Source organism: Camelus ferus, chromosome 2, assembly GCF_009834535.1.
Source record: "Camelus ferus isolate YT-003-E chromosome 2, BCGSAC_Cfer_1.0, whole genome shotgun sequence".
In the NCBI taxonomy this organism is placed as follows: Eukaryota; Metazoa; Chordata; class Mammalia; order Artiodactyla; family Camelidae; genus Camelus; species Camelus ferus.
Window position 1 is genome coordinate 70172992 of NC_045697.1, and position 288358 is coordinate 70461349.

General features: G+C 38.2%; 5 protein-coding genes and 2 long non-coding RNA genes across 10 annotated transcripts; 4 read left to right on the forward strand and 3 right to left on the reverse strand.

Annotated features, from left to right (window-relative positions):
• Positions 1 to 309: 309 nt before the first annotated feature.
• On the forward strand, positions 310 to 50746 carry DAPP1 (dual adaptor of phosphotyrosine and 3-phosphoinositides 1). 2 transcript variants are annotated; one of them, XM_006192971.3, is made up of 9 exons: positions 310 to 566; positions 20438 to 20560; positions 24278 to 24411; positions 35761 to 35891; positions 43488 to 43535; positions 44952 to 45014; positions 45690 to 45775; positions 47995 to 48082; positions 48922 to 50746. In XM_006192971.3, the coding sequence occupies exons 1-9, from the start codon at positions 466 to 468 to the stop codon at positions 48988 to 48990; spliced, it is 843 nt and encodes a 280-aa protein (XP_006193033.1). In that variant the 5' UTR covers positions 310 to 465; the 3' UTR covers positions 48991 to 50746. The 2 variants fall into 2 exon arrangements, with proteins under 2 accessions (XP_006193033.1, XP_032316383.1); XM_032460492.1 differs by lacking the exons at positions 43488 to 43535; positions 44952 to 45014; positions 45690 to 45775; positions 47995 to 48082; positions 48922 to 50746 and adding an exon at positions 36335 to 36975 and having other exon boundaries at positions 326 to 566.
• A 2175-nt stretch (positions 50747 to 52921) lies between these two features.
• Positions 52922 to 69452, reverse strand: LAMTOR3 (late endosomal/lysosomal adaptor, MAPK and MTOR activator 3). The gene is made up of 7 exons (XM_006192970.3): positions 69313 to 69452; positions 68943 to 68988; positions 66873 to 66907; positions 58884 to 58942; positions 57185 to 57318; positions 55994 to 56057; positions 52922 to 54302 (listed from the first exon to the last, which is right to left on the reverse strand). The coding sequence occupies exons 2-7, from the start codon at positions 68949 to 68951 to the stop codon at positions 54229 to 54231; spliced, it is 375 nt and encodes a 124-aa protein (XP_006193032.1). The 5' UTR covers positions 68952 to 68988; positions 69313 to 69452; the 3' UTR covers positions 52922 to 54228.
• Positions 69453 to 69472: 20 nt separating this feature from the next.
• LOC116657564 lies at positions 69473 to 96045 on the forward strand. Its single transcript, XR_004312707.1, has 3 exons — positions 69473 to 69670; positions 95536 to 95664; positions 95906 to 96045. It is a non-coding gene; the product is annotated as an uncharacterized LOC116657564 (long non-coding RNA).
• Positions 74312 to 116369, reverse strand: DNAJB14 (DnaJ heat shock protein family (Hsp40) member B14). 3 transcript variants are annotated; one of them, XM_032460510.1, is made up of 8 exons: positions 115769 to 116369; positions 104585 to 104756; positions 97854 to 97999; positions 86638 to 86823; positions 85111 to 85205; positions 84184 to 84293; positions 83179 to 83355; positions 74312 to 79235 (listed from the first exon to the last, which is right to left on the reverse strand). In XM_032460510.1, the coding sequence occupies exons 1-8, from the start codon at positions 115899 to 115901 to the stop codon at positions 79229 to 79231; spliced, it is 1026 nt and encodes a 341-aa protein (XP_032316401.1). In that variant the 5' UTR covers positions 115902 to 116369; the 3' UTR covers positions 74312 to 79228. The 3 variants fall into 3 exon arrangements, with proteins under 3 accessions (XP_032316401.1, XP_032316395.1, XP_032316408.1); XM_032460504.1 differs by having other exon boundaries at positions 83183 to 83355; positions 115769 to 116364; XM_032460517.1 differs by lacking the exon at positions 104585 to 104756 and having other exon boundaries at positions 83183 to 83355; positions 115769 to 115872.
• Positions 116370 to 117491: 1122 nt separating this feature from the next.
• On the reverse strand, positions 117492 to 119757 carry LOC102518240 (histone H2A.Z). Its single transcript, XM_032460539.1, has 5 exons — positions 119575 to 119757; positions 119066 to 119143; positions 118671 to 118784; positions 118192 to 118321; positions 117492 to 117935 (listed from the first exon to the last, which is right to left on the reverse strand). The coding sequence occupies exons 1-5, from the start codon at positions 119575 to 119577 to the stop codon at positions 117874 to 117876; spliced, it is 387 nt and encodes a 128-aa protein (XP_032316430.1). The 5' UTR covers positions 119578 to 119757; the 3' UTR covers positions 117492 to 117873.
• Positions 119758 to 130342: 10585 nt separating this feature from the next.
• Positions 130343 to 177557, forward strand: LOC102517997. Its single transcript, XM_032460554.1, has 6 exons — positions 130343 to 130668; positions 157969 to 158324; positions 171443 to 171584; positions 171743 to 171788; positions 175211 to 175297; positions 176539 to 177557. Exons 2-6 carry the CDS (start codon positions 158043 to 158045, stop codon positions 176669 to 176671), a joined length of 690 nt encoding a protein of 229 aa, XP_032316445.1. The 5' UTR covers positions 130343 to 130668; positions 157969 to 158042; the 3' UTR covers positions 176672 to 177557.
• A 14298-nt stretch (positions 177558 to 191855) lies between these two features.
• Positions 191856 to 194353, forward strand: LOC116667170. Its single transcript, XR_004323963.1, has 3 exons — positions 191856 to 191866; positions 194105 to 194110; positions 194282 to 194353. It is a non-coding gene; the product is annotated as an uncharacterized LOC116667170 (long non-coding RNA).
• Positions 194354 to 288358: the final 94005 nt, after the last annotated feature.

A 288358-nucleotide genomic window follows, 5' to 3' on the forward strand; every position in this document is an offset into this window, starting at 1 on the left:
GACGTTTCGGATCCATCCAGAAGCTCCCTCGGTGCTCCTTCTGCTTGCGTGTGAAGCAGGAAGTGGGAATGATGGAGATTCATAGCACCGAGGAGGACCTAGGGTTTGGCCTCATGAGAAGAGCTGGAATTAGTAGTCAGTCCCAGGTGGAGCAATTTCGTCATCTCTTTGACAGAAACTGCCTGTTGTGTGAGCCAGTGTGGGTGTCCTCAGAGGGAGAGACCTAGGTTTGCATACTTCCTGACTGAAACAACCCTCCTGCCAGGGCCTCGGGGCCAGGGTGGTGCGTGTCAGTGGGAGGAGTAACCAAGTTTCACTTCCTTGCTGGTTGGAGACCTCACAGCCCGGCTAGCCGGCTTCTCTCTCTCGCTGAGGAGGGGAGATTGTGAGGAGCTGCAGAGCCCGACTCTCGCTGCCTCTTTCCCAGAGCACCGGGCAGGGGCCGAGCGGACGTGAGGGGTGCGAATGGGCAGAGCAGAATCTCTAGAAGGGAAGATGAGCACCCAGGACCCTTCAGATCTGTGGAGCAGGTCGGATGGAGAAGCTGAGCTTCTCCAGGACTTGGGGTAAGAGGGCAGCTTCCCTTTTCAGCGTGCTGCTTGGGGAATCTTAGCTCCCCTCTCCCACCTGAAGGCTCACTCTGATGAACGAGCACCTTTTGCACCCGGTGTCTCTCTGCCTCCCCAGTCTTCCGTCCTTTACACTTGCCTCGCCTGTGTCGGTTTGCAGGTCAATTCCACTGTGAAAGCAGGTATCATCTTTCCAGGTGTGAAAACTAGTAGGTGGAGAAAATGGGACAAAAATCAAATGCTGGACATTCTTTGAGATTAGGGACAGAACTGGGCTGCAGGTGTTGAGTGCGGCTGGGTCTCCTTGTTATTGATCTGGGTTATGAATAAATGTGCTGTTGGAAAGTTCTGAGCGCTAAGCTATTGACAGAAGAGGACTGTGCTGCATTCGGGTAGATGAACAGAAGGCCGAGTCCCGACTGTAGGGGAGAGGGACTTTTTCAAAAGATAAAGAATGAGGAAGTGTCTGTGGCAACATCTCATATGTGTTTCTTTCTCCTGACACCGCATCTGTGAGCTCTTGTATGTATGTATGTCCAGAAGGGCAACCTCGAGCCTTCTAAATACTATAAGTCAGGAAGAGGGTAAACTTTCTGCCTCAAACAGTGTAAGTAGGTGGAGTCATTGTAGTCCTCTCTTTAAGAAGGGACCCGATGAGGCAATTCAGGAGATTTAATAAAAGAAGCAAGTATTACACAAGAGAGGAGCAGATTTCCTAGAGAAACTGGCTCTTTTCCCTGAAAAAATATCCTAGCGAGGCTGGTTTTGACACCTGTGATTCCAGAGAGGCGAGGCCTGCACCTGCTCTCCTACTAAACAGCTCTAATCTTCACAAGCATCCTAAGACAGAGAAACCACTGTCATCTCCGTCTTACAAGGAAGAGAACACTCACAGAGGGGACTGAATAGCTTGCCTCTGGTCACACATCCATTACACAGTCGAGTCGGGCTTCCAACCTGCCAAAGTCCACGTCCTTCGTCAGAGAAAAGCTTAAACAGGGGTGAAACCTCTCTGCATGAAGAATGTAGAGACTGTGTCAGGTTGCATTACCGCAAGAGTTTTCAGTAAGTCCTGTCTTCAGATTTTAAACTTGAGGTCTCGGAACTGAACTCTACCTTCAGAAGGTGGATCAGACCTAACAGCTAGACTTTGCAATAAAGTAAACTCCCCTTGTGAGTTCCAGGACATCCCTATCCTAGACTGAATCCCCAAGCAGCTGAGGTGAAATGGCCCGAGCATCCAAAACGGGTGTCATGAAGCCCAGGCACCGACTGCTGGACCCTGGGCTCTTGCTTGGAGCTTTATTCGGTTATTTAACTATAATTCTTTACGTGTTTGGTTATCTGTATTCTTGGCCCAAGATCATTAGGAAGCCCCAAAGTAGAAGATAGATAAAGGAAATATTCAGCTCTGGTCCTTTCATGCAACAATCTTTGAGCCCAGACCCTGTGGCACTCACTCAGACGACAAAGGTGAGCTAAATGCTGTCTCTTCTCCCACCATAAGTGCCCATAGCAGGAAGCGACTACAGGTAAAACCCACAGGAAACAGAACTGTGTCTTCTCACCCTGCGCAAAGATGGACATTCAGTACAATCTAGAAACACCACAAAAAGGTGCTTTTCTGTCCAGACTTCTCTATTTCAAAAGGCCTGGAAATGTACTGACTATTTGAGGACGGTTTCTGTAACAACAGGCAAGCTAACATTGTCTTGGGAAATTGCTCGACTGTTGCAATTCTTAACCTTGGCCGTGCACTAGAATTACCCAAGGAGTTTGAAAAAATTCCTGCCCAAGCCACACACCAGACAAATGACATCAGTACTTGGGGATGAGCGTTTTCTTTTTAAACTCTCCAAGTGATTCCAGAGGGAGACAAGGTTGAGAGTGACTGCACAGAATGTACATCCATCAGAGCACTGAGTAAATGTGCCTTTATTTTTCATTTGTTGGGTGTGTACCTGCCTCTTAGAGCCATCCACACATGTTGACACTTTGTTTGTTGGCTTGGGAGCATTTTAACAATTTTATTGAGGTGTATCTAACAGATCATAGGGCCCACTCATTTCCAGTGTGCAATTTAATAATTTTTAGTGACTTTAAAGAGTGGTACAACCATTGCCATAACTCAATTTTAGAACATTTTCATCCACTGGATAAGAACCCTCAGGAGCATGTTTTTGTTTGTTTGTTTGAATATACTCAACGGTGTGCTGATAAAACACCTGGATGAGATTTGGCCCTGATTTCGAGAGTCTGCCTATTTCCCTGGTATAAATACGCCTACTACAGGCAGTTGCAAACTGCCAAAGGTTTAACAACAAGCTTGCAAAATTCCTGAGAATTGATAATGGACTTGAGTCAGTACTTGTCGCTCCAGGATAATATCTTTTACAGGTCATAATATCTGAGAAAACTTGAAAATGACCTGTTGCTCTGGCAGAATTCTGAATAAGATGAAACTTTTTCTCTGGACCTTTAAGCTATTAGTTAGGTATAATCTACCCCACAACTTCTAATTGATTTAGTTTTTAAAATGCTCCCATAAAAACAAAATGATTTAATAAAGTTAATAGATGAAAAGCGGTAGGTTTTAATGCCTTAATTTTAAAATCTTTTTTTCTTTTTTTTTTAATTGAAGTATAGTTGACTTACAATGCTGTGTTAGTTTTAGGTGTACAGCAAAGTGATTCAGTTATATATGTATCTATATATCTATATATAGAGAGATATATAAAAATCTATTCCTTTTCAAGTTATTTCCCATTATAGATTATTATAAGATATTGAATATATTTCCCTGTGCTATACAGTAAGTCCTTGTTATTTATCTATTTTATTGAAAAATATTTTTAGTGGGAGTTAATTAGGTTTATTTATTTATTTATTTATTTATTTATTTATTTATTTTTAATGGAGGTTCTGGGGATTGAACCCAGGACCTGCTGCATGCTAAGCACACATTTTATCACTGAGCTATATCTTCCCCGCTTGTTCATCTATTTTATGTATGGTAGTGTGTATATGTTAATCCTAAACTCCTAATTTATCCCTCCTCCCTAAAGTCATTGTTAATAGGTTATCTGAGTAGTCAGGTAGATTCTTATGCTTGTATTTTTGATGGCTATAAAAAGATTAGGTGGTAGTTAGATTAAAGAGCTACTATATGCCTTTGTTCTTTTGTCCCTATTTTTCTTCGGGCTCTGGAATCTGTGAGCTCTGCAAATAAAACCCTGAACCACAGCCAGCCCAGCCCCTGCCTTTCCAGGACACACACAGCTTGCCCAGGACACAGGGTCTATTCTTCCTGAAGAACCTAAAGCAAGCAACTCAGATGCATTTCTGTGTCTCACTGATAGAGTGTCAATATAAAAACATTTCTTTCTTCCATCCTAAATATATTAAGGCATCCAGAAGCAAAAGGGGAAATAACACCATCTGCAAATGTCCCTCAGCTTCACTCAAAGTTTGGCCAAGTAGGGAGGGCGGGGCAGAGGCTGCGGAGAAGGTGGGTAAGAGGCAGGAGGCAGGCTGGGCACAGAAGTCAAGCTGTTTGTGGCTTTCGAAATGAAGCGATGGGGAAATGAAACAACTAATGATTATCTGAGATGTCACCTAAGTCACAAACTAGGATAGAATTGTTAATCAGTTAATAATTTAAAATCCCAGCAATTCTTTGATTGTAACAAAGTTTCCTGCATGACAATGGAGGAATGTAGAGTTACGTCCAAACTATGTAACCACAGACAAAAAAGGGATACTGTGAAATAAAAATATTTTAGGATACTTTTAAATTAAATATTCAAGTTATCTAGTCATAGTCCTTCAGTGAGAAATAGAATAAACATTCCCTTTTTTATATACTTTCCCAAATCTCAAATTTCATAAGAAAGTGTTGGTATTTGACTATGTCAGTCAGAGTCAAGAAGGTAGATTCTAAGCTCTGGATATTTAAATAAATTAATCAAAAAGTCTCTAATTTCTCTGCCCTTTCATATATAAGAGGTTAGGCCAGATCAAGGATCAGCAAACTCTTTATTTTTCCCCTTTAGGTCCTATTTCTTGCCTTTTAAAAAATTTTTTAATTAAAGTATAGTCAGTTTACAATGTTGTGTCAGTTTCTGGTGTACAGCACAGTGCTTCAGTCATATAGGCACATACATATATTCGTTTTTATATTCTTTTTCACCAAAAGTTGCTACAAGATATTGGCTATAGTTCCCTGTACTATACAGTATAAGCTTGTTGTTTATCTATTTTACATATAGTAGTTAGTATCTGCAAATCTGGAACTCCCAATTTACCCCTTCCCACCCCCTTTCCCCCTCTGGTAACCATAAATTTATTTTCTAAGTCTGTCTATTTCTGTTTTGTAAATAAGTTTCTTTGTCTTTTTTCTTTTTTTTTTTTTTAAGCTTACACATATAAGTGACATCATATGGTATTTTTCTTTCTCTTTCTGGCTCATTTCACTTAGAATGACATTCTCCAGGCTGATCAATGTTGCTGCAAATGGCATTAGTTTATTCTTTTTAAGGCTGAATAGTATTCCATTGTATAAATATACCACAGCTTCTTTATTCAGTCATCTGTCCATGGACATTTAGGTTGTTTCCATGTCTTGCCTATTGTAGATAGTGCTGCTATGAACATTGGGGTGCATGTATCTTTTTGAATTAAGGTTCCCTCTGGATATATGCCCAGGAGTGGGATTGCTAGACATATGGTAAGTCTATATTTAGTTTTTTAAGGAACTTCCATAGTGTTCTCCATAGTGACTGCACCAAACTACATTCCCACCAACAGTGTAGGAGAGTTCTCTTTTCTTCACACCCTCTCCATCATTCACTGTTTGTGGTCTTTTGAATTATGGCCATTCTAAATGGGTGTGAGGTGATACCTCACTGTAGTTTTGATTTGCATTTCTCGGATCAGCAAACTCTTTTTGTCAAGAGCCAGGTAATAAATATTTTAGTCTTTGCAGGCCTTAGTGATTTCTCCTTCAGCTACTCACATCTGCCATTGTCATGCAAAGCCAGCCACAGATAACACAAAAACAAATGACTGTGCCATATTTAAGGACACTGACATTTGAATTTCATTTAATTTTCATGAGTCATAAAACATTCTTCTCCTTTTTTCTCCCCACCATTCAAAAACATAAAATTATTCTTGGCTCATTTCATACAAAAACATGTACCCTGGCAGGAACTGACCCTCAAGAGGTGGTTTGCTGACCCAGGGAATAGGTAATAATAACCAAAGTGAGTTCTTATTAAGAGGCAGACATTTTGCATACACTAGCTCTGGTCTTCAAAGGGTATTGGCATTTCCGCTTTACATCTGAAGAGACTCGGCAGCAGAGAAATCAGGCTGCCTGGAGTCCCAGAGATTCCAGGTCCCAAGTTCATGCTCATTGTACCACAGTCGGCTCTCCTGCTGTGAGAGTCATTATTTACTAACCCCCTGCTCTGTGCCAGCACTAAGCCAGTCACATCCATTTGGCCTTCACGATAACATCTTCAATACAGTATGATCATACTCATTTTATAGATGCAGAAAGTGACTTCAAATAAGTTAAGTGAACAGGTCAGGTCACAGATGGCATTGGTGGTGCCACTGGGAGTGCCTGGGCGGTTACTCCAAAGCTGACCCTGACGGAAGAAGGCATACGTCCTAAGAACGGCAATAGGAAATTGTTGGATGCTTACCATGTGCCAGGTGCTATTTTAAGCCCTTTGCCTATATAACTTATTAAATCCACACATCACTGGGAGATAGTTACTACCACTAATGTCATTTGCATTTACAAATGAGAAAAATGAAAAACAGAGCTTTTATCACATGCTCACATGCCTGTAAACCTTCAAATCCAGGAGTTTTGTCCCAGAGCCCACATGCTTATCCACTAACACAACTTCCTAGTTTCTGTCAAATGTCTCTCTTCTTATTGTATCAGCACTATTTATTAGTGCTGGTGAGAACTGAAAGGGCAAAAAAGAAAGTTCTGTGATTACTACCACCAACACATTTTTTTTTAACTAAAAGACATTATTCTTTCACATTTTTCATAGGCACACAAAGCCAGATCAGCATTCTAATTAATCAGAACTTGACTGAATTTTGTGTTGATTCCGTTTTCCAGGGCTAGGCCCATTGAATAGGCTAAGAAGAGTGTAGTGAAGTCCAAGCTCTAAAGGAACCTGTTTACAGAGCTGATACCAAGTAGAGCAATAAAGCTTGTTCCTCTTCTGTGCACAGTTCTGTAACCTTGGACTCTAAAAATGGTAGGTGATTCTCTTGTGGTTGGGCAAGAGTATGGAACTGTATACAGTTCAATCTCTGCTGACGCAAGCAAATGTCCTCTTCTGTTGTTGTGTTTCTGTTCCTCTGTGGGTGACGGTGACTTCCTTCTCCTTACATATGGAAATCTGTCCACACAGGTTCTGCACATTGAGTGGGGTCACCTTGTTTCATTCATTCTTCCTTCCATTCATTCACAGAGCCATCCGTTGAAGGATGACATTATGCAAGGCAGTGTAGGAGATACTGACACTAAAAGGAAGTATCTCCCTTCGGGGAGTTTACAGTGCATGGAACAGAGAATGCACGTGTGGGGAGAGTTAGAATGCAGGGTGGTGGGGCTGGGGGTCATTGCAGTGTCTAATAAAACACAGCAGGTGGCAGGAAGGAGGAAGATTGTTGGACATGGTTGTTGGACATGGTGAAGATGGCCTTGGAACCCACAGGATTTTTGTCTGTTGAAGGTAGAGAAGAAGACATTTCCTAAAGAGAAACTAGCATGAATAAAGTAGCAAAAGTGGCAAAACATACGAGTTTTCAGAAGATAGAAAGAGCCCACATAGACTCAGACCCCCCCATTCTTGGGGCTCGGCGTTCAGTCAGCTTCGTTCTGGTCTTTACCACTCAGAGTCTCCATCTTCAGCTTCATTCTACAAGAAAACTTCCACCTGGCTTTCCTCTTCCAGTTTCTAGGATCATTACCATACCCTTTGCCTCTTTTTTTTTTTTTTTTTTTTTAACCTGGGTTAATTTCTTGCCCCTATCAACTCCCCTAGAGGATAAATTCCTAGTCTGAGCCCACACACTGGGTTCCCTCCTGATGTGGACCTGTCTGAACCCAACCATGGTCCACATAGCTGAGTCTTAACTGTCACTGTTCACCTCCAGCTTCTCTGTGGTCCTGCTTCCCTGATTCCCTGCCAATAGTGCCTACTCCCATCATCTGTTGTTAGACTTTTGCTTAAAAACATTTCAACTTTAAAAAGCATAAGGGCAATAATTTAATTTGTTTGACACAAGTATAGATATGTAAGAGGATGTTACTTTTTAGAGAAACATGCTGAATTACTTAAGATTAAAGTGCTATGATATCTCTAGTTTACATTTAAGATGTTCATCCAAAAATATATGAAGGAAATATGGCAAAAAGTTAAAAATAATTCTACCTAAAATATGGGTATTATTTAAATGTGGGTGTTATTTATACTATTTTTTCTACTTTTTTGTATATCTGAAATTATTCACAATAAGCAGTTTAAAATAATAGTAATACACATTAATTATAGAAAATTTGAGAAATAAAGAAAATCACCAAAAATGTCAGCCCTGTACCACCACCCAAAACAACATATTATTCAACTTCTCTCCAGTCCTTTAAAAATATTTTTCTGTACACACACACACACACACACACACACATGCATACACATTGAATTGCAGTCATATCATATACATAATTTTGCTCATACTTTCTGATAGCATGTTTTTTTTATCATCTGCTTCTTGTTCTGTCTCAAAGCAGATTCCAGATCTGGTCTTTCCCAGGCCAGCCCATTTCCCTTAAAGTTTGACTATTGGTCCAAATTCCAAAAGGGCTTAAGTTCCCTGAGCCACAACCACTGGGGGAGCGATGATGCTTCTTGGGTCTTGCAGCCATTTGTGCACTGTGCAGGCTGACCCAGGGACCCAAAAGGACCTCTGCTGGAAAGAGATGCAGTTTGCCACGCCACCTTCCCATAGCGGCTCTGCTCTCTGGTCTGTCATGTCTCTGACTTCCCTGGGTGTGTAGATCCACCCCTGAGTCAGGCTCTGTGGGTCTCTCTCCATGTGTCTGCAGCCTTCACTCTCTTCGGTTTCTCTGTCTACGTCTCCTGGACCCCACTGTTTGGGTCTGTATTTATGTTCCTTAGGTCCTTGTCCCTATGTGCTTCTGGCTTTCTACATGAGTCTCTGTGCCTTTCTCTGTCTCCAGGTCTTATATTTATATATATCTTTCTACAGCCCTTGACATGTGTCTCTGGCTCTTGGTGCCCCTCTGTGTCTCTGGATCTCTGAGTCTCTGTCTCTCTCTCTGTTTCTCTTTCTCAGAACTCCTTGCCTCATTCCTCAGGCTCCTCCAAGAACAGGTTTATCCTGCTTTCCAGCTTCCACAGAATTATCATATCCCTTTCAGTCCTGTTTCCCTTTAGCTGAGCCTTGACTCCTACAAATAAAAAATCTTGGGGCCCCACCTTTGGTTCACTGTTTGTCCAGATACTCACATACTCTGCCTCTGTCATCACTCAGGTATGCTTCCTAAAGCCTAGGCCAGCTGGCCTGACCATTTAGCTCTGCTGTTAGCATCTGTAAATGTGGGCATTTAGAATGGCAATGTGGAAAGTCTCAGACAAGCTGGTTCCATCACAGAAAGCTCCTTTTTGGAAAGACTGTGGTGAGTCTTCCTTCAGCCTCCCCTATGTATCGCACTATGCCTGCCTGAAGTCTCATTAGAACTTTGAAAATTCTTTGCAAAGTCTCTGCTTGATTCTCTCTACTTAGACAAGGTCCATTCACTATGACCAATGGAAAGATAAGCCTACATCTGCAAATAGGGACTTACCATGCTTATCCAGACACCATCACATTGTCACAGAAGATGCATCACAGCCTGACTGTAATACAAATTGCAGCACTGATCTTTTGAGCTAAATAAGACATTTCCTTTTCCTTAACCGATGATTTCTGATGGCTTAGAGAGCTATGCGTCTTAGTTTTCACGAAGTCAAAGTATCTAGCACCAACCCTATGAATAAATGAACACAAAGGAAATCAGCAGCCAAGCAATCCCATGGAGTGACTCAAGATTAAGCCAAGTTAAGACTGCTTAGGTTGAGATTGCCTAATAGATTCATTGTTTGTTCTATCATCATTGTGTTCAGAAGGACTCTGAGGCCAAGCATAGGTTAGCAAGCAAGAAGACAAGTCAACAAGCTATGTCATCCGTGGCCTTAAGAAAAGGGGAGTGCATCATATGTCGTGCACTTGCTATCTTTGGTCTAGGGAGTTCAGAAAGTGTGTCAGTGTCATTCAAAAGCGAGAATAATTTTGAAAATGGTAAAAAAGGGAGAAAATTCTCTAAAGAAGAGTGCTTTTGTTGGCTGTTCAACTCTAGAGCTTTTTAGCTGTTTTTACATAATCAGCAATTTCCGTTGTTTTTGGTTGAAATATACGTCCTCTTTATAAGTCTGATGAGACATATCTAGGTTCTATGTCACTTCTCTTTGCCAAGAAAGGGAAAAACATGTCATTAAACATATGAAAAATCTGTAGACATGGGTTACTAAGAAATTTTCTCCCCAAGAAGTATATAATCTAAACGGATGTATGGCTCATGTTTTAACACGCAAGTCTGATTTCTGTGCCCACTTGTTCTTCCAGTGTTATTTTGTACTACTCCTCAACATAGACTCTCTGTTCCAGCTAGGTATTCTGTTTTCGTTATACGCCATGCACATGTCGACCCCAGTGCCTTTGCTTATGCTACTGCTCCTGTTGGGATGCTCTTTTCTTTCACACCTAATGAACCCTGTACTTATTCTTCAAGTCTCAACGCATAATCTTCCTCCTCCTTGAAGATTTCCCTGATCATTTCATTCCCTCATGAGCTCCCGTTCTACACCATTTACTGTCCATATCACTAAGATGGAAGCTATCTAAGGATTTTTTGATGAAGTTAGCCTGCAAATCCTTCTCTTTCCCTCCCACTGGCCCTGTAATGCCATGTAGTGTTTTCTTGGCTCATTGTCCTCCTTTTTAGAGGCCATACACAGTCCACTCAAACTATCGAGTTTATTGAAATAAATTAAAGTTTTTAGGACCAAGAGTCCTTCACTTCTATGCTTCTCTAACCCTAAATTGCACAGTAATCATGTGGGGCTCTTGATAAAAACAGATCATAATTCAGCAGGTCCAGGAGGTCGGTGAATGTGAATTTATTACACGATCCCAGGGCACTGAGTGGCAAGGCTTCGCATTTTACACCAAGTACAACCCAAGAGTGTTCTTGAAGTCAATTTAGTATTTAGGTCACAATATTTGTTAAAAAGAAATAGAAAAGTAAATATTGAATAGAATTTAGAAGAATAGTGTTGTTTCCTAAAACACTTTGTTTCTTTGTGTATGTTTGCAATGTATGTGTATATATATATGTAGAAAGAAAGAGAGAGAAATACAAAAATGTATTTCATACTGTGGGCCAATTCAAACGTGTGAAAGCCTCTCTTTTAAAAGACAGAGGAGAATGAGATACAAGCTTAAATCCTCATATTAAGTTAAGACAATAAAACCCAATGGGATTAGAAACTATGAAGTCTCCAATATGATGCTGGGGCAATTTTCCAGGAGGCTCTAGAACAAAGGGGCACTGGGATGAGAGGAGAGGAGGTGGACTTGAGGACCATCTTGTCTGCTTTCTCTGTGGTTGAGCTTATTTCTTGTATCTTACTGAGAGGCAGCTATGAACATTCTTTAGTGGGTGGGTGTTTCCTAATTTGTTACTGTATCTTGGAATGAATAACACCATTATTTCCTTCAAGGCCAGCTGTGGGTTTTGATAATTTCATAAATTTAGTACAGATATTCTTTGGAAGCTGATGAGTCTCTCCTGGCTCTATCAGCCTTGAGACACACTTACATCAACATGTGGACCTTGGGGGAAGAGGAAAATACAACACTGCATCGAATGTGTTGCTATAAAGAGTAGTTTCCTGCTCTTTCTTACTTCTTCAGGAAAATGAGGCAAAAATAATTTTTTGTTTTTTAAGTCTCGGGAGAATGGAACTTATCCCAAACAGCAGAGAGTCGTATTCCCAGCAGGTAGCACCATATCCAGCATAGTCATGACATTTGCATAATTAGCAAAGCTTACACCTTGTTCTCTTCTGCAAAAGTTAGAGAATCATGTAAGAAGTTTATTAAAGAAGTCAGTGGTCCAATACATGAAAATAAGAGAGTTTTTCTATCAGTCACCTTGACAGATGAGAAGACGAGGTTGCTCCTTACGTGGGGTCACATCGCTAATATGTTAGAAGTCGTTGGCACAGAAGGACTCATCGCTGAGGACATGAGTGGAGACAAAGGCATGCTCTCTCGCAAAATTTTCACTAATACTGCATGGGTGTTTGTGATCCACGTTAGCTGCCTACCAGCATTCCTTTTCACTTGGCATTTCCTAGTGGCAAAAAGATTTCTTACTGCACTTAATTCTAAAAACATCACCTTTCTAATGCAGCTGGGAGAGACATGGCAGAACAGCAGGGGAAGATGATTTACTTGGAGGCTTTAATCTACAGCAGGTTCAATGTGAATCAGCAGTGTGATGCAACTGTCAAGGAAAGAATGCAATCTTGGGTTGCTTGCAGTGTAACTGTCAGCTGGAATAGGGCGATCCTATGCGGCTTTGATTTGCACGTCAGATCTTACCTTTAAGATAGATGTTGAAAATTTAGAAGGTATTCAGACGAGATAAGGTCTTTGGATGATCAAGGGACTGAAAGTCTGTTATAAAAGAAGTTGAAGATGATGGAAACAAAAGAGAGTACATTCTAAATGCTTTAACTATTTGTGTAACAATTATCTCTATAACTTCAAGAGGTAACTCTGAGACCATCTGTTGAAAGCTGTACAGCAGGAAACAGTAACTTGATGTAGACAAGAGTTTTCTAGCCATCAATCATGGAAGGATGGAATGGGCTTGCCTGTACAAGTAGTGAGTTCCCCATCATTAGCAAAATGTAAACAAAGATTAGCTAAGAGTCTTCTCAGGGTTCAGACTTTATTCACATACTGTACAAAGATTAGAAATATAAACCAAGCTGATGGTTGTGATTTTCTCTGCAATGAGGGATTATATGTGGCTTTTATTTGCTAAGTTAAATGTTTTTAATTGTTTAACTTAAAAAAAAAATAAAAAGCACATATGACTTTAATAATCACCAGAGATGAGTTTGCTGTGAAGCCAATGAAACTTCAGCTTTGGGGCCTCTGCCTTGCACAGACCCTAGTGATGTGGTTAAAATAAATGTGGTCAACTCGAAGAGCATTTAAGATTAGTCCCTGAACATGAAAATTTCAAATGCCCTGAAATCTTACAGTTCATTTATGAAAGCAGTTTGACAGAGGTTCTCAAATTTTCCAACAATCTGAAAGACTTTATTATCAGTATCACATTGTAAAATTCAAAATAATTTTTGTCTCAAAGTAATTCTAGGTGAAATACTGAATTCTTATTCTATATAGAAAATTATGTAATAAAATTGTTTTTAGATAAAGAAATAACCAAAGATAATACAGCCAAAAATGTACAGGAAAAATGATAGGGGTGTATTAAACAGTTAATTAATGAACAGAAGCTTTATTCCTTGGTTTTGTAATGTTTGTGATATTTGTCAGCTTTTTTTTTATTTTTTAAATTTGAGATATAATAGACATCTAGCATTATATTAGTTTCAGGTGTACAACATAATGATTTGATATTTGTATACATTGTGAAATGATCGCTACAATAATTCCAGTTAACGTCCATCACCATACATAGTTAACAAAACTTCTCTTTTATTATGATGAGAACTTTTGATCCACTCTCCTAGCTACTTTCAAATAAGCAATACAGTATTATTAACTGTAGTCACTGTGCTGTACATTATATCCCCAGGACTTAGTCATTTTATAGCTGGAAATCTGTACCTTTTGACACTCTTTCTCCATTTCATTCCCTGCCCCCTAACTCAGGCAACCACCAACCTGTTCTCTGTATCCATGAGCTTGGTATTTTTGGTTTTTGGGTTGTTTTATTTTTATGTATTTATTATTTTTCATAGTTAAATCTTAGTGAATTTTTATTCCTTTTTAACTGAAATAGAGTTGACATACAATATTATGTTAGTTTCAGGTGTACTACATGGTGACTTGACATTTGCATTCATTATGAAATGACCACCATGGTAAGTCTCATAACCATCTGTCCTCATACAGTCATTGCAATATTATGGACCATACTCCTTATGCTGTATATTACACCCCTGTAGCTTATTTATTTTATAACTGAAGGTTCATACCTCTTAATCTCCTTCACCTATCTCACATACAATCCCCTGCTCTCTGGCAGCCATCCATTTATTTTCTGTATCTATGAGTCTGGTTTAGTTTAGTATTTTCTGTATCTATGAGTCTGGTTTAGTTTAGTTTTGTTTATTCATTTGTTTGATTGTTTAGATTCCTCATATAAGTGAGATCATATGGTATTTATCTTTTTTATCTGACTTACTTCATTTGGCATAATGCCCTCAGGGCACAACAATGTTGTTGAAAATGGCAAGATTTCATTCTTTTTTATAGCTGTGTCATATTCCACTATATATATAGCAGAATATAATTATTCAGCCATGAAATATTTTCCTTATCCATTCATACATCAATGGACATTTAGGTTGTTTACACATCTTGGCTACTGTAAATAATGTTGCAATGAACATGGGGTGCATATATCTTTTCTAATTAGTATTTTAGTTTTACTTGGATAAGTACTCAGGAGTAGAATTGCTGGGTCATATGGTAGTTCTATTTCTAATTTTTTGAAAAACCTCCATCCTGTTTTATATAGCGATTGCACGAATTTACATTCCCACCAACATTTTTTCCGTGTCCTCACCAACATCCGTTATTTCTTGTCTGTTTGATAATAGCCATTCTCATTGTGGTTTTGATTTGCATTTCCCTGATAATTAGTGATGTTGAGCATCTTTTCCTGTATCAGTTGGCCATCTGTTTATCTTCTTTAAAAGATGTCTATTCAGATCTTATGCTCATATTTTAATTGAACTGTTTGTTTTTTTGCTATTGAGTTGTATAAGTTCTTCGTTTATTTTGAATATTAACCCCTTATCAGATACATGATTTACAAATGTTTTCTCCCATTCAGTGGGCTGCCTTTTCATTTTGTTGATGTTAGCTTTTAAAATTTATAATCTATTGTGATTTCTCACTCTAAGTAATCATTCTTTTTCTTTTTTTGGTAAGTTTATATTAATTTTCTTAAAGAGACTTCCAAATTTTACAAGCTTCAAACCCCTTAAATTTTGACTTTTCCATCTAACAAGCAGAATAACAAAATTAAAAAAAAAATTTTTAAACAGATTGCCAATCACAAGAACTTCAGGCCCAAGCAATTAAGACTCTATGTAATAAGCTGTTGTCCATGCATATTAAGCCATCAAAATCCAAGACATCAGCCAAGGAGCCGTCAGCGTCCAGTGCCAAGTATAAGCCAGTGCCAGTCTCCTCCTGGCTTCATCTCACCACGCTGACTGCTGCCCTTGGGCACTGCCCTGAGTTACTCACACCGCTGTGCCGTGCTCTGGTGCGATTTACACCCGGCACACTCTCGTTTCTTGGCCTTCGCTCCTGTTACTCCCTTTGCACAGAATAGCTCCTTGAAAAAAATGTCACTCCAAATCCCACTAGACTTCAAATAGAGAAAAAGTCTCTCTCTCTGCCCACCCAAGTGCTAGGTCACGTCCAGTGTTCAATAAACAGCAATTGAATAAGTAAATTAAATAAAATGATTTTTTATAGTGGAACACATTTTCTTAAAAAATTTTCCTTTTTAAACAATTTTAACAGCTTCCTTTGTTTGATTTTATATTTTATTTATTTTTTTTGGGGGGGGGAATTAAGTTTATTTATGTATTTTTAACAGAGGTACTGGGGCTTGAATCTAAAACCTCATGCATGCTAAGCATGTGGGCTCTACCATTGAGCTATATTCTACCCCCTAAATAAAATAATTAAATAAAGCAAATTATTAACAGGGTGCTGGAGGTTGAATTCAGGTAGAAATATTGTTTTCTTTTTTCAAATTTTAGTTACACAGTTAATATATGAATGTATTTTGTTTTATTTTTTTACACTTGAGTAAGGCAGATTAGGGAAATTTGATCACGCTAAATCCCCTTTGTCAACACCCTCAATCCTAGTTCCTTCCATTAAGGACCAGATTTATCAGTTTGGTGTGCATTTTTTTCAGACTTCTATTTCATGCTTTTATATATTTTTATATGTGTATATGTTGTATTGTTTGGGGGAATGAGATAGACTTTTTAAAGCTAAGTGGCATCATACTGTACCTGCCACCAGTTCTTCTAACTTAACAATACATTTTGGGGTCTATCAACTTTGACATGTGTGTAATGGGTGTATCTCCGTGGGGGTGCAGCTGGCATTCTGAGTGGGACAGCTGTCGGTTGTTCAGGATTGCATCAGTCTCTATGGATGTTAAGCATTCCTGGCACTCCCTCACAAAGTGCTGGTAGCATCCAACCCCTTGCCCTCAGCATTTGGCAACCAAAAATTCTCTCACCTTTTCAAATGCTTTTGGTTAACTTTTTACATAATCTCCTCATCCTAGGACGTGTTTGGTTAACTTTTTATATAATCTCATTTTAGTAGCACCTGACTTTATCATCTCACTGTTGGTGGATATTCAGGATGGCTCCAAATTTTTATTCTCACAGTTTGTAGTAAACATCTTCATTCATACTTCCTTCTGTGTATGGGTAAGTGTTTTACTAGTCAGACACCAGAAGTGGAGTCACTGGTCACGTGTGCATGTCCAGTTACATCAGATGTGTTGAAATTCCCCTCCAACTTAAACACTTGCCAACAGTTGACAATATCTATGGCCCCCAAATTTTCCAATACTTAATACTAACCCTTCAATTTTAGCCAATCTGGTGGATTAAAAATATATAATATATATATTACACTGTTGCTTTAATTTGCATTTCTCTGAATAGTAGTGAGACTGTTTATTTGAAATGCATATTTCCTCTTCTGTGAAAGATTTTCACTTTCTTTTGCATGTGTATATATTTTAATTTTTACTACATATACTTTACAATCACAAAAATTGTGCACACTTTAAAAAGTAACTTACATGTCTTTCAAGTCAAAAAAATGGTCTTGATCTTTCTTCCTGGAACCCTCACTGGATACTTTACTCTCTCTTGGATGTAGTTTGCAAAGTATTTACCTTATCCTCCTGACTAGAGTAATGGTTTCTTGAAGCCCAGCGTGGGCTTTTGTTCCATTTGACCTGCCTAATATAGTGCCTTGCTCAGATTTTAGCTTAATTGATAAAGATTTATAAAGTTGGATGGTAGAAAGTAAAGCAGGTTGATAATGGGACAATTACCAACTGAACTCTACTATATTTTCAACCTTTCTCCCCTTATGGACACAATCGGGAACCATCCTTACCAAAGGCGACAGACTCCTACAAAGGATACATAACGTTATTTGTTCTGTCGTCACTTCCCTGGAAGATGTGCTCACCTACAGTTCTTAGGAAAGGAATGCTTAATTCAATTCAAAGAAGGAAGTTTAGGCATTTGCGGAGGAGCTGTTTGGGGGGTGAGGATCCTCGTTGCCCCGCAGACATCATGGAGCGTGGCTGGCTGCCAGGCAGGCTCCGACTTAGGTTTGCCCACACCCAGATCTCCATGAAACCCAGGATGGCAATACCGACTCAACCAAACAGCCGCCCAGGAGTTAACACTCCCTGAGATGTTCCAAATTAGAGCACAGTGCAATCCTTCTTACTTTATGTTCAAAGATTTCTTATGTGTTTATGATAAATAGTCACTGTTTAAAAGATTACCATAAAAAAATTCTTAGTAAAAGTTCTTAATAAAAACTGGCATTGAACTGAGAAGGGTATAGCTTAAGTGGTAGAGTGTATGCTTAGCATGCTCAGAGTCCTGGGTTCAATCCCCAGTACCTCCTCTAAAATTAAACAAACCTAATTACCCCCGCTGCCAAAATTTAAAAAAATTAAATAGTATAACAATAAATAAACAAAAGGATGAAATATATTTTTAAAAACGCTACCATCAAGCTATGATTATTCTGTAAATGCTTTAAACAGACTTCAGATCTCATTGAAAAGCATCCCAAGGAAGGGAGGTTATAGCTCAGCGGTAGAGTGACTGCCTAGCGTGCACAAAGTCCTGGGTTCAATCCCCAGGACCTCCATTAGTAAATAAATAAATATATAAACCTAGTTACCTCCCCTCAAAAAAAGACCCCCCAAAAATTTTTAAAAAAGAATCCCAAGGAATGTCTGAAGCCTTTACATTTTCACATTTTGTCGATCGGATTTTGCCACTTCAAATAAGTACAAGTAAGTAGTCTATTGGCTCAAACTGAATCTTATGCTAAAATATTCATCCCCAAAGTAATTACAGGCAAAATGTATTTAAGAACTTGTGGCCATGTAGAGATTTCACTCATTAAAATGAATTAGAATTTTGGCTGTCACCTAACGTCAAGTTTTTGACAGCCTCACTTTCAGTTCCTCCAATTGTCCTCTTTTTTTTTTTTTTCCAGTTTGCGGTGTAATGGACATATACCATATTAGTTTTAGGTTCCAACTGTCCTCTGAAGGAATTCTGTAGTGAGAAGATTTGAACATGTTTGGGAAATTGTCCAATGAATGGGCAAATAACTCAGTGGGATTTCTTATAAAATGTTTCTCTTGGCCATCGCTTTTAGCTAGCAAATCCATTTCTGACACAGGATGGAGGCATCTCTACCTCAAAGAGGAAATATGCTAAAGAGATAGACATTAGGAAATGTAGATTTAGAAAACAGAGAGCTAAGAGACCTACATATAAATTTCCTTCTACAGATGGGCTTACGTTGACTTTTTCTTATCAGGACAAAATATCATTCCCTAGGGCCGTCACTGCAGGGCCTCTCAGCCGCAGAGCAGGGTTCTTGCTCAAAGTCCTTGTACACCTTTATTAAAGAGGTGTACTTAGTTCACTGACATTAGTGACAATATTTATGTAATCGCTGGTGTCCCCCTTCCTCTCCAACTGCCCTGGATTGTGGGCCCCTGGCAGCAGCAACGATCCCCAGGGACCTAGATTTCTGTTATCTGAAATAAATTGAAAGTAATGGAAAGTTATATTTGAGCAACAAGAAAATCACACCACAGAGGACACATCACAAGTTATGACTTTATAGATCTCAATGGCTTCATGACAACTACTCATGTGTTTTAAGCTCTGCTGTTGTCAAGCCTGTTTTGACTGTTTCTTGTGTCTAATGTGAGCAGGACTTCCAGCCGGCCCATGAGACATGACTGTTATTAATCCTACTTTAGAGGTCAGAAAACCATGGTTCAGACTGGTTATGCAACTTGCCCAAGGTTGCACAGCTAGTAAGAGGAATCACCTGGAAAGGGACTCAAGGGCCACAATCCCAATCACCACACTGGACTGTCTCTATCAAGGCACTGAAAAGAACAGGGAAGAGCTGTCATTAGGAGAAAGCGGCGAGGTGCAGAACAGAGCAGTGCGCCTGGAATGCTCTTATTTCCGTAGGACTGGAGTGGAGGATGCGCCGGCATGCCTCCAGACCCACAGGACATCTCCTAGGAGGAAGCACAGGAAAATGGTTAACATTGGTGTTCTCTGGGGAAAGGAACAGGGGGACTGAGGACTAAGGGGGGAGAAAGAAAGCTTTATTTTTGTTCTGTCTTCCTTTGGACTATGTAGGGTTTTTCCCTAACATGGATATTTGTTACCTTTTCTGATGTGTTTCTGGTGTGTGTTTTTTTTTAAACACATACATCAATTGGAATCTCCTTGGGACTTCCCCAGCTCTGCAGATATTTGTCAGTTTGAAACAATATTTGATGGGGCTTGCATCTCAGTATAAAATGTCTGAATTCCTTTTGTTCTACTTCCTTTGCCTTGTGACAGTGGGCTCTGGTATAATAACTCGGTGGTTTTCCACACTGCAAAATGTGGTACCACACTTGAGAAAGAGGATATGAGAGAGAGATCAGAAGAAAGAAAGAAAAATGGCCAAAGTCTATTCTTGCTGGTTACTTTTGACTTGGACTTTTAAAAAAAGAGTTTTCTATTTACAAAGTAACGTGTGTCTGTTTGCTAGGGCTGCCATGGCAAGGTACCACAAAATGGGTGGCTTAAACAGAGGAACCTGTCTCACAGTTCTGGAGGCTAGAAGCCCATAATGAAGGTGTCAGCAGGGCTGGTTCCTTCTGAGGACTGGGAAGGGGATCTGTTCCAGCCCGCCCTCCTTGACTTGCAGACGGCTGTCTTCATGTTCACGTGGTGTTCTCCCCATTTGCAAGTCCGTCTCCAAAGTCCTCTTTTCACCAGTCCTATTGAATTAGGCCCCACCTAATGACCTCATTCTAACTTGCTAAAGACCCTGTCTCCAAATAAGGCCACATTCTGAAGAACTGGGGATTAGGACTTCGAGGTATGAATTTGGGGGGGTACAATTCAATTCCTGACACTCTGCTATTAGGCAGCCCTCTCCTCTCCCCTTCAGCCTCACCCCGCGATTTCCTTCTCTTGATAAGGTTTGGCTGAGAGTTTGGTCTTGGGGCTAGCAGTGCGGACAGCATTGCTGAGGTAATGTCAGAGAAGAAAACCCAGTGCAGGAAGAGCCCCCTGCCGTTGGCCCTAAGTGACAGTGCCAATCTCTACTCCCAGGTGGTACCACAGCAACCTCACGCGGCACGCGGCCGAGGCCCTTCTCCTCTCCAATGGGTGTGACGGGAGCTACCTGCTGCGGGACAGCAATGAAAGGACCGGGCTGTACTCTCTCTCTGTGAGGTAGGTTGCATAAGAGCTCTTCTAGGAATTCTACAGGGTCCCCTCTCCTACTTGTACAGATGCTCACTTCATCATCACACTCAAACGGCCAGAAAACCAAATTCTCTTGATTCCTGTTAGACCAGCAGGTGCAAGGATCCCAAGCTCTGAATGGTGAGACTGTAAAAAACACTCTTGCTCCTTCCATTGGCAGGGAACAAATGCTATCGCTGAAGGAGATTCTGTGAATTGTTTAATCCCAAACTCTTGCCTGACTGATGAAGAAATTGAAACCCAAAGTGATAAAGTGTCTTCCACTCAATAAATCAGGATAGAAGCAGCACCGGAGACCACATCCCTGAAATCTGGCCCAGTGCTCTTTTCATTATGCCTTGCTTCCTCTGGAAAATCAGAGTGATGTGTGGCTGTGCAACTTTCATAATCATAAATTCAAGCAGGCAATATGCAACTTTTTTTTTCTACAAATGGACTAATCTTTCTCAAAGCTCCATTTCCTCTGACTCTTAAGAAAGTTAAGCAAGTCCCCACCAGGTACGCCCAGCTCAAAACAGTGATTGTCCAGCCCTTCCAGGGTTTCTCTCCCACCCCCTTCCTCCTGGCTGGCATACCTCTCAGAGAAGGTGATGTAGCCATGTGATAATCAGGAGGAGTCATTGGTTATCAGTCAGCATCTGTCACCTTGGCTTCCACTGACATATAGCAAGTCTTCTTGGGTTCACAGGCATTTGCTCCAGGATCAGAATGGGGATGTGATGACTCCATGAAATTACCATTAACGTCAAACCATTCTTGTTTTATGATTGTTCTTTTTTTGTTTTGTTTATTACTGTTTCCATGGTGTGTCCATACACCCTTGAAAGAAAGTCACAGGTTCCCTTCATGTGTCAGTCCATTATGATGATTGGGCACAAGAAGGTTTTCTCTTTTCGTTTCTGCTCTACATGGTTCAGGTCTCCCTGTCATAACTCAGTAGCAACAGATACATTCCCTTCTCTCTAAATCCTCTTTTCCATCCAGCTCAACAATAGTTTTTTTTTTCTTTTTTCTTATTTCCTTTCCCTTTGATGTAAGGAAAATGGGCTACAAAAATATTTCTGTAAATAATTGATGGTAGGCTTCTATGACTTCAGAAGCCAAGAATTAACATATTTAACTAACATACTGTCTTATATTCTCTTTGGGCTTGGAGCGTTCTGTATTTGTCTTCTATGATACATAACAAATTACCAAAAAATGTAGTGGCTAGGAACAACAGCAATTGATTATCTCACAGTTTCTGTACGTCAGAAGCCCAGGCATAATGTGGCGAGATTCTCTGTTTGGGGTGTGGCCAGGGTGGCAAAAAGGTATTGGCTGAGGCTGTGGCTTAACTGGGGCTCAGGGTCCTCTTCCTTCATTTCCTCCTCTCTTCTTTATTTCTTTTCATTTCTTCCCTTGCTGCTGTAGGACTGAGTGCCCCATTTTCCTGGACACTCTCAGCTCCTGGAGGTTCCTTGCCATGTGGCCCCTGTAGGGAGTTCACAACATGGATGTTTGCTTTCCTCCAGGCCAGCTCCAGTGTGTCTCTGTAATCTCTTCTCCTGCCACATGCCAGAGAAAACTCTCAGCTTTTACAAGCCTCTTGCAATTAGGTCATGCCCATCCAAATAATCTCCCTCCTTTAAGGTCAACTGACTTAAAGCCTTAATTATCTACAAAATTCTTTCACAGCAGCATCCACATTAGCATTTTAATGAATGAATGGGAGAAGATGTGTCGCTCCAGGGGCTGAGAATCATGGGGGCCATGTTAGAATTTTGTCTGACATAGCTTCCATTCCAGGGAACAGGGCAAGTCTCCAGGCAACTTTAAAGGGAGTGGCAGAAATAGGTGGGAAGGTAATGGGGTAAATAAGGGGGTAATGGATCACAGAGATAAAACACAGTTTTCCTGTTACTCTACTATATTTTGTTTATAAATTTTTTTTCTCTCTCTCTCCCCTCCTTCCTCTTCCTTTCTCTCTCTTTTTCTTTCTTTCTTTAATGGAAGTACTAAGGATTGAACCCAAGACCTTGTGCATACTAAGTGTGCACTCTACCACTGAGCTGTTTATACATTTTCTAAACAGCATTTTTGGGAAAATTATTAATCAAGAATGGAATTCTGTTTGGGTAGAAGCAGGAATTGTGATTTCTCTGATCAACAGCAAATGTTAAAATTTCATTAAGTGGTTAGATTGTTGATTCTTTATTGCATGGATCCCCTAAAATCTCAAATAAACCTGCATAATTATTGTATCAAAGAATGTTAACTTTTCACTTATGTGTGTCTCATCTGAGCAGTTAGACCATAAGCTCCTTACAAATATTTAGCATATGTATTATATCTATATAAAAAAAAATTTAATGGAGGTACAGGGGATTGAACCCAGGACCTTGTGTATGCCAAGCATGTGCTCTACCACTGAGTTATAACCACCTTCCCTATTCAAAGATTTTAAATATAAATCATTAATTTCTGTTATAAGCACTTGGAAATGCTTTAAAAGATAATAACCACCAGAAAAGGTGAGAAGAACCACAGACCAGCTCAGGAGAATGACTGTTTTTATTCATTTGTTCATTCACTTTCCTAATAATAAATATTTCAGAGCATCCTCTCTGCCAACCACTTTAGTAAGTGTTGTAGAAGATTCAAAGACCTGTCCTCAGGAAGTATAGCCTTGCAGAGGCAGTAAGACCATATGGGAATACTAAAGTAGTGTGCTGTAAATGATGTAAAGAAAGTAAGCTAAGTGCCTGGGTTGTTGAGAAGAGAAAAGGCAAGAAACTCAAGCTGGAAGTACCACGCAACCCTTGACAGAGTAAGTGGCATTTGAACTGACACCTGATAAGAAAAAACATGGCAGAAATTGCAGGTGAAGGGAACTGTACAAGCCAAGGGACAAAGGCAGAAACTCATAAAAGAATAGTAGCCCCGGTTGGACGACAGCAGTTCCCAAGACGTGGTCCCCAGACCAGTAGCATCAGCAGAGAATGTGTTAGGAATACAAATCTCAGGCCCTGCCCCAGATCTACCAAATCAGAAATTCAGGGGGTACAGCCCAGAAATTTGGGCCCTCCAGGTGATTCTGATTTCTGATGCTTGCTAAAGGTAGGGCCTGCCGTGCCAGACAGGAAGAGCGGAAGTGAGGCTAGAGAGATAGGGTGGGGTCACATCAGGTATATAGACATTTTTTTAAATTTAATATTCTGCCTTATTCCCAAAATGAGGTGGAGAATGACAATGTAGGAAATTTGATATTTTATTTGGTAGGCAGTGGCATAGGCATAGGAAGGAAAGGGCTAGGCTGACGTAACTGATTGACAGAAACTGAATTCGAACCGACTCTCAAACAAGTGAGGGAGAAGCACCAAGCACAGAGGAGAACTGGGGGAGGATGTGACCTGCCATTTCTATGGTCTTTCTTCCTGCCTTTCTTAAGCTCATGCCCCTTAGGAGATTAATGATCAAGGACTCGTTTGCTGAGTCAGGGAATACCTAGGTATTCCTGTCTTTCATTGGAGTGAAAAATTGAGAAGCGTGTGCTGTGCTTTAAATGCCAATGGTTCCAGTGATCCTGTCATAACTCTCAGTTTTTAGAAGGGTTTAATGCTGATGCTAATGCCTAGGGTTATATTTCCCTTCAAAAAAGACATTTGCTTAAATAACATTAAACATTTTTTTTGTCCCTTTCAGAGCCAAAGACTCTGTCAAACACTTTCATGTTGAATACACCGGATATTCATTTAAATTTGGCTTTAATGAATTCTCATCTTTGAAGGATTTTGTCAAGCATTTTGCAAATCAGCCTTTGATTGGAAGTGAGACAGGTAAGCTACGAACAGATACTTGACCTATGAGACATTATTTCAGGATAAAGGCGGGACAAAGCAGATTTCAATTAAATAGTGTTCACTTCTGTTGAATTCTGTGCAATACAATATGCAATTGGATATGTTCAGAAACAATTTTCTCAATTACTGCACTGCATACTATATTAATAAAATACATAAATATACATATTTCAGTATTACTTCAGGAGAAAACAATGTATTTTGTACAAAATAGATTTTTTCTTTTTACATGTTATTCAATGGATTGAGTAAAAGCACACATTTCTTTAAAATGGCCTATTTGTTTTATAGTGATATATACAATGAACAAAGAAAGAACAAAGGAAAAAACTTTTCGATTCTTCATAAGTTTAAGTGTGGGTAGTTCGCATATCGGGAAGACCTAAAAATGATCATTTTTGAGCAGTTTTTGAGCATTTTTTAAAATGAAATTTATACTTAAATTTTCACAAGGATCATTGAATATGGAAAATACTGACTAGAAATAACTCTCCTGAACAATTCTGTAATTTCATCATAAAATTCTGTTTCTCCTGTCTTGGTTTCTTATAAGTTTTTAGATGGGACTTAAGTATGGCTGAAAAGGTTTGAAATTCCCTTTTTGGGTGTTTAGAGTCAAACCAGAAAATTCAAGTTAAGAAACAAACACACTAGCTTGGGATTTGAATTAGCTAACTCATTTGCCTGTACTATTTAAATTAAGTAAGCAAATGAATTCCTCGGTATTTGTGATATAGAATCACAATTTTATATGTCTTAACTGATGATAATTCTCAGTGAATCAAAAGTTGGGCAATTCCAAGAACCAAGCTCAAGAGGAGCTGAAGCCTTAATAACCCAGCGGACTGCAGCAAATTTGTACACTCCCTTTTCATGGGAAACTTGGTCAGCGGGGGAATTTTATTAACCACACTGGGAGAGATGCCACTGTTGCCTTTCCTTTTCTGCTACTTTTGTGACCCAAATAGACCCAGATCTGAATCACACAGTGTCAAGGAGGGCCGAGAATTACAGCGGAAACCACAAAAGAGCTGCCTTACTTTCTACTGACCATACAAGGTTTTAATAGTATATTCCAAACCATAAAATTGAAATTATAATCTTTTTTTTTCTTTTGGAAATTCTCCTAATCACCCTTGAAAATTACTTTACCATTTAACCAGCAGTAGCTTTCGTAAACAAAGGGCAGGTGGGAATGAATTTATTTCCAGGGCTACGTTGGCCTCGGCAGACATTTCAGTTTCTCAAATCCCTTCCCTTTGGACTTATTTCCTGGTGGGGTCCAACCCTCACTCATTTTTGTTCAAGTTTTGGTCACTGGCAATGGAGAAGGGATGTTGAAGCCAAGGATTGTTGTCCTTCCCCATGTCTCCCTGGTCCTGGCACAGTGCATGGCGCTTTGGGTGAGTGAATGAATAAATGAAGGGATAGATGGCTGCAGGTTGCAGCTCTTTGTATCCTTCAAAGCCTTTGTAACTTTTATCTCCCAGCATCCTTGTCTTTCTCCAAGCAAAGTCAGCTCCCTTCTTTTAAACTCTCCTCTAGACTCTAGTTTCAATCCTTTTGGTCATTTTCTGTGCTCCTTCCTGGACTTTCTCCAAGTTAAGGAATGGTACATATTCTGCTCACCAGCAGGTTTCAAAACTCCCTTTTTAAAAGTTTTTTTTGTTTTATTTTTATTTTTAATTGAATTATAATTGACGTACAATATTGTACAAGTTAGGCATATAATAAAATGATTCACAATTTTTAAAGGTTTTACTCCATTTATACTTATTGTAACATATTGGCTGTATTTCCAGTGTTGGACAGTACATCCTTGTAGCTTATTTCATACCTAACAGTTTGTACCTCTTAATCCCCTGCTTCCATGTTACCCCTCCCCTCATCCCTCTCCCCATTGGTAACCACTAGTTTGTTCTCTATATCTGTGAGTCCACTTCTTTTTTGTTATTTTCACTAATTTATTGTATTTTTTAAGATTCCACATATAAGTGATATCACACAGTATTTGTCTTCCTCTGTCTGACTTGTTTCACTTTGCATAATGCCTTCCAGTTTCATCTATGTTGTGGCAAAATTTCATTTTTTGTGTGGCTGAGTGGAATTCTATTGTGTGTGTATATGTACCACATCTTCTTTGAGAGCAAAGTGAATGCAGTATTTTCTGGTTGAACTTTTCTGGCACTGATCCAATCACTAGATAAAGGCTCCACAAGACTGCTCCAAAGTAAAGGCTATTCAATGTTATATTTGGGACAAGTTAAGTTTCCCTGTAAATACACTAATCTGACTAAAGAAGTTTTGTGATTAATGCACTAGGGATTATAAGGATTTGTAATCCAGAATCCTATAGTAGTTTTCTTCAAAGCAAAACTTGCTGTATCATTATCATTACTATAATTGTTATTTTATTTATTATGATAAAACTCAGGAAACTAGTATTTTTATCCTCTCCACGGTCTCCTCTGTCCTATTCATTACACAATGGGGAATTTGCTGCTATTTAAGCTCCTGCTACAGACTCAGGGTGCTGATATATTCTTGACAAACTGGCTTTCAGCCCTTGTATTAGATTCCAGTAACCTATGAATATTTCTTTTATCTGTCCCTGCCAAATGAAGGCAAAGCCACCAAAGCTGGGAACAAGGCACAAAACTGATGACATATGAGTGTTCCAATTTTGTCCCCTGGGACAAATAGACCTTAGGAAACAAGATAACATGCTGAGGTTATGATGACTTTTAAGTCCAGAAGGTCCTTGGAAGTCACAGAGTCAGCACCGCATTGTGAACAACAAATGAAAACTGGGGTTCCACCTTCTAAAAACAGATCTCTTCTTGTTTATTCAAGACTTGGCTCCTGGTGTTGGCTGCCAGTGATCAGGAGCCCTCCAGGCTGATGTTTCCTTGTTCACCACCAGATGAAGTGCAAATTCTTATTAAAATTTTTGTTCGGTTCAAGATCACAGGGGGAAGCCTTTGCCAGCACGATGGACAAGGCCCTGCCAGGGTTCTCACCTCCAGATCCCTGGAATGGGAGGGACTAGGATTGGGTATTTCAGGCCACTCCTCTCAGTCCAGACCCCAGTCAGGCCAGCCTCGCCCTGCAGGGCCCTGGTAGTGAGTTTATTTAAGAGAGACTTTCACTCATCCGCTGTCAGGGATGGCATCCCCTCTGAGGTCCAAATAGCCAACAACCATACACTTGCACCGTACAGTTTTTTATCTGTTTAATGTCTTCAGTACAGTGAAACCAGAATGCTTGGTTCTGGGTCATAAGAAAATATTCGTACTCAGGATAGGTAAAAGCTTTAACCTAAAGGGGTGAATATTGTTTTAAGATTTTTTTTTCTTATTTTATTCCTATTCTCTATTCCTTAAACTGCAGGATTACTGTTTCCTAACCTGAAGAATGAGGATTTTGTAAACGAGATCTAACTCTCCTGACAACCTTAAGATTCTATTATTATAATTTTCCCTTTCCCTTGTTATAATCTGCATTTAATCTCTCTAATCTCCATGAAAGTTTCTGTTCACTCTAATTTCTCCTTAGTGATACCCATTAACACTGTTAAGATCTTTCTAATTCTCAAAACCCAGTCATCTCCCAAGTGTATCACAGAGATACACTATTGTACCCACTTGCTTTTTATTCTCTTCATTGGCCCTTTTACCTTCTAACGTATTTTTAATTCACTTATTAAAAAAAAAAACTTCATACTCATACGTAAACTCTATGAGAAGAGGGGTTTTTGTTAGTTTATTTTTTTCCTCTGTGTCCCGGCACCTAAAAGAATAAGTGCTAATCATTATTCACAAGGTTCCGCGGTGGGTGTCCCATTACCAATGCCCACATTGCTGCCTCTACAACACCACAACCAGCAAGCTACTGACACTTTTCACTTCCAAAGTCTATACAAAGCATCATTTGAAAATGGCCATTTGTGTTGTGCGTATGCTCAATAATGATTAAATTCAGACTCTGCCTTTCATTTGTGATAGTAAGATGTTAGGTAAAACTTCTATTCATATTTGTACATGGCTTCTAAATTCAATTCAAATGGATCTGGAAATCTGAGACTTTTTTTAGTATAGATATGTTTGGTCCATTATTGTAATTGGCTGAGTTTCTTATGTATAGTCTTGGAAAATGTAGACAGCTTTTATCTTTATGCTTAAAATGTCTGAATATAATTATTATTATTAATATTATTATTAAAACAAAATTGCCTCTCCCATTACCTTTTCTTTATATTGCAGTACTTTTGTCCATGATGGACGAGGACGATGTACAATTTATTATAGAAATTACTGTGTTGTGGCTTTAATTACCTAACTAGCATGAAAAACTATAGCATAAGTCATGTCCTTGCTTGTGCTTACCCGTTATAGCAGTTGGTTCTCTGTTTTGAAGAGCCTATCTTGTTCTTTCTCAAATGTCAAATTTCCACTTCTCTTTTTGTTTTGATGTGGGGATTCCCAACCTTTTGATAACTGCTACAGTTATTATTATTTTATTTTGTGACACCCGCCATTTTACCCAGGCGGCATTTAAAAATCTTCACATTAAAATTAATTTTAATTTGAGAATGATGTGACACTTCTGAAAATAATTGGTGACAACTTGAAATGTTGCCAAACCACAACCAGGAGTCACTTCTTTATGTTTGCCAGAAATAGAAATGTTCTTAGCTTGTAGATGAGGTGTGTTTGAAAAAGGGAAAAGCAGGCAAGGGGATGAAACCAGCCTCTGTGGAGAGTTTACTAGGTTCCAGGCATTCTATTAGATGTTTTCACGTATACCAAATTGTTTAACCTGCTGGACCACCCTCAGTAATGCATAAAGCAGTCCCATTTTCAGATGAGGAAATAAAAACTCAGATATTTTAAGTTATTTGCTCAAGGTTGCACACCCAGAAAGCATTGGCGCCGAGACCGGAATCCAAGCTAACCTGGTTCTAAACCATGTGTGCTGTCCATTCGTTTACTGTCTCGGGAAACTGGTCTCCCGTGACACTGCCGTGCACTGTTGCTCTGCACAGCATGGCCTTGAACAAATTTGGGTGGGAGGAATCCCTGCCACATGATGTAACAGAGTGTTTGTAGGATCGATGGGGCTACAATACACGTCTTAGTCCTCAGTCTTTTTAAAGTCTGTGACAGTATTTTTGGTATATGCTATAAAGCCGCTGTTCTAAAGAATGTCATTCAATTTGAACTTCTATCTTTGTGTTTATTGCCGTTCTTATTTTATTTACATGAATTGCCATTGGAGAAATTGTACCAAAGGAAATCACAGAACATGAAAAGGATGACTAGGAAGCATCCTCCCCATTTCATTCATGCTTCTCCAGTGAGGATATAAAACAGCCTAGGAAAATGTAATAATGTAAAGCAAAATTTAGAATTTGAAGAGAAGGTGGAGGAGAAGAAAAATGAGAGGCAAAAATAAAATGACATCCAGAGTGAAGTATACCAGATGAATATTGTACATTTGCAGAAACAGGATAAACATTTGGTTACTAAGCATCCTAAAATTTCTTGCCCCTCAGTTTGGGCCTGTGAGTTTAACTAGATTCACAGAATGTTGGAACTGGAAGGGGGCTCAGAGACCATTTAATTTTTCCTTTACAAACGAAGAAACTGAGGCCTGGTGAGAAATGTTGGAACAAAAACTCACATCTCCTTTTCTCATGCTTCCTCTTAAAGGATCCATTTCTTCGAATTTTGACTTATGCATGTGATCTCTTGCCCACAATAGCCAGAGTACAACATTTCACATGCCACAGAGAATTTCCAAGGTGGTGATTATCACCAAGGCTGAGAAAAATGTATGGTATAACAAGTAAACATGTGAACTCCCAGTTTTAACTCCAGCCTTTGCTATGTACAAGCTGTGTGTCCTCAGGCAAGTTATGTAACCTCTCTGAGCTTCAATGTCATCCCTTTATAAAACTGAGCTGATGGTAATTGTTGATACCATAATGACTTTCTGTGGAGATTGAATGAAATTACGCATGAAAGATTTTTAGAATGATTCTTAGCATGGCATAAATACTCAAGCATTATTACTGTTATTTAATGAAGCCTTTTTATGGTAATTCATCCCATCATATTATATGCTAGAGCTATAAATTCTTTGGAATATCATGAAGAGTTGGTTTAGGACAATTGGATTTGCGTTTATCAAATATTTGTGATGTCTTTTTCAAATTTTAAACCAGTTCCATAGTGAATTCATATGAAAGATGGAATCAAGTACTCCAGAAAACAGTGACGTGACTTGACTTGGTTGTTGTAACAACCTTCTCCTGCCCTAGCTAACTGGTCTGCTTCTCAGACCTCAGTGTAGTTCTCCCTGTGAGACTGGAAATCGAATATTAAAGCCCCTTCACATGTAAATGAATGTGGCTTTACTGGCACCATTTTATGAAGAGTTCAAGTCCATTTGTAGAGCGGATAGCAAAAAAGAAGAGAAAGATCTTCAATATTCCTATAACCCCACCCGTTTCCCCAGAAAGTCACTTCCCATTGGCAGGAGGAGACAGAGGAACCCACCATGCATATGCCAATTGGAAAGCTTGGTTTCTGAACCTGAGGGCTATAATAAAACATGGATGGGGATGATCTTATTTTAATTTAATTCATAATTAACAAATATGTCTTGAGTGTCAACTATGAGCTGCGCATTGTTGACCACTGATAATACAGTGATGAAACAGGTGTGATCCTTGCCTTCAAATATCTTACAGTCTAGCTGGGAAACCTGATGAATGAGCTCTAGCTTTCGTGCATAAAAGGAATACTCTAAACAAAAGTTTCCCTTCTACCATGTGCCCTGCACTACACCCTGTTTTAGGTATCAAACCAGCGCTTGAGGCTTGAGACTGTCCTTCCTCTTTTTCTGAATTCCTGCTGAAATACAAGACAAGGAGCCCTTCAGTGCGCTCTCATAGTATTACACACGGAGTAGGAGTCCTGTGAGTTACAGTTCAGCCAAAGCTAATGGAAATGCCTGCCTTGGTCCTGCTCTGATCACCTCAAAAATGTACCCTCCCCCCACCCCCCGCCCCCAGCATTTCTGATACCAGGTTTCAGGTCAAAGGCAGGAAACAACAGCCCCCTTCATGTAGTTCAGAAACTGAAGTGAAACTTACAGTCAGGGTTCCAAACTGTGGTTGAAGATCTTTCTCTCTTCTTCCTCTTCCAGCCCCTGCCTCCTGTTGCCTTTTATCTGAATCTTCCCACCAAATCCTGGAGTTAATTTGGTCTGAGTAGCACTAACCCAGCTTTCCTGTCTTACGGAGCCAACGCACTGTCTTGAAACTTCGGTGGAACTTACAATGAACCTGTGGTGGCTAAAGCAGATAAATTTCTTTTGATTGCAAATGATAGAAACGAATTCTGGCTAGCTGAATTAAAAAAAAAAATAGGAGTACAGGGAGAGAAGTGGGGTTTTTTGGAAGGATATTTATATTCCCGCTCAGAATTTAAGGGCAAGACAAACAAGAGACAGTAAGGAATCAGCCCAGCGTTCGTGGCAGCTCTGAAGCTCTCAGCAAATTGAAATGCCTGCTTTTGTCCTCCTCTGATCATCTCAAAAATGTACCTCCACTGAGCGTTTATGAAACCAGCTTTCATGTCAAAGGCAGGAAACAACAGTCTCCTTCATGAACTCAGACATTGAAGTTAGTGGACCTTCTCTCCAGAGAAGTAACTGAGCAGATCTCTGAATCAGCCCAGTGAGAGTGTCCAGGTTAGGCGTATGTGGGGGAGGGCCAGGGTCTGCAGGGGGTCTACCTCTGTGTGAGGGGATGGGACGGTCTCTACAAAAGGGGAGATCATTGTAAGCCTGGCAGCCATGCCCTGAAGTCCATGTACTGGCCCTTCCTTGGGCAGAATGGTGGGCTAAGGAGACCTGTCTCTCAGGAAGCCAGATTTTTATCAGCAGAAGTTATCATTTTATAAGTAGTTCATCATTTTCTCCATTCCCCCATTCAATCTAGCTTCAGTCATGGTCTTGCTAGTTAAACTCAATCTATAGTCAATTCTGCTTTCCTGGTTGACTCAGTATTATTTACCTTAGTCTATCTATTTGTTGGTTGAACTATAGAAGAGGTTTTCAAAATAGAATTAGGGCCCCCCCAGTGGAGATTGGGAGAGCCCAACTTGAAGCTTCTGTCCTATCCTGTCCTTGCCCCAGGCTGGGGTGACTGTGGACCTGGGAGGCTGGTTCATCTCAGGCTCTTAACTGCCTTAAACCTGAATTACTGTAACATTCATTCATTCATTCATCCATCAAGCCTTCACTACGTCAGAAACTCTATCAGGAGGTAAGGATACAGAGATAAATCTGGCACCAGACCCGGTCTGAAGGGACTCAGGGGGCTTGGAAATGCACGTGTTAGAAAGGTAACAGCTTTATAATATCAAGTGGTTACAGCACTGCGGGCTCAGGCAGTAGCCCTGGCCCAGAGGTCCTTACACTGCGCCACAACTGGCCCCTCTGGCTATGCTCACCTCCCAGAAACTGACACCATGGGAAGCAGGATGATGGCCTCCCCAGCCCGCAAATGGTGCTCACAGCTTTCCCCAGAAATAAGAATGTTATGTTACACGGCAAGAGGGAATTAAGTTCGCAGATAGAATTAAAACACTAATTAGCTGACTTTAAGAAGTGGAGTTTAGCCTGGCTTGTCCATGTGTACCCATTTTAATCACAAGGGAAGGATGGAGACAGAAGAGGGGGAACTGGAGAGACAGAGACATAAGAAGGACTTGACCTGCAGTTGCTAGCTCTGACCCCTGGAGCCTCCAGAAGGAACCAGCCCTGCCAACACCTTCACTTTACATTCACTTTAGATTTCAGGCTTCTGGCTGCCAGAACTGCCAGATAATAAATTGGAGTTATTTTAAGTCACTGCACTTGTGACGATTTGTCACAGCAGCAATAGGAAGCTAGTGCAGGTGGACATATACCCAGGATATGCCTGGTTCTATGCAAAGAGATAGAGGACTGACTGGGTGTATCTTTTTAGAACATCACTTGAAATAGGATGACAATTTAGCATTGACTTTGAAGATGAAGCACAAGATTTCACATTTTTTCTAATTTGTGAGCTGCTTTGAGCCATGGCTCCAGGCTCCCTCTTCTCCACTGTCAGGTGGGAGTGTTGAAGAGGCCTCAGTTTGTCCCAGCACTGTGGTCAGTGACTACTAGACTACTGCCATGTCTACCCTGAGCACAGCGTTACAAATAAGTCTTGTTTAACTTCACATTTCAAAATCCACATTCCCAAAGATGGCAATCATTGGGATTTCACTTAAGGATTTAAAAATACTCATATCAAGGCACGATAACATCTAACATTTTTATAATCCTTTCACAAACACTTTATTAGTTTTAGCACTAAACTGCTTCATGAAGAAAGAGTAATCATTCTCACTTGTCAGAGGAGGAAACAGAAGCTTAGAAGAGAATGTCCGAAGTCAGCAGGTGCTGAGTGGCCGTGATGGCTCTTTCCACGATGCCACGGTGACCGCCAGGAGGTGTTTCTCCGGGGTAGGTCACTCAGAAGCCACCCTCAAGTTCATCAAACCCCTGCCATGTCGCAGCTGTGCCCTTGCAGCCCCTGAGCCTGCACAACGGCTGCTCCTGATTTAGGTGCTGCTGCTTTTTCATTATGACTGTAAAACGGTAACCGGCCCCTTGTCCTGCTATGACTGGATCTGCTCTCGTGAAAGGATCGCATTGACAGGAGAGAGCACAGACAATGCGTGAGAGCAAGACTGGGGCTTCTGATAACTGCAAGGCCATTTTTCATTGTATCCCAAAGCTCCTGCGGTGAACTGGGTGCAGAGAAAGGAGGAGGAGGCCACTGTTTTCCGGGGGGCAGAGATCAGAGCCCCTCTTTTGGCCGTTTTCAATGCTCCTTTTCACTTTGCCGCAGGGCACTACCTGGGCCCAGGTATCAGTACGTTGTGTGTGCTCAAGCCTCATAGAAAGGTTTCGCCTTGTTCATAGGTTTCTCATTATTATTAAGGTCTTTTTTTTTTTTTTACTCAAAGGTTTCTTTTCTTTCCTCCTTGTCCCTCTCTTACTCCAGTCTAAGGTTCATACTTTCTATGATCTCTTCATCCCCTTGTCAAAGAAGCCTTCCTTGACCCTGTATAAAATACCACCCTCTCCTGACCCGACTCTTCTCACTCTCTGTTCCTTTACCTTGCTCTGTTAGGGTTTTCATGACAATTCTCTCACAATACATTTTTTTTCAAAAATTTTTCTATCTCCCCTGTCTCCTTTGTCTGCTGCTGTGTCCCCAGTGCCTAGACAAGGGCCCAGCATTTAGCGGAGCCCAGTAAATATTTGTTGAATGAATTACTGAATTCTTTACATCTCCCCTAGTGTATGGCACAATCCCCAGCCTGCCATAGAAAAGATCCTAGTGAAATAAAAATGCAAGAAGCCATAGCAAGGGGGAGATGTAACCCTTAACTCACTTTTTTGTAGCCAGTTTCTAGTTTATGACTTGGAGGAAGTGTCAGGCGAAGGGACGGATGCAGAAGGGGTAATGTCAGAGCGTTGAGTCAGAGGCACTCTCAGTCCTCCGAATGATGCACCCAAGTCCCCAGCACCTGGGCCCTGCCTGCTCCCCCCAACCTCCGGCCTCCAGCTGGAAGTGAAGGTAATGACATGGGAGCCCCAGTCTGTTCACTTCCAGAGAAAAGCAAAGGCTTCATTTCCTTCAGCTGTTAACTGGTTGGCAGGAGACAGCACAGCAAATGCTATGAGCTCCTATTTTTGAGATCCACTGATTTGTTGCAAGTTGTTCTGAAACTAGTAAGAAACGGGGCAGTGGAATGAATCCTCCTATACCCAGTGTATTTGCTTAGTTCTGTTTTCATGGCTTTTGTAAAACCTCCCTGGAAAATCTCATTATTGCTTAAGGTCCGGAATGGTGTCACCTCCCCTAGGGCAGTGTTTCTGAAACCTTCGATAGAAGGGCTCATCAGGGCCTCTGGGTGCCCAGCATGCTTGGTTCACGTGACTGTTGCTGGTCTCATCACCAGGATCCCTTAAGTGACTATTCATGGCCAGCTCTGTCTGAGCACTAGGAGGCCAGACACCATCCCATGCTTTTATCTCTAGCATCCTGCTTAAGTGCCTGGCACATAGTTTGTACTTGATAAATGTTGAGAAAATGACTAAGTAAATTCATGAAAAACAAAAGACTTCACAATCTAGCCACCGTTATCCAGTTGTTAGCATTTGGAGCTTCTTCCTGGGGCTTCTATTTGATTATGCTTTTTCATTTTCATTCAGGCACTCTGATCGTCCTGAAACATCCGTATCCAAGAAAAGTGGAAGAACCTTCCATTTATGAGTCTGTCCGGGTTCACACAGCCATGCAGACGGGAAGAACAGAAAATGACCTGGTGCCCACTGCGCCTTCGGTAAGTGGCCGTCCCTCTGCCCACAGCGCTCTCACTATCTAAAAGTGATAACGTGCAATAAGAGGGTTACACACTTTTTAAAGTGCGTTTGTTCACATAAAAATGCTAACTTGGGATATAAAACCTGGAAAGGAACACAAAGTTCAAAGGAACACAAAGTTGAGACTCAGATCACCTGGTCCAGGGTAAACTGTAAAAAGCTGCAATGCAATAAGATTTTTAAAGACTTCAAAAATGGCACTTAAATACCAACCCTTACTTAACCAAATAAGTTCATGGTAGAAGGAGCAAGAGATGTTTATGCTCACACAGTTAGCTAAACTGTTATTCTACAAGTTTCTCAAATTAAGAGAAAAAATTGTTTCTTTTACATTTCAACTTTCTATGGAAGAAAAAGATTCCCCATCTTGACTATAAACTCTCGGGATGTTATTTTTTTCCAGGGCTTTTTATTTTTCCCTTCACTGAATGAAGGGAACAGACAGAAGACACTTGCACATCTTTGCAATGTGTGCGCCACTGCTCAGTTTCAGGACGCCTGGAACTTTCCTTGTTCTCCTCAGAGTCCATTTATTTTTGTTCTGTGGGCTGCGACCCGGCAAAGTGTCCTTTCCACACTCTCTTCCCTTCATTATGCCCAGGGCTCCTCTGTTCTTTTTCTCCGCATACTCCGCTGTGAGACATCTGGAAGTGTGCAGATGATAAAGAGGGCAACGCCCAAGTGACATTTCAAGAACTAGTTCTAGATCTGCAAATTATATTAAAATACGCATGACCTTTTGTCTCTGCGGTACTTCTACCCTGCCACTAGAGACATCTCTCCTAAAAGGCAGATTTCCCACGTGACCTCGCCGCTTAACATCCTTCAGCCGCGCGGAGGGTCTTCGCCGCCGCCCTGGACCCTGCGCCTCTCCCGCCTCACCTCACGCTCCGCCCACACTCACGCTGGGGAACCGAGTCTCTCACCAGCTGTGCTCGTCCCCGCATCTGAAATGCAGCCGACATCACTACTGTGCCCTCATCCTTCCAGACTCGAGGCAGGGATCAGTATCTTCCGGGAAGCCTTCCTGGACCCCTCCAACTTCCCCTAAAATGCCCCTCCGCTGTGTTCCGAGCATCCTCTGCTCACCTGCATCCTGGAATCATCGCGCTGGAGGCTGGCTCCCCGAGCGTGTCCGCCCTCCCCCGGCGCCTGACTCTTCTCCGGACGGGAATCATAGCCACCTTCCTAGCTTAATAGTGCAGCCAGGTTCAGGGCACATATTACATTGTTACTACGCTACGTCTACTCCAAAATAAAAACCCTGGAAATTGGTTGAGAAAGATATTTTAGCTTTGTTAGAGTTAGAAGAGGAAGCATTAGATCTCAGAACTGGAGAAATTTTAGAAAGCAAGACAATAGTTCCAAGTCAGAACAGACCAAAGAACAAATCCTCTACCTTCTAAGCAATCCTTTGTTTTCCAGGAGACCATATTCTTCCTGCCTAACCTACCTCTTTACCATCCTTTCCCTGCCGCCAGTCACTCCAACATCTTTCTCATTTGTACTCTCAGTTTAAGTTTACATTCTCCTGTTACCTTCCTATAAAGATCTCCACTCAAGGTTAACTGAACTATACCCTACTATGTGTGACCTTTATCAACAGTAAAATGCAGATAAAACCTAATTTGTGGAGTTGGTGTGAGCATGACACATAGCATACTTAGGTAGAAAGAGACCTCTGGAGACCAAGTTCTGCCAGCCTTATTGCTTTCCTTCTTTGCTCACTCCAAGTATCAGATAAATTCATCCACCCAAGTATCCAAATATGACCACACACAGAAGGTTCTGTATAATGGAGTTTTTTAAACAGTGGTGAGTGAATGGTTGAAAACGTCTACATTCACACTGTCTAATGAGAGGTCCATGACATTTATTGTTCACTGACATAGACAGAAAACTAAAGGTTTCTTAGTGGATTCTCAAGGGTCTCACACTATTTCCCACTAAGGAATGACTGATAACTGGACCAGCCAGCTGGGGAAGCAGTTCTGATCCACTCAGATGCTCTTGTCCCTTACTGAGCACAAGCATTCACAGCCCTAACTGGTTACTTCCAACGCCTAGATGATACTGAGCCTCCACCGTAACCTGAGAGCTCTGGGGCTTCTAGACACCTGCTTTCTCTTTGGGGAATGCAGTTCTTGCACAAGCTCTGGCAGTAGAGGAAGAGAAGTCCTATTTACAGGAAAAAGAACTTCTTGCTTGAAGTGAAAATGAAAATCGGTGTCCTACTGCCCCAGATGTAGATGCTTCTGTAAAACTGTCTGCCATCCGTTGGCAACTGCATTTGGGGAAATTACTATTTATGTATTTTATAAACAACCTAGGATTGGGCTCCTGAGATAGGGTGAAATTTAGCTAATCCATTTATTTAACAAAAAGAATTTTTTTTTAAAGTGCCTACAATGCACCCAGGACTGTTTTAAGCACTAAGGGTTTGGGAGTAAACTAGTCAAAGGCTCCGCCCTCAATGGGCTCACGCTGTAGTCGAAGGATCACAGACAGTAATTGATGGAATCAGGTAAACACAGATAGTAATAGGTCATAAAAAGAAAAAGCTGGAGAAGGGAAGGCCTCTCTGAGGAGGTGACATTAGACCAGAGGCTTCACTGAAGGGAAGGAACGACTCATGTCAGGATGTGGAAAAGTGTTGCAGGCAGAGAGAACAGGACAAAAGCCCCAAAGTGGGAACTAAATTGAGGTGGTTTAAGGACTAGGAAGAAGATTGTCTGGCAGGGAGTGAGCAGGAAGGAACGTGGTGGGAGGTGAGAGTATTGAGGTAATGAGGGGTCAGATCCTGTAGCCAGTGGAGTTCTCAAAGGGCAGGGATGCCCAGCTGAGCGTTTGGAAGTTTCTGGGTGTCACAGTTGTCACAATGCTCTGGGGACACTGCTGGCATTGGTGGGCATCCAGGACTGTGAAGAGTCTGAGCCTTAACCCTCCTTTGCCAGCTGACCAGTCAGCCTGCCGCGCTCTCCTGGGTGCCGAGAGATGTGCGTGGCTTCTGCTTCTCTGCCTTTTTCTCTGGAGGGAGCACTATTTCTGCCTTTTAAGGCTGTTGGCTAGACAAACACACTTTGGTGTGGACCCAAGGGGTGTTGGTGCCTTGCTTATAATACGTGGAGAAACACGAGAGACCCCAACAGGCAGGGATCGTGGAGGCTCAACACAGAATGAGAGTTATCCAAATCACCAATTGTACTTTCCTTACACAACACGGAAGGTCTTGTAGGATAAGACAAAGGATCTATGTTTGTTCTCCATGTTGATAAAAAAGCATAAGAGTTTTGAGTAACATAATTTGTTTCTAAATTTTTAAAAAGACCATTTTTGCTACTCAGTTGAAAATGAAGTGGGAGCAAAATTGAAGGCAAGGAGACCAGTCAGGCAAGGAGGCTGTGCCAGCCGACCAGGTGGGAGACCGTGGTGGCTGACACTGGAGAGAGGGGATGAGAATGGGGAGTTAGAACAGGGGGAAGGCAGAACTGTTAACCTCAGGATGTGCCTGTGTGTGTTTTATTGAAGTATAGTCAATTTACAACGTTGTGTTATTTTCTGGTGTATAGAATAGTGATTCAGTTGTATGTATATATATTCCCTTTCATATTCTTTTCCATTATGGTTTATTGCAGGATGGTTTAGTGCTATACAGTAGGACCTTTTTGTTTATCTGTTTTATATAGTAGTTGGTACTTGCTAATCCCAAACTCCCAATTTATCTTTCCCTATATACATTTTGTTAATTGCACAAAATCATGGTTTGTTTTTGCCATTTAGACATTATCACACAATCCTATTCTAAAAGACAATGTTCATTAAAAACAAAAATAAAAACTCACAACCTTAATTACCCAGATTAGTTGTTTAAAGGTGGGAAAAAAGGGAAGGTGGCCAAGGAGGGGCTTTCTTATAAGCTTTTCAACAAGTGTCATATTTTCTCCTTAATGGGAAGGATTTCAAAACAAAGGTGAGACAGCTTACATAGAAAGATGCATAAAAAGGAGCTTTATAGAATTGTCATTGATACCATGACAACACTAACTAAGCAGCTTCATTATAGCGCCATCTCTCACTCTGCACTGTTAATAGAGTTATAGTACTCTTGTTTATTTAATTATGTATTGTGAGCATCGTCCACGTCATTACATAGGCTTCTAAAACATCATTAAAACAAGTTCTTTAATATTTCATTATTTGGATATATCATAATTTATGTAGTTAATTCTCCATTATGTTTTTAGGTGCTATTTTTAAAATTTTCAATAATTTCAAAAGTACAGAAAAATTGAAAGAGTAGTACAAAGAACTGTCTTTGTTCCTGAACCATTAGACATTAAACTGCCTGCATCGTGCCAACACCCCAGTGCTTCCGCCTGTGGGACCGCAGGGAGCCGTTCTAACTGGGAAATTAACATTGATACAGCGCCGCGGTCCCATCCACAGGTCTCATTTAGGCATCACCAGTTTCCCCAGTAAAGCCCTTTAGAGTGAAAGGATCCAGTCCAAAGTCACAAGTTGCATTTATTCGTCAAGCCCCTTGAGTATTCTTCACTCCGGGACACTTTCTCAGTTTTTCCTTGATGTCATGACTTTGATACTTCTGACAATTAAAGGCCAGTTATTTTGTGAACTGTTCCTTAACTGTAGTCTATCAGATGTAGCCTCGTGATTAGATTCAGGTTTTGCGTTTTTGATAGAAATATCACAAAAGTGACGCTTTGCCCGTCTCACTGCATCCTCTCGGGTGGAACACAATTTCGGTTTGTCTCATCCCTGTGTGTTTGACCACTTGATTAATCGGTGTCTGCCAGGTTTCTTCCCTCTAAAGTCACCTTACTCCCTTTGTCATTATAGATATTTGGGGGGGGGGAGATTATTAGAGGCTAACTATTCTGTTCCACATTAGCCTTTCACACACCAGTTTTATCCATTGATGTTTCTTGGCGGCTTTAATTATTTCTGTGATTGTTGCCAAGTGGTGATTCTGTGATTCTGTTACTCCTTTTACATTTATTGGTTGTCATTCTGCTGTATGGAAAAGCTTTCTGTTCTTCCAGTTTATCCAGTCGTTTGTTTTTATATCAGCGGGCTACAATCATTACCATCATTTATCTGGACTTGGGAAGTTTCCCCAGTTTCGGCCACTGAGCCCTATTTCCATGTGACCTTTGTGTCCATACAGCCTCATAAGTCGTTGAGAATGTTCTCACTTCCTGGTATAGCAGAATGGCCCAGGCTTACCTTGCACTTTTATCCAGCTCTACAATCAGTTATTTCTCGAAGACATTGATTTTTTTTTCTTGAGAGTAGTACTTTAGAAATCCAGGTTTGGGTGCTACATATGCATTGTTAGCAGGTTGTCACTCTCCCAGGCCACTCTGAGGACAGAGCTGGGAAAATGTGTATGCTTATACATATGTACACATACTTATATTGATGTCTATATTTCTTTCTATTTCTATCATCTTCTATCCATGGGTTCACACCCATACCTCCAATCCTAGTCCTGTTCCACAAGGCTCGTTTTAATTTCTTCACTTTTCATAGTTATAACTCCCTTTCCCCACAGTGAGGAATGGATCTCATTATCTTCAACACACTCGCTTATTGGTTGATCAGTCCAATGTAATTAGTCTCCGATTGACAGGGCACCACTGCCCGGCCACAGCCACTCCCTCCCCCACCGCAGATGCCCACCCAGTCCGACCCGGCTCTGAAACTGGACACCCCCCCACCTCTCTTTGAGCAGAAGCTCTCCTCACCCTGCCAGGCTTCAATGCCTCATACCAAGCTGCTGCCCCTACCGTCGTCCCCACAGATGCCCTCTGTCCCCAGCTAGGACTCCACCCTGAACTCAGGTGCACCAACGCCCTGCACACACCCACACTGATGCCTGCCCTGCTCCATCCAACCTGACAGCTTTTGACTAAATTTAAGGCCAGCAGGTAGAAAGCATGGTATTCAGGCTAATGCTTTATTTTTTAAATATTTAAGTTGTTTCCAATTTGGGACTATTATAAATGGCTTTCTTATTACAGTTCATTGATTTTTTAAAAAATAAATCTGCTACATAGTCATTTCCTTTCTTACCTCCAGAAACCATGAATAAAATACCAGTTCTCAGCTCTATCCTCTGCCACCTTCTGCCTAACTATTAAAACCTTAGAGAGATACTGGATGGAGAGTATATTGTTTAGATGGAGGTAAGATAGATTGAGTAGCATAATCCTTTAGTGCAGTTTCAGTAAACACTTGTATCAGCTCTTCTACAAAGCCATTTACCCTTCCTTATTTTGCCTCTGCAGACTCAACCATCCAAGATGTCAAGTTTTTTATGTTTCCATAATATAATACTCAAACTCAATCCAGTCAGTTCAATGTCTTTTAACGTCAAAATAAATCACACTGATTATTTGAAATCCACCAATATTATTTAACATTATTTACATGAACACCTGGGAAGTTCACCCTGACTTCAATGCTGTAAGAAGGGCGTTTTAAAGGAAGTGGTTGTATGTTGTTTCCAGTTTTATGTCTTTCTACTGTGGTGGTGGTTGTTCCTCTTTTTATTTGGTAGGGAGACTTCATCTCAGGAAAAAAATACCCTGGAAACTCCCATGAAGAGAACGTTGACATCAACTGAGTCATTTCCAAGTTTTTATTCATTTTCTCCTTATCAGTGTAAGATATACTGACATCATATTAGAACAAAATATCCTGGAAATTCAGTTTCTTCAGAAATGTACGAATTTAGAATTTTTTTTCATTTGAGGGTCCTGGTTTTATGCAGATTTCCGTTTACACAGTTTTCCACCATTCCTTACATTTCACAGGAGCCAGCTAAGTGTATAATACTGTTGTTACCCTTGAATTAATGATGAGTAAGTTAAAAGAAGTGATTCATTCTCACTTCAAATCCTTTTTGGATGAATCAATTGTAAACAAATCTGCATTCCTGGAAGTCTAAAAGTCTGTTCCATGGAATATAGGTCTCAAGAGATTGTCTGTGAAAAAATAGAGTGGTTTAAAGGAGAATTATATGATTTTGAAAATGCTATTTCTAATGTTCCTTCTTAAACATTCACAAAGCAGATTAGGCTAACACAAACTCAGGGAAGTACAGAAATCCCTCTTCTTTGCTTAAATCCAGACTTTCCCATAAACTGAGCCCACGTCAGTGTGAGTGTGTGCACGTTTATGGGCATAATACCCCGGCAACAACCTGAGCAGCTGGGATGACCTGACACACTCTGCCCAATGCCGACTTCCACGAGTGGTGTGATCTGGCTGGTTGTTGGCAAACTGCTCACTGGAGTTAGAAGAGCGTCTTTTGCCTGTTGCCTGTCGCTACAGAATTATGCTTGACAATCCAGTCTAAAAACAGTCTCTCACAGCATAGGGAGGATTTTCAAGTGCCTGGATGAAGAATGAAAGGCGATCACTTGAGATCAGAGGCAAACTTGAGTTTCACTTCAAACTAGGACAGAACTGGGAAGGCCTAAATCATGTTGCGATACGCCTGGCTTCACCTGGATGTTCCTTTCTTTTTCTAGCTGGGCACCAAAGAAGGTTACCTCACCAAACAAGGCGGCCTGGTGAAGGTAAGGGGGTGTGTTTCTGCCAACACCTGACACAAAGAGAGAGTGTCATGTAGACTCAGCCCTCATGTTTACTTTTTAAAATGCACATCTGCCTACTCATTCTGACTCAGTTATAATATTGACATGTTTCAAGAGTTCATCTTTATGGCTAATATTCGTCAAAATTCTGAAAAATCACTTGACTATTCTTTGGCAAAGCCAAATGGCTAAGAGTAGAAAGAAAACACACAACCCTTTGAATGGAATGATTGAGGGTGAAGGTAAGTTAAGTCTAGCACATTTCTTGGATGTTTAAGATTTCTCAACAAAAAAGTCAAAATTGTATGAAATGTCTACCTAAAAAAAGGCTAGAAAAACATCACAGGCAGTTATGTAACTATATGATAAAATCCCCAAGAAAACAAAACTTAGGACTCTACTAGTTGGGGGTAACCAACTGTCCTCCACTTATGTGACCATATCCTTAAAGTTACTTTGCTGTATTTTCATGTACCAAAAAGACCTTCGTGGTTTATGCCTGCTATTTTCCATTTTAAGAGTCAAGGCGCTTAACCTCTCAAGGGTACTGGCCTGCTAGAATTCAACCTAAATATTTAGTTATCTGTGTCTCCACTAAACTGGATGCTCCCTAAGGAGAAATATTCATATTCATAGCATATTTGTTTTCAAGTCCACTCTTACTTCTTTTAACTGGGAACGTTGCCTCCCAGGACAAGATTTGTGTTCTGTTGGTACATGAGAAGGAAACAGTTTTTCCACCAATGCTGTGGAATTCTTAGACAAGGTTTAGAATAGCATGTGGTTTGAGGTTCCTAAACCTCAATTTACTTATATGTAAAACAAGAATAATAATAGTTGGCATTGTATGAAGATTGGCTCTAATATACACAGACCTCCAAGAATAGTATGTAGCCTGCAGTAGGTGCTCACAAATGACATCTGTTTTTATTATAGAGTTTTTTTTTAATTGACATATAGTCAGTTTACAGTGTTGTGCTAATTTCTGGTGTGCAGCATAATAGTTCAGTCATACGTATACATATATATATTTGTTTTCATATTCTTTTTCATTTTACAAGATATTGAATATAGTTCCCTTAGAGTTTGATTTTAAGATGGAAATTTTTGTGGTTATAAATCACCTGGAATGTTTATGATTGGTTATTTCTTTTTACTTGTTTAAAAATGTTAAAGTTATCTTTGCCTTTGTTATGAGCTTAAGGCATGGAATCATTTTAATTCTTGAAATTTAAAAATTTTAAGTTTAATTTTGAAACTTTTTCTCAGAAATAACACCACAATAATATTTTATTATAGCTAATCTTTTAGATACTTTTACAACAAAAGGAAATTATATAGTTCAGATGTTGTAGTCCTGTATTCAAAACCTACATGTTTTAATTTCTTTTCTCTCAGACTTGGAAAACAAGATGGTTCACTTTGCATAGGAATGAGCTGAAATACTTCAAAGACCAAATGGTGAGAAACGTAATACGCTTTCCCTTTAAAACTCAGCTCTGTAGGTGAAAGGAATGTCTGCCTTTAAGATCCCAGAAATTTCCCTTGTGAGCACATGAAACACCCTGGAGATGTGAGTTCTTGATTCCTGATGTGAGCCTCGTTCTTTTGCAAAGACAGGATGTATATCCCAGAAACCGCTCTCTCCAGATGTTTAAGCTGTAGTTCCCCAGGGCATCTCAGCCCCTCTGTTTAGGGCAACGGAATTGTTCTCTTACCTCAGTGTATTAACTGTCTCTTCTAACCCTTTATTAAAAATACGTCCATTTCTCATGCCCATTTCATCAAGCAGATTTAAAATTATTTCATTTTCCCCCTCATTTTTCCTATACAAAATTTCTGGAAAAGTAGATGTTTAAAAACAAGGAAGAAAAGTGTGGCTTCCATCCATGTGTTAAAAATCCATCACCACCAAGTTTAAATTGACAAAGAAAGGCTCTTCCTAGGGTCCAGTTGCATGGAAAGCCAATCCCCAGACAAGTGTGTGACATCCCTTAGGAAGGTTTTCTATTTTTGGTCCCCATAGTGGAAGTTGATAGTCACTCATAGTGAAAGACTTGTTAGGAGAATGAATGATGAACAGATTTGTGTATGTGTTTCTATGATGACATAGTTTGCCTTTTTTTTTTTTTCAAGTCACCAGAACCAATTCGGATCCTAGACTTAACGGAATGTTCAGCTGTACAATTTGATTATTCACAAGAAAGGGTGAACTGTTTTTGGTAAGCTGATTTACAAAGGAAATCTTTTTGAAGTCTTCTTGCCAGACATTTATTTTAGCTGAAGAATAAAAAAAATTGTATATCTTAACATGTACAATTGTTTTGATCTAAGGTGTGTGGGTTTAACCATCACACAGAGCATGTATGTTTTGAGTTCTCTCAACAGAGACATAATACCTCATTTAAAGTGGCTTCAACAAATAGGCAGGGCTGCTGGGCACACTGCACAAGCATGACACAGGACAGTGTGCCATTCACAGCTTAGACAGCTTTTATTCCTTTGCCGTGTTTTACGCCATTTTAATTATAACTTTGTTGACTCCAACAATGGGTGATTTGTATTATGATGACAATTCTGGTAAATGGCACTAAAGTATTTTGTTCTAACACAATCAGTGTATCATCAAAATTTTCTAACTGGGAGAAATAAAGTGTCTTGAGAAGGGAGTGTCTTATTTCCCACCAACTTTTATTTTAAAGTTTTTCAAACATACAAAAATTGAAAGACTTAGATGCCCATATACCCTTCACCTAGATGCATCAGTCATTAATATTTTGCTCTGTTTGCTTTATCTCTGTCGGTTCACCTTTTTTTTCCTGAACCAATTGAAAGTAAGTTGTAGACATCATGGTGCTTTACCCTTAAGTCCTTAAATATGCAACTACTAAGAAGAAAAATATCACCTATAGAACTACAATACCATTGTCCATCTAAAAAAATTAACATTAACTATTATTAATTAATGATTGTATAGTATCAACCAATAGTGGACATCTTTTCAAAATTCACATAAAGGTACCATATGAACTAACCGGAGTTTATATTTCTTACATAACAAGCAATCAGGAGGCAGACAGCTACCTTAACAAGGTCAGGTCCAACGTCTCTACGATTCTCTTGGTCTTTTCCTCATGCGCTACTTCAGGGTCCAAGACAGCTACTCCAACTATAGGCCTCACATTTACACGTAAGCCATGAAGAAAGATGCAGGGATGGTATTAGGCATGTGTGCCCTTTTTATCAGGAAAGCAGACATTTTCCCAGAAACTCTTCTATCCAATTTCCCCTCGTATCTCATTGGCCCAGACTGGTCCCCTGCCATCACCAGCAGCAGGGTACTAGTATGATCATAATTGGCTCCAACTAATTATAACTTATCACCTGGGGTTCTGTAAGCAAGAGAAAAGGAAAAATGATTTGAATTAACAGGCAATTAATAATGTCTCTCACAGAGGATACCAGTGACAGTTCCAGCCATCAGTTTTGTACAGTGTGTGCACAGTATCACTCCCCATCCCCAACCTCAGCTCTGGCTCCTCACTGCCCAACCGACCTCACATCAAGGTTTACCTTCTGTCCACAGGGACTACCTCTTGTCTATTCGACATGAATTACTGGCATAAACCAGATATATTGCTTTGGTTTTAGGATGTAGAAACTCTTCTGATTTCAGTTCAAGGCTTTTTTTTTTTTTCATGGAAAGTACAAAAAGATTTTTAGTGTTTTGCATCTCAGCTGTGAGGACAGAAGTATGGACAAGATCTAAGTTAGGACTGACCTTATCAGTCAGGTGATTTTGACTCTAGAGCCAAAGAGACAGTTAGATGAGGAGTCAAGCATATTCCTAGAACAGGCTTCCATGCCAGTGGGCAAGTTCTTCTTCCCTCCAGCAGAGATTAACTAACTCAAGGCAAGAAGTGGGCAGAAAGAATAGTTAAAGAGTGTTATTACCTCTTTTCCCTGTCCTAAAAAGTTGAAACTGCCTTCATCCACAGAGGGCAGTGTTATCCTCCTTGAAGCCAGCTAACCCAAATGAGTTACTTCAACAAACTCACTCTTATCTGTCTTGCTTGTTCTTTGTTATCAGAGCACAAGTTCTGAGTCATATATCAGATTAGCTGAATAAACACACAAGCATATTCAATCTAAGACACGAACAACAAACGGATCTGGGGGTGCCCTCGACCTGTGTTTTTCCCTCTTTAGATTCTCATTAGAAAATAGAAATGTGGCCCGTATTAATAACATGAATCTACAACTTTGTCAACATTTCTGCAGTTTGCTGGCAGGACTAGCTCCACATGTACCAATTCCTCAAATTCTTACCCAGGTTTTCTGTCAGTTATTTTCCCCATTGGAATACTCTAATTAGTCTTCAACTAGTAGATGTTCAACCAACCATCTGGAGTCTCTTATGTTCTTCCTTTTGTCTTACCAGCTTAGTATTTCCATTCAGGACATTTTATCTCTGTGCAAAGACAGGAGTAGAGGCTGATGAGTGGATCAAGATATTACGCTGGAAGTTGGTGAGTTCTGCCCGTCTCTGGATGTCTAATGCTCAGAAATAATATGTGGATAATTTCAAACATTTTTCTATTGAAAGAATCAGATGACCCCCGAGAACCAATGGGATGTCTACTTGCAGGCTTGCAGAATAGTCTGTTCATTCTTCTGGGACAGGAAAGGGATGGAGACAGAATAAAAGAAAGAGAACAGAGCGGCACTGGGGTTGCTGCTCGAGCCTGGCCTCACGCCCTAGTGTCTATCACTCTTCCCCTAAGTGTTTGGCTGCTCCAGTTTTGCCTGGAGAGGGACATGAGGGACTAGAAGGTCCAACAGAGGGAAGCTGACATATTTCCATAGTAGAAAATCCTTTTAACTTGTCAGAGAAGGAGGCTTGCCAGAGAAACTTAGCTTAGTGTCCAGTGTACATAAAGTAAAAATATATCAAATGTACATTCTTTCAGACTTCTCCCTGTGCAGATAAACATTCAACTCAAAATTTAATCATTCTCTAGTGTTCTTTACCTGCTCACTTGACTTAATATATAATGAACATATTTCTATATCAATTAATTTAGATCTGTATCTTTATTCTGATTCACTGAATAGTATTGCACTTTATGGGTTACTAAAAGTATTAGGCCAGTTCCCAATTTGTGCAGGTTTTGGCAGCCCCTTTACAGTATTTCTCCGGAGAAAAAGAAAGAAAGTCAGGGTAGAACTTGGGGGAGGAGGAGACATGATAATTAATTTATAGGTGCATGGTTTTCTACTAATCAGCAATTCTTATGTAATATTTATAAAATGTTGGTTATCTTAAAGTTGTTCAACAATAAATCCACGTGGGTGTGCTCTCTTACAGTCTCAAATAAGAAAACAGCTCGACCAAAGGGAAGGCACAGTCCGATCTCAGTCATTCATCTTTAAATAGGCAGACCTTCCTCCGTGAGGGCTGCCCTGACCCAGGAGCAGGGTGGAATGTTCCCGAGGCTGTGAGCCACAGCAGGCTTCTTCAGCTGAAAGCTGACTAAGGATTTTTCTATAGAAACAAATCAAAAGCAGATGCAGAGTCGGACATTTCAGGACACGCCACATTTGCGGACTCACAGAAAACTGCTGCCGGTCAAGGCGCGTCTCCCTGAGGATGCGGACGCATCATGGTTCTGAGGGAGGCCGAGGCACCCGGCGCCGCGCCCGGGGGCTCACTCTCAGGACGCGCAATGGGAGATGAAGGCGTTTTGCTTTCCCTCATCATGCTCCCCGAGCTGGCCGATGTTATCTGCCCGGGGCCCCACTCGGCGCCCTGGTCAGCTCCTCTGACATCCAGGTTGTGCGGTTCCCCGGGAAGGAAACAGCCCTTTGTGTGCCCCGAGGCTGAGACCGCTTCTTCTGAAAGTGTGCTGAGAGAAACCTCCAAGACTGGGGACAGGGAGCGGTGTTGGTTTTGTTTTTATTCCCCTCTTTATATAAGAAACAAAACAATTTCTGAAACTAAAATGGAAAAGGTTTGCAGTGTTAATTTTCCCTTTGCAAAAGGCTCTACAGATATTCTTCTTCCCTTCTAATGATAAGCCTGTGAGAACTTAACGTCCTCTGGGCGACTAGGTAGCTTGACAAAGATGAAGGCACAATCTAAAAAACACCTCTTTTAGTCATTTTAGGGGAAATGTTTTAAAGAGTGAGAAACCATCAGTTGAGGAAGGGTGATAAAGTAATAGATAACTTTTAGTTTAATAATTATTGTGATCATTACTATATCATGTATTAGAATAATATGATAATAATTATTAAAACTGTAACAATAACAGAGCACGTTACTCTTAAGCACTAAGTTATCTTCATCCAGCGCTTCCCTAACAGACTGAAAGAGACTTCTCCAGGAGAGCGTGTTGTAACAATCCCTTCCTCAGAGTGAGTGCTAGGTACTGACCCAAGAGGAGTAAGACACACCCTGCTCGGCAATGATGGCCAAGTGCCCTACGCCTTATTTCAAGAGCACCTTCTGTTGCCAACTGAGGGAGCAACACTAAGTCCACACGTGAAGTATGATGCGTTTCTTACACCGTGTTTTCAAACTAGAATGAGGGGACTGAAGTAGGGGGATGAGACATCAGCATCCGGAGCTCATAAGTAGATTCTAACCCCTCCATTATCTTTATTAATAGTGGGTTTTTTTTTTTTTTTCAAGATTGACTTTTGAAGGGAGAGTAAAGTGGAGGAAGAACCCAAATAAAATGATCATGATGTAAAGCTATGACACTGCTCTAGCGGTCCTCATTGAATAAGTTCCCTCTGTTATATAAACAGCTAGGACTCAGAAATGACATTACATTTTTGGATGTTTCAACAAGGCTTTTAATGTCTTGTTGTATCACATGGAATAAACCAAATGTCAAGTTAAAATGTGTTCAGTTTGCAAAGTCAGGAGTTAGAAATCCTCACTGAAATGTACAGTTTCGTGTATTGTTTTCTTAGAACCAAGGGTGTTTGTGTAGGTAATATTGTTTTGACTTTTTGTACAATGTCATGTTTATTTATATTCTGTGGTTGTTTATTAAAAAGACATGACTTTGCTGTGCCTGTATTTTGCTATTAAATTATGTTTTTTAACATTTAAAATTTAAAAGAAATACAAGTGATTAATATCATAAATAGCAATGAAGGACCCACTTGGGTTCGACTCTGAGCTACAAAGGATGGAAGGATTGAGAGTTTAAGAAATAGTCCTCGTCCTGAGGGAGTTTCTAATTGAATATGGAAAAGATAATAAATACATACATAATCATGTATGGAAGTAAAGAAGATAAATACTGCAGGGGAAGCACACAGAGCTATATGATGGTGTGTGCTGAACGGGGATAAAGCCATATTTTGGAGGGTTTTTGACATGAAAAGGGCGATTAAACATATACTCACCATGTAATTAGTGCCACCCCAGATGCTTCACCTGCTCTCAGCAACCCGCAAGGTGGTCATGATTTCACCTCGCTAGTGAGCTCAGGGAAGGGCCCTAAGATGAGGGAGGATGTTTTAAGCCAATGGCAGATCCAGATCGGGGGGGGGGGGTCTGTTTGGGAGAATAGCTGTCTGTATTCAGCTCTGTCACTAACAGTATGTGCTTATCACCAAAGGAGTACCTCAAGACAGCCAAAGTATTAGCAGTCATGCTCAGAATCCCTCCCAGGGAAATCTTGCCCCATCGACGCACTGCTCCCTCCAGATGAGGGGTGTTCCCCCATGGTGGGGATGGCTCTTATCGCCTCTGGAGGAAACCTGCCCCCTAATCCAGAGCCATTGGTCCTAACACTTGGTAGGCCAGAGCCCTCTCTTCCCAGCCATGCGGCACTCCAGAGGGTGGGCTCTTAAAACACGCTGGGAGCGCAGGTCGGGGAGTTATGCTGAGTCCCGGTTTCAGGCAGAGAGCAAGAGAATTATCACAGAATGAGTATCAATCCTCCCTCCCTCCTCCACTACTACTTCAGGTCAGCTGCAGCAAACCTGTATTTTTGCCAAACTCTTCCTGGTCACACTGTGTTTTAAACACTAGCTTCCACCACACCCAAATTGGAGAAACAAGAACTGTGATTGCTACATTTCCTTATTTTGTTATAAATGTGTGTGTCCATACAAAAAAGCAAGTTATCTGTTTCCTGTCTTATCCCATCATCTAACATAAGGTATCTTAAAAATGGTCAACTTTCTATCACAGTATTTAAGCCACAGTGTATCAATGAGAAAAGTGAACATCACCCAAGGACTTTGCATCCTCTTCTGGGGAAAAGGTTAACATGTTCTCAGGTGTATGCGGGATAGTTTTATCATGTTAAGCAGAAGTACGACTTGGTTACAGTCTTTATTTGGAGAGTAAACATGGTTTAAGAAGATGGGTACAGGTGCCAAGCTACAAGGGTAGACTGCAAAGGTGAGATTTATGTGTTAACTTGACGAAGCACCCAGTTACTTGATCAAACATGAACCTTGATGTTGGTATGAGGGTATTTCATAGATGTGCTTAATAACATCTACAATTCCCTGAATTTAAATAAAAGAGGTTATCCTCAATGATACGGGTAAGCCTCACCCAATCAGTTGAAAGGTCTTAAGGGCAAACAGGCTTCCATGGGGAAGAAATTCTGCCTGAAGACTGCAGCTTCAGCTCCTGCCTGAGATTTTTCAGCCTCCTGGCCTGCTCTACAGATTTTGGACTTGCCAATTTCCAAAAATCACATGAACAAGTTCCTTGAAATAAATCTAATCCATATATATCCTACTGGTTGTTTCTTTAACAAACTCCAAACGATAAAACTTTCTTCCCCAAATACCTCATCACCACCTTATTATAAATTTTGCTGCTTGAAACATTTTATTTGTTTTTATTTTTAAAGTTACTTTAAATTATTTTTGAATAGTTAAAAAATTAAAAAAGTACAATGAAGTTTACAGTAAAAAGGAGCACTTTTGAGCTCTCTGTCCTCCAGGTACCTAGTTCCACTCTACAGAGGCCACCAATGTTACCAGGTTCTGTATATCTGCAGAGGTATCTATAACATACAAGCAAATATAAACATATGCATATACTGTCCCTTCCTATACACAAATTGTAGCACATCACACAGTTACACACAATGCTGTTTTCACTGGACACTGTTTTGATCTTTCCATATCAGTATCTAAAGTCTTATTCTTTTTTTCCACTAGGCAAATGTAGAAATTTCTTTATCTAATCCTCTGTGATTAGAGTGAACGTCTCATTTCTTATCTAAAGTAGGACATTTGATAGCTGAAGGGAGCACTAATAACACAGAAAGAACAGCAGGTATAAACTGGCATTGTTAAGAAAAACAGACACAAAGGTCACTTTATGATGGATACTTAGATGGTTTCCAATCCTTTAATATTACTAAAGGCTGCAAACAAGCACAGTACCTGGCCGACCACCTCACCGCACAACTCCAGAAGCTGCACTCACACACACACCATGCAAAATGCACCCTGGAGCACAGAAATATGATGTAAACTGCACTCCTCAGAATTCTGCAGTGTGGTAGCTTGGATGAATGGCACATAGTTGGTGCTCTGTGCCAGGTACCACTGGCAAACTCTGATTGTCAAAGAACCTCGAAAGAAATTAACCATGAAAGATGGACTACATTCTTGAAAATAAGCACATGCTAAACTGCAATACCAATTTCACAGAGATTAAATTAGGCTGGTGGACAAGACTTATTTTCCAACTGACAGTTTATGCTAGGTAAAACGGTCTCCAAACCAGACAAGAAACATTCACTACTTACTCATGTGGTTGAAAGAGTGAATTAAGTTAATTATAGTCTTTAAACTTTTGAAACCGGTCTGGGGGAAAAAACCTATACAGTGCTCAAACTGTACTTTTAAAAAATACTATTTTATTTATACTCATGTATGAAAAAAATGGCTATACTATCATGTTTACATACATACCAATATTGGAAACAGAATTCAATAATGAATCATATCTAAATTTTATAAAGAACACACAAACATTAAAAAAAAACTGATTGGTTATAGAAAGCGGAGTGGAAGAAAAAACCATTAGCTATCATCTTCATTTCCATTAAAGAGCAGCACCCTCTGAGAAGAATCGAATCAATCAGTACTGCTCGCCTATACTGCAAAATAATATACACAAAGGAAAGTTAGTGATTGTACTGGTTTTATTACTTTTACTAAGCCATTTTATCTTCCTCACACTCAATGCAGAGAAAACAATATGAAGAAAAATATGTACTCATTATTCACAATAAAAAGTCTGCTGCACTCTGCAGGCCTGGCGTACTGTACAACAGGGAGCACCTCACGGCTCAAGTGGATCAAAGTACCATTTTGATTCTGACCCACCGAATAGACTCTCATGCATATTTGGTGACTGGACTAACTCCATGGGAGCTGGGATAGACTGAACCGTTTCTGTGGTATCCCCCAATCTCACTAAGAAAAGACTCTACACAAGAAAAGATAACAATCAATCTGTCCATAAAGTCTATCTATAGGCTCTGTCTTCAGTGTAAGCTGGCAAAGGGGGCCCTTTCTCGAGTACATGGACGCAGGTATTGTTGTGGTGTAAAGATTGCTGGATTGATACTGTGTCTGTTGTAATGAAGATAAGATACACATTGAAACCACTGCCAGATTAAGAAACTTCCACAACTTGTCTCAATTCTTCAAATAATGGAGCGAGTTCCTTTTCTAGGCTGACAATTAGTCCTAAAACAAAGAGATAAAAAATTTTGAATATTAGAAAAATGCTTATCAAAATTAGTTACTGAAAAGTGGATGAGACATAGTTTTTTCTCCATAACTAAAAGAAAATATTGTAATTCTAAATAAAGTAACCAAAAAAATCTGTATTCATTATGAAGTTTATTTCCATCATCTATTACTAAAGTAAATAAATGAAAATATTTATATGTATTAGAAGATATAAAATGAATTATATATATGCTATAATTTTGCTAGTTTTGAAAGGAAGATGTTAATTTACACCTTATTATTTAAAATCTAATTCAGGAATAATATACACGATTTTTACTAAAAAAGGTACACTTTTTTCCTGAGCCAATTTTAAACAACTTTATCAAAAGATAGGTAGATAGTAAAGAAATAATCAGGTATTTATTATATAAATTAAATAAAGCTAAGGCATAAAGGTATTTCAAAAGAAAAAAAAATTAAAGACACTTGGTATGAGTATAAAACATACACTTCCATGTTTGAAAAGACACAAACTAGTCTGGAAATTTGCATATCTAGCTTCTCCTTAGTTTACCAGAGTAGAAGGCTAGATATCTTAAATACTGCTTGTTCTATGCTCAAAGATCTTCCACCATCTCACAGAGCATTAAAAGCAGCTGGGGTTCTCAAGGAACTGTTCTAAGTAATAGACATATAACTCTGCACATTATCATAATTTGTAACAGCTGATGATTTTATAATGTGATAGTGTTTGATCACAATTGAGGTTTAATATACTTAAAATTTTGACATCACTATCCTAAGCAATTTACAAAATGTTTTCATATATAGTATTTTACAGCTTCAAAACATTTAGAAATGGAAGAGACCTAGCAGACCATCAAATCTAAACCTCTCATTTTAAAGATGAGGATCTAAAGATAGGCTTCAGTGACACACCTAGAAATAGAACTGGCTTTGGAAATCAAAAAACAGAAGAGCAATGTACGACAGTTCTGAACAGCAGTTAAATCTGAAGGAGACAAATCTTAAAAAATTCCACTTTAACCAAAAGAGAGTTCAAAACAAAACAAACTACAATTCAATTGAATACTGTCATTATTTTACACATAAATAAGCAGTGAAGGTTACTGGGTATGGTGAGATCCTACTATCCTCCTTAGAAAGTACAGCTTCCTGGTGTCCTCAAATTCCTCAACTCTCAAAAATACAAATATGTTTATCCTACTCATCTTTAAATTCTCAATCAGATTCATCTTGCCCACTACAGTTCAAGATTTTAAAAATTCTAGTCTATACGTGATTGAACTCATCCTTGATTATTTTTATGTGTTTTGCTTGGTTATCTTTTCTATTCTCTTTTTGTTTTCTTAAACTGCTATAATGTTACAAAGATATCGCATTCAAGAAATGAAGATAATTTAATTTCCTTTCTACCTTAAACAATCACTGACCTATACACTGTCTCATTTGAACTAAAAAATAATCCCATAAGATGGAGAAAGCAGATATTAGCTCCATCACGCAGATATGGAAAACAGAATTCAGGGAAGTTACACTTCCAGAGATCAAGGAATAGATGGCAGAGCTGGGCCACAAGTTCAGGTTTTCTTACTCTAAACCTGCCATTCCTATCATATCAGACTATTCAGATGTGGCATTTTAAAGAATTAAAAATTATATTTAAGGTAATTGAAACACACCTGTATTGGCATTGCTGCTGGCAATGAAACTCACCACCAAAGGTAAACGATTGAACTGAACCACCTAAAAAGAGAATAAGATCTCTTATTATGTTATGTTACATAGGAAATAGGATAATTCAAATGAAATGTCCTGATCTTTCAAAAAACTTTAAATGGTCGATGTGTAAGATACTAGTCTCACATGGTATATTACACCATGAAACATAAAAGACCTGAAAATAAGTTTTTCCATAAAACAGACTTTTGATTATCTCTTAGAGACATTAATACACTTAGCCTGGAAAGTTTTTAAGGTAGGGCTGAGTCTTCATCTTTCTATCTTCTAAAGCCCTGCAGAGTGTCAATTACATAATAGGGGCTCAATAAATATTTGATAATTAAATAGCTAAAGGCAGTACTTCTCAGTTATTCACGGGGTTATAATGTCATGCTTTTTTGCCTCCTGTGTACCACTACAATTTAAATTAATTTAAATTTAAATTAACTTTGAATCAACCATCTTTCTAAAACTTAGCTTCAACCTAACCTTTATTGGTTAAATGAAAGGTCAGGTGGGCTGATTATCTTTTGCCTAACATGCATAAAATATATAACTTTTAAAATAAAAAATGTCCCTTATGCATCATCAGTAGTACATAACTTATACTCTGGGAAACACTGCTCTAAAGCAGAAGCTACTCATTCATTTTAAAGAAGAATATCCAGCTAGATCAAGAGATATGTAGCAACTAATTTCTTTCTCACAAATAATAACCTCACTTACTTTATATGTATATTTAAGGCCAACTGAAGGAATTAGTAGCAATAACAAAGTTGAATAACTTACCATTTGACTTTCAAGAGAAAGTCTGTATGCCACAACAACAATTAAAAACGTGTGTCAGTTAAGAAATCAGTTGTTAAGCTAAGGGCACCATCTACTGGAGGTAACAGTGACCTGACTTAACCTTTTTAGGATAACACTTTACTATTACATCTCTTTATCTAATTGTCCATATTAATTGATTCTTGATGTAAAATGTGAAAAAAAGATTACTATAGGTTAACAACCAATTTGAAGGCTAAGATTTAAAAATTCCACCACTTGGAACACTAAAATTTAGAATTACAAAATAAGCTCTTTTATACAGAAGACATAACAATGATAGCTGAAATCATCAGTGAACCACTCGGTGATTATGAACTTACCTGGTATGTGTTATAGTAACAGATGATACTTTTATTTTTTGAAAGTCCAAGTTTGCTCCCTTGGTCTGTTGCCAGGGCAAAAGTGGACAAGAAACCAGGTCTCAAAGCATGCTCTGGGGCATTATCATTGGCCACTGTAAATATAAGTGATTCAAGTAAAAATTATGCAGACTTGGTAGGGAAAATGTTTACAGCACTTAAAAAAAAACCATAAATCTGTAAAAAAAAAATCGAGCACAAGGGTTATGCTTAACAATACTGAAAATCGTATTACTAATTGGGTCTCATCAAGTTAGGTGGGAAAAACCACTCAATCAGAAATCAGGTGATCATAACTAAGGGAAGAAATGCTGATTCTCATTATTTTCTTTTTAATTTTCAAAAGAATACTAAATGTTTCTATTTTCTTAATATCTCTCTTAGAACACAGATTATGATTATCAGTACAATTAATAAACTGAATATTCTGGTTAACTGAGAGCAAAGCTAGAATAACAAAAAGAGCTTCAAAAACCTTTTTGCTCTTCTAAAATCCACAGAAATATCTGTTTTAAGTTTCTTTCACTCACTAAAAGCTCTAAGTGGAGTTAATTGTACCAATAAGTGCAGAGCTTAAGGCTTTAATACAGATCCCCAGAAAGAACATTACAGCTGGAAAATCTCGGAGATTATTTTGTTCCAAGTCCTCGTTACAGAACTGAGAAAAGGTGAGTGACCTGTCCATGGCCACCTACGTTTTATGTTGGATTAGAGAGCCCATTGGACCACACATCAGGAGATAACAGGTTCTATAATTATTTTGTCACTGACTCATATGCAACTCTGGACTGAAAATGCACTCTTTGCACTTGACCATTTTCATTTACAAAATGAAAGAACTAAATTAGGTGACTTCTAAACTTTCTTTCAATTCTGAAATCTGAAATTATCTGACATATATGGTAACCCCAGGTGGAAAATAAATTGCAAATAAAATATGCAGAACATTATATAATCTTTCTGTGACAGCATATATGCTTTAAATAAAAAGCTAAAACTCAGGTAGAAACCTTTTTTTTTTTAAAGGTTAACAAGAAATTTTTTAGGCAAAAATTCTTGTTAGATTCAGGTTAACTAAAGCATTGTGAAGTTAAAAGTTTAAAAAAAACCTTATTTCCAATAAGGAAGCAGAAAATCAGGAAAGAGCAAACAACACAATAAACTTATGTTGATTCAAATGTATGAATGCTTATCCTAAAATCCTAAAACTATTAGTAATGTTGATAATTACATATATATATATATATATATATATATTAGGCGGAGTCTGTGTGTATAATATCTAGCTGCATATATGCTCACTCTCATCACTTAGATTTACTAATAGTTTACCTTATACCATAAAATGCTTTTTGTTTTTAACATTTTTTTTATTGAGTTATAGTCATTTTACAATGTTCATAAAATGTTTTTAATGGGAAACAGGGCCTATGATAAACCCATACTTAAACTCCGGACGATATCATGATACATTTGATACATAAGTTATTTAAGATTCCAACCCAGCCTTCAACTTATAGCAAAATTTCCTCCCAAACTAAGAACATCTCCTGAATGTACTGAAATGGGTTGTCTATGGTTGCCTTCTATTCTACTCAGATATAAATACATTTTCACTCAAAAGCAAACATGACACTGGCAGGTAACTGCTCCGTTTTACCTTTAATGACAGGCACTCCATCTCTATCTGACACAACAATAGCGTGGAGCCCTTCAACACTAGAAAAAAAGGTTAAAATATTATAAAACATTTTCTCAAAACATGTACCTCAAAGTCATAATGGTAATTTTCATGTATATTTCTGAAACATCAAGAGAACTCTATTACTGATATAAGCTCCTATAATGGGTTTGCCAAAATTCTTCTACCATAACAAGCAAAAACAGACACAGCTGCTGTCTTCACAAAACTTACAATCTAAAAGGGGAGCAGTTATCAGTCAAATAACCTCACACAAACCACATCTGTGGGAAATGCCATTAAGAGCCATGAGGGGATATGAGGGCCTAATAAAAGGGGGGGCTGTTTAGACAGGGTCGGGGAAGGCTTGCCTGAGGAAGTGATTATCTCAGCTCAGATGCTATGGTGCCAAGAAGAGAGGGGCAGAAAGATGGATGCAGGCTGAGGGAACAGGGCAGAAAGAATGGAGGTCATGCAGCAATCCTTTCAGCCCTGCCTACACACGAAGTAAGCAGAACAGTCAAGACTTCAGCTCTGAAGTCAGAAAATCCTGGGTGCCAGTCCAAGCTCTGGCACGTACTATTTATGCTACCTTGTGTCAGTTACAAAGCCTCTCCAAGTCTTAGTCAACAATATGAAAATGAGGATAATTGTACTTACTTGGCTACTGTGAAATTTAATAAAATAATGCATGTAAAATAGAGGCTGGTTTTTACAGTTAACATTCAAAACTGTTAACATCAGTGTTGTCATTTGTGTACACTGATAATGACACAATTTATCACTGCAGTTTAAATACTAAATTATTAGCGAGAATCCCTAGAGTACAAAAAATGTTAAATGTTATAATGGAGAAACATTCTCAAATTTTCATAATTTACACAAAACCTATGGCTTATTAACTACAGGCATCCCTCATTTTACTGTGCTTCATTTTACTGAGCTTTTTACAACCCTGCGTGGAGCAAGTCTATGGGCACTTTTCCAACAGCATTTGCTCACTTCCTGCCTCTGTGTCACATTTTGGTAATTCTCGCCATATTTCAAACTGTTTCACTACTACCATATTTGCTATGGTGACCTGTGATACGTGGTCTCTGATGTTACTATTGTTAATTATTTCAGGGTGCCACAAACTGTGCCCACACAGGATGGTGAACTTAACTGATAAAGCTGTGTGTTCTGACGACTTCAGTGACTGGCAATTCTCTCATCTCCCTCTCCTCATGCCTTCCTATTCCCTGAGACCCAATAAGACTGAAATTAGGCCAGTTAGTAACCCCACAGTGGCCTCTAAATTTTCAAGTGAAAGAAGAGTCGCACATCTCTCATTCTAAGTCAAGAGCTAGAAATGATTAAGCTCAGTGAGGAAGCATCTTAAAAGCTGAGACAGGCCAAAAGCTAGGCCTCCTATGTCAGTCAAGCTGTGAATTTAAAGTTCTTAAAAAAAAAAACAAAAAACAAAAAACTGCTCCTCCAGTGAATACAGGAATGATCAGAAAGCAAAACAGCCTTATTGCTGCTATGCAGAAAGTTGTAGCGGTCTGGTTAGAAGATCAAGCCAGCCACAACGTTCCCTGGAGTTAAAGCCTAATCCAGAGCAAGGCCCTAACTCTGTTCAATCCTATGAAGGCTGAGAGAGGTGAGGGACCTGCAGAAGAAAAATCTGAAACCAGCAGAGGTTGACCCATGAAGTTTAAGGAAAGAAGGCATCTCCGTAATATAAAAGTACAAGAGGAAGCAGCAAGTAGATGTAGAGGCTGCAGCGGCTTATCCAAAAGATCTAATTAACATAACTAATGCAGGTGGCTGCACTAACAACAGACTTTCAATGTAGATGAAACAGCCTTTTATTGGAAGAAGATGCCTCTAGGACTTTCATAGCTAGAGAGGAGAAGTCAATGCTTGGCTTCAAAGCTTCACAAGACAGACTGACTCTCTTGTTAGGGGCTAATGCACCTGGTGACTTTAAGTTGAAGCCAATATTGATTTACCATTCTGAAAATCCTAGGGCCCTTAGGAATTAAGCTGCATCTAATCTGCTTGTGCTCTATAAATGGAACAGCAAAGCCTGGATGACAGCACATCTGTTCACAAAATGGTTTACTGAGTATGTTACCACACTGTTGAGATCTACCGCTCAGAAAAAAAGATTCCTTTCAAAATATGACTGCTCATTGACAATGCACCTGGTCACCCAAGCACTGACGGAGACGTACAATAAGTCACTTTGTTTTCATGCTAACACAATATCCATTCTGCAGCCCATGGATCATGGAGTACTTTCGACTTTTGAGTCTTACTAATTAAGAAATACAATCCATAAGGCTATATAGCTGCCATAGACAGTGATTTCTCTGATAGATTCAGGCAAAGTAAATTGAAAACCTCCTGGAAAGGATTCACCATTTTAGATGCAATTAAGAACATTCACGATTCTTGGGAAGATATCAAAATATCAACATTCACAGGAGTTTGGAAGAAGCTGATTCCAATCCTAATGGAGGACTCTGAGGGGTTGCAGACTTCAGGGGAAGAAGTTAAGTCAGACATTGTGATACAGCAAGAGAAGTGGAGCCTGAAGATGTGACTGAACTGCTGCAATCTCGTGATAAAATTTTAATGGATGAGCAGCTGCTTTTTATGGATGAGCAAAGAAAGTGGTTTCCTGAGATGGCATCTACTCCTGGTGAAGATACTGTAAAGATTGCTGAAATGACAGCAAAGAATTTGAAAAAACTTAGCTGATAAAGCAGTGGCAGGGTACGAGAAGACTGACTCCAATTTTGAAAGAAGTTCTACTGTGGGTAAAATGCTGTCAAACAGTACTGCATGCTTCAAAGAAAGTGTTTGTGAAAGAAGAGTCAATTAATGTGGTAAGCCTCATTGTTGTCTTATTTTAAGAAACTGTCACAGCCACTCAAACCTTCAGCAACTACCACCCAGATCAGTCAGTAGCCATCAATATCAAGGCAAGACCCTCCACCAGCACAAACATTATGACTTGCTGAAGGCTCAGATGATGGTTAGTGGTTTTTTAGCAACAGGGTATTTTTTATTTAAGTTATGTACACTGTTTTGTTTTGTTTTGTTTTTTAGTAAAAATACTACCACACACATAACAGACTACAGTGTAGTATAAACATAACTTCTATGTGCACTGGGACACCAGAAAAATTTGTGACTAACTTTATTACAATATTTGCTTTATTGTGGTGGTTTGGAACCAAACCCACAGTATCTCTGAGGTATGCCTGTATCTTATAATATAGGTAGACTGCAACTCAGAAATATGTTTAATGTCCTATTATATATTAGAATTATCCACTCCTTAGTGTGTTAACCTTAATTTTTCAATTTAGGAATGAGGAATTTTAATACTAATTTAATGTGCAGATACTGAAATTAAATTTTTAAAATATCCCATTGTCAAAAATTTTAAAGCCAGAGAAGCGTGCTTAAAATTCAAGTAGAAAATGTTACAAACAAAACCATTTATTTCCCTCATATTTAAAAGAAGAATGATGAAAAAATTGTGTATAAATATTTACTGGCATTATTTTCTATTATTCAATCTTGAAACTATAGATTAAAACATATACTATAAAATCAATACATAAAAACAAATATATATTTCAAAGTTAAAAACGAGGCTATATGAAAATATCCAACAGATACTTGTACATATGCAAATAACTTTGTGCAGCTATCAGTAGCAATACTGCTTGAAGTTGGAAAAAATTGGAAACCTAACTGTCTATCAATAAGGACAAAATAAATAAGTTATGACACACATATACAATGGAATATTCTGCAACCACTAAGAGCTTTTCATGTACTGAGAGGGACTGCCCTCAAAGTTACACTGTTAAGTGAAAAAATACACATTTTGAATAGTGTATGTAAGAAACAACTTACAAAATAACGTGTAGACATGTGAGTTTACATGTTGCAATGGACTGAACGTTTGCCATCACCCACAGAATTCATATGTTGAAACCCTAATCCCAGGGTGCTGTTATTTGAAGGTGGGGCCTTTGGGAGGCAACTAGGTTATCAGGGTGAAGCCCTCAAGAATGGGATTAGCAGCTTTATCAGAGGCCAGAGAGCTAGCCCTCTTTCCACTGTGTGAGGATTTGAGAGGTCAGTAATCTGCAACCTGGGAAGAGGGTCCTCACAATAACCCGACCATGCTGGCACCCTGATCTCAGACTTCTGGACTCCAGGAACTGTGAGAAATAAATTTCTGTTGTTTATAAGAAATCCAGCCTATGGTACTTTGTTATAGCAGCCTGAACTAAGATATATGCATATGTGTGCAAACATGTGTGCTAGTATACGTTTGCTTGTAGATGCATAAACCATCTCTGAAGGTAACGATGGGGTGCCTTGGAGACGGCACTGTAAGGGTGGTAGAGAAAGCTTCTCACTCTATGTCCTTCAGTTAACTTTCGAATCTTGAGCTTTATCAATATATTGCCTACTTAAAAAATAAGCCAACTGAAAAACAGGTAAAGAGTACTACAAAAATGTTTAGAAATACTTGTACCATCATTTTTTCTTATTTTCATGGTAACTAATTTAAAGGCCAATTAAAACACCAAAACAGGAAGAAATAAAAGGATTTTCTTTTTAATGGATTTCAAATTCAGAGATAAAAGTTCAACAAAGGAGAAAAATGACTCATAAAGGACCCATTTAAAGAAATCAGGTCACAAATAAAAAAGGTATTTCCAATTCTACACAGAGTGAACAAAGAAAAACATGAATACATTTTACTAATAATTGAAAAGAACTATGATGTATTAATAGGTACACTACACTTTTAGAAGGAATAAATTAAATTTTATGAAATATCCTGTAGAAATCTAAACCTTAGGCTTACCAAAACAAACATTTTTATCTCCAAAAAGCAAATGTTACATTAGTAATCAAGGACCTCATACTTAGTTTTACTCATACAATGATGAAACATTTGGTTATTTTAAAACACAAAAAATTGTGATTATTAAAGCTTGAAACTGCTTTGGGTCACAACTAGATTTTAAAATACAAATTAAAGAACTCTAACAGAGAATTAAAAAATGAACAAAAGCACATTCCATTCACATGCAGTTCTCTGACTTGGTGTTTTTCAAAGTCATGGCAGTAACAAAAGCATGGACCCACAAGATAGAGGTAGGGGATTAAGAGCTACAAACTATTATGTATAAAATAAGCTACAAAGATATATTGTAAAATGCAGGGACTATAGACTATATTTTATAATAACTATAAAAGGAGTAAAACCTTTAAAAATTGTAAGTCACTATATTGTACACCTGTAACTTACACATTGTACATCAATTATATTTCAATTTTAAAAAGTTATTCTTAAGAAAAGAAAAAGCATGGACCCACAATTCTGAAGTCAGGCTGCTTGTGTCCCAATCCCTTAACTTTATATACATCTAGCAATAAATCAAAGTGTATATTTTATGACTTTTCTTTATAAGTGTTCACAATATTATGATTTATTCATTCTTTTACCTCTTGGATGTATTAAGCCTACTTTCAAAAAATGATCATGAAAATGAATTAAACTGGCCTTAGTAATTACAGGAAAAAAAAAAGTACTAATCCCCTTCCTTCCATTATGGAAAGATTTTCATTGTTTTTACAAATACCGTTTTTACATGTATCAATTATGCTTCTGTTTCTATACTTTGTCACCAGTGCGGTATCCCTCCCCCTCCCCAGAACAATTTTACCAACGTTTCAATATGCTAAGCCTCCAATAAGGTAAATACAGATAAGCACAGAAAGCCCTTGTTTCGTATAGTTCCACTGTAGACACCATTCAGTTACCAAAGTTTAGTTAAATAATACCACCCCTCAACCCACATAGTTTGGGTCAAGTCTCAGTGTGGTGTATTAACTGAACAACTGCATAAAGTACAAGCTTAACTAACTCTTCAGTTCACCATTCAGTATGTAAATAACTTCATCAATAACAAATGCACATTGTGATCAGTAACCAGTCACATCACTTCTTTCAGAGTGACTGATAACTGAGCATCTGTTATTCAGTTTATGCAAAGATAACAAAGCATGTGGTTTTTTTTACTTTCTTTTCTTCCAGTGATAAACCATGAGACAAGGAAAAAAAGAGGGATTCTGAAATAGGGAATGGCCAATAAAGATGAAACTCAGCAAAGAAATAAAAAATGATAATGTTGGAAGTGAAATTCAAACAGAAAGTAACTGGAGTTCTAGAAGAAACCGGCAGCTGAGGAAGGCTGCCACTGGGTGCTGTGTACTGGATGTGCAGCCAGAACAACTTAATGAAGGCAAAGGTACTGACACAAATAAGAAAAGTGGTTGCGATGAAAAGGATAAAGATGTCCCACAGGAGGTGACTCTGGCAAGAAACTTCACATTCAAGGGACTCTCAGGGATATTTCCCATCACCGAAAGTATGAAAGACAAAATGCTGGAAGCTAGGCTTCCAAACCTAAAAAGCAACATGCCAATCTGCCAGGCACACCAAAAATGCCTGTTCCTTATCTTAAGGATGTACCTTTCAAATATCTGAAGGGACATGAAAAGAAGTGGACACTGTTCAAACTACTTTAATACATTTTTTACAAAGAAATAAACAGTCTAATTCTCAATGTTTCTAATGTTTTAAATGATAGTGTATTAAATAAATATTAGTTATAGCATTTGTTTCCATTCCCCTAAATATAACCAACAATAAGAGAAGTTGTAATGTGTTGGCAACATTTTTTAAAGGCACAAAACAAATACAATTTTTCCCAATGATTATTATAATTGCTTTGGACAGTTTCAGTTTGAATGATCATTTTTATGGTCTTGCACTACTGTGCAAAGCTGAGAGTGCTGCTACTGCTCACTGTTAGGATGAGAACAGAACTGGCAGCTTGCTTTACAGCTTACCACACCCAGGAGGAAGACAGTAAAAATGAATCTAAGTACTCCATTAACATAAAATCAATAGTAACAATTAACACTTCAATAGTGTTTTCTTCCTGAGTAAGAAGAAAAATACAGATTAAATCAAAACCAGAAGATAATATTAATTTTGACTGCTCTGTAATCAGAGTAAAGGCACAGCCTAAAGGCAAACCACATAAGCCAATTTAGGCAAAAATCCAAATAAGAGGTTTTTTTCCTGCCATACACAGAAACTGACATCTAAAACCTTTCTAACTTCAAATAGATTTACAGAATAAAAAATAAAAAAAGAAATAAAGAAAGGACCTCACTACATATCCTGCTATATTAATTCAAAGGTTATTCAGTTCTTATGGAATGTGAAAATGGGTGTCTCAAGTCATACTCCTCTCTTTCATGTCCTTAACTCTCAAGTATCACTTTACATTAAACTAATGTGAATTTTAATTCAGCTAAAGTGACAAAGTCCTTTGAATCAGTAAAATATTTAGAAGGAAGTCGCTGTCAACATAAGAACCTAATTTATAAAATGATGCATCTAATGGACTGTGTGCAGGTAGAAGAAAGCCTTGTGAATTTTCCAAGCATGAGCTGCTAAGTCTAGCATTTTGGGGTCATGTAGACTCAGTAAAAGGTCTTAAAAGCAGTATTAAAAATAAAGGCAAGTTCTTAGGTTATTTTCCCCTTAAAATTACTTGAACTACTTCAAAGTATAATCCAGTAAACTGCTAGGAAAGAACTCTGAAGTACTTGGCAAGAAATCTGGGTTCTAGCCCTCCGGCATTCACTAATTGTTTAACCTCAGACAAGTCATGTAACTTTTCTAGGGCTCATGTTATTCACCTGCAAACTCAAAGTACATCACTTGTGCTACCTAAGATTATGTTAGGTATCTGAAAGTGCTCAATAGTAGCATAACGTACATACATTAATCTAAGATAAACAGAAACAAAGTACAACATAAAATTAACGTGTTAAGCAGAATTTAATAACAAATTAGTGACTTTTTACCTTGGTAATTTTTTATACAGGAATCGTTTTAGGTCCTGAAAGAGAATATAAAAAATCGTATTATAATAATATGCCTTGTACTGGTTCTCTAGATACTGTCCTATCCACATTTCAGGTATATTAAGTATTCATTCATAATCATTCTTACTAGTGTTTTGTCTTTCTCTTTCTGATTTTGATGCTTTTACTAGTTGTGTGACTTGCAGCAAGTGAACTAGCCTTTTCCTCTAAGCCTCAGTTTCATTACTTGTTGACTAGGGATAATTATAGAACTTACATCATAAGACTGTCATTAAAGTTTATTAAGAAGACACATATAAAGTGATTAGCATATCCACTAGTGGAAACATAAATACATAATACATAGCATCTTTCCATGTCCACAGACTTCCTAACACCACTTTAATGATTCTGGGTAAATTGACTAACTTCTCTGAAACTCAGTTTCACAGGACTAAAGACAAATGACAATGCATGTCAAGTGTTCAGCAAGGGACACAGGACTAAAAAAACACAAGACGATTTTGTCTCATTACACTCCCTCGTCTGGGGAATTTTATTGACAATCCAGGCATCAATTATGAGCTCTACATAAGTAAATCAGGTATCTGTTGATCTGCCCCTCTAATCCCTACTATTCTCCAAACCTGAATGATCACTTTATTTCATGTTGTCACCACCAGCTTCCCTCTGCTCTCATCTCACACACACATGCCAAAAACTCATCATCTCTCATCTGAAAATCCAGATTTCCTCAATCTTGTCTTGTTTCCACTCATGGCACTACCAATCCTTCTATGTACTCAGCTTTGAAACAAAGTAATATTTAACCCTAACCTCAAATGTGTCATTTTAAAAATCACTTACGAAGTCAAATGTTTTTGAACTAATCTCCTCTACTTTTCAAATGATATTACAGTTTAGGTTCATTTTATTATTTGTGACTTGCACTAGCCTCCCAATTGGTATGATGGGCTCCCACTTCTATCTCATACATTTCTACACAATTCCAGTAATCATATTATTCTCCTTTTCTCAGTCCATAATTGCAGTGATTCTCAACCTTGGCAATGGAAAACACCTTATACCTTAGTCATCTTCATTTCTCCCACAGCCCTTATTACAGCAAACTTTTCAAGGGAGATGCTCAACAGAATTTAGTGATTTGACTATGCCTGGAAAATTAGGCCTCAAAAATACAACAGAAACGCCCCCAAAAGGAGCGATAGAGGCATAAAAAGTTGCTAAATGTTGAAACACATAATCTTGCAATCTAAAAAGAAAAATCAGATTCATATTGACATTGAATGACCATTTAGTCATTTAGTGTAGAGGGTAAGATCTGGAGTCAGTCGGCCTCGATTGGTATCTCCACAACTTACTAGCTGTGAAATATGAGGCGAGTCATTTGATCTTTTTGTGCCTTAGCATCCTCATCTATAATACAGGGATAATAATAATAGCGCCTACCTCATAAAAGTTGTTGTAAAAATGACATGAGTATATGTTCAATGTTTCAAAGCATTATCTAGCATGTATGTAAGCAAAATAACAGCATGTAAAGAATAAACAAACTTAAGCATTAGTAGTAGCATTAATTCCCTGTTTCTAGTAATTAGTCTAATTAAGTTCCCCAAATTTAGAATTTTGATTGTACTGCTGTGCCAAAGAGGCATTAGTTATAAATCATCTCAAATTGCTACTATAAATTTAGAGAGACACAATGAACACTTACTGGAAAAAGATTCAGAGAGCAAACCATCATTTAGAAATTGAAATGGTAAATAAGCAGTGCCCCTCTTACGTCTGCAGGATTGGAGAGTGGGAAAAATAAAATTTTCTCAACTTCAACCACCTTAGTGTCCTCCAAACCCATTCCAGGCAGAAACTCATGACCCCACAAATTATTCATGTTAGGTTCTCACTCCAAATCCTAAAGAAAACAATTAATTGGAGTGGAGCGCTAAAACTAAGCAAATTTCTACTTGGGAAGCGCTACCTCTCCCCGCCCAGCAGCCTCATCCACCTCCCCACCCTCTCCTTTCCTCTGGTGTGGGAGTATTAACTCACATCCGCCATGATGAACCCCTTTCTCCAGCAGGTTCAATCTCCACGCCTGGAAGAGAAACTCCTGGTGACTCTCCCTTCAAGACGTCCTCGCCCTCACCCTCCCCACCCCCAACCTAATAATCGGCGTCAGCTCTTATCAGGGTGAGGCAAGGACCCGCGGCTCTAGGGCCTGGGGCAGGGCGGCCGAAGGGAGTCAGAGTTCCTAGGTACCCAGACGGGTAACCGAGACGCCTAACCTCAGCCCACTCCACCCTCTACCCGCCAAGACCTAGGCCCGAAGTGGGGGGGGGGGGGCGTCCTCTCCTCCATCTCGCCGCGCGAGCCACCTGCGTGTCCAGGCCTCAATACCGGGCAGAGTAGCTCCAGTTACCTGGGTTTCTGGGCTGCCTGGTTCTCTGAGCTGTCACTTTAGGGACAGCTTCTGAGACAGGTTCCTCTAAAAGCTGCCGTCACATGATTTGTGACCTCCTCGGTGCTCCAGGAAGCACTTCCCACGCCCGCGATTCCCTGTGACGCAAGACTTCCGGGGAGGGGCTGCGGAAGCGGAGCGCGCAGCCCTGCGTGGCGCCCGCACGTCCCACCTGGGATGCTCCCTGCGCCTGCGTGGACACCCGGATGTTCGGGAGTCGGGACGTCAGGATACCGGCTGTTGGATCACGATTCCCAGGAGCTCGCCGAGCCCTGAAGATCCCCGGAAAACGCAAGCAAGACGTTTTTATTCGGAGAGGGTGCATACATTTTATTCGTTTTTAAGGGACCATTATCTTCTTGTAGATGAAGAAATTTGAAGGGGTGGTGTTACATGCTGAACAGCAAGCACCAGGTTGCCGGTGATTAGAAGTCCCAGGTCCATAGGTTTCTGATCCCAATTTCTTAGTCTCTTTTGGCTTTCCCATGGGTGCTGCCCCGATGCTCTGACCCAAGGCTTGGTGTAGATAGAATCCAGGAGCCATGAGCTTTCTGGTGCTCTGTTATGTGTGCACCTCGAGCCTCTACATATGCAGACATTGGACAACCTTCTTTCACTGGTTCTTGTCTTAGAAGGCTGCGCCTTTAAGGACTACCTATTATTATTTTTTGTTTGGTGCCTTGTTTGCACATTTAACGAAAACCTACAGTATGCCGCAGGAAAGTGAGGTCGACTGATCTTCAACGCCAATCCCTAAAAGTAGAACTGCACAAGGAATTAACTATAGCCCAAAACGTCGTGAAAATAGTTGGATACCCATAACTACAAAGCTCCCAGATGTTGCAGATGAACTGCTAGTCATTACAAGTGAGCCTGACAGTTCCACAGCAACTGAGGTCATTGAAGATCACTTCCTTTTCCTTCCTTTCATTTCTTAGCTTCTAGGATACTGCACTTATTTTAGCTCCTCACCCACTCTGGTCACTTAACTCTTAAGTGAAGGCATGTAAAGCCTGTCTTCGGTTTCTCTGCTGTTTTTCTCTTCTACAGTGTCCTGAGAATGTGAGTCCTAAATCCCCACCTTTCATCTGAATCCTAGGTCCACATTTTCAACTGCTTGTTGGATACTGGTTATTTTTTTTTACATACAAGTCTGTCAGTGCTAACTCAAAAGCTCCAAAACCATCAGTTAACCTGTGTCTCCTGATCTCTGTTTGTGTTAGTTCCACGATTCCATCAAGTCAGTTACCATGTTTGCTCTTTCCTTCCTTAACAATGACTTTACACTATATTTTTTCAACTCTTCATTCAAACCATTATTCTATTCAGCAAGACTATATCAATAGCCACTTAATAATGCCTAGTTAAACCTTTCTAAAAGGTACATTTTTGCTGATCAAAAATCTTCAGTGATAATACCTCTGCAGACAATAGTTGACATACTCCTCAATCTGGTACTAGTATATCATTCTAATTTACTTCTAAATGCATTCTAATGTGATTCCTATACTCCAGCCACATTGATTACTTCACCCTTACATCAAAATTACTTTTTATTTCCCCACTGGTTCTTGAGGTTCCTTTACTCTAAAATGCTTATTTCTCTTGTAGGAGAGGAAAAACTTCCGTCTACTCTCATAGATTTTGTGGCTGGGCCTAACAATGAAATTGACAGATTAACAGCAGGAAAATCATACAAATTCATTTAATTTTTTTACATGTGCATGGGAGTCTTCAGAAGGAAAATGAAGATCCAAAGAAGCCATTTGGCCCCAAAGTTTACAATTTTACACAAAGAACAAAAAATTGTGGGAATGAGACAAGGGGACTTGGGCTAGGGGCAGTAAATTGTAGGATAATGACTATTAAATATATGGCATAAACTAATGGAAAATAAGGGTTATTTTAGTAGGTTCGTTTGCACACATCCATTTTGGTGTCAGTCCCATCTGGTGATGAGAATGTTCTCTTTCTGGTAAAGGGAGGGTACCTTTCTCTTGGGAAGTTTTATGACAAGCCTTTAAGTATAAAGTGGGAGGTGAGAGAGACCTTCCTGCACCTGCTGTTTCTTAGTGCTTTCAGCTCAAAAGTAGCATATTTTAGGGTGGCATGTTCTAAACCCCTTCACTTTCTACCTTAGCTGTTTAAATCTTGTTTCCTTATAACACCTTCTCACCTACTTTCTACCTTAGCTGTTTAAATCTTGTTTCCTTATAACACCTTCTCACCTATCACATTCTTTTGAATACCACTATATACTACCAAGAATGACTGATATTTATTTGTGCATAATTATGTGCCATAGTTTTGGTTTGTTTACTCAATGAGACCATAAGGTCTAGAAGGAGGGGGTCACCGTTTAGAATTTTTCAGTTTCATACAATGCCTATGTTTCTTGCACTCTGTAGGTACTTGGTCAACATTAGTAGAATGCAAGTGATTAAAAGAAACCATTAGCCCTGGCCCTGACTAAGACTATAACTTACTTCCTCTGTACCCTCCCTCTATTTGCCCCCAAGTTTAGAGTTAAATAAAAATATGAATTCTAGCAAGAACTTCTAATTTCTGAGGCACTACTTTTCATTTTAACAAAATTATCCATCTTAATGACCTTACGAAATGGTAGTTGACCTGGAAAATATTGCTTTTTCCTTCTTTAGTGGCAAAAAGGGAGAGCACAACTTTTCAAGATCTCCAAACACAACAAGGTCTGCAAATTGAAAAATCTAGTAAGATTTTTCATTTCCAAATGTGGTTTCCAAATTATAGCATGTCAACAGAATTCCTTATGTACTCAGATTGATCTGTTTTCATTTACCCATTGATACCACTGCTGTTGGTATAGGACTAAGGGGAATATTTACTGACCTAAAAGGTTATCAGCATCATGTGCCAGTTCGCTAAAGTGGGGTCTACCAGATGATCTCTGAGGTTCAGAAAGAAACTAGGAGAAATTGTACACATTCATACACACAAAAAATTTTTATCTCATTATACAAATTTGCTACTTTGGCTATGTACACAACATGTTAGTATATTATGTAACATGTGTTATATAATTAACGTGTATATAGTTAACATACACGTTGAAGTTCTGTTATATCAGAGCCTTTGTTTCTGTTTCTCTTTAGCTTAAACTTCTCTTAGTTGTATACAGTTGAGAGCTCTCAAATTTTTTTTTTTTTGGTTTTGTTTTCCTATCAAAAATTCAACAATTATCTGGATTTATGCTGGCTTCACTGGCTGTGTGAAAATTCTAGCTGGTATTCAAACTCATGAGAGGGAGAGTCTTGCTGATTCTCCAACATACAAAAATGGAAATTTTATCAATTAGACTGGTAAAGTTGGAAAACGTCTTACAAATTTTGATTCTGGCTGTGGTTTGGGATTTAGCCCACTGAAAATACAATTATACAGTCTATAAAATAACTTTCTCTTTTATACTATCACCCATGGTCATCACAACCTGGACTTAGGCAGTCTGAAATCACTAATTCCCTCCATCTCTGGCTTACATCCAAGAGTCAAGCAGTGAAACCACTCACTTGTCAATGTCTTAAACTCCCCTACCATCTTTCCTGCCTGACAGAACCCCAAATTTGGATGAGTTAAATAAGTTGTATTCTCTAGGCCTATGCCTAGGCTGCTGGGTTAAGCTGGAGAAAATACACAAAACTAAACAGATTGTAAATTCTGTAACCAACCTGGGACCCTAGTCAGCTGACTCAGTGAAAATGATTCCTTCAAATTGTCTTCATTCTTTGTAACCCTTGCTCATCATCCTTCCCCTCCCTAACTTTACATAACCTGCCTATTTCGTTAATAAAATACAAACTATAACATCGGGCCACCAATGCTACAAGTCTGCATTTGCACCCAGCCCTTGTATATTCCATTCTGAAAGAATGTTGGTGGTGAAAGTAATTCTTCCTTCTTTGCAATGGCTCCAATATCCTCTGGAATAGCAGGTGCTTAATGCTATTATCCTTCTTTTCTCTGTCTTTATTCTTTCACTTTCTGCTTGCCTTTTTCCATCAGAATAAAAAGAATCAGTAAGGCCTCTCATGTAATAAACAATAATTGAAAAAAAAGCCTTCTGTAGAAACCACATCCTCCTCCAGCTACCATCCCTTTTCTCTACTTCTTTTCATCATCAAATTTTTGGAAAGTTTTTAATTGCTGCCTCCATTTTTATCCCAAATCTAATCAATCAGATTCTCTTGATTCTACATCCTGGACTGTATCTCAAAATCTGTCACCATCTCTATTCCTCCTCTGGTCCAATCCATGATCATCTCTCCTTTGACAATAACTCCCTGTCCTTCCTACATTCACTTTTGTCCTCTAATCTTCTTTGCACAGTAACTAAAATGTTATTTTAAAAACTCAAAACTAATCCTGTTAACTCCCTCATTAAAAATCTTCAAAAGGTTTTTTACTGTCTTAGGATAGTGTCCAATTACCATCATCATAGTTTATATGTGGTCTCATGGGATCTGGCCCTTAATCTTATTTTAATTCTCTAACTTGGCCTGGCTTCCTTATGCCATAATCATTCAAGTTTGTTTTCACTTCTGTAAAGTTTCTATGACTTTATCACTTAGCACACTCCATATGAAATACTTATCTAACATTCACCTCACTCCTACTTACCTCATCTTCTGGGTTTCAGCTTAAGCTCACTTTCTAAGAGAAACCTTCCCTGATCCTCCCAGAGTAAGTTAAGTTTTCTAGTTATATGCTTTTGTTGCACCTTGTAATTTTCTTTGTAGCATTCATCATGGTTATATTTATTTACTTGACAGTTATTTCCCTTGCTAGATGTAAATTTCATAAGGATTTTTGTCTTGTTCAATGATTAATTCCTATATCACTGCCTGGGATATTCATACATTTGTTGAATGGATGAATGAATGAAAGAAAGGACATTAAGGGTATAAAACATGATAAAAACAAATCCTTTACAGTGAGAACACACCTTCTTTTTATTCATATACTGAGATAAACTGCAAAGACTGAAAGACAAAAAATTCATCATAAATTATTCAGCAGAACATTCATTAAAAATCAAATGCATTTTCTTTAACAGTTCTCACACAGAAAATTTTATTTTATAAGTCTGATATAACATTAAATATTTTACAAATCAGACGTTTCATTTTTAAATCTAATTGTATAATCTTGACTGTCTACAAAGTAAGATCTCCTTTACCAGTTTCACTTATTTAACTTATACAAGGCTTCCATTAAAATTCGATCTCACCTTGAAAATTACTTGCAGCTTTTAAAAACACACGTTCTAAACTTTAAATGGAAAAAGTCTTATGTAGCAATCCAAAAATTGAAAAAACAAAAAAGGTAAGAAGCATTTCTTAATACAGATAAATTACAAAAGCATCATGTATGTGTGAGTTTCCTTCTCATTGATATAGTCATCCATCCATATAGAATCCAAAACAATTCTTTTTAAAATTGATGCTTAAAATACTCCAATGTCACTGAAGATTTTCTGTTATTTTAGTGGTGCTCTTAAGTGGCAAAGTAGAATATCAGATTAAAACGTCCCAACTCTTGTGAAGTGATGAGACTCACATTCAGGCCGGATTTCATCTGCTATGCAGTTACCAGATGCCTTGGCAACCAGTAATCCCAATTTTTAATAGTAACTTACTAAACTATTTCAAGAAACACTTCTTACCCCTACATATTTCCAAATTGCTATATATAGAAAGATACAATTATATTTGAAGTATGGGCCATATAATAGGAATCTCTGTTTTAAAATATGAAAAAGATCAACAGAAAGAATTCATACCAATAAAATTCTGTGGACTGGATTTCAAAGTTTGAAGTAAGAAAATCCACTGCTAATGGAAGCCCTGTTCTATGCAAACATAGTGTGGTATATATTAAACAATCACATATTTGAGGTATTAGCTGGAAAATATATATATATGTATATGTGTGTGTATGTGTGTATATATATATACATACACACACACACACATACCTATACATGGACACACCCACAGAATATTCACAAATCTATTGGCCCCAAAACCAGCAGGTAATAAAATTAAAGGAAAAGGAATCACATACTGACAGGAAAGTTACACACAAGGAATTTACAAAAAATGTGGTTACATAATCCTTAATATAAGGAATATGTTTTGAATTAACGTTTTGAGGGAAAATGTTTCCATTTATATGAAACTATTTAATAGTAATAAAATGAAAAAGGAATCCTGAATTCTAGGACTGTGTTGCCTGCCAGATTATTAAAGGAATATACAAGAATACTTGAACCTCCTCATTCTACCCACTTTTTCCTTGAACTTAAAAATTAGAATTAAACTTTGGAAGTTATTTTGAGACTACTCTCTTTTCTTTTTTACTGGTTTTAGAGAACTTTATGGATTTTTAACTAGGCAGTAGTCCAATGTGGCCAAGAGATAAGGTTTTCCAGCTATCTAGTAAAGATTAAAATTAAGATTTATTGTTCATTTTCAGAAGTTTTTCTGTTCAGTTAAGAAAAAAGATTATGAATGCCCTTTCAGTAGGTTCACTCAGTATAAAGACAGATAGTAGTATGAGTAGTATTGAATGCAAACTTCACATGGGGAAGCTAAATAAATGCACAAATTCTCCTGAACCATTTGGTCCTTTGACCTAATACTTAACTAAAAGATGGCTCATTTGGTCCTCAGGCCAACATCAAGAAATATTTCACTGCTTTAACACAGGTGGGAGATTTATTTTTTAATTAAATATGCAAAAATGCATTATTAAGTAATATTAACATGTCACATTTGTTAAATAATTATTGCATTTAAAAATATTACAGATCAACAAAGGGAAATCAAGACGTTAATCATTTATCTCAGTAACTTTTACATAGTATAACTAAAGATTTAACAAGAACACTTAAGCATAAAAGTGCAATTAAAGTAAAGAGCTGGAATTCTACCTTTCCGTTCCTGTGAACACCTGAACTGACATAAAAACAGAGTGGCTTAATAATGCACTGACATATATATATGCCTTAAGGACATATTTTTTTCTACCAAATCTTTATAAATCATAAAGAATAATGTAATGTTATGAAACAAATACTTATTTAAGCATTCAAATGCAGTCTGTTACCAAAATATATTGTCTTCACTTATTATTTCTCATTGCTGAGTATTAAATTCTCAGATTTGATCAAAATTCCAGAACTTACAAATGACTAGCACCTGTCTATTTGGGAAGTAAGGACTCAAAAGAGGAGGAGAAAAGGTACTATTTACTTTCCCCCAAATCCTCATAAGGACAAGAATGTTTCAGGGTGTGTTTAAAAAGGGATAAAAATGTAAAGCATTAATAAATATAACTGCTGCCAACCTTCTAAAATACCAGTTAGAGAAGCTAGTAGAGCAATACTCAAAAAAAGAGGGCTTTTAGGCAATGATTAAAATGAACAGTACAAATTAACAAATGAAATTGCAAAGCTCAGGTAGCTAAAAATAAGATGGAAAAATGCCGTGATTTTGGTTACAAGAGTAACAAATGTGAAAAATCTTACACCTCAAGATAGCTGAAATGAAGTCTTCCTACTTCGTAGAATTAACTCAAAATTCTAAGACACTTGGATGGGCCTTTGCACCATGATACAAGTCACATTAAGAACTTACGCTTTACTTGCATACTTCACACGTGGCTTAAATCGTCAGGCACTCGGGTCATTTCCCACAGTTGTTTGAAAATTTTACTTTATCAAACACATTTTATGACTTATGAAATGTAATGTAATGCAACTGAAATATAATACTGTCCAAAAGCCATGTATGACTTCACAATATATAACTCCACTTAACTCAATAACTTCATCTGTCCCTTTTAAAGTCAGGATTAAGGGAAAAAGAATCAGTCAACAAGAGTTCAATTCACATAAGCATCAACCACAAGAGTGTAAATTTTCCATCAAACTTGGAAAAATAAATGGTTGAAATTTCATTTAAATTTTTATCTAAGTTTTCTGATGCATATGAATTTTTAAAGTTAATTAGAATGCTATGACATTTTTTAAGAAACTCATTCTATAGGCTCAAGAAAATACTTTAAATTGTATTTTCTTTCAAGCACACTTTTTTTTAGGATGCATTTCTAAAAGAAAGTTGGTTAAGCTGTCTAGTTTTCCTAGGACAGAATGTTGTTTAGTTAAACTAATTCAATCAGGCATTTCTATTGATTTACCTGGAAAAGGCAATACAAGAGGACAGTTAAAAAAGAATGGTCATTTTAGAAGTTATATTCAACAGATCCTATAAATTAACTATATTCAGGAAAAAAAATCTTTAAATAAAAGAACACTGCCACTCTAATTAGCATTCTCTCACACACACAAAAATTACCAAAGATGTGTTCATGTTCCATTAAATGAGAAGTAAAATCATTAAAATATTAACCACTGTTAAACCTAGAAGACTAGAAATCAAACAGTTTCATACTCAATATACAGGCACCAAAAACTTCAATTTCCAGCTGATTTTTTAAATTTATATTATGGATTTAATTATAAGGAGCTTATTCCTATAGGATTAACTGAATTACTCAATGGTGAATAGATTTCAGCTCAAATTTTTGTAAGGATAACTTGCTATAAATCACTATTCTACCTGCTGCTGTATTTCTGCTCACTGTTGCATATGGCCAAACAGATCATGCTCTGATCAAGTGTGCTGTAATCTACTTATATGTTTAAGAGTTGGCAATCAAGTTAAAAGGCACAAAGCTTCATTTTAGTAGTAATTTTCCTTATTACTTAGGCAATAGTAAGAACCCATTTACTTTTGGATCCTGCTTAAATGATCACTAAGAAGAAACTGCAAATTTCCATGGGGGAAAAACAGGTAGGCCCTTTTCTTCATAAAATTTAGCAGCCTTCAAAGACATACATAGGAACATTTGGGGGCCTTTTATTGGAATTGCAAATGACATAACTGCAATTTACTGTTGAAGACCCTTTTTGGTTAGTATTTATATAGCCATTTCCTCATTTTCTTTAAAATCGATCAGTATAGCATTTCATTTCTATGCATGGCTTAGCAATTCATAAAACTAAATAAATAGCAAACTGATACTTTACACCAGTTCATTTATCTCAATATATATTTTGGAATATAATGGCAATATTAAAAATATCAATTCCCTCTAAGCTGATAATGCTACAAGATTTTACACAAAGTTAAACAGCTTTTGTTTTTTCTTTTCTTTTTGATAAAGTTTCATTGTAAACTCCACACATTTGACATCTGACAAGGTAGATGTAATTTTGTCATACAACATTTATTCCATCAATTTAAACTGAAGTGTCTCATGGAGCTAAACACCAAAAGAATTTAAATAAAAAGGCAATAATAACCTGTATATACACAAAATGATCATTCCATAAATATTTACATGACAAGGGAAAAATGGAGAATCTAAAACCAGGAACGGCTACAGGTGTGATGATCCTTTCTCAGACATTTTTAGTTAGGAATCATATAAGCTTTTAAAGTGAAAATAATTGCAGAAGCATAACTAAAATATTCATTTTAGTTTTCAGTTTCTTACTATTTAAAGGAGCCAGTAGGTCATAAACAGTCCAAGATTTCAGGGACCAACTGTTCAGTTTAGTTTTCAACATCGTATCTTTTTCTTTAGCTCTCAAGATGAAACTAAACTTACTTGCAGAAAAAATAAAGAGTACTCTAAAAGATATAAACAAATTCCAGTTCATCCTCCTTTATAAATACTGGTCAGCCGCTCCAGTTCTTTACAGTTGTCCATGCTCAAGGCGTCTGCCTTCCTGCGGAGTCGTTCATCACGGTAGACTTTTGCTGCATACTGCATATCAGTTTCTGTTGACAAAAATATTTGGCAGAGTAAGAATTTAGATCACCTAGTTGTTTAAACTCAGATGATGTTTCATATGAGCCCCTCAATATATTTCTATTAACTGACTTTTTTAAAAAAAGAAATCCGGGTACTAGAACTAAAAGCCATTTGAAAGCCTAGCATGTAAAACAAATGCAGAGCTGCTCTAGAAAACAAGGATAGTGTCCTATCAACTCTTTCTTGCCTCCACTCCTGTGCTCAGAGGTTTAAAAACTACTGCTCTAAAGCATCATCTCAACCTCTTATCCCAAAGGTATCATATGCAATTCAACACTGCCAGTAGTTGTTTTTGCTATGAGCTTTTATTAAGGTTCCCAATTAACTGCCAAGATCTGAGTAGAAAAAAATTAAATCTTGTTTTGGGTTTGCCTGATTTAAAACACATATAATAAACTTACTAAAGGAACACAAAAGAGAAAAAAGCTTGCTTTACATTCATAGTAGTGGTATTTAGCAAATAAGTATCTTTGAGGCTTCCTTCAATATGTGGTTAGCATTAATTAAGAAAGATGAACGGATTAGAAATCAAACATTCCTAAGGGAACTATTTCTATTTTCCAGTTAGTCCCAGCCATTTCACTGTTTAGTTAACACTTCTAAAGGGTGGGAGCTCTTAAATAAGATTTAAAAAACAGTGGCCAAATTAGAGGACTTCAGATAGGACCACATTAAAAATACACAGATACGAGTGTATTCTATTTGCAAGGATCATTCAGAAATGATCAGGTTAGGATTTAACAACTCAATCAGAATCACTCCACCTCTTTTACTTACAAATGAGGCACTTGTAAAATCTGTTTGCATACAATTCTTTCCTAATGAGGTAGATAAGTCAAAGTTCACAGGGCTAGGAAATGGCAGAATCTAGACTCCAATCTTAATCTCCAACTCTAGCCTAATACTCTTTCCATTACCTCAAATTACTGCTCGTATTTTATAGAACACCTATTTTACCAATGTAGACATTAGAGAATGTTAGAAGTGACTCTAAACAGAAAAATCCCGACAAGAGTATCCAAATTCCTCACCTGTAGATTTGCTAAATTTGTTGAATTTGATTTCGAAAATTTCAAATGTACACCCAAATTAAGAGTACCACAATAAACACTCCCAGACCTTTTACCTTGATCAATTCTTCTCATTTTGTCAAATTTGCTTTAGCTTTCTCTACAATAAAGGTTGTTGTTATTGTTGTGGTAGTTATTATTATTTTGTAGAACTTTTTGAGAGTAAGTTGCAGACACCATGACCTTTCATTCCTAATTACTTCAGCATGTTTCTCCCAAGAACAAGGGCATTCTCTTATATAACCACAATACAATTTTCAAATTCAGAACTTTAACAATGACATAATACCATTATCTAATGTGTAGTCCATATTCAGATTTTGCCAATTGTCTCAGTGGTGTCCTGATGTCCTTTATAACCATTGCCTCCCCATTCAGGATCCAATCTAAGATCACACACTATATTTAGTTGTCACGTCTCTCTAGTCTTTAAGAGTTTTGTCTTGTTTTAATAGTCTTGAACACAAGCAAGTTGTTTTGTAAATAATGACTTACTAAATCAGAATTAGCTAAAACTTCTGCTAATAACTTTGAAAGACACGTATAAATGTGTACAATATAGCTGTAGATAATGTGGTATAGTAGACAGAAGATCGACCGAAGCGTCCATGAAACCTATTGTGATACTTACCTTGCCAGACTGTTAAAAGGTGAAACTAAATTATGCCAAGCAAAACCACTTAGTTTGCTAGGGCTAGAGTAAAAAATAATGATAATTATAATAAATAATAATACACTTACTGGTGCAAGGCATTATGCTAAGTGTTAATATATATTATCCGGTCCATATTTAATAAGATAACTGAGCCTTAGGTTAAGTAACTTCGCCTAGGTAATGTGCTGGTGGAGCCAGGATCTTGCAAGGCAGTCCCAGAGCCTACACTTTAATCATAATGTTACATTCTCTTCCATAAATGAGTATCTTTCCCGTCCTTCTTTCTCTTTATGCAGTCAATTCCCAATTATTTAAGGTAATAGAAGGTAAGTATGCATAATCCAAAAATCACCCATTTTGGCTGGGGAGTAGAACTTGTATTTGAAAATGGTTTTATCTAACATGCTAGCCATTCTTTAACACAAAATAAGCAGGTCTTTCGTTCATTCATTCTTATGAATTCATTCATTATTCATCCAATTGCTCACATAGCCATCAAAACTTACTTTATGACTATGACGTGCCAAGGATTGTGCAAAGTACTACAGATCAAAAAATTAAGCAAAATAAAATTAAATAAATAAAATGTGGTAAATACTTCCTTAAGACCTTCGGCTAATACAAGGTTTCGCAACCTCAGCAATGCTGGCATTTGGAACCAGATAGTTCTTGTTGTGGAGGTTGTACTGCATACTGAAGAATATTTAGTAGCATCCCTGGCCTTAACCCATCAGATGCTGGTAGCAATCCCTTCCACCACCACCTCATCCCCCATCCCTGCCGTGCTGACACAGTTTCCAGACATTGTTACCAAATGTCCCCTGGGAGGCAGGGGCAAATCATTCCCAGTTGAAAACCACCAGTCTAATCTTCTCCACATTGAGAACAGACTGATTCACAGACCCAGACTTAGAAACCAAGGAGGTCATATCGCCTCTAACTAGCAGTATATAGATGAAGAAACCAAGGCTAGAGATGAGGACTCTCTTAGAAGTACACAAGGTTAGTTTCATCAAATTTTCCCTGGTGAGTAAGAGATAATGATACTGCTCCCATTCTCTGAGTATTTACTACACATGAGACACTTTAACTATTGCCTAATTTAAGTTTCACAACAAGCCCATAAAGTTAGGTACTATTGAGAAGGCTGTGGAGCACAGTGCTGGATTCTGAAACAAACTGGTTTCGAATCATAGTTTACCTTGACGACTTTGGGCAAGTTCTAATTAATCTCTCTTTGCCTCAGTTTCCTCATAAATAATGTAGGTGTAATAACCTCACAGTGTTGTGGAGTTTAAATAACTTTATATGTGTGTGTGTATGTGTATATATATATATATATAGTACTTAGGACAGTGACTGAAACAATAGGTATTTAAATTACAGTTACTTCCTCTTCCCATTCATCATCATCATTATCCATTTTATATATGAGGGAATAAATTCACAGACGTTAGACTATTTGTTCCTAATCACTCAGCTGAAATTTTTCAGAGTAGGATTCAACTTTAGTCTGTTTAATTCCAAAGTCTTCACCATATAGTCTACATTATTCATAACAGTCAGAAAGACAAAAAACTCTAACACTCAGTTCACATGCAGCATCTTGGCAGATTCTTAATGTCAACTTTTTTATAGGTATAACTGCTTAATTAAGACAGCCGAGGCTGGAAAAGGCTAAACAAATTGATTAAGAGTTCACTAGGACTTCTCTCCATACAAAATAAAGGAAAATGAAATGTCAACAAAACTCATTGTACATTAAGTGCTCCATGTTGAATTAGTGAATTCATGAAGAGCTTCAAATTTAAATCTGAAACAGGATGTATATTAGAACTGATGACATAGTTTATGCCAGGATCTTTTTCTTTCCTAGTGGTACATAAAATAGTGATGCATGCCACAATTGACAACGTCGTAAATACAATGAAATTTAGTATTATCCACTTATTCCACCAAATATTTATTATAACAACAAGCACACAACTGCCATTTATTAAGTCCTTGCTATGTCCCAAATACTATTATAAGACCACATGCACATTAAAACATATGGTCTCATTTAAGCATTGGGCTCCGAGTATGTGCCAGGCAATTCTATAACATTCTTTGAGTAGGGAAATACACAGTAATCAATTCCAAAGACCCTGAATAAATTTTTAAATGCTAAAACATTTGATAAACTTACTTTGTTGTCTTTCTTTCCAGCAATTATTTCGAATGTTAGTCACATAATCTTCTTCCACACTCTTTTCTACCTTTTGTAATAACATTCCTTTATATTCATTTTTAAAGTCCTTGTTGACATAATAAACGACACCCAAGTTTTCTGTCTGCATTTTAATCGTTTGCCCTGATCCACTGTAAAAGAAATGCTTGATCATTATTTTTTAATTAAAATTGTACATTCTGATTTGCTACTACAAACCAAACTAACAAAAACAATTGAAAATAATTAAAAGTTAATATAGGTAATCAAGTATTTACATTATCTCAAATTACCTAAAACTACCATTCATGTCATAAAAAAGCAATCATTTTAATATATTATGTTCTTATAAGTTCTCTCAATTTTTAGTTAGTACAAATTTTATTTGGAAGAAATAAATTATTTAATTTTAGACCAATCTATTTTTTAATATTACAAAAATCACTGGCAATATGATTTTGATTTTACAGTTTCCTTTATGTCCACTGTATTATACTAAAGTCTTTTAGAATGGATGCTGCATTAAATGTACTATATGTCCTGACCTTTTATATACAATGTATATTATGGAAAACTACCTCATATAACAAAAAAGTAATATTTGCTTTTATTTAATCAATATTTTACAGACAGAAGAGTGAAGTCATTTCCCCTTTAATGACACAAATCTACATAAGATCAATCACAATTCTATTTTTGTCTTCTAAAGTCTTTGATGTCAACATACTACCTGTTAACGTTAAATTGCTATCAAGTTCTAATATAGCACTTCTGTCTTTATTCACAATGGAACAGAAGTGTAAACTAACAAAATACGAATTTATTGCTTGAGTATTTTTAAAATTAGAGACTTTTAAATCAGGTACACATGTAGTAGTAAAAGATTTGGCACTTAAAAGTTTAAGAGAGCAACAGGCCCTTTAAATGAAGCTAGGCAAGAAACAATTCGTCTTTTCGTAAAACTTCACTTAGCTACTTACGATCTGGGATATAAGGAATAAGGAGGATTAGAGACCATCAACTGGCTTAATAATGACACGAGGATCAATACAATAATGGGCATCAGCTGGATAAACACAGAAAAACCTCCCTATAAAAAAATCATCAAAGAATAACAGATTGTAATATAACTGTAGTTGTCAATAATCCAACAGCTGTCATACATTTTCAGAGGCAGAAAGGACGTTTGAGATCATCTGGTTCAATGCTTATAAATCTGCCTGATCATACCAACTTCCTGGGGGTGATTCTTAAAAACACAACTTTCTAGGTTCTTCACCTAGAGATCATGATCCTGATTTGGACAACAATGATATAACCTCATCTCACTTTACAGATGTGGAAGTCCTCTGTCTCTCTCTTCTTCTCATACAGACTCTATCAATATGCAGTAGCTTGCAAAACTATTTTTACCTTGGATCTGAGCATGGATCATGGACGTTGATGAGAGTGGGAGAGCTGGGGCCCAGATCTTTTACTTTCTAGTCTACTGCCTTTTCCATTTACCTTTCTACTTCATGTAATTTAACTGCTATATGCAATTAGGTATAATTGCATTAGAACAAGGAAAGTGACTTGTAATTTAAGTTTTTGTATTAATTCTAAATTCTTTAGAACCAGCAATAAAACTTTACCTTCAAAGCATGCACACTGCAGGTTTATCTTCATTAGAATCACAGACTATCAAATGTGAAGTGTCATGCTGCCCAACCACCCTCCAACCCTGACTTCCACCCCTGCTCCCCCAACATAACTAAGGGGTTCTCTAGTCTCTACTGAACACCTCTGGTAGAAGAAAACTCGTTACTTCCTTTTAAAACAACTTGTCCTATTTTCAGACAACTCTAATTGCTTTTCCTGAGTTAAAATTTGCAATTTTAAGATTTCTAATCATATCATAAACATACATCTCCTCTTTCTTCTTCTCTTTCATGTCCACTGTGTCGATGCTGATGTTGATGGCTATAACCAGGTCGTCCATTTGAAAATGAATGTACACTACCTAGGAAATTAAAAGCAAGGTTAAATTAGGGAGGAAATCATGATCAGAAAAATTATATTTTCTATTATATTTTTATTTAATTTTTAAAATTACTAAAACAATCCATGTTTGAGGAATGAATGCCTCTTCTTGTGAGTAGAGGGTAGACAAAACCAAGAATGATTCTTCTCTTAAAGTAAAGGGGAAGTTCTTTCTTGATGAAAACTTGAATTGAGTCCCTCCCTAATACTGAGTACATAGAGGATTTTTGCTGTGGTCAGCTGTTTTCAGAAACCTTGGATCATTAATCTGAAACTCTACTTTCTGCATTTATCAATTTCTGCCACAATTTTCAAACATTTTCTTTTCGATGGACATTCAAATTGTTTTCAAAGAGGGTGACCAACCAGAGATGGCTACCACTGATTAACTATGTTAAAACAAACAAAAGGACTTCAACAATCAGAAAATTCACTATTACCTAAAAGATTTCTAGTTATTCCTAAAATATTTTCAGTCAAAATTATTAGTCTGAATAATTTTTCTGTGATAGGTAATTATGTATCTTAATGTGTCAAAATTCAGGGTATATTTTTAGTCATTAATTTGTATTTACACATCCTCTTTCAAGGATGCTTTACAAAATGCCTTATCAATGACCTCAATCTTTCTCAGTGATATTCAGCCAGGGCTAGCAGGCCAAACTGTATTGCTACATTCATAAAGACTCTCCTAATTTTGAATGGGATGTTTAACTTAGCACCTTTCATAACTGCTGTAAACAAGACTGGAGCTACAATTTTAACCACCTCAGAGTAGCTACTCTTGAAAATTAATTTCCATACAAGAAACTCACAGTAAATGTAAGTAAAATTTACTGCTTATGCTGGTACTATAAAAATCTATTCATTTAGTAGTACTTCTACAGTATTTTACTTTGATAGCCTAGTTCAGATAACTATTTTTATCTTAATATAATTTTTTAAAACCCAGTTACCTTATATATAGCCTATAACTCAGACACGAGTATTTCATCGGAAAGTACCTCTACATATATCCATATTAGCAATCTACAATGTTATTAATGAAATATTTACAAAGATCTTCAGAAAACCAATGTCAAATAGTTACCCAAAGTATAGGTTACCTCCTATAATTGTCACAGCATTTAACTATGATATTGCCACCAGATCTTCTACTTACACATCCTTTCTTCAGCTTTATATAAAATATAGAATATCTTTTTAAAATTAAAATATGTCCTAGGAAAAAAGGTGGACTTAGAGTAAAGGTAATAAGTATAATTTTTTTTTCTATCTTCATGAAGAACCATCACAGGATCATAATACTATAAGATGTCAGGGAAAAAGTAGATTTATCTCTAAATAGTCTAACTGGAAGTGAGGATCTCTAGCTTCATAAAATACAACACTTATAACTAACATTAAAATACCTGAAGGAAATCCACCGCCAAAGAATATATTAAACAAGTCTTCTGGAGTTATATCAGCTTCACAACCTCTATGGAAATTAAATCTACCATTGTTCTGGTGATTACATGCTTGTTCTTCATTGCCTGTGAGGTCATACTGTTTTCGTTTTTCTGGATTGCTTAAAACAGCATATGCGTTTCCAATCTCTAGAAAAGTAATAAGTGAAAGTTGGTAAGGTAAGCAAAGCTTTTTTTTTTTTATTAAAAGAGACTACCCCATTTAAAAGCTACTTATTGAACAACAACAATAAAAAACTACTTGAGGCTAATCAAGAAAATAAAACAGTAACAATTTCTTTTAAAGTATTACACATTGCATGTAATTACATGGATTATTATTACCTCCCAATACAGTTTTTTATACTAGTCTTCCTATTGCCTTGACCATAAAGGAATGTCCACCTGCTTTCTTACTATTGTGCTTCACCTCTAATATCCTGCTTCTTTCTTTGTTAGTACTCTAATCTAGTCATTCATTAGTGCCATTCAAACCGATAATAACTGCAGTAACTCCCGAGTGCTGGGCTCGGAACCCAGTATCTTATTGCATTATCCATTATTATCCCCACTTTAAAGATTCGCTCTCTGAGGCTCAAAAAGGTTAGGAAACTTATTCAAGGTCAAATGTATTTTAGCACAGTAAGTAAACGCTATGCAACCTATACCATAAACCTTTTTTGCACACTGCAGCCCAGCATAAGGGATTCTTCATTCTATTCCTGAGCAATTTTTCTCTTAATACTGTAAACTCCACGAGGGCAGGGGCCGTGTCTGTTTTCACTGCAATACCCCCGGGGTCTAACATAAAGTCTGAATTTGTTTTTGAACAAATCCATGTAGTCTCTAGTTTTCCTATCTCATTTTGCTAATTTTGTGTACTTGTTTATGAAGAATTCTATTTCCTATCTCATACTCTTGTGTCCAAAAGAGTACATTAATTACCAAAATGTCTTCTTGAGGTAATTCACAGAGCTGTAATGCTTTGATCTAAAAGCAGGGATTACCCTATTCTTATTCTGACACTTTCAATAATTAATCATTTCATAAATACAGCTTGCTTCTTAAACTAGATCATAAGCCTCTTGCAATATGGGATTATTTTAAAAATAGCTTTTGGATCCCACGTGGTAGCTGCCATAAGTACTGTGCAAGCAAATAAATGCTCATTAGGTAGTTGTTTTGGGTGATTATATATCACAGTGAAATTAATTATATAAAGATTCTCTGGAACCTTTCTTCTGATCCAGAGCTAGCTTTCAGGTGGTCTTTGAATCCAATGGTATGAAAAAATAAGGTGGCTTGTCCATTTATCTGAGGAGACAGTCCAAAACTTTCTTCAGACTTTAAAATAGGACTATGGCTCATAAATATAGCAGTCATTTATAATGTTGCTCCAGTGGGAAAGCATAATCAGAAATCCAAGCAATGCATATACAAACACCGCCAAGGTATTAACCCATACCTAAAAAAGAAACCGATCTAGCAGTATCTGCCAAAGGTGCACTTCCAGTAATAACAATTTTAGGATTTAACCTCTATATACTAAAAGGACTATTTCAAGTTCATAATGTTGTTACTTTTTAAACTATTAGTTATTGGCAACTCAATTCTATTTTTAAGGCTTTGCCTTAAAAAAACCACTTTCAAACATTATATTTTATAAGATATTTTTGAAATACTGTCATAATTCATAATTATATGTATAAGACTATTCTATCCACTGTGCCTAGAGTAATTTTCTATTCATTTACTTTGTGCTACACCTATAATCAAGATTTTTGGTTCCCTATTATCTAAAGAATTAAAACTAAAATTTATTTTTGTATTCCAAAGCATTACAAAATACATTTCCATCTCATTTACTTCACTAAAATATATCTTCTACTTTATTCGTTTTCCTTTAATTACACTTTTTATTTTGAAGTTAACTTTAGATTCACATGAAGTTGTAAGAAGTAATACAGAGATCCCTTCTACCTGTTACCTAATTTCCTCCAATGATCGTATCTTATACAATTATAGCACAGGATCCAGATAGGACACTGACATTGACATAATCAGTACACAGAACATTTCCATCACCATCCCCAGGTTGCCCTTTAATAACCACACCCACTTCCTTCTACTCCGTCCCCTCTTTAACTGCCCACAACCATTAACCACTTCTATAATTTTGGCATTTCAAGAATGCTATATAAATGGAACAATAAAGTATATAAATAAAATCAATCAGCATAATTCTCTGGACATCAATCCAGGTTGTTAAGTAACCCATTCATTCCTTCCTATTGCTGAGTAGTTTTCCAGAGTCTGGAAGTGCCACTGTTTGTTTCACTAATCACCCACTGAACAACATCTGAGTTGTTTCTTGTTTTTGGTTACTACAAATAAACTGTACACTCATGTCCAGGTTGATATGTAAACATAAATTTTCATTTCTGGGATAAATTCCCAGAAACACAATTTCTGGGTTGTCTGTTAGCTGAATACTTAACTTTGTGAGAACTGCCAAACTGTTTTACAGAGTGACTAGGTCATGTCATATCACATCAGCAATGTACAAGTGATCCAGTTTCTCTGCATCCATACCAGTATTTGGTGTTGTTACCATTGTTCTATTTTAACCATTCTGATAGATGTGTAGTCATATCTCATCTTGGTTTTACTTTGTATTATCTCTAATGGCTAAGGAATAATGTTGAAAATCTTTTCATACACTTATTTGCCATCTGTATATAGTCTTTAATGGGATGTCTCTTCATGTCTCTTACCCAATTTCTAATTGGATTGTCTGCTTTTTAAATTTTGGGCTTGGGGAGTTCTTTATATATTCTAGATATTAGTCCTTTGTTGTCAGATGTGTGCTTGGGAAATATTTTCTCCTATTTCATTGCTTGTCTTTTCCTCCACCTCATAGCATCTCTGCTATGAAAATTTTTTTGATGAAGTTCAACTTACCTACTTTTCTTTTTATAAGCTGTCTGGTGTTAAATCTAAGAAATCATTGCATAGCCCAAGATTGTGAAGATTTGTTCCCATGATTTTTTGCTAAAAGTTAAAAAAGTGTTGTTTTATATACATTCAAGATTCATTTTGAATTCATTCTTACATAAAGCATGAGATTTATGTAAAGGTTACTTTTTTGTTGTTGTTTTGCTTATGAATGTACAGCTACTTCAAAACCGTCTGCTGAAAAGCCTGTTTCCTCCACTGAATTGTTTCGGCACCTTCATCATATTTGCATAGGTTCCCTGTCCTGTTCCACTGATGTGTCTATCTCTCTGCCAAAATCACGCTGTTTTGATAACTGTAGCTATAAAGTAGGTCCTAAAATCAAGTACACTGATTGCTCCTACTTGATTCTCTCAATAAATCATTTTGATTTAACCAGGTTCTTCATCTTTCTATATGAATTTTAGAAAAAACTTCCTTTTATCTACAAAGTCTTGCTAGGATTTTGACAGGAATTGTATTAAATATGTGTATCAACTTGGGGAGACTTGACATCTTTACTGCTGTGTCTTCCAATCCATAAACATGATGTATCATTACATTTATCTAGATCTTCTCTGATTTCTTTTATTAGTATTGTATAGCTTTCAGCATACAAATCTTATACAAGCTCTATTAAATTTACTCCTAAGTATTTCTTGTGTGTGTGATTGTAAACAATAATGTATTTTTAAATTCAGTGTCTACATGTTCACTATTAGTACACAGAAATGCACTAAACCACTTCTAAATTGACTTTTGTGTTTATCTTACACACTAAAATCTTGCAGGATTCACTTATCAGTTCTAGGATTTGGGGGGTACATTCTTGGGGACTTTATACATAGTCATATTATTATAAATAGGGACAGTTTGATCTCTTCTTTTCCAATTTGTGTGCCATTTATTTCCTTCTTTCACTTTAATGCACTGATTAGAATTTCCAACCGTATGCTGAGTAAGAGTGGTGAAAGGGGGACATTCTTGGTTTGTTCCCAGTCTTAGGGGGAAAGTGGTCAGTCTTTCACCATTAAGTATAGTGTTAAGGTTTTCTATAGTTGCTCTTTTATCAATCTGAGGCAGTTCCTTTCTATTCCCATTTTTCCATCACTGTTTCATTTCCTGTCAGTTTTTATCACGAATGAATGGTGAAAAATTTCAAACACTTTTACTGCATTGACTGACGTGGTTAGATTTTTATTTTTTAGCCTATTAAAATAGTGTTATCACAGTGACTGATATTCAAATAGTGAGCCAGCTCTGCACCCTTGGAATACACTCTGCTTGTTCAGGATGTATAATTCTTTTTAAAGATTGCTTAATTCTGATATTTTGTTAAGGATATTTGGGTTTATTCCATGAAGGATACTAGTCTATAGTTTTTTTCTTTTCTTTTCTTTCCTTTTCTTTTCTGTGGTAGTGTCTTTGATAGCAGGGTAATAATTATTTTGTAAGATGGATTGGGAAATCTTTCCTTCTCTTTAAAAGTTTTATAGAATTCTCCAACAAAGATATCTGAGTCAGGAGATCTCTTTGGGGGAGTTTTCTTAATTACAAATTTAATTTACTTAACAGTTTTAGGGCTGTTCATATTATCTACTTCAAACTGACTAAGTTCTGATTATCTGCATTTTTTCAAAAAAACTGGTCCATCTCGTCTAAGTTGCAAACGTACGTGTAGAGCTGTTCGCAGTATTCCCTTATTATCCTGTTGATGTTTGTGGGGTTTGTATGCTTGTTTCTGATGCTATTTTTTGATAATAGCAATTTCTGTCTTCTTTTTTCCCTTTGTCAGTCTATCAATTTTATTGATCTTTTCAAAGAACTAGTTCTTCTGTTTCTCTGGTCTTCACTATTGTTTTTCTGATTTCAATTTTATTGATTTTCACTCTCAACGTTTATTTCCTTCCTTCTTGCTTTAGGTATATTCTGCTCTTCTTTCTCTAGGTTCATGAAGGCTGTTCCTCTTTTCTAATATATGCACTTAGGGTTATAAGTTTCCTCTTGGCACTGCTTTAGCTGGTTCCCTTGTGCCCTCAAACTTTGATATGTTGAATTTTTACTCAGTTTAATGTGCTTTTTAAAATAAAATTACCTTGAGACTTCTTTTACCTGTAGATTATTTCTGTGTGTTGTCCAGTTTCCAAGTGAGTGAACATTTTCCAATTATCTTTCTGTTATTGACTCTATTTTAATACCATCGTGGTCAAAACACACTTTGTATTATTTCAGTTTTTTAACTTGGTGGAAGTTTATTCTGTGACTCAGGATATGGTCTAATTTGGAGTATGTTCTGAGAACTTGAAAAGAATTTACGGTCTGCTGTTGTTGGATGGAGTGTTCTACAAATGTTGATTACGTCTTGTTGGGTAATAGTGGTGTTTAATTCTTTTCTATTCTTGCTGATTTTCTATCTAGCTGTTCTATCAAGTGTTCGGAGAAAAGTGCTTAAGTTTCCAACTATAATTGTGAAGTTGCCTATTTCCCTTTCCAGTTCTATTTTTAATTTACATATTCTGCATCTCTGGTTTTTGGTACGTACACATTTATATTGTTATGTCTTCTTGAAGGACTGCCCCTTTATCATAATATAATGCCTCTCTCTGGTAATTTTTTTAGTCTACATTCTACTTTCTCTGATATCAATATAGCCACTCCTGCTTTCTTTTGATTCATGTTTGCATGATAACATCTTTTTCCATCTCTTTACTTTCAGCCTAACTGCTACAAATGGAATGAGTCTCTTATGGATAACATATAGTTGACATGTTTTTTAAAATTCACTCTGCCTCTGCCAATGTGTCTTTTAATTCATGTATTTAAATCACTTACGCTTACATAACTACTGATAAGTTAGAGCTTACGTCTGCCATTTTGTTTTGTTTTCTGTTCTGTTTTCTTTTTCCTGACTCCTCTGAGTTACCTGAACAGTTTTTTAGAATTCCGTTTTGATTTATCTAGTGTTTTTGAGTCTATGTCTTTGTATAGTTTTTTAGTGGTTGTTCTAGATAGTATATCCTATATACATTACTTATCACAGCCTACTGGTGGCATTACTATTTCAAGTGGACTGTGAAATCCTTACTTCTCCGTACATTCCTTATGCTTCCCTTTTTGTAATATAATCAATTGCCTTATATATTTTCTCTTCATACATTTAGAACCATATCAAAGAATGTTAAAATTTTTGCTTCAAATGTCAAACATAATTTACAAAGTCAAGAGAAGCAAAGTATATTGCGTTTATCTATATTTTAGTTTACGATGTTCTCTTTTCCTTCTTGATACTTCAGATTCCTTCTTTTATTGTTTTCTTTCGTTTGGAGAATTTCCTTTAGCTATTCTTTTAGGGTAGGTCTGCTAATGACAAATTCTATTTTTTCCTTCATCTGAAGAATATCTTGATTTCTCCTTCATTCCTAAAAGATATTTTTGTTTGGTATAGAATTCTGGGTTGACAGTTTCTTTTCTTTCAGTATTGAAAAATGTACCATTTCCTCCTGGCCTGCATGATTTCTAACATGAAATTCACTGTCATTTGAACTGCTTTTCCCCTATAGGTAAGGTGTCATTTCTCTTTTGAGCTTTTAAGATTTTTTTTCTTTCTCTTCAGTTTTCAGAAGTTTGACTATTATGTGTCATGGTATGGATTTCACTGGACTTATCTCTTTGGAGTTCCTTAAACATCTCAAATTATATTAAATTTATATCTTTTGCCACATATGTAAAGTTTTCAACCTTTATTTTTTTGAGTAGTTTTCCAGCTATGCCCTCTTTCTCCTCTTTTTCTAGGACCCTTATGATAAAAATGTTGAATCTTTCATCATAGTCCTACTTATACCTGAAGTTATGTTCTTTTTTATCTTTCAGTTTACTTTCTTCATTGTTCAGATTGGATAATGTCTATTTTTCTATTCACTAATTTTTTTTTCTCCATCATTCTGCTGTTTATTCCATTCACTGCTAGTTTTATTTTTTTTTTAATTTTTTATTGATTTATAGTCATTTTACAAGGTTGTGTCATATTTTGGTTTTGTATTTTTAAGTTGTAAAATTTCCATTTGATTCTTTACACCTTTTGTTTATTTGCTCAGACTTTCTATTTCTTTGCTGAGACTCTTATTCTTCTAAATTTGTTTCAAGCATCTTTGTAATTGTTCATTGAAGCATTTTTATGATGGACACTTTAAAATATTTGTTAGACAATTTTAACTTTTCTGTCATTTTTATGTGCATATCTGTTGATTGAATTTTTAAATTCAGCTTGAAGTTTTCTTGGTTCTTAGTATGACAAGTGATTTTCAACTGAAATGTGATCATTTGAAGTTTTATGAGACTGGATCTTATCTAAAGCTTCTTTTTAAATGGTCCTACATGGTGCAGGAAGAGAGAATACCACCTTGTTATTCCCAGGTGGGAGGAGAAGTTGAGGTTTCCCCCTTGGCCTCTGATGACATCTGAAAGGAGAGGCTCCTCATTACTGATGGGCAGGGATGAGATTTCCAGTCCCCAGTCAAGCTTCCACTGGTATCTCCTTGGTTGGAAAGAGAAGGGGTGCCTCATTATGGCTCCCTAGGCTTTAATGGCAACACAAGGATATGGTACGTTTACCTCTGGATGATGGTAAAAGTCCTGACTGTCTCACCAGCCCACTTATGGCACTACCCAAAGGAGGGGAGAGAAACGGATACCTTGTTACTGCCAGGCAGAAGTGGAAGTACCAGCTCCCTACTCAATCTTCTGTGTTATTACCCCAGTGGGGAGATGAGGGCATCTCATTATAGCCTGGAGAGGGTGACAGTCTAGGTTCTCTACTTAGCCTCTGCTGGTGGGGGTGTAGGTGTGGCCCCAGTTTTTTCGTGTTATTTGGGTAGAGTAGAATGGCTACTGCTTAAAAGTTTTGCCTTGCTAGGTTGCCCTTTTCCTGGTTGTTTGGCTAGAAAGAGCAGGCTTTTCTTGGGAAGTGTTTGCGTTCATTGGTATTTCCGGGTGTTCTGCTTCTCCAGAATCCAGTCTAGGAGATAAAAGGAAAGTGAAATCCCAAACAACTGCCATGTTGTTCTTTGGATCCCACGGTCCCTAGCTGGTCTACCTTCTTCCCTTTGCCTTTCCATTTTCTTAAGTTTGCTTTATTTTATCTAATATTCAGTTATACTTGAATGTGAGGAACAGAGAAAAGTAAATCTCTTCCATCTTCCTTAAAGTGGAAGTCCTCACTGATTTTTAAATCACCTCTCTCATTCTCATACCCAAGTTTCTGCCATCTTCTGTCTTCTCTAACCATAAAAATCATACCCCTCTTGAGAAAACTCTTAATTCTTGCCTATTATATGAAGGCTTCTCCAATTAGTTTGATTAAAATTCTATTTTATCCTTCTGACTTTTCTTTGGACATCTTTGTTCTGAACTCAGCTACATTCTATCTTCTGAGATATCCCAGGTAAATCAGTTAATCTCTCTGAACATCAATTTTCTTATTTGTGAAATGATGAAATTGGTTCCTGACTATTTCACAAGATTTTTAATACACATTAAATTTAAAAAACAGGAATGAAAACATATAAAATGCTTGTCAAGTGTTAGGTTTTACTATTTTTCCAAATGTTCTATGTAAGACTTGTCCCCACTTTGTAAATTACAAATTCTTTGAGTAAGAAGTTACCTCATATTTTCTTACATATTTGTCTACAAGAACTAGCCCATAGGGTAGAACCCTCTTTGTTCTTAGAGATTCATTCTAGATGTTAAGAATACTGAACTACCAGACCTAGTGCAGACAATAGCATCCAATCCATCATTATTTATCAAGAAAACACATAAACAGTTAATTCATGGCCCTTGTTATTATATTCATATATATTTCAACAGGCATGGGTACTATTCAAATAGTCTCTGAAATACTTGAGAGTCTTTGAATACGATGTAGACTGGGTATGTTTTGAAGATATCCACATCAGAGAGAAGGAAAAGGATCCATTTCATTCAAAATTTTTTAAGGTATGTTTATATATACTATGCAAGTCACTCTCTAGATGTAAATAAAATATTCCCTTCTTTGAGAAACTCACAAACCTAACTACAGAACAAAGAGCCACATAAACTTAAGAGTTAATTTAGTCTACCCTCTCTGATAGTAAGCTGTTGCTTTTGAAGCTTTACAAAAGACACAAATGAAAATATCTCTTCTATCTAATTTAATTCCTTAAACCAATAACCTCCTCTCTTTTTGTTCTTATAGGAAATAGAAAACAAGTGGTTCCCATCTTCTGTAAGAAGTCTTTTGGCAATTACAGGGCAGTAAATCTATACTTACCTCTTATACAAACAACAACAAAAAAACTATAGTCTTTGCTTAGAATAAACAGCTTGGTATCTCAAACACAGAAGTTAAGATCAATTGGTTAAAAATAAAATAAGATGATTCAGAAGGTAATGAAAAGATCTTGCATGCTGAATGAATGGAACCTGCCATTTCCATGTGATGACACTAGCAGTAATATTTTCTAATTAACTACCTTTGCTCACCAAGCATCTGTGGCTTACAATCTGGATTTGCTGTATAGTTTCCACTCAATGAAAACTGGGTTCATCAACCACCTCCTTATTATGATCCTCTTGGGAATTAATAAACTGGTATTCTGATATAGAGGTAATCTCCTGTGTATTGAATAATGTGAGCCTTCCCTCTAGAGATGAATCACTACCCACTATGTTGATAAATATTAAGATTCTAGTTTTGCAAATTGTAATATTAGACTCTGAAATGTATCACACCAAAGTAAAATCACCTTTGTAAAACACCTCTGGGAGTGTGGGTGACATTTATGTGGCTCACCTCTTCCAAATGCAACATAAGCTGTAAAAATACCGGTAGATCCACTTACTGTTATTCCAAGACCAATAATGCTAATATGACTTCAGTACAGAAATGGAAGAAAGAGGCAGTTTATTGTTCTTAACATTGATGAACAATTAATACTGAAATCATCTAACAGATCACAAACTTGAAAATAACTCATTGCCAAATGTTTTTATAAAAACAAAAAAAATTAAATTAAATGACTTTAATTCATAATGTGAAAAAAGTTTTTTAACTTTGGGGGGAATATGTGCTAAAGTTAGTGTTTTTGAGCAAAGAAGCTTTTCCTGTACTTTCAACATGCAAAATACTTTTAATTTAAGGAAGCAAACAGAGAAGGCTCTCACCGTCACAGTTACATTTTACTTTCATCAGCATCACTTTGACAGCTGTTTTTATTGGAATATATTAATAATCCCCAAATGTATTTTGCCTGGTAACTTCCTTTAAGAAATAAAACTGTTTTGGAAACAATTTTAACAGTATATTTATGAAAGACTAATTGAGTCATCTGTCTCTTAGGAAAATTTAAAAAATGAGTATCTCTTTCCTGTTATTACAAAACCTCAGCATTTCACTGTAAATATCATACAGTGGCTCTATGAATGCCAAATTCACAAGAACAATCACAAATTTAAGCATTTTCCTATGAATCAGAAGTTAACTATTATGAATAAATTATGTGTAACATGAAATTATAAAATCAGTTCTCTGACACCTATTTAGTAAATTTTCAAAAAAGCTGAAACAATAAGAAAGAAAACAAAGAAACATGAAAAGCAGCCAAGAGGAAAGAAACATTTCTTAGGAAAAAAAATCACATTAGTTAGAACTACATTTAAAAAGTGCAAAAATTGGCTACAGTTAATAAAAATAAAAACACTGGACAGATAGTGATTCCAAGTGATTTTCCAATTCTAGACAATCTCTAATATCTTAAAAACTCACAGAAAGTATATTTTGCTTTTAGTTCTTTTAGAACCAGCTGGTAATACATTAAAAGCTCATGCATAGTCATCACACTACGTATGTATGGTAAACTAGAAAGAATGCTTGGCTGAGGTAAACTAGAAAGCATGATGCTTGGGTATCTAGACAATCTATTTAGAACTTTGCCAAAACTGACATGCTGCTTTTGTGAACCCAAACAGCATTTGTTTGGCTCTTGGTATAACAAGTTAACAGTGAAGCTTTAAAGAATTTTGAGGACCCTTGCTTATGCTGGCTTCTAAATGTACCAGTCTATAGGCAGATTTTACTATTCTTAAACATTGTAAAGTAGATTCTAAAAAGAGCTTAGAAAATTGCTTTAAAAGGTTTACTTTACTTTTAAAAGCATCTGTTGCTCCAGGTGCATGGTTTTTGTCTGGATGAAACTTCAAAGCAAGCTTTCTATAAGCTTTTTTCAAATCTTCATCACCAGCATCTTTGGTAACTCCAAGTACTTCATAGTAATTTTTACATTTGTTTATGCTGTAAACAAGAGAGTGTTACATTATAATGTACGTTTCAAGGAAGAACTTCGAGTAATATCTGCAATTTTCATTTATTAGAATAACATAAAGAACCGTCTGTGGATTGTTTTCTCAATATCAAATAATAGTTTATCTGTTAAGGGTTATTGCCTCATTCTCTTTTTCAACCACAGACCATTCTTCCACCCTCTCTCAGTCCAAGAATTAGCCATGAGAATGTCCTTGGTGCAATTTATCACAACTACAGAGAGGCAAAGCAAAGCTCATAACAATTGTGGGTAAAGGACAGAGAACACACTGTAACTAAAATGAGAGAATAACAGTAATTTTATAGGACTCTTAAGCACATTAAAAAACTCCCAAACTCCTCACAAGTATGTTGCAGCTAAGGATTAATATGCGTTGCATTCCAAGAGTTTTGTTGTTGCATAACGTAAGCCTAGCCAAATATCAAAGCAACAGGTTAGTACATGTAAAACAATTACAGTACCCTATGGCTTAAATGTCAAGGCAAGTTAATCCAGTTAGGCAATGCTAAAAAGAATTAATTTGTGTCATTCTCTGAAAGATAAAATCTCATAACAAAATACATCATGGGACTCAAAATTATTTGTTACAGATTTTCATTATGATGAACATACTCTTAAAGATTACTCATATAGTTTATAACCCTAAAGATGTAACATTTAAGCCCTGAGTCTTTGAAGTATGTAAGGAAAAGAAATACTTCGAATGGTGCAGAGAACGTTAATTCTTTTGGATACAAACATTTTCCCATGACCTAATAATTTTCCTTCACTAAAATCCAGGTGCATTTTAAATATTTTTTTTTTTGTCTAGTTCTTTATGACTTTAGATGTGTTCCATTTGAGTGGCTTGATGATAGAGGTAGTAAGAGGAAAAAGGATCTGAGGCACAATTGTTCACTGACAGTTAAAGAACTGCAAAGGCTGACTTGAAGTTTTCAAAGAAAAGAGACAAGATTCAGCTTTTTTTACTACTAAGCCTATTAGCCATCACAGTGCCTTGTACTTAATAGATTCTCAGTAAATATTTATGGAATAAATGAACCTTAGCTCTCTTTCATAATGAAAGCATTCATCATTTGTTATATGTACAGGAAAAACAAGAGAACACATTGTTAAGATTAAAGAATTTTTTTTATAGTCACATCAACAAAAATCTGTTATGCAGTCTTCTTCATAGCAATAATAATTAAAATCAGATTTTTCTACTTTAGATACTTAATAAATACTAACACAAGTCAATTTTATTTCATAAACACAACACAACGTTTAATTAGTCAATACTATTTACTGGGCACCAACTATGTCCCAAGGCACCTGAGATCTACTAGTGAATGAAAGAGGGAATGATCACTGCCTTTGTAGCCTCATTCTCCTGAAATGTTAAGAAACTATAAGACAGGAAAAAAGGGAAGAGGGACATTTACAGAACACCTACTGTGTGTCCGGCACATGTCCACAATCCTATATCCATGTTTCACTATCCATAAAGTTCTGAAAAATGAAAGTTATTCTATAACTAATTTCACTTAAAAAACCTGTTTGAAAATCTTCAGAGGCAAAATTTGACCTGAACATATGTGAAGCTGCTACAGAATCTTCATTTACCACATTCAAGTGTGAGTATGTGTACCTTCTGCTGCAGATATGTGACTACTTGTTACGGGCTGCTTACCAGACTCTGCTAAGACATTATGTCACACATAATATATGCTCCTTATTCCTCTTCTGAAATATGAAGAATTCTGAGTTCCAAACTACATCTGGGCCACAAAAATTTCATATGAAGAGTTGTAGACACTTATTATGCTGACTATTTCACACAAACTATCTCATTTACTCCTTTATGTAGATATTATCCCCATGTAACCAAAGAGGAAATCAAGGCTTCGAGTGATTATGTAAATTGCCAAAAGCCATAGGAACCAAGATTTATTTCTTCAACAAAAATTTACTGAACATCTTTTTGCCAGATGCTGTTTCTGATACTAAAGTGGTGAATAAAACGGTCAAAAAAAATCCCTGTTCACACTACATTTACAATTGGGAGAGAGACAAGCAATGAACAAATATACAAGTAAAATACAAAGCATATCATACAGTGATAAATATTTGGAGAAAAATGAAGTGGCAAAGGGAAACAGCGAATGGAAAGAGAGGCCTCCTATTTTAAATAGGGCTATTAGGAGATGCTTCACAAGTGAAGGTTCAAACCTCAGTTTGTCTGACTTGAAAATGCTGCTGTCTCCAAATCAGAATAAAGAAAAGGAACCCACCCAGATTCCAGAGCAACTGTCCGCTTCCTTCTGTTTGCTTTTCTAATCAGTATTTAAACAGACTGTTGGTTTTGGTACGCAGAACATGCTTTCTCTGACTCTCTTCTTGCTTAGTTTATACAATTTCTTCAGACCTCAGCTTAGGTCTTCCTTTCTCAAAAACTCAGATTCCTCAAGATTAAGTTCAGTGACCCTCTTATATTCTCCCAAAGCTATCTGAAAGTAGCCCTGTCCCAGAAATCACCACAATGCGCTGCAGCCGCTTACTTGTCTGACTACTCTTGCGGACTATCAGGCCACTTGAAAGCAGGCATTGAGTCCTGCTCACCGTATGTATTGAATGGATGGACGGATGAATGGATGGATGACTGGCTCAGTTTGAGGGCAAAAATGGTGAAGATTCAAGTCATTTTTGGACAAAAGGTAATAAGTGCTGTAAGAAAAATGTAACTGCCACCAAAAATCAATTTGGAATAGAGCATAAAACTGTGGGACAAGGAATAGAGCTAAGAATACTGTCTAACAGATACTACCTGAGTGCAAAAACCAAAAGTCAGTAATACACAAAATACTAAATAATCCTAAAATCATTATACTATTTGGTTTGAATGCATACAATGTTTACTTATGTACCAGATTAATCCTCTAAAATTGTTTCGTTGATATTTCCTGAGCACAAAAGCCTAGGCAACAGAAAAAGGTAGCCCAGGAGAGGGCTGCCGGATAGTGTAGGGAAATTAGGTTGGAATTCACAATCTTCTAAAGATGAATCATAAAGCTAAGAATTGTTACAAAGAGAAAAAAGGTAGGAAAAACAGTTATTTCACTAATTCTTAGCTGTATCTAGCTCTACTGTATCTTCACTGCACTGAATTTTTCATCATATATTAGAGGAGAAATCCTTTGAGAAGTCAGGAGAGAGGCAAAAAGTCGACATCACCAATGGACAAGCTGTAGACCGCATATTTCACGTAATGTTACAAATATACTCATTTACCTAATTTTTCACATCTGAATGAGAAATTACCATTCACATATTAATTTTAATCCGTATACTCATCATACTTCTCTTCATCAGCTAAATGCATTTGTCACATTTTTTTAGTTCACTCTTTACTGAAAGATTCAAACCTTCTTCTCCATCCTCACCAAAAAATTATATTAAAAAAAAAAAAGAAAAAAGGAAGGGAAAAGAAAAGAAAAGGAAAGAAAAGAAAAGAAAAAGGATAATAAATTAAAAAGAGATAACTCACTACCTGCCCTGGAAGGAAAGGTTGTACAAAAAGGCAAGAAAGATTTGCCTGGGAATTCAACAAAGGAGAAGTATGTCTAGTTCAACTTTTATGTCTTCCTTTAAGTGCGTGCATAGCGGGGGGGGGGGGGGGGGCAGGGGGGGCCCCTTTCAATTCTTTTTTTTTCATGTGTTATAGATGACTTTTAAGTTAATTCCAAATTCAATTTGGTGTTTAGGGAAATAATTATTTATTCCTGAGACAAAGGATTATTATTTCATAAGTTTAGCAAAATGATTTGCTTTCTTTTCATTTAAAGAACTATAGTTAAAATCATATCCTAATGAAATCCTCATAATTCAAATAAGTTACCAGTTATAGAGAAGTGTTCCTAACTGATAAATATAATGATGTCCCAGTTAATGATTTCACACTGATCTTACAAATTTTTAAAATGTAAGTTGGGCTTTTTTTCAGTAAGATATTAAAAACCTCTTCAAATTAGATCCATGACACCTTTTGCTCTGTATTTTTTCAATATATCTCAACTCAAAGACAACAAACAGTGCTTAGTTTCACAGAATGAGTTTTACAAACAAAGTTACACACTTTTTCTTCAGTCTTACTGTAAGCTTCAGTCTTACTTATGCAATGGATGCAGTATTATTGCATGGCTTCTCCCATTGAGCCAAACTGTCACTGAGCAACTTGTTTGCATAATAGTGCTAACCAACAAGATAACATGGCTTTCTTCAGAAAAATCCCCTGTGTACAGGTAAAACAAACAAACAAACAAAACATACAGCACGTAAGTGTCTGCTGGTGATCTGCTCCCTCACTAAAGCAACACTTATTCTGAAGGCTAATACAATGAAAAAGTGTTACATGATTCAGCTAAGCGATTCTTATATAAGGTACCAACTGAAGTCTTTTGAGTAACTTTGGGATTCTATTAAAGAATGCTCTGATCATATTAATCCCCCAAGGGAAAAAAACTGCATTTATTTAATAAAAAAGGTATGCTGAAACTATTGACCAGAGAAACAACATCTAATACAGGTAAACTACTAAGCTCATACTTGCACTCAGTAAGAATTCAGTCTCAAACCTACTTAGGTCCTCAGTGCTAACCAGCAATCCTCCCATTTCCTCTGCCTTTTCCGTCTCATACTTTCACCATTCTTCTCAAGCTTTCAATTTCATCTCATTTCTTCTGACTCTCAGAGGATAACCTCATCTGCAATTTCACAGAGAACATGGACCCAACCGACAGGAACTCCCTCAACATTGTATTTCCATCTGTCCAATTTTGGCCATATACAAAGTGGATCTGCACCCACCACGACCTTTCATTCTTCCATTCTCAAAATGTCCCCCTGCCCAAATACTAAAACAAAGAGAGGGCAAAGCAAAGCACTGCTCTTCTTCCCTTATTTCTACCATACTTTGAGTACTCCTCTTTTCCTTTCAAGCCTAGGGTAGAAGAAACGGAGAAAAAAGATTTAAAAAAAAAATAACACCAGATTTAGGAGATTCCTATTCTCCACAGTTTCAACTACTTTTTTTTGGGAGGGGGTGATATTTTCAAATATACAGGTGATTCTGTAGTGCTTATGAAAAAAATCACAAAAAGATTCTAAATAAAAATCACATATAACGCATTTAACTTTTTTAGGTCTTTTCATTGAGAACATGCTCTCCTAATAAAGAGTAATTTCCACAAGAATATACAATTTGTTTTCAGAGGGATGTAGTTTCCTGGAATACATTTCAGCACACTGTTTATTTAATTAAATCTTTTTCTTAAAGAAATTCAAAAGCCAGTCTCTCACTTATTCAGTCACCTCTGACACAATACTACAATTATAAAAGTAGTCAGCAACATTATTTATATTCTCAAAGCACTTCTCTACCATTCACGCTAACCAAATACCGTTTACCATGACTTTACAATGAAGGGGAGTCTTTGTTTCTTATTGTGGTCACACACAGACAAAATGTTACAATCAAGTTTTAGCACCTAAATATATAGGAAGAAAAGCAAAATATGAATACACTGATATTTGATTTAAAAATGACTTCAATTCTAAATTCTGGTGAGTAAAAAAGAAAGAATAAACTAAACAGTAAAAATGAAGAAAAAAGGGTGAAAAAAGAAAGATTAAAAGAGAAACAGGAAAGGGCAAAAGAAAAAAACAATCTAACTAGCTTTACCTACTCTTCATTTAAGCTAGGCCATTGTACTATAATTTACTCTCCATGTTGAATTATCTGATTACTCTCTGTTCAGAGTCCTTCATCCTTACATTTTGGTTTCCCTAAGTAATTTCAGTACAACATCAATACAGCTTCCTTAAGCAGGAAACAAAAACAGTATTTCCTCTAATGTTTCATACTCAAAGGTACATTTTCTTTCCAGAAAATCTTCTTAATTATAAAACTAATAAAGCAAAATCCAGTTCATAATTTTCCAATTCTACCTAATTCTTCTGCTTTCAGTAGAAGCGTATCATGAAGTAAAACTAAAACACTAAGACAAAATAACCAGAGTTAAGAAAAATATTAAAAGGAGAAGACATTATAGTATTTGCATATATATAAAGGTTAGTCTTAAAAAAAAGAACATAAATATGAAAAAAACCACTATCCTTCCTTAATATAAGCAGGAAATTGAAAATGCTGTTGCAACTGCCCTCAGTTCTCCTCATATGAAATTCTCCTGCCTTCATACATATATAAAACAATTCTTCATCCTCTTTTAATATTGTTATTTAATAGTACAGTGTCAAAAATTGAAATAATTTTCCTCAAAAATTTTTTTCTGTAAGTAGCTTTGTGACTCATAGTTACTTTAAAAGATGGAATCTCCCAGAGAGTTGATACTTTACAGACTGATTTTATAAAGGATATATAGCATAAGACACCTGGAGTTCAATTCCTTGATGTCTGTTCTATTGAATTATAATTCAAACACTTTTTTTAGGTGTTAGGACATTAAAATTACAGTAGTATCAACTATAATTGACACACAAGTCACGTTTATTCCTACCTGAGAACTCCTTCTACTTGGTCTTTGGTGTAGCCTTTTCCACTTTCACCACTCCCAGATGAGGGGTCCTTTGTGCAGTTAGGCTTGCTTTGATCACCACTACCTGACGATTTTCGGCAATGAGGGCTGTTCCCAGCAGTGCTTCCATTTTTCATAATTATTTCCAATAGTGCTGTAAAAAGATACAGAAAGCATACTCTGCCTGTTTACATCAAGGTACATAAACATGATCTTGAGAAGAAAGTTATAAAACTGACAAATTAAGAACTGTGTATTCCAAAAAGATGCACCATAGAGTCTATTTAAATAGTAAGCATTCCCTTATGTACTTAACTATTTACAGACCACTAATCACCACTTGCAAGTAGAATATTAAGACATTTAATGTCAATAACTCAACATTACTATCATCCAATTACTTATGACATACTTTTGTTTGTCATATTACGGTGAAATGCAGAATGCCATAGAAAAAGATAGTGGGTCAACAAATGGTGCTGGGACAACTGGATATCCATATGCAAACAATGAATTCAGACCTCTTCTTCACATCATACACAAAAATTAGCTCAAGATAGATCACATACCTAAATGTAAGAACTAACACTATAAAACTCTTAGAAGTAAATACGGGAGTAAATATTTATGACCTTAATTTAGGCAAAAATTCTTAGATATGATAAAAAAAGTGGCAAAAGAAAAAAAAAAAGAAGTTGACCTCATCAAAATTAAAAACCTTCACCCTTCAAAGAAAATCAATGCAGTAAAAAGACAATCCCCAGAATGGGAAAAAATATTTACAAAATCATGTATATATCTGAAAGAGACATATATCCATACTATATAAAGAAATCTTACAATTCAGTAATAAAAGGACCAAAAACTCAACTTTAAAAAATTGGGCAAAGGATCTAAACAGATATTCTCCAAAATAGATACACAAGTGACCAATAAGTACATGAAAAGTTGCCTAACAACAATAGCCATCAGGCAAATGAAAACCAAAACTACAATGAGATATCACTTTACACCCACTAGGATACTATAATCAGCAAGATGAACAATTACAAGTGTTGAATAGGATGTGGAAAAACTGGAACTCTCATACATTGCTGGTGGTAGTGTAAAATAGTGTGCCTACTTTGAAATATCATCTGGTAGTTCTTTAAAAGATTAAACATACAGTTACCATTTGACCCAACAATCCTATCCCTGGGTATAAACCCAAGAGAAACAAAAACATACATGTATATGAAAAATGGTTCACAAATGTTCGTAACAATATTGTTCATAATAGAACAAAAGTGGAAAAAATCGAAATGCCCATCAACTGATGAATAAATATGTCCATACAGTGGAATGTTATTTGACAATTTAAAAAAATGAAGTACTGATATACATTACAACATAGATGAACTCTGAAAACATGCTAAGTAAAAAAAGTCCGTCACAAAAAGACCACATATTATGATTCCATTTATACAAAATGTATAGAATAAGTAAATCTACAGAGACAGAATGATCAGATGTTGCCAAAGGCTAGTGGGGAGGGAAGAATGGAATTGGGGGAAAATGAGGAGTGATTCCTAGTGAGTTTCTTTCTGTAATGTTCTAAAATTAATTGTTGTAATGGTTGCACAACAATGTGAACCCACTGAATGGTACATTTTAAATGAATGAATTGTACGGTATGTGAATTTTATCTCAATAAAGCTGTCATACCTATGTATTTTAAAAGATCCAGCAGTGTCATTGGCCAACTTGCAAACATACAGATATTTATTCTTTATAACTCTCTACCATTTCCTAGTTAATGCATTCAAGAGGTCACCTAAGACATAAGAAATTTGGTTTTTATAACAATCTAGTTGTAGATAATACAGAAAGGCTCTTAATTAGACAGCAATCTATTAGTTATTAAAAAGATAAGCATAACATAAAATTTTTAACTATAGTGTAGCTCACATTGAATGCAATCACGTTAATGTTGAGAGCAGAAGCTAGCATAGTCTAGGGTGTAGTGGTTCACCACTTTTTAACATGAAAAATTGTGTGGAAATTCTAGGAAGACAGCAGCTTGAATTTTAAATCTCTTCAAATTGTCTCAGAAAATCAGAGCAATTAGATAGCAAAATAAAAACCTCATGTACAAAGTCTCCAAATACAAGAAGGTAGGGACAAACCATCAATAGTTACAAGATCTATGTAGGTATTATCATCTGTGTGGGAAGAAGCAGAGAACAGTAACAGGGCATTTTACCAGCCCACAGAACAAAAGAACTCCAAAATAGCCAGCAGGGACTCTGCGAAGCTCAGCAGGCAAAACTGAGAAAGGTGAGGGTTTTGGTCACTACAATAGCATGTGAGTGAAATGGTCCACAATAAACTATTAGGGGCATAGACTACCCTAGTCACTACAATTCTCAAAACTAATCAGTCAAAGCTCTCTTGCAGAACAAAGCCAAACCTAGGAGAAACTGCTGGGAACAGGATCCAGTCTGAAGAGGATATGGCAATAGAAAAAAAATGAAAAGAGAAACTCCAGATAAAGTAGGGAAGGAGAAAAGAGTGAGGAAATCTTATATATAGCAAGGTGACATATTTTCAAACATTACACAGAAACTGGAGAAGATCTCCATGTATTTAGAAAGGCTAACTTCACATAATAATAAGTAAAAGAAAATGATAGAAGTGATATCTGATACAAAGTTATATAAGAAAAAAGAGACTAGGAATAAACATCAGAACACAATGAAAGCACACTACAAAGACCTGTCGACAGAACAGGAAAACACTATAACCTACTATTTCAAGACAAACTGAAAAGACTTAAAAATTACACACCATACAAAAGAACAACATAAATTAGAATTAAAACAACCCCCAAAATTATCTATATAGAGCTCAGGTGATAAAACTACGGGAAAAAAATAAAAGGGAAAACCAATTCAAAAAAGAAGACTAAACTAGAAGAAACAAAGACTTAATAAACACAACAGATAACACTGTATAAATGAAAGAGAATATAAAAAGGGAAAAAATTTTAATTAAAACATGAAGAAGATAAATCAGAAAGAAAAAGGCAAATACTGAAGATAGTTAAAGAAGATCCAACATACATATGAGTCTTAAAGAAGATAAATAAGGGAAATAAAACCAATATAACAACAATTGGAGAAAACTTTTCTGATATAAAATCAGAAACTATATAATGAAAGGGCAAGTCACACACCTAAGAATACTGACCCACAAAAACCAACATTCGGCAACCATCAGAAATTTATTCTGAAAAGAATCACCAACAAATGCTAAAAGGAGTTGTTAGAAGTTTGTTGTGGAAAAGGACATTAACAGTTTCGAAGTATTTTCCCAAAAAATATTTATTAACTACAAAAGGGAAAAAAAGTAAGTTTAGAGTGGAGAAACCTGTTAATCACCAAATTCACCAACTGAACAAACTTAACCACACCAGTAAGGACCAAATCAACATAATGTGTCTCCTGATATTACACTAAGAACACAACATCACATCTACAGTATGCTTGCCAAAAATTCATATGAGGAAATGTCAGCCAAACCCAAATTAAGGGAAATTCTATAAAATAGCTGGTCTGGACTCATCAAAAGTGCCAAGATCAAGAAAGAAAAAAGATGATACCTAGAGAACAAAACATGCCAAATATAATGCCACATGCATCCTTTTTGCTATCAAAAACATAATTGGGGGAACTGGCAGAACTTGACTGAGGTACATGCATTAATTTCATAAATTTGATGCTTATGCTGTGGTTATTCAAGGGTGTTTTTGTCTTTAAAAACATACGTTGAATTATTTAGGGGTAACAGAACATGATGTCTATATCTCACTTGGTTCAGGAAAAAAACAGTTAAGAACAAATTGTGTGTGTATGTTGGGGAGAGGGGACATAGCAGGGAGAGAGAGGTAGGGCATAATAAAGCAAATGCAGTAAAATTTTATCAAATAGGAAGCCTGAATGATATGTACATGGGACATTTATACTATTTTTGTGACTTCTCTGTAAATTTGAAAGTATTTCAAAATTTTGAAAAAGCTAAAATAGGGAGGGAAATGGAGAGAGCATATGCAAAGAAAATTTAACTGTTTTCAGTAATTTTATTAGTGGGTAGTATTGGTAATATTACACTGAAACTATTATGCATAAGATGTGGCATAAAGCAAATAAATAATCAAGACATTCTATCATTTGCCATGGCCTTGAAAACCAAGATTACTATTGTGGAAGGAAAAAGAAATATAAGCTAGAAAAGTTTAAACACCCCAAAGTGCTTACCTTGAACTAGACTTCCAGTATAAGCTTGTAAGATAGTTTTTAGCTTAAAAAAAAAAAAAAATCCTGTAGTCTGTACACTGAAAAGGCCCAAAGACAATGAACAATCTTAGTCACAGAATCCCTAGTACCAGATGGTGATACTGAAACACCATTTTCCATTAAAATAAACCAGGGCTTATTGGAAACATGGCTGACTCCAGGTCTAGCACAGGGGATGTACAAGAAGAACCTGAAACTTTCTGTCATACCGAAGAGCAAGGTAACTATTAAAGACCATGGAGAATGTGCCTATAGGACTCAGGGGTGAACCTAAAGGGGGTTCCCACTGGCCAAAAATCTAAAAAATAATATTCTGTATCCCCTTTCATTCTCAGCACAATCTCTCAGTGTTTTTCTAGACATCTTCCATGCTAATAGCTAGATGCTAAAGCAAGATCATACATAGAGTTGTTTTAGATTTTCAACAATTATGATAGTGAAAATCCTTCTACAATTTCATGCATAAAGGCTCTGCTTAACAATGGCTATGTGTACACATTCACTCATACCAAACAGTCTGTGACTCCAAAGAGTGAAAATTTGGACAAGTCCCATTACCCCTGGGACTCAATATCCAGTTGTCATCTTAATAATGGAATCAGCAAGGTTTTCTGTATTAACAATCATTGGAACCAATGCCTGAGAAGGTAATGTGATTCAGTTCAAGTACTGCCAGAATTTAGAACACACTGGCTTTTTCTGATTTATTAAATGTCTTGGCTATCATATGAGATCTCATTGACAATAATGTGCAGTATTACAAACATTAGTTGGGCAGATACAGTACTTATAAACCAGATTACTTTTGGTTTTAAAACTATCAAACCTTATTTTATCCATTCATTTTCCAGACATACTGCTGTGCTTGGGGTTTTAATTTTAAGCTAATCTGGATTTACGTATACTCCATGTTAAAGACCAGTGAAGAAATATGTTAAAAATGTTTCTGTGGATAACCAAAGGTGAAGAACCAAGATCTGTTTTTATTTCATAAGTTTCTGCTGCACACCTGTTTTGTATAATGTCCATCATTTAATGAACCTAAAATAAGAACACATGATTTGAAAAACAAATGAATTTTTTTCCTTCCTCCTCACAACTGGAAATTGCTTTTATTTGTGATTATAAAAGTGATGTTGTTCAGCTCACTTAAAAAGATACAACAAAGTAAAGATAACTTATAAATCCCACACAAGAAAAAAAAAAATCACTCAACCATTTTGGTACACTTAACTCTGGTTACTCCAGTTGTCTAGCTATCTAGCTTTTTAAATATTCTGAAACAAAACTAGAATAATCTACATATGTTGGTAACCTATCTTTATAAACTGATAATTCACTGTATATATCATCTCATAGCAATAAACTAGATCCACATGATTTTTTTTTTTTTAAGAACTTATTCAGGACTATTGCAAGAGGGGAGAGAGTAGGCTCAACTGCAAATTCAGCAAAGACAGCTGAGACTTTGTAGCCAATGAGCAGGGTGAGGTCGGTCAGTGGATGGAAAATTACTGAGGCACGTCATTGTCTTTAATAAGTGCACAGTATATGAATGCAATGCAATTTATTTAATCATTTCCACTGATGGACCCTTTTTAAATTTTTGCTACAGTGACAACCCTTATATATACGTTTTTGCACACATGTCTGATTATGGAAAAGCTTCATTTGTGGATATATTACCATGAAAAGCCTTAAAGCTATAACTTTTCATTTAATTATTTAACAAATTGTCTTCATTGATAAGGGAACAAAATTATATAAACAAGCATAATTCCAGAAAATCCAGGCTTATGACACCACAAGTATATGCAAAACACTATTAGGCCCCACGGGAGTAGAAAAGATGATTAACATTAAAATGATTCCTGACAGTAGAGGAATTTTTAATCTAGGAGAGGGACAGCCATACACATAGATAATACAAGGAATGAATGCAAGGCAGAGAGAACTGCACGGTAACTAAGAATGGAATGAGTAGCTGAATCCAAATGGCGATTAATCCTAACTTAAAGCAATTATTTTATGCTCAAATAGCTAACATTAAAAAAATGACAGCAAAGAGACAAATATTACATTGTTAACTCCAAGGCACAATCCAAATACTTTTGCTGTGCTAGTAATACATGACATTCTTACAGCATGCGATAAAATATCCTTATAATAATTATGTAAACAATAGGCAAGAAGACTGAGGAAAGCGGAATGACAGGAACTGAGTCATTTTTGTGTCCAGCAGATACTTTATATTTCATTCCTCTGGAATGTAAGATCCAAGAGGACAAGAACTTTGTCTTACTGTTCATTGATTCCCTAGCTCTAAAATAGTTCCTATCACAAAGAAGTACAGATTCAGTAAATGTTTGTTGAATATCCCCATTTTATAGATGAGGAAATTGAGGCTCAGATAGACAGTTATGGATGCAGGGGCACACTTAAGGTTCAAAACCAAATTCAGTATTCTTTCTTCAATTATAACGTCTGAAATAGATTAGTTATTAGCTGAATTTTGGAAATCATTTTATAAAAATAACACTTAACTTGGTGCTATCAAAATAACTGCTTGGAATGTATAATTTGCACTCATCACTAAATTTCAATTAAGCCAGAAATAAAAAGAAAATCTTATTGTCTTAAAAGGAATAGGCTGGATAATACTCCAGAATGTGTAATAACAATTTTAAAAGCTTTATTTTACCATTTTAAGTGAGACAAAAGGGGACAGAACTTTGAATTTTTTATTAGATTTAAATTTTAAAATAATGTAGCAAGAAAAAAGGAAGCAAAATCTACACACATCTCTCTCACATGAGGGAAAAAAAATAAAAAGAGGACTATTTTAATTGCTATTGAGCAGATAGATGCTGCAAATTATACATGAGTTATCCATTAAAGGAGACACAAGATGGCCTTTTTTGAAGCTGTAGGCTGTCAATTGGTTCAAATTACTATGAAATTCTTGAAAACAAAAATGCCTTTCTCTGAAAAAAAAAAAATCTGTACTTCAAATTGCCCCAATTAGTATGAAACACTAAAGTATTAAAAAAGCAATGTAAAGCATTAAAAGTGAGACTGTATCTCTCTCTGAAAATCTAAAACATATTAATAATCCAATAAATATACAGTTTAAGACACTGAAATGTAATTTACTTTCTCCTGCTAACATATTTTTCCAAAATATTTACATTTCGTATGTATTAGTCATATGTATACCAATCCTTTCAAACGTAAATTAAACTCATAGTGTAAAATATCTACAAGCTGTAAAACTGAATTCACTTAGAAGTCCACTGCAATAAATAAACTATACAGTAATATTCTCAACTAAATACTTAGAAAGCAACAATGTCCTAGATTCATCTGAAGATACAGTTTTTCCTCAATGAAAACTCTTGCCAATTTTTTAAGTGGTCTATCAATCAGACTTCTCATCTGGCAAGAATAAAATGTAAAGAGGACAAAAATTCTGAAATTTAGCTACAATTTAGTCTCATGTTTTCCCATTCACTGTATAAGAATAAGAGAAATCAAATGCAATGTTTTATTTTGCCTACCTTAATGTGAAAACACATCCAGAGGAACATTTAGTCAAAGCTCTGAGTTACAAGGATTTGAGAGTAGTTTAGAATAGTTGAAATTCAGGGATAAAAATTTTAAATTTCATTTTAATCAATAGCTTCAATTCCCTTCTACAATAAATATTTTATCAGGAGCTTATACAAATGTTCTAGACCTTTCCCTCCCCTGAATTCTTAAATTATTTCAGTAAACATCTTCGGAGAACATTCTATGTAAGACACACTTTGCTAAGTATCTGCACAAGACTTATCTCAGCTAATGTTCACATCAACCCTACAATCAAAGCTTCATTTTACATATAACTAAAAAAGGCTTGGCAATGCTAAGTAACTCATCCTTGGTTATAAAGCTGTTGGAGGCGAAGTCTGCATCTGAATGTTTTCAGGCTACACCACAACTGTACCCAATGACTTTATTTGGTAATCACATATTGCCTTACAAACATTATACTATTAACTTTCACTATTATTTTCTTTATTTGCCCTATATTCATGTCTTTAAGGGCAACAATTGTGTTGTGCTTTGATATCTTACAGCGTCTTTAGTAGACTGAAGTTGCTTGTATGATAGAATGACAGGCTACAAGTTTAAAAATTTTCGAAGCCTCACATTTGTTAAATGGAAATAATACCAAAGTAATTGAGTGCTTGCTGTTAAATGCCTCCATGTATTAACTCATTCAATCTTTATAACAGGCCTATGAAATCAGTACATTTTTGTTCTATTTTGCAGACAAAAAAGCTAAAAGCTAGAAAGGTTATCTAACTTGCCTAAGATTAAGGTTACAAGCTAGTTTTGGCCTAGGTTTCAAAACCCAAGGTATTCTGTCTCAAGTGGTTACCTGCTTAACATTAAATCTGTCCTTCTAGTACTAGATAATGACTAAATGAAATCATGTATTCATACAGTAGGGAAATTTTTAAAGTTTTAACTCTGGGCAGTGATTTCTTGGATGTAACATGAAAAGCACAGGCAATAAACACAAAAATTCACAAGTGGGACTATATCAAACTTTAAAACTGTGCACCAAAGGAAATAATCAATAGTATGAAAGACAACCTACAAAATGGGAGAAAAGAAATCTGCAAATCATATATCTGATAAGGGGTTAATATCTAGATTATATAAAGAACAACAACTCAACAACAACCAAATAACCTAATTACAAAATAGGCAAAGACTTGAATAGACATTTCTCAAAAAATGATATAAAAATGGCCAAAAAGCAAATAAAAAGATGCTCAACATTACTAATCATTAGAGAAATGCAAATCAAAATCACAATGAGAATATCACCTCACACGTATCAGGATGGTTATCAAAAAGTAACATCCAAAAAAAAAAAAAACCAAACAGAAAATAACAAGCATTGATGAGGGATGTGGAGAAACTGAAACTCTTGCACACTGTTGGTGGGAATGTAAAATGGCATAACTACTATGAAAACAAACAGTATAGCAGTTTCTCAAAAAAAAAAAAAAGTGAAAACAGAATTACCAATATGATCCAGCAATCCCATTTCTAGGTATGTATCCAAATGAATTGAAAGCAGGATTACAAAGAGATATCTGCAAACCCATGCTCATAGCAGCATTATCACAATAGCCAAGACATAGAAACAACATAAATATATTAATAGATCATGAATGGATATTGAAAATGTGGTATAGACATGCAATAGAATATTATGCAGCCTTTAAAAAGAGGAACTCCTATCATATTTATGCTACAACATTGACAAACTTCAGGGACATTATGCCAAGTTAAAGATGCTAGACAAAAAAAAAGGTCAATACTATATGATTTCACCTATATAAGGTATCTAAAGTAGCCAAATTTTTAAAGAAAGTACAATGGTGATTGCCAGGGGCTGGGTGGGTGGGGAAAATGGGAAGTTGTTTAATTTGCATAGTTTCAGTTTTGTAAGATGAAAATTCTGGAAATCTGTTGTACCACAATGTGAAAACGGCTAACACTACTGAACTGTACACTTAAAAACGGTTAAGTTAGTAAGTTTTGTTGTGTTTTTGCCACATTTTAAAAAAATTAACTCCTTTTGTTTCATTTTCCTCTACTGTCCTCTCTGGTACAGTATTCAACAGTATTCAATGTAAAGAAAAGAATAGAGAAAAGTAAAGAATACAAGGGCTTCAACAACGTAGAAAAAAATTTAGAAAATAAGAATAAAACAGGTAGCCTGACAGTCTTATTGATTTACTGGTAATTTTCTTCTTAACCTGGAAATACCTTGAACCTCAAGTGAAACAGTATCCTAATGACCAGGCAATGGAATGTAGTGGTTAAAGGCCTTTCGGAGCTGGAAAGGTCAAGTACTATTCTGACTTTGTTATTAATTACTGTGTGACCTTGGGTAAGATAGTTTTTTTTTTCATTCATTCATTCATTCATCAAAAAGTCTGTTTCCACATGAATAAACCCTGCCAAATGAATTCTAGGACTGTTCTGAGGAGTTAACAAAATAATCCATACAAACACTAAGCACTTTGTAAGTGCTCGACAAATGTTGGCTATAATTACTTTAAAGCCTAGAGAGCAGGACATGAACTGGCCGAATTCGACTAAACGAAGCTCAGTACTCGGTTCCTAAAGATGTGCCTCATTTGCTAATTATCAAATCAGATATTATTTGGCAAATCATTAGACTCTATCATTCTTACCAAATTTGTGCTCCTCTCTTCAGAAGGAACTCTCTCTCAAGGAAAAGCAATGTCATCTCAGGTATTCGAAAATGTTTCCTTTGGGAAGTGTTTTCGACTCAAGAGGTGGTGGAACCAGAGACGTGTACATTAGCCACTAAGGTTCCCCGCTCCCCATCCTTTATTAGGGGCCTAGGCCTTATCTGGGGGTGAACATGGGGGGGGTACACAATCAAACACCCAGGTAAAAGGCCCGCTCCATTAAGACAGGACCGGACGAATCTCCTGGGAGAATGACAGCTGGACATTTACGAAAACCCATTCGGGAACCGGTAACTCTCGCCTGCCAGCTGAGAGCCGGCATTTCACAGGCCCGCTGGGGAGGAGGGAGTCTCGGGCCGCCCATGGCAGGCCGGGCCGGGATGGTCAGAGCCGGGGCGGAGGTGTGTCAGGATGCTCCCCCTGGGGCCCCGCGGCGGGGTCGAGCAGGCCCGGGGCCCCGCCGGCTCCCCAGGGGCAGGGGCGGGGGCGGGAGCGCGCTGCGCGGCGGCCTGGGGACCCGGCTGGGAGGAAAGAGACATCGAGGGCCTCACCGCGGGCAGAGGGCAGTGGGTAGAGCTTCTCGGCCTTCTGCAGGAAGCGCTGGGCCTTTTCGCGGTTGCCGGCGTTCAGGGCCTCCCGGGCGATCTCTACACATTTCTCCGCCTCATCCCGGTTCCCCTCCATGGCTTGCACCTTCTTCCGTTTCCTGCAGGAGCGCAGCTACGAGAGGCGGAACCCGCCGCGCCGCCGCCGAGGAGGCGAGGCCGGCCGGGGATGGGGGCGTGCGGAGGCGAGCGGGGAGGAGCGCAGGAGACGGCGGCGGCGGCGGCAGGCCCGGGCGCACTGGCGGGATCGCAGCTCCGCCTCCTCACGGCGGCCTCCCCACCCCCCGCGGGCAGCTACGGCGCGAGCCGCATCCCTCCCGGTCCCGGGACGGAGCTCCTAGCCTGGCCGTCCGAGCCGACTCGGCGATCCGTGCGTGGCACCGCCAGGCTCGGAGCCGACCAAGCTCGGGGAGTGGGGGGCGAGCGACACCAGACCGGCTGCCTGCAGGGGGTTCCGCCGAGGCGCGGACCCGGCCGCCCGCATGGGCTGCACGGCGGTCCCTGACCTCCCGGCTCGACGGCGCAGGCGGCAGCCCGCCTTCCTGGCGGCCGGGTGACGGATGGGGGTGGGGACGTACGTTTTCAGGAAAATTCCCAGGGATCGAAGGCCCCGCCTCTGGGCCCCCTTCGCCTTGGGAGGATTTGGTCAGGTGAGGACCGCGCTGCCGGCGCTGTCAGCCTCTACACAGCGCTTCCGGTACAGGTGTTCAGAACACGGGGCTTGTTTTATTGCCTTGTCAGTGGTACATTTTTTCTGACCCATATTCCATAAAACTGCTTCCTAGTATATTCAGGAGGTACAAAGCAAACACTTTTTAATTTGTAGTTTTCACTTGTTCTGGTGAAAAAACGTAAGCCTGATAATCCTTCATGACCAAAACAAGGAATCAGCTTTGGGAAGGCACTGCCATCACGTAAGTTAACTACTTGTTGGTTTCCTCCCTTCTTCCATTTCCACATTACCCCTGTGAAATGCTGTACCATGTCACGTTGGCCTCCTCAGTGCAGGTAAAGGGCCCACTTTTTGCTTAGTAATGTCCTTACCCAAATTTCGAAAACTAAGAACTTGACAGAAACCAAGTGTCAAAATGATCCACTCAACCTAATCACAACCATTTTCACACAATGTTCAGTAAAGATATTGCTAGCTATGCCAGCAAATATGGTAACTCGGGACTGGTGAAGAAATCCTCTTCTGTAAAACGGTAATAGTATGTCCCCCCAAAATGTTACCACGTATTGAACAACTCAAGTAGCCTTAAAAACAGTGCATTGCACACAGAAAACACTGTTAGTCTAAACTGAAAGTTCCTTCTGTGGAGGTAGCTATATACAGGACTTCCCTACCTGCCCTCTCCCTTCCTCCCACCTGCCAAGTCCACAACAGTGGTATAGCGTAGTACTGTCACAAAAAGCTAACTGCAGCTAACAAACTGAAACGCTCAAGCTTAACCTAAAAAAAAAAAAACAATCAACTTGTCCCCGATCCAGCTTCTGCTTGAGTTCTAGTTCATTTACACAGTTTTAAAAAGAAAAAAACAAAAAAACTTGGGCCTTTTGACTTAAGATCTTCAGAATGAACAGTTTAAGAAAAGTGCTTAAATTATCACTGTATACCTATTCATAACAAAGCTGTTCCTATTATAATCAAGCAGATTTAATACATAACTTGTTTGGGATATGACCTTTATTGAGCTTATCCACCGGAGTGGAAATAATGTCTGTACAAAAACCAAATGTTTGTTACTATAACTTCTGCATCACAATTAAAATCCAAACAGTTTTTAAAAAACAGTCAACTCAATCAAAACCCACTACTTCAGAATCAATAGCTTCTTTGAAGCCACAGTAACACTTAAATATGGTTAAGACTCAAATGCAGAAATTTGGTTGGTTGGAAAGCTAATTAAACTTCCAACTTGCTCAAATAGAATTACAAAAAGGCAAAATTGTGTTTTTCACAGAGATACAGTCCACTGGAATCACCAACACTGGACAGCTGTTAGAGTATTTATTTAGAGTCCTGAGATAATAAGGAATCCAGGCATCCTTTAGACAGTCTTCTGTTGTCCTTTCTTCCCAATCAGAGATTTGTGGATGTGTGGAATAACACCTAGAAGGATAAATTAACAGTAGTTTAAAATCAAGACAGCTGAATGTTCTATTTGGAATATGTCTTTAAATGGGAAGCTCACGTGTGCCAAGGAAAAATTCACTAAGTTATATACAGAAATCAAATCTTATCATACAACCATACTACAGATCAGCGAAAATATATTAAGTGTACTCTTCTAGACTAAAAATTACCAGTGGGAATTAAGGCAGCAAAGAATTCTCTAAAGAAATTAAAAATGTCAGTATTTACATACCACCACCAGCAATTGTAGCCTTGATGAGAGAGTCCAATTCTTCATCTCCACGAATAGCAAGTTGCAAGTGACGAGGGGTAATACGCTTTACCTTCAAGTCTTTTGATGCATTTCCTGCCAATTCAAGTACCTAGAAGGCAGAATCTAATCAGTCTCCCTCCAACTTTCCTTAAGATCAAGATGCAGACAATAATTTAACCTTCATGAACGTGTATCTACCAACTGTCATCTCCCCCCACTACTTGAATGGCAAGATATGCAAAAGCAATGAAAGGGGCACGCAATTTTATTTCCTAAAGCAGCAAACTCAAGCTCAATAGGGTCCCATCATGAACACCAGCCCCCTCTAGCGTTGTCAGAAGCTTCTAGCCGCGTTCAGAGCCTGGGAGTTTTCTTGCATCACTTTCCTCCTTCCCTCTCGCCGCCTCCCCCCTCCTCCCCCCCAATCTTTTCCAGATTATAGGCGTACACCCATTTACCTCTGCGGTGAGGTACTCCAGGATGGCTGCGCTGTACACAGCGGCAGTAGCGCCCACACGTCCATGGCTGGTCGTCCTAGATTTCAGATGTCGATGGATACGACCCACCGGGAACTTCATTTTAAGCATACACAAACATAAATGCACAAAGATATTAAAGGCAAAGGTGGTAAAATTACCCGCGCACCAAAGCAAGGGGCACGGACGCTGGTGCAGCAACACGCCCCAGCAAAGACACACGTGATCGCCCCCCCCGATATTTATTGTATCGGTAAACCAAGTCGCGACACCATCACCCACGCAAAGACGAAACGCTCCTCTAAAGCGATGATAAACAAGAGAGGAAAAGCAAAGAAAAACGCCACGATTCCCAGACTGCACGAGCCGCCACTGACCTGCAAACCGGCTCTCTGCGAGCGGGAAACCGCCTTTGTCTTGGCCTTTCCGGAGTCCTTCCCAGCCTTACCGCCAGCCTGCGGCGCGCACACGCCCGCGAGGGAAGGAGGAACGCAGAATATAGGATTACCAGGGTGACGCGCCCCTCCCCCACCGCGGCGCGGCCCGGGCGCGAGCGCGGCCCCGAGCCCAGCCGGGGTCTCGGGCCCGCCGCGCGGCGCAACGGCGACCCCGCCCGCCCGCCCCCCGCTGCGCGCCCGCCGCGGCCGCGCGCCTCCGTCCGCCCGCCGGCCCCCAGCGACGCTGCGCGCGCCACACAACCGTCGCCGCCCGCCGCGAGATCCGAGGCTGCTCCTCTCGCCACCAACAAAACACCTCCCCCCGCTCTTCCAAATCCTGTCTCCGCGCGTTCCCAACCGTCGCCGCTTCACCCCATCGCCGTGTGTAACGGGTTTTTCTCCCGCTGGCAAAAACCCGCGGAGTCTTCGAGCGCCTCCGCGAAGTTTACCATTTCGAATTCTGCTGAAGCTCAAACAAGCAGGGCAGAGAAAGGACTAGTCAGACACCCAGCGAGAGCCCGCCGCCTACTCCTTCGTCGCACCGCGATTCAAACTGCGCTGTCTCCCGCCTTCCCCGCTCCCTTTATACTGCAGAATGTTCCCTCATCCGGGAACTCGGATTGCTCATCCCACCAATGGCTGCCACCCGCCCTCGGGACGCGTCCTTGAAGCCTCGGCCAATGAGCAAGCGATGCAAAGGGCGGAGGGGCGGGCGCTTCGCAGCTCGAGCTGCTATTGGGGCGTGGGGAAGGAGGTGGGGGAGGGTGGAGGGATGGGAACTGGGAGAAGAAGGGCACGGCGGCGGGAGGGAAGAAACACAGCGAGCTACGCTGCGGGAGTTAGGGGACCCGCCGCCTGTGGTCACGTGTCCGAGAGGAGGAGCTGAGAGGCTCAGGGGAGGGGCACTCAGTAGCGCCCCGCCATCCCCCGGCCCCCTTCGTCTCTTAGCCTGGTTCCGTAGACCACGTGAAATCTCCGCGGGGTCTAGCCTGCCCTCGTTCTCGCCCTCCCCCCTGCCACAGGAGCATCTCACAGACGAGACCCTCTGGTCCGCAGCCTTCTTCCGGGTCCCTGGGTCCCCTCCACCCCGCCCCCTCTGCATCCCTGGCTGCTCCTCCGGTCTGACAGGTGGCGCGAACGCGCCTCGACTCCTCGAACTATAGCATTGATAGCGATTCCGCGTTTCTTCCCCCTAGGCGAGTCCCCAGCCACCAACTGATCACGACGCTGTGCTCCCATTTGCAGCTGTATCTCCCTTCTTTCCTCATCAGTTTTGAACCCCTGCCTCTCCCCCCCAAAAAATCCCGGGATCGTTTCACGGTAAAAACGGTGGAGTAAAGTCACCTCGCTGGTCACAAAAGGCACAGAGGGCTTGGAGTGAGGCAGTATTCTTTAATCAAATCATAAGCCATATTTTTCTGGAGACTCCACATCAATGGGTTGTACCTTATAGCCAGGTGTCTAAAGTTGATTTAGTGAAACCCCAAAGCTATTATGTGTCAACTTTTCTATGCTAAACGTTTTGCTACATGACAAATGTTTGGTAAATGTCAGTGGGGTAACTTCTAACATGATTCACAGGCAGTTACAGATGGTCCATGTAATCAATTACAAATGGTAGGCTTTAAAAAATAGTACTGTACACACAGTACTATAATAATGCCAGCTACTTCATCTTCCAACTAATAGATTAATAACACCTGTGTACATGTCCAGCTGCTTGGAGACACTAATCTAAATCTTTCATATTTATAGTGTTTAATAGTATATTACATTTTAAACATAATTCAGTATTTCTGATGTTAAGAAATTTTGAAATATGTACCCTTGAGTACTGTAGTTTGGGTTTCAATTTGAAAGATTTTATCAAATTGGAGGACCTCTCTATTTCTGGGAGATAAGTTCCAGAGAAGAGATTCCCAACAATTTTGAGTCAAAGCTGCCTTATTTCTTCCCCATGCAACTGAGGAATTCTTGTGTTGGAATCAATAGCAAGAGTTAATCAGTTCTCCCACTGAATTGATAAAATGACATTAAAAATCTATGAAACCTGATATAATAGTTAACCTGAGCTCCACTTTGTCTTCCTGATATATGACTCACAAACCAACAGTAATACCTTTTCCAATTTGGGGAATATGTGCTCTTTGCTGTGAGGACCACCTGAAGGAATTCATTGTTACCTCTCTGAATAGTGGTTAAGAGAATGAGCTCAGGAGCAGGTAGACAAGAATTCCTGTCTTTGCTACCTTCTCATTGTGTCATCGTAGTTACTAACTTTTTGGAGCTTCAAGTTCCTCTTCTGTGAAAAGTGTATAGTTACACCTATTTTCCCGTGGTTGTTGAAAGATTAAAGGAGAAGGTATTCAATGTACTCTCTAACGTGTTTATCACATAGTGAGCACTGAAAAACTACGGTGTCTTGTACACTGGATGCTGGGGAGGGATGAAATAAAGTACCTTTGATTTCTAAATCTTTTCCCAATACATTCAAATGTTTTCCTCATCCTTTGGAGAATAGGACAATATTAGTTTCTCTACTTTTCACAGCAGTTTTGTGAAGATTTCATATGTGTTAATATTCTTAGCTTATCTCTCCTGAACTTGTATTTATGCTATTATATGTATATAATATACATAGCCAGAGCTATGTAACTCTTTTTGTTCAATGCCACACCCAATCAGCTACTTAGTAAGTGCTCTTTTGTCATAAAAAACTAAACTAATATAAAGTAGACTGCCCCACTATTACTGCCTTTCTCCTTAATAGTCTTTTCCTAACTCAGGCAAACTTTCTATGGGTAATTTTTATCCCCTTTCTGACAGTAGTATATATATTAACTACTATTCCTGGGAGTTTATGTTGAGAATTTGAGAGATAGTCTCACAACTGAGAAAAATTTCTCAAATACATCTTGCTTTAAACACCTGTTTTTAAGCAAATACAAACAGACGTCCCAGCTATTTCAAATGATACCAGCCTACGTGATATAGATACTTAGGTTGGATACTTCTGGCTAGATAATCCCCATTGAAATCTTGGTTCTTGCTACCTAGGGCATCCTGGAGAGAATAGGCCTTCAAGGACTCAATGAGTTGTCAATAATTGAGTTCTGGTGTGGTGTAATACAAACCATTGACCTAGAGTGAAAAACTGGGAAAAATTCTGGGCAGCCACTCACTAGCTGTGTGGCCTGAAGTAAGCTGAACTCTGAGCCACAGTTTCTTCATTTATTATCTAGAGATTCACAGGACCGGATAAACCAGCCTCATAGAACTGTGAGAGGCTTTCATGAAGTGTGAGGAATGTACTCCATATATTCGATTATGATGTACTAATATTGTGGTACAAAGGCCATAATTCTCCCTGAATTCTTCACATAAATAAAAAGAAGCCTATGTGTTTAACTCAGTGTTGGTGAAACAAAGATCCTGGATTTATATTCCAAATTTCCCAGCTATACACTCCCCATGACCACAGATTTCACACATTTAGCTCACAAATATAGCGCATAGGTTACAAAGAGGATCAGCTGAATCTGCTCTACCTGATCCATCGCCATTTCAGGAAAAACAATTGAAAAATGGGGCCAAATATCTCTTTTAATGCAACACTTATTTTTTCCATATCTAACAATCCTCAGAAGTTTTTGAAATTTGCTGTTAATTTTAAAATAAAAAATTGAGGCTCTTTTCATATTATCCTTTCATTATCTATTATTGATCTTTAGGATTTGCTGGGTAAAGGAGGAAGTCTGTGTGTTGATATTGTTTTCCCAAATAATATTTCACCTGTATAACTATTTTATAACTCTTATCCCTCCAGCTAAATTGTACAGCCAGCTAAATTGCAAAATGCATTGTAATGTTCCTATGATTTTTTAAAAATTTCTATAATATGTTTTTAATGTAATTTCAAGATTGTTGTTGACATTTAACACATACTGTATTGTCTTCTTAGTCTGAATATATGCAACCAAAATGGGTTGTAATACCACATATAACACGTGATACATAATCCTTCCCTAATAAAGGAATAGATGTGATATATTCCAGGTCAGTGCTGTCAACTTGGTAAGTAAACTAGAACACAGTCATTCAGTTGTACGAGGTGCCAGGCAACAGGCCAAGCGATAGCAGCTGGGAGACAGGACATATAAGGCTTAGGTTCTTCCCTCCATCTAGCTGAGAGGATTAGACAAGAAAATTTAAACAATGCTCTAATCATTTAGACCACATTAATAAGGCTATTACAAAATAAGTACCTGATTGGCCACCAAACCAACAATTCCTCTGGTTTACAGGACAGAAAACTACCATGGACTGAAGTGTTTTGAAAAGATTATGTTTAAATGGACAAGGGGAAAGGTTGACAACAATGACAGGTTGGCATAAGGAAGTGCAGTTAGAATGTAGAGGTGTGGCAGAGATTCCTGGTTATTACCCTGTTTTTATTTCCCCATCTTCCTCACTACTAGAGCTTCCAATTTTTAGTGGGATACTCGGTCATCAGAATATAAGTACATTTGGCCATGAAAATACATTTTAACCAAAGGGTGTAAGCATCAGTGGTCAGCACAGACAAGATCCAGGAAATTTCCTTACAAGAGACAAGACTCTTCTTCTCCATTTCTTCTTCTGGTTGACTGGAATGAAGCCAAAGTTGGAAAGCCATTTTGGATAATGAAATGAACATATGAAGGAATAATCCAATAGAAGAAGCAAGAGTCTTTGATACTCGGAAATATCAAGCCTGCCCTGGGTCTCTTTTAACTTTTACATCTATTTTGAGCTACTTTTATTTTGGAGTGTTGTCACTTGCAGCTGAACTAAATCTTAACCTAAGTCAATACCCTAAATCTTGGGGAAAGGTAGTGGACTTTACCATGAGGCACTGAGAAACCAATTGATATTTCTGAGAAGGGGATAATACAATGTTCCTCAATTTTAGCATGGGGAACTAATCTAGCATGGGGTACAAGGGAAGTCACAAAAGGGAAAATTTTTGTTAGAAGGCTCGTAAAGATGATGTATGTCACCTATGTACAAAGCCTAAAACCAGTGTAATACTGAAACCAAGACAAGGATGTAAAACATCTTGAAGGGAGAATCAGATTTAGTAACTGGTTTTGACAATTAGGAAGTGGACATGGATAAATGAGAGAGGGAATAAAAGAAGATAGTCAGGTGTTTTAGATTGGTGGTCCAGTACATGAAGTAGCATCTGTCGAAGTGGGGATGCCAAGAGGGTAGACGTGGATGGGCAAAGAAAAGGAAGAGCAAAAGTCGGGAAGGTTACGAAATATTTAAATTGACATTCAGGGAATTCAAGTGGAATTTTCTATTAAGTGTGTTGGCAATAAAGACAGGAGCTTGTAAAAGAAAAACTTTCAAAAATATATGCCAAGAAGTATTCTTAACAAAAACATTAGGTGATGATGGCAGAACTGTTGAAAGATAAACTGAGACGTATTAAAAAGCTTAAGAGTTTATTTGAACAAAACTCGATTGGAATCGAGCAGTGCCAAGCTAAAAGTGATTCGGAGCGCTCCACCAGCAGGAGCTGCGGTGGGAAAGACTTCTGTAGAGAAGGTGTGGGAGCAAAGAAAGGAAAGGATTTGATTGCTGCAGCATAAAGCAGTCGGTTGCCTTTAGGTACGATTTCATAACCCTGAGGCATTTACAGGCTTAGATTCTAGACCGCCATAGCGTAAGAGCCACCTCAGTCTAATTTCCTTCTTGTTTAGTTAATTTGATGCCACAGATGACAGTACCAAGGAAAAAAAGGAAATAGAATTGAAAGCTGAAGAGCAGCCAAAGATCCAGAGAAGCAAAGTGTTGTTTCTCACTAGACATGACTCCATAGGATAACAGAAAACGCCAGTAGTTACAACGTCTAACAAGATGGTGTTCGTCACATATATACTGCCTGCTCTGGGTGATTAACAATCGGTGTTTGATCTTTATTTCTCTCTTCTGTTTACCAAAGATGATAATGTCATAAATTCGAAGACTAAATCGGGTTTTATCAAAACTCTTGGTTGTCAAGTAAATCTTTTATGCCCAATGTTATAAGGCAATGAGAAGGATCATTGGCTAAGTTCTGTAAGTTTGAAATTTCACACAGTGATCTTAGTACCAGAGAGAATCCAAATGCCACTTCATCCTGAGGAGGAAAGGGAATGCCACACACCCTCACAAAATAGACAAGGATCTAAAAACATGCAATTTATACTTTTTATAAAATTTTGAACAATGCATACTTCACACCACTCCACAGACCCAGGGTAAAACCAGTATAAAAGGTGTGGCCATCATACCTATTATTAAAACCTTGTACAGATAGAAGTGACTCCCCAGTCCTCTCAGTTGGGTGGATGTGGCTCAGAGCAGAATCTAAAGGCTTTTCCGCATCCTTAGACTTTCCCAACTTCATTTTTTGTGTGGTGTGTGTAGGAGTGTGGGTGGTTGTTTGGAATTATTTGTTAAAACAGAGCAACCTAGGGAAAGTTAAATAATAGAGCTAACAATCTTTCTGAGAGTCATCTTGTTAACTATTAAAACTGCTTTAAGGTGTTTTTTCCAGTTTGTTACAGAATTACTCTCATGGACATTTCATACTGTCTGGGTCCAGGCAGAGAATGAAAGAGCAGTGCTTTTGCTCGTAGAAGTAGATAACGTTATCAGACCATGATTAATGAGTCACTAGGTTTAGGATATTTGAGACATGGTATTAAGCAAGATCAACCGCTCAAAATACTTCCTAATGATTCTGTACATTTACAAGGAATTTTATGAGTTTTCAGTGGAATTTGACCTAGAGGCCGATTTCAACCTAAAAATGTCTGCAGTAGACATGCTTATCTTCATTTTAAAAGATGAAGAAATAGACTTAGGGGATATTCAGGGATAAAAGTACCAGATGGAAGTTCTCTGTGCTCTTTCTATAGCTTTGTACTTCTGAGTAAAAAGCTTCTGGGGAGAGGATTTAATTAGTGCCTATAACCATGCATACCTGTGATCTTCTCTGTCTTAAACGAAACTCATACACTCTCTAACTGAACAACTTTAAGACATCAGTGTTATTATTCTAGATGAATACTGTTTTCATTGTCTTCTCGTGTCCTGATGTTTCGTGAAATAGTCATTAATTTCTTCAATAAGCCTTCTCTCCTGCTCAGATTCTTAGCAGGAAACAGCCTGAGACACTCTTCCTCCATTAATAGATTAGTCCAACAACTCTAGGCAAGAGCTGGCCAGGTCATTTATCATATTTCACCACAGGATATGGAAATTTACATGCTGGCTCTTTGTTTAGATTTTTATCTCCTGTTTTAAAGTGAAAACAGTATACTCATCTTAATTGTCAAAAATGAAACAAGTCACTTTTTCTCCAAACTAAGCTGACCATTCAGGAATTTTACAAAAATCTATAAGGAAAGAGGAGTGTGTTACTGTATATTATTAAAATGTAAAACCTGTTTCACATCATCGATTTTGTAGCATAGTATAATGGCACTAATTTTACAGAGAGGACTTCTTTAATCAATATTATGAATTACAGAGCACTTGAAGATAAATACACATATGACATACATAAAAATAAACAGATAACAAATTTACAATACTTTTACACATAGATATGTATAACACTCCAAGTGACCAGTAAACAGTTTTGCCAAAAACAAAAACTAGTAGATTTGCTTTAATAAAATAATATTTAAGAGTATTAATTATTTGTAAATGTATCAAAGCTCAAGAACTTTTAAAATATATGTTTGAAAATTTCTATATTCTGTGTTCTCTATTAAGTTGGTTTACAAACATTTTTTACAGATGATTTAAACTGTAGTTCAACTTCCAATGACATATTGAAAATTCCCAAAGAAAATGATCTGAAATATTGAGGCTCTACTCTTGGTTGCCTGTGGCAATCTGATTGCCTCAAAGGCTAGGGGGCATGACTTGAAATTCCATTTACAAAGCATCACATTTTTATTCAGACTGCATATTTTGGAGGTAGCCAAAGCTCCCAAGCCACTCATAGGTGCTGAAACTTTGCCTTGAATGTTCATGTGAAAATACAAACATTTATAAGATTGTACCTGTCATAGGCTCCCTCATTCCATTTACTTCACACATGTCCAAAGGCTATTTTGCAAAAAGGACACAGTACCTTTTCACTAACATGATCTTTATATGGGTTATAGATTTATGTATAAACATTGGAGCAAATCTATTGAACAATATGAAGTAGATAACAGAGCCCTGAATGACCAAGACTCACTTATTGTTCACCAAACGCATTTTTATTTCCTGAGTGTTCCACCAGAACTCCTGATCCCTTGCAGGGAGGGGTAGCCATGTGATGGGTTCTCATCAAAGTGTGTGGAAGTGGCTTGTGTCATTTCTACACTTTTAAAAAGTGTGTCTTCTCCACCCTCTTTTTCTCTATTTGAGAGTTGTATGCAAGGGAGGAGATTCCAAAATAAGGAGGTTAGAGCTTCATGATCAGTCACACAAAAGCCACCCACCAACCAGGAACCCCAGACCAGCACTTTTATTGTATTAAGTCACCACAAATTTGTAGTTTGTTTGTTACAGCAGTTAGGCTTCCCTAACTAATACACCTGGTTTATAGAACAAAACAATCACTGTAGAGGTGTTTTGGAGAGACACATATCAGTGTAATCTGTTATTATTGGGATGCTGGTTTCATTTGTTAAAACTACACAGTAGAAGGAGAAGTTTTGGCAAACATGCCATACTGAAGAATGCTTGTTTTCATTATTTCCTACTTTGAAAAAGAATGTGCTTTGCAAAAATATAAAGTAACTCGTGCACAGGAAGAGATTGGAAATAACCCAAATGATCATTAATAGAGAACTTAGTAATAAACTATGGTGCAGCAACATAATGAAGTAAGATGGAGCTGTGAAAGTGAATGATATTTATACCTTGATATACAGTGATCTTCAGAATATATTATTAAATGAAGGAAATAAAGTACAGAATAGGGTATCTAGTACGTTATGTTTTGTATAAGTTGCATATTTGCTTATATTTGCAGAAAGAAACAATAGTGGATTGATAAACCAAAAATTAATAAAAATTATTACAGTAAGAAGGAAGGTAGAGTAGACAGAGATGGAAGCAAAACTTCTTGTTTTACAGTTTTTACTTTGGTATGTTGTAAATGCTTTTATGTAATTAAAACATTTAATGAGAAATCTGTAAATATTGAAAGCAAGCCGAACTAAAAAACCTAACTGGCTATTAAGTTGATGCCACATTCTAACAGAGAAAAGAAATTATTACAAGTAAACTCAGAAACAGTATTAGTCTCAGTCTTCAGTGGGATGAACTATAAAGACATGAAAAACTACCAAGAAGTCTTACACTTCATTTAATAGTCAATGTTGAGAATAATATCAGTATTATTATTCTTAAAATTATTATATGTGTATTATTGGATAAAGCAAATTATTAAGTATGTTAATTTCCTTAATTATCAATAATTTAGCATAAGGAAAAAGATATGAATATAAAATCAAGAAATTTAAGACCCTGTGACCTGATATTTAAGAGAAGTATCAGTGAGAACATACAAATTTCCTCCTCCTCTTAAAAAACGTGTATCTTAGCCCCCAGAGAAAAGCCTTAGAAGCAATGACAAGCCACCAGCGGTAAACAGTCCTCGTGGTGAGATCCTGGTCTCTAAATATCATTTCCTACTAAAAGGAATCTTTGAAGAAATGACTTTCTTCAGGGCTGAGGCAGAAACTATACAGTCTTTCAGAAAGGACACGTAAAAAGTTTAAAGAATCTCCCACTGGCCAAAATGGGATTATTTGAACATGGAAATGACTATAAGTTTAAGTCCAATGCATTGAACTTAGAAAAAGCAATGAGTTCAAACTGAAGAGAAAAGAAAGGAGGAAAGAGGACAGTGAGAGGAGAGAGGGAGGGCGAAAGGAAAGGGTAGGAGGAGGGAAGGAGAGAGAAATAGAGAGGAAAGAAAATCTTTTGGATGCCGTTGCAAGTGTCCGCAGCGCCAACTCGTCACTCTAAAGGTTGATAACCAAAGGGGCAGAAGTGAACATTTATTCTGTCTCTCTGCAACGAATTATATTTCAATTTATACTGAAGTAATTGATGGGGAAAAATTCTTCTAAACAAAAGGATTCTGGCTAATAAATACAGAAGAAATAATAGAATTAGGAAAAAATCCCATTTTGCAACTTTCACATGAATCACATAAAGGTCATAAATCTAGGGCAAAACCATTTTCTTTATAGTATGTTCCCTAGAAGATTGAGAATAATATTTCTAAGTTTACCTGGAATAATCTTTTTAAAAGAATATTTCATAGATGGGGCTGTGTAGTTCATTTCCTATCTATTCAACTCTTTAGAACTAACTTCTTGGCCCCTGGAAATCAAACGACACCAGACAGATAATGTAAGGGAGCATTATTAGCCACATTTAGAATGTGGGAAAATGACCTGGTTTCCCCAATAAGGAAATAGCATTGAGAAGCAAGGAAAGGGGAGAGAGAAGGAGAGAGAACACTGCTCTAGATTAAGAGATTTTAAAAAAGAATTAAGAGACAGTACAACCCGATAATGTGTGTGTACCTTGTTTGGAAGCTGCGATTTTTGTCCACAGTTTTGTTTTTTTTTTTTAATTTGGATAACTGGGGAAATTTGAATGTGAACTTAGCATTAGATAATATTGAGGAATTATTGTTAATGTTATTAGATAAAATAATGGCATTTAGTTATGCAAAGACATGTCCCTTATTTTATTATTTTTAAAGACGTACACTAAAATATTTAGAGGAAAGATGAAAGAATTTCTGGAATTTCCTTTAAAATGTTCCAGCCAAAATAAGAATTTTTTTTAAGGCAGGAGAGATAACCAGTATGGCAAAACATTGTTGAAATTGGGTATTTACATTTTGAAAATTCTGGTTAAAGTTCAATAAAAAAATTTTAATGGTGATGAAACTGCTACAGGTGGTATCTTCATGTAGGGGAGGAAAAAAATTGTAAATTTTGCTTTGTAGTCATGCAAAGTTTTAAGTCTAACACATTTGGCCTCAACATTGTTTGGGGCCAAAACTATGTTTTGCATCATGTTTTGTCCTTAAAATTTTTTTTTTAATAAAGGGCAACCCCAGTATCTGATTTGAATGCACCAGGCTGGCTTCTCAGCCACTCTCTTTTTACCACGTAAAGGATACTTTATTGTTTGACATTGTGCTCAACTGCCTTTAATAGACAAGTTTATCTATGTAAATGTTTTTGTTGTTAATTTTGTTTTGCTTTGGCTATCCTAAAATAACATGCAGGGAATTTGTACAAGCGTTCACAGCGTACCAATGTGGACCACAAAAGATAAGGAGCAATGAGGCAATAGTGGAAAGAGGAGAAAAACTGAATTCAGATACTGTGAATTTGACATCGACACATCGCAGCTAAGAGACATCGATCAAATCAGCGTCTGTGACCACTACACTTCTCTTGGGCAAAATGGGAATGGTAAGACGGTTATTGTAAAGATTGCATGCGTTCTGTGAAGTACTTTTTCAACTCTATTATTTTTAAGCATTATACCAAGAAAACATTATTAGCATGGAGAATGACTACTGGCAATATTTCATGTGACTATTTTTACTTTACAAAGGTGAAAAACTATCTAAATGAATTTTAAAAAACAAAGCAAATAAATACATCAAAATTTTCCATTAAAAGATAGAGTAAAGAAATGATAATTTCATAATGCAGAATATTACCTCAGTTTCACTGTTTTATGCCTTATCTTTAACATATCAAGTTTTGTGTTTGTGTGTTTTATTTCAGCACCTAACATAGTTCCACCTATTGAAAAACTTACAGTATTTACTATCATACTGTGGAGCAATAGGCCACATTAACTGACTTAGCTTGTTTTCAGCAATTTATCATTTCAGTTTACAGTTAATACTCAGTGTTGTTATGCCCTTGAACAGAGCTTTTCTCTAAATTGTCTAAGGCACTTAAACATCCTGCATTAATGAGAAGTTGCTTTACAATGTAATTGTGAATCATGAAAAGAGAATTGAAGAAAACTTAACCTTATCCCCTACCCTCTCTTCAGCAAAAGAAGCCACATGAAAGAACATGAATATTTCTTTAAAGTGATTAATGACTTAAGGGCTACAAAGTTCTTTGAAACAAACAATTTTTTTTTCCTAATGAACAGCAATAAGAAACATATTTCATCTGACTCTACATTTTCTATCAGTAGAAAGTTTAGATCAGCTCAGCAAACACAGGATTCCACACTGGCTTTTTACTTTGTGCCTGCTAAGCTTCATTTCACTACTATGATGTTACCACTTAAACTAGTATTCTGCCTCTCAAGATGAAATGACAGAGAAAACCTTATATTTCTGTGGATACTGTTAGCACTTTCAGTACTTTATCAACTGGCTCCTCTGTATTTCCTTACCTTCACTTTTCACTATTCTTGTCTTTCAATCCAGATTGATCTTTTCCCATTAAAAAGTTTATTTATTTATTTTTGAAAAGTTAAATTTTTACATGTTTCACCATTTAAGAGGTTGAAACAAAAGTATATGGTGAAAACTCTCTCTCCCACCCCGTCCCTCAGTTCCCCAGAAATATGTTTTCCCATATTTTCCTTGATCATCTGCTTTTGTTCATATTGCTTCCCTGAACCATCATCTCTAAAACTGATCCACTTGTGGAGAAAAGGGAACCCTCCTATGCTGTTAATGGGAATGTAAATTGGTACAGCCACTATGGAGAACAGTATGGAGGTTCCTTAAAAGACTAAAAACAGAGTTGCCGTTGATCCAGCAGTCCCACTCCTGGGCATATACCCGGAAAAGATGGAAACTCTATTTCAAAAAGATACATGCACCCTAAGGTTTATAGCATCACTATTTACAATAGCCAAGATGTGGAAGCAGCCTAAATGCCCATCAACAGATGATTGGATAAAGAAGATGTGTAGTATTCCATTTTATATATAAAAAGAATGTAATGTAAAAAAGAATGAAATAATACCATTTGCAATAATATGGAGAGACCTAGAGATTATCATAATAAGTGAAGTAAGTCAAACAAAGACAAGTATCATATGATGCATTTATATGTGTAATTTAAAAAAATGATACAAGTGAACTTATTTACAAAACAGACTCACAGACATAGAAAACAAACTTATGGTTACCAAAGGGGAAGGGGGTTGGGAGGGGAGGGATAAATAAGGAGTTTGGAATTAACAGATACATGCTACTATATATAAAATAGATAAACAACAAGGACCTACTGTATAACACAGAGAACTATATTGAATAGCTTATAATAATGTACACTGGAAAAGAATCTGAAAAAGTATATATATAAAACTGAATCACTTTGCTGTATACACCTGAAATTAACAACACCATTGTAAATCAACTGCACTTCAATTGAATAAATAAGTAAATAAGTAAGCAAGTAAATAAATAAATAAATAAAATTGATCCCTTTTCCCCTTATTCTGCATAATTGAATAGGTTTGTAACTTACTTTCTTTAATATGTTTAAAGTGGCTAATGTTCCTAAATTATTTTCATATTTCCTGAACAGATTTTAGATTTCTTACAGATTTGTAGAATCCTTGAAAGCAAGAAATGAGTCCTATTCCTTTTGTTTTCCACATAGCAGGTGGTCTGGATTTAGGCAACTAATGGATGCCTAATACCTTCTCTATCCTCAAAAATGTTACCCGGTGGTTCCCAAAATCTGCTGCTATTAGATCACCTGGGCAGATATGGTAACTCATAACACCCTGGCTTCACCCCATGCCAATTAAGTCAGAATCTCTGGGGGTTGGATCTAAGCACAAGCATGACTTAAAACTTGCCAAGTGACTCCAGTGTGCAGCTACGTTTAAGAATCAGTAACCTAACCCACCTCTGCACCCTTCATCTCAATCCACGACCTCATTTCATGAAAACCTGCTCTTCCTACTAATGCCAAAATGTGTCCCTTTCCCCCATCCGCACCCATCTGTCCTGCTTTTCTCTGGTTACAGGTAAGAAAGAGTTCCTCTTCCTCCCATAGGCCTCCCTCCAGCAGCCACATTTTCTTTGCTCCCCGCTGAAAACCTTCTTGTAAGACTTTACTATGCAGATGATTGTCTCTTGTTTTCGCCTCCAAGTCTCTCTTCAACCCGCTTATAACTGAGTTTCTTTCCCATCAGGCCCCCAAAAATGCTCTTGTCCATGTTGTCATGTTGCCCAACCCAGGGGTCAGTTCTTTGCCTCTTTCTTACCTCTCAGGGACATGACCACTCTGCTCCAAACACGGTCTTTTCCTGATTTCCAGAATCTATGGGGTTGATCTTTTTCCTCTCCATCTGTCATTTTAATAGCCTCTTCACTACCTGACTGCAGGATGGCAGTTTCCCAGGGCTTTGTCCTAAGCCCTCTACTGTCTCCACACATTTCCATGTACAACTTGTGCATAGAGATGATTTCAGATAGTAAATGATTTGGATAACATTTTATCTTAATAGATAAGTCTTTCTTTTCAGTGACATTAGAAAAGACTACAACCTACAAATTAAACTCACTTTAAGGCTGTAAATTGAAGGAGGGTGAGTTTAAATAGCAAAGTACATGGCAAACTTCATAAAACACCCTTTACACATCTCTTTTCTTTCCCTAGATTTCTCCAGATTGCAGCTACCTTTGCTCTTTCCAAAAGCCTACATCAATTACTATGTCTCCTTTTTCTTTAATCTTCCCCTCAAGCATCCTTTCCATTCTTCCGCACTCATCTCCAGTAGAAACACATCTTATTGATGCTCTTCTGTACTCTGTATTGAAACTGTCTGTATTATTGAGAAGATGGGGTTCATGTGCCCTGGAAGTCTTCAAAATATAGAATATATACATTTCCAGGAAGCCATAGGAAATTTACTTGATATAGAAGAGATACTCTGGGGAAGAAAGAGATGTGGCAATAAAACAATATAAACATATATTTCAATAATAAAGCTTGTCTCAAATATATTTTTATTATCTAAGAGTCTAGAATAATTCACATTTAAGAATGTTGGTATACTTTAGAGACAGGGAGTCTCAAAAATATCTGGGTCAAGATAAAAGCTGTCATCTTCATCACCAATTTATTTAACTATTTAATGGGACAAAACTTTGTCAATATACAACTCTAATTATTAGATTCACATCCCTAAGGTTTTAATAGAATGGTTATAATATAATAAGTCAACTATTTTCTAACAGTTCTGGGAGAATCTTTTAAATTCATAATAATGTCTGACATGATATATGCAATAATTCTATTAGTATCAATAGATTAGATTTATTAGATTATAATAAAGCACTAAGAAGTATACTGTTTATGTAGGACAGGAAATAAAACAATACAGATGTCAGTATCTTGATGAGTAACCAATTTCTATTATTATCCTATTATTGCATTTTCTTTTGCATCTTCAATGGGATTCTTTAGTATGGGGAGTCATCTCTTTTTAATATCACAAACTGTGACAGCTGATAAACTCTAAATGAGGCAGGTAAATAAGATACAAATTCTCAGTTCCTTGTGAATGAAACAATACTTACTTCATACATTTATGTAATGACTGAATAAATCAAACCCTAGCACTTTTGGGAATACATATACTATATTCCTGAACATAGATATGTTAAAAATTAAGCCAGCTTTGTTAAATAAAATATCTTTTGTCTCTCTGCATTGGAAAAATTATGATGACAAAAATTAAAAAAAATTTTGAATCGCTGTTATTTAACTCCAAGTTAGAATATGTGAAGGATGACTGATTTTAATTATGGTTGGCACGTCTGGCCTTTTGTTGATGGACCAGTGATTTTTAGTTAGTATAAATAAAGATATATGTAATTAATAAATCATTATTTATTTACTCCATAATAATTATTCCTGCTCTCATTTTAGAAATGTCACTAATTATGTTATGATCAAGATTTTCATTTGATATATGTTGACAGTATGCCAAATTAGATATTTCTTGATTCATCAAAACATTTGAATAGTTTTCAAAATGAATTTTAATTGGGCAAAATTTTGCTGAGGCAGTAACATCTGAATTTTTAATATAGTTCTTAATGTAACACTTAGATTTGGTAATGAATGATGAATTTTACTTCAAGTGTTGTCATTGGTTTGCATATGATAAATTATTGTTACCTTATAAGATTTTACAAATATTTAAAATTTCATTGGCATCATCTTTATTGCAATTTGTGCTGTCTCTTACGGCAATGTGTAAATCTGTATAGTAGTATAAAGAATTGATAGTGCACTTGACTGGTGCCATATTTAGACTTACATATTCAACTGTAATATGAATTACACAATATTGAAAATTATTCCTCAGCTACCATGTGCAATTGTGGTGATTATCATACTAGTTTATGAGCACATCTGAAGCCACAAATGGAACACACACAAGAAAGCAAAAAAGTGGACACTAAGAGTTACTGGGAAACCATATTTCATTACACAAGAAACTGTTTCATTGCCCTGGTTTCAGAATTGCCTTGTAGATATGCGATGCTGTCAACAAGCAGCCCTATTTCTAAAAAAAGATGCATATTTCCAGGACATAAGAAGTCAAATTTCTATGTGTTAGAGTTATATGATAGAGGAGAAACACAGATGTTTTTAAATGTTACCAATATTTGAGATAGTGAATTAAAAATACATATCTACATACCAGTAAGGTTTAAAGTTGCCATAAATTATTGATGCTAATTTGTAACTCTATTCAAAATCAGCTTAAATATGCATAATGGTGCTAAATTTCTAAGACTCAATATAATACTCAACAGTCATTTTCAATATAAGTGAAATTCACAAATATTAGAGAGGCAAAATTTTGACTTAATGAAAGAGTGGTCTGTGGACTATTAAGAAATAATTAATATTCAGGGAGTTGTGTATATTGACAACTGTGTGACAAAATCTGAATATAAGCAAGGTATGTATTTTTTTAAATTTTTATTTTTATTTTATTGCACTAAGAACTCTTAATAAGAAATTTACCCTTTTAACATATTTTAAGTGTGCAATACAATATTGTTAATTATAAGCATGATGTTGTACAACAGATGGCTAGAATTTATTCATCTTGCATAACTGAAACTTTATACCTGTTGATTAGCAACTCCTCATTTCCCCTGCCCCCTACCCTTGGCAATCAGTGCTCTGCATCTAGGAGTTTGCCCATTTTAGACACCTTATGTGAGTGAGATTGTGTAGTATTTGTCCTTCTGTGACTGGCTTATGTCACTCAGTGTCATGCGCTTCAGGGTCATGAATGTTGTTACAAGTGGCAGGACTTTCTTCATTTTTAAGGCTAAGTAATATTCCATTGCATGTATATACCACTTCTTTTTATTCATTCATCCATCCATGTACAAGATAAGGATGACTTTAAATAAGCCACATGTTAATATGTGAGATATATGGTGATATATTTTTTTACAAACTTGTGAGATATATTTTATTGCTTTATTGATATCTACTCATATATTTACTTCTGGGATTTTATTTTTAATTAGAAGTTGAGATGAGAGAATTAATTTGGTTCTAAGAAACCTTAATCCCCTACCTTATTTAATATACCTAGACCATTTTACTAATGGAACAAAATGCCTTCTGAATTTTTGATCAAAGAGCCACCAATTTATAGAGCAAAAATAGAGTCTGTTTCTGAACAACCAACTACATTCAGTCACAATGAATATCTCTTGAAAATTCATCATATATGAGCTACTGTTCTAGACAGTGGTTTACAACAGTGAACAAAAACAGAGTCTTGCGTTTAAGGAACTTACATTCTTGTAATGAGATGGAGTTGGGTAAGGACACAGATAGAGAACAAACAAGTAAACTATATCAAATGTCTGAGGGTAAGCACTATGAAGAAAACAGGTCTGGATGGGGGAATGTGGAGTGCTGGGCAGAGGCTGCAGTTTTAGAGGGATTGTCATGGAAGACCTCACTGAGAAGGTGACTTTTGAGCCATGAACAGATAAGTATTAAAATACACACACATTTAAAAAAATAATCTCAAACTTACAGAATAATTACAATACAATACAAAGAACTCTTTTATTCCATAAACCATCTCACAGTAAGTAGCTGACCTGATACCCATCACCCCCAAATACTTTGAGGTATATTCTTTATAAACAAGGATATTCTTCTACATAACTGCAGGATAACAATCAAAACCAGGACATTACCATTCCTACATCACTACCATCAAATCCACATTAAGTCCACAGACCCCACTCAAGTTTCTCCATTTGCCTCAAAAATGTCCTCTATTGCAAACGGATGAAGTTATAGAATCATGGATTGCATTTAGCTGCCATGTTTTGTTTTTTTCATCCTCAGACTGGAATAATCCATCAGCCTTTCTTTGAATTTCATGACTGACACTTTTTTTAAGATTATAGACCACTTATTTTGTAAAATACCTCCCAGTTTGAATTTGTCTGTTGTTCCCTCATGATTATGTTCAGATGCTGCAGCTTTAATGGGAATATCACAAGGATGATGCTCTGTTCTCAATGTGTTCTTTCCGGTGGCTCATGATTTCAGTTTGTCCCAATATTGATGCCATTTACTTGGATCAGGTGATTAAGGGATAGATGGCCAGGTTTCTCCACTGTGAAGTTATTTCTCTTCTTTTTGTAATACGTGTTTTATGGAGAGGTGCTTTGAAATTTTGCTCCTCATTCTATTTCTTATCAAACTTTTTATCTATCATCTAGCTAGCTAGCTATATTGCTGAATCCATGATTTCTTATTTTATTCAATGCATTGTAAGTTTTACTACCATTGTTTACCCTTGTGACTAATGTTCCCAGATTTGGCTGGTAGGAGCCCCTTCCAGCGGATGCAGTGTGTTTTTGACATGTTCCTATCTCTCTGGAGCATTTCTTTGGGAGGAAAAGACACCCAGGCTCATTTTGTGCTTTGCTAATCCTATTTCTGGAATCAGTTATTTTTTCAAAGAGCCCTTATCCCTTTCGTTGGAGACTGATGTATAAGCCATGATCCAGGTGCTTGGTGTGCCAATTGCTGTTGGGAGTGGGGTGGCAGTGGGAGTGATCACTGCTCCAGGGCCTTATCAGTGGTTATAGAGAGGGAATATACTATGTGGCATATACATGTGCACACACAGCTACATACACACAGATATATAAACACACATGCACATATTTACAACTGCATTAATTCCCACAGCCATCTATAAGTATCTATGAGTTTGATACCTTCAATTCCAATCAAACAACACAGAATTCATTCTAGTTTTCTTCCATGTCACGTTTCTTTGATCCATCTGCTGCAGCCCCTGCCCCATGTGAAGCACCCCCATCCCAGCCCCAGGCCTAGGCTTTGATTCCCTGCACTAGGCTACTTTCCTCCTGCTACAAATGCACATTCCTCCCTCAGGCTTATCTACACCCGGCCAGGTCACTTCCCCTGCACAGATGATCTGCTCACCTCTCCTGGGCTTCAGCACCCTGCACTGAGCCTTTCTCTGTGCTGATGGCCTCTTTATCCTGTTTGAGCTCTGACAATTCCATCTGGGTCTTCTTCCCCGATGTGGATTCCCTCCTCAACCCACTCTGGCTCTGAAACCCTATACCAAAGACCCCATGTGTGGACATCCTCTTCGGGCTCCGAATCCCTGCCTGAGCTGTCGTCCCAGGTTCATTTGAAAGCCTTCCTCACCCAGTTTCTGACTCCAACACCTGATACCAGGTTGCTTTCACTCCAGCATGGCAACCTTACTCTTTTGGGCTCCAAGGCCCCATGCCGGGACTCTGTCCTCATGTGGAGGTCTTCCTCACTCCACTTGGGAGCTGACATCTCCCTCCAGGCCCCTATCCCTGCATGGATGCCCCCCTCACCCTTCTCACGCTCCGACACCACGACCTGGACCACCACTTCCCAATGTGGATGCTCTTCTCATTCCTCGTGGGCTCTGACACCGCATGCAAATCAGTCCCTTTATGTGGATCCCTGCCTCCTCACCTAGCATCTTTAGGCCTGAGTTGTTCAGAAAGAGGAAGGGGATTGGGAGGGAAGGCACATGAAAGGGCGTGGTTGGAGAAGAGAAAGTTGAGCAATTGTTATTTTTAAATTTTGGTTTTTTATTGAAGTGTAGTTGATTTACAATGTGAGTTTCAGGTCTACAGCAAAGCAATTCAGTTATACGTATATATGCACATATATAAATACATATATTTTCAGATTCTCTTCCATGAGAAATTATTTTTTAATAAGCAAAAATAATATGTGTATGTCATGGTACCATGCTCTCTTAGTCCACCCGGTACAGACTGGGTACCTCATAAACAACAAGCATTTCGATCTCACAGTCATGGAGGCGGGAAGTCTGAGATCTAGGTGCCCGTGTGGTCAGGTGCTGGCGAAAGCCCTCTCTGGGTTGCAGAGAGCTGGCTTTTGCTCTGTCCTTCCCACATGGTGGAAGGGGAAAGGATCTGTTTGGAGTCCCTTTATAAGGGCACTAATCCCATTCCTCAGGACTCTGCCCTCATGACCTAATAATCTCCTTCCAAAGTCTCCACCTCCTAATTCCATCATCTTGAGGATTAGCATTTCAACGTCTGAATTTTGGAGGGACACAGACATCCATGCCAATCTGGAATTAGCCTTCAATTTGAATCAGACCAACTTTTGTTTTTAAGCCCCTGAAGAAAATAGTTGCCATGAATCTCAATCCCTTGTTCTGAAAAAGAGGATTTGAGTCACCCTCAGGCCACAGGAACTAACATTTTCATGCACAATCAAGTTTAGTGACTAGGAAGTCCTAGACCACACATCTGAAAAGACAGGGATGTGGGGGACAATGAGGAAAAGCTGAACCATTGAAAAGTAACGTTTACTAACATGTGATGAATATGATGGCCAAAGTACAGAACCAATCCACTAACAAACATTTACAGAGTGTTTGCTGAGACACAGAGAATTACTATCGACCAAGCTTTTCATATTTCAATAGTCTCTTAAGATTTCTGTTTATAATAACACAGCAACACTCATAAAGCTGAATGAGTCATCCATGAAAGGCAAAGTGAAGTTCCATTTACTTTGTCTATAAAAGCAGGAAGGTATAAAATACACACATTAGATGGATTTCAAAAAATGGCTGACAATTATTTAGTGCTTAAGTTTTAGTTATCTGGGAAATGTACATATGGAAAAACTCCATTTATAAGAATCATCAGAAAATAAAGTGCTATTGTTTGTATTAGAGCCAAGTCAAACTCGAGGCCCTGCACTGTCATTACCTTCAGCCAGCTGCTGGACCTTGGGGTAGTCATTGTACTTCTTAAGACTCTCTGCTTCCTTGGCTATAAAATAAAGGAGTTGGTCTGAATTAACTCAAAGATAATTGCCAACTCTAAAATTCTATATCTTAAAGCAGATTAATGTATGGGCTTTTTATCTCACAAAAAGAGCTTGAAATGTATACAAGTCATTAAATGGTAAAGTATATTGTGCAGGTAATTGCCCAATGGGGCAGAGATACTAGAAATGGAATCTTCACTCACAAGACACCTGCGCAAGTCTAAGAATAAGGTCTGGTTTTCTCTTAACTGGTACAAAATTTGAGTATTGGTATATGGAATCCGTAAATAATTTATCATTCGTGACTTACATTAGAGAGCAGGTGTTAGAATTTTCCAAAAGGTAATTTCCCGCTGCAACTTGTCTTTCCCAATGTATAAAGCATTAGAAAGCTCCCTGGACTAGGGATCAGAATAACTAATATTTGTGTCGTGCTTCCTCTATTAATACTTCTAACTCCCATTTTGTCTTCTTTCTTTGTTTCTTTTTTCCTTCTTTTTTTTAAAATGAGGTATGGTTGATTTAAAAACGTATTAGTTTCTGGTGTACAGCATAGTGATTCAGTTATACATATATATTATTTTTATATTCTTATTCATTATAGGTTATTGCAAGTTATTAAATATAGTTACTTACAAAACAGAAACAGACTCACAGGCATAGAAAACAAACTTACAGCTACCAAAGGGGAAAGGTTGAGGAAGGATAAATTGAGAGTTTGGGATTAGCAAATGCAGACTGCTATACACAGAACAGATAAACAACAAGGTCCTACTGTACAGCACAGGGAACTATATTCAGTACCTTGTAATAATCCCCTTCTTTCCTAATGTCCACTTCCCTAGTCTGGCTGCTCAAGGACATAGTTTTAGGGTCTTTATTTGAGTGTATTCTTCCCTGACTTAGGGCAACCATATTTCCTGACTTAGGATGTTGAACTAGAGAATATCAATACTGATTTAGATAAAAGGGGACCTGAAAAAGAAAGACCATACCAAGAGATCCCAAGAGGCAGAGCCAGTTAGTGACAGACCACATGTTTGCTCAAATTATGGGGAACAGATAAATTGAAAAGGTTAAGGAGAAAAGAGAGAAAAAATGAGCATGGAAGCGCAAAGAAACATTAAGTTACTTTCACAGCTACTGGGACGTAGTGTCATCGTCTTACTACCAACTGCAACTTACAAATTAAAAGACTAATACTCAGAAGGGTAAATGACTTATTTTCCAGAGGTCACATGACTAATTACTATTACAGTTATTTTGGAACCTCACTTTTTTGACCTCTGAACTAGTTCTCTTTCTACTACACTGCACCAACAGTACTGGCTCTGCCACTGGCCTGGTGAGTCAATTAATCTCTCTGAGTCTCAGTTTCCAGTTCTGCAAAATGGAGGTAAAATACAAGCATTACCCTACTTCATTGGGATTGTTTTAATGCTACATAAATATTTTATTTCTTATGTTTTATAGTTTATAAATGGACAATGATGCATGCTTTCACACAGTTTAGTTCTTATGAAAGTGCTATAAATCAAGTAAGCGTGTATGCAAAAAGAGGTGCATTGTAATTATCACATGGTTCTCCTTCCATATACTGCTTCCCATCTCTGAAGCTGTTGAAACTCTTCAGATTTAGTTATGATTTAAAGGTTGTCCAGTGAGACATTTCAAACAGGGGCTGTAATCTCTGTTAATACTTAAAATGAAATAAAGGCATAATGGGAATTTTATAACCTATGATCTCCAAATTCTTCAAACAGACTTTCAGGGCCACTAATAATCTGTCCACCATGACTTACAACATTCATGTAAACATCCTCCAACTTTATTATCCCCAAGCCTAGGTGAATTCTTTCTCCATGTAGACCTCTTTAGGGGGCTCCACTAATGGTCAGTTCTATACCTGTGTCTTACCCCACATTCAGTTTCCCCTGCCTAGAATACACTTTATCCATACCCTATCCTTTCAGGTATAGCCTCATATATGGGTTTTGTTCTTCAATTGGTAGGCAATTTTTTAAGAGAAGTTTTAGGTTCACAGCAATATTAAGAGGAAGATACAGAGATTTCCCATGTGTCCCCCACACTCCCCGATTATAACCATCCCCCACCAGAGCGGTACCTTTGTTTTGGCTAATGAATTTACGTTGACACATCATAATTACTCAAAGTCCATAATTTACGTTAGGGTTCACTCTTGATATTGTACATTTTATGGGTTTGGACAAATGTATAATGTTTTCATGAATGCAATATTGTACAGAGTAGTCTCACTGCTCTAAAACTCCTCTGTGTTCTGTCTATTCATAGCCACTCCTCTCTAATCATACAACATGCAGCCTTTTCAGGTTGGCTTCTTTCACTTACGTACATGTGTTTGAGTTTTCTCTATGTCTTTTCATGACTTGATAGCTCATCTTTTTAGGGCTGAATAATATTCCCTCTTCCAAGTGTACTACAGTTTAGTTATCCATTCACCTACTGAACGGCATTTTTAACTGCTTCTTAGTTTTGGCAAATATGAATATAGCTGCTATAAATATCTGTGTGTAGGTTTTTATATGGACAAAAGGTTTCAACTCCTTTGGGTAAATATCTACAAGTACAGTTTCTGAGTCATATAGTATATTTAGTTTTGTAATAAACTGACATGCTGTCTTCCAAAGTGGCTGTACCATTTTTTATTACCACCAGCAGGGAATGAGAGTTCTTGTTGCTCCACATCCCTGCCAGCATTTGGATTTTGGCCATTCTAATAAGTGTGTAGTGATATCTCATTATTGTTTTAATTTACATTTCTTTGATGACATGTGATGTGGAATATCTTTTCATAAGCTTATTTGCCATCTGTTTATCTTCTTTGCTGAAGTGGTTGTTAAGGTCTTTGGCCCATTTTTAATTGGTTGTTTGTTTTCTTATTGTTGAGTTTTAAGACTTCTTGGCATATTTTGGATAACAGTCCTTTTTCAGATATGTCTTTTGCAAATATTTTCTCCCAGTCTGTGGCTTGTGTCTTTATTCTTTTGACAGTGGTTTTCACAAAGCAAAACATTTTAATTTTAATGAAGTCCATCTTATCAATTCTTTCTTTCATGGATTGGGCCTTTGATTTCATGTCTAAAATGTTATCACCAAGCCCAGGGTCATCCACATTTTCTCCTACGTAATCTTCTAAGAGTTTTTAAGTCTTATTTTACATTTAGGTCTGTGTTAATTTTTGTGAAGAGTGTGAGGTCTGTGTCTAGATTCATTTTCACGTGGATGTCCAATCTTTCTAGCACCCGTCTACTGAAAAGACTATCTTTTCTCCATTCTCCAATTGCTCCTTCATCAACGATTGCTGACCATATTTATGTGAGTTTATTTCTGGGCTCTCTGTTCTGTTCCACTGATCTATTTGTTTATTCTTTCACTAATGCTACACTGTCTTCATTACTGAAGGTTTATAGTAAATCTTGAAGTTCATTAGTGTCAGTCCTCCACCTTTGTTCTTTTCCTTCAATACTGTGTTGGCTATTCTGGGTATTTTGCCTCTCAGTGCAAGCCTTAGAATTAGTTTGCCATTATTTACAAAATAGTTTCCTGGGAGTTTGATTAAAATTGCTGAATCTACAGATCAATTTGGAAATAATTGACACCCTGATGATAGTGAGTCTTTTCTATGTATGAATACGGATTATCTCTTTATTTATTTAGTTCTTGATTTCTTTCATCAGTGTTTTGTAGTTTTCTTCATATAGATCTTCTATATGTTACATTTATGCCAAGATATTTCATTTTTGGGGTGCTAACACAAATGTTGTTTTGTTTTACTTTCAAATTTCACTCGTTCCTTGCTGGTGTATAGGAAAGCAATTGACTGTTGTATGTTAATCTTGTATCCTGAGACCTTGCTATACTTTATTATTAGTTCTAATTTTGGTCAGTTATTTCAGAATTTCTACATAGATGATCATGCCATTTGCAAACAAAGACACTTTTACTTCTTCTCAATCTGTACATCTTTCATTTCCTTTGTTGGGGGGTCTTATTGAGTTAGCTCAGACTTCCAATACAAAGTCCAAAGGGAGTGGTGAGAAGGTACATCCTTGCATTTTTTCTTAATCCTAGTGAGAAAGCTTCTAGGTCCTCACCATTCAGTATGATGTTACCTGAAGGATTTCTGCAGATATTCTTTATTAAATTGAGGAAACTCCCCTCTATTCTTAATTTATTGAGAGTTTTTATCATGGGTTTTGGATTTTGTAAAATGCTTTTTCTGCGTCTATTGATATGATGTTTTCCTCTTCAGCCTGTTGATGTGATGGATTACATTGATTGATTTTTGAATGCTAAACCATCCCTGCATACCTGGGATGCATCCCACTTGGTTGGGATGTATGATTCTTTTTATACACTGTTGGATTTGTTTAGATAATATTTTGTTGAGGATATTTCCATCTATGTTCATGGGAGGTATTGATCTGTAGTTTTCTTTTCTTGTAATGTCTTCATCCAGTTTGGGGGTTGAGGCAATGCTAACCACATGGAGTTAGGAAATATTCTCTCTGCTTTTATCTTCTGAAAGACGTTATAGAGAATTGGTAAAACTTCTTTAAATGTTTGCTAGAATTCACCAGTGGAATCATTTGGGCCCAGTGCTTCTGTTTTTTGAAGATTTTTAATTTTTATTGAATTTCTTTAGTAAATACAGGCTTATTCATATTGTCTATTTCTTCTTGTGTGAGATTTGACAAATTGTGTCTTGCTCAGTGCAGGGTTGCCACAAACCTTCAACTTGTAAAACAATGCAATATTGAAATATCGTTGAAGTACAATAAAGCAAAATACAATAAAATGAGGTATGCTTGTATTAGTAATTTGTGTCTTCTTTCTCTTTTTCTTATTCTAGCTAGAGGTTTATTGATATCATGGATCTTTTCAAAGGGCCAACTTTTAGTTTCATTGATTTTTTTCCCTTTGATTCCCTGTTTTCAATTTTATGTATGTATGCTGGAATTTTTAGTATTTCTTTTCTTCTACTTACTTTGGGTTTAATTTGCTTCCTTTTTTTTTTTTCTAGTTTTCAAAGATGGAGGCTTGAATGATTGATTTTTGATCTTTCTTTTTTCTAATGTATGTATTTTAATGCTATAAATTGCCCTCTAAGCACTACTTTTGCTACCTCCCACAAGTTTTGCTAAGTCTTGTTTTTCATTTATTTCAAAACATTTTTGAATTCCTCTTGAGATTTCTTCTTTGACCTATGTGTTGTTTAGAAGTGTGTTGTTTAATCGCAACATAATTGGAGGGATTTTCCAGATACCTTTCTGTTACTGAGATCTATTTATATTCCATTGTTTGTGGGCAAACTTTTTGTGATTTCTATTCTTTTAAATTTGTTAAGGTGTGTTTTATGGCTCATAATGTGATCTGCCTTGGTGAATGGTTCATGTGAGCTTGAGAAGAATGAATGTGTATTCTGCTGTTGTTGAATGAAGTAGTCTATAGATGTTCATTATATCTATAAATCATGGCAGTATTGCTGAGTACTATGGCATTACTGATTTTTGCCTGGTGGATCTGTCCATTTCTGATAGAAGGGTCTTGAAGTCTCCAACTATAGTTGTGGATTCATCTATTTCTCCTTGCAGTTCTATTACTTTTTGCCTTATATCTTTTGGTGTGTTGTTGTTAGGCACATACACATTAAGGATTGTTACAGCTTCTTGAGAATTGACCCCTTTTTCATTATGTAATGCCCTTTTTTTACCTCTCATAACTTTCCTTGGTCTAAATTCTGCTTTGTCTGAAATTAATATAGCTACTCCCACTTTCTTTTGATTAGTGTTAGAATGGTATATCTTTCTCCACGCATTTACTTTTATTCTATATGTGTTTCTATGTTTAAAGTGGCTTTCTTGTAGACAACGTATAGTTGGGTCTTGTTTTTCTGATCTATTCTGACAAAACTGTCTATTAATTTAAGCATTTAGAACATAGATGTTTAAAATAATTATTGATATAGTTTTATTTGTATCTACCATATTTGTTACTATTTTCTATTTGTTGCCCTTCTTAGCTCCAATTTTGTCTTCCACTCTTCTCTTTCTTTTGTGGTTTTAATTGAGCATTTTATATCATTCCATTTTCTCTCCTTTCTTAGCATATCAGTTGTTCTTTTTTCAATATTTTTATGGTTACTGTAGAGTTTACAGTATACATTTACAACTAATCTCAGTTCACTTTTGAATAACACTGTACAGCTTATGTGTAATGTGAATACCTTATAATAGCAAAACAATCCCAACCCCTCCCTCCCATCCCTTGGATCATTGCTGTCATTCATTTCACTCATATATAAACATATATATGTATATATACATATATAATACATCATTGCTAATTATTTTGATAAAAGCTATTATCTGTTAGATCACATAAGAATAAGAAAAATAAGAGTATTTATTTAATCTTGCCTTATTCTTTTCCTGGTGCTCTTCTTTTTTTCATGTAGATAAGAGTTTCTAACCTATATCATTTTCCTTCTCTCTAAAGAACTTATTTTAAAATTTCTTGTAAACCAGGCCTAATGGCAACAAATTCCCTCAATTTTTGTTTGTCTGAGAAGTCTTTCTTTCTCCTTCACTTTGAGGAATAATTATTCAGGTAGAGAATTTGAGCTTGGTGGGATTTCTTCTCTGCCCTTTAAATGTTTTACTCCACTCTCTTCTTTCTTGCATGGTTGCTGTGGAGCAGTTGGCTGTAATTCTTATCTCTTCTCCTCCGTAAGTAAGTGGTTTTCCCCCTCTGGCTTCTCTCAGAATTTTGTCTTTATCTTTGATTTTCTGTAGTTTGAAGGCGATATGCCTAACTATCATTTTTGGGGGGCAGTTATTCTTCTTGGTGTTCTCTGAGATTCCCGGATCTGTGGTTTGGTATGTGACATTAATTAAGAGAAATTCTCAGTCATTGCTATTTCAAATATTTCTTCTGTCCTTTTCCCTTTCTTCTCCTTCTGGTATTATATATATATATATATTAATATATATATATATATATATATATATAAAGAGAGAGAGAGAGATATCACATATTTTGTAGTTGTTCTTGGATATCCTGGGTTTTTTTTGGGGGGGGGTTCTCTTTGATTTTCAGTTTTGGAGCTTTATATTGAGATATCTTCAAGCTCAGAGATTCTTTCCTCAGCCACATTCAGGCTACTGTTAAGCCCATTCAAGGCATCCTTCATTTCTCTTACAGTGGTTTTTAATCTTTAGTATTTCTTTTTGGTTCTTTCTTTAAATTTCCATTTCTCTGCTTACATTGCCCATTTGTTTTTGCATGCTGTCTACTTTATCCATTAGAGACCTCTGCATATTAATCATAGTTGTTTTTAATTCTCTGTCTGATATTTCCAATATCTCTGTCATATCTTTGGTTCAGATGCTTGCTCTGTCTTTTCAAACTGTGTTTTTTACCATTTAGTGTACCTTGTAATTTTTTTTCTTTATAGCTGGATATGGTGTATTGGGCAAAAGGAGTTGCTGTAAATAGGACTTTAGTAATATAGTGGTAAGGTGTTGGGATAGGGGATGTGTTCTATAGCCCTGTGATTAGGTCTCAGTCTTTTAGTGAATCTGTGTCTCACGTAATGATCCATCTTGATCATTTACATTTCCACTGAATGGAAAAAATAGGTAATGCTTGAACATTACCCTCATTTGCAAGGATCTCTGGCAAGTCATCTTGTCTCTCTAAGGGTGTTTTCTAGTGATAGTAATATTTACCTTGCAGAGATGTTTCCAGAATAAAATAATTCATGTAAGGGCATTTTGTGAATTCAAGTGTTATACCAATGTAAGGAGTTAAAAAGTTGCTATTTTGCAAACATGTCCATATGTTAACATTTTAATGCCTACAAAGAAATACTAAAATTTCCCAACATTCTGCTGTTTGTTTAAGAATGTAATCTAAGTTATATATATAAAAAAAAGAAAAAGTCCCCAGTGGAATTCAAGAAAGCTACTTTGAGATTAAAAATATGAATCCTATGATTTTTTTTTCCCTTGAATTGGGCCATGTGTTTGAAAAGTCTCAATAAAGCATATGGCTATCCATCCCAGGTTCACATCTCCCCTCTGTGACCCTGAAAGCCACCCACCACAGACTATTCCATTTCCACGACTTCCACTAATCCATCCTAGTTCCTCAAAACCTCACAGAATATCCCTGACTATAGACTGCTCCTCAAATATTTGAAGAGAGAAGTGTATTCCTCTTGCTAGGTTTTCAAAATTTTTACCAGTCTGACCACTGCTCATCGGATATTTTTAGTTTTCTATTTTTCTCTTGGTGTCTAGAATAGAGCAGAGTATTCCAGATATGATATGAATAATACAGAAAGGGTTACTTTCCTCATTCTAGGCCCTGTACTTCTATTAATATGCTGTTAATTCATATTAAAGTTTTAGCTAAAATCTTGACCTTTTTTTTTAAATAATAGCTGGTGTCTGAGCCATGTTTTACCCATTCTGTTTTCCTACAATGGCTTTTTAAGATTCAACTGATGGAATTTAACCTATTCTTTGCAGATTTTGTCTGGTCAGATGCAAACAAAAGTGAAAGAGTATAGGAGACATTTTTGCTTCCCAACTTTCCATTTCCTGTGAACCGTATCCTAACTTCTTGCCTGTCCTCAGGCCATGAAAAATCCAAGAGCAGCGCACCTGAATCCCCAGCATTGGCTTTCCTTGTATTTGAACTGATTTGAGTAGGTTCCTGTTCTTTGCACTGAAAACAACCTTTGCTAGAACACAGGGTTAACCCAACTAGGGCTCACTTTACTCATCCTTAGTCTGCAGGACTGGAGACCAGCCTAAGGAGTTGTCCCAAACCGAAAGATCAGGAATTGCGGAAACCTTGACTGAACAACCACCAGAATACAAGAAAATACTCCTGTATATTTTCTCTCTCTTGTACTGAAAATAGAAAAAACAACTGTATAAAAGGATCATTTATGGGGAGGTGGGGAATGCATGAATATATGGTAAACAAAGCTCCGGACTGGGAGTTAGGGGACACTGATTATTATGCTAATCCTGCTGCACTCAGGTTGTGTGACTGGGGCCAATCACAGCATTCCCAGGCTTCAGTTTCTTCAAGTTTGAAAATTAGAGTTAGGTAGATTGTATATTTATCTAAGGTGTCTTTCAGCTTGAAATGTCAGCTTTCGGTGTAGCTCTGGCAGCACACACATATCACCACCTTGCCATTCCCTGTAGCAGCTCTCTTTATTCTTGCTTTGGTTTCTGTGTTTGAACGATATTCCTCCCCAAGTCCTGGAGACAGCCAGGATTTCACAGTGTATAACCATTATTCATGGATTCAAGACCTTTCCCCTCCCTCTTTATTCTGTATCCAATCTCTTTTTCTCCTCTGAACACATGAAAACCTTCTTCATCCTTGTTCTTTGACTTTGATCAAGTCCATTTCTGCTTTGTCAGATCCTCCCAGGCCTAAGGTGAAATCTAGGTTCAGAGGCAACTATGCATGGAGGAAACTCGACTTGTCACATTGTATCAGCAAAAAACAACAGACGTGGGTTAGTTAACTAGAAACAAGTTTGTGGATATTTTCTGCATAAATCCAATCCTTGATAAAGTTATTTTTTTGTTGTTTATTTCTATGGTTTTGATAGATCTTTTTATGCTTACATTTCTTTATAGTTAAGTAAAAGTCATTTAGTATGTTTATATATATTCATGTGTATGCTTAATATTTTAAAATAATTTTTAAATAAATAATACAGAACGTATTATAAAATTCAAAAGGTGCAAAAGGCATACAATCCATCTCATCTACTGTCCACCCTGTTTCCTAGATACTTATTTTCCCTATTCAGAAGCAATCACTACCTATATCAGCAGTTTTTTTAAGTGAGAATGTCTAGAAATATTCTGCCCACACATAAGCATATACACATAAATATAGTCACAAATATATGTCTGTTATAGTTATTATTGCTGTTGTAATTATTTTGTTCCCTAATGGTATCATACTATGTAATAAAGCATTTTTCTCCATTTACCAACAAGTCTTGGCTCTGATTGCCACAGCAGCATTTGGAGAGCTTCCTGGTTTATTTTAACAGCTTCATAGTATTCCATTGTTTGGATGTATCAGAATGGACTTAATTAGTTCTCTATTGCTGTTGCAGTTAATATCCTTTTACTTTTCTTGTTTTGTGCATGTATGTAACCATCCACAGGACCAATTTCTAGAGATAGAGTTGCTGTGTCAAAGGACAGGTGCATGTGTGATCTTCTAAATAGATGGATACTTCTAAATTTCACCCTCCAAAAAATGATTGTCCCAATGTACATCCCCACAAGCAGTATAAAAGGGCATGTTTACCCAATACACAGTGAATTTTCAAACTTTTTGGGTTCTGCCAATTTGACAGATGAAAGATGGTATCTCACTATTGTTTTAAATTGCATTCTTTTATTGCCAGTGAGGCTGGCCATCTTTTCATGTGCTTAAAGACTATTTGTCTTTCCATTGTATTCATTATCAGTTAGTATCATCTGCCAGTGTTTCTATATAGGTATCATAAAGGTGAGTTTGACATGGGCTTTTTTGAATTATGTAAAATAAAGATCAAGTGATGATCGGAAATCAAGACAGAACGTTTTTAATCTTAAAACAATTAAAGAGAATTTGGAGGAATATTTAATGATCATTTTCCCTTCTGCATTTTATTCTCTATCTTCCTTTTTCTATCTACCTCTTCCCCCGTCTCTAAACTACTGGTAGAGAATTTAAATGTATATTTAGAGTATCTATTTACTGAGCACAATTTTGTGATCCCTTTCCTTATTTTGTTAAAAGAAAAATAATTAGATACTGTTTTATTTATTAAATGATAAATTAAAAATACAAACAATCTTTGTGTCAGAATGTTTAGTTGGAAGCAACAGAAACTGTGGATTTAAACACAAATGGGACAGCTCTAGAATCTGTGACAGGCATTTAACCAGGCTACTCATCCATGACTAGAGGGTAGAGTCATGTTACAGAATCATGAGTCTCTCACAGCTGTTGAGCGCTAGCCTCTGTGTCTTGATCTCTACCATTAACAGACCCCGGGGGTTGCTGGTGGCACAGTGGCTCCTGTTACCCCAGAAAATGGATGTGGCTGCTAGTGGCTCCTCTACCAGGAATTTAGAGCCATCCTTGCTTCTTTGGACCCATAGCTTCGGATTTAGTTAGTCCAGGCTCTGTCTGGTCTGTGGCCTGGGTCAGGTGTCTGTGCTCTGTCTGGAGGGAGGCTATGGAAACCAGTCTCATGCGTGTTCATCTTCTGTGGTCAGAGGCAGGCTCTGCCTCATACGATGGGGAGGCTCTGTAACTAGAAAGGTGTTTAGATTCTAGATGGCCAAAAAGATAGACATTTATCATCAGTGGTTCTCAGCTGATTTTCTCCTTCTCTGGGCAGAGGTCTTTAAAAGACTGCCTCTTGAGAATCAAGACCAATACTCTACTTCTTCTCTTGGCCTGAAATATTGAGGGCTTAGCAAGGAAATAATTGGTCCTCTCTTCACACTGCCTGACCAGAGTTTGGCTGGGACAGGAAATAGGATAGAAGTGATAAGATAGCTGCCAAAGCCAAAATTTATGCCTAAAGTACCAATTTTTAAACCTTTACAATACTCTGATTTTTAAATTTTACAGTCTCTTTCTATCTGCTTACTTCTTCTCAAAAATCATTTAACATGCTAACATATTCTAGAAGAAATAAATTTTTTTGTTTTTGTTTTTGTATTTTCTAGAATTACAACAATTAAGTTAGGGCTAGCCATAGGGAGACACATGGCCTAAAAAATGTTAATATAACTCCTTACCCCCAGACTAATTGTATTCATTTGTTAAGAGCTGCTGAAACAAAGTAGCATAAACTAGGTGGCTTAAACAACAGAAATTGAATGTCCCACAGTCTAGGAGACTAGAAGTCCAAGATCAGGGTGTCATCTGGGTTGGTTCTTTCTGCAGGCTGTGAGAGAAGCATTTGTTCCAGGTCTCTTTCCTTGGCTTGCGGATGGCTGTCTTCCCCTGGTGTCTACCCATCATCTTCCCTCTGTACGTGTCTGTGTCCAAATTCATTATTTTATAAGAACATCAGTCATATTGGATTAGAGCTCATCCACATGATCTCATTCTAACTTGCCTATCTCTATAAAGATCCTATCTCTAAATAAGGTCATATTCTGAAATACTACAGATTAGGACTTCAGCATATGAACTTTGAGAGGGGCACAATCAACATTAATCTTGTTGTTAATCTTAATAAAAATTTTGTGTTTAGGAGAGGAGGAGAGGAGACTGTAAAAGACTCTTTTGGCTGTATTGGCTTCTAATTGGGGAAGAAAGCAGTGCCAAAGGCCAGGAGTCTGAGATAATGGGATTTTCAAATGAGGGCAGGCCTGAGAAGGCTTCTCAGTACACAATCTATAGTAGTCATATTCTTTAAAGAAAAATTTGCAGACATGATCAAGGCAATTATATATATGTAGAGTTTGGTAGTTATATGTCCTGTACAAAGCACTAAACTTTTTTTTTTTTTTGAGAACTTAAAAAAGCACAACTTCTCTAATGTGCTCCAGGTGCTAAAACTTATTCTGGAAACAGTTCAACAATATTGCAATAGAACTTAATCCTACTAATTTCACTGAATTTTTCTTTGACTAGAGGAAATCATATACAAAAGCTCAAAACTCATGAGTATTTTCGTATGGATTCACCCAATCAAATGAAACCACCTTTTTTTGAGCACCTATATATAAAGCAAAATGTAATAAAGAGAAGTCCTAGCGTCAGAAAATTCTGATGGAAACGTCTCTACTCCATCAGCCTTCTCTACCTCAAAGGACTCAGAAACAATAGTATAAACTACTGACAGCTCCACGAGTCTAAGGTATTTTTATACAAAACTATGAGCAAGAGCCTGGCTTTTGCTTTTAGGTTACTGAGACATATGGCAAATTTTTTTTATTGGTCTCAAGTACCTCAGAATTAAAATGGAGACGATTGCTGAGATGTTGCAAAAAATTAAGAGTACAAACAATTACTGGCAAATTTTATTAAATAGCATGATTAAAATGACAGCCTTAAGATTATTAAAATAGACTGTAGTCTAAGAGTACACTTAGACTACACTTGCACTTAGTCTAAGTCTTTTTAGGTTCCTACTATATTCCATCTTGCATTTTGGCAAATTGCATATTTATTTTACAACTTTGGCAAATTTACATGTTTTCTACCATCCCCTGCCCTAAGGCCATGGGAAGCATGTGTTCTGTTCGGTTTCATTTTCTTTGGGGGCTTCTTCCTTGGCGTGGTGCTGAAAAAGGGATCACTATGGACATCATCTTTCAAATATTTGCATGTGAATGAGCAAAGCAACCACACGATGGCAGCATGTTAAAAGAATAAAGAGCTGTTCACTTGAAGCCATCCTTTTAATTTTTTTGACTCTATATGAACAAAGAGGAAAACCTCAAATCTACCTTAGTGAACCCCTTATTCTAGATGATACAGGAACTGAGGGTAAATGACGGTTTCCAGATCTCAAAAACAATAAGGAGCAAGAGAAGAGAGAGCTCTGAGTTCTGAGACTTCAAAGTTGAACCAGACAATCAGGCTGTGACTCATCCTTCAAACGGAATGGCTTTTGGTAACAAGCAAGGGAATTACTTGGCAAAGTGTACAAAGAAGAATGATAATTTATGGATCGTGCCTAATTTCACTGTCGAGTAGTTAAACAAGATGTTTGGGATTGCTCTGCTGATTAAATTAAAAAGCCTCTCAGTTATAGATATGTGTGTGTTACTTATTTTTGAATGAATCACCAAAATATTGCAATGATGAATTTGAACAACCTCCTTGCCTTGTCATCTGTGACTAAGGATTTTTATCTCATTAGCAAACAAATTAGTCCACATTTGTTGAAAATCTCCAGCTGCATGATAATTGCCTAGGAATGAGAGAGAGAGTGAGAGAGAGGCTCTGGTGTTGGAAATGTCTAGGTATGATTAACAGTGTCATCGGACATGTCTTTCTGTTTCAAACCCTTGGTTCTGTTTTCTTATGCATTGGCTTCATTTTCAACCTTTCAGGCCTTCTTATGTGATGGTGAACATCACTCCAGGTTGTGTTTAGCTAGAGGTTTAGCTACTTCGAGAAGAGTTCTCTTCCCCAGTGGTTTCAGCAAAAGTTCTGGGCTGGCTCCCATTGGCCAGGCTTGAGTCACCTATAAACTCCTGAGCCAATCACGGTGCCAGAGAGAAAAGGCCTGCTCTGGCTTGCTAGGTCAGTCACAGGCACATGGCTGGACCCAGACTTGAGTCACTGTTCTCCTCACTGACAACATGGACTGAGAATGCAAGAACAGAGGTTTCCCAAAAGAAAGTCAGGATTCTGTTACCAAAATAAGGGGGAAGGAATGTTAGCTAGGCAGAAACAATAGCTGTCCACTAAAAGAAATTTAAAAGATGTAGTCCCTGCCCTCAAGAACTTAATAAACTTGAATCCTGAGCTGAAGAATTATTATCAACATTATGTTTGAGGGGGGAGTACAGCTCAGTGGTAGAGTGTGTGTTTAGCATGCATGAGGTCCTGGGTTCAATTCCCAGTACCTCCGTTAAAAATAAATAAATAAAAATAAGCCTAATTACACCTGCCCCCAAAAGACAATGTAAATAAATAAATGTATTTTTTTAAATTATGTTTAAAATTGCTTTAGAGTTTCTAAAGTACTTATTTCATGTAATTCTTACAAGGAGAGTTTCATGTCAGTCCTATTTTGTAATTAAGGGCAAAGAGAATCATAGACATTAAATTATTTGCTTAACTTCTGCTTATCTTGCCTAACATGAACTTATACCAAAGCTGAAACTCATATTCATATTTCCCAAATGTCAGTAATTCTACCTACGTACAACAGCATGGAATGCTTCTGAGTATTTATTTGTAAGTAAGAAATATGTTTATATTATATGATCTAATGTGCAATAATCAAGCTGTGTTTGACATGAGAAAAATCACCTAACACAGTGTCTTTCAAATTGTAATCTTCCCACGGAGTAATTTCCTGGGGTGTTTGTTATAAATATAAATTCCAGGGTTTCTTTCTTCCGGCTTTCTGAATCAGCATCTCCAGAGATGGGGTCCCAGAAATTAGTATTTTTAAACAAGAGAATCATCTGATTTTTATGCACCACAATGTTTAAGAATCTCTGACTTAACATACTTAATTGCTTGCAGCCTTAGAGAGCTGATATTTATGGAAAATAAATCAGAAATACACAAAATTCCTCTCAGTCCCTCCTTTGGGTTTTGCCTTTAGTCTGGTCATGCTTCCTTTTTTATTCTTTTCCCTTCCCTCTAAGTTAAAATACTCATAAACAGAAAGGCTAAGTATCATGCCATCATTCCACCCAATTTGTGACATGACAAATTAATCAGTGAATGGGGATATCTGTTTTCACAGCAAATACCATAAAATAAAATTTTGGAATTAGCAAGGACTTTAGCTGAACTACTCTTCTGCTCAGATAAGGAAACTGATTTGCAGAAAACTAAAGTGACTTGCTTAGCTAGGCAATTAGTATGGATGGCCCTTTTGAAACTATTCATTTTTAAATGACTATTTCATTTGGGAAAATGGTCATAAAAGTCAGTTAGCATTTAGAATTAAAACCCAGCTTTAGTTACATTTAATTGTGTGCACACTAGAGCATAGAATTCAATTTCAGAATCCTGCACCATATTTTATGACTTGTCTTTATTAATAGTTATTGGACATTTGCTATCCCTCTGCATGTATTCCTCATTTAATTTCCACAATGATAGGAGTAAGTACTAGTGTTCCCATTTTATAAATGAGGAAGCCAGGGCATGTGCAGATTAGGTAGCTCACCCTGGACCAATATTTCTAATATTTCTAAAATTTTATGTGCAAAAGCATCACCTGGGATTCTGATTAATAAACACATTCTGATTCAGTGGGTCTTGGGTGGGACCTGAGATTCTGCATCTTAATCAGCTCACAGGTGAAGGCCAATATTGTTGGCTGGCTGATCATACATGGAGCAGCAACGTCTTAGATCACGAAACGGCATGTGGCAGGCAGGCAGACAATGTCTTAACCTTGGCTATTTGACACCAAAGCTCATTGCATTTAACTCCTATACAGAGTATGTGTTGACCTTAGTCTTTATTACATTATAATTTACATCCTATGGGTAGAAGAGAGAGGTCAGTTCTCATTGCACAAACATTTGTGATGTAACTCTACCCTTAAGGAATATGCAGGGAAACAAAGGGACCATCCTCACCCCAGACCATCTCTTCTATACTTGAATCTTCTGGGGCCACTGCTCTCCAGAGGGAAGGAACAAGTAGGGTGGCAGCTGCCACTTCACTTATACTTTTGAGTCACAGGGTTTCTCCTGCTCAGTGAGTGGAACCACTCAACTCTGATTTATCCTTTCCTGCCCAAATATATATATATAGTCAAATGACAAACCAAAACAACTTAGTAAAGAATTTGATGTCTTTTATTCAAGGGAAGCAATCCATGGATTTGGGGAGTATGGTACCTCACTAGCAGTTCCTGAGGGATTTGGGGCAAGAGCAAGTTTTTATAGAGCATTGGAAGAAGGAATTCAGAAACAGGAGGTTGGGGATTTCCTGGCAAGGCCAGCAGGCCCTATTTTCTTAGCTGAGCTTGCTAAAGCTGAGTTGCAGGATGGTGATCATCATACGCAGGGTTTCCTTGACAGGGGTTTTCCTTAAGTGCAGGTTCACTTAGGTTTAGATTTGTGACATGGGCCGGGCCCCTGGGGTGACCTCCGTTTTGTGGGTCCGGAGGCACAAATCACTTCGTTTCTATGTATTGAATTTATGTATGACACTTGCTTCATGATTTCTAGCTTACTTTAACTTTGCTTTCCACTTTTCCTTGGTGTTCACAGTTCGTTTTCTTCTGATTCATCTTTTAATCCTATCTTTTATCTTACGTTTTTGAGCAAAACCACCTCCTTACTATTATACAACTTTAATTCTAACTGTTACTAAAAATGTAGAAGATTCTAGTTAGTCACCTTTTATATTTATTACTTTGGTAAAAACAGCTTTTTTTCCTGTTTTATTTTCCTTCCTGTGAGGTAGTTTGACTTGGGTTGTTCAAACTGAGGGACAAGGGAAATAAATCTGGGTGTTCAGCATGAAAAGAGCTAATGAAACAGCTCTTTTTAGGGAAAGGGGGCTTTTTGTCCTTCCTAGGTTATTCTTCATGTCTGTTTGATATCTCTGTTCTCTGGTTCTTATCTTTAAAAGACAGCTGCTTTACCCCAGGCATAAATCAGAGGAGAAAAACCAGCTACCCAGTGAAGCTGGGGCCTGGAGGGAGGATGAACGGGAAGAGGCATCCGCAGAAGGTAGGGGCGGAGAAGCAGGGGCCCCTGGACGGTACGCCCTCAGGGGGCCAAACACGGCAAACAGACGTCCACTACCCAACCACTCCCGCCAGCGCGCAGGCAGAACAGAGACGCCAACTGGGGAAGAAAGAGGTGAAGGCTTTGATGTCTCAGAAGCAGAAAAGAAGACCCCAGACGAGTGATATGTATGCCTTGGGAGCAAATCTGCCCCGGAAGAATAAGGTGCACACTCGGGATTCGTGGCACACATGGGAGGTAAGGGCTCAATTCCAGAACACAGGACCGAACCGGAAACGAGGGAGAAACGCTGTCAATCGTAAATGACAGTTACATAAAACAGAGACCACACTGTGTTTTTCCACAATGCTCCAGGTTTAAGAGTGTATAGATGAAATATTTCAGTTTTCTTGGAAAATATATTGAAGATAGATTTATTCAAGATTATATGCATCAAAAAATTTTCAAAATTTATATGTACACACAAATTTGGACTTCCTGAATTAACCTGTTAATTTATTTGAAAGCAAGCAAACACATAAAGAACTCGCAAAACAAAAACTCATTAAAATTTAGTTGATTATTTGATATCGGAGAGCTAGATTTACATTTTTCCACTTTTTAGTCAGCTGCTAGAAATCAAATATGTACAGTCTAATTTATACAAACTTAGCTGGAAAATTAGAGGACTAGTATAAATTTCAGTTAATGTATAAAAATTCAGTTAACCTCTATCTTGAAAATTTGTTTGGTACCGAAAATTTAGAGCTTAAAAAAAATTGGAACTGTGAGAAGAATAAAAATCTACTATTAGACTTGCTTGCAATTAGTGTTCTCAGCTCACTAATATTTTGACATACTGTTACCCTGAGGTATTAGTGGATTATTTAACCACAGGTAAATAAAAGTGATGGGGGCTGCAGAGGTGTTGGAGGAGGGAATGCCAGAAGTTTTGTGATGGGAAAGCAAAGAAAACGTATTTATGAATAGATGAAAAAGTGCAAATTCATTCTTATTTTAGACATCTACTGTAGCTAGAAATACTTTATTTTTTTTTTTTTATTTTTACTTTTGTGTTTATCCACTGTTTTTATTTCTTTTTAGCAAGACCTTCGGTCAGTTTACTCATAACATACTGCTGGATATGGAGGTCTGTTGCTTTTATTTTTAATTTCATTATAATCAAGATCGTTCATGAATATTTTGTATTTTTATATAAGTTTAGAGATCAGGGCCATGTGGAATGAACTTTAAATAAGTGCAAAATTTTACTTAAACTTTTTTCCTTTTTTTAAAAAAAATGAATTTTAGCTATTTTACAATGTTGTATTAGTTTCTGTACAGCATAGTGATTCAATTATATATACACAGATATATATATATATATGTATATGTACACACACACACGCACACATATAGAAATACAACTTCAGGATCTTTAATGATACAGGTCTCGATTTGTATTACTCCTCACAGCTCCATTTAAATCTACCACTCTGCCTCTCTGCATTTCTTTTGTCTTAGTTGATAGACATTGCACACTTGATAATCCCTAAAGCAAGAAACCAGAAGGATGTTTAGAGAGCATAAAACTTCAGCTCCCAGCTGTGAACTCACACACACACACACACACACACACACACACACACACCAGAAACCAAAGGAAGTTAGGGAGAACCTGTAATGTACTCACAAGAAGAAAAGCTATGGAATATGTTAATGTAGGACTCAGTTGTATGGAATATTCTTGAACAGAAACTATTGTAATTTATATGAAGATTATAAGACTATAGATATACCCTCACATATCATGTTTTTAAAAATTAGTTTAAAAAAAAAACTTTTACACCATATGCATATGGTGCAAAATTCAAGGATTGCGTAGTAAGAGGCAGCCTACAACTCCCTAGCACTGGCTCCTACCCGTGACTCCTAACCCACTCCCCAAAGCCTCCTCGTCAGACACAACCACTGTTATCATATCTTGTGTATTGTCCAGAGATATTATGTGGAAGATTTTAAACTCTCTCTTCTATCCATTAGTTGAAACATAAGTAAGAAGTTCAGTTTTCCATTGACTTACAATCTAGTCTTTGATTCTGACCTGAAAACGACTTCTATGGATCAGTCCAGATCACTGAGAACTTGCTGGATATACCAGGAGTGGACCTGATCCTGCCTCGGGAGAGGGCTCTTTTCTCTAACGACAAGATAAGTAGATGATTCCTAGGAAGCTGTCCTCCCTTAATTGGCCTATTTCATTAATTCATTGCTGAGTAATTACAGCTGAACCCAAATGAAAACGTAAAATGGCTGTGATTTACTTGTACAGATTGAATGGTATGGGTGGCCTGGACTGTGAAAAGAAACAGATTACTCTTTGTTTTTTGTTGTTACATCCAAGCTTTCCTATCTGCTTTGGGTGAATTATCACCAGCCACATGAAAATTCACTGATGAAAAAAAAAAGACTGGGAGAAACTACACATTTCCCTCTTGTGCACAGTGCTGATAAATTTATATTGTCTGTATAAAATACTATCTTGTCTTGTATCTAGTCTGTATAAAATACCAATTGTTAATAATTCAGCAGTAGATCTTTTGAGTTCTCAGCACTTTAAAATTGATATTGTCACCAAAATACCTATGATTTGCCACTATTTAAAACTGACCAGAATGGTACAGCAAAAAGTTCTCATCAAAATATCCATGGCTCTTGGCATTTATAGCTGAGTTAACTAAATGCCAGCACGGTGTTAGTCCTCATTGCTATAAATGTGAGATTAAATCGGAACAATTGTGACAAACATGCCACGATGACAATGAATGATGAAACACTCTGCTCAAACCTGAATTGGTCCATGTAGCAGCCGGCAGGTGGGCTGCTGGGTGCAAGTAGGACTCTGTAGCTAGCAGCACCGTTTAATTTTGGCAGAACAGTTACACAGGGATGGTATTCAAGATGGGACTGTCGTATCTCGGAAAGTATTCTAATAGTATTGCTAACTGTGACTCGTTATATCCTTAGTATGTGCCAGTAGGAAGTCACAAGCATCTAAACTTGTTCAATACTTATTTTCCTAGGTCAACCCATCAAAGAAATATTCATTTGTCATTACTGATAAATTAAATTGGAGTCTCTGAAGATAAAGTGATATTTTTCTTCTTTTTAAACTCAATTTTTATTTTCAAATCGATACAGAAACACAGTTTCATAAAAAATCAACTTTTTATGAGGCTTATAATTCAAAAACAGCACTCCTCTCCCTCTTCCTTCTGATTATTGCTCTTCAGAAGCCACTTTCAACTTTTAGATTTTTTTCTGCTGTTTACCACTGTATTTCTAAATAACAGTCATTTAAGGCTATTTTGTTCAATTTATACACTATTGATCAATTCCTGTTCCTAACCCCCGCCCTCCTGCCCCTCAAACACAAAGTTACACTTTCTTCTTTCTAATATAACTACAGCTTCATCTTTGACTAAATCAATATTCAGTTTTCATTATTACAGCCATTTAAATATTTATCACAGCTGACCCCTGTAGTCTATTGTAGGGGAAGAAAAACTTTTCCTTGACCCTTTTAAAGTCCTTGGTTGAGTCTGAAAATTAAACTCACAAAGATAGACTAATAGGAGAAAAAGCATGCAAATGTATTACATGTTACCTGACATGGGAGCCTTCAAAAGGAAATAAAGACCTGAAGAAATGGTTAAACCTGAGTGTTTGGATGCTGGGTCTGATGAAGAGTAGACAGTGGTGGGGAAGCATGAGAGGACAGAGGGTGGGGGTAAGTGTAGTAACTGGGGGAAACTGAGCCGACCTGTTCACTTGGATTCTGGGTCTCAGAGACAAGGATGCTCCTTTCCTGCAGGCATAGGGAGGGCGCCTCCCACATGGGGGTCTCATCACCTGCTTCAGCAGAGAAGGGCCGGGGAACGTCAAAGAGACTGTCCTGCTTCTTCTGTTTTCTCAGACTTTTTTAGCTTAAAATATTCAATATGCCCAGGTGCCATATTTTGGGGTACCCTGTCCTGAACTCCATCAATATCATGATTATAATTCCTTTCTCCCACAACTTTGTTGTCTAGGTAGTTATAATTCCATCTTTTTTCCCTTTTTGGCTTAGTTCTCCATATGCCCATGTCTAATTCATCCTGTGCGTCTTCACAAAGTATTACCTTCCTCTGAATATAGTCGAACACTTTGGATAACCTCTCAGTTTCCCCATCCTCCTGGAGACACACTTTCCATTCTGCTGCTCCAACTTGACCTCTCCACCTGCCTCTCAGTGGCCTTCCTGGGATTTCTCATCACATCATCCTGGAAATTCCCTCCGCCTTCCTCCTGGCCTGGAGCTTTCATTCTCAGCCCCTGAGACATCCTCCTTCTGGGCTTACTCTCCTGTTCTGGGAGAGCACATCCTCTAGCAGCTGCCTACGTGGTTGCATGAGAGGTAGACTTCCAGACCTCTGAATATCTGAAAATGAAAGGGTCCTAATTCTTCCATCACACTTGTTTTATATTTAGACTTGGTGTAGAATTCTAGGTTTCAAATAATTTATTCTTAAAATTTGAAGAGATTGTTCTAGTGTGCTTCAGGTAACAGCTTTGGGGCTGAGACATCTGGTGTACTGTGATTCATGCTTCTTGGTATGTGACCTTCTTTTCTTATTTACTTTCTTCCCTTTTTTGTCTCCTCTCCTCTTTTCTTTTCTCTTCTTTTCGTTACATCCCCCTCTGCCCTCAGAAATTTTTAGATTCTTCTTTTCTGTAGCCACTGTTCTGAAGTTTCTCAGTGATTTATGTATTTATGTAATTTTTTTCCTTTCCCTTAGAGCTAGACACCTTCTTTCATCACAGTGTGACCTTTCAGTCTGGAAACTCCTGTCATTTCAGATTTGGGAAATTTTCTTGGATCACTTACTCATACTTTTCTCCTTTTCATATTCTCTTATTTCTTTATGGAATGCCTATTATTTGGACATCAGATTTCCTGGAAAGACACTCTAATTCTCTTTTATCTTTTTGTTTTCCTATCTTCTCTCTCTCATTGGTTTCCTGCCAACTTAATGGGGTTTCAGGAGGGAGCATACATGATTATATATTTATTGCTTGATATTTAACCATGAATCTGACAATTAGGAAGGAGCTGAAGTTTTGCAGAAAACGAACTGCTCTTTAAGAACTAGTGGCCAAGCATTAGTGGCTGGTAATTAAACAGGCAACGGATATGGGATTACCCTTTTCATCATTCAAATATGAAATTAAAATATGAAATTGCCTTACATGAAAGCACCTTTGAAGCTGCCTGACTAAATACCTATTAAATAGTCCAGAAATGCACCCACATAGTTTAAGATAGGGAAATGATTTCAATCCCCAAGGGAGAGAACAATAAATAAATCCCTTGTATGAAATCTCTACCTTGTCCCTAACATTAAACTGGTCTCAAGTATAAGTGTCACTCCCTTGTAAAAGTACCCAACAGACAAAATACAAACATGCTGGTTTTGGTAAGATGAGGCTGGAAAAATATGAAATACAGACATGTCCTTTTTACTACTGAACCGATTTTAAAAATACGATGGTCACTAGAATTACTTAATTGATAGGAGAAGAAAATGCCAAATTTCATCCTAGTTTGGACTTATGTTTTTAGCCTTCTTTCTGTACAATTATGATTGAAGGGGCACTCATGAATGAATGCTCCTGTAACTGGCTGTTGGATTTCTCTTTTAGCTAACAGGGGTTTTCAACATTCCTGGTATGTTCCCCTAAGCTTTCACTCCCCCGATGTTAACCAGGACCAGGCTTCTCTGCCACACAGACACACACGTGGGTTACAGACGCTGTTATCAGCTTCCTCTTCCAACAGGAAGACCACATCTGTCACTCAGGAAGTCTGTGCAGAACACCTCCCATTACTCCCGGGCTGAACACTCTCAGGAAGGGTGAATACATAGGATCACGTAGGAGACAGGGCAGCAGCCAGGAGAGAAGGAGGCACACACTTCATTGGAGAAGCTGCACGTCCCCAGGATCTTGTCTTTTAACTCCAGAGTATCTTTTCCCTCCCATTTACCTGCTGATTGGTTCCTTACTAGAGTCGAGGATGTGAAAGGTAGTAGGATGTGAGTAAGGGGTTAACAGCAGGTTAGGGCTGATCCAGGCCCGCCGAGGGATGTCTTCTCACAGCACCATTTCCTCGGCCACGGCAGAGTTAACACAAAATGTGGACTGTTGTGTCTGTCTTGCCTTATTTACCCTTGGTCTGTGCAGCTGCACCTGGGCAGGGGGTTCTGTGCTTTGGGCGGCAGACTTTAGGCTGATGTGACTGGAACAGTTTAAAAGGTGGGAAAGGGAGGGCGATGTGGCCTGGTGACCACACACACCTGCTCTGTGGCGGCCCGACACACTGCGGGTGAGGGGTGGCTCTGGGCCTCCGAGGAGACGCGGGAACTGTACTCACTGAATTTCCTGTGCCGTTTCCTTCCATAAAGCTGAGCAATATGCTGTTAGATTTCAGCCTTTTAGTGGCTCACGAGCATGACTGTCGAGTTGGACTAGTTGGACCAGCAGCCACGGTGGCACTGCAAAGGCAAAGGCGAAACTCTTATCTCAGGTTGTTACGTGTTTTTTGTAATTGAAGCTATTTTCATTTCATACATTACCAATGTATTTTACACTTTTGTGTATTTTACATTTCTCAGTAAATACTTGATTGTCATAAACTGGATTCCCTTAATGGAAGCTGAGGACAAACTAGAGATAACCGGTACATTTTGTAGATTAAGAATTTGCCCTCTGTCTCCTTTTCCAGCCTCATCTTACCAAAACTAATCCTTGCTCTTTGATACAAAAAAATGAAGAAATGAACCTCCTTATTTTACAGTTTCCCTCTAGTACTTACCACAGTTATAATTTTACTTCCATATGAACCCAGATAAAAGAGGGACATGTGAAAAAATTCAAGTGTCAATCAATAAAGGGGAAATACAAGAAAGTAGCATTTATGTGCCTACAAGAAGAAAATGGAGACTTCTTAAAATGGAAAAAAATTGAAATGGTCATAGATTTATTGGGGGAAAGACATAGACTCATTGCTTTGAATTGATGGCATAAAACTACAGATGACAGTGACAAAGCCACAGTTTGACTTTGATTTATCAATCTTGCCATTTGGGTATGCAGATTGTGGGAAATGGCGTAGGTGTTCTCTATAGGTTAACCTGCATACGCTTTTGATCCAAATGAATTTTACATCTAGAAACAGAAAAAGCTTGCAGATGAGATTAATAAACCAATTCTCTCTCTCTTTCTTTCTTTTCTATCTATTTATCCATCTATCTATCTATTTATCTATCTATCTATCTATATACATATGTATATACATATCTTTAAAGAATTCTGATTTATTCTATGTTTAAAAAAATTTGGGGGGGATTAGTTTCAAATCTACAGAAATGTTGTCAGAATAGTACAAAAGCTCATTGTCTGGGTGAGTGGTCAGATAACTCTTCACTGTATTTGTTCTCTCTCCTCTCTCTTTCTCCTCCATTGAATTGATGCCCCACCACTCCCTAAATACTCCAGTTATATGTCTCCGAAACTGGAATACTCTGCTACTGTAACAACAGACAGTTCAGCCAATGAGAAAATCAACATTGACTGAACATGGCCAGGAAGTCTACAAACTTCATGTATATTCTGCCAACTGCCCCCTGCCATGTTTCTTTTCCCTTTTTGGTCTAGTATTTTGTCTAGGAACTTGCATTACATTTAATGGTCATGTCTCTTTGGATTCCTTCAATCTGGAACGGTTTTGGTACTGCACTATCTCTCAAGACCCTGATTTGTAAAGAATATGTGACTTTTATTTTACAGGATGAACCTAAACCTGGGTATGTCTGATGTTTCCCCGTGACCAGAAATGTCTGGTGTTGCATTCTCAGCAGGAACATCACAGACACGATACCATGGTCGTCTTAGTGCCTAATATCAGAAGCCATGCAATGTTGATCTGTTCTACCTTTTGATCTTACATTTGTGTCTACTGATTTCCACTGTAAGGTCCTCAATTTTCCTTTAATAATCAAGTCACATTTGTATGCAGGGATTCTAAGATTCTACACTAATAGTCTGTTCTTCATCAGGTTTCCCACATCAGCCTTAGTATTTGTTTGTAACTTCTACCTCAGTCAGCCATCACACTAAGGGCTGCCAAATGGTGACTCCTTATTTGCATCACTCTTTTTACATTTATTAGTCGGTATTCTCCTGTAAGGAAGAGATTTCCCTTCTCCCTATTTGTTTGCTTCAGGATGGACTCATGGATTCCAATTTTAGTTAGTGGTTTTAAATCTGATCATCTCATTATATGTTGTGATGCAGAAATGGTCCCAGATGTGGCCAGTGGGACTCCTTCTTCTGTCTTCTTCAAGCTGTCTTCTGTATCCTTTTGACATGTGCCCATCATTTGCTAAACATTATTTTCAGGGATAACGATACACTCCATATTTTATTAATCCCATATTCCAGCCCTGGAATTAGCCATTTCTTAAAGGAAACTTGGTTTCTTCAGGGGAGGATAGTATTTAGAAATAAATATCTGAGTGCTCAATGTGGATGTTCAATGTGATCATTACTACTGAGATGTCACTGCATCCAGGCCTTTTCAGTGAAAAGAGCTAGAAATTTATGCATATATATATATATATAGGCATATACATTACAACTATATATATACACAACTATACAGCTTTACAACTATATATATATATAGGCATATACATGTGTGTACACATACACATACAATTATAACTGTGTGTTTTAAACTTGATTTCAAGTTGAAATTTTAAGTTCAATCCTATGCCTTGGAATTCTTTCCAGCAGGCTGTTTATATGTTGTAAATTCCTCTTTGACAGTAAGAAATGTGGTTTTTGTTATCTTCAATATATTTCCTTATATGCTCAATGCTTACAATGTTTCCTCATTTTAACCAATTTTCTCATTGCAATCAATTTTCCAACCATTCAGTAGCCTCCTCTGCGCCCACCCCCTTACCACTGGTCTTGCTTGGACTCTGGACTCACTGACATCTCCAAGGTGGGAAAGGATGGGAGGGCAGGGAAGAAAAGATAGGAAAAGGAAGGGGAGATGAGAAGGAGAGGGAATATCCCGATAAGATATTTGATAATTCACAGAACTCCTATAGCTGGAGTTTTAATAGCCCAATTTTTTAATGTGACATGATCTGTCCTTACTGGATCTTAAAGCAGCAAACTCATTGGCAACTAACACCATTGATAAAGGTAAAAAAATCAAAGCCACTTGACCACAGCAACTTTAAGTGAATTTCTGATTTATTGATCATGATATTTAGTGATCAGAGTAATCAGAAAGAGTGGTATTACAACATGGGTTGTAAATGCTTAAGACAAGGAATTAGTGACCATATGTGCCAGCAGTGCACCCAAATAAAATTGCAGACGACAAACCTTGTTTTTTTTTTTCTAAATGGAATAGCTATGAGATAGATTTTAATAGATATGATGTAGATATATTGCTTTTGATTTTTAACAAATGTCCAAGCGTCATGTTTGGGAGACAACATAAAGAAATGTAAGCTGAGTGTTAGAACAGTTAAGTGCACTGCGGGTGCTGATTTAACTATACAGAGCTTTCAGTAAGTTCAGGGAATAATCAAAGCACAGAATATGAAGATATGAGATGCCTCTTTCCCCCACACTCTGCCCCATCTCAGGAAATAGAACTGCTATTCACCCTGTTGCTCAGGTCATGCACCTTGAGATTATCCTTGATTTTTCTATTTATCTTACTCTTTGCATCAATTCATCAGTTAGTTCTGAGGGCCCTGTGAAGATCTATAGAGTCTGAGATTTTACCTGTGTGTAAGATAACAAGTCAACCTTCCACAGTTTCATGGATGCTGGCAAAAGCCATGAGGCTGTTGGGTCAGAGATAAAGGGCTGTTTTTTACAGTGATAGCAGTATCCAGAGTATCAGTATTTGCACCAGTTCCCACGGGGTGATGGCAGTAAAGTCAGGTTACACTGCACGTGCTGCAGGTCAAATTACAGCACAGGAACCCTGATTTGGGGGAATCCAAATCTTTTATAACAAACAGTAAGCCTGCCTAGCCTTTGTTGTGGAGGGTGTCTTTATTTCCCAGGGCAGCCGTAATAAAGGTTTGCCACAAACTGAGTGGCTGAAAACAACAGAAATGTATTCTCTTACAGTTCAGGAGGCCAGAAGTCTGAGATTAAGTCAACGGTAGGTTTGGTTATATCCAGGGGCTCTAAGGGAGAATCCACTCCATGCTTCTCTCCTAGCTTCTGGTGGCTCTGAAAATCGCTGGTGTGAATGAGGCTCTCCATATATTGTTCCTTGAGCACAACTCCCTGAATACAGTTTCTATCTGTGACCTATGAGACGATAGAGACAAGGCATCTGACTCCACACATCCAATATGGGTGGGACGGGCATGGAAAACTCCCATAAACATTTCAGTTCAAAAAGGGGGAAACATGGGAGCCACAAAGGAGTTCTCAGTCCAAAGCAGTTCTGAGGTCTAGCCAGGCAAAGACTGGAAGTTCCTTGGTTGAGGTCTGGGGATGATTCTCCATGGCTTTTGGGTCCATCCTCTGTGCTCTTGGTTCCACTCTCTGATTCATCCTTCCTTTCTTCATGACAGGTAGCATGTGTTTGCAAGTGAGTAGTTTTCTTAGCCTGCATCTTGCAAGTAGGAAACTGGGGGTCCAGTGACCTCTTTTCATTTTGTATCATCTCTGTCCCTTTGGGTTAAAGCTGGCAGTAATTTTTGCTGATATACTTCTCTCAAATTTTTCTGGACATCCTGTGATGCTCATTGGGGTTCACACCATTAGACAGAGCTGCAACCACACATCCCTTTTCTATTTTTCTTGGCTCACCATTTTCATCCATCCTTTTAAAACCTGTACGCCCTGCCTTACATCATTCCCTAGTCTCTTTCTGTTCTTTCCCTGTGCACTTATTACCATCCAATACATCACATTTTACTTACTTTTAATTTATTGTCTGTTCCTTCATTTTCCACCCTAAATATAATATAAGCTACAATAGGCCAGTGAATTTTGCTTCTTTTGTTCACTCTTTTATTCACAATGATGAGAACAGTGTCAGACACATTCAAAATAAATACTAAATAAATTAAATAATTTCAAAAAGGATTTGAGGAGTTTCAAAACAGACACTCATCTGCTGTGAAACCTTGTAACATATAGAAATATGTGCAGGATCATCTGTTCATGAAGCAGAATCAATAGAGATGATTTTGGATGCCCTAATAAGAGGATAAAAAATTTAAAATGCCCCTTAAGACACACACATACACACACACACACACACACACACAAAGGTTGACACGAAGACTTTGCCATACGTTCTTGTGAATGACCAACAACTCCCTAATGACAGAAGAGACATGTTGTCAAAGTTGAAATTATATTATGGAAATTATTTAGAATAATATATAATATACATAATAATATATAACTTGTAAGTATGAAGTTATAACTTATATTAATTAATATAACTTATATTAATTAATATGGACAAAATTATAAGTTATAACTTCTATTTATAACTTATAATTTTGTCCATATTGGATTATGCTATTTTCTTCTCTCTTGTATCTTCAATGTGACAATAAAAATATTTAATGATCTTTGTTTCATAGTTACAGTGATTCTAAATTAAAGTCTGCAAAACCCCTTCTGTTCTTCAAGTCTTCAATCCCTGATGGGTTTGTTTGGCTGAAAGAGTGAAGTTAAAAAGTCTGTTTCCAAGCTCCTCTCTTGGTCTTGGAATCAGTGATAGAACTTTACCTTTCACGGCAGCACTGGAGAGCTGGGGTTTCAGGTTTGAAGCTGCACTCTTATCTTCTCTTAGAAGCAGAATCACATCTGAAAGGGAAGTTGTCAACCCCACTGTACTTTTTTTTCTCAATGTATAAGCTCCTTCCTACTCAGCTGAGTGTGGCCAGGAGATGGCCTGGGGCCCCTGCACCGTCCGTGCTGCTGGAGCACTTTGTGGTCTTGCTGCATTTCAAGTCTGCCCCACAGGATGTAGTTCCCTGTCAGCCATGGATACCTGCTGAACTGACATCTCAGAAAGTGTTTGCCACGTTTCTGGAATCAGTAATGGCCATGCTGATTCAGTTGTTGGACAATATAAACTTGTTTGGGCATCAATCCATTCCTGGTGTATAAGCTACTGATGGGAAAGGACTTCACTTAGGAGGGCTTCTTGAGGAGAGCTGAGTGGCATGTTCGAGCTGCTAGAGAATATTGATGTCAAAGCTCCTGCTAATGCACCGGTTCTTTCAGAATCTATCCCCCTACTGCCAGCCTAGGCTACCGATGTGGGTTGAGTTTTGTCCCTCCTAAACTCATATGTCAGAATCCTAACCCCAAGTACCTCAGAATGTGACTGTATTTGGAGACAGGATCTTTACAGAGGTAATTAAGCTAAAATAAGATAATTAAGGTGGGCCTTAATTCAACATGATTTGTGTCCTTATTAGAAGAGGAAATTTGGAGACAGATGTGCAGAGAACAAATGATGAGAAGTGACAGGGAGAAGACAGTCATCTATAAGTCCAAGGGAAAGAAGAAACCAGCCCTGCTAACCCCTTGATCTGGAATATCCAGCTACAGATGCGGAGGAAATCAAATTCTGTTGTGTAAGCCACCTGGTTTGTCATATTTTGCTATGGCAGCCCTAAGCAAACTGTGAGTTCCCAACTTCCTTCATCTTCTGAAGGCCCGCTGGCTCACCCAGACCTCTTTAGGGAGGAAGCTGGAAGTACCATCTGACGGTCTTTCACTTCTGTAGAATCAGCTGAGAGTATTGCGAAAATGGACCAGGGCTATGGGTTCTCCAGACCGTGGCAGAGCAGGGCAGGACCTCCCTCCCATTTTAGAACTGCCCCCATATTTCTGCCCAAATGGCAAACATATTCTATTTTCTACATCCTCTTTTGTTTCTGTCTCCATTTTTTCCCTTTTATAAACAGCCAAGATCTTATTGGTCAGCTTGCAATCCTAGTTAATTACCCAATCCAGTTATATTGCACCACTCAGAAAAAGTACATGTCAGAATGACTGAAAATAAGTTAAAAGACTAGTGACAGTACATTTTTCCCCTATACAACAGAGACCTATAAAGGACACCCTTCATCTTTAAATCACATGCATCTCATCCTGAAATGCCTTTCTCATAGAATATACTCATTCCTCCTACATCTGAACCATATCTGAAGTATATCCTCACACTATTTGTCTTCTTCTCTCTCTCTTTTTTTTTGCAGCTCTTGGTCATAATGGGAAGCGTCATTTCTCTGCTTTACATCTGGCTGTTTTCCCAGAGCTTCCATTTCCATGTGGCACATCTTTATGCTCACTTTGGGTACCCCAGTGCTCAGCATATTGTTGGCCAGAGATACTTGAAAGGTAACTTCTTTGTTCCTCTGGTGCTCATTCTACTAGTTGAAAGGGATGGGGAGGGGTTTACTGGTTAGGTTTCTGTATCTATAGGTTCATAGAAGATTTTAGTATCAAGCAGTTAACTGAGTCCCTTTTTTTCTGTGATACTTTTTGGTTTTTCCCAGGAGCTGGTGTGGTGAAGGATGAAGAGATGGCAATGCATTGGTTTAGGTAAGAAAGACGACATTTGCCAAAAGCAAAACTCTAGAGCTATCACTTGAGAAAGTGCTGAAATACAGAATCTTATGATTTTGGTGCTTTTCCCCTATAATAAAAATAAGGTAAAGTTTCTTAATATTAAAGTCTTGGTAACTTCTTTACTTTTTCCACTTGATGGTGAGGTAAGAGTAGTGATGCAGGTGATGTGGCTGATGCATTTAAAAGAAGCCTAGGAGTTTGGGGTTTTCAAGCATGAGCCACCCATTCTTCTTGCTTAGCCCTGCAATAAACCTTCTTCTGCTCCAAAAAGTAAAAATTAAAAATAAAAGAAGTCTACACAGTGTAAGCAAACAATAGATTAGCTTTAAAGGAACTAATTTGGAGAATATGTACCGTCTAGGTCAAGATTCAGAACATCAATAATTTAACAGTGCTCTGTATTAGCATTACCTTGTTTATTAAAGTTTTGAGCTCCTGTGATCATAAGAGACAAATTCACATGAAATTTAAAAGTAGAAATACATCTTACCTTTCATTTATTCCATCTTTTGCTCTAAATTTTATTCAACTGATTTGTATTCAGTGTGCAAAATTTTCCCCAGGCAGCTTCCGTGGCTCTGATTGTGTAGCATCGGCTTGTTGAGTCCTCACAGAAAAATAGTTCATATTATATCTGCAGTTTCAGAAAGTAGGAATAACTTTGGAAACATACACTTGAACACTCTATCTGACACTCCAAATGTTAGAGAATGGAAATAAATAAGCTCTGAGATGTTAGAAACTCCATTCTACATGGAGACTGTGGCAGAAAGCAAGGACAAGTTAGGTCGAAAGCCAAAGTCACTTAATATAGAGAGCTGGCTTTGGGTTCATGAAGTCTCAATTTAATCAAAAGTGGAAACCCCCAAGGTGGCATTTTGCAGCAGTGCTCTCTAAAGCTATATTGTCCAATATGCCAGCCACTAGTCACATAGGCCACTGAGCACTGGAAATGTGACTAGTCTGAATGCAGATGTGCTGTGCATGTAAAGTACATACTGAATTTCCAAGATTTCCTAAGAAGGAAGGAATATAAAATATCTCATTAAGAATTCTTTATATTGATTTCATGTTGAATGGTGGATATAATTATGTGTTGGATATATAGAGTTAAATAAGATATATTACTTAAATTAATTTTAGTTACTTCTTTTAAAACTTCTAGTGTGGCTATCAGGAAATTTAAAATTACACACAGCTTGCATTATATTTCTGTTAGGTAATGCTGATACAGAGTCTCATGATTCTGGGAAGTGTCTGGTTATCTGCGAGAAAAGTGAGCACGGCTATGGTTTTGGCATTGCCCGTGTACTGACGAGACCATCCTTCTCAGATGTTCCCATTTTTCTCGCTAGACCAGTGGGTGACACACTTGGCTACACAGCAGAATCCCCTGGGGAGCTCTTGAAACATGCTAACGCCCAGCTCCAGGTCGGCTGAATTGTGCAGAAAAAGCTCCTCAGGTGACGGTGCTGTGCAGCCAGGTCCAACCACTACTCTAGAAGTCTACACTGGTTTATAAAGTGAACGCAAACCAGCAGAGGAAACCGTTTTAGTAACACACTTCAATATGAAGTTTGAAATGGATATTCTGATCAAGATCACCTGCCAGCAGAAGAAGTACCTTTGAGAATCATGGATGGAATGACACAGCTCCAGAGTGGCTACATGAGGTTTGTGCTCACGTGTACCTAGCTGAAGCCCTTGCTGCTGAGTGGAGGCCACACACCTGTGGCACTGGCTTCCCCAGGTGGGCACTGGTTAGAAATGCAGCACCTGAGGCCCTACCCTGGCCCTACTGAAGCAGAATCCTCATTTTAACAAGATTCTGCATTAAAGTTTTGGAAGTGTTGCCCAAAACAGTAATTTGTAAGCCGGGCCTTCCTTACATGGGACCTTACAATTAAAGAGCAGTTTGAAAATTGTTCCATCTTTCAGTGATGGATTCCACTGTCAGAAATGGGGTGGGAAAAGCATCACAAAGGCAAGATCCCCCCCAGTGTATTTTAAAAATAGATTTTATAGTTTATGACTTATAAAATAACTTATGCCTAATGAGGAAAATATTGAAAACACCAAAAATCACCTGAATCATAGCACAGTAAAAAATACTTTTGACATTTCAGTGAGGATTCTTGTAGACTTTTTTCAATTAATGTATGTATAATATACCTTAGTTTCCTTGAATATTTCACTGTTTTTGCTTAGTCCTTTTTCTGGTTTCTTACTATCACAGACTGCTGCTGGGAAGAGCCTTTCATATACATCTTTTTGCACATCTGATTATTTCTTTACTAAACAAAAAATCACTAAAAATGGAATTACCAGGTCAGACAAGCATCATTTCTAAAGCTTTTGATATGTGTTACCAAACTATCCTGAAAATTGTCCAATTTCACTCTAGTATAAATGTTCATCAGCTTATGAATATTATTTTTAATTATTTGTTGTATTTGCCAACTCAAATAACAACAAAAAGTGCCTCATTCCATTTTTTTCTTGATCAGTTGTGAAGCTTTCTTTTCTAAATATCTATTGTAATTTAAATTTTTTCTTTTTCCTGCAAAAAGCCTATTCATGCAGTCTGCCTGCTTTTCTACTGGATATGGTTATGTTCCTACTCACTTTTCAGAATGTTTGTGTGTTAAAAATAGTAAACTTTGTACATTTTTTTTGTATTTTGGGCAACTTTTTTTCCCCCAATTACAATTAATAGGAAAAGAACTGCAAAGTAACAAGGCAATAATTATATAGTTTGTACTGTCTGACATGATGGCCATTAGCCACATGTGGTCATTTAAATTTAAATGAATTACAATGAAAAATTCAGTTCATCAGTTGCACTATCTGCATTTCAAGTGTTCAGTAGCCCCATGTGGCTAGTGGCTACTGTATTGGGCAGCACAGACATAGAACATTTCCATCTTTGGGGAAAGTTCTGTTGTAAAGTTCTGGCATATTACATTTATAGTTCAGCAACTGGAAATAGTGCTTAAGAATCAGCTACATGTTACTGAATTCTTAACATTCCCAGATGGTCCTCTGATTTCCTGTATCTTTTGGAGAGAAAAATTATTCTAATATTTGGAAAAGCTGATGAACAGGTTTGGAACAAATAAGTGATTTAAGTATTCTAACAACATCAGTTTTTTAAAAAGTATTGTATTTGTTTCAAGTAAGATACATTGTTCTTAATGAAAGAGGCCTATTAACATTTGTCCAGATATATGGTATGATGGAAGTAATGGTTTCCAGTAATGGTTACATATCTGTATTGGCACTGCCCTTGGTTTTATTAAGGGGGTGCATCTTCATAAGATTATTTCCTTGTTTTTTACTGCATACTCCTCCCCAACCCCATCACCACTCCCCTTTCCTTTTCCTTTCTTTTTCAGACAAGCCTCCCAGCAAGACCATCCTCATGCTTCCTTTAACCTTGCAGTAGGAAAACTGAAAAACATGACTGGATCCATGGCAGTAGGGTAAGGAAACTAGCTGTCTTCTCCCTTCCAGCTGAGATGACATTCTTTCTAAACCTGCCCCCATATGTTACCTGCAATTGACAGACAAAAGCATTTTATATATAGTTCACTTCCCACACTTGCCTTTTTATCTACTTATATGGCTATGAGTTATAATAAAAGTACAAAGCAAATGAATCCAAGATTCATGCACATGCATAAAGCCCACTGAATACATTCTTAAGGTCCACAAGCACGAGATGAAAGGCCAGGTTATTCCATGATCCTTACGGTCTCCTGTGAATTTCTCAGCTCCCTGGAGTACCATCTTTACAGCCTTAGAGCATTTTCTTATAAACAGCATGGAACAAGTAAGAATATGAAGATGGACAGCCCTCCTTGGGTACAAATTCCCCTTGTGTTTGTTGGACTAATCCTCTTCTAATTACTCACAGTTATCAGGAGAAATACTTCTATTTTCTCTGGGGAAGTTTTTCTTAATGTTTTCGAATAGTTCATAGTTTGTGATATTTTTATGCAGCTATTTTGAGTCAGAGACATTTGATAGGGCCCATCAAATAAACCACTAAACCTGCAGCTTGTTTTTTTAAGCAATGTAACTGACATATACTCCATTGCCAAGTAATGTGTACAACCCCCTCCCGCAACTCCATCCCTTAATCTCCTTCAAGCTGAGGAGGAGGCAAGGTTCAGAAAGAGGGAGTCTCGGTGAAGGGCTGGAAGATGGGGTGAGTCTTGGAAATTGGTATAATACTCAGGGCTATTGGTTGCATGCGTTACTTGGTAATGAAACTTTGAAATGACCATTTTGAAACCACCAACTCAAAATGGTGCAGTCAATATGTTCTCTTTTACAGCTGCTGGTTGGCAGTTTTACAACTGACTGATGGTAGGTTGAATGGAGCCCCTCTCCAGTTACCAACCCCAAACCAAAATACAAAATTTGCTTGCAAGAGAGGAGTGTGTCAGACATTACCTAAGAGTCTTGGCTAGGAAAACCTTTCCTAAATAAGGCAAAGTGTCCAGCTGGACTCTGATGTTGTAATACAATTTCTTAGGGTAGCTTTGATTTTATTATGAAGACATTCATGATGAAACCCAGGTGAAATGGCATGTGTTTCCCTTAGTACCTTAGAATGAGTCTAAACAGGTGTTAACCTGGCCCTTAGCCTAAACACTTGGACATGCAGGTTCTTTTGGTGTACTCTTTCTTTACACTACTAAGTAACTGCCTTTCCTAGGGACGTAGAGATGCTCCTTAATGTTGCTGCAAGACAGGGGATCCAAGAAGCCCAGGAACTTCTGGAGAATGTTATCGGGACAAAAAGCAAGCTCTTGCCAACTAAAAGAATGGGGAGTTTTTATAAACACTAATGTGTATCCTGCATACTCTTTCTGGAATAGAAAATGTGACTCTCACTTGTCCATTGTGGTCCTGCACTGCTTTGTGGAACTGTCAGTGGAAGTGGCTTTTAGTTAGTTTTATACGCTGCTGCGCCTTCAATCGGCTGTTCAAAGTCCTTTATGCAAGGTGTCGTTTACATGTTTTCCTGAGACCCGAGTTTGACCTCTTCTGGATGGAGGAGTATTTTCTTTGGATTTCGTTACTGCTAAGTTTCAAGCCAGTAAGCATTCTCTGAAGTGGTGGGAGGGAAAGAAGGAAGAAACCTGTCACACCAGAGATCTGGCTTCTTGGATGTGAGAGTTGGCACCCACAGATCCCCTGTGAAGGAACTAAACTCATCATTAGCTTCATCATGTGATATTCTGCTTAAAATAAACTTGTTTGCATCTCTCCACATTTCAATTTTCTGCTCTATTAAGTTTCTATGGTATTTTATTGTATGCATTTTTTTTTGTCTTACAGAAAGGCTTTTATGGGCAAAAATTAAAAGGCTGTGAATATTATCAACAAAAGGGAAAAGGTTGAAGTATTAAGAGCTCACAGTTATTGAGCACCTGCCCTGTGGAAGGTATTTTCCTAACTGCTTTACAAGTATGTCAGCCTTCACTCGTTGTAAAAGCCTTATAAGGCGGGTAGTATTATCATTCCCATTTTACAGATGTGGAAACAGAGGTGTGGAGAAGTTAAGTAATACGTGCAGGGTCATAGAGTGAGTGGTAGAATAGGGTTTTGAACTTCTTAACTAGTTTGTCTAACATTATTCCCCCGAATCATTAATATCTCCTTCCTAATAAATTCAAAGATGCTCCAAGAGCTAGTACATGGGTTTGTTACTAGTACACAGTGAGAACAGCCCTTACCCAACAACTCAGCCCTAATATTATTATTATTTTTTTAAGCACAAGCTACATACTCTTATCCTTTAAAGGGGTATTTTTAACCATAAATATAGTGAGCTGTATTTATTGCACTTAGGTTGTAGCAAAATTCTCTCCTGGGAATATAAATTCAGAAATAATGTGAGGATGACAAAAGTGCCACATTAAAATTCAACAAAATGATTCAGCTGTGTTTAAAATACTTGTTTTGCTTTGAAGTGTCAAGTTTACTCTATCTGCACATACACGATGACTGAATCTCAAGCTCTTTGTCCAAACTTGAACACATAAACTTTTAAAGGGTGTAGATAAAATGGTCAAAGGTGTTTTTTTCTCCTGATTTTATATTTTATGAGGCAATTTGAAACTCTTCAATGTAGAAAATCCCAAATCCACAAACCAAATTCTTCACTGGGATCTTGGTAAGTATTCCTGTCAGGTTCCCCTTACATATTCCAGGACGATGTAGTTGTCATTTCAGCCTATTTTGTTTGAGACATAACTTTGAAAATTTTATCTTGAGCCATGAATTTGCATAATATTAGGACAATTTCGACCATCATGTAAATGTGCATTTTTTACCTTCACAGTGATACCCACTTTACTGCATTGCATTCTACAGTAATATTTCAAAGGCTTCTGACAGTGACAAACAAAACCTGCCACTGTGAAGATATATCATAAAAATCACCTCTAAATTAGCATTAATTTATTTTTCAAAAAAAAACTTTCAGATGACTTCTATAAGCATCTCCAACTATTATTGATTTTGTTTACATTAGAGTGCAAATAATGTCTTTTAATAGTTCATTGTTGCTGAAATAAAGCAAGTAAAATAATTGAAAAAGTGTAACAATTAGAAAGGCTATATAAGGACTTGCTATAAAACCACTTTTATTTTGACTTTTACATCACTTGAGTGTTAGATAGGACCTGACCGGCCAATCCATTAGGGTTGAAGTCGAACCCTTCCTGCAAAACCAGAGAGAAGGTAGGATCAGGAATCCCCTGAAGCCAAAGCAATGCTCTACCTTTCCTTTCTGTAGCTAGGGAAAGATTCAAGTGGGAAAAGCAAGAAACAAGCAAGGGAGAGAGGCAGGTAGGGAGAGGGAGTGAGAGAGGGAGAGAACTTGTATATTTTTGTTGGCTCAGAGACACTGTGACTCTACTGACCTCCTTCCTTCTTCCTGTATGCTCCAATCATAGTGGTTGAAACTTTGCTCCCTTCTAGATGCTCCCAGATTCCTTGTTTAGCTGTTTTGATATCTTGATCCTTTTTCTCTTCAAGGCAGGTCTTGTTACAGAGCAAGGGACTGTTGCCCAGTGCACACAGAAGCCAATACTATGCCACTTGCTTTTGAGAAAAGAAAGAGCTTTATTGTGAAATTGACCAGCAAGAAGACAAGAGGCAAGGCTCTCAAATATGTCTCCATAACCCAAGGTTCGGGGTGAAATTTAAAGGGTTAGGAGAATTTCAAACTTGGAAGCTGACTGGCTAGTCTTGAGTCTATGAACTATTCGTGCTGCAGGAAGCCAGGTTTTCCTTACTGAAGAACTTCTCGCTTTGTAAAGAGTGGCAATACTTCTATTCTTTAAGCTCCATAGACTGAAGATTCTTGGTTCCAGGGTCATCCTGGATACAAGGGTACCCATCTTGCACATGCACGGTGGTGCCTCTGTAAAATAACTCAGAGTTTGATTAACCTATCAATGTATTTTAGGATGCAAAACTAGTTTAAGCTGGTCAATGTTTTTAGTGCTGTTTCAGTCTGCCTTGTTGTCAATATAAAAAACATTTCAAAGTATACATTTGTGGTACATAAATCTTAAGTCTACAATCAATGAATTTTACATGCAGAGCACCTGCCTAGCCACCACTCTGTTGAAGATGCAGATTTCCTTCCTAGTCAATACTTTCAGGTAACAGTATTATCCTGTTCTCTCTCACGCAGAGTAATTTTACCTGCTTGTGAATGCTGTCATATTTGCTTGTAAATTTAGTGTAAATATTATGCTATATAATCTGTTGTGTCTGCATTCTTTCATCATGCCTGTCTGTGAGATTTATCCTGTTGTTGCCAGCAGTTGACCAAGTTCATTCTCATTTCTATGTAGTATTCTATTGTATGATTATACCACAATATACTCTTTCTATTTTTGATGGGCAGTAGTTTCTTTCCAGTTTCTGGCTATTATGAAAAAAGTGCCTATGAGCATTCTTGTACATGTCTTTTGATGACTGTAAGCACTCATTTCTTTTGGATGTTTGCCCAGGAATGGAGCTGCTGGGTTATACAGAATATATGCATTTAACTTTAGTTAGCTCTGCCAAACATTTTTGCAAAGTGGCTGTGCAAATTTTACATTCTCCCCATCAGTTTTTGGGAGTTCCGGTTTCTCCACATCCTTGCCAACACTTGGTTCTGTCAGTCTTTAAATTTAAGCTCTTCTAGTCAGTGTAACAGTGCTATCTTATAGTAGTTTCATTTTGCATTTCTCTGATGAGTAATAATGGGGAGCACATCTGTTTGGAAGTATTTGTGAAGGGGTGTTGGGCACCTAATGCAGCATGTACTGCACTTAAAGCCCCCAAAAGAGCCTGTCTGTGATTTCCTGGAGGTGAACTATCCCATGTGGCCACATTCTCAGAGGGATTTAGGATAGACTAATAGCACAAGTCTAAACAGTAAATAGGCAGCTTTCAATGATCCAAACAGCTGGTCAAACCAGAATGGCTTCTGGGAAAACTCCAGCTGCCCACTGTGATTTGTGCAGATGTAAAGCCAGAGGCGTTGTCAAGCTTTTGAGTGTGTGAGCAGTATCCGGCCTCAGAAGTATGTGGGTAGTGGAGGACTAGTTTTGATATGTACTGAACTGGATGCAACTGGTAGAAAATTCTTTTAAGCCCTAGAGCTCACATTAAAGAAATGATCAAAGCTTTGATCATAATCCTAAAAATTCATGGATAGTCACCAATAATGAGGGTCAAGCCTGAAAGCTTTTCTAAACTATCAATAAGGTGAATTTTGAACAATCCTGCTTATAGAGATACTGAAGTCCTTCTATTTTCTCTATGGAAATCATAAAATAGTTGTCATACAAAAGGTGCTTCAAAAGTATGAAGTCCAAAAAATAGAAAAAAAGGCTAACAGAAGTGTGTCACAAAGTCAATACAATTATGTTATGTTTTTATGGATGCTTATGCTATGCGTCAGTTTCTAGTGTGTTACTTGCGATTTTCTTTCTTATTTGGTGATATATTTGCACACATTTTTAAATTCATAAGTTTGAATTTTTCTTCTAAAGGAAACCCTCAAATTGCACAAGCTTCTGGGGCACACTGCCAGAATCTGTCCCTCTTTGTGATCATCTACCTTGTGACCAATGACCCAGAAGGACCTTGATGGAAACACCTCAGCTTGTGGCTTTTCTAGGCTGCGTGCCGCAGCACCATGACCCCGTGCAACCGCGGGTTCTGCATGCGCGCATAAAGAAGGCTGACTGTACTACGCCTTTCATGTAAAGCGTATATGAAAATCAGCAGATTGTGGTATCTCGTGGGGGGCCCTGGAGCCAGTCCCCCGCAGATACCAAGAGACGACTGTATTTGTAGGGACAGGATTTTTAAAAACTTCATTCTGCTCTCCCATTGCTTCAGTTCCTTTTGGCAAGCCATGAGTATTGGCTTTGCATGACTAAGGGAGAAAATAAAGGTTCTTAGCCCCCTTCTTGCCCTGTGTAATCACACGGAAGACTTTGAATCTATAGATTCCTAACCATACGTAAAGAGATGACAAACTGTATGTCAGATAAAGGGATCATACCCCAGAAATAAATTGGAGAGAGTACAAGATAATCATAATTACTTTATGGGTAAAGAAATGGAAGCATCAGGAGGTCCCGCCGATTTATCACGGACACACTGACTGCGATTAAACCTAACAAACTTGCCTCTCTAACTCCTTGCTACCTTGCTAAACGATTCACTTCAAAAACAGGAGCAAGAAAGATTTACCTTGAATGTGCTTAGATATTGATGTTTCCTTGGCAACAGATTCTAAATTAAAAGCAAAACAGTGATTGAACATATGCACTTTTGTTCAAAAATCGTAGGCGCTGAAGCAGCAGTCTCAGAAGCCCTTTCCCATCCTTTGTTAATTGAGAAGAGAAGTTCTTTATCTCGGATGCTGTCACGCGGCAGTTGTTTTAGAAAAGCCTGTCTTCTAGACATAAAAATAGGAGGCCATTTCCCTTTCCCTCCGAATCTCCCTTGGCTTTGGCCTTTTTTTACTTCCTCGCAGTCACTCAGAGCCCTGTGTGTAATTAGCACTTCCGCCCACCTCACTGAGATCTAGGCAGCAGTACCAGTCTCTAGTTGAAGTGATTAGTTACAATTTTGTTGCAGTTAAAGACAGACTAGTAGGAACATGAGGTATGTATATTATTAGTCTATTATTACCTATTTTTTTCTCTAGATATTTTAAATTCCTGGGTTAGGATAAACCATTCCAGTCTGCATTCCTTGTATAGTTCTGTTGTTAAAAAGAGATGCTTTTATTGAAACGCTTTGTTCTCGGTCATTCCCTTCTTTAAAGGGGTTCTGTGTGCTAGAACCCCTCGAACCTGTTGGTATATGGTTCCCTACAGCCTTACCCGTCACAGTGTGGTCTGGGCCAGCAGCATAGTAGCTCCAGGGAGCTGGTGAGAAATGCAGAATCTCAAGCCCCAACCCAGAATCTACTGAATCAGAACTTGCATTTTAAGATTCCCAGGTGGTTTACATGCACACTGAAGTCTGAAATGCACTATTCTTCACCGCTTGGTCTATTTTCTTGTGGACTTACAGGGAAATTTTATCTAAGATGTAGCAGCCTAGTGGTTAGTCCCTGGGCTTGAGGTAGGCAAGGAATTTACTTGATCGGAGGTTGCCAGCCCTTACCGATGAGATGATTTTGGGAAATCTGCTTCAATTCTGTAAGGCCTGGTTTTCTTCTCTGTAAAATGGAGACTATAATAGCACTCATCTCGTGGGGTTATTGTGAGCAATAGATGAAAAACTATGTATAAACCAGTCAAGCCCATATTATAGCTGTACATGATAACCAATAAATATTAGCTGTTATTATCATTACTCCTACTACCAGAAGTTAATTTTTGTTTTTATTTTAATTGAATGGCTTGTTTTGTCTTATGGGACCGTATTGCTGGTGATTTTTTTTTTTTTTTTTGGACGGGGGAAGGATTTGACTGCTAGGAAGTATAGAGCCAAATTTACAGCCTTTTGCAACAGGTATTTAACTTTTTGACTGCCCATACCTCACCTTCTTATTTTTTGTATTTATTCTCTTCACTCTAATTTCATCCGCTTTTTACATTTTGTTCCATTCAATATGGTATCTTTGTAAGCCACTTCAAAAGCATTTTCTATTGAGATATGACATAAGAATTGTCATCACCATGAATAAATTTATTAGTTCACAACTCCAAATTATGTTGACAGCCTTGCCTTTTTTTTTCTCTCTCTCTACCAACTTCTTGTTATAATGATGTTGGTTAACCTAGACCCTGTAAGGCAGGGGTGCTTAAAACAATTTTCAAAGCATGTTCTCCTCACGTTATCTTCTTGTTTACCACTGCATCTCCAGTCTGGTGCCTGACACATAATAGGTGCACAATACATATGTTATTAAGTGGATGGTCATGTACAAATTTACATCTTACCTCACTTACAGATTTACATCTCTTCATGTTTGCTATTGCGTTCAAACCTGGAATGGGCTTTCTTCATCCTTTGACTTATCCAGGACAAAGGACTCAGATCAGCTCCCACCTTGCTGTGAAGACTTCTTTGACCTTTCAGACCAAACAGGGGTCTCTCTCTTCCCCAAACTACGGGACTCACTGTCTTACCCCACTGGCCCTTGATATTCCCTCTTATGTTGGTAGCTCTCCTCGATTGATGGCACAAGCTTTGGAATCAGGAAGTCATAGATTCAATTCTGCTTGGGCCACTTACCAGCTGTGTGACTTTAGGAACATGACTCAGTTTCTCTAGAGCTGTCACCTCACCTGTGAAATGGGAAAATTACTGTGTTGTATCACTATAATCGATAATATATGTGGGTGATTAGGCTATTACCTGGAGATACTGTCCTAATCGTGTCTTTTTTCCCAAATTAAATTCAGTAATCCTCTCTTGTGGAATCAGCAGGAAATTGTCCTGGGGCTTATGGGTGAAGCCGTATTCTTATAACTCTGATGGATTCTTTTTGTCTTGGCCTCCCGGCTCCCAAGGCTGACAGAAGCTGCCAGAGTTGTGTCTGTTGATGATTCGTGGTGAATGTGGCTGTGATTCATTATTGTCTAGGTTTCCTGTCTAGGTTTCATGACTTGTCAGTGGTGGCTGAGGAGGAAGGTAGGAAATATTTACTGTCACCTAGGGATCACTGCACAACAGTTTCAAATACTCCTTGAATTCCCCTTTGTTGTTTTTCTTTATTTCCCCTCTTTTTATTCTGTAGCATTATTTCCCTATTTCTCTTCCTAAGAATAAGCTGTAGATATCAGAATTAATTTATTTCCAAGAGAGTGCTGTGGGGTTTTTTGCTGTTTGTTTTTGGTTTTCTTTTGGAAGTCTTTAAAATAATCTCTGCTCTCTTTGAGCTCTAGGCAAGGCATATTTTTCGAGGTTCTGAAATGCAAAATGCATGAGAGTCAAACAAACAAATCTTTTAGTCTAAGAATTCTGAAAAAGAGATTAATTAAAACTGTTCTCTTATTAAGAGACTATACCAAGTTACATGAGATGCTTTTTCTATCCACAAAATCCTGGGGGGTATGGGTGTTCTACTATAAAGTTGATATGTACATTTTCAGAATTTTCTTTATTATAAATACCTACTTAAGAAAAGAAGAGTTCTTTGAACAACAAAGAAGCTGGTGCATCAGAGCAGTGTGCTCATTATACTTTTGATACGGTTCTCTAACTATTCTAGTTCTTTCTCCATGTGGCAGCTGCGAAGACGTCTCAGATTAAATTTGATCATCTTACTTTCTGATTAAAGTCCCACTGGCTCCCTGTTGCCTGCAGTATTAAATCCAGTATGAAAAGCTTTGCTTATTTAGACTCCAAATAACCTTCCCCACTTCTGCTTTTGCCCGTGGAGCGTGCACTCCCCGAGCTCCCACCACAAAGGTCTTCTTACCGTCACTGCCTACAGGTGGCGCTCTTTCCCAGCTGGGACTGCGCAGGCTCTATCTTCCGGCTCCTCTGTTAAGAAACAGTTCACTGTGACCTGACTATACTTAAATCGACAAAAAAGGAGGGGGAGGGGCAGGGAGGAGAGGAAAAGGGAGAAGAAAGAAAGAGAAAAAGAAAGAAAAGAACCCGTTCAAATGCGCTTTGCATTCAGAAGCCTCCCTGGAATTCCCTAAACAATTATTCTTTCCTCTTGGGTCCCCTAACAATTTATAGATTACATTTACATAGCACTTATTATGCTGCCTAGTAATTTTTCTGTTTACAAATCTCTGATTAGTTTATGGGCTGTTTGAAGGTGGAGATGTTACCTCTTTCATTTGAATCACCCACAACATCCAACACATGTAGAAAATACCCAATATTAGTTAGCTGTTTGTGGACACATTCAAGTATACTTACGTATTTTAAGGAACACTATGCATTCTGCTTCTATCAGGTTTAATTTAATTCTGTTAATCTTATATACATGTGATGAATATCAATGCAAATTACCCTTCTATACATATTTATAATGAATACTTTATCTTCTAATTTTTAAAATAAGCCAAAGTTCACATTGATTTTTACAATTGTAAGTATTGGAATACACATTTTTCCCCTTCTGTAGACCTGTTATGTGAAGCCATATGTCAGCTCCCAGATGTCTCAGGTTGCCTGCAAGCTCCTCTGCTGTTATCAGCGTGTCAGTGCAGCTGCAGTTCAGAATCCCTGTTGGTCACTTAGCTGATCTTTTTGGTTGGGAAGGGACCAAGACTACCCACAGAACTCTGTAACCATGGTGATAAGATGCCCTATTTTAACTTTTCAACAGAAAAGATGAGATGCTCTAGCACTTCTGTGCCTATGCTTCCCAGTGGAATTTTGGGGAGCCATTCAAGCATTTAAGCTACAGAATCAGACCTTGAACAGATAATTACTTTTTCCTTTATACTAGGTACCTTTTAAATTAGGGATGGTGACTGACAGCACATACAGGCCATGACCAGGCAAATGTGAGGTCTAGGGCAAATGTGGGAGGCTTGTTATTCTTATAATACACCAACTGGGAGAAAGCGCCTTTTAAGCCAAGGGCTTTACTTTTTAAATAAAATTGAAGTGCTTACCAAAATAATGACTGTGTGCTTTTTCATGGGTGATGAAATAAAACTATTATGGAAGATGGATGTGATTCTTGTAGAAAGTCAAAGCGTTCATTTAGACTATGTTTTCCAGCCAAGATTAGTCTTAGACCTTGTTAGAATGGGCAGTTCTGTGCATCTGAGACTTAGGGGGCCCTGAGAAGGTACAATGTTCAATATCCTCCCCTTTCTTTAGTCTGAAAATCTAACTTGCCAGAATTTTTCCCTTTAAAGGTTTACAAGCCATTATAATATAAGTATTTCTGGGAAAGGCATCACAGTAAAGGACAGGCTGAAATTCAGTGGCCTATACAATACAACTGGTTTATAGCCATATTTATTTGGCCAGAAGATTGTTTTATATATTGTTTTGAACCAACATTTAATCATAAGAAGACTTCACATAAAAAATCCTACACTACCCTATTACCATTAAGCAACAGGAAATGCACAAAACTAAATTCTTAGAAGGCTGGAGACGAACGGTGGCTGTCTTATTTAAGGGAGCCAGATTCTCTCTAATTTGTCACAGCCACCATTCCTCCCAACTTATATTCAGATACAGCTCTGTAGTCCTTCTTCACTCACTTACGTTCCTGGCTCCTGTTGGTAAAACACAGAGTAGCCTCAGTAACTAACAATTTGGGGACTGACAATAAAGCATCTGCTTTGTGTTTGGCCTAGGATTGCCTTCATCTCAAAGGTATCTGTAAGAATATTAAGACTTTTCCATGCCTCTTCCCTGGTGGTGTTCCTGCTTGCTCTGGACTAAATGTTATGTACCCCCTCCAAATTCATAAATGTTGAAACCCTAACCGCCCCTGTGATGGTATTTGGAGATGGGGATCTTTGGGAGGTAATTCGGTGTAGATGAGGGTGGGGCCCTTATTATGGGATTAGTGTCCTTCTAAGAAGAGACCTGAGAGCTAGTTCCCTCTGTCTGCCTTATGAGGACACAGCAAGGAAGCAGCTGTGTCTGCAGACCAGGAAGAAGGTCCTCACCAAGAACCCTACCCTCATCTCAGGCTTCCAGCTCCAGAACTGTGAGAAATAAATGTTTACTCTTTAAGCCATTCAGTCTATGGTATTCTGTGACAGCAGCCAGAACTAACATACTGCCCCCATCCTCCCCTTGGGATATTATCAGAAAACAAACAAACCAAAGAAAACCAACAAAATATGCATTTCTAATACATTTTCCTTCAAGCATTCAAAGACTCTTATTATTTATATTCCTAGCACAAATACATACATACGTACCACACACATACATAAATGTGCCAGAAAAATTCCACTTTTACCTGAGGCTGACTTGAATTGACCGAGTTTTCTCAAACTGTTGAATATTACCTCAATTGGGAACATATTTTAGTTGTACCAGAACAGCACAGCAAATTTGAGTTGAGGCATGGAACTTGGTCTTTAAATTTAATTGGTGTGAAGAAAAAGTTGAATAATCTATTCTGAAACCACACCCTCCACAAGACTGGCACTGTTTAGGTGGGAGGTTGGCTTGACCCTACTGCGCAATGCACTTGGTGAGTGAGGGCATACTGAAGAGCGTGCGAAGAGCAGAAGCACAGGGAGATGGCTGAGGCTGGGAAGGGAAATATGGGAGGATGCTTGCTTTCTTCCTTGGCAGTCTTTAGGGTCTTAGGAGTTGATCAAAGGCCTCTGATTTCCTTTGTCCAAATTTCTCACAGGTTTGATGATTTCTGAAATACAATGTTTTATAATTTGTAATAAAATGTAAAATGCAGATATCTGTGCAAGAGTTTATAAGCAAACATCCTTGGAAGCATAAACACTTGGAGTTTTATAGTCATTTACATTAAGCTATATGTGGTGGCCATGGAGGTGCACTGCTCCAGCGTCCTTTTCAGAGAATCTACAGTGGAGAACACAGTGAACTGACAGCCAGCTGTTACCTTTGTTTGTTTGTTTGTTTGAATTTTATTTATTTCTGTGATTTATTTATGTATGTATTTAAATTTTGTTGGGGGGGGGTCATTAGGATTATTTATTTATTTATTTAATGGAGGTCCTGGGGATTGAACCCAGGACCTTGTGAGTGCTAGGCATGCACCCTACCACTGAGCTATACCTCCCCACCAGCTATTATCTTTGGATCCGCCTTTACCAGGATGTGAGGTTGCACTTTCCCCAGGCTGCTCGCCACCAATCCCCAATCACATTGTATTTACCAGAGCTGGCCCGAATTCAGCTGGGGACACCCATTGGCTGGCTGAGACTTTGAAGAACTGTGCTTCTATATGAGGCTTTTCCTGCCCCATCTCTCCTTCCCTTTCTCTTCACAATGTCAGACCTCTGTCATGGTCTGGAGGCTCCCCCTGCCTTCTCTTGCTTTTTTCCCTTCACAGACATTTCCTTCAAGAAATCTCTTGTGCCTCTATCTTATTTTGACATCTGCTTCTCAGAGGATCCAACTGACACTTTATAAATGACTAATTATTATTGGCAGAGTCAAAAGGAATTATAGAGCAATATCACACGAGAACCTGAGGAGAACTGTGTGGGTGCCTTAAAAAGAGCACAAAATGATCAAAAATGACAAACTCTCCTATCAATCAGCATGGATATTATGTCTCTAAATACTGTGAGGTTCCAAATACATTTTAGAACAAGATGCTGGTTACTGCTCTTTGGAAATGGTAGCAGAGCTCAAATCTAGTGGTACATTTGAATGTATTGCTTTTTAGTGTTTAAAATAGAATTTGTAAGTTTGACTTGGTTTTATTATTATGTAAAATGTATAAGCATAAGGAGTCTATACTCATTTTTACATACAATATGATTCACCTGTGAGTGTTTTCAGCCTTTCTCCGGCCCTCCTCCCCAAAAGGGAGAGAACTGTGTGCTCAGTTAGCTTCCCTCTGCTCCCTCCCTGGCAATCCTGAGGAGCACCTGCTTCTGAGCCAATAATTGGAAAAGAATCTCATGGTAGGTGAAGCCCAGCTGACTTGGGAGACCCCAGTAGACCTCTGGGTATGAGAGGAGCCCCTGTTGGAAATCATCGCCTGCTTTAGCCCTTGACCTGGGTGCTTTTGGGTCATCTACAGACTCCTCAGCCATGCTGGCGGTCTTGCACAGGACCCCTGACTTAGTTAAAAAGAGAAGGGAAAGGTTCTTAGTGAGAGCAGCAAAGTCTATATAATAAAGAGCAGGGAATGAAAAAAAGAGAGTGGAAAGAGAGTTTTGGGGGATTTGCTTAAGAAAAAAGGTATAGAGTAGTTTGAGGAGGCTAGAGAATTTGGGAGCAAAGCCATCTGAGAAACGTTTCTGGGGATTATAAATAAGATTCTTTCAGTGTCTTTCCCGGAGTCACAGGTAAGTTGGAATTCCTTTTTCAGAACTGTGAGGAGGAAGGCCTGCACAAGCTTTATGGCCAGGAGGGAGGGTATCCTCAGGGTTGGGTCTTTTGATATCCCCACTGATGGAGGACGCTGATACGCTGCTTCCTCTAATTATGGACCAATTGAGTTGCAGGAAATTTCTCAAGGACAGACCTTACATTCCGAGGGAGGTATTGAGAAAGGAAATAGTCTCTCAAGTAAAAAGGCACCCAGCCCCAACCCAAAGTCTGAGCTGCTATTATTGTCTGAAGTAGAGGAATTAGCATTTGGTTTCTTTCCTGCTTTGCCTGGGGGAGCTTACCAGAATAATAAGAGAGGGTACATCAGTCCTGAGTAGCTCCAGGTTCATAAATTCTTCAGGGTCACAATCCTCCCACTGCATTAGCTCAATGGAGTTTTACGGTTAGTGCTGTTCTGTAGGAAGAAACCCAGGCCAGAGAAGGCACTGAGCAGCCAGGTGAAATGCAATTAGCCCAGCATGAAAATATAGGAGCATGCCGTCAATTGTGCATTCCGAAGAGCTCTTGTAGCTGTGCATTTCTCTCCATCTCCAGTCTCTTACCTCATCTGAGTTGCGGTCATAGTTTTTCCTAGGAACCTGTGCTTCCAGAGATGTGTTTTCCGTGTTTATGTCCGCTCCTGGAGCATATTGCAGCTCGTCGGCGCTCCTACTGGCCGCTCGCGCGTTAGATGATACTGTGAGGCCCCACCAACCGTCTCTGCCTCCGCGTGGGGACAGAGAATTTATTTTTTGATGAGAGGAGGTAATTCGGTTTATTTATCTATTTGTTTATTTTTATGGAGGTACTGGGGATTGAACCCAGAACCTCGTCCATGCTAAGCACGACTCTACCACCAAGATTTTAAACGAGTAACCATTCAAACGCTGAATGTGATAGGGCTTCTGGGATCTCATTACATGGGAAGGAAAGTGGGAGCTCAGAGAAAGGCAGCATGAAGAGCCCAGGGGGTCTCTAACCTAAAGCCAGAAAGACAAGGAGGGATTCACCAAGCAGAGGGCTGGCAGAGGGCAGTGGCAAGAGAATGTTCCCAGCACCACCCAGGCAGAGGCGGGCTGGTGCCCAGCAGACAGGAGAGGACCGGCATTTAGGGGTCAGGTGGGTTGGGTGGGAGTTAGCCCCGGTGAGGTCTGGCCTTAGCCTTAGAAGGGGCCTGGAAACCAGAAAAAAATTTGCTTTTTTTTATTCCAAGAGCTGTTGGAAGGCAGTTAAGGTTTTTAACCTGGGAATGATAAGATTGGCTGCAGAGTGGGGAGTTCATTCCAAAAGGCAGCTAATTTTTGAGCGCAGTCTGATTACGTCACTCTTGTTTTAAAAGTTTTGGTGACTTAATGCCATCAGAATGATATCTAAATTTTTAATGAGATGTGCAAGGCCCCGCCTGAACTAATTTCTGCTACTTTTCCAGGCTCATCCTCGTTTCACTGCCCTCACCTCACCTCCCCCGACCTCTGCTCACACCACACTCCTCCGGCTCTAGCCTTTCATGCTTCAGTAACCTTAACCTAGTAAATAATTGTCAGCGTTTGCACTGTGATCCAGTAAACATACATGCACACATGTGCATAATATAACCGATAAAAATGTTATGGAAAAATGGAAGATACACACTAATATTTCCCTTCTTTTTTTCTTTTTTTTAATAATGTGGATTAATATGCATTACCCAGCTAATTTTATGACCCCTAGTTCCTCCGTGAGCCAGGTTCTCCCTCTTCTTGTGGGACTTCACTTCCTTCTGAGTAAAGCGTTCTCTCTTACTCCGTTTGTTCCCTGGGGCTGTCCTACTCTGCCTTTCCCATCTCAACTTGCCCAGGGAATCTTGGCTGACTGAAGTCCAGCTCCCGAAGTCTTTCTTAGACCTCTCATGGCCCCCTCTCTGCCTGCTCTTCTTCCCTCCTTCCGTTCCTTTCTTTTCACAAATATTTAATGAACGCCTACTGGATGCTTGGCACTGTTTTAGGCATGGGGCGGGGGCGGCCTCACACCCTCTGAACTCAGCAGGAGTCCCACATTTGGCTGAATCATTTTCTTTTTAACAAGGAACCCCACAGTTTCATTTTGCACTGGGCCTCACAAATGATGTAGCCATTCCTGCATGGGGGTAACGAACAAAACAGACCCAAATCCCTACCCTCTGAGAGTTCACGTTCTAGTGCCCACTAGGAACTGACTTTCTACCTTAGCAGTTGTCACTGCCTCGTGTTTGCCTATTTACCTGTCTGTTGTCCCAACTAGACGTAGGCTCCTTGAGGGTGAATACTCTTTCCCACCACTCTCTCCAGCACAAGTCACACTGCCTGGCACCTTGCATACATGGAAAAATTTATGTAGAACAAATTAATGAACATGCATCTTGCGCCCAACCTTTGTCCCATAATTCATGGTTCTCCTGATCAAGATTATCTTTGGTATTTCTTTAAAAAAAATTTTTAACAATGTTTTCATTTAATCTGATATGCATAAAATATCATAATTTCTATTACAATATGCAAAATATGAGACAATTTACAGTCCTTTTTCCATACAAAATCTTTGAAATCCAGTGTGTGCTTTACATATGTAGCACATAGTTGATAATCCTTTGATAAGAGTTCCTTTGTATTAAAGCTCCTTCACTGGCTGTTTGCACATCAGCTCTGATGTGATGACTTCAGAAGAGTTAAAATTGGGAGTACATTAGTGAGCTTCATTTACATTTATGAGTATGAAGATTTCACCAGGCAGATGATTTAAGCCAAGATTTGGAATCCAAGGATCATTTTCAAAGTGAGCAGAGGACCTTTAAAAATGTGTTTTTGAGCTGATTAATGACTTCGATTGGAAATAGGATGAGGGCAGAGGAAGAGCATCCAGGGTGGAGAACTCAAGGGAAACTGAGGTGGAAAGCTTGCCATAGACTTTTGAATTCCCTTTAAGATATAACTTAGTTACTTTATAATTTACTTGTAATAATATTGGTTCAAACTTTAAGACAGAGGTATAAGAGGCATGGAATCTTTAAGGTGTCATCATCATAAATTGGGCATGGAAAACACTCGAGGAAACCAATTTTAGTCGAAGAATTCTAGTATTTAGGAGTTTTTGTTTGTTTCTAGATCTAATTCTAAGAATAGTACCCAGGTTATATTCAACCACTCGAAGCTTCGTATATCTTAAAACACTTTTAAGGGCTTTTAAGGATCCTTGAAAGACATGGCTTATCCTTATCGCTTACCTTTTACTGCCATCCTGTGGCCATTTCATTCTCTGGATAAAAATCCACTTGCAAAACCTATTTTCTATCTTTATCACAGATTCTGGTTTATATTTTATCAGTCCTCAATGAACGTAGCTAAACTATAACACACATAGTAGCATTCTGCTGCATTAAGATGTTCCATCATGCAGTACAATAGAATCATTACGGAATTTCAATGCTGAGTGAGAGTCCATGCAATGTTTTTCCAAAGGGCTCTCTTCAGACATCGCCATGTTTCTTTCCACCCCTCTTTCCTGCCCTGGTTTTCAGTGGATGCTTGGTAGCAGTTTGATGTAGTCCCAAGGACACAGTCCCTGTCTCTATTTGAAATGCACATACATTCTCCTGGAATCCAGGTTTGAATTTCCTTTCTTGGATATCCCATATTCTGATTATGTAGACTTCTACTAAGTAACAGTGCCCTAAATCAATTTGCTCAAAGTCATATAGTTTGAGTCAAGATCCAGAAAAACTAATATATATGTGTAATAATTATCAATTCCTTCTAAATCAGAGCTGTTTAAAGAATCGCAGACTGCGGAATGAGCAGTCTGTCACCTCATCTTCGGGGTCTCTGGGTCTGACCGCCTCCTTTGCCTCTCTGCACGGGGATCCTGTCCCAGGAGCTAACAGCGCCTTTGTCCTTGAGCCATGAGATTGATTTTCTCCTCCTCCTTTAAAGTGTCTTGACTTTCCCTAAAGATTTGGACTCTCTGGCTTGAAACCTTTCACTGTAACTTTTTTTTATTTCCAACTTTTAATTGTAAAACTTATCACATAGAGTAGTAGGTATTTTGTACAATTTGATAATGTTAATAAAATGAATGCTTGTGTCCCCACCACCTGTCTTAAGAAAAAGAACATTCCAGTGCCTTAGATGTGCCCTGTGTGCCCCTCCTTAATGCTTTCCCCTCCCCACTACCCACCAGAGGACACCAGTACCTTGAATTTTGTGTGAGATGTTCCCTTGCTCATCAGTGTAGTTTTGCCAGTATGTCAGTCAGGGTTTCGTCAAGAGGCAGATCCACTGTGAGTGATGTGGCGTAAAGGTCTCTTATAGGAATTTCAACTTTTCAGTGCCAATCTTCAAGGGGCCTTGGGAGAAATGGAGGAAAAACCACTAAGCAGCCTCCTGAGGCACTGTGGGCCTGGGCAAGCTAGACCGCCAGAAAATCTAAGGATCCAAGATGTCCACCAGCCATAGCGTGGGGCCACAGAAAGAGGGCTGGAGGCCATTAGGGAAGTGACTGCCTCTGCATAGCTGCCCCTCTGTGGGGCCACAACCCACTGTCTGCCATGGTTCCCACATGAGCAGTGAGAAAGAAGGGCTGGGGGCTGAAGAGAGGAGAGCAAGTGTAAGTTGGGACTCCTTCGTCCCTCTGCTCTGTCCATCACCACATCTGACTGCCTACACATGTCTATATACAATAGAATACTACTCAGCCATAAAAAAGAAAGAAAGTTTTGCCATTTGCTGCAGCATGGATGGACTTGGGAGACATGCTAAGAGAAATAAGTCAGAGAAAGACAAAATACTGTATGATAGCACTTATATGTGGAATCTAAACAATACAGCAAATGAGTGAATATAACAAAAAAGAAGTGGACTCACAGATAGTGGTTCCCAGCGGGGGAGAGGGGCAATATAGGGAACAGGGAGTGGGAGATACCAACTATTGGGTACAAGATTGGCTACAAGCATGTATTGTATACACAGAGAATATAGCCAATATTTTGTAATAACTGTAAATGGAGTATAACTTTAAAAATTGTATACAAAATAACTCAAAGTGGCTGGAAATAAACTTTATAAGAAACATTAAGAAACAAGAAAGAAAGAAAGAAAGAAAGAAAGAAAGAAAGAAAGAAAGAAAGAAAGAAAGAAAGAAAGAAAGAAAGAAAGAAAGAAAGAAAGAAAGAAAGGAGAAGAAAGAAAGAAAGAGAAGAAAGGAAAGAAAGAAAAGGAAGAAAAGAAAGAAAAGAAAGAAAATGGGTTGCTGCTTTACTTCTACCTCCAACATTTTGCTCAAGTGCCTCTTTTAGCCAAGTCTAACCTTAAGCCATACAAGGAAGGGAACTCTGTGATTTGTAGTTTCTAGCTTAGTCAAATTGGCAACAGAAGAAAACAGCTCTGCCCCCTAGGAGTGACTCCTAAGACAATACACTGTTTAGTTTGGGCTATACCTTATCGTAATAGGAATCACGCCGTATTTTTTTTCTATGACTTCCTTTGTCTTTGTTTTGTTATTGTTGTTAACATCATTTATGAAATTCCTTTCTGTTGAGTCTCTCACTTTTAACTACTATATATAGAATTTCAAAATATGAAAATATAACTTATTTATCCACCTAAATATTATTAGCTGTTTATTTTCTCCTCTAGACTTTGCTCTTATAAGATGGTTCTGTGAATATTGTATGCGTTTCCTGGTGACTTTCTCCAGCGCATACACCTAGGAAGGGAATTGCTGAGCTAGAGAGTGTGACACTGGCAGCTTTATTACGTTTTGTCAAATTGTTTTCCAAAAGGGTTGTGCTTCCACTGGTAGTGTATGAGTGTCTCTGATGCCGAATGCCTTCATCATGAAGACATCTGGCTTGTCAGATACTTTGATATTTGCAAAATCAGGGAGGCGTAAAATGCCATCTGATTCTGATTCCAATTTCTTCCCCTAATGACGAGTGAGTCTGGACATCTTTTTATATATTTATTCATCATAAGTATTTCCTCTTCTCTTAAATACCCATTTGTGTCTTTTGTCATTTTTTTCTTTGTAGTAGTTGTTCATAAATTCTAGATAACTATCTTTTATTGGTTACTTGCGTTGCAAAAATTCTTTCCCAGTTTGTGGCTCATAACCAGTTTGAGCCACTTCTGCCTTGCTGTTCTATTCCATTCATTTATATTATGATCCTTCTCCCATTTCCATACTGGCTTGCCTTGTGCTCTTTGTAGTGTCTTTTGATGAACAGAAGGCTCACATTTGACTATAGTCAAGTGTGGCCTTCTCCTCCCACCTATGGTAGCTTTGGGTCTTACGTAAGGGATCCTTCTTTTCTTCCAGATCGTAAAGATACTCTTCATTGCCTTTTGGAATTGTTTTGGTTTTGCCTTTCACACTGAAGTCTTTAGTCCTCAATTTTCTACAGATACATAATACATACTCACTTATAATTGAGTTTCAGTGCATGTGTGGGTTTGTTTCTGGCTTCTAGTCTGTTCTGTTGGTCTTGACATCTGCAAGGCAAGTGTCCCCATCTTAGTGGGGGTTTTTTTTAGCATTGTTTTAGCTCTTCTTATATAGAAAAACTACTTACATTTTTGTGTACATTTTAGACTCAAATTATCAAGTTCCCCCCAAAACTCTAGGGATTTTGACTAGAATTGGGGGAAACTGAAATCTTTACAAGCTGCTAATTTGTTCTTACTAAGTCTGTTCTTCCTACTCACAAGACACTTCCCCTTCTCTGCGGCTGGTGTGGGCTGTGTGTGGTAGAGTTCCTGCACACTGGCTGCTGCTGTTCCCTATGCTCTATCCATCCTCTTTGCAATGTAACTATGCCACTTCTCCTTTCAATAGGTAAAGTTTATTTCTCCACCCTTGGAATATGGGCTGGCCTTATGCTTGCTTTGCCTAATAGAATGCAGTGGATATGATCCTGTGTCAGTTCACAGACTAGATCTCAGTAGATCATCATTCTTTCTTAGATTTTTGCTGCTTACTGAGAACAAGCGCAGGCTAGCCTGCTGGATAGTGAGAGACACATGGTTAGTCACCTCACCTCTTCATTTGGCAGTCAGCCGACCTCAGTAGCAAAACTGCCTAGTTGACCTGCAGTTGACCAACGATGCATGAGAGAGTCCGGCAGAGGCCAGAAGAGCTACCCAACTGAGTCTAGTTTGAATTGTCAACCCATGGAATAATGAGCTGGATGAAATGGTTGTTGCTTTCAGACACTGAATTTTGGGGGTGAACAGTTTCTCAGAAATAACTAATGAATACCAGGTGACCAAGTTTTCACCCACAGAATATGAGCAGAAGCGACACGTACACATGTCACTAGCTTTCCCCTTTCAAGAGGCTGATATGGAGATCACCTCACATGGACCAGGCAGATGTGGGCAGGACTCCAGGATAGCTGGTCTCAGGGTGTGGCCAGCAGACTCCTGCAAGTCTCCAAGACACGCTTGAGGGTCTGAGAGGTCAAAACTATTTTACTAATAACGTTAAGTTGTTATTTGTCTTTTTCCCCATGTTGGCATTGACACTGATGATGCAAAGCCAATGGTGGATAAAGCTGCTGTCACAGACAGGCAGTTTGCTGTACTGTACCAGCAATCATTCAGCTTCTCAGCACCCTCTGGCTGTGAAGTGCCAGTGTCACTTAAGTTTGTCCTTGAGGAAGCAGTAAAAATGATTAATTTTGTTAAATCTTAATCCTTGGGTACAATCACTTTAATAATCTCTGCGACAACATGGCAAGTACACATAACACCTTTCTGCTGAACACCTAAGCTCGGTGGTCTCAGAACTCCTGTGCAACTGAATGGCTGAGCTTGTTCTTTTTTTCCTTTCCTTTTTCTTTTCCCTTTTTCCCCCCTTTCTCTTATGTGTGTTTGTGTGTGTGTGTGTGTGTGTGTGTGTGTGTGTGTGTGTGTAACAGCATTTCTACTTGAATGGGTAGACAGAAAAACTATGGTAATTTAGACTAGGGAATTTTGGCAGACATTTGTTTGTATTCTTTTCTGATAGGTCAGATGCGGTCACAGAGAAGACAGTGGAGAGGCTCAGGGAAAAACAAACTAATTATACTCATAGGCCCTCGAAACATGGGGCACACCAGGCAGAGCCACATGGGAAAGCCAGCAGGATGGTCAGGAGGCAGAATACAGGAGCCAGGGAAGGGCTTAGATCATGGCTTTCATCAAGGTGTCCATGGAAAAAAGCAGGCAGGGCAGGGGAAAGACTGGCTAGTTTGAATGACTTTGAGGAGTCTGGGGCTGTGGGGATGGTCCCTCATTGCGTGGCACCTCGCCTGGGATTTTTAAGGCAGAGGAATATTTCCTCCTGGCATACACAGATCAGACAGAGGAGGCGTGGCTCCAGACGGAGGCCTGCTGCTGGCTGGGGACTTTGCTGTCCCTGAGAAATGTCCAGCCCCAGAAGGGGCAGTCTCTCTCCAGCCAGAAAAGTTTTTTAAGATGTTGCAACATCTAAACATACAGCAAATCAAAAATATTTACAATACAACTTTAAAAAAATGAACATAATTAGCCAATGATACATTTGAGTGTTCAAGCAAAATAAGAATTTTGGAAAACTTGTATTCTACTACCATGAACTCCACAGCTTTCCAACACTTAAAGACTTTTTCTGATGGTGTTGGCAGTGTATTCATTAATATGTTTTTAAAATATTGCATAATGAATTGTGTCAATGTTTGGAAAACCTGCTTTAATTCAGTGAACCAGTATTTTCCATTCCTAGTGTATGCTGTTACAAAATCTTGCGTAGTCAAAAGACTCATTCAAGTCGCAAGACAGACCAATGGATTTTTTTTTATTTAAACATTTTTTAATTGAGTTATAGTCATTTTACAATGTTGTGTCAAATTCCAGTGTAGAGCACAATTTTTCAGTTATACATGAACATACATATATTTATTGTCACATTTTTTTCACTGTGAGCCACCGCAAGATCTTGTATATATTTCCCTGTGCTATACAGTATAATCTTGTTTATCTATTCTACATATACCTGTCAGTATCTACGAATTTTGAACTCCCAGTCTAAAACAGACCAATGGATTTTAATGTAACAGAATATGAAAAGTTCTTTAATATCAGGTTTCAGGTTCTATCCTTCACATAATCTTTAAGAAACTATCGCTTGTCAAGTTTTAGGATAATATCAAACAAGAATAGGCCCAAATATCTAAAAAGGCTACTAAAATAACCCTCCCTTTTTCAAATACAGTTCTGTGTGAGACTGGATTTTATTTGTCTATTTTAATGAAGATAACATAGTGCAACAGATTGCATACAGAAGGAGATATGAGAATCCAGTGGACTTCTGTTAACCCAGATATTAAAGAGATTTTCAAAAACTGAACAATTCCACTTTTCTGATTAAATTTTTGTCTTAGTAAATAGAGTTTTCCCCTGGCAATATATGACTTATGTTTACGTATAAATGGGCTGATTATTGTTGTCTTTAAGTGAATGAATAATATTATACAAATTCCTGTTTTAATTTTTAATGTAATGAATATTGAGAATTACATAGCCCATAAAATGCAAAGCTCTCTGGAGTCCTCAAGAATTTTCTTTTTTACACTTTATTTTTCAGAGCAGTTTTAGATTCACAGCAAACTGGGCTGTGAATCCAGTGAGTTCCCATGTGCTCGCTGCCTTCACACATGCACGGCCTCCTCCACTGTCAACGTCTTGAACAGGGTGGTTCATTTGTTTTAATCCATGAACCTACACTGACACATTGTAATCATCCAAAGACTTTTTTCATTAAGGCTTATTCTTGGTGGTGTACATTCTACAGGCTTTGATAAATGTATAATGACACATACCCGCCATTGCAGTATCACGTAGAATAGCTTCACTGTCTTAAGCTGCCTCTGCTTTGTCTATTTACCCCTCTCTCCCCACTAACCCCTAGAAACCACTGATCTCTTTACTGTCTTAATAGTTTTGCCTTTTCCAGAATGTCATATAGTTGGTAATTAGGTTCATTTATTTATTTACTTTTGATGGAAGTACTGGGGATTGAACCCAGGACCTCGTGCTTGCTAAGCACACACTCTACCATTGAGCTACACCCTCCCCCACAGAATGTCATATAGTTGGAACAGTACAGTATGTAGCCTTTTTAGATTGGCATTTGTCAGTTAGAAATGTATTTAACTTTCCTTCAAGTCTTTTCATGGCCTGAGAGCTCCTTTGCTTTTAGTGCTGAATAATATTCCATTGTCTGGATGGACCACAATTTCTTTATCCATTCACATACCAAAGGACATCTTGGTTCCTTCCAGGTTGGCTTTTGATTAAAGCTGCTATAAATTTAAAGCTGCTATAAATACGTGTGTGCAGGTTTTTGTGTAGACATAAGTTTTCAACTTATTTAAGTAAATACCGAGGAGCTGAATTGTATAGTAAGAGTGTGTTTAGTTTTTTTTAGGAAACTTCCAATCTATCTTCCAAAGTGGCTGCACCATTTTTGCATTCCCACCTGGAATAAACGAGAGTTCCTGTTGCTTCACATCCTAGCCAGCATTGCTGCTGTCAGTGTTTTGAATTTTTATGAGTTCTCCACAATTTTTAAGTATAATTTTTAAGTATATAAAGAGGATGTGGGACAACAGGTTTGAGAACGACTGCCCTAGAGCATCTCGAGCATCAAGGTGGCAGGAACCTGAGTCCTAAATTAGTTAATCAAGCAAAGTAGCCTCTGCAGTTCAGAAAAGCCAAGCTTCAGTCTTACTTAATCTATCATATTTTAGGTCTCTCTGTTACAGATGACTGCACAAGTCCTACTAGAATGGGACTCTTCATGCCTTGGCTTCAGTTGAGGCACAAATATAATAAGTATTGATAGAAAAACTGAGTGCGAAGCAAATCTGTAAATGAAGAGTTGAGTAAGAGAAATCTCTGAGAACCAGTTCCCTGACTTAGCAGATCAAGGATATAAAAAGTATTGAGAGTAGGAGAAGAGAGAGGAGATTGCCAAAGAAATTTATTTAGAGAGAAGTATTTTCATGATCTGAGACTGCATCACCTGCCTTTGAAAGACGATGGCAGGGATTTCCCATCCTAACCCAAGCTTAGAAAAACAGGGTGGCTCCTGGAAGGCTTTGGGATGTGTTTGCTTAAGTTGTGAGACGTAGCGGATGGTGCCCGTCCCCTGTCCGAGAAGCTGCTGCTTTTTTTTTTTTTTTAATTAGGAGTGTACTATTTGTTTCTCTTTGGTTTCTTAACACAAAAGACATGCATTCTATAAATAAAAGGAATTAAGTTTTCCTGGGAAACAATAAACTGGGGTGGAGGGAGGATCAGAATTCCTACATACTCACATCTCTGTGGCCTTAAGTTAGAGACATGGTGGATGTGCGTGTCCCTTGTTTGAGAATCTAGAAGGATCTGTGCTCTGGGATTTGATTCTTACCAAGAAGGTGTCGAGGGAGAGATCAGGGCTGATGACTCACTGTGATGGTTGCTGCTGCTTTGGGATCGGCCTGCCTCCGAGATACTGTTGGGGCGGGGTGCATGAGTGTCTCCCCAGATGTGGGCTGCACGGGAGCAATCCAGTGTGAGTTCTACAGCTGTCCAATAGGCCTCCCAGCGTGGGGACGAGTCCTCAGCAGAAGGAGCCTGGAGGTGCACCTGAGAAAAGATGTGTAGGTGACCACCTGGAAGAGAAAGGCATCCTTCTGTGTCAAGGGGATGGCAGGAGGGAGGGACCCGATAGGAAAGCACTGAGGAACCCACTAAAGCCCCGCCACCAGAGAGAGGGGTCACTTCAATCGCCCACCTGGACCAGGGAGTACGAGGCTGGCTTCTGATAAGTTAGTGCCTTCTTTCCCCTTTCCTTCCTCCCTCCCCTGAACCAGACCGGAGGGCCAGGAGCTGCATAGTTATTGGCTGGGGGAAGCAACACGGACAGATCGAAAAGAAGCAACCACATGCACCCAGCTCATGGCAGACTTCCAGCCTGAGCCGGAGCTGCGGAGGGAAGGAAGAACAAGAAGTCACTTTTGGAGTTTTAATTATTATATGAGACTAGACCTTTAACATTTGTCTTGAGACTTTTTTGTGTGATTTATAGTCATTGTATGTTACTGAAGAGTGAACTGATAAAAGGCCCTGAAGCTGCTATAGTTTTTCTCCTGGGGTGGAGATTGCCGAACTGAATATATTTTAAAGAAAGGACAGGGAACCGAAAGTAAAGTTGCATTTTAAATATGTCATGCTTCATGTGTGCCTTTTCAACATACCCAATATTAAAATAATTTGTTTTGCATCTCCATATTTTGATTTTTCAGATTTTCTTGAAGAGGGGACATTTATAACAATAAATAATAGTTAAGAAAATGGCTCAAATGATTTGTAGGTTTGTGGGAAAAGTAATTAGTTTAGAAATACTGGTTTTGTATTATCTGACTAGTGGAGAGATGGATTGGTTTTTATATAAAGTCTTATAACAGTGTTGAACAGATAGTAGAAATTATGTAATTTTTAGCTATGCCAAGAATGATTATTTTGGATGTAAATATCTGATGTAAGCCTATTCACTTCTCCATCCTTGGGCTTGATGGTTACATCCAACAACTTAAAGGGGAGCAAAGTAGGCAAACAAAAATCCCAGTTTTCCTAACTGCAATAGAGTGTATTTTCTCATTGTCGTCCCACCTGGGTTTGAAGCATTAGATTATAGAACCTTCGAGACTGTAAATCCTGACTGTATTTCTGAGCGCTGCAGATGTCAATCACTGTTCAGAACACTCCTCTGGCAATTAGTGGAGCTTCCTTCCCAGTAAATTATCATCTAGTTCCTTTTATATGAAGTATACTTTGGTGGCAGTGACATTATGTAAATTGTAACTTTATTAACTTAATATATTTTGACTTTGGTGGTACTGCAAATTAGAGAGTGATTTAAATGTTTTTAAAAACTTTATTATGCTGTACTTTTGCTGAGTACTAAAGCATGCAAAATGCATTTGAAGCACATCGTTGAATAAAAGTGTAGTTATCTCCATTTCATTTATGTTAATTGAACTTTATTTTCTGGAAAACATTTTCATATTTTGATTGGATTGTTTAAAAACAAGTTTAGCAAAAATAAAAGGCAGTTAATTTTCTTGGAATATCATTTTTATTTGCAAATTTTATATATAGCAACTTAAAGCACTCATTAATTCTTGAGTAACTATGTAATAAAACAATCTGAAGAGTTGAAGTTCCAAATCTTAAAAGAAATAGCATTTGCTTTTGGCTTAATTGACCCATATTATTTTATAAAATCATCACATACTTACCCATTAATAATCTTTCACTATAAACTGTCCGTAAGGGAAACAAAGTGTTTTTTCTTTACTTTTCTCTTTTGATAAGCAGGTTCCCAAAGTAGTACAAAATTAGGTTAAGTCATTCATCTACTCAATAACAGCTTGTGAAGTACTGATCATGGGCTAAGTGCTTGTCAAGATACTGGGCTTATTAAAAACAACGACAAACAAACCACTTCCATGGACTTTATGTTCTTGCAGGGTAAATAGATAAAAGCCATCTAAATGAATAAATCAATAATATGATTTCTAGAGAGTGGTAGTGCTATGAAGAACATAAAATATGGCAATGGGACAGAAAACAACTCTTCCATCATTAAGACAACTATTTTTCTTTTATTTCAGTTGGAAAAACTTCTATCTCATATCATTAACAGCTGTCTTGAGGTTCAATAATAATTTGATAACATTCATTGAGTTTGCAATTTGTACAAGGCACTCTATCAAACAGTTATATGCCGTATATCTCAATTAATCCACAAAACTCCCCACAGAGTGGGTGTTATTAATGTCTGTATTTTCTACACGAAGACTCTGAAAGCTTAGAAAGATTTATTGTATTCCCTCAGGTTACATGGATTATAAAAGGCATAACTGAGATTCCAGTATAAGTCAACATGACCCTAGAGTTGGGGTGTCTAATATGGCAGCCATATTAATTTTAAACACATGTGGCTATTAAATTTAAATTAATTAAAATTTAAAATTCAGTTCCTTAATCACATTAGCCACATTTCCATTGCCCAGTAGCTAGGGGTTACCATATTGGACTGTACAGATATATAACATAGTTCATAATCTTCCATTACCACAGAAAGTTTGTATTGGAAACACTGCCTAGTTCCTGGCTGTTAATCACTTGGCTCTATGGCTTCCCTCTCACTAAATGGAGAATTATTTAAGGAAAGTGTCTAAGGTTTTAGATCTTGACTTTCAGGAGAATAGTAGAAATATTTCTTTAGGGTTTTGCATTGGCATCAAACATTTACTGAATAAATGCCTCTTATGAGATTTTTCTATATACAGCCTTTCCTTCTCAGGAGGTGGTGCTTTCCTTTCCTTTGGAGAAATCTGAAATTTTGGTTTTACTCTATTTTTTAGATGCCTGCCTTAGGATACTCTAGTGTGACAGGTCATGTGCTTCCCCCGCTTTGCCCTCAGTACTACCCAAGGGGCAGCATCACAAAGCACAGTGATACTGCTTTTGCACCGGAGCCCGGGGTGGGTGAAGGGGACAACTCATGTCCTCTAACCACCCTCTTCCTGTAGAATTCCTAAAGCACTCCCTGAGATTGGAAATTTCTTTTTTTTTTTTCCTACTCTTGCTAAACTTGGAGGTTAGTTATTTCATATTTAGATATCAAAATTTGAAGCTAGAAACTCTCTTAAAATCATCACCTCCAATCTCTCTTTTTTTTAAATGTGCCTTATTTATTTATTTAATTTTATTTTTATATCAGCTTCATTGAGGTTCAATTGATACATAAAATCGTAAGATATTTAAAGTGTACATTGAGGTAGTTTGATAGACACATATACATTGTGAAAGGATTCTCCCATCTAGTTCATTAACAGAACCATCACCTCACATACTTATCTTTTTGTGTGTGTGTGAGACCATTTAAGTTTTATTCTCTTAGCAAATTTCAAGTACACAATACGGTGTTATCAACAATAGTCAGCATGTTTTACATTAGATCTTCAGGCCTTATTCATCTGATAGCTCAGTTTGTACTCTTTTACCAACTTCTCTGTATTTCTCTCAGTACAAACTGATCCCCTCTACCCACTGCCCAACCCTTGACAACCAGTTCTCTACTTTCTGTTTTATGAGTTTGATTTATTTGTTTTAGAGTCCATGTATAAGTGATACCATGCAATATCTCTTCTTCTCTGTCTGACGTATTTTATTTGGCATAATGCCCTCGAGGCCCATTCATGTTATCGCAAATGACAGGATTTCCTTCTTTCTCATGGCTGAGTAGTATTCCATTGTGCTTTTATATACATATACACACACACACCATATGTTTTTTAGCCATTTATCTGTCGATGGATGCTTAGGTTATTTCTATTTCTGGCTATCGTGAATAATGCTGCAATGGACATGGGAGTGCAGTGAGATTGGGAATTTCTGTATCAGAGGTGAAGGCAAAGGGAATTATAAAGTAGAAGAGACAGTTTAGCTCAATTGTGCTTTGTCTTGAATCTCAGAAGGCAGCACTCCCTGAACAACCCCAGTTGCCAGAGGATGGCTCTCTCACCCTCACAGTGTGGTACTTTATATTTTTTGGTCATTGTTCCATGAAGACTACCCTTTTTAAAACAAACTTCTCATTCTGAAAATCTGCTACCTACCCCCACACCCCCGCCAGTGCAACACCTCGGGGCAAGCTTACCCTCTGGGGGAAGATGGCAGGTGTGGGCTTGGGGAGAGGCGGGTTCCAGTTCCCTGTGGGGAGCGGCCCAGCAACGTGAGTTTCCTTCTTAACATCCCCCAGGGAGACTGCAGGCCTGTAGGCTCCTTCACTGGCCAACCTGTTAAGTCAACAACACATTGGACAAACATTCCAAGGACAAACATTAATTTTCTTCTCAGAGACAGTACAGTCCAAACTGATACTGAGGGAAGAACACTTGTCCATCAGTGAGAACCCTGCCTTGACTGGCCCTGGGAGTCAACAAGTGACAGAGGAATGCAGAATGGTGGCTCTTTGGTCACTCAGAGATGGGGGCATTCAGCTTTGGGGGCTGTGGCTGTGGACATGGGGAGAGGGTGACTGCTAATTCCTCTGGCCAGGTAAAAATGACACGGTACTGCACTCCCAGCCTGATGAGAAGTCAGGCAACAACCATCCACACAGAGATGAGCTGTGCATCAGTTAGACAGGAGTGCCCCAGGGGTACAGAAGAGAAGTTCCTGAGCTTCCTTCCTTCCTGGGGTTGTCAGAGGGGGAGCTTCAGAGAAGTCTTCACTAGGAAGTGACATTTAAGCTCAGCCCTGAAGTAGATGTTTTGGCTGAAAGACTAAGGTGTGAGTGGGGAGGAAATGGCACCAAGTAACGGAGAAACTAGTCTTAGAGAGTTTTCTCAGCTTACAAGATTTTTTTTTTTACTTAGACATGTGTTCACTGGCTTTGGACATGATGTTAGTAAAGAAATATAAAATTTCACATTTATCACCTACCTTATTCATTGATTGCTTCTTTCTCCTTCCAATTTCCAAAAATATGTAACAAATACCCACTCCGAACAAAACTACCCAGTCTGTGTACTGGGGTGAAGGCATCACAGATCAGACAGGCTTTGCCGCGTGCTGGCGTGCTGTCTGACCTTAAGCAAGGCGCCTGGGCTCCCACCTTCTAATCACCACCCGACAGTGTTATTATAAGAATTAAATGGCTTAACACATAGAAAGCACTTTGAAGAGGGCCTGGCACATAATAAAGACTCTCTGAGGATTAGATTATCATTATGACCCAAAAGATCGCACATACTGGGCTAATATGGAAAATAACGACTTGCCTGGAAGATAGACCATGTGATGAGGGTTGGGAAGAAAGGGCTGGGAGGGCAGGAAGGAAAAAGATTGTGGATCTTCTCAACTGCTAGCCTCAGAAATATGGATTTTTACAGATTTACAGATATTAGGGAACCATTGAAAGTTTTGAGTGGTTAAGAGGCATGATCAATCTATCCGTATCTTTAGATAAATTCTCACATTAAAATGTCTACTGTAATTTTACCAATCTCCCCACAAGTTACTCATTGAAGATACTGTTGATGGAAAGGAATCTCAAAGTGTTTACTTTGGGATTTGAGTAAGTGAATGGGTTTGTTTATACTCACACTTGGGAAGCTGTTGCTTTTGCAACAAAAGCAGAAGAATCTGTGATGCAGCTTATGTTTGAGAATTTGTCACCTTAAAGCTGTCTATTAAGCAGTGTCGAAGATATACCTCCTTGGTCATTGCCTGGAGTTGTGATAAATACTCCATGTGTTTATTTTTAAAAATACACACACACACACACACACATATTATATATATATTCAATGGATATATATAATATATATATATTCAATGGATATTTATTCTATCTGCATTTTATGCAAAAAATAAATGAGTAGAAAACCAGTCCTTACTGTTTTGAAGCCCGATAGTCCACTGGGCCATACAGACAAATAAAAGTCACCTTCATAATGCAGCATGACGAATGCTATACAAGAGGAGCTCCTGCTGGACACTTGGATTTAAGAGATGAAAACACTGAGGTCTGCCGGGTGAGTCAGAATTTTCTAGGCAGAAGGAAGCTGTGGGTTTCAGACAGAGGGAACAGAATGTGTGGAGGCCTGGAGGCAACAGAAAGCATGAGGAAGATTTTACCAATATGTATGTTTTGGTGGAAATACCATTCACCAATACTAAATTTTCACTTCTTGTTCCTGAAACTATATGTGAAACAGTGTCACAAAGCCAAGTGAGCTGCATAAAGCTGGCTGCTGTGGGATGCTTATCAATTAGACTCTGATCTGATCAACCTTTGGGAGGGGAAAGACACTTTAGAAATAAATCACTGAAAACCTAAGGAGGTAGCTTAGTTCAGAATTTGAAATGCAAGAGAGGAGAGAGGGTATCATGGATGGCATATATCAAGATTTGGATGTGGAAGGGAAAGAGCTCAAGCAAAAGGTTTGAGTTGAATCCTCAACCAATTCACGAGTAGAAGATTCTGTGTACTTATTTTTATATTTATATATACATATACTAATATTTATACATACATACACTGCCAGACACAGTGAATTTCAAACACAGGGTGCTCTAGTGTATTTGGTTTAATGTTACTAGAATAACCTCCTATTCCCTACTGCTTTATTTGGTTGCCTTTGCCTGCCATATAGTAAACACTCAATAGATATTAGCTACTATTATCATTTCATCATTATTAAGAATAATATATCATTCAAAGTAATTTAACAATGGAGTTACCTAGAAGGCTGCAATTGGAAAACACAACAGATATAGTCAACTCTTGATCCTTTTTCCTTTCTCTCATAACCATTTTATTATTCACGGCTATTTCTATACAAAGGGGATACAGAAAGATGTAACTGAATTCTAGTGACAGATTAGTGTTGGAAGTTATGCACATTTGATTCCCTGAACCAATTCTACCATGACCTCTAAGCAGGGAGTGTTGGTGAATTGCACACCAGGGGATTTTTCAGTAGAGCTGAGGACAGGGGGCTGTTCAAGTTAGAGAACTGAAACCGCTGATCTGTATTGTTAGAATTAGATCCAATTGGCTCAAATATTAAAGCAAGGCTGCTACTCTGATCAGAGAATATTTCAGAAATATATCCAAGAATGAACCAACGTGAAAACATAAAGCTAGCTACACATGCACTTGGGATGGATGAGAGCACACCTGGGCTTGTTAGAAAGACTGAAAAATAGAAATAAAACCCCCTTCACTCTCCCACCCTAAACTCAGCAGTACAATCACCCTAATCACACTAGCCCTCAAGTAATTCAAACTTTCCAGATTATGGGGAAGAAAAATTTTGTATTTTATTTTCATTTCGTATATAGCTATCATGTAGGCAGGTGTAATGGAAGAAAAAGTTTGTAATTAGTCATATATGTTGTATTTAGCATAAATAGATTCTTTTTTTCAAGGACGATGGCACCGTGTTTGGAAAGCAGAAAATGTAAATGGCATTAACTCATATTTACTGCGCATCTTCTCAGTACTAGGTATGAAGCAAGAGACACGGGACACTGACGATGCGGCAGTGAACAGCAGACAAGCTGACCTACTTTCTAAAGGAGGAGACGAGCATGAATCAAACAGCCACACATGTAAAGGTCAAAATGTCACGGTGATAAGTGTTACAAATGAGAAGCATGTGCTCCTCTGAGCTCAGGCAGTGGCACATTTGACCCTGTCTGTGTGGCAGAGCTCAGGGGGTGGGGTGAGCACAGAGCAACGTGAGGCTACGGAGAGGGGAAGAGAGCAAAGATAAACCCTGAATTTTAAGCTGGTACATGGCTATTTGGGGAAAAGCTCAGCTCTTGTGGCTAAGTTTCGGCCAAGAGGATGTAAGTAGAGATACTAATTGCAATTGCTAAAAAGTTTCTTTAAAATGAAAAGACATGCTCTTTCCTATTGTGTCCTCCTACTGAAAGAAATTTGGATAAATTAGCCATTTTGAGACATGAACTGCCCTTGGGATAGAGATCCTGTGCATAGCAGAGCAACAAGATGGAAGGAAACTAGGTCCTCAACACTTCTGAGCATCATACCAGACTGGGCTTGACTACCTGGATTTCTTAAAGAGAGAAATAAAAATATCCTTCTCTCTGTGTAAGCCACTATTACTCAGTTTTTTCCTGTCACTCACAGATGTTCTAATTTTAACAGATAACTTCAGGGTTTCAGAAGTCTAGAACTGGCCTAGCTAAATCCATAGGGTTCTTCAGTTTTATTGTACCCTACTGCTGCATTTCTTTGTGAACAGTTAGAGAGGGGAAAAGATTTCTAGCTAACAGGAAATTCATCTGGTTGCGGGTGGCTTCACTTCAGCACAGCTGTGAAGCAACTGAAACATCTTTCCAGGGTAAGATCCTTAGAAAACATTTAGTCAAAGTGTGAAAACTGAACCATGATCTGCTGAAGTTAAAAAATATTTCACTTAATCAATGTATGTCTTTCATTTAAGTAAAGCCTCCTTTCCTGAGAAGAAAACAGGGTATTTTGGTGGAGTGGATGTCAATCAAAGGGGAAACAGAACCCAGGAGACATTCTTTCTCTCAAGTTCCATGCCCTTCACTTGGTGTAGGTAGATCCTGGGGAACTATGGGCTGTACTTTAAAAGGTAGAAAGCCCCGGAGAAAACATATGCTGCAGAGCATAATTCCACGTTCCCTAGGCTGTGCCAGCTTGAGACAGTGTTTTTCAGATTTTCTGTAAGCCATGGAACATTTTATTAAGTAAAAGCTTACTTGGAAGTTTTCTATGTATAAAGCTGGCCCCACACAGCTGTTCTGATTGGTGGGGACGTCAGGGATACAGCGTCTTGTCTGCAACCCCTCCAAACCTCCCTCCACTTGTAGCTCCAAGATGTTTTTTCTCTTTTCCTCCAAGAGAGGTTTTAGCAGAACACCTGAGGGTGCCAGGGAACAGTGTTTGAAGAACGATTCTGAGGAAAAGGGGGCACAGTAACAGTTACAAAATAGCATTTTTCTGGCTCCACCCTGACTTCCTCTGGAAAAAATCCAGCCTCACTCCAATTCTCCCCATTTGTTTTTTCTGGGCATTTCTGAATGTTATGAGCTAAAATGTCACCTCCTCAAAGAGGTCGTCCTTGATTACCTTTTTTGGTAATGAGTGGCACCCCTCAATTGCTCTTTACCACATCACTATGTTTGGCATTTATTTGTGGGGCTTTTTACTCTCAGAGATTTCCTTGTTTTATTCACCGTGTATTATCTCCTTCCTCCTTGTATGATGAGATCTATGAGAGTGGTGTCCGTTTTGTTTAGTGCTCTACCCCCAGTACCCGGCATGGTGTTTGGCATAGTAAATGTGCTCAGTACATTTTTTTTTTTCAAATGTATTAGTTCCTGGGATTGCCTTTTAAAGTTACCACACATTGTGTGGCTTAAAACAGCAGAAATCTCTTCTTTCATGGTCCTGGAGGCCACAAGTCTGAAATCAAAGTGTCGGCAGGGTTGTGTTCCTTCAGAGGGTCAGGGGGAGGGTGCTTCCTTGCCTCTTTCAGCTCGGTTGCTTAACTCCAGTCTCTGCATCTGTCTTCATGTGGCCTTCTCTCCTCTCTGTGTTTTTCCTCTGTCTCTTATAAGAACACTTGTCGTTGGATTTAGGGCCTACTCGGATAATCCGGGATGATCTCATCTTGACATCTTTAACTTAATGATATCTGCAAAGACTTTTTCCCAAATAGGGTCACATTCACAGGTTCGGGGGGTTGGACACGGACATGTATTTTTGGGGCCACCGATTAAGCCATTACACCCAGCACACTTGAAGGATGCATGAATGAACAAACAGGCCCCTTGGCTGCCTGTGTTGTCTGTCATTTTCCTCTTCTACGTTGGCTATTCGAGGTCATGTTTCCTGTCACCGATGATGCCCAGAGTGATAGCTTGAACTCCCATGATAAGCACAGGGCAGTTGGCAGGGCAGCCAGAGACGCTGAAGTTACACGTGTCTGAGGATGGCACCCTTAGTGGCTGTGCGGGGGCTGCTGTCTCCCCGCACTGCTGAAGCTGTCTCTTAGCAGATGTCACACCCGGTGACTCGATACCTCCTCTCACTGCTGTAGGACAAGTTAATTTGGGGCCTCATCATTGTAAGCAAAGAGCTGAGGCTGGAGGGCTGAGCTGCAGATTTATCTGAGTGACAATGACTAGGCTGTGTTCAAAATCACCCCACTCACCCCTCTTTGAAAAACTTGTATTTATTCCCCAGGTCTTTCCCCAAAAGGAAAGGCGCCTACCCAGGAGTGTCTTGGTACTTTATGTACATAAATCCCTCTTGGGCCATCTCTGTTCTCCAGACATGCCTGGAGTGTAGGCTGAATCATTTATTATTTATTTCCCAGCATTATACAACTTTAACTGCTTATTTTCACCAGGGCTAGAGGAGTGAAGACTCTAGAGGAAGGAGAAATGCAGATGCACAACGGTTTGTTTACAGGGAGGACACCTTGACTTCCTGCTTGTTTCTCTCCCTGATGGGAGAGGCTCTAAGGAGGGACCCTGCCGGGGGTCCCAGCGATGCTGTCCTTAGCAAAGGGAGGCTCGGCGAGGACTCGCTCGGCTTCCTTCATCCCCGACAGGCTTGCTCGGCCTCCTGTTTCCCCCCAGCTGAGGATTACAAAGAACGTTTCAGACCCCTCTCCCATTTGAAGCCGTCTTTTGATGCCCGTGCCGCATGTAACGCCAATTTCTAACCCTGAGGCTGGTTCAGGAGATATTGAAGTAGTTGCTTTCTCACCACTAATCTCCCAGGAAAAAACCAACCCTGATGACTGGGAAGACAAGACAAATACAATCGAAGCACAGGTATCTTCCCTGAGGCCACAAGCTTCATTTTTGCAGAGAAACCTATGACTCCTGATGACCACTGGGGGTCCCCAGCAGGCTTTACCAAGACACCGGAGGCACCGCACCCGTCATCCCTCCCATTCCTTCCCACGGACGCCCGCCGCCAGGGGCAAAAGCAACTCTCAGTGCGACGCCAGCGGCGCGGGAGCCACGCTGTGGTTGTGCCCGTAGGTACAGCTGAGCCTCCGAGGAGAGGGCCCTGGTGCTTTCCCTGCCTGCCCAATTTGCAGCTTAAATCATTGCCCTGATGTTATTTTAACGTGCTCTGGGGCCCTGGTGGGTAGAGTGGGTGGCGGGGGAATAGCTTTAATTTCCTTTGGATGTTGGAATGTGCCTGACACTTCTTGAGTACTTGGGTGAATAAAAAAGAGTCTATAATCCTTGCAGTAATGAGCAACTTCGGTGCTTTTTTTTTTTTTTTTTTTAATGGCAAAGTTAAATTTTTGCTAGGGGAGAAGGAAAAAGGAAACGGGCATTTATGAAATGCCGCGTATGTACCATGCAGTTTACATTCATTATATTATTTAATCATCAAAATAACCTCATGAGTTTGGGGTTATCGTTCCCAGTGTGCAGATCAGGAGGGAGACATTCGGAGAGGCTGCCTGTTGTTCTGCTCATCAGCCGGCCAGTGGGCCGCAGTCCGCGTCCGTTTGGACGCACGGAGTGTGCTGTGCTGTTTGCCGCACTATCCCTCCACCTTCTGGAATGACCGAGAGGGCTCTCGCAAAGCCCTCTACTCAGTTCTACCTGAAGCTTTCAGAGTACATAACCAAATCCAAAAGGTGAACTAGCATTTCTGGATAATAAAATGAAAGTATACATTTAATCAGGCACTTGCTTATTAAACATCTTTTATCCACCTGGCCTTATGTCTGCTGGAAGTTCTGTTGAGGGCCTCCTGCGCTTAACTCAGCATAAGTAAAAAGCACAACTCTTGGAGGAAACGTGTTATTTTGACTGGAAAGACAGAGATTGGCTGTGTCTGCAGGAAGTCCAGAAAGGGAAGGGGTCAGTGATGTGATGAGTTGCTGCCAAAGAGAAACTCATAATTCTTTCACTGCAGCACCAAACCAAGGGTAGCTTGACATAAAGAAGAATGACCAGGCTCAGAGCATGGGGAAAAGAGCTGGGGTCAGTGCTTGGAGAAAAAACATAAGGGTTTCTTTTAATCTACTCTGTCACAAGGCCCAGCTCAGTGCCATGTGCAGAGTAGGCTCTGCATAAATGTTGACTCAAAGTTCAATGATGTTTTCAAAAGTCCTGATGGGCCCGCAGTGTGTCTCCCACCCACCCTTCAGCTGAAGTCACACTCATGTGGACTCCATTCAGTCTGCCCTCCGAAGGAAAGCTGAAAGTAAAAACCAAACTTAAGACTTCAAACACCACAGCACTTTCTTCTTAGATTTCTCCCAAGTTATTCACAGAGTAAGGTGTTTGGCTGCGAATAGCCACCCAGCACTTCTGCTTAGATATTTACAGGAAATATGCCTCCTCTCCAAATATTACACTTGCCACATGATCGAGTTTTATCACGCAGAGATCCGGAAGGTGAAATGACTCTGAAGTCCCTTAGATGAGGCATCTTAGAAGTCCCTCTTCTGGAATTTGAGGGAGCTGAATTAGAATAAGAAGCGTTGATGGGTGAAGTGCATGTTATGTAATTTTTAGTCACTTGCACATGATTGAAAGCTTCACCATGGTCATCTTAGGAGAAAATGGTAATGATGAAATTTATTTGTATTTATGTTCCTGTCTCTCCACTGAAGGCCTTTAAAATTAACTCTTGATAGTGCCTGTAAATAAAATAGATAAACAGTAGGGTTTTTTGCAGAAACATGAATGCCTCCTTTGCGAGAGAAAATAAAATGTGGAAAGGGGAAAAAAAAGATCTGGAAAGGAAAATTCAAGGGCAGGGTCTTAACTTCATCTGGGCTCTCGGGTGATAAGAAGTGACAGTATTTGGTACATAAGATGCTTCCAAATTCAGAATCTTGAAAATAACAGTGTCAATCTTTTCTCCTTACTTTTTTTTTGTAAAAGGGGAATAGTAAAATTAAAACACTGACCATTTATTGGCTGCTTATTTTGTGCCAAACACTGATCTGACCTAAACTCTAAAAACAATTTCTGTTACTCCTTAGAAGTTATTATCCCATGTGTATGAGGAACAAGTGTAGAGAAGTCAAGCACCTTTGCTTATGACCTTACAGCAAGTGAGTTCTCATGGTTCCTTGAGCTGTTGGGAAGATTTGCTATTACAGGTGGGCTCACTGTGCTTTTTCATTGGGGTACATGGTTATGGTAAGTAAAGGTGACCTTGGCCTTGGGTTGACAAAAATAATAGCTACTATTTATTGAAAGTCTACTGTGAACCAATCTCTTCACGTAGATCATCTGTGAATTTTCACCAACACATGTGCCAGAAAGGCTTTATCTTTTCTTTGTCACACAGGAGGAAACTGAGGCTTATATTGCTAGGAAGTGTTGGAACCTGGAGTCCAGCCTAGCTTTGTCTGGCCTCAAAACCTGACCTTCCACCTTCCAGGCCAAGTTCCTCAAGAGGATCATCCCAAAGGCTCCACCTGCTTACACAGGACAAACGCTCCCTGGTGGAAGTGAGAGGGATACACAGCCAATGCCCTTGGAGAATCAAGCCCTCTTTCTGGTTTCAAGAGAGCCCTCAGTCCTTACTTTTTTTTTTTTTTTTTTTTCCGGTCATCTCCCGATCCTTAGCCAGAGACCCTAAATATGCATCTTCTATTTGTGACTTACTCTGTTTTTCTGTTTTGCTCATTATTAATAAAAATAGCTCACAAAACAAACAGTAGGACAACCCACAAAATATGAATGAACAACACATACCCACAGGCTCTCCTTTTTTTGTTTTGTTTTGTTTTCTTTCCCATTTTAGACACACTGGGTGGTTAACAAAATCTACCCGAATATATCTTACTTGTTTTCAGGATCTGTCAGAAAATTGTTATGTTGTCTTGGACCTTGGGCCTGCTTTGCAGCCCACACCCTTGTTGGGCATGAGGTAAGCCCAGGAATAAGAGAATAAACAGTTGCTTGTATAATATTTCTATACAGGGGAAGTTATTCTGTGTCACCCTAATGAAGAAACTCTTCTTAATCCAGGATGCTTGAGGATGCCAGCACTCTGCCCTCTACTCTGCAGTCATGAGGCTGCCTCCTCTCACTGCCTTGGGCACCCTGGTTCTTCCTTTAACGTTATGAGTTCATTTGTTTAGTGTTTTTCTCTCCCATTACACTGCAGTAAGCTTTATGACAATGAGGACTAAGTGTCCTGTTTTAATTCTTTCTAGCAATAATTGGTGTTCAGTCAAAGGTAGTGGAGTAAATATTAAGAAGTTAAATAAATTGGATATGAGTTCAAGGACCTAACAAGGAATTTTGACTTTATCTTGCAGCCCAGTGGTTCTCAACTTCTTTTACCTACACTAGCACTCCTCCCAGGAGTTCTTATTCTCTTCTTGAAGGTTGTGTGTTGCAGGGGTGGCAGAAAAGAGGGCAGGCAGAGAGCAGCTATGTAGTTAGAATCTCCAAAGAGAGGCATTTTTTTGAAAAAAAAACCTTAGTTTAAAAAATTTTTTTTATTTTTTTATTGAAGTACAGTCAGTTTATAATGTGTCAATTTCTGGTGAACAGCATAATGTTTCAGTCATACATACACATACATATGTTTCTTTTCGTATTTTTTTCATTATAGTTCACTACATGATATTGAACATAGTTCCTTGTGCCCTACAGTAGAAACTTGGTTGTGTATCTATTTTATATATAGTAGTGTGCACTGCAAATATTGAACTTCCCATTTATCTTTTCCCACTCTCCCCTCCCCCCTGGTAATCATAAGTTTGTTTTCTATGTCTCTGAATCTGTTTCTGTGTTGTAAAAAAGTTCATTTGTGTCTTTTTTTCCCTCTTTTTAGGTTCCACATGAGTGATATCATATGGTATTTTTCTTTCTCTTTCTGGCTTACTTCACCTAAAATGACAGTCACCAGGTCCGTTTATGTTGATGCACATGGCATTATTTTATTATTTTTTATGGCTGAGTACTATTCCATTGTATAAATATACCACAACTTCTTTATCCAGTCATTTCCTGATGGACATTTAGGTTGCTTCCATGTCTTGGCTATTGTAAATAGTGCTGCTATGAACGTTGGGGTACATGTATCTCTCCAAATTAGAGTTCTATCTGGATATATGCGCAGGAGTAGGATTGATGGATTATATGATAAGTCTATTTTTAGTTTAAAAAAATTCCTTGTTAATTGTGAAAACCTTCTTCCTAGCCCCAATCACAGGCAGTGAAGAAAGTGAAGAGGCAATGAAATTTTTGAATCAAAACATGGAAAGATGAAGATACATCTTTGGAATGACAGTGTTCAAGTGTCCTGGGTTGGGGGAGGACATGAAATCAGAGACAGAAAAAAATCATAGCCCATTTGTTTGAATGCTGTGAAAATATGGACTATATTGTGGATAAAGGCCTGAAGAGGAAGGGTGAAGGTGAAAAATCCTTTAAAGGAAGAATTGATAGGAAGAAGAAAGTAAAAGTTACAACTAGATTTGAGAATTTGAGCTTCACTGATTGAGGAAGAGCGAATCTACTAACAAAACACTGTAGGAAAATGAAGAAGCTCATTTAGGGCAAAGAAATGATGACTTTTCACTTATTTTTCCAAGTTGGTATCAGTTAAAATTAACTATTGTTTAATTTTCACTTTTGTAAATAGTTTTGCAGTTGAGCATTCCTCTTTACAACTAGTTTTGGAGGGTGTTTAGTTTGCCAGGTGCAGATAATTTGGTGGCACCAAAACCTATATTTACACGTATTTCTTTCTCTCTAAACCAGGACCCTTTGTTTTATTTCCCATGTAATCTTTCTCTGTCAATGTTAATACGTGAGAGCTTCTACCTAACAGAAATACTTGTGAGTGATGACAGTTTGAACAGGTGGAATTAGTCCAATTCCCTTAAGGTCAGATTCATGTCTTTAGAACAGTTTTTATAACTCAGATCACAGTCCTTTCTTTTATGGGAAAAATATTTCAGGGCTTAATGTGGTTGATTCTCTTCAAAGACAGCTGTTAACAAATCCTCCCCTTTATCTATGCACAGGCCACTTTTTCTATTAAGAGGTGCATTCTGTTTCCCTTTCCCTGAATCTCGACTGGCTCTGTGACAGGCTTCAACTAGGAGGTTTAGTGGCAGAAGTTCTGGGCCTGGCCCTTTCCAGCCAGGCAGCTTCTGCTTTTGCTATCCTGGACCCCAGCTCCCATGCTGTAAGGTTCTCTAGGCCATCCTGCGGAAGATGAGAGTCATGAGGAAAGCCTGTCAATGATCAGAAACAGTGTAGAAAGAAAAGGCATGTGAAGGAGAGCCAAAATGCCCCAGCCAAGAGCCAGCACCACAACCCCTGGAGATGATAGTAGGGCCTTCTTGGACCTTTCAGTCCAGCCCCTCCTCTGCAGATACAGCTGCATGAGTGACTCCACCAGGACCACATGGAGCAGGGAACTCGTAGCAAACGGACAGAACTGGGAGCCAGAGTAAAGCATTGTTTAAGCCACTAAGTGTTAGGGTGGTTTGTTACACAGCAATGAGTAACTTACATATTTGCATACTTGAAATTCCTTTTTATCATGTAATACTAAATAAATAAGAATAAATATATAATCATAATGTGTAGAGGAGGTAAAATTTCTCCTCTCTTTTCTTTGGGTTTCTGGCTGGGACTGACATAAGACATTAACAGGAGAAAAGCATACACATTTTATTTTTAAAAATTTTACATGGACATGGGGTCCCCACAGGAAAATAAAGACCCGAAGAAGTGGCTAGGCCTAAGTGGTTATATACTAGGTTGAACAAAAGGTTTCAAGTGTGGAAAAGTAACTAAAATATATGGGAGGACTAAAAGAAGGTAAGTTGTTTTAACAAGGTTTGTTTGTACCAGTTTCTTGGCTTCGATTCCTCACCTCGGCTGATAAGAATGTTTCTTTCTTCCTGGTTTAGGGAGGGTATCCTTCACATGGGAATGTCATCTCCTGCCATTGGGAAGGAAAAATGAAGGTCGGAGCACCCTTCTTGCATCTGCTGTTTTTCAAGTGCCTTAAACTCAAAATAATCAGTAAGCCAAAGCAGCGTATTTTGGGCTTGTGTGCTCTGAACCCCTTCAAATGCGCAATAATAAAACAAGCACGTATACAAACCTGCCTCATAAGAACCAGAACATTTTCAAAACCCTTGAAGCTAAATCTATGACCCAGTCAGAAGTAATCACTATCCTCAATTCTGTATTAATTATCTCTTTGCTTAAAAAAATAACATGGACATTTATCTGTTACCAAATAACATAACAATTTAGTGAGATGATTATCTTTGGAAAAAGCTGTGTTCTGAGCCTTATCTCCTTTCTGCCCTCTGAATGGGAGGCTGGATGGGGATTATAGCTTCTTAATTTCAAGACCAGAGAGGGAGACTTTAAGTAGAAGACTTAGAAAGCTCAGAGCGTGGCCCCTGCTGCTGGGGTTTTAGTGGACAGATGTCTGTCTCTCACCCGGGAAATCTAGAGATGAGAGATGAACTGACCAGCTGCTTTGGTGGCACAGGCAGGGGGATGTCTATTGCTTTGCAATCAGCCTGCACGCTCAAGATTTATCAAGGCAGAGATTGTGCAAGGGTTTTCCATGGACCATGGACACTAAGAGAGAGACAGAGAGTGAGAGTGAGAGCAAGGGACATAGACACACAGAGAGGGACAGAGGCCGAGAGAGGGAGTGAGAGGGAGAGGCCGAGAGAGGGCCAAGGAGACCCTGGCAACAAGAAGAGGGAGGTAGGTCTGAGACTCCCAAGGGTTGGTGAAGAAAAAGCAAGTGAGAACCCAGAAGAGAGATATATAAGCCAGGTCAAGGTAACTGCAAGTTGGAGACCCCCAGGGATGCAAATCTCTGGAGAGCTCACAAGCACCGTCTGCCAGGCCCGGGAGGCCTAAAGCCAGCTCAAGATGTTACCGATCCAAGCGCCAGATTTCTTATCCTCGTTCATCTTCTTTCTCTGTCCTCCAACTCCTTGCTGCTCAGTGTGTCCTAGGACCAGCAGCATTAGCCTCACTTGGGAGCTTGTTAGAAATGCTAAAACTCAGGCCCCATCCGGACCTACTAAAGCACCCGTATTTTAACAAGCTCTCTAGGTGTTGCGCACACAGAGTTTGAGGAGCAGGGTAAGCCACGCCAGGGTTTGCAGACCTGTAGGGGTGTGGTGGGGGAAGCTTCCTGGGAATGAGAAAAGTGAACCACACTCCCCGACCCGAGCCAGAGGAAAGCCTTCCTCCCTGAACACGTCACAGAGGGGAAGATGGAGACGAAAGTAAAGCAGCGTGTTATTTACATGCCTCATGTTGTGCTTGTTCAAAATACGAGGGACAGACACTTATGTAAGCCTAGTTTCTTTCTTTCCTTTCTACATTTAGAATAGTTGATACTATTCGTGGTCTGCTCAAAAATCACCTGGGCTGCTTGTGCTCCAGAGCTGATGAACTGGTCCCTACCTGGGGGCACACTTTTAATAAGCACCCTGGGAGACCCCTTTGGACATGAACACTTAAGATGACTAACCTAGCATTTCCTGGGTCCCCAAACTTTGCCCTGATGCTGCTACCCCTTTCTTGCCCCACTGTTTCCTTGTCATTATTCTAAAGCTGGTCACATCAGGCACCAGGAGAGAGGGGAAGACTGACCTGGGAGGGAGGAGGGTAAAAATAAATTCTATCCTGTTGCAGAATCAGACCACTCCTTTCATTTCAGTCTTGCCTCTCTCTTTCCATGTCTTGCTTTGGGCACACGTTATCTTACCTTTAAGCCCAGCCCACCTGAGCTCCCTCTCTCTTAACCCTCTGGTGTTCTTAATGCAGACTAGGGGAGCTCAGCTTAGAAACGCAGTGAACCCACTCTCCCTGCCTCAGAGTTTTGTGGGACGGTGGGAGTGGGGTTGGAGGACAGCTCTTCCTGCTAAGGCGGAGGCAGTGGGGTGGAGATGTGTTTTCAAGTCCTGGTTGAGTCCCTGAATGACTTTTGCTATAGAAACAAATAGAGCGTTCTTAGTTACACTTTATATCAAGTCTGTGGGCTGGCCTGAGGAAAAGACTGACATTGATCATGGTTTTTAGTAGAAAAACCCATTAGAGTTTGACTTACTAATCTGGAGTCCAACCCTTTTTGTATGCTGGGGATTGCTTATGTCACTGTGTGTCTAAGTTTGAGGTTAAGAATGCCTTTACTCATAGACTCCTCGGCATGTGATAACTGTCTTTCTGAACAAAAGAAACTTCCATATATCTCAGTGATACCTGAAGCTGCTTTAGTTACCAGCATACGGCTACCCTGAATATTATATACATTGTATTAGGTTCATCCGAAAGATCAGCTTGTGTACAAAGTGTATTTTAGGTTTCAAGGGCAATTCTGATTTTTAAATAGGATTCCAAAATCAAATGCCTTTTCAATAATTTATTTTTCTCTAAGATAGGCTTTGTGGTGTTTCTGAGGCTGCGGTGGAGCTGGGAAGTGGCAGGCTGGAGGAAGGTAATGAGCATATGGGAGCCCTGCTGGAGGGGGAGGGGTGCCTGAGGTCCTCCTGGGAATAGCTTAACTAGAGAATTAGACTCCACAGGCTGCATGTTTCGAAGGGATTACTGCGAACTGGATGCCGTCAGGGACAAAGCAAAAGGCAGAGTAGTGTTGAAACCCCGTTGCCCAGAATGTCTTGCTGCAGACATGAAGTAGCAATTACAGGGGAGGAAAATGTCATTTTCACAAACTTACAACAGGTCTTGAGAGAGATCCTTGGTATCTTTCAAATTTTTTTTCTTATAAAGCAGCTCACATACACAAGGATAGAAGTCTATTTTCTCTAAAGACATTAGAAGAATAATTGTTCACCAATGAAGGTTTATACACATACCCTACATACAGCCTTGTAGGGAATTTGGGAAGAAGCAATTCAAAAATCTTGCTTGTAAAAACTGTGTTGGTTCTCACATGTAATAGAGTCATGGATACTGAATCTTAACAAAACAGTGTATTATGTAGATAAATGTAACATAACGTGCTTGAATATTTATAAAATATTTTTTCACCAAAGCAATGTGATTTAGTGGAAGAAATGTGCATTTTAGAATCAAACAGAAATAGCACAAATTCTCATTTGCCCACTGAAGTGTTCTTGGACGAAGGACTGCTGTGAGGATGAAATGACGTAACAACATCCAGCACATGCCTGCACATCATGAGGGCTCAATGTTTGTTTAACAAACTGCATATTTAGCTTTCTACTCTGATACCATTTCTATGTATATAGTAGGTTAAAAGTAAATTTTTAAAATCAAAATCACTTAATTGTGATAAAGATATGAATGTTTAAAGCAGGTACAGAATTTAATTTATGATGGTGACCCACTTTGATGGGGTAAGGAAGTACATTTATTTTGTGTTTCCTACTAATTGTCTTTCCTGATTGACATCATAGAATGAAAAGTCATGTTAAGACATGAAAGAATAAGAAAATTTCCATGAATTGTACGTACATCTAAAAATAAAATGTGATGATAAGGAATAAGAAGAAATACTAACTTGGATGAGAGATGAATTAGTTGGCTGATTGACTGTCCTCAACTCACTTTTCCTTCTTCAAAGAAAGCCAATTGCATTGTTTTTCATTTTGAGGAATTTACTGCTGATCTGTACAGAAAAATAGGAAGAAACAAACAAGAACAACGTGGGGGAGCTCATGAGGCTTGGGATGCGATAGAGTTCTTCACACCAGGTCTATAAATCCTGACTCTCTGCTGAGAGGGTCAACAGAAACCCTCTTTGCCCTCTATTTCTGGTTTTGAGAGTATTTTGAAACTTACCAAATCTTCCAACGTCTCCATTCTGTGTCCATCTGACCACCTTTGCCAACTGCCACGCAGACTGATTCCTCCCCAATGGCTCTTCTCTTCAGTCCGGAAGATGCCAACCAGCAGGACAACAGGAGATAGGCTCCTGGTCTCAGGTGCAGAACCTCTAGTGTTGGTTACAACCGTACCATTGTGTCGAGCTTCTGCCCCAAATGTCCATATGAAGCTCATATATAAGCATTTTTCATTTTACAATAGCTATGCTTGTACACTGAAATATATTAATTTATTTAAGAAAAAGTTATTAAGTGCCTACATGGTGGCTTTGTACTATGTCAGCTTTACCAAATTGACACTTTAGAATTTAGTTTTCCAGAATTATCTTGCATGTATGTTTCAGGGAAAGAGTTGTCCACAAGAGAAATTTGCATGGTATTTTGAAGACAGAAAAGCAGAGCCATTTCTTTATGCTCTAAAACTTGGTGCAGGGTGCCAGGCGCTGCGGCAGCCTGTGAATGCTGTCACCGATCTGCTGGCTTACCTTAGGGGCCAGGTGGGTGGCACCTGGGTCTGCAGCCTCTCCAGCTCTTGCTGGATCATCTGCTGCAGGGTCTCTGCTCCCTGGGTGGGCGCATACACTGCTCTGTGTCAATGGCATTAGCTTCTCCTGCAGATCACCTGCATCATGGAGGCTGGAGGTGCTGACAGCCAGATGTGGGCTCTGGTTTATCCTTGCTCTCCCCTACTTTATATCCAGTTGTCCTTCTCAACTACTGCTCCAGCTTACCTATCACAGCTTCAGGTCCCACATCCACTGCAGACAATGAGCTCCTTTATTTTACATCACTTATCGGGGTTCTGCTTCTCTGGTTGACCCATGACAGATACAGCCTGCATATGCCAGACACTGTGCTGGGCTTTGGGGATACAAACAGTGAGCCAGGGAAGTACTGCCCTTCTTTACAGAGCTTGAAGTCTAGTTTAGGATACTATTATTATAAAACAAAATGAGTAACACATGGTGTTTTTAATTTTCAATCAAGCTGAGGATTCTTAATAATATATTTTCATAGCATTTTAAAGTTTTTCAAAGATTTTTCTTATTATTTAATTACTGTCACAACATCTTTACAGATGCAAAGAAGACTAAGAGGAGATTTAAGGCTTCCCTTCAGGATAAGCAGGGATTTCAGGAGACTCCTATTCGAAGGTCACACAGTTTGTAAGTGGTGGGTAGTTAATCTTCCGGTTCATAGTCCAGCACTTGTTTAAATGCAATAGTTATGAAAATAAATCCATTTCTTAGTTCCATGGAGCAAATATTACTGTTAGTTGGGTCTGTACATTACCAAAATACTTATCAATTCAGAAAAAATACATAAATCTAATAGGATACTTGGCACCAGGCAGAAAAACACATGGGATTTTTCAGTTTTCAAATAGTTATCTTGATGTTCAGTAGATATGACCACAGAAACACGAACAAATAAAATGTCAGTCGTCTTGGTGACCTTTCCTTTGATGCTAAGCTTCACGTAATAGGCACCTTCAGGTTTCACTTTTAGATCATGGCTTCCCGTGGAGTTGTGGGAGAGATACCAAGATTTGCACTGAAACATTCACTGAAGGTGATTAACTCCAATCTGTCTACTCAGGGGCAGAGTTGGAGTGACAGACACTTCTGTTAGCTCTGCCACCTAAATGGAATTTGGGAAAAAGTGATCATCTCAATAGTGTTTCCTCCAGAGCCCAACAACTGCTAAGTGGGTCAGACCAGTCATCCAGCCAGCAGCGTATTCTGTCTCTCAAAAGTGGGGCCTTGGCCCTCTGTGATGTAGTTTATTAAGATTGGGGCACACACTATCATCCTTAACCTGTTCTTTAAATTTTTTTAATAATAAAATTAATACATGTTGGTTTGTAGAACTAAACTCTGTAGAAGTGTGTGGAGAGAAAAGAGGTCTCCTGTCCTCTATCTCCCCATCCCCTACTCTTCTACTGCCCAGAGTTCTGTTCTCCAAAAGTAACATATATATATATGTTCAATAATATATATATATATATTCAACAGGTATTTACTGAATGCCTTCCAATTACCAGGCACTATTCTTGGTCTTAGAATTACGGCAATGAACAATACTGACCAAAAAAAAAAAAAAACATTTAGTTTATATCTTAGTCTGTTCAGACTGCTGTGACAAATTACTGCAGACTGGGTGACTGAAATGACAGACATTTATTTCTCATAGTCCTGGAGGCTGGGAAGTCCAAGATCAAGGCACCAGCAGATTCAGTGTCTGGTGAGGGCCTGCTTCCTGGTTTGCAGTTGACCGTCTTCTCATTGTATCCCCACCAAGTAGAGAGCAGAGAGGGAGCCAGCTCTAGTTTCCTTTCTTATAAGGACACTAATCTCCTTCATGAGGGCTCCAGCCTCATGACCCAATCAGCCTCCAAAGGTCCCACCTCCTAATACCATCATATGGGGGTTAAGATTTCACCATATAAGTTTTGAGGGGATACAAACGTTTACTCCATAGCAGTTTACATTTAGCCCATGGTAATATATAGACAGACATGTTAAGGTAGGTCAACACTTGTAGCACAGAGACCCCCAGTATCTAATAGCTCCAGACTATAGAAATTTATTTCTTACATGTGTAACATGATTGGGCTATGAACAGTCACTCAGGCACTCAGGAAGATAGAGCTCTACCACCTTTAAGAGATGTATTCCATCTGCAGAACAGTGGTCTTTATCCTGGTCAGCTGGATGCAGTGATGGAGGAGAGCATGGGAGAGGGTTTTTACGGGCTTAGCCTGGGAGGAGAGCACCACACCTCCATTCACATTTCATTGGCTAGAACTCTATGACCTCACCACATCATTTACTTCCTGTGTGACCTTGGGAAACTTACTTAACATTTCTGAGCCTCAGGTTCCTTATGTATAAAATGCAGACAAGAAGAGTATTTATCCTTGCGCTGTTGTGTTAACTAAACTGTATAATACGTTTAAAGTCTTTTGAACTGCTTCTGTTGCAGAGTTCAGTACCATTGGCTGGAGAATGTAGTTTTCTTGTGTGCCAGGAAGAAGGAGGGAATAAGCATTTTAGTGAGAAGTTAGCTGTTTCTGCTCAATAGGTCTAACTTTTTTTTCTTCACACAAACAGGATTAAATTTTAACTAGTCTTCTGAAACATTTTTAAAATTTAATATGTCCTCAATATTTTTCCATGTTAGAACTATAAATCTACCTACCATTTTAACAGCTATCCAGTATTTGCCTTCATTCTCCATGGACAGATCATAATATGTTTAACTGGTGACTATTCTTGTTCACCAGTCATGATGCACATCCATGCTGTATGCTGTAAATTCTTGGCAGTGAGATTCCTAACTTGTGCTGTCACATTCTATGGATGTGGAAACATCTGGCTACCAAACAGAAAAATTACTCTAGTCTTTTGTGGGGTCTTCCTATGGTTTTGAATGACAAGTCCAATCTTATCCTTATTACATTGTCTGTTATAAGCCAAAATGGGGGAAATATTAAAACTGTTTTATAAAGCTTTTTTGGTGGGGGGAGTAGTGCAATTTATAAGGGAATACTACGAATAATAGCTAGCATTCATTGTGTCTGTTTTATTTCCAATTCTTATAACAATCTTCTGAAAAACAACATTATGTCCATTTAACAGATGACAAAACTAAGGATCAGAGAATTTAAATAGTCTCCTGTCAGTTTTATGGGAGAAGTTTATGGGAGAGCTGCTACATGAACTTAGTTGAGCCTAAATTCCAAAATCCCTCTTCTATGTGAGTCAGTCTCCAAAAAAGGAAAATGACGGCTCCGTTCAACTCATTCTGACAGTAAATGGGATCAGAGCTTGAACTGACAGTCTGGGTTTGAGCTGCAGCCTCATCCCACCCTGGACTGGATGGCCCCTCCTGGTCCCTCAGCCCTCAGTCCATCTTACCTTCTCCCCAGCTGGCCCAGGAGTGCTGCTCTGTGCTAGCCAGCATCCAGCCTTCTGGCACTTAATCCCACTGTCGAGTCTTTCCCGCTTTCCTCAGATGGTCTCTTTCTTTGTCTCATTCACCAGAGGTGGGTTTCACTATGTGTGGCCTGCAGATCCTGTCTGGGGATCATCTGGGATGCTGGTTTAAAATACGCTTTCTTGGCTTTGGGGACTGGACCCAGTAATCTGCATTTTAACCAGGCTCCCTAGGTATTTTTATGCACAGTAAGATTTCAAGGATCACTTCCGTAGCCTTTAGCAGGGAAGGACTGCCTTGCTCGTTGCTGTTGCTAGGGGGCCTGATATTCATTAAGCACTCTAATGATTTCTTAAGGAAACTAATGAACCAGGCTGTAGTTCCTAAACACAACCAGGTCCATAGCGTTCATCTCTGTGTCTTTGGCTCCTAGAACACTGTTTGAGAACACTGTAGGAGCTCAATCAATGTTATAAATGAAGTTTTAAACAAATGACTAAATGGCAAGGAATTGAAAGAGATAGATTCTAGTTATAATTTGTTATGTGCTGATTTTATGACTTTGGGCCATTCGTAAAACCTCTCTGAACCTGAATTTCCACACTAAAGAAATGGGATAATAATATTCATCCATGTATCTTATAGCTCATTGTGGATACCAAATCCATAAGTAAAATTCTATGTATAAAAAACTTAACATGCTATCTGGCATAGAGCAACTGCTGAATAAAATGGTGCCCACTGTAATGATAATAATAATAACCACGCTTGTAAAAATGTTCTATAAAACACCACACGGGTGTCAAGCACTACGGTTATTCTCATTACGTACTTAATCAAGCAGGCTGTATAGTCAGTTGAACTTTGCTTTGCCCATAAAATAGGAACAGTGGTAGGCGGTGTCTGACGTGTAGAAGGGTCCAGAGGAAGACTGGAGGTGAGTCGCAGCCTCCAACTACTTTCCTCCTGTGTGGTCCAGTGCAGAAGGCCGTGCACCAGGACAACACCTGGCCCGACCGACAGGTTCACGGGGCGCTGGCATCCCTTGTTGAGGGGAGCATCTGCCTTCTCAGATGCTGCTGCTCAGGTCTGGAAGGGAAGGAGCTGATGAGAGCCCACAAGATCTGACAAGTAATCTCCATCAGCTTCTTGCCCTAAGTGAAAATAAAACACAAACGTTACATGTGAAGAAGTCAATTTCAGGCCTTGCCTTTAGATATTTTTCCGGTTTAGAGGTTTTATCATCCTTCCGCTGACAAATCATATTTTGATCCATTTCAAAGGGCTTTTCCATTAAAGTAACAATAACCAAGGCTTAAGGGAAGCCTCCTGTCTGCCACACATTTGCAAGGCTGCTGAGTGGGTCTGCATGGAAGATGGCAGGTCTAATGGATTTTATTTCTTTAAGTAAGCTGCATGTTTTGAGGCTAGTATTTAGAGGTTTGGGAAGATGACAAAATTGTCTGAAGGAAGGAGACGGCAATGGATATATTTCAGTTATAAGTGGAGTCCTATAGTTGAGCAGATGCTTCCCAATCAAAATTAGTGGGGAAAAATGATCATCTGCAGGATAAAAATCAATCCCCAGAAAAGTTAAGCCAACTCTTATAATCTGCAACATAACTATTAAAGAAGCAAATATTAATTCATTTAAGTACTAACTATATTTCAGGGCATTCACTTGCATGCACAGTTTTCTGGGAAAATTTACCCTGACTAAACTGCAGTTTATGGTCATGTTCTATGGCATAGGCTACTGTCCCAAAGGTCAAGTCTAATGGGAGGAGGAATGGGCACTTTGTCCTGGAAAGACCTTCGTGTAGGCTGACCAGGGACCTACTACAGGTGTGGCCTGGCTCAAGAAGATGAGCTAGCCAGTCGATTCTTAATCTTGGGAACACGAGTGAATAGAAGGAAGCTGGTGTTCAGCAAAGCAGGTAAATCTGTGCATGGCGTGGTCACCCTGGCCATAATAAACTGCATGCAAAGCCTGACTACTAGAAGAAGGACCTGAAGCAGGTGTGCAGGGAGGTCACAGTGGTCTCCCCAGAATAGAGGAGCCTCGACTCCTTATGATTTCCCAGTCCTAGATCCCAGGAGGCTTGGCTGTTCTTTGCGTTTGTTCTTAGTCTGCTCCAAGATTCCTCTCTGCATAAAATCTCCCCTCCTGAACAGGAGCTTGCTTGGGTAATCCTTTCTTCCTTCCAACCAGCAGAAGTCTAATTAGAGCAGCCAGAAAGCTTAGTTTCAGTTGCATTACAGTGTAAGGGTTAAGAACACAGGCTCTGGAACCAGATGACCTGTGTTCATAATCCCAGCTCTATCACAAGTTGGCGGAGTGAACCTGGGCGAGTTACATAACATTTCTAAGCCTCATTTTCCCATCTATGAAACAAAGCTATCTCATAGGGCTGTCCTGAGGACTGAATGAATTTATGATCAGGAACACTTAGAATACTGCCCAGAGTACAGTAAACACTATGGAAGTATTAGTAAGAATTAAGCAGACACACGAAGAAAAAAAATCAGAAATAGAGACTTAGGGAGGAAGGGAGAGGAAAAACATGCTTGTATTAAGACTGCGTTGACCTACATTTAGCTAAATCCAAGGCAGCATCTCTTTCTTCATCTCCCTTCATCTTTTACAGCTGCCACATACACCACCCCCACTTCCTCCTACTTCCCTGACTACTCTCTCTCAGTTTTCTTTGCTGACCCCTCTTCCTTTCTGACTTCTGACATCAGACTTCCTCAGTTCTGGAGTCTCTTTCCTCTCTGAATTGTTCCCCTAGGTGATCTTACACATTTCTTTAGATACCATCTATATTCTAAAGATTCTCAAATTTGTTTTCCAGACTAGCCCTCTGCCATCATCCAGACTTCTTTCCTGTTATGTTCACCTGGTTGTCGCTAATTCCAAATCATTGCTCTCAGTCCTTCTGCCTCCAACTGCTCCTCTCCTTCTCTTCCCCATCTCACAAAATGGCACCACTCACCACTCAGCCATTTCAGCACCAAACCTCAGAGTCATTATCAAGTCTCCCTTTCCCTAACCACTCCTGTTCAACCCATTACCAAGTCCTGTTGGTCCTTCCTCCAAAATATAACACAAGTCTGATCACTTCTTTCAATCCCCACTAACATACTATCATCATACCTCATCCAGACTACCACTAAAGCCTAATTGGGCTCCCTACCTCTATTCTTGTTCTGCTAAGGTACATTCCCACCCTACAGCAAAAATTATCTTCATCTGTCTGAAGCCATGCCACTCTCCCACTTAAACATCTTAGTGGCTTCCCACTGTACCTAGACTAAAACCCAAGCTTTTCACTCCGTTTTATCAGTCCTTGCATGGTCTGGGTCTCACCTACCTCCCTAGCCTCGTCTCATCCCTTCTCCCCCTTGCTCTCTGGCCTTTCCATGCTTGGGACGAGCTGGGCTCTTGCCTTCCTCCGGTCATTTGCATTTTATTCCCTCTACTGGAATGAAAAGGCTTCTCCCAAGCTCTCGCACCTTTGACTCATTCTCGTCCCGTCCTTCCCATCTCAGCACTAACCTCTCCTTCTCAGAGCTGCCTTCTCTGAACATTCAATCTACCAGGTCACTCCCCAGGTATTTTCTACTTCATCACTCAGGGTATTTCTTTCACAGCCTAAATCGCAATGGCTTGAATTTTATTTCTTCACATTGTCTGCCTTTCTCACAGAATGTAAGCTTCACGAGGACAGAGACCTTGACAGGCTGCTGCAGTTTCTCAGTGCCTGTCACAGTGGTCAATAAATATTGGTTTAACAAATGAGTGAATGAATGACTGGAACCCTGAGACGTTCCCTCATTTCAGTTCCTGCTGAGGCCAGGCCAAAGTCCTGATCTTGGTTGCTGTGGATAATTTTGCCCTTGGATTAAACCTCTCCCTTTGGCCAGAGCAAGTATGAATGGGATTTTGTAAAAAACAAACAAACATGTTTTGACAACTATGCTCTTTTTGTCCACTAACTTATGTATAATCATGAGTGAAACACACGATAAATATACAAATATTTGTCCAAATAAACATTGCTGCACATCCAAAGAAATGGCACTACAGAATGGAACCACTGGAGGCAGGCAGCTTCCCCGGGCGAAAGCTTAAAATTGCTCATTGACTGTTATACAACAGTCTGAATTTGGCACACGAAAGGTGACTTGGGTGCTGTTGTTCAAAAGTTTCATTTGTTTAAAAGTTTGATATATGAAGTTAAGCATCCCCAAGCCTTTGTGTATCAAGTTAACCTGACACAGAGCTGTTCAATTGGTGCCAACTTTACCCTTAATTTTCCTCTAAACAGCAATGACTTGTCTAGAAAACTTCTCACATCCATATACATGCAGAAAAACTGTCTAATTTTCTGCAAAACTAGACTGAAAAACTTCAACTGTTATTGTTAAAGCATTATTTTTTCTTTTGCTTATGAATTCACATTTTCATATATATATGTATGTATATATATAAAGCATATGAAGTAATTTTGTTCTTTAACAATCTTTTCTTATTTATTTACTATCTTGACTTTCGGCTGGATAGCTGCTATTTTCCCTATTTTACAAATAGGGCTCAAGAAATTAAATGCTTCTCCAGAGTTTATAGTTCATGAGGGGTGTATACTTGTCTGAGTGACTCCAACTGTTTTATTTTTAAAAAAATAATTAAAAATTCACTAATCATCAGGAAAATACAAATCAAAATCACAATGAGATATCTCACACCTGTTAGGAAAGGCTTATTGTCAAAAAGACAAGAAATAGTAAATGTTGACAAGGATGTGGAGAAAGGGGAACTCTTGTGTTGTTGAATGTAAACCTTGTGTTGGTGGGAATGCAAATTGGTGCAGCCACTATGGAAAACAGTATGGAGGTTTCTCAAAAAATTTAAAACAGAACTACCATATGATCTAGCAATTCCACTGGGTATTTTATCTGAAAAAAAACCCAACTAATTTGAAAAGTTAGTATATGCACCCCATGTCCATTACAGCAATATTTGCAATAGCCAAGACATGGAGATAACATAAATATTCATTGATAGATGAATGGATAAAGAAATTGTGGTTAATTCATGCAATAGAGTATTATTCGGTCATAAAAGGTCCTATTTGTGACAACATGGATGGACCTTAAGGACATTATGCCAAGTGAAACAAGTCAGACAAAAAAGACAAATACCATACCATATGATCTTACTTATATGTGGCATCTAAAAAAAAACCCCACAACCAAAAAAAAAAAAAAACCAAACAAAAATAATTAAGCTCATAAATAGAGAATAGATTGATGGTGATCTGAGACCAGGGGCGGGGAAAGTTGCATGAAATGGGTGAAGAGGATCAAAAGGTACAAACTTCCAGTTATAAAATGAATAAGTCATAAAATGTAATGTACAGCATGGTGACTATAGTTAATAATACTGTTTTGCATATTTGGAAGTAGCTGGGTGAGTGCATCTTGTAAGTTCTCATTATGAGAAAAAAATTTGTAAATATTCATGGTGCTGAATGTTAACTGGATTTATTGTGGTGATCATTTGGCAATATATACAAACATCGAATTACTATGCTGTGCACCTGACACTAGTAAAATGCTATGTGAACTGTACCTCAATAAAAGGTTATCCATGCAGAATTTGCAAAGATTTGGAAGAACTGGGTTCTTTACCCTTAACCCAACATCCTCCTAAAGAATGAGTGGAGTGAGGAGGGTACAGCTCAAGTTGTAGAGCACATGCTTAGCATGCATGAGGTCCCAGGTTCAATCCCCAGTACTTCCTCTAAAAATAAACAAATAAATTAAAGTATTTCCCCCCTCCAAAAATATAAAAAAAGAAAAAGAAAAAAGAAATAATACCAGTGTATGTTATCGACACATAGAAATTACATAGAGATGGCAGGTCGTGGCCATATTGCCAATATAGTTCTACAGTTATTTTTACAGATGAAACATTCAGTAACTAAAACAGACAGGATTGGTGTCTAAAACATAGGCGATATTGTCAAACAGCTATCTTCCCCAAAACATAAACTCGACCAACTTTGGTGTCAGATCTTGGCATGTACTCTTTTTGCTCTTTAAGGCAGGATCTGATTTTTAACTTTTTCATATTTCTTTCCATGCCCACGGTTTTTTTAATTCTGATTTTGGCTATTCCTTTTAGGTATTTCAATTATCAGTGAAGAAATATCTCAAATAGGAACTTACTTTAGTGAAATACTTAGTTTTATTAGCTTGAAGATGATTCAACTGCTTATAGCCAATGCCTGCCTGTTCCACATGCTTCTTTCCTCATTTCTCACCTGATACAGTTGGCCATCGAGGTTCTAAGTGTAGGAACCCTGAAAGATTGTCACATATCCCCTTATAAGAAAAGGCTTACTCAGCATTTTAAGAATCCTGTTTTAAGATTCTATCCATTTGCTTACTGTGGTTTGCTGCTAATAAAAGTGCTTTAAAAATAATGAAGATAAAATTCACTAGACTTTAATTGCATTTAGTCTCTCTTCTACCTTCCCTAAATCTTTCTTGTTAAAATAAACTATTGCTATTTTATTTGTTATAGGTTGCATTTTTAGAGAAAGTTCTGGCATGATCTTTATTTAGTACAACTTCCATCAATTTTACATTTAAAACAGCAAAAGGAATTTTATCACAAACAATACCCAGTGAATAAGGAGTTACAAAAATTCTCAGGTAATTTTTTTCTAGATTCTTTATTTCCTTTTCACTTCACGTCAATGAGTTACTCTTGCTTTCAAGTTACTTCCCTAATAACAGAAAAGTCTGTCGACTATACTTTTCCAGATGTTCAAAATACAACTATGAAAAGCTTTTGAGAGCCCTTTCTCTCAGGCTGAGCCAATATGAAATAGATTTTAGTCACCTGAGAGCCGCTTGGCCTCCCCAACTCCTTTTGATGTCTCTCCTCTCATCCTTCAGTGACATCTTGGCAGTCACAGCTCTTCCAGGCCACCCAGCTATTTTATTACCTTTGTGCAGAAAATGTTACTCAGATGAAAAATATATTAATATCCTTATCTCTAATCTCTAAGAAGGAATCTATAATAAAATAGTAACCACATTTCCATACATATCACCTTCCCCTCAGATAGTCCATCACTAGAAAACACTGGCAGATAGGAATAATGTGTATAGATTCATGACCTAGGAAACTTCCAGAACTCCTGCTGGGGCAAAGATAGTTTTCTCCACAGTGTTGGGTGACAGTAGCTTTTTTTTTTTTTTTTTGAATAAGACTCATCCATCTTTCCTTTTACTTTTGGCATGCAATATCTTTAAGACCTTTTCTTCTACAATCAGAAAATATTAGAGACGTGTTTCAGGTGCCTGCCATTGCAATAGTTTATTGGACTAGAAATGGGTAAATGACCCAAAGGCCATTAAGGCACGAACTGGTCAGCATCCTGGGAGGTCTGTAACAAAGAAACCTGGCCAGGCAGAGTCTCTGGTGAGACTTGCGCTAAGAAACTTGGTGACAATGGAAACCAGCTACAGGATTTGAGCTGAAAAGTCACACTGAGTAGGGGTTAGGGCGATTCTTTTGAGGCTATGTGCAAGGTGGGTAAACAAAGGAAGCAGAGACAGAATGGTGCAGACTCACAGAAAGAGGCAGAAGAGAGAAACCATAAGTCTTGAAGAGAGAAAACAAAGGACAGAGAGAGTGAGTTTGGACCTTGAGTTTTTTGCTGTTCATATTTCAAGAAGCTCAGCTTTCTTTGGCTTCTTGATATTGAAGTCTGCGAAATCCCTTTGTCCTAAAAGTAAGCCTCTTTTTTTTCCATTTTACTTAAGTTAGAGTAGGTTTCTGTTCTTGAGTAGTGGGGTAGTATTTTGACACAGTCACTGAGGTGTTGGTTTTGCTCAAGGCTTCTGGTTCTCCTTCTTTCCCCTATTTGGGCAGCAGAGAGGGCTTCCCACATTCCACAGCCAGGGGACAGGGTCAGAAATCTAAAGGAGGAAAGACATTCAAAGCTTAGCATTTGCACTTATCAGGTAGACTTTCACAAATGCGTGGCAGAGACAATCACTCTGAGGGAAAAGACTTTTCAGGGATCAAAGACCAAAATTTCAGGCTGCCTGGACCACAGAGAGGGGAAGGAGGAAGGATGACCCTGAAGGACTAAGGTTTGCCAAAACCTTGATTTGACTAAGACATCAATGAATTTGTTTGAGTTTTATCCAGAAGTGAGTGAATTAAGTTTTTGGCCACCAGGGAAAATTGGGGACTGAGAAAGAAATAACTCCATCCATAGACCAAATTAAATTTAAAGGCAATTTAAAAGAAAGAGTTATATTTTTCTCTCTGAGTTTATAGCCTATGAAAATTGGACCCAGAGTAACAAGCCATAAGAACACATAGCAATTCAGGAGGGAGGTTATACAAAGAAACAAAAATAATGTCTTTCCTCTTCCAACTATTACACATAACGTTCTGGGATGGGCACTCCCACATAAAACCCTATGGAGGGGGCAGTCTCCACCTATCAAAGAATAGAATAATAGCTAACGTTTACTAAATACTTATCACTACTGAACTCTGCAATAAGAATTCTACTCCAGCTATCTCATTTAATCTACACCTACCACAATTATCTCATTTAATCTATATCTACCACATGGCAGTAAGCTTATCATTATCTCCACTTTACAGATGAGGAAGCAGGTCTAAAGAGACCAATGCCTGTGGTTTCAAAGCCATCAAGCCACACTCTGCTATAATCACATACTTGCCAGCTCCTCCAGGATGATAAACTCCTTGAGTGGCATCTGAGTAACAGTAGTGCTATTCAAGAACCAGCTTTCTTCACAGTCTCTGGGAAGCATTTTAATATCAGGGAAAGGTCATGGACTTCGGGATCAAACTTGGGTTTTAAGCCTGTATTAAACTAATTAAACATCTTTGCCATTAGACTGAGGTGTCTCTGATGCTGTGGTAGCAACTCAGAATTTAAGCCTGTAGATGCCCCAAGTTTATGAAACTGGAACCTAAGGACAACCAATCACAAACAGCCAACTAAGCTTTAAGGTATAACCAATCACGTACTTTCCTTTCTTTTCTTCCTGATAAGCTCTTGGCGGTGCAGCATTCCTAACCCCTTCCAGCTTGGGGCTGCCCTGTTAACATCAGTGTGTGCTCAAATAAACTCTTAAAATTTTTAATATGCTTCAGTTTTCTTTTAATAGCTGGCTCCATTAAACATAAGCACGAGCAGGCGGAGAAGTTAAACCTCTTTGAGCCTCACTTTTCTCATCTATAAAGAGGAGCTATTATGCCTCACTTGCAAGTTGTCACAAAATTAAATAATGCAATGTATGTAGTGAGTGTATAGCATGTGTTCACTTGATAGGAACTTTATTTACCCAATGCCTAGCTCATCGGGGGTACTCAGCAAAGGCTAGCTGAATAAATGAGTGCATAAGAACCACCCATATCTAAGCATTAAGAATTATTATTTAGAAAACTTATTATTTGTTTCATAAAATAGAGATTTTGATCTGAGGAAATACTGTTGGAAAAGAGAATACTCTTTAAATTGAATTGGGAGAAAAGGGGATATTTCAACCACTTATTGTCTGTTGATTCCCACCCATGTTTTATTTGGAAAATATTCCCATACAGAGGCTATCCCTGTGGTAAAGCATTAACAAATGAAGCCAAATGTCATTGTCTGTCTCATTTTCTCATTCATGTGGACCTTTAGTTGATCACATTAGGGGGCACAGTCTTTCTCTATGCTCTATATTTTTCCATTTTTCAATGGCTCTCTACTCTGCCTTCCTTATTTAATTAAGGATTGGCTACTTATCAGGCAGCAGAAGAATCCTTTTCCGCTGCCTTCCATTTTGCAAAGTTTAAGGAGAGAGGCGTCTCATTTGGATTGTTCAGACCCCTCTGACTTTGCTCATTCATATTCATGAGCCCCCTGGTTGTGCTTTCTCTGTGTGAATTGCTCTGAAGAACAGATCATTCTCCCTCAAACCCTTTGCATTCACACCAAGCTGCTTTTATAACCCGCAGGAGCTTTAGCAGCAGGTGAAATCTCCATTACTGTTGGTTAGACAGGAATACTAATTGATTTCAAATATTAACCATTATTTCCTCTAAACTTATGCTCTAAATATTTCACCGACAGCTATCGGAATTTAGGACTTTCTAAAGACAAGAATGCTCCGATCTGAATAGAAGCCTTATAGTAGTGGAGGAGGCAAAGACAACTGTGACAGTTTAACAAGCCTAAAAATGACCCCAGATCACTACAGGGTTGATGCCAGCATGACTGGGAGAAGAAACTTTCAAAATTTCCTCCCTCACTCTTAGTTTTCCTCATTCATCTTATGCTTGTAGTTTATGTTTCCTGGATCTTAGCAGTGCTATTTAAGAAGGCGATGAGAATAAAAGCCTTTTGAAATAGGTCTTAGAAATCATTTTCTTGTTCACACTTCCTCTGTTTAAATGGAGGTTCAAGGAAGAGATCTGACCAACAGCACACTTCTAGCTAGTGTCAGAGCTAGGCCCAACACCCAAGGCTCCTAAACCCACCCCTAGCTACAGCATGGCGTGCAATGCTCGTGAAGTCAGGGGGCAGTCTGACCGAAACCACTTGGCAGGCTTAACGGGTGCTTCACACCAGGCAGCTCTTGACTCACCTTCACCTACTGGGTTTATAAGTGTCCTTGGAACGGGTCTATCTGGGAGGACTCCTGGCTGTGGCTGGGCCTATGTCTCGGCAGCCTCTCTGGGGAGTCCCTCCTGGCAACCTGAGATGCTTCTCTCCTCTTTGCACTTTTCTCTCTCCCTATCCCCACAATTGCTTGACTCAGAACAGAGGAATATCCATTCTCTTGTTAAATAGGCAGCTAGCTGGGCAAGGCTGGGATCCACATTCTGCCTTCTGGCTACAGAGGTGCTGGATTCTTGGTATCTCCAGTTGGAACTTAGGATATCCTGCCTTGGAAACGTGACATAGAGTGCATAGGTTGGGGGAAGTACTGTATAATGGTTAAAATGATGGGTTTCTGCAGTTGAAAGACCTTTCTTGAGAACTTTTACTAACAATTAGCAGCTTAAGCTTAAGTTTTCCCATCTATTAGAGATACTGCTGTGGCTGCTGCTAATAATAAACAATACCTAACTCGTGGAATTGTCGTGAAGATTAAATGAGGTAATAACTCATCTATTACATGTTCAAAACATGTTAGTGATTATTTTTAGCTTTATGATACACTAGCAACACATCCACGTTCAAACTGGGCTAAAAATGTCTTTTGTGGATTTGCCTAGAAATCAATGTATATTATATAAGGTTGTTTCTATGGGAAAACGTTCCAATTTCTGAATGAATTTGGAACCTCATCTGTTTGTAAATTAGGGCTGCCCCTTTTCTCTGTCTCTCTTTCCTCCTTAACATCAATTAACTTAACTTCAGTTGGATATAATGACTGAAATGTCCTGAGTCATTTTTCAGATTTCATACTCTCGTGAATCTGTTTGCAGAAAGGTATTCTGTACTTCTGTACATATACAACAGTCAACAGATTATTTGGTTTGGCTCTTTATGTAGATCAAAAGGATGGTGTGACCAGTCTCTTATTCATTTGCCCTGTAGCTATAACCCAAGTGCACTCTCTCCATGTGTACGGGTATTAGGCATCTGCTGGCTTGGCCATGTGGGGTGTGGGCTGATGCCTTGAAGGAACCAAGGAAGGGATCCATGATTAGTGTACTGAAAACCCAAAATATAACTGAAGGCCCCTGAGCAGTTTTGGAGACTGCTTTTGAGAAGCTAGTTTTGAATGATAGAATGTTTTAATAGTAACATCTTAAAGAAAGGAAAAAAAGAGGCCCAGTGATGATGATGATGACCATTTCCATCATCTTCTTTCACTGGATATATGATCCCTACTGGTATGTAATTTCGCCCAGAAAGCATGATTTGCTCCATATGTACTTCAAAATGTATAAAGAGCCATAGGAACAACCAAGCTATTTCTTTTCCTTATACACAGAAAAGTGTTAGAATCCACATCTGTATATATGGCAACTGGCTTGGGCGTAGGATGGGAAGCACATTCCTGGAAGAAAAGTCAAAGTGAGCATAACTTGAGAGAACTCTTTTGCTTACCGTGTTGGAGAGAAAATCAGGGGTGTTTAAATGTAAATTTCATAACAGTTTAGTGTTGGAGGAAGCAATAAAGTTAAGTAGAATCATAAGGAATTATCTGAATTCTCTGTTTTTTAAAGGTTTGGTTAATGCTGGAAATTATTTAGAATTCAGGAAACTGTTTAAAAAACAAGATACTTAAAAAAAAAAGTAGGAAGGCAGAGTATTAAACAGAAATCCAATTGCACTTCCCAGGGCCTGAGAAATAGTTACTCCTAGTAAAAGTGCCAAGAGTACATGATACAGGCAAAGGAGCTGACTGTGCTCCCTGCCCCACAACCTCCTCCTCTCTCCTCTTCTCCTCACAAGGGGGCCCAGTGCAGCCTGAGAACACAGTAGAGACTTAGAAGATACTGGCATGATTGAGGACTGAAAGAGGGCTCAGTGGTGGTTTAAAGGAAAGAAAAATGGACCTGTCAATTTTATTCCACATTTAAGCAGCTCTAATCATTAGGCATTTCCTCCAGATATTGAAATAAAACCTGCTTATGTGAACCTCTACTCACTGCTTCAGTTCTGCCTTCTGGTGTGAAATAGAATAAATCATATGCTTCCTCTGAATGACAACTCTTCAAACATTTACATCCCTGTGTAGATCCCAGGTTCCATCCGTGTGCCTCCATTCCATTCCTACCTGTCCCAAGCCATCTCTAATTTTATTTATTTGGTTAAATATCACTGATTTCTTCAACTATTCATCATATGACCTCTTTTATAGATACTTTATTCTCCTGGCTTCTGGAAATATTACAGGTGGTCAACAGCCTTTGAAAATGTTGGCTGGGACAAAGTATTTCAGATCCAGGGTGGCCATTTCAAAACACTGAGGGACCATCCTTGTCTTGGACACTGTGCTTCTAATTAATGGAAACTAGATTTTTTTAAAGTTTCTGGAGGCTGCATCTCATCATCAACTCAATCTGAACTCTCATTCAGTTAAATGCCTAGGTCTTTTTCATACTGACTTTGTTAAGACAACCTCCTTCATCCTATTCTTCTGTGGTTAATTGAAAAGTATTATCTTGAAACCTTATTCTGACTCCTATTAAAATTCATTTTATTTGTTCAGCTTACTGTTCCAGCATGACCTAATCTTTCTGAATCTTAATTTCTGCCATCAAAAGCATATTTTCTTTCCTACAACTGTGGCATATGCTGATACAATAAACATGCCTTCTGTGCTTAATAGAAATGTCAATTGAAATAATAATGAGGTTGCATTTTACATAATAAATTAGAAAAGAAGAAAAAGAATGAGACAGGTGTTGCGGGGAAGAGCCACTTTCATAAACTATGAGTAGGAGCATAGATTAATGCAAATATCCTGGAAAGCAATTTGACAATAGGTAGCAAAATGTCAAAGAATGCACATTCTTTTTGAAGTACAATTTCTCTTCCAGGAAAGAATGCAAAAGGATTAATTTGATGAGTGAGAATAGGATATTTATTTCAATGTAATTTAGACTACCGAAAAATTAAGGAAATCTAAATGTGTCAGTAGTGGATTGAGTTAAATTCTGTGTAAGCCATAAAATGGGATATTAAGCAGCCAGTAAAAATAATACTGCATTCTTACATGGTTAAGTGGGAAAAGAACAGACTATATATATGTATTCTTTCCCGTAAAAGATGAATATGTATGTATGTGATGAGTCTGTGTATATGTAGAGAAATATCTGGAAGGCCAGTTCGATAATGATTAGATATTGGTGGTAGAATTGTAGGTGATTTTTACATTATTGTTTATATTTTTCTCTATTGTGTAAATTTTCTAAAATGAACAAGCATTAGTTTTATAATTAGAAAAAATTCAACTTTGGATTTTGGGGGCAAAAGTTTGAATGAATCACAGTTATCTTTATGGCATAAGTTCCCCTCTAGGTTGACACAAATGCTGTAACAAATTGTCAGATCTGCATCAGAGTTACGACTTGCCATAACTGTATTATTCATAGCCAAAGCCTCTCTATGTTCTGTTAAGTGGGGCCAATACCCCTTCCTCTTTATTTTTTCACCCTATTGAAGGTATCTGAGGTTGGGCTCCCTCTCAGATCTCTGAAATGAAGACTGGCCTGCCAAGGTTGGTTGAGGGGTACTCTCCCAGCTACACTTGCATGGAGTGAAGGAAGCAGGGCTGAGAAGGGGCAGAGGTTGAACTGCAATGCAGCTACCACAGAGGCCTCCATCATTCCTCTGAGGATATTGGAAATTGAGGTAACCATTCAGATATGTCCCTATTGAGGCAAGGGTCCAGGCTGTGTACTCTGGTCTTTTCTTTTAAAATTTATTTTTATTTTTTATATGGTTTTTGGAGGTTACTTTCCATTTACAGTTATTACAAAATATTAGCTATATTCCCTGAGTTGTACAATACATCCTAGAGCCTACCTTACACCCAACAATTTGTGTTACCCCCCTCAACCCCCGACTGGTAACCATTGGTTTGTTCTCTGTATCTGTGATGTACTCTGATCTTGACCAGTCATTGGATGTTCCATCAGGGAACGTAAACTTGTGTGAGACAGGTCCCTTTGAGGGCTATTCTCAAGGAAGGATTCGTCTGTGAGTCACCAGCAAACAACCTCGGCAGCTGAAGGGTGGTGAGCACCTTTACCCTGCAGGAGAGAATCTGGGTGATGCACCACAGGATCTACTACAGAGGGCGCTAGTGCTCTCCTGCCCTTTGTCCTAATTATCTTATGGATTTTTTTTAAAATGGAAATAATTCCATGTTTCCCCCTCACAATCCTTTCCTCTTCCATCCCTCCACTTACAGATTCCTACGGTTAAAACACCTTGATTCAAATACGATTCTATGAAGAGCTGGACTGATTCATTCATTCAATATTTATATTTAATGAGCAATTTCTATTGTGTCAGCATTGTTCTGTGTGCTGAAAACACTACGGGGAACAAAAAACTCTTTCTCATAGGTCTTACATTCTAAGTGGCTGACTCTTGACCATACTTAAATTTTTATGTCTTCTATCATCACTGAGGCTTTGTCACTGGGCCAGGTTGATCAACTCTACTTGTATGGTGAGTCGGCTCCCTTTAAGGAGTGATTTAGTCACATGTAGATGTAGATTTCTGACTGCTTTCCTTAAGAACTAGTCTTTCAAATGTGCCCAAGAATGTCTGAATCCTAGCTGTGGGTTCATTTTGGTAAAAATAAACAAGTAAATAATAAGTAAATACACTAAAAGTAACTGCTTGTTATTGGGCAGGCGAAACAGCCAATTGTCGGATGACTACTCCCTTCTTCAGCACTTTCTATGGACATTTAGATACAACAGAAAACGCTCTGTCTCAGATTACCTCCGGTGTTGCTTTTCCTGAATAAACATGGACATTAAAATGGCTTTCTTGACTTCTATCTGCTTGGCATCTCTCTTAGATAAGTGTGATTTGCTCTCAGGTCTCAGTTTTAAAATGAAACTGAGCAAGTGACTTTGTGCTAAGATCAGTCTTGACAAGTGGGGGAAGATTGAGAAAATTGGGAAGATGATTTCTTGCAGTGGTACAATTCCCACATTTTGCAAAGTAAGGCCACACTATTTGAGAGGTGATGAAGAAATAACTTCCCTGGCTATTAAAAAAAAAATCTAGTGGGGGAGAAATGAAACTGAGTGGACTGAATAGGAATGCCACATTTTTTTCTAGATTTTTTTCGTCAAGACTTAGTGAATAGTTAACCATAGAAACTAAATTACATTTTTAAGCTTATAATTATTTCTTTGTGGGGTTTTGTTTTCTTTTTTTGGTTGTTGTTAAATAAAAGTTTGGTGACTGAATTCAAAAATTTTAAAACTAACACTGCAATGTTTACTCTTTCACATGAAGGTGGGGAAGGATAATTGGTGTAACTAATAAACATAGTTTTGTTGACCATTATCCCTACATTCAGGGTTAGAATCTCATTAAGCTCCTGTGAATATTGTGAAACTGACTGAGATACTTAGCAAAATGTTCATGCATTCATAGCAATTTTCTCCTTAAAAATAAAGCAAAAGTTAATTATGCAGATTTATATTCTGACACATTCTTGTTGATTCAGATTAAAGGCTCTACATGAAACAAAGTACAGCCACAAATCAGGTAGTGTTTCTTCCTTTCAGTGGAAAATTGTATTTCTACACTGGTGAAAAACCTAAGGCTGGGAACGGTGCCATGAAATATTAAAATAATCAACAATAAAAAATACCCAGCCAATTACACAAATTTATCAGGCTAAATCGCCTAACTAATCCTCACTCTGAAGTGAGAGTTCAAGTTAAATTCACTGACCAACATTGTACAAAATAAGTAATTTTCCATGCAAGAAACGTTTGTTATAAAACTAATAATGGGGTCATTGTTAATTAAGTTGATTTGTACTGCTCAGTTTTTAGCTTATCAGCACTTTCTTCAGATACTAATAAGAAGTACCCCAAGAAAAAACAGAGACTTAAATTTTTAGGCACCCTCCTCCTCCTCCCCATCATCGTTATCATCAACAATCCTACCAAAGTGTTGCATAATTCTTCAGTGAAAGTGACATTTTTGACAACTTCCCACTAAAAATAAGTGCTCTGCTGCTGTATGTTACATTAATCAGTTCCAAATCACTTAGAATAAAAGTAGATTTGTATTTATTAAGCATCTTATTTTTACATTTATTATATTATTTCAAGAGTTTATGACTAAGATATTAAAAGGAAGAGAAGTGTTCTCATTGGTGTGGATGAAAAATATTGAAAAATAGGGGAAAAGGCCTCTTCAAACTTTTACTTAAGAGCTAGTTCATTGAAGTTCTTGGATATTGGTTAGGGGTCTCTAGAGAAACAGAACAGTGGGATATCTACCTCTATCTGTCTATGTGTGTATGTACGCACATATCTAGGTATCTATCTTTCAATCACATATCTATCTAACCAGTAGGATTGACTATCTGCCTGCCTGCCTGCCTGCCTGCCTATCTATCTATCTATCTGTCTACCTACCTACCTACCTATCTATACAACTCTAAAATCTGCAAAGCTGATGTCACAGTTTCAGTCTTAGGCTGGCAGGCTATCGTAGAACCAGGAAGAACTAACACCCCAGTCAAAGGCCATCAAGTAGGAGACTTTTCACTGACTTGGGGTAGGGTCAGGCATTCAACTGATTGGATGAAACCTACTTGCATTAGAAAGAACAACCTGCTTTACTCAGTCCACTGATGTTAATGTTAATCTCATCCAAAATTCACCCTTACAGAAACATCCAGAGTAACATTAGACCAAATATCTGGGCACAGTGTGGTCCAGTCAAGGCTTTAGTCCCAGGGGTGAGGCAGGAGAGAAGGATCCAAATTGGCTTTTGTGCCCTTCCTGTAGCCCCTTCTTCTTCCTCTCCCCGGTATGCATCCGAGGGAGGCCTTCGTGGATCTCTCTCTCTGCCCCCATCTTTCTTGTGAGCACCCAGTTAAGTCTGTGAGAAGAGCTAGTAACTTCCCAGGTGTCTGCAGCTCCCAGGGTTGTACTATTCTCATCCTAGCTTACACTCAGCCTGAAACAGTTAAGTGAAAACTTCAGCTGCATTCTTCTTCCTGTCCTTTGCGGTGGTCCTTTCTTCCTCTCGTGCTCTGCCACAGTGATGTGTGCTGGCTTCCCATCCATCCTTGGAGGCAATGTCTTACTTTAGATTTCAGGTTATTTGGTTCTCATGAGACTTTAGTTATTTGGTAAATTCAAGAAAAGTTGTGGTTTTGCAGATTATCTGGTAAATTTTTTGATATAAAGTTGGGAGTAATGTTTTCCCTACCTTTCTACATCCTAAGTGGAAGCTACAAATCTAGTAATTTGTTCTTTAAGGTAAGTATCAGCTGTTTTTCAGCTATAATTAAGGTGGCAAAGAGGCACTAATCACCTTGAGAGGTGAATGGAAACTATTAAAAATTGGTAATCGCCTTATCCATCTGGGCTTCTGTAAAAAAATGCCACAGACTGGATGACTTGTAAACAACATTTACTTCTCACAGTCTGGAGACTGGAAATTCAAGATGAGGGTGCTAGCATAGTAGGGTTCTTGTGAGAGCCCTCTTCTGGGCTGCTGACGGCCAGCTTCTCACAGGGTCCTCACAGGGAGGAAGGAGCTGGGGAGCTCGGTGGGGTCTCCTTCATACAAGCGCTGCTCCCAATCATGAAGGCTCCACTCTTGGGACCTAATTACCACCTAAAGGCCCCACCTCTTAATACCATCACATTGAGGATGAGGGTTTCAATAGATGAATTTTGAGGGGACAGAGACATTCAGACCACAGTAGTAATCTTCTAAGATCAAAAAATAGCCTAACCTTTGTATTGGCAGTTTGATAAGAAACTCATGCTGGAAGTAATCTCATATAAATGAGAACAAATTTAAATATTCAATTATTTATCACTCGTCAGTAGTAAAGTAGCAGGGAAAACTAGGATGATCTAGCTAGGGTATAGATGGAGGCTGGATGCCTTTTCTTCTAGAGAAAAATATAAGAGAAATTGAAGATCAGGTAACAAGAGAAATCGTCACTTTTTTTTTATCCCTTTGGCTCTTCTGATAAATCTTTAGTATAAGTTATTCTGGGCTCATATTGGACTTGTGTTGCTCCATCAGCTATTTCTCAAAACAGTTCTGGCTTCCTTTAGTGGGAAATGATAGTTGGAGAACACCTGGGTACAAGGTGCGCTCTTTGCTATTGGGTTGGTCATTATTTCTCGACCTTCAGTGGACAAAGCTAAGAAGTACACAACACAGACACACATGTGCGCACATAAACACATCTATACTAATGTAAAAAACTGTATAAATTCAAAAATGTCAGGGCTATAGGGCTTTTTATTTAACCTCTTCTGTTTTACATCTGTATGTCCTTTCTTCCAACATCAAAATCCCTAGTTCTGAAGGACACAGGGAATAACAGAATGTGAGCACCCATAATTAATCATTTACTTTATTTCATATAGCAGTCTCAGAATAACAATAGTAATATTATCACAGCAATGTAATTACTAAGTATAGTTATTCTGATTATGTTTTTTCCACATCCCCCCATTTTAAGAGTTGTACTATTTCTGCATTTTCTGATCATATGGCCATTACATCCAATATTCTCTCCTTGTTTACTTTTATTTTCATCTTAGTTCTACAAACAGTTATGTTTAACCTTATCCACTGGTTCTTATGTTGATATCTCTATAGTTATTTTAGTTTTTTGAAGCCTCTTTTCTAGTAGATTCCTCAGGAAAGACCCATGAGAACAATACCTCTGAGTTCTTGAATGTTGATAACTTCTCTGTATCTTTTTTTGAAAATCCATTTTCTCTGGATATAAAATTTGTACCTCACATTTTCCTTTCTTGATAATCTAAAATGTTATTCCATTTTTTTCTGACATAAAATGTTGTTTTTGAAAAAAATCTATTTTTCTTTTGCTTGTAAGCCTCCCATTCTTTTCATCTAGATGCTCAAAGGCTTATTTTTTAATTATTAATGTCCTGTAACTTTACTAAAATATGTCTTGAGGTTGGTTCTTTTGGTTTAATATTCTCAAGTACATGGTATGTACTTTCAAAATGTAGTCTAAACTCTTATTTACTCTATTTCTGGGATGTGTTCTTGAATTATAATTTTTTCTATTTGTCTTGTCCCCTCCTTTTAGGGACTCCTATTATTGCTATGTGATTTTTTTCCTCTATCTTCATGTTTGCTATTTTCTCTTGAATCCTCCTTTTTCTTCCGTCATGTCTTTTGATTTAAAGTTTTCCTACTTTCACCTTCTATTCTTAAGGCATTCGTTACTGTGAACATTCGTTTGTAATCCTTATTTAGTTTTTATTTCTGAAATAATTTTTCTTTTCTTTTAAAATCCCCAACCCCCCAAGTTCTATCTGAGCTTTCTAATTCTGATTTATGTTGGTCTTTTGTACCTAGAATCATTGCTATAAGCTGCTAGTGGTCTGCTAGTCCTAAGAGAACACCCGTTGTTTGGTCTGGATGTCTTCATTCAGTCACCTTTTCTGGGATGAGAATATGAGAATTCCTTTTCTTCTGGGAATTGGCTCTACAACTTGCCCATCACATCTGCTTGGGAGCTGGCATACGTACGTCTGATGACAGTTACTGGTGCCATGCTGGGCACTTGACTCAAACTGAGTTCCTCGCCATGGCTTTTGATGTTGGCCCTGAGCTCATTCTCTTTTTTGTGAAAGAAAGGTATTATGCACTTGGTGAGAAGAAAAGCCCCAGACACTGAGATACAGACACGTGGGTGGAGGAGTCCTGACTGAATTCAAGGCTGCAGTTATTCCCAAGGCCCAGTTGTTTCCATGGTCTCTCCCAGCTTCATTGTTCTGCTCAATACCTGAGCATCCTTTCATAAACTCTCCCTATCTACATAAGCATATTGGAGTAGGGATCTGTTAACAGGAAGAATGTATCTTACAGTGTATTTACATTACTTTTTACACAAGCAATAATCAAGCCTGGAACATGATAAACTCTTTCAAGCTCTGTGAGAACCATATTTCTCTTCATTTCTACAACATTTTTCATAGCATCTTAATATTTCTTTTTAGAGTATCCTCATTTAAGTTTCATTCAGAATATTCTTATTTATGCTTCACAGACAACTTTAAATCTTGGACTGGATATACTTTCTCTTCTCTATATTTTTTTAAAGGTATTTTATTTATTTTGTTTCTGGGTTTTTTTGTTATTGTTTTTTGGTGGGGGGAAGTAATTAGGTTTGTTTGTTTGTTTTAATGGAGGTCCTGGGGATTGAGCCCAGGGCCCTGTGCATGCTAAGCATATACTCTACCACTGAGCTATACCCTCCCCACTCCATATTTTTTTTCCTATTGTTTTGTCTCTTTGTGTTTTCCTTCTATGTTCTACATAGGCTTTTCAATTGCATTCCATACGATTTTCTTAACTTTCTAAAGTGTCCGTTCTGCTCTTTATTGTACCCAAAGTAGATTTTCATTTTGCTACTGCATTCTTTTCTTATTTCAGCCAATATCCTTTGTAACTCTGCCTTTATTTCAGCCTTTTTGTTTGTAGGAATGCAGGCTCTGGTTTTATAGAGTCTCTGAGATTTTTGTGGAAACACTGAGTCTGAAATTCTTATGTAATATTGAAGAAAAGAATTTTCAGAGCCATGACCTCCCTTAGTCTTTAGGGAAATCTTTCCCTCCTTTCCAAATGTTTTCTTTCTCATGTTTTAGTAGGCTCCATTATTTATTTCCTGGATGTGCTGACTAGCTTGGGGAAGAGCTATCCAGGATAGCATTTTTCAGCAAAGTTCAGTTGCCTTAGTCTCCTTTGCTGTTCACTTGGGCTCAGGCAACTTTCCTCTTCTCAATCTAAAGCTGAAGGTCAGAATGTAGCGTTTTACTTTATTCTGTTTGTAATGCCTGGCTGATGTTCATCTCACGTGCCTGTGCTGGTACTGAAGTGAACCTTGGGCTCTGGCTGTGCTGGGAAACGAGATGGAAGTTCTTTGAACAGTGTCCTATATGAAGCAGCACACCCATCTCAGCCCTCCCAGCTCTGTTGTGTCTCTTTTAATTTTTGTGCTTTTTTTTTTCAAATACAAAACATCCTTGGATGTTATCTTAATGTTTCTCTCTACTTCTTACTAATGGAATGGAAAAATAAAAAGAGAAAAGAGCTGATGGAAGTGATGTAAAAGGACAGGATGGGACTCTGGTTACTTCTGAAAATAATTATTTGCTTGTTTTTCTGCAGAATTTAGCCACTATACTCTGGGGTTAGGTATACAAAGGGGAAATGAGCCAGAGTTTTCCTTTTATTTCTTTGCTGAGCACCTTTTGCTTTTGGGTCAGATGATTATGATACAGAGTCCAATAATTTGCTTTCAATCTATCCTCACTGACAACACATTTAGGGGAAATTGCCTGGAAAATTTGGTATGTCATTTTTTTTTTCTTTTGCTACTGTCAGTTTTTGTCTCCTTTTATCTTCATGAATGTTTTAATGGGAAACAGCAGACCAGACGCATCTAATCTGTATTCATGTTCCCTATTAAATCTCATTCGATTTGGGGGAATTATACTAGTGTTTATGAAGACAAAAACTCTATTAGTAAATTTAACAGAAGCATGTTTATATTTTTATTGCAAAAGACAATGAAACAGAGATAGTCTCTGTTTCTGGGACACAGAATCTCTATAGCACAGTGAGTAACAGCATGGACTTTGGAATCAAGTAGACATGGGTCTAAATTTAGGCAACACCACTTTCTATGACTTTGGGCTACTTATTCAACCATTCTGAACATTGTTTTCTTATGTGTAAAATGGGTATAACAGTACTTACTTTATAAGTGAGGAATGCACTTAGCATTGTGCTTGGCATATTGTAACTACCAAACAATTGGTAGCCATGATTAATTATTATAACTATGATAAAATATAGTATCTTTGAGTTTCATGAGCCTCATAAGCAAGACTGTTATTTGATATTTTTAGAAAATAGCATTTATGATAGACCTAAGCCATCACATGAGCTGACATATAGTTATTTTTAACAATGTACACCACACATAATTTTCCTGTGCTACACACCTTATCCATGTATGTTAACATGCAAATATAACCCTAGGCGATTTGTGTAGGAAGCGATTATTTAGTTACTCAGTTAGGAAGGTGGCAATTCGTTCATACATTGTATATGTCTAAAATAAAATTGTTAACTTGCTTTGCCTACAGGCATGATAAAGTCTCCTTTAAGGAAACAACAATTTCCCACATAAGAAAGAAAACAAAAGTTTCTGGATGAAAATAGGAAAACAAGTTTGCACTAGTCATGAAGAGTCTTGTCAGAGTCCAGCTGAGGAAGATCGGGCAAAACACCATGTGAGTGCATCCAAAACCAGACCAGCAGAAGCCCCCCTCACAGTCAATGGGTCTCAAGGCCATAGAGCTTTGTTCTGCTGTAGAAGGCTAGGCATTGTTGATCAAAGAACATCATTCGCAACCAAACTGGCATCATTCTGAAAACAAAGTATGTGTATATTCCTGGTAATTTCATCCAGCCATTTTATGTGCCAAGAAAGTTACTAATTGTCTCCATCTAGAGCTCCAGCTAGAGCTTGATTATACAGCAAAGCACTGCATAGTTTATCACTTATCTAGCTATATTATTGCTTGTCCTCCTTTTCTTCTTCCTCTGCTGCCTAATCCTTTCACTGTTTGTTAACTCTGTCACCTGTGGAGTTAGTCCCCTTCCACAAATGAAGTTTCACTGTTTCATCTCTAATAGCCACTCATGTAAAGTATTTGAAAAAGGAGAAATTTGAAGCTACAATTTTTAACATCTTGTTGAAATTGTGAATTTCATTTGTTTGAGATGATTAGCCTTAAAAAAATAGCATAGGATATTTTATTTTAAAACATATCCAGCTTCATGCAGTGTATTGAAAAAGAGAGAAAAAGAAAAAAGCTTAGCAAATGCTAGGTTGTAAAATAGAAATGACCATCAATTAGGGAGGAGCTGCTGGTTCAGAGAAAAGCTGATTCATACAGTAAAGGCATTCTCTGCCTCAGATAGCGGAGAAGGAGAACTGGGCAACTGACACATGGGTGGGTGTAGATCCATGTCTTCAAGAAATTCTAAGCGCCATCTGCTAGGGGCATGACTCTGAACAAGTCCCTTTCAATATCTTTGAATCTCAGCATGGTTAATTGTGAAGTGTGGTTCGAATATAAACTCCATCGTGTTTATGTAGATCCTTCTAATGAGGAGTCTGAGAAAATGCAGGGGTTGAAAGTTCAAACAGCACAAGAAATGAGACCTTTTGCTTGCAGAAATTAAACATGGTCTTGCAGAATAGAGTCCCGTGAGTGAAGGGGACAAGGCAGCATAATATAATGAGTAGGAGCAGAAAGCCTGGAGCCAGACTGCCTGGGTTTAATCCCAGCTGTACCACTTACCCTGTGTGGCCTTTCTGTTCCTCAGTTTTCTCATCTGTAAAACAGAGATGATAGTGATAGTGCTTACCTAGTGTTGTTTTCAGGATTAAACAAGTTAATATGTGAAAAATGCTTAGCATCTAGCTTACAATGCATGCTATGGAAATACTTTTTAAGTAAATTTTGAGGAAAGAAACATCAATTCTTAAACAAATAGTCTTGATAGTTTGGTGTTAAGGGCATATACTTTGTATACATGGGTGCTTATTATGTGAATGTTTATTTCTCTAAGTTGGATATTATGTGGTCTGAAGAAATTAAAATTAATGAAAATCTATGTTTTAATTTACATACAGGATTAAAAATTGAAGTGGAGTATAATGGATTGAAAGTAGCATATACTTAGTTCTTGGTGCTGTAGAATCTTTGTACCAGTCGTAGGAGACCTAGGATGTCACAGCAACGCATCTGAATTTCAATAGCACAAGCTTCCCTAAAGTCCCTAAAAAAACCAATGAGATGGACATTTGGAGAGAGGAGACAGGGGTTCCCCACAGTAGGACCAAAACACACACAAAGCATTATACATAGCTGTACACAATTCTACATGAGGAAGCTGCAGGAAAGTGGAATATCTAGCATTAGCGCCAACGGTGTGAAGATTTGGAGTGGATGGATGGGAGATGTCCCTGCAGCAGAGTATTGTGACAGGCCAGACTATTCCCAGTTGTCCGCTCCCTGTCTCATGCCTTGGCTAATGAGATGTGAGTGGAGAGGGTGGTCGTCTCAACTAAAAGAAGCCTAAATGCAATTGGGTGCTTCATCCTGAACCCCTTCCTCCTGCCCTTCACCGTGAGAGTCGAGGTGATAGCGGCATCTGGGTTTGGGAATGGGATGACACGTGAGGCCTGCGGAGCCCAGCTGAGTTCAGCAGGCCCTGCCTGGCCACAGCCTTCAAGTAACATGAGGAATAAGTCTGTAAGCTGCTGAGCTATTGGGGTTGTTTGTTCCTGCCACAAAAGATGACACACAGTACTGCCTGGTAGAGTTTCCTTTTCTTGCCTCCTTAAGGACATGGTCTAAGTAGCCTAGGGAAGTTTGTGGTGCCAAAAAAGCACTTTGGTACATTAGTCACAGTTCAATGTCCTAATTATCATACTTAGAATACCCATCTGTGTAAAGCCAGTAAATCTAAGAATTTTTAAATAGACCTTCTAAACTCAGGGCCCTCCTTGTTTACATCATTGAGACATTAGTAATAGTTTGGGGGGACAAAGATCTGTTGTCTTTCTCTACTGCTGTTGCAAAATACCACATATATTGGTGGCACCACTGAAATTATAGTAATTTATTTGGAATAGATGGAATGATAACAATACTCTGACTTTACATTTCTACAGCTTCTTTGGTCCAAGGCAGTCAAAGGAGCCTTGAAACAGAGTCTCACTGATTCTTAAGATTTGTCCACAAGTGCTGAGGTAGATATAGTTATTGTACAATTTTCGCAAGGCAGAAACATGGAAGATGCCTTCATGAAAGATGGTTCTGGGCAATAAAATACCTGGGTATTTGAAATTACAGAGGCAAAGAATCAATGACCAACAAAATTTAAAATAATTTCTATTATGTTCTCAAAATAGTGTACTATTTGGTGGCTATAAGCAGTTCAGCTTTATAGTGGAACGAAGCAGGTAAATGATGTCAAATCTAAGATGAGGCATCTGTCTTCACCCCTATGCTGAATATTCTGACAAATTTCCTTACCTTCTTATAATTTATTTACATTCTTTATAAAAGTGATATAACTTCTGTGTTTTTTAACTTCTTTCATTCATTGGGATTTTTTAAAGGATTTTTTTGTGGTTAAGTACATGATTCAGTTATAAACATTTAATAGATTCAAGAACAATATGTATTCTTGGTTAACATGGTACATAGTTATAGATATTTCTATCAAAGCAGGTTTCTTCATTGTGATTACATTTCTTTAGAGCCTTATGTTTTCTCTGCTTGATTTATTAAGTTCTGAAAGAGACATGTTAAAAGCCTTCACTATGATTGTGGTTGTTGTCAAAATTAGTTATCTATATTCTGTTCAATCCTTTTCCTTCACTGAAGATTTCAGCACTATTCCTCACTACTATGGTCCTTTTCTCTTATTATCAATTATTTTTTATCCACCTTTCCTCAGCCACCCTCTCCCCTAGATCTTATCCTTATCAATGTTAAAAGTTGTCATTACCAATAGCCAAAATGGTTTCAACTTCTAGCACTCCACATTCTGTCCATCACCTTTTCCTATCATTCCAGCCCACTTTCCACCATAACAGCTCTTCAACTACTGTATCTAACCCGCTAATCCCACCAATCTGTTATTACTCATCATCCACCTCATGTTTTATTTTTTTCTACTTACCCAGCTTAAACTTTGTGGTCCCTTACTGTAATCCCTCCTTTTTATAAACCTTCAATTGCCTTGCTCCACTCTCTCCCATTACATGCTGCTTTAAAACTCCAACACTGGTTACATCTAACGCTCCACCTACTCCATGCTTACCAGTGAGCATTGAAACATTGCTGGAGAAAACACATCAGATTGGCTGGTTTCACTTTTCATTTATAACCACAGGAGCACTATCACTTTTACTGCATTCCCCACTCATCTAGGAAACTACTTTGCAATTCCTCTTTGCTGTTTCCCCTTTGCAGTAATATTCTTCTTCTTTTCCAGTTCTTCACCCTCAGCTAATAACACCACTTTCACTTCACTGAGGAAATAGAAGCTCTCAGGAGACACCCCCAGCTCTCTCACCACAGGTCTACGTACTCACCTGCCTCGTATCTTTATACTTGTCCTCGTCTTCCCTGACAGTGATGCATCCCTGCGTCTTTCAGGACCAGCCTCTTCCTTTTAGAAAAGTATACTTTCCTACTCACAGATTTGTTTGCTCTAATCCAGCAATTACTTTTTCTCTTTCCTTCCCTCCAGCATCACTAATCCTCCCCTTTCTACCAGAGCATTTCCATCAGCATAGAAACACACTATAAAACTACAAATCTTTCTCAGATCCAATACCCTATCCGCAGATACTGCACCATTTCTCTGCTTTTTTGAAGTATGTATCATGTCCAGCTCTCACCCCACATTCACTCTTGAACCCATTCCTCCCTGACTTTGCCCTTCGAGTTCACCAGAGCTCTTCATTCAAAATCACCAATGACCTCCATGTTGCCAAATCCAACAATCGGTCCTTAGTCTCCATTTTTTATTATCTAGTAGCATGTTTATACAACTAATTGTTCCTTCCTTGAAATACTTCACTTAGCTCCTGGGATACCTCTTTCCTGGTTTTCCTTTTACCTCCCTATCTGCTCCTATTTGTCTCCTTCAGAGTTCCCCTCCTCTTTTTCATGTCCAGATGTTGGAGAGCTCCAGGGTTTGGGACTATTTCTCATCTCCATATACAAGACTTTTCTGATTTCCTCAACCAAGGGCTTTATACTACTTTATGTATTGACAACTCCTAAATTAGCCTCTCCAGTCTTTGTTTCTCCCCTGAGCTACAGGCTTGTAAATTCAACTTTCTACCCTTTAGATACCTTATTCTACCCTGAGTAAGAGTCCTCTCTTGAGGCACTGACAGTGTGGGGTGAAGAAAAACGCTGCAATCTGTTGGCCTTCCTCAGTTGCTTTTGTTGAGTTCCAATATTATTTGTGTACAAGGAGCCAGGATGGGCAGACTTATGTCAAGTTGCTAGAAGACGAGCACATGGCAGCCCGAGAGAGTTGATCTGAGTGGAACGTTCTTCACTAAGCTCATTTATCAATGGATCCTGGTATTGAATGACAGTACATGGTAGATATCTGGGAGTAATTAATCCATTCACCATGAATCATACTACAGTTGAACTCCTCTCTTAAAACCATTTTCACACTTATTCTAAGCTGGGACCAAGACTGTTATTTCTCCCTCGTTTTAATCCTTAATATTGCTGTCCAAGTCCCATCTGCACTCAGGCTGAATGGGGAATGTCAGCAGCTGCAAATAATAAAAAGACTGAAGTGCATTCATACTCAGTTGGTGACATGTCCAATATGATGCTCCCTTAAAACCGCCTCACATGCAGAAACTCAAGAGTATTTTCTCATGTCATCAACCGTAAGCCAGTTGCTGATAATGTAAAGCCAATTCGTCACTTTTGTAGACAAATGTGTCACTCATCTTAAAATCTTTCTTGACAAATGCAGCTAAGCAGCGAATCATCCCTAGTCAGGTTAATAAAGTGATGAAGAGGCCAACTGGGGATCTTTATCCCATTTAAATCTTATTATAAACTTATTACCTTGAAAACACTCAAGTGTAATACATCAGTATGGAGAGGTCCAAGTGTGACCATCAGATCCAATAATGAGAGCAGATTCTGAGACATAGTTACTGATAGCATTTGTATAATGAAGCAAATTATGTAAACTTTAAAGCCTACTGGACACTGAAGTTTGCTTAATTGAACTTTACAAAATCAATTCAATTTTCTTGAACTTTTAAATTTTAGGGCACTTGCTGAGTGGGTTAGTAATTCTCCTGTAAATTGTGAATATTAAAAAAATAAAAATAAAAACAAAAACCTAGATTAAATTAAAGAGGATTTCCTGCTCCTGTTTTGATAGGTAGGCTCTCTTCCTTGTCAATCTGTCAACTTTTTGGAGCACTTCCCAAATATTCACTTACTTGTTTGTCCCTTTACTCATTCACTCATTATTTGCTGGGTAACTTCTATGTGTTAAGGACTGTTCTAAGATCTGGGGATACATCAGTGAACAAAACAGAAACATACGTGCCCTTGTGAAGTGTTTGTTTTATTAAAGGGAACCAATATTTTGAAAATAAGTAAATAGACACATAAGATAATGTCAATTTGTGAAAAGTGCTACAGGGAAAAATAAAGCTAAGAACCCAGTGGGTAACTGACTTCACTATTAAGGAGAGACAACCTTTTGCTCTTCAGGTATGTGATTATTAGAGCAACATCTCACTTAAAAGGTATTCCAGCTATCATGTTGATAAACTGAAAGCTTTTTGTTGTTGTTGTTGTTTTGATAATGGTTCTAAGAGACATTACCCAGAATGGCTGCATTGGAATTTCCTGGAGGTCTTTATTAAACACATTGATTCCTGGGTCCCACCCAAGGTTCATTAAATCATAATCCTGGGGGATCAGGCCTGAGCTTGTGTGCCTTTGAGCGAGCACCCTGACTAACGGGATGTGCTGCCAGCATAGGAATCACTGCAGCTACACAAGGAACAAAGGGGCATTAGGCACAGTCACTCTCTGTATCATTAGCACATGGAGAAATCTGTTAGAACAAGTATAAGAGAGTTTGTGGCTTTTATTGACCTTTCCTCATCCTTAGGCTCTGTAGGCAGGAAAACATCTGAACAAGTTTCATGACCTCAATTTAAAGCCTTAGTTAGCGGGGCTCCTGTGGCACCTCAATACTACTTTGAGGTCAAATCAGGCAGGTATTTTGATGGATCAGGTAGCAATTTATAGCCAGGCACCACTGTGATGTGATTTGTTCTCCTGATTCTGCACTGGATACACAATGACTCGGCGCTTAGACAAGCTGTGTGAACCCATGAAATAGAGAATAAAAGATCACTCTTATATATGTGACGTGCCTTTATTGTCACAACTGTGGTGTCTTAAGAGACAAGAAATGGATCTAAATTTCAAAAAGGACAGGAGGCAATAATTTTTGACTGATGTTTCTCAGTTTTTAACAGGACTTTGGAGAATAATCCTGTATATAGCAAGTAGCTTTGTTAATTACCTAGTGTATTATTTGTAATCTGTAAACCTCAGAGGACACATCAGGAAGTTATATTGCCTAAGGTTAAAGATTATGTGGGGGATTTAATGATTGTGGTTACATTCCGTGGTGCTGATTTGCAAACCTACCTTCATATCGATTGATAAGTCACTTGAGGAGCTTAAAAAAAAATCTGCCTCACCTACAGATATTCTGAATTGATTGGTCTGAGGTGGAGCCTAGGTATTTGATTAAAAAAAAAAAGAAAGAAAGAAAGAAAAAAGGAAAAGAAAAAAAAAGCTGCCTGAGTGATTCCAATGTGTGGCACAAGTAGATTACTGTTCTGTGGTTTGAAAAGTTACCTTGATCTCCGTGTACCTTCACAGAGGAGCAGATCTTGTGGGTTCTTAACAGTCCTATCTCTTTCCCCAATTTTCATGTTTAACCAGAAACACAGAACACATTAGCCATACTAGGTACTTGTCAGGAAATGTACTGGAACTCATGAATACTCAGTACCCATCAGAACTTATAAAAACATTATTAAGCATCATTTAATAACACCTTACCGGGTTTTAGATAAGAAAAAAACCCCACAAGTATTACTATAAAACTAATAACCACTAGTACCCAGCTCTTAACTACTAGCAGAGCTTCTTATTTATTGTAAACTCTCTTGTCTTTTTATTCAATTTTATGTGTTATCTTGCACTATTAAAATTTTTTGATACATTAAAATCTCCTATCAATGCAGTTAGATGACAAGCTTTTAAAAGCGGGGACCATATCTTTTATGTCTCTAGTCTTTTACCTCTTTTATATTCCCTCAGAATACAGATTGTACCAGGAATCTAGTAGGAGTTTGATAAACATTTTTTTAAATGAATAAATTAATCAATAAACAATTGATCCTTGTCATCTCAGGTAACAGAATATTACTGTATTTCCTTAGAATTGCAAGTATCTTAGGAAAGTTTATTAAGAATTTTAAGTACAAAAAGAAAAACAAGTACCATAAGCTTTACCAAAATAAATCCAGCTAATGACATCTTTCCCTAGGTAGGTTCAGGCCTTCGTCTTCTTTCTGCTGAGTATTCTGTATTCCATACTTTTAGCCAGTCCATAGCTAAGTGAGAATGTGTATGCATATTTAGCAGGAGTGATGGATGGCAATTTATCAGTTTCTTTCTATACTGGTGGCTGAAACTTATGGCTCTCAGCACTTCCCAGTTGCTGGTGATTGATGGGTTTGTTTACTACTTCTTCCTTTGGTCTGGAGGGAGATACTGAGTGGGGTTTCTGCCAGCGCTCTGGAAGGTTTGGCTGACTCCCAGAGCCAAGAGCTCTGCAGCCCAAGCTGTGTTTACGCCACAGAAGCCCTTGGGCTTTTTTGGATTTTAATCACTTTCCGAACAGATGCATTTCTGTTAGGATGGACAACGTATTAAAACTTGCACTCCGCTCATTCAAACCTAAACTCTGTTGGATTTTAAAAGTGTTTATTTTTTGCCTCCAACAAAGAAATTAAGTGGAAAATGTTTGTTTCAATCTGATTCCTGTATCTACCCTTATATTTCTGACCAAAATTAAAGAGACTACTAAACTGTAATCTCAAGTTATGAATATCCTCTTTCTGTTTGAACTAGAGTTAAATAGAAACAAATATGTAAGATACTAGCAAACTCCCTGTGCAAAGCAAGCATATATAAATTAGCACATTGTTTGCTGCCTGTGAAAAAGGAAAATGTGTGTGTTCTCCTGCATGAATAATCATGCTTTATTCACACAAGCAACATGTCTTTACTTTTCATTATCTGACAAGATCCATAGTGTGTTACTTAGTTGCAAATACTGGCTTTCCCACAAAATAGGAGTTACTTTTAATTTCATAGTACTGTCCAATGAAAAAAGGAGAGTGGGAAATTAAGCCAAAGTTAATAAAATAATTTTTTGTATTTTCTTGTTGCCAGAAAACATCACATACACAGTCTGATAATTGACATGTACTGCTTTATACGCCTGGCAGCCTCTCTCTCTTTTATTTCTCCTGCTTTGTTTATTACCTTCTCTGAAAAGCCCTTGGAAACCAGAGCTGGTATTTTTATTGTGTTGAAATGATTCTGGTAAAAACAGGTTCTAAATAAACACGACAGGTGTCAAGAAAAGCAGCTGGATCTGGTTTAGAGGTCTGACAGATGGGAAAACATTAAACTGGAAATGGAGAGAAAGAACCTTTGATTGTCTCGTATAGACACCATTGTGGTTGTGGGTTTGCCACCATTTGCAAGAGCTGCTAGCCACCAGCCTTCATCAAACTGTGACATTGAGTTGGAATTGAAAAATGACAAGAAAATTAAACTGAAGAGAGATGTCCCTTAGGAGGACAGAAAGAGAGGAGATGAGGCTATATCTAATTGACTGAAAATTTTGGTTAGAAAAATACAGGGCTTTTCTGAATAACTGGTAAATAAAGAATCTTCATAATTAAACTGCCTCTGCTATAATAAGTAATGGATAGAAATTTCATAAATTGTATAAAGCAACATTGCTGTTTCCTACCCTTGTAACCTCTGATTCTTCAGGCATATGAGTAAGGAGCTAAACATTAAGTATTGGCAACCATAACAAATTATTTCACTAGTTCTAGTCTTTGCAGAATCTCCCCTTATCCCAGTACTTCTGGAAACGTCCAAGGCATGTTTTGTCTCAGCTCACCAATACACCCCTTTTTAGCTATTACACTTCTTTTTTTGCCCTTACTCTTAATACTGTGCAGTGCCTGTAGCTGAGAAATTCAGTTCCAAAGAGTCTTGTTGAGAGCACCTTTCAGCTGCTGCTACCATTTACAGTGTGTGGGGATCAGTATGTTAGGACTCTTTTTGGGTTCAAGTGACAGAACCCAGTTTAATTTTACCTTGATTGGCTGATGAAATCCAGTGACAGGATTGCAGCCACCTCAGCATCAAGGAGAGTCAGGGAATCCAAACCTGCCAGGAGTCTCCCTCTCCCTTTTCAATTTCTTGCTTTTGCTTTATTCTTACCTTCAGGTTAGCTTTCTATTCTTCTCTCAGCCACATGTTGATAGTTTCTAATCTTTGTATTTTGTAATCCAGGCACCCTAAAGAGTAGGGTGCCACCTCTCTCAATTCTAGAATTTCCAAACTTGCTGGCTCAGTGTGGGTCAGATGCTCTCCTCTGGATCCGTCAGCCGTGGCTGTGGAGGATTAACACCATGATCAGCTCAGCTGGAGGCAGGGCCCCACTCCTGCAATCAGTGGTGGTTGGGGAGCAAGCTGAAGTGGTGACATGGCTGCTAAGTGGCACGTGGTCAGAAGTCATGTCGGTCTTCCTCATCACTGAATCTGCAGCACTTAGCATAGACCTTCTTACCAGTAGGTATTTTAAAAATTGCAGAATGAATGGATTATGTGTGTGTGTGTGCATGTGTGTAGCATGGAGTGGTGGGGAGTAGGGAAAAGAAAGGGTTTCTCTGATAAGAGATAAGCCAAGATGGCAGAATAGAAAAAACTTGAGCTCACCTCCTCTCATGAGCACACCAAAATCCCAACTATCTGCAGAATAAGTATCAAAGAAAAAGTCTGGAACCTACCAAAAAAGGTCTTCTACAACTAAAGACATAAAGAGAAGGGTAGGAGGGGCAGAGTCACGATACAGTCAAGTCCCATATCCCTAGGGCGGGTACCTCATAAACTGGAGAATAATTACATTGCAGAAGTTCTCCCACAGGAGTGAGAGGCCTGAGCCCCACCTTGGGCTCCCCAGCCGACTTGGGGTCCTGCACAGGGAAAATGAGCCCCAGAGCATTTGGTGCTGAAGGCCGGCGGGGCTGACTTTTGGGAGTCCTGGGCTTAGAAACAGAGACTTAACTCTTAAAAGTCACATACAACATCTCTCACGCAGCGGGACTTAGAGGAAAAGCAGAAATTTGGTAGATGCCTGGGCCAGACCTACCTGCTGGTCTAGGAGAATCTCCCAGAGAAGCAGGGGGTGGGGGGCTGCAGCTCACACAGGGGGCACAGACACCTGCGGCAGCCATTTTTGGAACCCTGTTCTATCACAGATGCTGGCGGGCGGCCTAGTGGCCTCCTCCCTCTAGCTCATTAGCGCCTAGACCTGCCCCACCCAACAGCCTGTGGGTGCCAGCGCTGGGATGCCTCAGGCTGAGCGCTGGGACACAGCCCCACCCATCAACAGACAGGCTGCCTCAAGCCCTCGGAGCACAGGCCGCCTCCGAACGCGGCCCCGCCTTCCAGAGCATCCGGGCGCAGCTCCGCCCACCCGCGGGCAGGCACCAGCCCCAGAATCCCCTGCGCCCGCCCCGCGCTCAGAAAGGCGGCTCCCGCCTCGGGACCTGCCTCGCTCACCGGGCAGGCGGCAGGCAGCTGACTCCATAAAGCCACAATCCTGCAGCCTGCAAACCCTGCTCTGGGACCACCTGGGCCCTGGTCCTGCCCACTAGCCAGCCAGCACAAGCTTCGGGACCCCCTGGACCCCCTACTCAGCTGTGTCAGGAACCGGTCTTCCCCTACCGCTGACCTGCCACCAGCTCTGGGGCCGGCTCTGCCTGCGGGCACTAACCCCAGGACCTGGCTTCACCCGCCAGTGGGCCGGCAACAGCCTGGGAGTCTCTGGGCCCTGACTCCGCCCACCAGTGAGTCAGCACTAGCCCCGGACCCCCTTGGCGTTCTGCTGTGAGCGGCTTCATGAACCCAGTCCCGCCAACCACCGGCCGGCAGCCTCCACACAAGGAGCGGCCTGGCAATCAGCCGGTCCGGGGCCAGCCAAGACTACCAAGCCTACCAGACTGCCCAGAGGGAAGAGGGCTGCTGGGATACATAGGATATCTCCTACAAAAGGCCACTTCTCCAAGGTCAGGAAACGTAACCAACCTACCAGATACATAGAAGTAGAAACCGCAACTTAGGCAAAATGAGGGGACAGAGGAACATGTTCCAGTCTAAGGAACAAGGTAAAACCCCAGAAGAAGAATTAAGTGAAGTGGAGATAGGCCATCTACCGGAAGAAGTTCAGGGTAGCGATCGTAAAGATGATCAAAGAACTCCGGAGAAGAATGGATGCAAAGAAAGGGTTTCCCTTGCCGTCCTATCACTGTCTTTCCCCATTGATGCCTGGGGCTACCACCTTGAACCAAACTGAAGGTATTTCACTGTCCTAGTGTCAGGCTGATTTCTAACACTGCAAGAACTTGCGGTTGTGTATCCTGTGTTCTGTGCTAAAGTGAGGTAAGAATTCCTTTCCCACGGCTGCTGCTGCTCTGGTCTCTGTTCACATCTGCTGAGGTCAGGCTGTGCTGGGGCTGCTCCTCCGTGTTAGTCATTGGCACCTGGAGAGTAATGGTATATGACAGATGGCTGTGCTGTTACTCATGTAGACCACATGGGATCATCTGTTCAAATGGGGAGAAGCCGCTCCTGCTCCCAGGGCAAAGGCCCTACAGCAGGGCTGCCCTGTGCTGTTAGAGGTTTTTATTTTGGAGATTTTATGTATTCTTTCAGCATCACTTGAAGTTCCTTCTCCCTAGGACTCAATCATGAGTTCATTGCTAGAGGGCAGCCTTAGACCCCAGTATTGTGTTCTGCTGCTAATAATTCCTTTTCCTTCTGAGATTATGGCACCCAGACTGGGTCAAGTTTGTGTTCCAGAGCAACTCTTCCTTTAGAATCAGATATTTTCCAATTGTTCCTGTGTGCTTCATGCAAATCCTACTATGGAGGGTTTGCTGTTTCCTATAGACATGTGTCTGAATTTTAAAGTGCACAAAATTTAGGCTCGGACTGCACCCACTGTGTATGTCTGGCTGAACAGGGCTAGCCAGAATTCTGCAGCACACAGATTGCATTTGTTCATTTCAAACACCCTACACAGGGCAGTGAACAGGACCATCCTCAGGTATAATTGTGAATGCTGGGAAAAGCACCTTGATAGGCTCCACCTCTCCCTTGTATCCACTTATTTCCCCCTCTGGATGGTGCCACATAGTAATATAAATTGTTTGCTGGTGGTTCCACTTAGTGGAAAGGGAGATGCTCTTCTGTGTGTGGTTGACTTGGTGGAGGCTAGGTAGGACTGAAGTCAGTCCCAGGGACTTCTCGAGTTCAGGGTTTTAAAACGTGAGGAGATTTCAGTATGAGTGATGATCCCTGTTCCTTTTTCTCTCTGAAGACTCCTTGGGTCATGGGAGAGAGTCAATCAGGAGCCACTCACACAGAGTCCCCGGGACACTTGTTTTCAGGAGCTCCAAGGTTGGAGGAGCAAGGGGTCATTGCCACCTGCTTCTTTGAGACCTGGAGTTCAACCCAGAGCTGCTCTGTCTTCTCCACCTCCAGCTACTGTCCTAAAAGCTGCCCTTTTCCCTCTTCCCTGGCCTGAACGCAGGTCAATCTTACCTCTTAACCTCAATCACTCTTGTTCCAAATGTATATTTTTTCAACTTATGTCTTTTAAATTTGAAACTAGTACCAACACAGTAACAAAAAACTTGAAAAACAGACAAAAGATAAAAAATACAAATATTCATCATTAAAAAAAAAACAACTCAACGTTTTATGTACATAATAATTCCTTTCTGTTTTTTCCTAAGCATAGTTTTTTTTAAATGTAAACAAATATCAAATAGTTTTAATCACTTGGAAGTACACTTTTTAATCTTGCTTGTTTTACTTATTCTTGTATATGCCTTTTATTTATCTTGGCATGATCTTCATAACGAATTGGTATGTTTTTAACGTAAATTAGGTTGGTATTTAATTACATTTGCACTCCATGATCCAGAATGCTTCCATCTTTGATTTTAACTTCTGGTAATAAAGCGTCTAACAATGGAATCTGTTTTTAGAAAAATCCTCTTTAATAATAGATGTAATGCTGCAGTCAGTTTGGAGCTTAGAGCTCCCCTGATAACTGAATCGGGTCATAAGACTGAACAATTTTGTTGTTTGAGATAGCCCCAAACACCTATCCAACAAGAAGTTCAGTTGGATAGTTATATGAGACAATGTAAGGGAAAGGGAGAGGAACCATGTTGTATTTCATTTAAGATAAATGGCCTTAATGATTTATAAACTAAGTGAAAGAGAATCTACTGCTTCTCATGCCAGCTCAGGGGATATTCTGAGATGTCTTTTCATCTCTTACTCTGTTTGTTTATGTCTCTCCCCCCAAATCTCAAAAATTTTAGATAATTTCACTTTCATCGATCATCTGGGTAGAAAAGATAACATCTTAACAATTTCAGCATGCAGAAATTAGAGAATTAAGCCACTTTCTGGATATTTCAAGTTATCTCCCAATCCTAGCTCCCCAAACAAACAAAACCCCTAGAACAATTCCCTACTGTCTCAATTATCTGACTATTTCAGGTGGATGTGGATTATTTTGGCCTCGATTGTTTTGCAATTGCACTGTTGGTGCACATCTATTTACCTAAGAGAGGGAAGAATGTGTATCATTCCAAATGTCTGAAATGATTACTTTAGAAATGTATTCTGGCCTGCAGTAAAAGACTGGTTTTCCAAATTGTCTGTTTTGAAAGGGTGCCAGAAAACACCACTGAATAATTACAGTGGCTTAATGCTGGAGCTCTGCCTGCTGAAGTTTTAGGTGTGACATTCATTGGTTCTGTAGCACATAAGGTCATCCTCTGAAGCTGGAGGCCTGAGAGTGAACCAGGGGAATTTGCTGAGTCCTACTGGATCAATCATCTCTGGGTGGCCAGTGTCCTCAGAGAGCAAGGGCCAGGCTGTGGAAGGAAGCTCTTTGCTTCTTTTCTTTTTCAGTGTGGACAAAACCTCCAGTATATTAGATTGCAGGTTTATTATATTTTATTTGCATTCATGAATAAATTTAAGGAGAATTTGTGTGAAGCAATAATTTGAGAGACCAACCGTTTTGGCTTGTGGGTTTGATTTCTCTCTTCTCTTTTTTCATTCTACCTCCCAAATTTATTTCCATTTCTAATTTTGCCTGGTAGAGGAGGCTCAATTGATGTGATGTGTTTTGAAGGGTCTTTGTAGTCCTAATAGTTGTATTTGTGTCTTTAGAGGAAGATCACAGCAAAAGGACTGAAAGATCCTCCTGGCATGGGAGGATACCATCAAGAAAACAGTGAGGGAAGCATTCACATTTCAAATGTGGCCACTTTGTGTATCTGGAGTGAATATTTTTAATATTTTATATTTAAATATATGAATATTTGGTGACATTTAGGTCAGTAGTTTCAAACTTTTTGGCCTCAGGGCCACTTAACTCTTTTAAAAATTATTGACATTTTTCAAGAGTTTTTGCTTAAATGGCTTATATCTATCAATATTACCATTTAGAAAAACAAAGCTGAGAAACTGGATTCATTTAAGATTCTAAAGTAGTGAATCAGTTACATGTTAATTAGATAACATTTTTACTGAAAATATTTGTCTTTTTTAAATAAAAAAGTTTAGTAAGAAGAGTAACATTGTTTCACATTTTTGAAATTTCTTATACTTAATACATGATGGCTGGATTTTCATGTCTGCTTCTGAATTCAATCTGTTGCAATACATTAATTTGGTTGAAATATGTATGGATGTATAGTTTGGAAAGGCTGTTTTAACAGCCTTAAGAAGGTCATTATGAGTAATCTTTTTTGATATTACACCACAACTGCAGGGGTAGTTCTTAAAGGTTGGTTGTAACGTGGACTTTGAGACCATGTCATTGAACTTTTTGTGCACTGTTGCATTTAAAACCTTTTGTCTATCTTGCAATGTGACTGAATCTTTTAACCATGCATTGGTGATTTGGAAAATATTGATTCACTGAGTTATGCATATTTTCCAAATGTTAACACATTTTATCATACAATATGATGAAATCATATTCGTTAATACCACCACAGATCCCATCAGAAAAGCCTTTCAGTGTTTTGAAACTGCCAGCCTCAGTGGTGGGTATGAGTTTTTCAAACTTGTGATTTTTGTTGAAAACTCAAAATCAATCATTGGCAACAGATACTATCAGTTGTTTTTCTTAGAGCAACAGGCTTACATTGTTCATTTTTGAGAAAATATCTGCGAAATATCCAAGTCTAAATAATCACAATCAGGACTGTCAATTGGTCTTTCAAGTAAAAATAATGTTCCATGAAAACAACATCTATTTCAGATCACAAACAGTGGCCCAAGGGCTTTTCCTTGAGATCAACATTGTGCTTCAATATGCAGCAGGAGTGCTTTAAAAGTTGTTAAGAAAATAGATCTTAAAATGTCTTATCACAAGAAAAAAAATTATAGCTTTGTGTGGCGATGGATGTTAAGACTTACTGTGGTGATCATTCAGCAATATATAGCAGTGTTAAATCATTGAGTTGTACACCTGAAACTAATATAATATGTCAGTTATAGCTCAACCACAAGAAAGTAAAAATTCTTTATGCCTGTGTCCCATTTCTTCACACAAAATATTAAAAATATATGATTGAAGTCTTGACTTTTTAAAAATTAACATTTGTGTTGCCTCATGAAGAACATTATTGAGTGAAACTGCCACTCAAATTACTATATCATCATTAGTATTTTCATTGCAAGTGCACTATAAGAACACTGGGTTCCATTACCTTGATTTACACTTAAGCTACTTATAATGTGGAATTTGAAGCCGTATCAATGAACCTTTTGTGCACTGTTGCATTTGAATCCTTTTGTCTATCTTGCAATGTGACTGAATCCTTTAATTAGATTTGGTTAAAACTGTTTCTGCTGCTGTTGCTTTGCATCATCAGTACAAATGTGGAAAAGACACTAACATCACAGTATTGTTATGAAAATAGCTCTGAAAAAGTGCTCAATATCGCTAACTTTTAGAGAAATGCAAATCAAAACCCATTGAGGTATCATCTCACACTAGTCAGAATGTCATTCAAAAGTCCATAAACAATGAATGTTGGAGCAGGTGTGGAGAAAAGGGAACCCTCCTACACTTCTGGTGTGGATGTACTTTGGTGCAGCCACTATGGAAAACAGTATAGAGATTACTTAGAAAACTAAAAATAGACTTACCATCTGATCCAGCAATCCCTCTCCTGGGCATATATCTGGAGGAAACTTCAGTTTGAAAAGATACATACACCTCCATGTTCATAGCAGCACTATTTACAATAGCCAAGACATGGAAGCAACCAAAATGTCCATCGACAGATGATTGGGTAAAGATGTGGTACATACTTATACAATGGAATACCACTCAGCCATAAAAAGAATAAAATAATGCCATTTGTAGCAACCTGAAGATTGTCATACTAAGTGAAGTAAGCCAGAAAGAGAAAGAAAAACACCATATGATATCACTTATATGTGGAATCTAAAACAAAAAAAAAAAAAAAAAGAGAGAGAGAGAGACAAATGAACTTATTTACAAAACAGAAACTCACAGACATAGAAAATAAACCTGTGGTTACTGGGTGGGGTTGAGGGGCATGAAGGGATAAATTGGGAGTTTGGGATTTGCAGATACTAACTACTATACATAAAATAGATAAACAGCAAGGTCTTACTGTATAGCACAGGGAACTATATTCAATATATTGTAATGGCCTATAATGGAAAAGAATATGAAAAGGAATATATATATATATATATAACTGAATCTCTGTGCTGTACATGAGAAATTAACATTATAAACCAACTATACTTCAATTAAAAATAAATAAAATAAAAATCATTATATCCTTAAAAATTAATTAATTAAATAATTTAAAATGTGTATCTATTTTCAAGCTTTCTAGCATTTGTTCAACAAATATTTTTAAATACTTTACTATTATTTTTATATAGAACTGAGAAATCAGAGAAAATTTAAAAGTGATAAATTTATATTGATACACTTTTTGTTGTTGTTTTAAATTCCCTATTTACTAAATTTATATCCCCTTTGCCCATTTCTCCTGATACACTTTTATTCGAATTTTTAATAATTAATTTAAAATCTGTTATTTAAGTGTATGCTCCATAGAGTAAATTTCACTTGTCTATTTAAATGAATATCCATTTCCATTTTAGGTAGGAGAATCCTGGTATCAGATCACTTCTGTAACCATGGCCAGTGCTGCTGCAAAGTAAGTAGAAATGTTATATGAAATCTAGAGTCCTTGCTGCCCAAAGTTCTCTTTCTTTTCTTCCCTCTTTCTTCCTTCCTCCTTCTCTCCCTCTTTTTCTTCCTGTCTTCCATTTGTTGTGGAAAGTTTGTTTTTTTAAATAAATTATCCACAGTGAACTTTCTCCAGTTTGATTAAAAAAACAGGGTTTACCTGTTATTTTCCTTTTTAAAGAAAACAATCTATTCTTGCTAAAATGCATCTGTTGGAATGAACTTGAAATAATTATCACACATCACTCCAACCTTCCTTTACATTTTTATTTTCCAGCTTAAATATCTCTGTGAATTCCTTTCCACATACAGGAAGGTTATTCTTAGATCTCTTCCCTAAAACAGTAGTCCCAGTACCACTGTAACGGACAGGTGGCTTTGCTCTTGAATTCTAAGGAGGAATGGGTAGCAGTTAAGAGCTCAGTCTCTGGAGTAAAGTGGCCTTGGGTTCTAATTCTGTATCTGCTTACTTTGGTGAAATTATTTAACCTCAAAAGTTTTGATTTCTTCATCTGTAAAAATAGACTAACATTAGTACCCACTACATGAGGTAATACATACAAAATGCTTAGCACAGTGACTGGCACATAGTCATCATTTAAGGTGTGCTTGTTATTACTTTTAAGTCTCAGTGTCCCCAGCACTCATGATACATGACGTATAAGGGTTCCAACAATAAAAGCTAAATCCTTTCTGTGTGGTTGACTTCTGTGCTGATAACATTTCTGAAAACTCTTGGCTGCTGGTCAAAAAGAAAATCTATTTGTATGAGGAGGGTCACAGATTTATACACACAGATGTAAAAAGAACATGCAGTTTATGTTCTGTCTCACTTATTTGATCTTTCTTTCTAGTATCTAATCTACTGATTAGCAAAGTAGAACAATTTAATCTAATAATTTTAGTCTAATCCAATAGTTTAAGTCTTTAGGCAGCATAATATTTTTTTTGCTCTAAATCCCAGTTTTTTGGTTTCCTTCTTCTCAACCTCCTTCTCTCCAACATGGTGTCTGGGTGTATTAGCGAGGGGGACCCTGTGGTGAAGGGAAATAGATGGTCTCTAAGATCTAAGGTCTTCAGAGCTGTGTACTATCCTCTGGTCCCTAGAGAAATGCTTCTTATTTACCTCTGACTACTACTTGCCCTGTTAGCCTTAGAGGCTGAGGTTGTTGTCTGTTCTCTATAAATACAGGGTCAGGACCAAGGACTTTTTGGTTATTAGCCTTAAGATCTCTGTGACACCTGCTCAGCACCTGGAACACTTTGCCTTTGCCACACTGACTCTGACTCTGAGCCAAGTCACACCATGAGCTGACATCTGTGTGCCATGTTGGGGTCAGGTGGGAACATCTATCTTAGGAGAACTCAGTTAAGACCCTATTTCTGCCTAATCACACGATGCGACAGCTTTCACTTGCCACACACCCACCCTCCCTCCCATTCCTTTCCCCTTGTGAAGTAGGACAAAAGTGCTTGCTTTTTAGGCATTTTTTAAAAAATTGAATACTCTGAGATAGGTGAGCAGGACACACAAATCTTACCAACTTCTGCTTGCTTTTCTTCACTCAGGCTGGAAGGGTGGGCTTTGCATCTCCTTTATGTTACCACCTGGGTTCTGTGATCTGGTGCGCCAGCTCTGTGTCTCCACGTGTTTAAAGTGGTGATTTGTGATGTCGATAGATCACTCTCTCTTTGTCCTGACAGCCTAGCTTTCAAGTCCCTTCTCTCCCATTAAGAAGTGAAGAAAGTCAGCTCTGAAAATCAAAGTTGAGCAATATTGTCTTTGTTCTAGGCTCTTTGCTTCCCTAGAGCAATAAACCTTAAGCTCCAATTGGTGAAGAAAGCTGAAAGAACTTTGAAGGTGAAATTAAGAACGTTGTTTTAGTAGTCACAACATAAGATACCCTGTTACGTTAATTTACCAGTGTGTGTCTAACTACAAAGCCCATGCTTTTTCCAATGCACAATATTTGGCACTGGCTAAGCCCATGGTCTTTTAGGGCAAGATGGAAGAAACCAGAAATCAGAGGATATAAAGAGATTTGAAGTAGCTGGAATTTGGAAACAAGCAGTAAGGAAGGAGAAGACAAACATATTTAAGGCTCTGAGAGTGCTCGTGGCAAGTATCACTGCTGTAGGAATGGAAGTATTCTGGAACACTTCATAATGTTGCTTTCAAGACTTACATATCTGCATTTTAATGAGTAGATAGTGAAATAATTACTTGCAGTCCCACACAGATAGGTCTCATCGAATTGTACGTCCAAAATAACTAGGTTATAATCTAAAATATTATTGCTAGGTAGCATTTCTTTAACATTTCAATGTTTGTTTTGAGACCACCTAAAATGGATTAGGACACTGGAGTCCGTCTGTCTAAATTTGAGTCCTGGCCCACACTCACATGGCATATGAGAATTTCAGTTTTATCATCTAAAAAATGAGGTTTATAATATTCCACATTTATTGAGTGTTTTTGTATGGCAGGCACTTCTTCGGAAGCACTTGTATATTAACTTATATAATCAATAAATAACCTCAGGATGTATTACTGTCATCTGTTTGGAGATGACACAACTGCATCTCTGAGAGATTAAGCTGTTTGTTCACGATCGTATAGGTAATTAGAGGTGAAAGTGGGATTAGAACCCAGGCCGTGTGGCTCTAGATCTGAGTGATAACAGCTAACTGTTTTTTACATATTCTATGCCAGGCACTGAACTAAGCACTCTGTATCCTTTGAGATAGAACCTATTTTTAGCCCATTTTTACAGATTAGAAAACTGAGCATGGAGAGGTGAAGTATCTTGCTCAAGCTGACACTACTAGTAAGTGTGGAGCCAGATCCACAAAATCTGGCTCAGGTTTGTGCTGTCAACCTTCATGCTGAACTGTCTCAAAGGAATTTTTTTTGAGCAATAAGTGAGAAAATCCATGTGAAATACTTAGTATAACACTTAGCACAGAGAAAATGCTAAATAAAAACTAATTAATTATGAATAACCAAGAAACCCTATGAATTGGCAAATATGATGGAGATCCTTTAAGCATGGAGTGTTATCTATGTAAACCTTTTGTTATGTGTGTTATTCTGGTACCTGTCCCCATTGTTTGGTTTTATATGATTTCATTTATTCATTCATTCAGTCAGTCAATCTTGCCTCATGTTACATTTAATGTGCCAACACTGGACCAAGTGCTCTGGTTTGTGATATGTAGATACCTCTGAAAAAAGGCTAAAGACTTGTACTGAGGTTAAAGATGCACTAAACAACTTTTGTAAAAATTCCACATTAGGAGTCCAGCTTCTCTAACTAGCTAATTTCAGTTGTTTGGAAGAAGTGTGTTCTGGGCTTGGGTGATGCTTACCAACACTGTGCCATTTAGCTCCTTCAGGCTAAGTTTTTGCACCTGTCTTGTAACATTTTCATAGGCATAACTTTGATGTGCTGTACTCTTAATCGGTAAGCTGTGTGCCAAAACTTTACAGCTTTTCACTTAATGTCTTGCTCACTGGTATTTCCTTAAATATTTTAAAAACACTGCCTCTATTTTGAATGCCACTGTGCTTCTGCTAAGGGGAGAGAGTCTGTAGAGCCTAAAAAACACAGGCTTCAGAATCAGAAAATTAGTTCAAAGCCAGTTCTCTTGGTTCTTTGACCTCTAGCATGTTAGTTAACCATGTTGAACCTCAGTTTCCTCGTTTTGACTAGGGATAATCATTTCTACCCTGCAAGATTGCTGAGTGATTAAGCAGTGAAAGGCAAAAACCTCCCAAACCTCCTTGCTCCTCTGAGACACTCTATTGTGCTGCATATTTATATTACATTATTATTACTTTAATGTCAAGAAAGTATAATTTTGTCTTTTTTAGCTTGAAGTCATCAATAGTCATATTTTTCTAAAATCCATTTGCTTCTGTATGAGTAAATCTTTTTTTTCTTCCAGTTTTTTAATAGTGATGGTAGTGATAGAAATGGAGTGATGCAATACAATTTTAGGCTGATGAGAATACATATTTCAGGGGGAATAAATTCATAGTGTTATGAGTACCAATACAATAGAAAGAATTTTAACACAGTAAAAAGAGGAAAGGTAAGAATAAAATACAGGTTTCAAAACTGATATGAATAACGAGAAGAAGCAAAACAATGAGAACCGCCTTGACTTTTATTGGCCAAGATTTGAAATGATAAGACAATTGAGTCTTAGAATTTGAGAGGCTCTTAAAAGCCAAAGGGGGTCCAGCAGCTGCCACAGGAATCCCATCCACAGCATCTCTGCTGGATGGTCACCCAGCATTTCTTTCTAGAGAAAAGGGGCTTTCGTCTTTGTGAAGAATTACAAGGCAGTTCTGACAGCTACAAAGTGCTCTTTTAGTCTGATTGAGATGCCCTTTCACAAAATCTACCATTCTTGGAAAAATCACGTAATTGTTCTTATCTTTTATAGGAGAGTCCTTTAAATATTCAAAGAAAGGACTTCCTTCAAATTGAACAACCTCTCCTCTTCTTAATTGTTCTCTACTGGCTGCCAGTGTTTCCTTCAGAATGTAGAGCACAAAACAGACATGATTAACAACTGTTTTTTCATAACAGTTGTTGTTAAGCTAGATCTATCCCCTAATGCCACATGGATTATTTTTTTCACCTAACATGAGATTTTATTAATATCTGAATCAGAATTTAAACTGTGACCCAAATGATATGAAAGGTATGCTTTTCCTAGCACCCTGTTATTCCACTGTAACCTGCATTCTAGGCACAGGAAACTGATTTTCTCCAAATACCCCGAGTTCCTCCCATTACCATAATTCTCCACAGACTATCACTTCTGCCTGTAAGGCTTTTACTCATTTCAGTCCTTGTAAATGTTAACCCAGTGACCATACTCAGCATGCCACCTTTTGCTCCTCAGGCCTGACCCTGCCACCCAAGACAGACAATTCTTTCTTAATGATCTCATGCAGCAGAGATAATGAACTTCTTCTGTTTATTGAGAAGAAAATGGAGGCAAGAATCCAGGTTGTTGTCACTTTAGAATCAACTTGATTTTATTTAAAATAATTTAAACTCACAAAGGAGTAATCATGTCAGGAATGCCTTTGAACCAAAAGTATTTGATGCAAATATTTTTGCAGAATTTTTTTTTTTAAATGGAGCTGAAACTATTTCAGAAACAGACATTTAGAGGTCTTTAAGTAGCATATTTGATTCTTTAATTAGGAAATCCTATAAATCTCTCAAAATATTTTTGTTTTCCAAAAGTTTTCAGTACATTTCAAATTTATTTTTTATATAATAGAAGCAGAAAATAGGTTAGTTTTAGTGTTAGGTGCTTCCGAACATTTTTAAGTAAGAAAATAATTTGAGAAGTGGATTTTTTTTTTTTTTTTTACTTTTTAAAACATCAGGTAGATTGCTTTTCATCAAGTATATTTTATTGTATATTTTCTTATTGTATATTAATCACAGAAATGAGCATTTTACTTAATATTTAGCAGATGCATTTACAAAATCTAATATCTTATTTCTACTGAGAATTTCCCTGAGGATTTCCTTGTTTCTAAGTTTTAAGGACAGTAAGACTGCTTGATACCTAATGACCAAGAGGATTAATTTACATTATATTTAGAAACATAACCTCCCACATGTTACTATCTGAGTGCTGGCCAACAGTTTTAGCTTTTGCAAAAATAGCTTTATTTTCTTTACCTAATACCCACAAACCCTGCCTAGGTTTTTTGTTTTTGTTTTTTTAATCACCATTTTATTTTGAACAATGTTACTGTGATTCTACTTTTTCTCATTTATGATAATAGCATGATCTGCCTTAACACATTAATTAAAGTCTGTTCCTGTCATTGTTTTTTATTTTCTTAAGAATATAAATCAATAAAGTCTGCAGAGTTCAAGGAAGAGGTCTTGGTGTAGTTGAATATCAGGAAATTCAATATGTTTAATCACAGCATGTATTGAAGTAATGTGACAGAAGTCATTTAAAAATAGATAGCTGTTATAGTAATTTACTCTTCAACATGCACTCATCGGTCACAGGAGAGAATCAAAAGTTCTTTTGAAGCCCTTGAATTTCCTGTCCTTATTCTTAAAGTTGCTTTGAAATTTGAGAGAGAGAAGCATTGCAGCTGTTTGCCAAAGAGCTACCAAACAGGACATATGTTTAAAGCAGAGAATGGTGCTAGATTCTTATTGAAAAGGACTGTGTGTCCTTTCATGAGCCTGACAGTGTCATAAATAACTAATAACAGCAAAAAATGGAGATTGTTGAGTGACTTTTAGATTCAGGAAATTAGCATATCAGAGAATCTTATTAATGAGGGAAGGGATACTTTTTTTTTGCATTTATTAAGAAGATTATCTGAGATCTTAACACAAATACCTTTCAGACAGATGGTATAAAGCAGTGACTGGGTCAGGTGGGGACAGTGGCCTCCTGGAATGCATATACCCATCCACAGAAGAGGCTTCCATTCAGTGCCAGCAGCTTGTTACTCCTAGGGAATGCAGGCCTTGCACACAGAGTAAGATTTCTTAAAAGAAGACAGAAATCCAGATTTTTTTTAAAAAATGCTTTGCTGAAGTATGGTTGATTTACAATGTTGTGTTAGTTTCTGGTGTGCAGCAAAGTGATTCAGTTATATATATATATATAACTGTGTACATATAAATATTCTTTTTATATATATATATATAACTGTGTACATATATTCTTTTTCAATTATGGTTTATTACAGGATTTTCCTGTGAAAGTTTCTGGGCCACTTTGTACAACTGCACAGATTGTGGGCATGCAGCATGCACAGCATACGTAATATGCCTATTTGTGAACCAAACAAAAGATTACACAAGGGATAAATCGGTAGAGTGTTTTCAGCCTCTTGTTCAGACTGTTAGAAAATTCTTTTTGATGAACTGAGATCTATTTTTCAGTAGCTTTGATTCCTTGGACCTTAAGGTGGCATGAACAAATGTAATCTTTACACACACACAAACACACACACACAACAGTGTTTCAAATATTTGAAACCTGTTGCCCTATTTCTTTACCTAAATTTAGGGGCGGATGAGCCAAAGAAACAAATTGTTAGTCTATGAATGAATGATAGTGAATGTAGGCTGGTCTGTACGTCTCACTTCTGCTGCATCTCAGTGTTAACCATTGCTTTAACAAAGCGTTCTAGAAGCTTGCCTAAAATCAAATCTAGATGACTAACTGGTCTATTGTTTGGAAACTCTTTCCATCTCTGGCCTACCCAGTGAAGAGTTTCAATCGTCTGCCACCTGTGGGGTCCTTCCTGCCAAGTCCCTGAACCCGTGAGAGCATGGCTGGCAGGGTATTTGGTGAATGGGATCCTAAAATAGTCTGTTGTGTCCACACCTGGTGTTGAGGGAATTTAGCCCCTTGGTGACTTTTTGAGCTTTAGACTATATCCTCTCTCACTAAGTCCCTCTGTGTGTGTGGCTGGTCTTTTTTAGACTAAAAAGGTCATGCTTAAAAACAAGTGGTACAAACTACATGCTGAGTTGGCACTGTGCACAGTTCCAAGCACTGCTGTATGTGTATTAAATCACTAAATGCTCACAATAACTCTATGAAGTGTTAACCTTCCTTATTACAGACAGGGAAACAGAGCACAAGAAACCAAACCATGACCACACAACGAGTCAGGAATAAAGCAAGGATTCAAACTCAGCCATTTGGCTTCAGGATGTGTACATCTTCCTTCCTATAGCTCAGCCTGGGTCCCTGGGTCTTCACGACCAGTTCAAATTCCTTCATAGATTGGAACTGGACTGTGAAAAATGCCCACTTTGGTGGAGACTGTGATCTCTCTGCCCTGTGCCTGGCCCACAGCCAGGTGTGCTTCACACCACATCTGTATCTGCTCGCAGACAGTGGCAGATGCTCTTGGGTGTCCATGAAGTGGCCAAGGAAGTCTTCTTGCTGACCTGCCCTGATCTTCTGTCTTCCTCAGTTAACTTCTCGGCTCTGAAGTCACCATCTACACTGATTGTACAATTTGATGTTTGTACTTGGTCCCCTCTACATTTGAACCTTGACTCAATTTGACTTGACTTTCTAGCATTTAATGTCTCATTCTGGCCTGGCCTTACTGAACCTCAAACCAACGTGGGTTTGCATTTGGATTCTACAACTTAATGGCTGTAAGATTTTGAACAGGTTAAATATCTCTTTGAGGTTAACCCCCTTAGCAAAATGGAGAAATTACATCTTACTTACTGAATGATGCATATTAACAAGCAGCATGTATAAAATGCCTAATACACTATACAACACAGTGTTCAAATGATACTTCTTCTTATGATAATCACTATTGGGAAGTAGGAACTGAGTAATTCCCAACCAGGCCTTTAAAATCTCAGCTGAATTTCTACTCTAAGCATCAGGTAGTTGCCCAGGAGAAGATGAAAGTTCTTGTTGCAACTTTTGAATAGTTAGCAACTCCAAATTTAAAAAACTGGCCCAGAGATGTCCTTACCTATAAGAACAATTGATAAGATGTGAATTTATCAAAAATGATCAATCACAATGATCATTTACAGTATATATGCAATGAAAGAACCATGTAACAATTTTATTATTCATTCATTTATTTAAGCTATCATTTTATTTAAAAAATCCTGATAGGATCATGTTTATGATTTTCTGATTCTTTTTCTTTCAGCTTTGTGCATAACCTGTCATCTGTTATGTGCTATCTGTTGGGAGTTCAAACAAATTCCACTTAAAAATAATCTGTTTATTGCTTTTTCATCATTAAGGAAAATATTGAAAGGTATAAAAAAGAAAATTAAAATTACCTGTAATTGCATAAACCACAGATAAATGCAGATGACACTTTGCTGTATATACTTCTAGTCTTTTTTCTTTGTAAATATGTAGTAAAGTAAATAGAGATATAGCAACAGGAAGCAGAGATAATAATTTCCAAAGTCATTAAACTATATATGAAAAACAGATTTCAAGTGCTAGTATATGAATCCATGCTATGGATATATATCTGTATCATAATTAATGTTATCTGAAAAAATTGCAATTTTTATTTCTATAAAATTAATATATTTAAAGGATATGGCCTTTTCTTTTTCCTTTCAGCGTCTGAATCCCCCTTCTATGTTCAGGACCACACCCCCACCCCCCAACAGTGGAAGCTGAAAGATAACGTCAGATACTTGATTTCCCAGCCACCCTTGCAGCTGATGTGGGCTCTTTTACACCTTGAGTAGAAGGGTAGAGGGTTGGAGAAGTGAGGCCGTGCAGAATTCGTGTGCCAAGAAGGGTGGAAGCCAGTTTTCCGAGAGGGCAGTGGCAGTGGTGCCAGCAGCAGCCTCAGGGATACTTGCAAGGAAGTCACTGAGTTAGAAAGTATGAACATTTCAAGTCTTCTTTATCTTTGCTTAAATATTCCCTTAGACAGGCTAGTTTAACTTACATTCCTGTAGCCATAAACATACCCAATCTTAGTTCTTTACTTCTGAAACATGTGCTTCCATTAAACACATTACCTCAAAAGCTATTGTTAAATAGGGCAGTTTTATTGTTAAAGGTGCTGATATAATGTGAAATTTGGTTTGGGCATAAGCAGTTTCTCCACAGTGCCAACAAATAACACAAACCCAGTGCAAGTTATTTTAACACAGGAGAGGCAGCAAGCAATGGAAGAATACACTGCTGTGCTTAGGGCCCCTTCACCTCCTGGGCTTCCAAGGATGCCATGTGCTCTGTCCTGGAAGTGTGTAATGTTTGGTTCTTCCATGTTGGTTTATAATTTTTGTCCTTGTCTCCATGATTTGACAGTCTAATCATTCCTTACACACTTTTCATGAAGTTAGCTTTCACTTTTTTATAATGGTAGAATCCTGTATTTACTGTAGTTTTCTTTAGTCTTACGGCTTTTTATTTGTTTAATTAGGATTGTTGTGGTTTTTGTTAGCGCTCTGGTTACAATATTATACAGATTTCACGTGGCCTTTCCTAGTCCTATTTTTTCTGTGAACTCTGTAATTTTTATTTTTATCTTTTAATTACTTTTTAAAATTGAAGTATAGTCAATTGACAATGTGTCAATTTCTGGTGTACAGGATGTTTCAATCACATATATATTCATTTTCATATTTTTCATTGTAGGTTACTACAAGATATTGAATATAGTTCCCTCTGTAAATACACTGTAAACTCATAGTAATAAAGATAAACCAACTCATAATGGCAGTGCTGAAATTCCAGAAATTTTCTTCCATAACAGCCTTGTTCATTATTCTTCTAGTTATACTTCTGAGGCTGCAAATCCCATAGTCTACATCAACATTCAACTGGACTTATTGTCATCTCTGCTTATTAAAGAGAAACCCAATATATTGCTCCCAGTCTGGGAGCAATAAGAAATAGTTGTTTTATGTTAATAACACTCCACTCTTTCCAGTCATTTAAATGTTGGTAGATAGAACGATTTGAATGCACAGCAGTTTGGGTTGACTATCAGGAAGAACTAAAGCAATACTTTTCAGGGCTTTGCATCAAGAGCAACATTGAACTTTGGCTCTTGCAGTGCACACCAATATTTCTGTAACTCCAGCGATAAAGTACTCTTTGTCCCCACAGAAACTGGCAGAGGCCATCTGGGTTGGTGCTGTACACAATACGGTGTTATTTTGGGCCCCTTCACATTTGGAGAACTGATTATTAAAAACGAGTTTTCTCATGGTCTGGTCGTTTTTCATCATATGTAACATCATGAGTGGAGAAGACCATGCAGAAGTTTGTAGACCTAGCACTGCCATTTACGGATTTATTCTTATGCCATTTTTAGTGAGTCAGGTCAGAATTTTCCAGCTGTTCTCTCCACCTACTACAAATACCCTAGCAAAGCCCTTTTCACTGGTAAACACTTCCTTTGTTTAATTATAGATACATGATATGTTAGTGAGACTTGTGTTTGGCATATCAGAATTATTCCACATGAGCCTGATAACACTATACTGTAAGTTACCCTCTGAGACTAAGGCAGAGTTCAAACCAACAGAAACTTTGATAATTTAGAATTTGAAAGATTCTTAGATTTCTCTCTTTTCCATCATTTCAACCAAACTTTTATTTCTTAGTTCCACCTTTCTACATTCACCTTAAAAGGATTGGTTGTTGTAATGGATGCTACGTCATAGTGCACCATCCATGTCTGGGACACATATCCCCCAGCTGCTGGAAGTGTCGGTGATTAACATATTTCCACTGACCCCTCTCCATGCAAAGCAACCCTGCTTCTTTGAGGCAGCCTTTCCAATAAAAAAATCACAGTCCTCCGCTCAGTTTCCAGAGCTAAACCAGTTTCCAGCCTAGAACCCATTTACTGAAGGAGAGGTAAAAATTCCTGGAGGAAAAATGCCAGCAATCCCATGACAAGTATATGCTGTAATGACTCCCCGCCCCAGTCTTTCCCCCTAAGTGACCTATAGCCATTTACTTGGGTAGTTGTACAACAAAAAATGGAGAATGAATGAATCATTTCAGGGCGTGTTGGACGTGAGTTCTGAATTGACAGTGATGACCTGGACCTAAAGCGTCATCATGCTCTCTAAGTAATAAATAGAGTCCTAGTCCAGATCCAGCTCACAGTGTATCTGTGGGACTCACGGATGCACCCAATAGACATTTCCTTGGTCCCCAAATACATAATTCCAATGGACACACCTGGTAGTTTGCTGAATATATTGATGCTTTGACCTATGGGGTAAGAACAACCATTGTGGGAACAACCATGAGGATATGAACAAGTTCAACAACCAAGGCCTAAGGACGTGGTAACCAGGGGCTTAGATCTCTCAGCGATGGGGATCTGGGTCACCCACTAGCAAGTTAGCTGACCAGGAGAGGTGATAACAGAGGATGTGGGGAATCTAGAACAGTGGTTGACAAGGGAATGATGCTCTTTTGTAGCTTTCAGACCACCTGCAGTGGCAGGACTGTCATTTGTCCCACTCACCTTCCTCTGTCAGTTTCCCCGGGAAATGAGACCAGAGACCTGCAAAAGCTGGACCCAGAATTTGGATCTGAGTGGTACAAGCGATGGGCTGGGGAAGGTGCTGCAATGCACCACTCAGATCCCCTCTTTATATCTGAGGCCAGCATCTTCCAAACCATCGGGACTGTTGGTGGCTGACTGCTCACAGCCCCGTCAGCACCTCAGGAATTGCCTCAGCTGTAGAGTGCTGCCTCATCCAAAGTCACACACACCTGTCCTCAGCAGCCTGTTTCTAATGCATGGTCAGTGAGGGCAGGGATCAAGGTGAACCCCTTGCCTCAGGGGAAATAACTCTGAAAGGCATCCTAGCTCCAGAACTCCCTGAGAGATCAGGTGAGACCATTCTGTGAGACTGCATCATAGGTTCAACTCTTTCTTTTGCTCAGTCAGTTTTACTTCCTTCTCTCTTGCTGATCAAAGGGCGTTAACTTCCTGCTTGCAAATCTCCATCTCAGAGTCTATTCCGAGGAACTCCACCTCAAGCATTTATTAAAGGAGAAGTGATGCCAGATGGAAGAGGTGAGGTCATCTTATCTTAGGGAAGCTTCCATAAGTTCTCTCATTCCCCATTCTGGGTGGTGATACCACCTTCTACATTAAACAACAGCAGAAAACCCTGAATATAGGAAGTTTAGGGATACCCTCCTTTTTCTCCTCCTTATACTCAGCCACCAAAACCTGTTCATTTTCTCTTGAACTAGTTACTGCCATCATAACTTGTTTCTGATCTAGGTTAGTCTCTTCTCCCTTCCCCGCTCGGCTGTTTCAGTTGGTTCTTCACAAATCGTCTGCCTCCTGCCTCTTTATCACTCCTAAGCCATTCATTAAATGCAATGTTTTCTGAATGATCTCCCCTAAATTCTACGTTATGATAGTACCTCACTGCTTACAAACATGAAACAACTCACCTGTGTAGAAATTGCATTTCTTAGTGTGACATCCCAAAGGCCTCCACATTCTGGGCCATATCGACCTCCTTCTGATCTGTGTTACAAAATAGTTACTGAAAATTGACAAAGATAAAAATGCAAGTCTGCCTTCCAGTTGCTCAGAATGATTTCAAAACTTCTGCTGCAGCCACATTCTTTCTGTGTGCAGCACACCCTTGAAAAAAATCCTCTCACAACTATTGATCCTTTTAAAAATAAATAAAATATTGAAGTGCAAAGAAAAATACAGAAAATTATAAAATAACTATGTACTAGATTTTAACAGTTTTCAAACTTTATTTATCTTTAGTTTTTTTTTATCAATAATTCACTAGAGATGCCCCTGTGTTGCTTTTACAGATCTCATTCCTTTTCCAAAAATAATTTTTATTTTTTCCTTTACTCATGCAAATATTTAAGGCAATATATTTCTTTTTATGTACAATCTTATCTGTATCCTAGATATTTTGATATATAGCAATTTCATTATCATTAAATCCTAACTTTTTAAAATTATTTTGACCTATGAATTATTTAGAAGAATATTTGTATTTGTATGTTTGTATTTAAATTTCCAAATGTATGGAGGATTTGTGGTTGTTTTCATGTTTTTGTTATTTATTTCACAGAATAGTCTTTGTTAATTTAATATTTGCTGTGTGTTATAAAATGTGGTAAATTTAGGGATATGTTTCCTGTTGACATGGAAATAATGTAGTTATTAAGTTGGGGTTTTGCAGTGTTACGCATGGTTATCAAATACATCATGTGTAGTGTCATTGAATCTTTCACTTCTTTAATTCTATTTTGGATTGATCTCTTGATTATTGACAGAAGTATATTGACATTGTTCACTATGATTGTAAATTGTTCAACTTACTGTCTAATTTTATGAATATGCACTTAATATTTTGAAACTATGTTATTTGGTACATGCACTGTGATCACAGGATAGAAGTCATTTGTTTATTGTACTTGATTTTTAACAACAGATGGCAGGCTCAGGTCTTAACGCTAGCTGTTGAGAGACAATTCTCTGTGAGTTGCTTATGTCTCTGCATGTCTTACAAGTGAGGAAGTGGTTGCCATTTGATCTCAACTGTCTTTTCAAGGTTTGTATAGTGATCAAATATGGAAGATAAGTAGTGTCTTTTTCAGTGGCAAAGGGCAGGTATGCCCATTATAAAAGACTTGGATTCCCTAAACTCAGGGTTCCTCTCCTGTAACACAATGCCTAGGCATCCACTGGATCCAACACCTTTGCTCCTGTGGGCCTTGGAAGCGGTTAGGGGACTGATGATATGCTGGTGCTCATGCTGCTTAAGTAGTAGAATACTTTGTCTCTGTCCCAGGAGTCTTGCATCTTCTGCAAGTATCCATGATACTGTGGCAGCTACTATGTTACCTCTGAAGTGGGGTGAATCTCAGCCCCTTTAGAGGTCCCTATCCCTCATGTTACAACTTGTCTGTGTTGTTGATGCTAATACTTCCTTCATAGTCCACGGTGCTACTATTATAGCAAGTTGCATTTGATATATGTGGTAGCTACCAGAGCATTCTCTGAAACACAGGAACAGTTGACTCAGTATCTTCATGCTATTGCTGATAGAACATTGCAAAATGGTCTTTACACTGCCTCCAAATGGCTTTAGTCTGGATTTCAGCCTTGAAATAGGTTTATAAAACTTCCCTCATTCTTTCCCAGCAAAGTCATACTTGAGCTATAATTTGGTTTTCAGTTTGAGATTTGATTTGTCTGCCTTTGCATTTCTTTCAGTATGTTTGAGTAGATTGAAAAGTTATTTTTTAATATTTGCAAATCATTAACTAATATTATTATGTAAATAACTTGACCTAATTATCAGTTCTGGAAATAAGATAAAAACTTAGTTATCCAGATGGTCAGTTTCCTTAGTAGCCTCTTTCAAATAGTCTGCATTCTTCAGCATTCTCTGTCATAATTTCTCACATATTGTGTGTTCAGGCAATAAACATCATTTTATATTATTCTCTGCAAAAGTAAATGTGTCACAAGATTAATAATTTGTAGCCCATGGCCAAATGGTAATGATTTTCACATTTTATGCTGTTTTTCATTATTTATTCCATGGTTTTCCTCTATGGTGAGAATAATTGAATGATGGCTGTAATAATTGTTACAGTTTACTTAAAGTATTTATACTAGGAAAAATTAGTGACCCAAATAAATTATCAGATTTTCATGTCTTTTAGAGCTAGTTTAGTGAAAATAGACTTGTTGTAAGTACAGAAAATTCTTAGTTTGAACTTCGCTTAAATTTTTAAACTGCTCATAGACTTTTAAAATTTTTAAATATTTAATTTACTATTAAATTAGTAGGTACAGTACAAAAAGAGATTTATAAAAGACATCTAAAGCATAAGGAGTCAGGATTCAACAATATATGCATGTCTACTTCCAAATTTTAGAAAAGATGACTATTATCACCTTTTATGTTTTCTGTGGGCTCCTCATTATTTCCACCTACTTTCCTATCCCTTCAGATGTATCCACTATCCCGAAATTTGTGCTTATAAATCCCTGGGTTTTTTAAAAATAGATAAACCACATATATTGGTATCTCTAAACATTTTAGTTTTCCATGTTTTTAATCATTACATAAATATAAAGATAGCCTACTTATTCTTTTGTAACTTCTTTTTGTATTCAATATTATATCCTAAAGATTAATCCAAGTCCTTTATAATTTAAATTCTACTCATTTTCATTGTTCTTTAGCATTCCATTTATGACTGTAGCACAATTCATTTAGCCATTCTATAGTTGATGGACATTTGTGTTGTTTCCACACTAAACATCACGCTTTTAAACAGTGTGATGCTGACCTATCAGTCCAAGGCAGCAGTCTTAAAACTGGAAAATTATTACAGGGGCAAACAAATGTTTTCACTGAGGTTTGTGCAGCACACAGTTTTAAGGTGACTGATTTCCAAACCCTTTGCTTCTATATATATTCTTTCCTAAAATTGATCTCCCTGAAAACTTACCTGAGATGCAGGTCTTACTTGTTCACTTCCCCTGTAACAATCCTCTTCCCCTACTTCACAAAAGACATGCCCCTCACTATTAGCCCATCTTGATATATAATGCTTTATTCAGGGGTGTAATAACCTCTATGGTACCAAACAAAAGGACAGTTTGAACTGTCACTCTAGGATAGTATTGAGAAAGCTGATTATTTGAATGTCTGGTGTTATGAGCTGAATTGTGTACTCCCAAAATTCGTATGAAATTCATATGTTGAAATCCTAATGCCCTGTGCCTCAGCATATGACTATATTTAGAGATAGGGTTTATAAAGAAATGATTAGGTTAAAGTTAAGGTCATTAGGGTAGGTCCAAATGTGATATGATTGGTGTTCTTATATGAAGATTTGGACACAAACAGTACAGAGGAAAGATGGCGAAGGGAGAAGGCTGCCATCTAATCCATGGAGAGAAGCTTCAGAAGAAACTAACACTGACAACCCCTTGATCTCACACTTCCAGCCTCCAGAACTGTGAGAAATAAATTTCTGATGCTTAAAGCCACCCAGTCTGTAGTATTGGTTATGGCAGCCTGAGAAAGTCTTTTTGCAAATCAGGTGGTCTTTAGTCCTCTGATTTCAACAATATGAGAATAAAATCTTTTTTTTTAATTGAAGTACAGTCAGTTACAATGTGTTAATTTCTTGTGTACAGCGCAATGTCCCAGTCATGCATATACATACATATATTTGTTCTCATATTCTGTTTCATTAAAGGTTATTACAAGATACTGAATATAGTTCCCTGTGCTATACAGAAGAAACATTTTAAAATCTGTTTTTATATATGGTGGCTAACATTTGCAAATCTCAAACTCCCAAATTTATCCCTTCCCATCCCCTTCCCCCGGTAACCATAAGATTATTTACTATGTCTGTGAGTCTGTTTCCATTTTGTAGATGAGTTCATTAGGGTCCTCTTTTTTTCCTTTTTTTGGATTCTACATACATGTGAATGGTATCAAATGTTATTTTTCTTTCTCCTTCTGGCTTACTTCACTTAGAATGATGATCTCTAGGTCCATCGATGTTGCTGTAAATACCATTGTTTTATTCTTTTATATGGCTGAGTAGTATTACATCGTATAAATATACCTCAAATTCTTTATCCAGTCATCTCTTGACAGACATTTAGGCTGTTTCCATGTCTTGGCTATAGTATATAGTGCTGCTATGAACATTGGGGTACATGTATCTTTTCAAATTAAAGTGTCCTTCAGATATATGCCCAGGAGTGAGATTGCTGGATCATTTGGTAAGTCTATTTTTAGTTTTTTGAGGAATCTGTATACTGTTTTCCATAATGGCTGCACCAAACTACATGGAAATAAACTCTTATTGAACTATCTGAGTATTGATCATTTGAAATATTTTTTGGTGATAGATATTTATGTGACTTTGGCATATATCTTGAAAGTAGTTCAAATATTGATTACAGTTTGATATTGTAACAGGCAAATTATCTATATTCCCATCTACTTATTGATACTAACATATTTTCTCAGAGCTTACATTTACAGACAAAACAGGAAATGATGCTTAATCCTCCAAATTTAGCAAAAACAATTATCTATAAATTAATTCACTAATTTAAAAGAATCATTTTACCTGCAGACTAAAACTGCAATGAGATATCACCTCACACCTGTCAGAATGGCTATCATCAAAAAGAAAACAAATAACAAATGTTGGCAAGGGTGTGGAGAAAAGGGAACCCTCGTACACTGTTGGTGGGAATATAAACTGGAGCAGCCACTGTGGAAAACACAAAGAAGGTTTTTCAAAAAACTAAAACTGGGACTACCATATGACCCAGTAATTCCACTCCTCTGTATATATCTAAAAAAACCCGAAACACTATTTGAAAAGATACACGTATCTTTCCAATGTTCATAGCAGCATTATTTATTTATAACAGCTGAGATATGGAAGCAACCTAAGTGTCCATCAACAGATGAATGGATAAAGAAGATATGGTGTGTGTGTGTGTGTGTGTGTGTGTGTGTGTGTGTGTGTGTATATATATATATACATACACACTAGAATACTACGTAGCCATAAAAAAATAAAATTTTGCCATTTGCAACAACATGGATGGGCTTGAAGGGTATTATGCTAAGTGAAATAGAGATAGACAAATACTGTAGGATTCATGTATATGTGGAATCTAAAAAATACAATGAACTAGTGAACATAACAAAAAAGAAACACTCACAGATATAGAGAATAAATTAGTGATTCTCAGTGGAGGGAGGGAAGTGGGGAGGGGCAACATAGAGGTAGGGGATTAAAAGGTACAAACTAGCATGTATAAAATAAGCTACAAGGATATATTGTACAGCACTTGGAATACAGCAAATATTTTATAATAACTATAAATGAAGTATAACCTTTAAAAATTGTGAATCTCTATATTGTATGCCTGTAACTTATATAATATTTTACATCAGCTGTACTTCAATAAAAATAGTAAGAAAAAGAAAAATCTAGAAATCCAACAGTAGGGAACAATTTGGCTGATTATGATAACTCAACTAGATGGAATATTGCTTAATCATCAAAATGATCATTGATCATTCATTGTAACAAGAAAAATGTTTATAGTAAAAGACTAAGCACAAAAACTAAATAGAAGTTCAGTTTTAAGGTGGAAAAAAGAATCATTTCACTGAGAGAATATTATTTTTTGCTTAATAGTATTATATAATTCAGAAACATTTAATGTTTGATTATCGTGTACTATTACTATTTATAAAGTCAATGCAATTAAAAATTAATGTTTAAATCCTTATGATCACAGGAAATTAAAAAAATTGTAGTTTAAATTTAATCTTATTTTTATTATAAGAGGAAATATTAATAAAAGACTTTCAAGTCTAAAATATATAAAGGTAAAATTTAGTGTAAAAAGTAGACTTTAAGAAGATACAAGAAAAAAGAAAAAGTAACACTAAAAATTCTTATTCTGTTGAAAACCCTAATTTAGTGTTTTCTAAATAGTTGTTGGTGTGTACTAAATTACTGTACTATTTACGTTCCATTGCAAACACCTAACAAGATGATGTAATTGTTTCATTTAAGAAGATCATATTCACAACATACTGGAATGTATATTATTTGCAACTTTTTAAACTTAGGGTGGAAATTTTGGATGGCAAGTGAAAAATGTGGCTGAGCATGTACTATTACAAACTTCTTTTAGATGTGCAACAAACAAAAAGTTTGAAGAATGCTGGTCTAGGTTTGATAAATAAAAATAGAATTACTAACTCCTAAAATATGTTTATCTTCAGCTTTACAAATAATGTCAGACTACAGATACACATATTGGCATGTCGAAATGAGGTGTTTTTTTTTTGCCCCTGTCTCCTAACCAGCTTTTTAACCCCCCTCTTTTTAAACCAATAAGAATGTGTTTATATTGGTGTCTCATTGTGCTTTTAATCTGGATTTATCTGGCTACTAATTAGACTGAGCATCTTTTCATATGTCTGTCACCATATGGGTTTCCTTTTCTGTAAAGTACCTATTCAAGCTTTTGCCCATGTTTTTTCTTTGAGTAGTTTGTGTTTTTCTAATTGATTTGAAATAATTCTTGACATATTCTGGTTACTCTTTTTCAGTTATATGTATAGAAGTTTCTTTTAGTTCATGACTTATATTTTTATTCTCTTCATAGTGTTATGTGATAGATAAAAAGGTTCATTGATTCCTTTACATCTTATTTGAGAAATCTTTCTCTAATTCAAAATCATAAAAATTATATTGTTATTTCCCTTTCACATTTAATTCTCTAATCACCGTGGAATTGATTTTCATGCTTGATGTGTATGCATCCAATTTTATTTATTTTTTCATGTAGATAAACAATTATTATAACTCCAATTAGTGAAAACACCATCATCTATTTACCCGTTGGTCTAAAGTGCCAACTTGGCTGTAGATCAACTTTCCATACACGTCCGTATAGGTCTGCGTCTGGGCTCTCTATTGTTTCAGACTGACTTGTCTCTCTCTGTGGGGCAGAAACTGTTTTCAGTTCATCAAGCCCAATTCCTTCTGCACACATCATGCTACCACATTTCCCAGCCCCTCTTTCCATTGAGTGGGGCCATGTGACTGAGTTCTACAGAGGATATAGGCAGAAGTTATGTACATCACTTACATGCCTGGCCCCCAAGTTTCCCATGAGATCCTGTACAGTCTCTCTCTTCTCTTGTCTGTGGCAGATGCAGACCCAATGGAGTGTTGTGAATCTATAATCAATGGCAGAGTCTAGGCAGAAGTCTGAGGTTCTGAACATCTGCATGAACCTTCTCCCAGCTCATCACCATGTATCTCTCCCTCCTCATCTGCCACCAACATGCCTTGGACTTTTGTTTTTATTATCACTTGTTTAAACCAATATGGATAATTTAATCCTGAGTGTCTTAGGCTCAATATTTTTATGCTTGTCCATTCTTCCACTATGCAAATGGGAAAACTGTCAATAGTGCAACATGATGCTAACTCCATGAGAATATAGATCATGTCATTGCAAAGTAGAATCAGGATATTGAGTCCATTACTATAAAATTATACTATCTTTCTATTAATAAGAGAAAATTAGTCATTAGTTCTTTCAGGAGGCCATACACATTCTAGCCTACAGTTTATTCCCCATTGAAATAGGGAACAAATCACATTTTTTTTTTTTTTGATGGTACATGAGAAAGTAGTCAGATCAATTGCAAAAGACAGGTGTGAAGATGCCAGGATGGAAATGCATGTCTTAAATATTGGAAGATTTTTTTATTCTAAGCACAGCTCTGCTTCACTGAATGGTGAATACTGTCAATAGTTTCCTCATCGTTTCTTCCTGAAAAGAAACCGCATGAAGAATTCTTTGTTCGAAGTTAGGGGCAGATGTTTCTGACGTGGTTTCTACAGCCTTTGGTGATGAGGGTGAGGGCTCCATGTTGCCTCACACATTGAGAGGCAGCATGGTGAGCACAGCCCCTGGGGTCTGCTTGATTTTATACTTCGGCTTTCCCACATGACTTGGTGACTTTGGGCAAGTTACTTAACCTCTCTGTGTCTGGTCACTTATCCATAAGATGGAGATGGTAGTGGTCTCATTTCATGAGGCTGTTATGAAGAGTAAATGAGATGGTTTATATATAAAGCATCTAGATCATGCCTAAACTTAGCAAGTCTTATTAAAGGTGGGTTATGCTGTGGGAGAAGTCTGAGCTAATGACATAAATTTGAAGAGACAGAAAAGATAGGTGGACAAGATTAAAAATTCAAATTGATGAATAATTGTGGAATTAGAAAGATCTATTGTTCTAATAGAATATTCTCGTAAAAATAAAAATGTATACAGATCTTACAATTTGACGTCTTTGCATTTGGTCATTAGGAAAAATACAGAAAGCCTTTACATAATGAGTTTTTTTTTTTTTTTTTTT

Bases quoted from the DNA above. Each gene is read 5' to 3' on its own strand.
- LAMTOR3 (XM_006192970.3), bottom strand. The intron at 56,058-57,184 runs GTAAGTTCATAA...TTCTCTTTTTAG, and splicing joins GTTACTATAACACATACCAG to GTGGTTCAGTTCAATCGTTT. The intron at 54,303-55,993 runs GTGTGTTTCAAT...TCTTTGTTTTAG, and splicing joins CAGCAGCAATGCCAATACAG to GACTAATTGTCAGCCTAGAA.
- DAPP1 (XM_006192971.3), top strand. From the start codon at position 466: ATGGGCAGAGCAGAATCTCTAGAAGGGAAGATGAGCACCCAGGACCCT. The intron at 20,561-24,277 runs GTAGGTTGCATA...TGTCCCTTTCAG, and splicing joins CTGTACTCTCTCTCTGTGAG to AGCCAAAGACTCTGTCAAAC. The intron at 48,083-48,921 runs GTGAGTTCTGCC...GCTCTCTTACAG, and splicing joins AGATATTACGCTGGAAGTTG to TCTCAAATAAGAAAACAGCT.
- LOC102517997 (XM_032460554.1), top strand. From the start codon at position 158,043: ATGAACGGGAAGAGGCATCCGCAGAAGGTAGGGGCGGAGAAGCAGGGG. The intron at 171,585-171,742 runs GTAACTTCTTTG...GGTTTTTCCCAG, and splicing joins TGGCCAGAGATACTTGAAAG to GAGCTGGTGTGGTGAAGGAT. The intron at 175,298-176,538 runs GTAAGGAAACTA...TGCCTTTCCTAG, and splicing joins ACTGGATCCATGGCAGTAGG to GGACGTAGAGATGCTCCTTA.
- LOC102518240 (XM_032460539.1), bottom strand. The intron at 118,785-119,065 runs GTCAGTGGCGGC...CTTAAAATGAAG, and splicing joins CGCAGAGAGCCGGTTTGCAG to TTCCCGGTGGGTCGTATCCA. The intron at 118,322-118,670 runs GTAAATGGGTGT...TCTGCCTTCTAG, and splicing joins TGGAGTACCTCACCGCAGAG to GTACTTGAATTGGCAGGAAA.
- DNAJB14 (XM_032460504.1), bottom strand. From the start codon at position 115,901: ATGGAGGGGAACCGGGATGAGGCGGAGAAATGTGTAGAGATCGCCCGG. The intron at 104,757-115,768 runs GTGAGGCCCTCG...ATCTTTTTACAG, and splicing joins CCCACTGCCCTCTGCCCGCG to CACTATTGGAAATAATTATG. The intron at 85,206-86,637 runs GTATTTTAATGT...TTAATTTCCTAG, and splicing joins TGGCGGTGGATTTCCTTCAG to GTAGTGTACATTCATTTTCA.